The following is a 283,556-nucleotide window of genomic DNA, read 5'->3' as shown; positions in this document are numbered from 1 at the left end:
AGTGCATTGTCTGGAATCACACAGGGCTGCCACGTGCCTGCTGGGCCCCAGGGGTGGGGTTGGGAAGGTGTGTGGTGTTGGGGGTCCATAAAGTGAGGCAGGAGGCGGCCTCTGCAAGGCTGGCAGGAAGAGGGGAGGTGCACGCCCAGGGGGCCCGGATGGAGGCTGAGGGCAGGTGGCTGTCGGGAAGCAGTCCTGGAGGGCCCAGCACCCCTGCCCCGCCCAACCCGGGCCGTCGCCCCAGCCCATGGCAGGAGCAGAGGGGAGGGTGCCCCAGGCCTTTGGAAGCCCTCCAAAGCCTGCCTCGAGTTTCTCCCCCTGCTCCTCTGGCCCTCCCACTGCCAGCTGGCCCCCATGACCCCCCAATCTGACTCAGGTGTCCCTCTCTCCTCCCTCCCCCTGTCCCTACTGCCTGATGCAGGACTCTGGTCACTCCTGGCTCCAGTGCTCCCTCTGCATTGTGGCTCCAACATGAGCTTTCCCTCTGTCGGCCTGAATAAACCCCCAACTCAATCCCAAAGCTGTGACCAGGCACCCGCCCCTGGCACCCAGGGCAAGCCTCATGTCTCCCAAGGCCCCTGGTCCTCCCACCCTAGCAGCCCCACGGCCCTGTGCTGCAGGAGCCCCACACACCTATCGGCTGCCAAAGCCTTCCCAGCCCTACTGAGCCTCGTGCTGTTCCTTCCCCCGACGGCCTCCCCCACCCGCCCCCACCAAGCAGACCCCTTCGGGTCTAACCTGGATGCTTCTGCCCTCATCTGAAGGGCAGCGGGGGTGGGGGTTGGCGCTGGCCTGGGTCATCCCTCCCCTTCACGCTGGTTTCTGTGATTGTCCCGTCTCCAGACTGCGGGCGCCTGCAGGGCCCCTCCCCAGCTGACCTGTGTTCTCAGTCCCTGCGGCGGGGATTGGCACAGAGTAGCTGCTCAGTAAATATTACATGGAGGAATTAATGAATGAGGCCCTAATGAAAAGCTAAAAATGGACTGCCCCTCCTGGGGCCTGACCCACTTTCTGAGCCTTCACCAGCTGCTCGGGGAAGCAGCATTGATTCTTCTGACACGCGGTGCTATCGCATCAATGAGCCTCTGATTGCACCCGGCTCCAGCCCGCGGCGTAGCAGGATCTCTGGACAGGACAGGAGCCACTCGGCAGGACAGGCCGTCCCAGGTCCCCGAGGACAGGAGGGAAAGCCAGGCTGAGGGAGGTCCCAGGGCTTTGGGGTCAGGTTGCAGTTCTGGAAACCAAGCCCCCCGTCTCCTGTCACAGGCCAACTCAGAGTTCCCTGACCCCATGGAGCCTCAACTTCCCCACCCATAAAATGGGGTGACATCGCTTGTGAGTATGAACCAGATGAGGGGTGGCTCACATTTTCCCATAAAGTACCAGATAGTAAATATTTTAGGCTTTGTGGGCCAAACTGTCTCTGCCACAGACACTTGCACCGCTGTGGCAGGGAAGCAGCCGACGTGAATGACAGCGTGGCTATGCTCCAGTGGAACTCTATTTATGGACACTGGATTTTGAATTTCATATAATTTTACATGTCATGAAATCGTCTTCTTTCTATTTTTTCCCCGACCATTTAAAAACATAAAAACCATTCTTAGTTTGCAGGATGTACAAAAAACAGAGAGTGGGCCGGATTTGGTCCACTGGTCCTTTGCTATCCCTGGACTAGATTACAGAAGCACTCCTTAATCCCTTTGTTCCTGGCATTATTGTATGTTTCTGGCTGTTTGCCTCCAAAAAAGAGGTGCTTGGAGATTTGATACTAAAATAATTACCTGGCTTAGTCATTTATTCAACACATAATATTTGTTTGGGAGCTAATACATTTCAGGGCCATCGAACTATTTGAATGGTAGTGAGCTCCCCATCCCTGGGGTGTGCAAGCGGTGGGATGACTGGAGCTGGGAAGTTGTACAGCGAATTGAAGCATCAGGTATGGAGTGCAATGAAATGTCCATTGAGGCTGGTTTTTGGCCAGATATAAACAATTTGCAGGCCTCTGGCTTCAGCTAGACCTAAGGGACTGGGTGCCATCTGCGCCCTCTCTTGGCCATGCCCCCAGGCCCCGAGCCCAGCACAGAGAAGGGTCATCCAGGAGTTGAATAAAAAGTCAATGTCCGGGTATCCCGGGTGGCTCAGCGGTTTAGCTCTGCCTTCAGCCCAGGGTGTGATCCTGGAGACCCAGGATCGAGTCCCACGTTGGGCTCCTTGCATGGAGTCTGCTTCTCCCTCTGCCTGTGTCTCTGCCTCTCTCTCTGCATTTCTCTGTGTCTCTCATGGATAAATAAATAAAATCTTAAAAAAAAAAAGTCAATGTCCACGTGCTTGGCAGCACGTGGCACCAGGGCTCTGGGCGGCACTCAGCCCCTAGGTGCTACTGCTTCGGTCTGGGTTCCCTGGATGTGGTTTACTTGGGAGGTGATTTTAGGAAGTATGTGAAGAAGTAGGGGAGTGAGTCGGGGTGGGCCACAGGTTTTATAAAAGATGTGTGTGTGTTTTTTTTTAAGATTTTATTTATTTATTCACGAGAGACACAGAGAGAGAGGCAGAGACACAGGTAGAGGGAGAAGCAGGCTCCACGCAAGGAGCCCAATGCAGGACTCGATCCCAGGACCCCGGGGTCACCACCTGAGCTGAAGGCAGGCGCTCACCCGCTGAGGCACCCAGGCGTCCTATAAAGGGTGTGCTGATGAGCAATTGCCACCGTGGCTACTGCGGGCTCAATATGCGGGGGGCTTCACAGAGAAGGTGGGAACACACCTCACTTGTCCCACAGCAGGGCTGGGGGTGCGGGGAGGGAAGCTGGGGTGCTTGTCCACCACACTGCCTGGTGCTCGGCGGGGTCGGAGGAACCATCTGCAGGGCCCGGCAGGTGTTTGAGGGAGGAAGCAGACAGCGCCGCCAGATGTTGCCACGCGCTCCCGTGTCCTCCGGGTGGGCCCGGGGGCGCCCTGAGAGTCTAGCTCGTGCCAGGTCTGCCCCAGACCTGCACAGGGCCCCTGCCCTAGACAGAAAGCCAGCCTAGCCACTCCCACCCCCACCACCATGGTTCTGCACCTTTGAATCGTGTCGCCGTGGCTGCGTGGCTCTCCTGCCTGAGCCTGGGCTTCCTCGTGGTAATCCTCCTTCACCAGATGGCACGTGTGAGTGCAGCGGACAGGCCCTGGACATCGCGAGCACCCGAAAAATGACAGTGCACTGCCACTGTGCTCCCCTGGCCGCCCGTGTCTCTGGCCAACTGAGCTTCAATTTTCCACAAGTGACCCCCACTCTGCTCTGAGAGTGGCCAGGGTTGCCTCAAGCCAGTGAGCGTGTCCCACCCCCTGGCTATCAGGAGTGGTCCGGGATGGGCATATGATCTATTTTAATCAATAAAGGGACGTTTCAGGATGAGTTGAGTGCTACCAGAAATTGCTTTCTGTCCCCCTGTCTCTCCGCCTTAGAGATTTAAGTGTGTGAGTTTACAGCAGGGCTGGACACTTCACTCTGTAAGAGGAATGTCTGGGGCTGCTGGGGGCACCATCTGGGGCCCAAGGACGAAGCTGATTAGAGGGCCTGAGTACGGCTGGAGCTGGGGTGATAGCATTTTGAGCTGCTGGATCGAGCCTTAACTGAAGCTTCTAACTTTTCAGTTACATAAACCAATAAAGCCCCTTGATGTTGAAGCCACTGGGAGTCGGGTTTTTGGCCTTCGCCAAGAGTCCTGTAACACACAGAGCATCGCTTCGGGCTGCCTGAAACCCAGGGGTAGGATAAAACACGAGGTTCACCAAATAGGCACGAGGAGCAGGGCCCCTCCCAGGCTAGGCTTGTGGGCAGGAGGCAGGAAAGCTCAGCTGGCCTCTTGCTCGTCGCTGCTGCAAAGTCACCATCCACTCAGGGACACCCTGAGGCACCTGAACGACTGGCTTGGTGGCTGGCCAGCAGTCTCCAGGTGTAGCCACAGTCCCCAGAGGCAAGGTGAGGAGGGTCACCGCCCACACGCGCAGCTCCGGGCAGCTGGCTTGCCGCTCAGCAAACCCAACCAACAGGGGCTCCATCCTTCCTTCTTGGTAACTTTAGAAGTGGAGAAAACCTCCAGCGACACGGTCCACCATGTGCACTCTGCAAATCCCCGGAGACCTGGGAAGGGGAGAACGGGCAGGGGGGGAGTGTGCGAGGGCGGCGGAGGCTGGGAGGCGTGCGGCTCGCTGCAGCTTAGAAATCCCAACTTTGCTTAGCACAGGGAACACGTGTGTGCCTCCGGAGATGCTGGCAAGGAGTTCGGGTGTGGGAATGGTGGCTTTTCTTTCTGGAACAATAATAGCGAAACAGCAACAGCCACCAAGAGCCGAGCTGTCAAGGCATCATCTGCTCAGTGTTTGGGTGACCTGGTGGCCCTGGTGGCCCCGGACAAGGCCAAATGGAGATGGGGTGAGTGCCCGGAGCCAGAGGGCAGGGCTGTTGGAGCAGGTGACCAACCCCCCCACAGAGGCGGGAAGGGGGTGGCAGTTGTCAAACGAGGCAGGCGGCACCAGGGTGGACGTATTACTTTTCTTTTCTTTTCTTTTCTTTTTTTTCTTTTCTTTTCTTTTCTTTTCTTTTCTTTCTTTTCTTTTCTTTTCTTTTCTTCTTTTCTTTTCTTTTCTTTCTTTTCTTTATTTCCTTTCATTTCCTTTTTCTTTTCCTTTTCTTTTCTTTTTTAATAGCCCTGGAGTCGTCAATATTAAACCCATTTTACAAAGAAATAAACTGAAGCCTAGAGTCAGGGTGACTTGCACAAGGTCACTCAGACCTTCTAAGCCAGAATGGGATTTGAACCCTGCTCTGAGCACCCAGCCCTGCTTTCTCACTCAGATATCCACCTGTCCTCCCCAAACCTGCTCCTGCTCCCCGCTATCTCTGCTGCCACCTACCCAGCCCCTCCTTACCTACTAAATATCATGGACCCAGCGCCCAGGAGCAGTGGGGACCCTGGACATCTGGTGGGGCCAGTGAGATATGCAAATAGGACTGGGGAGGCCAGGGCACTCTTTGGAGCCAGGGGACCCACTGGGCAGAAGGTGGCTTCCTGCCACCATGCAAGGGGCCTAAGAGTTGCCCTTTGGGACCCTGCTGGGGTCACCTTTTGAACCCCAAGCAGCAATGTGGGACCCCTAGCCACACTGGGATCCTCGATCACGTCCCCCTGGCCCCCTAACACCCGCACTCAGCTTGGTCCAAAAGCAGCATCCTGGGAGAGAAGCAGAGAGAAGTAACCTCCCCCCGCCTCCACCCCCCCTGCCCTCCCCTGGCCCCCGCCCCTGGAGCTCTCCAGCTCTCAGCCCAGGAGCTGCGGGGAAGGTGGCAGGGAGAGAAGTGTTGGAGGACGTCTGGTGGCCCGCGGAGCTGCCATCTGCTCTCTGCTCGAGCCGGCGGGCTGCAGAGAGGAGTGTGAGCTGGCACAAGGACGGCGGGGAGGGGGAGCTGCCGGGCTGGCAGGGCCCCCCGTGGCGGGCACAGCCAGGGACACATCCTGAAATCAGAGCAGGGGCCACCCCGCGCCCAGCCAATGGGCCTGCGGACCCGGCAGGGGGGAGGGAGGAAGGGCAGCTCATCATCGCCTTTTATTTCATTTCAGAAAAAGTACACGAACAAAGAGTGCACAGCTGTGCACCCGCCACACAGAAATGACAATCACTAGCATTTTGTCCCAATTGTTTTAACTCTTTCCCTTTTCTAATGTAAAATATAGAAACATTATAGAAAATAACGGAGTCCTCTGTGTGCCCTCAGGGTGGGGTGGGGACCATCCGGGACCCATGTTTCTTGTCATCAACACCCCTCCCCTTCAAGGGAGGAAAGTAAGCTCTTCTGGGGTGTGCAGTGCACCCGGAGCTGGTCCAGGGTCCGCTCCCATGAGACCTTTGCCTGTCATGATGACGTGGCAAGTGGTGACTCTTGTCCCTGCTTCACGCGGAGGGCAACCCACCTGCCACCACGTGGGAAGTGCCTGCAAGCTGTAGGAAGCTGTGTCACCCGAGGAAGGGCATGTAGGGCAGTTCTCTTGGCACTTTGGCAGTAACATCACCAGGACTCAGACCCTTCCATCCATCTGCTCTCCTGTGCTTGACACGTTGGCCTGACTGTCACAGGCCTCAAGGTGGCCCTTGTATCCGGTATCACCTGCACACATGGTGCATCTTTAAAAAAAAAAAAAAAAAAAGATTTTAGTCATTTATTCATGAGAGACACAGAGAGAGAGGCAGAGACACAGGCAGAGGGAGAAGCAGGCTCCCCGTGAGGACCCTGATGTGGGACTCAATCCCCAGGACCCCGAGGTCACTACCGAAGGCAGACACTCAACCACTGAGCCTCCCCCAGGCGCCCCACACAATGCATCTTTAGAGAGGAGAGAAGCTGTCTCTGCTGTGAGTCTCTTTGATGGGCTTCCCCACAGCCTTCCAGCACATTTACCACCGCCTCTTCTTCCTCCACCTGCCCCAGTGGCCTCAGCCGTCCCTTCCTGAACCTTCTCTGGTGAGAGCAGTAGTGCTGTTGTGGTCGGCTTGGTGGCTGCATGTAGAAAGCTGGGTTGCCAGAACAAATGGGAGTTCTGTTGGCAAAGAGGAGGAGCAGGTAAGGAGATGAGAGCAAGGGGGTTGGGTAGATAACAGGAAACCAGCGTTGGTCACCCTTGCCTGTGGACAATAGTCAGTGGGAGGCAGAAATGGGGGTGCAGTCAGATCGTTCACACCAAGCCATGCCCTTGCACCCCACTGCACATATTGCCTGTACCACCTCTACCACCTGCCATGCCACTAAACCACCAAACCTACACTCCCTGTGTGACTCCACCACTGCACCACTCACCCCCAGGACCACCTTCACCACTGCATTCTTCACAGGGCTACATGGCTCACTATCTGCATCATCGTACCTTGCAAGATGAGGGGCCAGGAGTGTTGAACCACGTCTGGGGGTAGGCTCTGACATGCATGGGCAAAGTCAGGAATCAGAGCCTGGAGTGAAGGCCTCCACAAGCCAGCTTCAGAGGGTGGAAGGGAAGTCAAGACCAGAGACAGATGGAATGACCAGTGGATGGGGATAAAGCCAGCTTCGTCATTCCCCACTGTGGGTCCATCCTCTGGGCACTTTTTCACTGGACAATTGAGAGGGAAATAAGGTTGTGCTGGATCAGGGGCTGTATGCATTAGAATTAGGTTTAGTAGCAAAAGAGAAAGAACAAAATCACTTAGAGTTAAATACACAAGAACTTATTGTCTCAAGAACAAGAAATGGAGAAGCTGGCTCTGCAGAGGTGGTGGGGCTATTCTGCAATATTATCGACGATCTGGGCTCCTTTCATCCATCTCTTTTTTCCTACATCCTTAACATATAGTTTCCATCCCGCAAATCACTTCCTGGTCTAGGAAAGTTCCTGCAGCTCCAGCCATCATGTCTTAATCCCAGGTAACAGGAAATATGAAAGGAGAATATAAAGGGAGGCTTTGCCCAGCTGTCTAAATCCCTTCTGAGAAGTCATGACAAGCACTTCCATTTCCAGCCAAAATGTAGTGATATCAGGTTTTCCCTCTGCTCTTAAACTAGACACACACACATACACACATGCACACTAATGAAACTACAGTTTTCAGACACTGGATAAAAGGCAGCCCAGGACAGTGAGCCCTGAGAAAAGGTAAGCACATGAGGTAAACCCTACGGCTATCCCTGGAGAGCTTTCAGTGAACATTCCAGAGAAGGAAAACCCAAACAAAATTCAGAACTCTCTCTAAGTTGGAATCCAGAGTTCTGAGACTTCAAGACAGGAGTAACACCAGAGTAACACTGGTATAACACCAGAGAAGGGAGAGAGCTACAGTGTGAAAGAGCTTCAGAGGTCTGCAGAGGGTTCTCCTCCAGTCTTTACTGATCAATACTGATTAATAAGTACTGATCAGTGAATGAGTGTGAGAAAACCACAAAACTGAGGAAAGAGCAATAGAAAGAAAGAGGCAGAACAATCTTCTGGGGTTACACAGGAATAAAAATTGTTCATCTTCCCACTAGCCAGAATGGCAAGACGTCATAACAATAGAGCATTGAGTAGAGATCTCAGAAGGATATTGCCTCTGTAGTGGGGTCAAATTTGCCCTAGAATAAAGGCTGACCTAGATCTGCTTACAAAGCTTAAAAGCAAGCATTGAAAGGATCAAACTGTCTCTAAGTAACTTAACTGCATCCCAGAACAAAGCCAAAAAAATATTTTTAAAGGTTTTATTTATTTATTTATTCAATACAAAGAGAGCCCGCGCGCATTGCACAAGCAGGGGGAGCGGCAGGCAGAGGCAGAGAGAGAAGCAGAGACTCCCCGCTGAGCAGGGAGTCTGATGCCAGGCTCCCTCCCAGGACCCTGAGATCATGACCTGAGCTGAAGGCAGACACTTAATGGACTGAGCCACTTAGGCACCCCCAAAAGCCAAAAATATTTAAAGGAACATGAAAAACTTTGGCACCTAACAAAGAAAAATTACCATACTTGGCATCCTATCAAAAACTACCAGGAATGCAAAAAAGGAGGAAAATGTGACTCATAGGAAGAAGAAAAATAAATCAATAGAAACAGATCCAGAAATGGCCAGATGATAAAAAGAGGAAAGTAGATGATAAAACAGGTATATATCCAAGAAGGCAGAGAAAATCATGAGCATAAATAAGGGAAAAATAGAATATATTTTAAAAGACCCAAACTGAACTTCTAGAGTTAAAATACAATGTATGAAGTTTTTAAAAAATATATACAAATGGAATTTAACAGCAGATTAAACACTTTAAAAGGAAAACTTAGTGAACTTGAAAGTATGGCAATAGAAATGATCCAAAATGAGACATAGGGAGGAAAATGAGTGGGAGGAAAAGTGGACAGGGGATCATTGAGCTGTTGGACAATATCACTGGCCTAATATATGTGTAATTGGAGCCCCAGGGAGGAAAAAGGAGAGAGGACAGAAAAATTATTTGAAGAAATAATAACTATGACTTTTTCCTGATTTGATGAAAATCTTAAAACTACAGATCCAAGAATTTCGATGAATCCCTAACTGGGAAGAAAACTAGCCTAGGCCATTATCATAATCAAATTGCTGAAAACCCACAAAAGGAAATAAAAAGCCTCATTACATACAGAGACTCAAGGTAAGAATGATCACAGACTTCTTTTTGGAAACAATCCAAGCCAAAGATAGTGAAATGACATCTTTTTTTTTTTTTTTTGAAAGAAAAAAAGGTTGTCAATGCACAACTTAATACCCGGTGAAAATATCTTCCAAACATGGGGGTAAAAATAAACATTTCCAGACTCTAAAAAATTAGAGGATATTCATCACCAGGAGACCACCTCAAAATGTTAAAAAGAGTCCTTCAAGCAGAAGAAAATGATAACAGAAGGAATCTGGACCTACACAAAGGAATGAAGAGCATCAGAAATGGCAATTATGTGGGTAAATATAAAACATTTTTCCTCTTGTTTTTAAAGATCTCTTTACATGAAACTTTACTCTTTAAAGGAGAAATAATAACAGTGAATTGTGGAACTTACAATACATGTAGAAGTGAAATGTACAATAAAATAACCCAAAGTCACAAAAGAGAAGAAATGGAAGTATATTGTGATAATTTAGTATTATTTATAGGTAGAGTCTGATTAATTAAAGGTGTATACTATAAACTCAAAACCACTAACTAGCAACAACTCTTACACATGTACAAACAAAGCAGTAAACCTGATAAGCCAAAACAGGATAAAATGGAATAATAAATATTTCTCAATTGATCAAAAATATAGTCAGGAAAATAGGAAAAAGGGACCTAAGAACAGACGGGCCAAATGGAAAATAAATATTAAGATAATAGATTCAATACCACTGTAATAATAATCATACGAACTATAAATTGTTTAAATTCACCAATTAAAAAGCAGAGATTTTCAGATAGGATGAAGAAGCAAGACCCAATTGTACAGTGTCTATAAAAAAGCCACTATAAATATAAAGGCATAGTTGGAGTAACAGTAAAAATGCAGAAAGAGATGTACTATATTAGCACTATTCAAAAGAAAGCTGAAGTGGCTATATTATTATATGAAGTAGATTTAGGAGAAAAGAATATTACCAGGAATAAAAGGGGTCATCTGATAATGATAAACAATTCAATTCCTCCTCAAGAGTTCACGACAGGCTTAAATGTTTATGCACCTAATAAAAGAACTTTAAAATGCATGATGCAAAAACCATAGCAACACAGAGGGAAATAAACAAATCCACAGTTATTAGTTGGAGATTTCAACACTATTCAATATTTGATAGAAGTAGATAGAAAATCAGTAAAGATATAGAAGATCTGAACAACACTACCAATGAACTTGACATTTGTGGAATACTCAGTGATAACAGAATACACATTCCTCTTAAGACACATAAAATATTTACCAAAATAAAACGTATTTTGGGCAATCAACAACTCTCAATAAGTTTTAAAGAACTGAAATTCTATAAAGTATATTCTTTTATCACAGTGGACTTAAATTAGAAATCCATTGTAGACGGATGCCTAGAAAATCACCAAACATTTGGACACTAAACAATACACTCCTAAATAAACCAGGTCAAAGAAGAAATCACAGTGGAAATAAGAAAATATTTTAAGCTGAATACAGTGAAAATACAGCCTATAAAAATGTGTGGGATGGGGATCCCTGGGTGGCGCAGCGGTATGGCGCCTGCCTTTGGCCCAGGGCGCGATCCTGGAGACCCGGATCGAATCCCACGTCGGGCTCCCGGTGCATGGAGCCTGCTTCTCCCTCTGCCTGTGTCTCTGCCTCTCTCTCTCTCTGTGACTATCATAAATAAATAAAAAAATTAAAAAAAAATGTGTGGGATGAAGCTAAAACAATGGTTGGAGGAAACATTATAGCACTAAAGGATATGTTATAAAAGAGGAAAGGTCTCAATTAATGACCTCTCTTTTCATGTTAAGGAATTAGAGAAAAGAAGAGAAGAACCCAAAGTGATCAGGAGAAAGGAAATTCTAAACAGCAGTAATCAATGAAATAGAAAACACTAAAACAATAGAAAAATCAATGAAATCGAAAGATGATTCTTTAAGAAGTCAATAAAATTGATAAACCTCTAACCAGACTAATCAGGACAGAGAGAAAGAGAGAAAACATACATTATCAATATCAGCGATTACAGAGGGGACATTACTACAGATCCTACAGACACTGAAAAGCTAACAAGTGAATATTTTGAATAACTTTATGCCAAGAAATTCAACTTAAGTGAAATGGACAAATTTTCTGGAGAATACAATCTACTGAAGCTCTTTCAAGAATAAATAGATATCTGTATAGCCCCATGTCCATTAAATAAGTTACATGAGTAGTTAAAAACCTTCCATAAAGAGAGACATCTCGGTGGCACAGTTGGTTGGGTGTCTGACTCTTGGTTTTGGCTTAGGTTGTGATCTCGAGGTCCTGGGATCGAGACCCACTCCATGTTGGGCTTAGCGCTTAGCGTGGAGTCTACTTCAGATTCCCTCCTCCCTCTGACCCTCCACCCTAGAATACATCAATAAAATCTTTAAAAATAAAACTTCCATAAAGAAAATTTCAGACTTATCTCGCTTCTACCAAGTTATTAAGGAAGAAATAATCCCCATTCTAAGGAAATTCTTCCAAATGGAAAAGAAGGGAACTTTCCAGCTCATCTTTTGAGGCCAACATTACCCTGATACTGAAACCAGACAGCAACACTATAGAAGAGACGTATAGACCAATACTCCTCCACATACACATAAAAATTCTTTTTTTACACATTAAAATGCTTAATTAAATACCTGCAAATTATTTCTGACAAAATATAAGAATGCCATCATGTCAAAATGAGGTTTATCCCAGCCATATGAGATTGGTTTAGCATTTGAATATCAGTCAGCGTAATTCGGCATATTAACAGCCTAAAAAAAAAAAAGAAAAGAAAACATGATCAACTCAATAGATGAGATTTTTTTTGATGAAATTAAACTCCCATTCCTAATGAAGGCTCAGTAAATTAAGAACAGAAAAGAACTTTCTCAATCTGATAAAGGGCATCTATGAAAAACTTAATAGGAAGTTTACACTTAAGTGAAGGATTCAATGCTTGGCCCCTAAGTGGATAGCAAAGCAAGGACATCTCTCCACTCCTATTCAGCATTGCAGTGAAGGTCCCGAACAATGCAACAAGGCAAGAAAGCAAAACAAAGCAAAATGAAAGCTATATAGATGGAGAAGAAGAAGAAGAAGAAGAAGAAGAAGAAGAAGAAGAAGAAGAAGAAGAAGAAGAAGAAGAAGAAGAAGAAGAAGAAGAAGAAGAAGAAAAAGAGGAAGAAGAAGGAAAGAAAGAAAAAGAAAAACTGCTCTTTCACACAGAGGGTATAGTCATCTCTGTACAAATTTGTAAGGAACTTACAAAAAGGCTATTAGAATGAATGTGTGAGACTGGCAAGATTGCTAGACATAAGGTCATTGTATTTCTTTCTTTTTTTTTTAAGATTCATTTATTGAGTGAAAATATCAGTGAGGGTGACAAAACATGAGAGACACTAACTCTGGGAAATGAACAAGGAGTAGTGGAAGGGGAGGTGGGCAGGGGGGGTGGGGTGACTGGGTGATGGGCACTGAGGGGGCACTTGACAGGATGAGCACTGGGTGTTATGCTATAAGTTGGCAAATTGAACTCCAATAAAAAAATTTTTTAAAAGATTCATTTATTTATTCATGAGAGACACACAGAGAGAGAGAGAGAGGCAGAGACAAAGGCAGAAGGAGAAGCAGGTCCCCTGCAGGGAGCCTGATGTGGGACTTGATCCCAGACCCCGGGATCATGCCCTGAGCTGAAGGCAGATGCCCAGTCGCCGAGCCACCCAGGCGTCCCAAGGTCATTGTATTTCTATACACTAGCAATAAACAGTTGGTTAGGAAAGATTCCTTGCCACAATTAACACAAACGACCAAAGAAAAAAATGGGTAAAGCAGATTTTAAACTTAAAATTTAAAACTTTTCTCTCTGGAAGACACTTTGAAGAAAGTTAAAAGACAAGCAGAAGACTGGGGGGAAAAAACCATAAAGCAATTTATCTGACAAAGAACTCGTGTCCAGAATATGAAGAGAACACCTACAACTGAGTAGTGACACAAAAAAATCCAGCTAAGAAACAAGTGAAAGATTTGAAACAGGTGAAAGATCTTATTAAAGTAGATTTCAGGGATCCCTGGGTGGCGCAGGGGTTTAGCGCCTGCCTTTGGCCCAGGGCGCGATCCTGGAGACCCGGGATCGAGTCCCACGTCGGGCTCCCGGTGCATGGAGCCTGCTTCTCCCTCTGCCTATGTCTCTGCCTCTCTCTCTTTCTCTCTGTGTGACTATCATAAATAAATTTTAAAAAATTAAAAAAAAATAAAGTAGATTTCACGATAAGATATCACTACACATCTATTATGAATGGCTAAAATAAACAACACTCACCATACCAAGTGTTGGCAAGGATGGGTCTCTCATGTCTCGCTGATGGGAACGTAAAATGATATGATTGCTTTGAAAACAGCGTGGCCGTTTCTAACAAGTTAGAGACACATCTACCATGTGATCAAGCCATTGCACCCTGAGAAATGAAAGCAATATGACTCGGACACAAATGTTCATAGCAGCTTTGCTTAGCACAGCCAAAGAGTGGGGAAACCCAAATGCCCACGAATAGGTGAATGGATAAACAAATCAAAGCATATTCTGGAATATGACTCAACCGTAGAAAGGAGTCAACTATGATGCTGAGTGGAAGAAGCGGCCGCGTGCCTGCACGCCGGAAAGAGAGAGAGAGATTCCATTGATACAAAACTCTAGAAAATGCAACTTAACCTATAACGGTAGAAAGCAGATCAGAGGTCGCCTGAGGACAGAGTAAAGTGACAGGCGGTTTTCAAAGAGGCGTAAGGAAGCGTTTGAAGTTGACGGAAACATTCGCAATCTTGATTGTGGTGATGGTTTCGCGAGTATACTCATATGTCAAAACTTATCAAATTGTGCACATTGTGTAAATTGAGCCGTTTACTCTTAGTTATTATGCCTCAATAAAGCTGTACAAAACAGCAAGAGGGATCCCCTTCGGTGACTTCCTCCAGGACTCAGTCACCCGGCGTCCCTGGCCGTGGGGACGCTGGGGGAGGTCTGCAGTGGGCTATGTCCCTCCCACCTGGCACCTGTTAGGGGGAGGGGCGGCACACGCGGGAGACACCGCATTCCACCTAGAGGGCTGTCTCAGGGCTAGCACCCCTGGGGACTGAGGACGGGGTCCTGGGGCGCAGACCAGAGGCTGGGACAAGGACAGAATTCAGATTTGCTCCCTTTGTTTCTGAGCTCCTTGCTTCCCGGGCCACGGAGCCTGCTCGCCTTGCCAGGGGCCGCCAGGAGCCCCCACAGACCTTGTTTGCAGTCTTGGCAGCATCTTTGCAGAGCAGGGGTGACTATGCCACCTTACAGAGGTGGGAATTGAGGCTCTGCTGTGCAAAGGGTCACTCCTGGGGTGAGGATGTAGACAAGCTGAGGTCGGGACAAAGACCCGGCTGTCTCCAGAGCCAGAACTCTCTCCGCTCCCCAGGGGTGCTTGCTTGGCCAGAGACTAGCAGGGAAGGAAAGAGTACGGGGGCGGGGGGAGATGTCCAGATGGTCCGGAGTCCTCCTGGCCTCAGGTCTGGGGGAGGCCATTTCAAGGGGGAGCAGAGTCCGGGACCGGGGCTCAGAGGGGCAGTTCTGCAAGGAAGAGCCCCCAAAGCCCTCAGGGCTGTACTCAGGTCCTGGCCGAGCCCTGCATCTGGCCATCTTAAAAAACACCAACCTCACCTCCCCGCCAGCCAAATGCCTCCATGGGTGAAATCCTCCCCTATTTGGTCCATCCAGGACCAGAGTCCATCTCTACCCCTAATTTAACTCTTTGCCCTGAACCATTACACGTTCTTCATCCTGCCCAGAGTGATCAGCTTATCCTGTCCCTTTTTTTTTTTTTTTAGATTTTTTTATTTTATTTATTCATGAGAGACATACACAGAGAGAGGCAGAGACACAGACAGAGGGAGAAGCAGGCTCCATGCAGGGAGCCCGACGTGGGACTCGATCCCAGGACCCCCGGGATCATGCCCTGGGCTGAAGGCAGACACTCAACCGCTGAGCCACCCAGGCTTCCCTTATCCTGTCCCATTTTAAAGCCGGCAATTCCATGTCCTGGGAGTCCCCCCCCGCCCCCCAGTCAGTCTTGGGCAAAGGGGGTCAGTCACCCTAACCCGTGCCAGTCACAGGTCCTGCCGGCCCCTGGGGGGCACACGGGGCTCGGAGACCTCGGCTCTGGCACCCTGTGTCCAGCACCCTCAGGTGGGGGGACTTGGCTGTGCTCTCCCTGAGTCTGGCCACCTCGAGGCAGACACCCAGGTCTGGCCCCTCCTGCACAGGGACCGTCTATGTCTCCATTGCGTCAACTCCTAGACCGTCCTCTTGGCTGGCCCCGTTTGTGGTCGTGAGGCCGCTGGCTGTGGGGAAGGAGCTCAGACATTGTGGCAGACAGATCCGGATTCAAGTCCCAGCCTCTACCTCCTGAGCACAACCGCCTAGTGCCCAGGCCTCAGTTTCCCTCCCTAAGGTGGGCTGAGATTCCCTTCCTCGCAGGGCTGCCGTGAGGATCAGCGACGGAGGACCAAGCGGCCACGGCTCCGTGCGCTTTTCTTTCCGGGCCCTTGCTTTTGACGTGTGAAACCCAGAGTGGGTCCCCCACCCCGGTTCGGGGGTCACGAGTGCAGAGCCCAGGGGCAAGGAGCCCGAGACGATCAGGGTCTGGCAAGAGCTCGGCCGCCAGCCGGAGCGGCTCCTGCCTCCCGCCCTCCGCGTGGCGTCCCTGCCACTGCGCCACTTCAAAGCTCGCTTCAGCCACGTTCCAACCGGCCCCGGATCTCTGCAGGCGCAGGAGGCAGCTGGGACACAGGAACCAGCAGAAGTAATTCTCCTGCCCAGCCGAGGGGGGAGATTGGTGGCCTCCTCTGCCACCCAGTTTTCAAGGAGGGCAGCCTGCCCCGATCGGGTGGCCTCAGCCCCTGCTGCCGTCCCGATCCTCGTGTGCCTGGCATAGAGCGGTGCCGCCCAGCACTGGGGTCTCCCAGTTATTTGGCCCCAACACCCAGACTGCAAACCCTGGGACAGGGCCTGTGTTGGTCGCTGCGCTGTCCCTCATCTCCCGGCAAAGAGTTTCCCAACAGTCACGTGAGAATACAGGAGGGTGGCAGGTTCCCAGGCCACAGAAGAGGAAACCGCTCAGAGAGGGGCACTGGTGGCCGACAGGGCCAGAACCAGGTCTCCTGGGGCCCCGGGCCAGAGGCCTGACCCCTGGCCCTTTGGACGTCTCGGGGAATTAATTCCAGGCCACCTGTATGCTTTCCTGGAGTGCTGCCTCCTGTTCTGAGCAGGGATGAGAGGAAGAGAGGCTGAGTGGCACCCCTGGGGCCAACGGGGGCGGGGGGCAGCCTGGAAAGGACATGACGGGGCAGAAGGGATATTCCGCATCTGTCAAGACTATAAGTCACGGGGCCCCTGGGTGACTCAGAGGTTGCCTTCGGCTCAGGGCGGGATGCCGGGGTCCCGGTATCGAGTCTCGCATCGGGGTCCCCGCAGGGAGCCTGCCTCTCCCTCTGCCTGTGTCTCTGCCTCCCTCTCTGTGCCTCTCATGAATAAATAAATAAAATCTTTAAAAAAAAAACTCTAAGTCACGTCAGAGACTCAGGGAAGCCCATGGAAAGCCTGGAGTACCAGATGGGAGGCATCAAGAAGTAGAGAACAACTGTGGGTTCTTGAGCAATACAGGGGCAGGCTGGGAAAGTTTTGCGGGGAACAGATGTAAGGCAGGTTTCAGAGTGGGGGGCTAGAAGGAGGCTGTGGGGGCTTCCAGGAGGGAGGCAGGAGCTATTGGACTGGGAACGGTGCGTGGGGGGTGCCCTGGGGGACCACCCAGCTCCAAGTATCCTCCGCTCCCCCTCGGCGCCCTAGCACACCAACTCAGCACTGCCTTGGCCTCTGCCATCCCGCCACCGCCCCCCCCCCCCGCCGTACCACCCAGGGCAGTGCCAGGCGAGCAGGAGCATCACCAGGAGTTGATGCTCAGCCTGCAGGCAACCTGGCTTGTGGCCATCCCTGACCTCAGGCTCTACTTCTTGCCCTGTTCCCCAATCCTAAGCCTCTGCGGGATCCTCCTCCTACGACTTGCTTGGAGTCCTGCCCCGGCTGGCCCCCCGGACTACACTGTCTGGAAGCCACATACAGCTGTGTTTGGGGGTGGAGGGTGAGGGGGACAGGCGGGGTCTGGTAGGGTCTCTCTGTGTTGACGGAGGAAAACAGAAAGGGATCCTTCAGGATCACCAGCAGAGGAGTTGATCCGAGGGCTGGTGGTCTCTGGCTCCGTGTTCAAGATCGTTCCATGGGGTGTGGCCAGCCCAAGGGCCAAGGCTCTCGGTCACACTGAGGTTCCGTCCTCCAGCATCCCCATGTCATGCGTTCCTTCACCTGTTCAGTCAGCCGACATCTGTTCCCGACTTTGGGTGCCCCAGCTCTGGGTGATGGGCCCCACAGGGAAGGTTTTGGGGAGCCACCTGAAACCAGGCCAGCCGTACCTGCCCACTGGGTGTCAGGGAAGGAAAGCGCCGGGTGGTGACACTTGCTTCACCGTGGGAAGGGGGGTCAGGACTCTGTGTCGAGCCCTTACCACATGGCATTAACTCCCCTATTTCTCTACTAGTGAAAGGGGACCATTATGTCCTTTTGTTTCTGTCTGAGCTTGCCATCCAGGAATAGACAGAGTCCTCGATTTTTATGGAAGTGCTCCCAGGAGAAACAGGTGAGCGATGGGGGGCAGCAGGATGGGGCAGGGGTCATTTGGGAGAAGTCTGGCCCTGGCCCTGCAGGGGAGCCTGGAGCGACCTTACGGCATCTGCAGGGGCGTGGAGTGGACAAGCCTCTCAGCTACGTGAGGGTCTCCTGGGCTCACAAGCCAAGAACCTTCTCCAACTCCAGCCAGAGGGAGGCAGCAGGGAAAGGAAGGCTGGGGCCTGGTCAGCAGGACTGGCTGGCTCTGGGGCCGGAGTGGGGTGCCTGTGGGGCCTCGCTGTCAATGACCCCACCCCGCCCCCTCCCCCCTCCACTCAGCCGCTGTGACCAGAAGCCTGACGTCTGGCCAGCCTCCTCCGGTCCTCCCCGCCTCCATCAATTCTGTGATCATTTATTCATTCTCCCCCTGCACCCCTTATAGGATCACACTCTCCAGCTGGGGAGATCCGTGTACGCACCAAAACAAAGTCAGATAATCACTGGAGAGTAGTTAGAGTCGTGAAGAAAATGAAAGCAGGGAATGAGATTGAGAGATGGGGTGGGGATTGTGGCCAGGGTGGCCCAAAGAGGTGCCAGTGAGGGCTGGAAGCCCTGTGGACGAGGGAGCTACAAGCCCCAGGACATGGCTCTTACAGGCCTGCCACTTTTATCCCTTCCTCTCTCCAGCAGCTAAAATCCCACCTCCTCCAGGAAGCCCGCCTGGATGCTGCTGGTGCTCTAGGCTCTGGTTGGCTGCACAGGCTGCGGGGGCCTCTGCAGGTCAGCCCATCTGGCAAGGATCTTCCGGTTGCACCCATGGGTCTTCTCAGAGACACCTGGAGGTGGGGCCGGTGGGACACAAGACTTGAACGGGTGTGAGCGCCAGGCCAGGTTGACTAGGGCATTCAAATGCCAGCTCAGTCCCTATTTGCTAAAGCGGCCTCAGGCAAGGCACTTTGCCTCTCGGGGCCTCAGTTTCCCCATCTGCCAAAGGAGGCTAGTGCCACCTCCCCCACAAGTTCTTCACGGGGATTAACGGAGACTGATGCCAGCTTTCTTCTCTCCTTCCCATCGTTGTCAACTGGGGCGGGGGGGGGGGGGAGGGGAGAGAGGGCTCCCAGGGTGCAGGCGAGGCAGAGGCGGGCCCTGTGGGGGAGCGGCTCTCCTGAGGCCCTCCCGGGCAGGCCAAGCTCAAGTGTGCAAGCTGCCTGAGCTGAGGCATGGGCCGCCCCCACCCCGCCCTGCCCCTCCTCCGCCTCCCCAGCCATCTGCAGCGCTGGCAGCCGCAGAGCCAGGGCGGATGGCGAACGTTCTGGCACCATCTGAGCAGGACCAGTGTCTGGGGAGGAAATGTGGGTAGAGCCCTGCGTGTACACTCGGTCCACATTCCACCATTACTGTTGTCTCCTTGGGGCCCAGGGAGGGCAGGGGCGTTAGGGCTGGCGGGTGGGGGATTAGCAGGCTGGGTTCCACTCCCAGTGTGGCCTGAAGGGCGTCAGCATCCCGGAGGGCGGGGGTGGAGAGGAGACATCACAGAGCCTGCCCTACTCATCACAGGGAAACCAAGGCCCCAAACAAAGGCACCAGTCCCCCGAAAACAGGGATTCAGAGAGCCTGCACCCAACTGCCACCTCTCCTTTTGTCCTGACCATAGTCCCCTGAGCCCGGAGGCAAAAGGGCATCCCTGACACCCTGGAGCCTCGGAGAGCCCCCTGAACCTCCCTTTCTCCACCTGTACCCCAAAACTCTCACCAGGGCCTGAGCGGGAGGAGAGGGGACCAAACGCTCCCGTAGCTCTTGGCTCCTGTTTCCTTTACCTCCTATCTCCTGGTGACTATTTGTCTTGCTTCCCTTGCTGCCAGTTCCTTTCCTCAGCACTGCCCTGTGCCTGAGCGTAGCAACCGACTCCCCGAACCCCCTGAGTGGGGTAGAAACTGCAAAGTACGCAACATGTAAAATACACACGGCGGATGGTGGGGATGGTTGCCCAACCGTGTGTCTGTGCTTGATGCCACTGAACTGTACCCTGATAAGCAGTTACAATGGCAACTACTATGTGTATTTTACCACAATGAAAAAAATGTATGAAGGATTCGTTGGCAGCTTTTTTATCTGCCACGTGCTCGGGAATGATACAAACACGTGTAAACTAGGAGCCCGTAGGTCCTGAGGGAGGACAGGAGTAAAGGGTGCGGGCTCTGCCACCTCTCCCCCCAACACACCGCTTCCCTTCGGGCCCCCCTCGGGCGTTTTCCTGGGTTCTCATGCTCCTGCTGCTGCGGCTGCTGCTGCTGCTGCGCTGGCTGGGCTGGCAGATGTGCTCCCGGAGCTCTCAGGTCCTCAGGTCTGAGGCTGGTTCTTGAGGAGCTTCCAGCCTGTTTGGGGGGGCCCATCAGGATCACCCTGCCCGCCGTCTCAGGGCGGAGAGGCGCTGGCTCATCCCACACCCGGGTTTCTCAGGGCCAGGACCGGGCGGCCTGCGGCTCTGCTGGGGGCAGGGCAGGGAGGGGCCCCACCTGGAGCTTCCCGGAGCAACACTGACCCTCGGGAGAGCTCGGAAGTGAGGGGGCTCCTCCCCCATCACTTGGCTGCCCGGGCCCAGGCGCCTGGAGGCGGCTGAGAAGGATGGCGGGAGGGGCCCCCGCGGTGACCCGAGGGAGCCACCGAGGTTGGGCGGGGTGGGGTGGGGCTGCGTGCGGCCGAGTCGGGGGCGGGGGCCGAGCGACGCCTCTGGTCCCCCCCCCCCCCCCGCGGGCCCTACATCTGTAAAGCGCGAACTCCAGGAGCGCGGGATCTGGCCGCGCGCCCCGCGGGCGTTCCCAGGCCTGGGGCCGGGCTGGTATACAGCAGGTGTCCCATAAGTGCCGGGCGCGGGCGTGAGGGGCCCATTCAGTCTTTCCCTCGCGCATTCGTGCCTCGTTCCTCCGTCCCTCCCGCGCACCGGGGCGCTCCTCCATTCATGCGCTCCGCCATTCATGCCGCCCGCGTCCATTCACTCCCCGCCCGCCGCCGCCCGCGCCCCGCGCCCCCCGAGTGCGCCCCGGCCCGGCGCGGAGGGGGGAGCCGCGGACTGAGCCGCGGCTGCGCGGGGCCCGGGCTGGCGGGGAGCCGGGCTGGGGGCGGGGGGCGGGCGCTCCCTGCGGGAAGCCGGGGGGTGGGGGAGCCCCGGCCGCGCCGGCTCCGGGCGCGCTCGGCCGCGGCGGGGAGGGCGGCGGGGAGGGCGGCGGCGGCGGCGGGAGCGGGAGCGGGAGCGGCGCGGCTGCCCCGGGGCCATGTGGACGGGCGGTCGCCGGCCGGGCCGGCTGCGCCGGGCGGTGAGTACCTGCGCGCGCGGAGGGCGGGGCGGGCGCCTCCCACGCCGGGGCGGGCTCCGCTCGGCAGCCCCGCTCGGCCGCGGCCGGGGGGCGGCGGTGCTGCCGGGTCTCCGGGGCCGGGGGCGGGAGACCGGGACGCAGATGGGGGGGGGGCGGCCGCTCCGGGGAGCCGGGCATCCCGGGCGGGGCGGGGCGGGGCCTCCGCCTCCGCGCGCGCCCCTGCCCGCCCCCCGCCGGCCCGAGCGCGCGTCCCTGCGGCGGGCGGGGGGCGGGGGGCGAGGACCTGGGGCCGCGGCCGGGCGCCGGGAGGCCTCGTCCCGCCCTGCGTAGGGGGCAGGCCCGGACCCGGCTCGGGGAGGCCGCCCCGGAGGCCGCGGCCGCTGCACCGCGCGCTGGCGCCGCGTGGGCGCGCGCCGGCCCGGGAGACCCCGCCGCGGTCCCGACCTGCCGGGCAGGTGCCGACATTGCCTTCGGCTACGAGCGAGGAAACTGAGGCCCAGGGCCGCTGTGCTGACGCTCCCACCCTCCCCGAGCCCCAGCGCGTCGGAGGGGAATTTCTGCCCCGGCGCTTCCGCTTCCTGCCTGGTTTCGAGGTGTTTCCTTCCTCGGCTGTGCCCCACCCCATCCCCCGTGTGGTGCCTCTGGGGCAGGCACGGCGTGGGCGACCTCCTGGAGCCCCCGAGCCCGCGTCAGGGGAGAGAGGAGGCACCCGGGAGTGAGTGGCGGGGCCGAAGGAGGAGCACCCGCACGTGGGTCCCGCACGGCGGGGGGCAAGGCCTTGGGGCTCGGCGGGGCAGGGTCGCCCTGGGCCACCCCTAGGGGTCACGGCGGGCCCCAGGCCCACCACCCACCAACCACAGCAAAGACCCTCCCCATCCCGCGGGGTCGGTGGGGACTGTGGGAGAGGCGCCCTGTGACCTGGGCTGTGCTCTCCAGCCGGGCCCAGCGTGGCACTGCTGGCTGGGGCAAGTGGCCGATGGAGGCGGCTCTGCCTGGCATCTGTGACGCGCAGGGCGGGGAGGCAGCAGCAAGGGCCCTGGCAGCGTCCCCGAAAACCCTTAATTTTCCCGACTCTCACTATAATCAGGGCGGCACAGAAAAGCAAGCACAGTGGCAGATGCAGCTTCTTCCCGGCTGCTCAGCACATTGCTGCTGGGCGAGGGGTGGCTGTGCCTCCGCGGAGGGCCCTCCCGAGCTACTGTCTCATATTTACAGCTCCCCGAGCTCTGGGCTCTGCTCATCCTCAGAACCTGGAGCTGTTCACACCTGGGATGCTGAGTGAGGAGGGTGAAGGCTGCCAGGAGCCTGTCTTAGGGGGTGGACTTGCCATGGGCTGAGGTGGGACGGGCGACGTTTCCAGGTCTGGGTGAGAACGGAGTCACCAGCAGTCTGTTAGATGATCTCCCATTCACTTGCAGGGACTGGGGCACAGAGTCTGGCACACGATGGTCGCCATTCATTGAACACCTACTATGTGCCAAGCCCAGTATTAGCCTTTTCATGCATCATCCCCACAACAGCACTCTGAGGGTATGCCCCTGGCCCTGCAGGCACTTGATGTTGAAGAATGAATGAATGAATGTGTGAAATGAGAGTAGCCCAGGGATCCATATCTTGTTTTGGAGACAGTCCACACATAGTTTCTCAAATCCCAAGAGGTAAAGTGGGAGGGCTGAGTCACAGCTGAACAGGTGAGGGTAGTGGAGGGTCAGAGGAGCAGCATGGGTCCAGGACCTAGGGGGTCAGAAGGGGGTCAGAACCAGGATCAGAAGAGGCTCAGTCCTGTTGGAGTTTGGAGGTCAAGGGCATGGCCATGGGGCAGGGGGAATCTCCCCTCAAAGCAGATAAAAGATTCCCAGGGACTAATTCAGGGCTGAGTGACCCCGAGGCTCACTGTGCTGGGTTTAGAATTGTCCCTAGTGTCCCTCCCTGGTTCCCTCTCCTACCCTCTCCAGCCTGGTGGAAAGGCCTGGATAGGAATCTGGAATCTTGAGTTCCGGTTCCTTCTCTGCCACTGATTGACTATGTGACCTTCAAGCAAGGCCCTGCCCCTCTCTGGGCCTCAGCATCTAGCACGACACCTTTCACAGTCAATAGAGTCACTTCTGCCCCAGAGGAGGCACCAGATGGTAGCTGGTGGGAGTAGCGGACCAGAGCTGTCTCCATTGGTTCAATATTAGTGGAATGAGTGAGTAAGTAAGTGAATGAATTCTGTGTTCACCTAGCATACCCTCCCCATGCACCTGACTCTGCACAGGTAGAGAAGCAGTGTGCAGCAGGCCAAAAGGGACAGTGTGTGGACGGACAGTGATGGGAGGCGTACAGCAGGACAGATGGGTGGATGCATGAATAGAAAGTAGAGGGATAGATGGGTGGGAGCAGAAACTGATGGATGGAAGTGGCAGGATAGATAGGGATGATAGTAGGGATGTAAGGATAGATAGGGATGGATGGGTGAACGGATAAGGATACAGGACTGGATGATTAGAACAAGATATCAATGGATGGATACACAGGTGATAGGAGGATGAATTTCTGATGCATGTGGCAAAACAGGTGGATGGTTGGATGGATGGATGGAAGGATCTAAAACAGATGGACAGATGTCAACAGATGGATAGATGGATAAAAGGATGGATGGATACAGGAATACATGTCAGGATAGATGGACATGGGCATGAGAAAATGGATGGATACTGAACGGATTAGTCAATGCTTGCATGCTGGGACAGATGGATGGGCACTCAAATGTTAGTAAGATGAGGGATGTGGGAATGAACGGAAGGATGCATGAAGAACGGATGGATAGGTACGTGAGTGTATGTTAATGAACGCGTGGATACGGGCAGGGAAGGATGGATCAGTGCACAAATGCACACATGTCAATGGATGGATGCATCCATGGATGGGCAGGTGGATGATGGCTGTGAGATACAAGTAAAGAGGATGGATACATGGATGAATAGGTGATGGATGGATACAGGAATTAGAGAATTAGCAGGTGGGTGAGTACAGGTCAGCAGAGCACGTACAGGCATGGAAGGATGCACGAATGGGCACATTAACCGATGAATGGCTATAGGGATAGATGGGTTGAAGGCTGGTTGGTTGGATGGGTGGAGCATCTTGGTGTTCTAGATGCTGGTGTCTTGTTCACATGACCCCCAGTGCTCTGGCTCCATGAGAGCGTAGTGGGGAGGCTGCAGGGCTAGAGAGACAGAAGGGGGCCATTAAACCTCTCCAATTACGTGTTGTATGATGAAGTAGCTATGTAGGCTCTTGTGAAGACCCAGGGAGACCTCCTGGAAGGTTTGGATAGTTCAAGGGCACATCCCTTCTGAGGAAGAAAGGCTGGAGCAGCATCCAGAGTCCAGATGCTGATGGCACAGAGCATGTGCGTGGACACTGGGGACTCAGGACAGCTAAGGCCTGTGACTGCAATTTATTTATTTATTTATTTGAGAGAGTGCAGCCAGGGGGAGAAGAGAATATCCAAGCCGACTCCCACTGAGCGCAGAACCCCGCATGAGGCTCAGTCTCACAACTCACGAGATCAGGACCTGAGCCGATACCAAGAGTTGGACACTTAACTGACTGAGCCACCCAGGCGCCCCTGCCCTCTAGGATTCTCAGGCCAGCAGGGAAATATCCAGAAACAAGGAGACAGGGTGGTTCAAAGTACAAGTATGAGAATTCTCAGACCCTCCACGCCCTCCTCCCTGAAAAGGCAACGGTAATAGCAACTTCTGCACTGACATGAAGGGGAGGCCCCGGGAGGGGGCCTGCACTCCTGCCAGTGTTTTATTGCAGGATTTGGCCTATGGCAAGCCATGGCTATTGACCAGTGACCCTCAGAGCCCAAGTCCTTCCGTGTGAAATGGGCTAGCAAATCCTAGTTTTGGTGAGGGTTACTAAGAGAATAAGTGAGGTGATGTTTGGAACCCTTAGTGGGTGTCCCAGCATGCCCTGCCCATCCTGCAGGGTCCCACCAGCATCCTATAACCAGGTCTTCCTGCTCTGGCCCAAGAGGCAATGGGAAGTTGTGTCCCTCCTTTCTCCAACCTCACAGAGGCCAGCTTCACACCCATGAGATCAAGGAGGGACCAGGCAGTTATGGAAGTCCCTAGGGGGTCCTGGAGAGGAAATAGGGTGAGTACTTGAACTATAGGGTTCCCCTCCTGGGTCTGCAGTGTCAGAGCTGTGGGATCTTGGGCAAGTCACTCTGCCCACCTAAGACTCTGCTTCTTTTAGCATGAAACAGAGTTCACAGCCATCCCACCTCACAGGCCTGAGTGAGGACTTGGGCCATGATGTGTGTGCATGCTGAGCATGGAGCTCGACACACAGTAGAGACTCAGGAAGTGGGACTGAAACAGCTGAGTCAAGAGGCTGGGGCCGCTATGCTAGGAGCTGTGAAGCCCTTTCAGGAGAGGCAGCCCAGGCTGCTGAGAGGTGAGCAGGCCCAGGATGCAAGCTTCGGCAGCCGGCAGCATCCTCTCGGGCCTCGGGCCCAGGCGGCAGAGAGCCAATGGGTTGTTATGACAACGGGAACTTGTCTGATGCAGCCGGCAACTCTAGGAGAAGCTCAGAGGACCAGCTGGCCAGAGTCCCTAGAACACTCTTGTGACCACATGTACACAGGGAATGGACACATTAGAGCCCCGTGCTCATGAGTCCTGAGGTCCTACTAGATGCCAGGCTCTGTGATAGAGGTGCCTAGCACATGTGTTCTCACACCGCTTCCTACCACTGTCCTTGAATGGGGCATCCATCTGCATGTGACACTGAAGGGACATGACTTGCCCAAGGTTCTGTTGGGAATGTTGGAGAGGGACTTGACCTTGGGCCTGCTGCCTCCCACTGGTGATGGTAATAGTGATAGAGATGCTGATGGTGTTGGAGATGTTGATGGGGATGGGGATGGAGATGGTGATGAAAATGGAGATGATGACAGACATGGAGATGGTGATGGCGATGGTAGTGGTGATGAGAGAGACAGTGATGGTGATGGAGATTGTGATAGTGATGATGGTGATGGGGAGATGGAGATGGTGAGGGAGATGGTGATATAAATGGTGATGGAGATGTTGATGGTGATGGAAATGGTGATGGTGATGGAGATGGTGATGGAGATAGGGATGATGATGGTGATGGTGAGGGACATGATGACAGTGATGGTGATGGAGATGGTGACAGAGATGGTGACAGAGATGGTGATGGAGTTGGTGATGGAAATGGTGATAGTGATGGAGATGTTTAGAGTGATGGTGATCATGATGGTGATGGAGACCCCAATGGAGATGGTGATGGCTGGAGATCATGATGGCGATGGTGGTGCTGATGGTGATGAAAATGGAGTTGGTGATGGTGATGGTGATGGAGATGGTGAAGGAGATTGTGATGGAGATGGTGATTTTGACAGAGATGGTGATGGTGATGGAAATAGAGTTGATGATGGAGATGGTAATGGTGATGGACATGGTGATGGAGATGAGGATAGTGATAGAGATGGGGGTGGGACTAGAGATGGTGATGGAGTTGATGATACTGTTGGAGTTGGTGATAGAGATGGGGATGGAGATGGAAGTGCTGATGGTGATGGTGATAGAGATGAGTTGGTATAGGAGATGGTGGTGATGGAGATGGTGATGGTGATAGAATTGGAGATGGAGATATTGATAGAGGTGGAAATTAATTGGCAATGGAAATCATGATGGAGATGGTGAAAGAGATGGAGATGATGATGGAGAGATGGTGGTGGAGATTGAGATGTGATGGGAATGTTGATGTTGGTGGTGATGGGGATGGTGATAGAGATGAGTTGGTTTAGGAGATGGTGGTGATGGAGATGTAATGGGGATGATGATGGGGATGGAGATGGAGATGGTGATCAAGTTAGTGATAGTGATGGAGATGTCGATGGTGATGGAGATGTTGCCGGAGATGGAGTTGCTGATGGTGATAGTGATGGAGATAAGTTGGTGATGGAGATGGTGGTGTAGATGGGGATGTGATGGTGATTATGGTGGTGATGGAATTGGTAATGGGGATGGTGATGATGATGGTGGTGGCAATAGAGATGGTGATGGTGATAGTGAAGGAGAGGAGATGGGGATGGAGATAGTAGTGGAGGTGGGGTTGCTGATGGTGATGGATATGAGTTGGTGATGGAGATGGTGATGGAGATGGTGGTGGTGATTGTGGTGGAGATGTGATGGGGATGATGATGATAATGAAAGAGATGGCGATGGTGATGGTGATAGAGATGATGATGGAGATGGTGGTGGCATTGGAGATGATGATAGAGATGGTAGTGGTGGTGATGGGAATGGTGATGGAGATGATGATGGTGCTGGTGATGGAATTGGTGATGGTGATGAATATGATGATGGTGGTGGCAATAGAGATAGTGATGGTGAAGGAGAGGAGATGGGGATAGGAATGGTGGTAGAGGTGGAGTTGGTGATAGTAATGAAGATAAGTTGGTAATGGAGATGGTGATGGAGTTGGTGATGAAGATGGTGATGTGATGGAGATGGTGATGGTGATGGAGTTGGTGATGGAGATGGAGATCATGATAGAGATGGTGGTGATGGTTGTGGTGACGGCGATGGTGGTGATGGAGATGTGATGGAAATGTGATGGTGATGGAGATGGTGATGGAGATGGTGATGGGGCAGGGGCTGGATGGCTTCTGCTGAGGGGGTATCCAGCTGTTAGGGGGTGGCCATCAGGGGACTGCAGGGCTGGGGTGATGCTTGGCTTTCTAAGACCCTGAGATCCCTGCCACCTCCCCAGTTCTCAGCCCCAGAAGAGGTCCACTCCTGACTACTTATGAGAACCTACTGTGGTGGACCTAGGCCTGTGTGGAGAGTGAGGACAGAGCAGAGCTTGCATTCCTAGGGGACACAGAGAATAAACAAATGATGGCACACATACCCCTGGCAGTTGGGGGCTGTGCTATGAGAAAAGCAGGAGGGACAAGAGGCTATTGCAAGGGGACCTGATCTGATCTGGGGTCTGCAGGGTGACAGGCTGTTGCCTGGGGCCTTGAATTTAAATGGGAATTAGGTAATGAGACAGAGGGAAAAAGAGAGGGGGGGAGAATGATTCTGGGGGAGGGAATAGCACATGCAAAGGTCCTGAGACCAAGTAGAGCTTAGCACATTCAGGAACTTGATGGAAGTTCCAGAGGGCCGTTCAGGGAGGGAAGACCCCTCAGTGTCTCTAGAGAAGACACCGGACTGGCAGGGCCTTGCAGGGCGTATGAACAGGTGACATTGTCTGGTTATCTGGTCTGTGAGTTTTCAAGTTCATACTGCTGTGTTTGTGGGATGGACCAAGCTGGATCAGCATAGGATCGGGGGGCTCCAGGGAGGGGCGATTCCAGGTGAACAGGTGAGCACACACAGTGGCATCTGGGACCAGTAAGGTGATGTTGGGGATGAAGGGATGTGGTCAGGTCTGAGAGAAGCTGCCTTGCCAGAGCCTGCCGGTTGGCGGGGGAGGGAGGGGATGGGGAGAAGGAGGGGTCCAGGCAGCTCCCATGGAGCTGAGCTCATGGAGCTTTTCAGACATTCAGTTGTAGGTGCTATGGGGCATTCAGAGAGTGTCCAGTGAGTCCAGGAAAGAAGGGGTCCCTAGCACTTGATATGAGACATCTAGGCACCGCCAGTGGGCAGGGGCCTCAGGTTCACAGCCGTGAGTAGGCACTGCCAAGGGAGTCAAGGCCATGCTCTGAGCAGCACCAGAAGCCCAGATGGTGGTAGTGGGCACCAGCTGGCCAGCCAAGGGCCTGGGGCTGCCACCCCCTAGCAAGACTTCCTCTGATTCATGCAGGTGCACCCCAGGAATGCGTCCTGCCTCCTGTCTTCCTGAGATGCCCAAGGCAGGCACATCTCCTTCCACACGGGAGAAAGCACCCGGGCCTGACCTCTGGCCTTTTATCTGGGTTAATCTCCTCCATTCTACTCCCCCATTCTACTCTCCCAATTAAATGTCCTGACCCAGGACAGCCTGGGTCCTCGTGTGCCAAAGGCTCTTTCCTCTTTGCATTATCAGCCACTATTCCTTGCCTTATCCCCTGTGTATTTTTTTATTTTTAGATTTTTATTTATTTATTCATGAGAGACACAAAGAGAGGCAGAGACACAGGCAGAGAGAGAAGCAGGCAGCCTGACGTGGGACTCGTTCCCAGGACTCCAGGATCACATCCTGGGCCGAAGGCAGGTGCTAAACCGCTGAGCCAGCCAGGGGTCCCCTCCCCTGTGTATTGTTGAGGGATTGCACACAGCCGCTAGTAACAGAGACGGATATAACCAGAGCACAGATAAGACGGGGGGTTATTTCCCCCAAGTTAAAGCACCAAAGGCAGGTGGTCCAGGGCTGGTGTGATGACCCCGTGGTCATCAAGAACCCAGGTTCCCTTTATCTTTCTGCTCTTCCGTTCTTCGGATATAGGTTCTGCCGCAAGTTTGCCTCGTGGTGCAATGTCACTGCAACGGCCCCAACCATCACTTCCATGTTCCAGTTAAGGAGCAGGAGGGTAGGGATCGGGAGCAGAAGCAGCACATGCAAGCTGTGTGATCCCTTTTAAGGAGCTCTGCCGGCAGTCACGCCCAGTAACTTCTGTTTATATCTCCTTGGCTACCCCTTGGCTGCGAAATGCAGTCTTTTAGTGGAGTATCTCGCCTTCCGGAATAAAAGGATTCCTTTACTGAGGACGAATAGGAGAACAGTGGGCAACCGGCAGCATCCACCAGGCCCTCCTGTGTTGCGGAGTCAGTGGTGTTCTAAAGTCCCCTTCTGCGGGCCCCGTGCTCACTCCTTGCGGCCGCGGTCCCAGCCGTCCCTGTGCCACCTGCCCCTCGTACCCGACACCGCACCTGGCAGAGGTGAAGGGAGTGAGTGGAGCGTGTGAGGCCCAGCCCCGCCCAGCCTGTGTGAGGCACTCCCCTACACAGCAGGCGCTCAGGCCGCGCAGGCAGGGCAGGCGCAGGGCTCAGGACATGACCTTCGCTGTGGCACTCTCTAAGCCCTGAGGCCCAGCTCCGGGTCGGGGAGAATCAATCCAGGGGGCGGGAGCCCCCCTGCCACGTGCTGTCTGGATCGATGGGCAGGCGGGCATTCAGCTGATCGCTCTGGCCAGTGAGGGACGAGTGGCCGTGACCCCTCCCCGCCGCCACCAAGAGGGTGTGGGGACCCCAGTCCCGTGGGAGGAGAGAAGTTGGGGTGCAGAGGCGCTCGGACAGGCTTGACCTTGGACTGACCAAGGAGGATGCTCTCAGGGGCCGACTCCCAGGACCGGGGCCCCGACCCCAGCAGCCCCGGGCAGGATGGCCAAGGCTCCGTGTCGCGGCCCAGGGCCGAAGCCCCGGGGACCTGAAGTGCGCAGAGAGGACCCCCACGGCCGCCCACCGAGTCCCGGTCTCGGCTGGCACCCCGAGGGCCGCCGGACTGCGCTGCCCCAGCTGGGCCGCTCGGCCGGGCCGGGAGGAGGCACCCGCGGCCCCCCCGGGGCCCCCCGACCCCGGCAGCAGGGCTGCCAGCGGCCCCCTCGCCCGGCTGGGCCTCCGCCGAGAGGCCAGGCTGCCTTTCTCCAGATTCCTGGATGAGGTCACCAGTGCGCGTGCTGGACCCTGGGACCCTGGAGGCCTTCCGGGGGCCCAGAGGCCGCAGCCCGGAGCCCCCCGCTGGGGATCGAGGCCCAGGCCCCGCCCAGGAGCCCCTCGCAGGAGCTGCGGCCCCGGAGAAGAGCCTGGCCCTGAGCCAGCCGCCGTCCTCAGCCGCGGCTGCCTGCAGAGCGGGGCCGGGCCGGGCCGCGGACACCGGGGAGGCTCGCGTGGGCAGCGGCAAGCTTGGGGGCCAGGCTGCCTCCCCCCGGAAGCCTCCAAGCCGGGTGAGTCTCCGCCTCAGCCCATCCTCCAGCAGGCCGCTGGGCAGAGGTCCGCTGCGGTCCCCTCCCTCCTCCCACGGGTCCTCTCCGGGAGCCCCGCTGACCCCCTCCGAGGCCCCTCATCACGCCCCTCTTATAAGACCTGTAACGGGCAAGACCTTAAGGACCAAAAGAACGAATCTCTAAGGTGAAATTTCTGGCTTGGGGTGAGCAGAATAATGCTGACCCCAGTGCACAGGAGCCAACAATACTGACAACAGTAATAATATCCCCCCCTCTGTGGCAGAGGCCTCCGTGTTTTACCGCCGGATTTTGTGAGGTTACCCCTTTGAATATTCGAACCTCAGACACCTCCACGTGAGGTACTGTCACTGTCCTGTCGGGCAGATAGGTGGCCCCGTGTCCTTCGCTAATTCCCCCGTTTTGTAGAACTGGAAACTGAGGCTCTGAGAGGCTGCCGCTTGCCCCAGGTCCCATGTCCCATGGGGAGTCTGGGCTAGGACCCAGGTCTTCAAATCTCAGTGCAGGTGTCCTCCTCGGCACCCCTGCACCCACACACACCCTGGCCTCATAGATGGGTAGAAAGCTGCCCCGGGGACGTAGTTCTGCAGAGCAGCACCCCATGCACGTGCACGCTTCCTCGGGTTGACCACTTTCCCCCAAACCAACCGTGTCCCCGGGGGCCAGGGTGGGGTTTTATGGGCTCTTGAGGACATTGCCCCATCTGGACTTCTCCAGGTGCAGGACCGAGGTTGTTCTCTGCCCCACTCCGGGAGGTTGGTGCCATCGTTATGCTCCCATTGTCCGGGGGAGGAAACTGAGTCTCAGGCCATGCAGGGGACCCAGGCAGTGTTAACCTGTCCCTCTGCCCCTCTGCTCCTTGGCGTCTCTTGCCGACACCCACCCCACTGCCACCCCCAGCGACCTGTCTCTTTGTCCCGGGACGGCCGGAGGCAGCATGGCTGGTAGGGAGTCCTGGCCCTTCCCCTGTGGCTGCTGGGCCAGCTGTACCCAGCTCCGCCTGGGAGCTCTCAGCTTGCAGGTAGACTCAGCTCAAGGATCCACTGCCTGCAGGTGACCTGGACGGGTCACCCACCCCCTCTGGACTTCGGGGTCCCGGGCTATGAAAAAAAAGGCAGGAATGATCATGATTCTTCTTTTGCCTTGTCACAGGGAAAGCATCCAACAGGTGCCCGATACGCATCCTGGCCCCTGCCTGCCCACAAGGGCCTGGCAGTCTGCGACCCCCGCCTCTGTGCCAGTCTGAGCCCTGCACACAGAGCAGCCTCTGGGGACGTGGGGCCCTGCGGGAGCCCCAAGACGCCCAGGCCTCTGGAGGGTTCTGTCTCAAGGCTCCTCACACATGCCTCCTCCAGGCAGGAGGGGACTGCCAGGCAGCACAGGGCTGTGGGGACCAGGTGGGGGCCAGCAGTGGGTGCCAGGGAGCAGGGCTCCATCCGGAGGCGCAGGGAGTGTCCTTCCCCAGGGAGGGGGAGGGGGCAGCAGCCTTCCTCACCCCCCCCCACCCCCAGGGCCATATCACATGGCAGCGAGCACCTGCTCTGGGTCCCCTCCAGCGTCACATCAAAGACTCAAAATAGGTAGGTCAGAGAGACAGCAGGATCAGGCCGGTTTCCCGGAGCAGGAGCAGGGGCAGGAGCAGGCTCAGAGGCTCAGACGAGCTCAGCCCTCCGTGTCCTCGTGGCGTGTGGGGGCGGGAGGACTGGAGGCCGCCTGGCGCACAGTAGGAGTTCAGTCCCTGGCATGAGGATGGTGATGGAGGTCGTGACGCCGGTCCCTCTGCTGTGTGTCCCCTGCCCTCCCAGCCCTGACGGGCCTGTGTCCCCAGAGCTATTCCCAAGGTGGGGCTGGAGCTTTAGGGTAGCAGGGCTGACCCCTGGCCTCCATCCTTTTTTGAAAAGCTCTTTTTTGAGGATAATGCCTGGAGTTTCACCACGAACAGCTCTGGGAGGGAGCTACAACCAGGGGAGGGCCCTGGGTTTTAGTCCGGCCTCTGTCCCCCTCTGTCCCATCTGGCTGCGTGGCTGTGGGTGGCCCTGGTCCTCCCCTTCGTTGTCTAGCAAACGAAGCCCCTGGGGAAGGCCTCCGAGCCCTCCAGCTCTGCTACCCACGGGCCTAATGACAGCACGAATGACTCCAGCCAGCCAATTCCTGAGGTCAGGGGAGCGCAGGAGGTACGGGGCCAGGGTCAGGGAAGGAGAGGCAGGCCGGGGGCTCTGAAGTAGCCCAGGCGCGGCTGTGACAAGACCCCTGATGCCAGGCCCAGGTGTCCCCAGCTCCTGCCCCTGGGGCTGTCCCACTGAGTGGCCTCCGCAAGTCACCCACCCTCAGGCCTCACAGTCCCCATTGTCTAGCTAAGCTGTTGGTGAGGTAGGTGTGGACAGAACCTCTCCCCAGTGGGAGCCCCCCTGCGAGGTGCTTCTGGGGGGGGGGCAGCTGCTTCCCAGCTCCCCAACTGTTGCCACGTGGGAATGTGGGCCGGAGTTGCCAGATCTTGCAAATTTTCAGTAGAAGCCAAAAATATGGAATTTAAAATGTAAACTCTCCCAATTTTTAAATGTTGGCTCAAATGTTTTTAAAAAAATTTTTTAAACCTCTTGCAGGCCAAATACAACATGCTGGTAAGCCAGATTTAGCTCTGGAGGCCAGCTTGCAGCCGCACTCGGCTGGGAACCCGAGGCCCTGCCTGAGGCTACTCGCGGAGCCATGAGGCAGGGTGGGGAGTGGGCCGCGGCACCCCGCGGCCTGCCCGGTCCTCTGGAATCTTCTGGAATCCCAGGGAGGAGGACACTCCCGGCCCTATCTGGGGACAGCAGCGCCTAGCCGGGGCCTGAGTTCAGGCCCCCGACTTGCTGAGGGACCTGAAGCCAGCTTCTTACCCGCCACATGGTCTGCGAGGGCCTGCCCTGCCCCCTTTGCCGGTGACCCCCCCTCTCCTACCTCCCTCCGCTCCCTTCTCTGGGGGCCTCGGCTGGCTCCAGCCCTCCCTGAACCCTGACTTGAAGAGCACCCTGCCCCCCAGCCCTACTCCTCCGCTGCTGGGACTTGTAGTGCTGCGTGTACCCCGCCACTCCCAGAGGCACAGCCCCTGGACCTGTGCGCCCGCCCCCTTGGTGACGTCCTACCACAACATCTGTCATCTCTGGACCCTTCCAGCCGCCTCGGCAGCTATCGGGGCACCTGTCCCCTGGCCCGTGAGACACCTCCCTGCTCCCCACTTAGGACCAGATGCTCCCAGACTCCCCGGGCCCCCCATGCCCAGAGCTGCTGCTCCCGCCAGCTCCCCAGTCTCTGCTCGGTGTCATCCTGACCTCCTCCCAGTGGACAGCCCCAGCCTTCCCTCCTTCTCAGCAGAGGGGGCTGCAGGGGCTGTGCTGACATCCCCTGTAATCTGCATCCCATGGACAAGGTCAGCACCGTGAGGCCACAGAACTTCCTCTGGTTTGTTCTCTGCCGAGTCCCCTAGAACAGGGCTCACCGTCAGTGTTTGTTGAGTGAATGCAAGAAGGCATGTAAAGCATCTTAGAAGGCTGTCCAGCCCGGATGATTAAATTCAAAGGCTGGCTCTCCAGAGGAGCCCTATCCCCGAGACAGTCCCTTACACATGGCTACCTTGTCACTCACAATGTCCTTTGAAAATTTTCCATGTGCCCTAGTTGAGGGATTGAGCTCAGAGAGGTTGAGAGCCTTGCCAGAGGTCGCACAGCTGTGTAGGAGGCCCGAGTCTTCATCAGTGGGAGGTGGGTGACCCCTGTGGTAGCCGCACCCGGGAATACTATCCCCCTGTGCCCCCTCCACCTTGTTCAGCTTGTTTCCTCCCCTGGGGGCAGAAGTCGGGTAGCAAGATAAGGGGGAGACTGAGGAAGCCAGAGCCGCAACTGGATTTACAGAGACACCGAGGTGGAGCACTGGGGTCAGAGCCTGGGAGGCCAGCCCCCAGCCCCAAGGGAGGGCAGGGACTGGCCCAGGGTCACACGGTGCGTCAGAGGCAGAGCTGGGACCAGAACCCAGGCTCCCTGGGTCCCAGACCTGGCTCTCAGCACTGAGCAGGCCCGTCCCTGGACGGGACTCACTTTCCTTCTCTCTGTATTTCCGAAACAGAAGGATTTGGAGGGGGCATGGGCAGCCAGATGGTCCAGTGGAGGAGTCACGCCCTGGCTGGTGGGAGGGAGGTGTGGAGTGGAGACCCACGTCCTCACAGGGGCTCCCTCGGCAGGACTCTGTGCAGATGTGCCCTTGGGGTCAGGTGCCACCCACTTGGGGGTGGGCCTTAGGGAGAGGCACGGGGTGGTGAGTGAGGGATAGGAGCCCCGAGGGCAGGAGGGCGCTCAGGGTGCGGAGCAGGTGCCTCTGGGCATTAAGAGCGACTTCAGTGGTTCGGGTGTCACCACCTGCCACTGAGGCCCTCCGTGCCAGGCCCTGGGGTTAGAGACACAGTGGCAGAGGCCGAGGGCCCTGCCGTAGGGGTCTCATTTATAGGACAGGGGCAAGGCGGGCAGGCAAATGACCAAGGAGGAGTCCAAAGAGGGCTGCTTCAGTTGGGTCATCAGAGAAGGAAAGCACTGGTCCTGCAAGATCTGGGCCTGAGCCTCTCAGGTGGAGGGAAGGAGTGCAAAGGCCCTCAGGCCGGAGCCAGTTGGGTGAGCTTGGGACCAGCAAGGTGGCCGGAGTGGCTGATGTGGGCCAAGTAAGGGGCAGGTCGGAGGTGAGATCAGAAGGTTAGGCAGACTTGCCTCCCTTCGTCGCCTCTTGGGAGTGCCTACTGTGTGCCAGTCACTGTGCCCAGGGGCCCCTGGGAAGGTGGCATCCCGAGGAGGGGCGGTGTTGTGGACCAGCACGGGCAAAGACAGAGAGCAGCTGGGCTGAGGCAAGGGCGTGTGGCCTACAAGCAGGGCTCATGGGATGTTTTAGGGAAATAAAGGTGGCTGCTGGGCCGGACCCCCGGGAGGGGACAAGGTCACAGTATGCGGCAGGAAGAGGCACGGGGCCACGCATGAGGAAGGGAGTGTCCTGAGAAGAACACTGGGATCCCGCTTGCCTGCAGGGCCCTGGAGGGGCCGGAGGGGCCCTGCGGGTATTTCCTGTCCCATCACTTCGCCCTGCAGATGCTGAACGTTCCGCGGGCCCCTCATACAGTCCCCAACCATCCCTGCCCTCCTCTGTAATGGAGCCACCACCTCTGGCCCGAGACCCAGGCAGTCCCCGTGTTCTGCTCTACCCAGCCCAGCAGGCGGGCCTTGGCTTACTCTAGGTGACTTTGAACACGCCCGTTTCATGCTTTGGTCTTGTTTTTCTCATCTGTAATAGGGGCATCTCAGGAATATCCCCAAATCCTGTGGTTATGAGTTGCAGAGTTGCAACTTGAACGCGGGACTCAGGCCCCAATACCAAAACCATTGCCAAAGGCATAGCACCTCCCCACCGGGCTGGTCTCACTGCCCGCCCTGCTCCCCAGCCGCGTACACCTGTGACTGCCCATCGCATGTGCATCCAGAGCTTTGCACAAGATCCCAACCCCGAGGGAGGTGCCAGGCTAGCCCCTGGGAAGGGCCCTGCCCCAGGGAGTGGGCATCTGGAATGGAGACCCAGACCCAACAACTCCACTGGGTCTCCCCGGAGGGCTGCCTGGTGGAGGTGACCTTTAAGGCGAGGGCACAGGCACCGGGTCTGGAGAGATTTTGAGACATCGCGGAATGGTCAGAGCCAGGCTTCAGGGTCTGGGATAGCGGAGTGAAGGAAGGCGCGCCAAGGTGCCAGGGCGAGCCACACCCCCCCCCTTTCCTCACCAGCCTTCCTGCCCTGCCCCCAGGCGCCAAGGCAACTCAGCAGCCTCTCCTAACACTCCTTGGGGCAGAAATTCCCAGACAGACCTTTTAGAAGAGCTGAAACATTCAACATAAATAATTAATGCTAGATTTTTAAAATTAAATTTTAATACATTCTTATTAATTTCAGACAAACTCCCTGGCAGGTCATTCACTGTGAGCGATTGAGACAACTGGAGACATCTGAGGGGTACCCCTAGCCTTTGGGGGGAGAAGGGCCTCTCTCTGAGGGCTGGCTTCCAGGCCATCTCTGGCCTTTGCTTTCCTCGTCTGTAAAATGGGAGAGCCTGCTTCCCTGCAAGAAGTGGGGGGGGGGGGGGGCACGGATGTGTAGGGCGCGTGTGCAAGCATCCATCCTGGCCATTCCGCGGAGGGGGGACTCCCAGGACAGGGGCAGGGGTTTCCTTTCTCAACCACCAGCCCCCAGAGGGCAGGGCTCACCTCATTGGCCGCCCCCTGCCACCAGCAAGAACTTAGCCCAGACCTAGTGAACGGGTGAGAAGGCGCTGGTGGCTGAAGGAACGCTTGGACTTTTTGGGTTGGGTGTGAACCCGGGTGGGGCTGACCCCGAGGAAGCCCGGCTCCTCCCACCCCGCGCGGGCCCCGCGGAGGCCCGGCCTGCTGGGTGCTGGGGGTGCCCCGGGAAGGGACAGGGCGCCCGCCTGGAACTCACGGCCAGAGAGAGGGAAGAGGCAGGAAGAGGCACGCGGGAGTGGCGCGGGGTGCGGCGTGCAGTGCCCGCGGTTATTGAGCGCCTGCTGTATGCCGGGATCTGGCGTGCCGGGGCGGTCATGGGGCCCCGGGGAAGGTGGGCCCGGGGGAGGCAGGGGCTGGGGAGGCACCGGGCGGGCAGCCAATCCTCTGTCCTTGGGGGAGGAGGCTATCTGCAGGGGTCTGGGCGCGTGGTCCCCGACAACTTTCAGAGCGCGCGGTGCGCCGTGCGCGGGGCCAGTCCGCGCCCCCCGGATCCTTTCTCCCAAATTCCTCCCCCCACCGCCGTCCGCAGCCGCCGCGCTGAAGGGCAGCCGAGCGCCCCGCCGCCTCCCCCTGCCCCCAGGCCCGGCTCGCAGGTGAGCAAGCAGGCCCGCGGGGTCCCGGGAGGGCCTGCCCCAGCGCCCGCGGACGTGGCGGCCCGGCCCGGCCCGGCCTCCTGCTCGGCGCCGCTGCCCGGGCTGCGCCCTCGCCCGGCGGGGCGGTGGGGGAGGCGGCGTGGGGCCCGGACCGGAGCGGAGCGCGCTCCCGGCGGACGCGGCGGCGGCGCCCGGAGCGAGGGGCCGGGATGGGCAGTCATCAGTCTTCCCAGGTGTGTGCGCGGTCCCTGCGCTCGGACCCCCGTGCCCCTCTAGGGCCGTCACGGCCGGGGACAGCGGGGGACGCCCCCGGGAGCCCGCCCGCCCGCGCCGCGCCCGCGCCCCCCGCCCCGCGCAGGAAGTGCGGTGCCGCCCGCCGGCGCCCGCAGGGTTAACGGGCGCGGGTGGGGCCGGGCCGGCGCCCAGGGGGGCCCGGCCGAGCGGGGCTGGGCAGGGAGGGTCTGGGGCGCGCGGGCGGCTCTGCGCAAGCCCGGCAGGGAGCCCCGCCGGCGGGCCGGGCGCGCGGGGGTTAATCCCTCGGGCCCGGGAGGGGCGAGCCAGGCCCGGAGCCCCGGAATCCCGCGGCGGCGGGGTCTCCGCTCCAGGAGTCCGCGGTCGCAAATGCCGTCCCCCTCGGATCGCGTGAGTGTCGGGTCCTGCGGTCCCGGAGGCTCCCGATTCCCGGATTCGAACATCCTCCGACCGGGAGATTTCTGCGATTCCGGGCTCGGCGTCCTCCGGGAGGGAGCGCGGGGCCGGAAGGGTTAACGGGCGGGGCGGCGGCCGCGGGAGAGTTAACGGGGCCGGGCCGGGCCCCCCTTCCTCGGGCGAGCCCGGGATCGCCCCGGCCCGGCGCCTCCAACCCCCGCCGCCCCCCGGGGGGCGTAACTCGGGGCCGGGGCGCGCGGTGGCCGGGCGGGCTCACCTGTTACTCGGCCGCGGCCCCGCGCGTCCCCGGAGTGTCGGGCGGGCGGCCGGGGCGCAGGAGCCGGGGCGCAGGAGTCGGGGCGCAGGAGCCCGGGGCGCAGGAGCCCGGGGGCAGGAGCCGGGGCGCAGGAGCCCGGGGGGCAGGAGCCGGGGCGCAGGAGCCAGGGGGGCAGGAGCCGGGGGCAGGAGCCGGGGCGCGCGGGCCGGGCCGGCCGCCCACCGAAGCGCGGTGCCCCCCGCCGCCCGCCGTGCCCGCCCCTCCCGGCCGCGCGGAGCGCACGCCTCCTGCCTGCTGACCCTCTCCTTTGGTTTCTCGCAGGCCTCTGCCGCAGACATGGAGAAACTCAGGTGAGTGCGGCGGCTCCCGGGCCGGGGCGGGGGGCGCGGGGCGGAGGGCGCGGGGGGTGCGGGTGCGCGCGCCGCGAGACAATGGGGAGCCCCGCGCGGGGGCTCCTCGGCCCGGGCCGGGGCTGCGGCCCCCCCGTGCCCCCCCGTGCCCCCCGCGACCCTCCGGCTTCCGCGCCCCTGCTCGCGCCGGGTCCCCGCGCCCCCCCCCCGCCCCCAGCTGACAGTTGCCTGGATCCGAGCTTTTAAGTTTCCGCCTGGTGGGGGCGGGGCGGGGGATGGCGTCCTCGCGGTGGCCAGCCGAGGCGGCGCGTCCTGGAGCCATTTTGGGGGAATCCCGCGAGTCTGGGGAGTGTCCCCTGCGGCCTCCCTCCCGGCGCTAAACTTCCAGCCTCCGTGGACTCCCCCGGGCTTCCCGGGAGGCGGCCGGGGCTCAGCCGATGGGAATATGCACGGCTTCCCCCTCGACGTCCCGCCCCTGACCCCACTCCGGGCAGCCCTCGGGTGTCTTCCTTCCGGAGTCTGAGCCAGGTCGTGTGGGCAGCAGGCCCGGCTCCAGGCTTCAGCACCCGCCGAGGGCCAGGGGGTCCCCTGACCCCTCCTCCCCGGCCTGGTGCGGGTCGGCCGCTCACATCCCCTGAGGCTGGGAGCCAGCAGAGCCCAGGCTCCTTCTGGGACATGCCCCACTGGCTCGGGGACAGAGCCCCGGGGCCCTCCCAGCAGGCCCGGACCCTCTGGGCGGTGGCTCCGTGCAGAAGGCCCAGGTGGGAGCCTGGGACAGGTGGGCTCGCAGAGGCGGCTCACTGGATGCTCAGAGCAGGGCCATCTCCTGGCCACTGAGCTGGAGTGCAGCCCTGCCTTGTGGGTCCCACCGGGCAAGGACAGTTGTCCTGGGCTCGGGGGAGGGGGCCAGTCTCAGATCAGAGGAGCTCAGATCCAAAATCCGATGCTCAGTCAGGCCCGCCTTGTCACGATCAAGGTCCAGGTGGGGCCAGGGAGGCCCCAGGAGCCACAGCCCTGGCTGTGGCCACGCAGACGAGCGTAGGCCTCTGACCTCAGGCCCGGGCCCTCCTCAGGACCCCATGTTGGCTGTCATCTCACCAGTATCCCCACCTGGGATGGGTCCCATGAAGAAGGGGACACTACTTAACTCAGCTGGAGCTTGCAGGAAAAGGTAGCATCCAGAGGGCACCCCAAGACCAGCTTGGGGGGGGTCTGTCGGTGGTTCTCTTTCTCTTTGTCTAGCTCTCCATGCCCAGCCAAGGCTCTTGAGCACCCACCCCTGTGTGCTGGGCAGTGGGGACACAGAGGACACAGGTGGGCAGGTGAGCCAGGTGGACAGGTGAGCCACCTGGGCAGGTCCACTGCCTGAGATGCTAAGGGGACCAGGCGTGGTTTTGCCAAATGGGCTGAGGGCTTCCCTGCGTCGAGTCCCAAAGGCTGGCGGCAGTAGCCAGGGCCTAGGCTTCTGGGCTGCTTTGGGCCACTTGGGCTTTCAGCTGAGGCAACATTTTGAAACTGGTGGGAATGGGGGTCCCATGGGGCCAGGACGTAGCATAGCATCCCAGAACTGGGGAGGGTCCCCTGGTGTCTTCTTCTCACCTCATTAGTGTTCTCAGAGCTGCCTCAGGGGTCTTTCCAGACCCTTCCTTCCCAGCCAGTGCGGGGGCTGCCCCTGTAGGGTTCCATCCTACAAATTTAGTGCCAGGGGTCTAGGACCAAGAGGCCCAGAGGAATGGTGGGGAAGTTGGTCAGCTGGGGTAGGTCATGGTGCTTGGGGTCCCACAGATCCAGTCTCTGGCCTCAGTTTCCTCATCTGTGAAGCAGATGTCCCAGTCACCTCCACTTTGCAGGGCTGTTTGGGAGGATGATGTGCCTCACCTGAGACCTGGTCCGTAGCAGGGGCCCAGGTGGGGGTTCGCTGTGGGGCATCTGAACCACACTGTGGTGGGTTCCCCAGGCAGGAGCAGATGCATTTGTGATCCAACTGGAGGGGTTTGGGGGTGTCCAGAGGAATAACCCTGTGCCCGGGCCCTGCCTCCTGCCACTGGAATGCAGTTTCTGTATATTGCAGGCCGGGCTGGGGATCTGAACTGATCCCCGCAGGGCAGGCCCTTTGCCCCACAAGGTACTTGCCATCCCACCCGCACTGTGGTGTCTGGAACCAAGCCTGGCCCGTGTGATGACTGAGCAAATGACCACATCACCTGGACCCCACCCCCCCGCCTTTGTGGCTCCCTTTGCAGCGGGTATACACTGGGCCCCCCTTGTCCTGGCCCCTCAGCCGACTCCCTCTGCTCACCACCCACCCCATACTGAAGTCCCCCTTCCCAGTCCCAAATAAGCTGTCGAGCCTTTCTGCCTTTGCCTGTGCCCCTGCCGTGCCCCTGCCTAGAACGCCCTTCCACCTGCCTTCTTGTCCACGCGACAGACTCTTTGTTCTCCCAGACACCTTTTCTCCGTGGCTTTTGTACTCTCTTGCCCCTTGCCCCCCCGAGTGGAACCGTTCCCCTTCTGGTTGCCAACACCTGCCTCGGGCGCGGAGACCCAGTAAGACCCAGGCGAACCCCCAGAGCAGGCAGGGACGCGGGCCCATCAGTAGATCCTCCCAGGGATCCCAGGCCGGGGACTCTGGGTTGGGATTTCAGGGAGGGCTTCCTGGAAGTGGAGGGGGGGGCTGGAGGGCTCACGCCCCGAGCCTGAGCCACCCAGCGGCCCCACAAGTTCTTGCTTGAACCAAGGCTTGAAGAATGAATAGGAGTTTGCAAGGAGGACAGGCTGGAGAGACTTTCCAAGGGGCATAAGGGCCGAGGAGGCCTGAGGAAGCAGGGGTGCATTCTGGGAAATGGGTGAGGGGTGGGGCATGCGGGTCCCAGGAGGGCCCCCGAGGGGAGCCCCTCCCAGCAGAGCCTGGGTGCGTCCCCAGGATTTTTGCAGCCCTGGGCCCCCGGTACTGCTCCCCGCGGCTCTGGCCACCTGTCATCTGGCGTCCCGCGTACCCCCGCCCTCGCTCAGCCGCGCCCCCCCCCCCCCCCCCCCAGCCTGAGCAGATGTTCCTGTGACACTCGGGGGTATCGGGACGTCCAGAGTCCCGCCTCGGAGCAGCCGCTAATCCTCACATTAATCGGCTCCTCGGCTTCCCTCGCACGGGGTCCCCTCTGCCTTGGCTCCCGCTGTGGCCACTTTGTCTGCCGCAGGCCTTCGGGCAAGCCCTCTCCTCCGCGCCGGCTCCCGTCCCCTCTGTCGTGTAGGAAAGTGGGTCAGCCGCCGCAGGGACAGAGAAGGTGCCCAGGAAACCAGAGCTCTTCCCGCCATGCGGCCACCCCTCCCTCCCCCCAACTAGAATTTTTCAAAGTTGTGAACTGTGATGAGCATACACAAAAGGTAATAAATATCCGTGCGGTCGAGAGATGGAGTTCAGGAAGAGCCGGCACCCAGGGCACCCAGGGCACCCAGGGCACCCAGGTCGAGAAGACCAGGCCTGCCGCTGGCCCTCCAGGGGCGCCCCGGGACCCCCCAGTCACGGCTCCCTCCAGCTCCCCAGAGGCCTCTGCCAAGCGGATTGGGCCACCTAAGGGCACCCCTAACTGAGTCTTCTTTTGCCTGGCCTGGAACCTCACATACGTGGAAACTTCCAGCCTGTGCTTTGCAGGCCGGCCTTTTTTCATCAGAAACGTCTGTGTGCGTGTTTGGGGGGGCGGTCCACAGCTGGCGCTCTCGGGGAGCTGCACGTGTGAGTGACGTTACTGCCGCCCGTTTATTCGCTAGCTACTGGGGGAGTCGGGGCGGCTCCCTCCTGGGCCTCTGGCACGGGCTGCCGGACACCCCCGTGCAGGTGTTCTGGGGACCGCGCGCCGCCTCGCGGGGGGGTACGCCCCGGAGCAGGAGGGCCTGTGGTCGGAAGGAGGGGAGGCCACACTCCGGAGGGCGCTTCTCCCAGTCAGGCCGGGGCCCTGGGAGGCCCCGTGTCTCCCCACAGCATCCCCGCACTCGGCGTCGTCAGGGGGTGGCCGTGGTGCTATTTCTTGGGGTGGCGCTCATCGCTCGGCCCCGGATTACTGCCCATGGGGGGCTCCTCTTTCGTAAGTTCTGTACGTGTCTTCCCGCCAGGTCGTCCTCCCGGCTTGCGGGTGATCTTGGGCCAGGTCCTTGTCGCTTGCATGTGAGCGAATCAGCTCCCAGCGGCTGCTTGCTTCCCACCCTTTAAATGGTCCTCCGATGAACACAAGTTCTTACTTTTCTTGTTTTTTTTTAGGATGTTATTTATTTATTCATGAGAGACACAGAGAGAGAGGCAGAGACACAGGCAGAGGGAGAAGCAGGCTCCATGCTGGGAGCCCGATGTGGGACTCGATCCTGGGACTCCGGGATCATGCCCCGAGCCTGAGCCACCCAGCGGCCCCACAAGTTCTTGCTTTTAATTCTGTTGAATGTGTCAGGCGTTTACTTTCTGCAAAGCTTTTTTGCACAGGGACACCCCGATGCTCGGGCCTGCACTCTTTGATCCGCTCACAGGACCCATCCTTGCTGTGGTTCTGCCCATGCCAGATGCTGTTCTCCAGGCTGGAGACACTGGGACAAGCCCAGCCTGACATCCTGGAGACAGAGACAGACGTCAGGTCGTGTCAGAAACATCAAGTCCCACTGGCCTCCCCTCCCAGGACTCTCCCTGCACTGGCTCCCTCTGGCCATCTGACCTCCTTGCTGATCCTCAAACACATTGGACAGGCTCCTGCCCCGGGGCCTTTGCTGAGGCTGCTCCTTTCTACCTGGAATGTTCTTCCCCAGATAGCACGTGCCTCCTGCCTTCTCTCTTTTCACATCTTTTTCCAACGTCACGGCGGTGGGGGTCTCCTGACCACTGTTTCCATTTATAATATTAACCCCCCACTGTGCCTCTTCTCTGCTTTGATTTCATCCGCCGCCCTGATCTGCCCCTGACTAGTGTTTTGTTTTATTTCTTTATCTTATTTATTATCTGTCTCCCCCACTGCGAACCCTTGTCCAGAACTAGCACATAGTAGGTGCTCAGTAAATGCGTTTGACTGAGACTGTACTGGGGCAGACAGTGAGGAAGGAGGGGTGGGACGGCCTCTCCCCACTGCTCACAGTGCCGGGGAGGGGGGCTTCTCCCCTCTGCGCCCCAGGAAGAGGAGTGTTGGGAGCACTAGTGCCCCCCACCCTACTCCCTGGCCCTCTGGGACTACTGTTGTGTTTTTTGTTTGTTTTTTTTAATCACCCCCTGAGAGGCCTTCAGAGCTGCGAGGGCCTCTGGTGGAGGGACTTGGCCTCAACAGTTGGGGGGGGGGGTGTCTTGCTGAGAGAGGAGCAGGAGCAGGGCAGGGGGACCAGCGACAGGAGCTGGTCGACAGGTGGGACCGTGGCTCTGGAGCCAGGGCTCGTCCTCACCTGGCGGCTGAGCCCCACCTTCCCGGTGTTCCCCTCCCTGAGGGATCACCACACTGGAGGGCCCCAGGGCGACCGAGGGCCCTGGGGAGACCGGCCAGAGGCAAGAAGGGGATGTGTGCGGATCTCAGGGGCCAGGAGAGCCACAGCCCCCTGAGCATCCTGGCAGCGCCCAGTTGGAGGGGTCCCATCTGGGTCTGGACCAGATGGTGCAGCCCGCTCACCTGTGGGTGCCCACTACACCTGTCCCGAGGGACAAGCAGGCTCCCGGCACCCCCTCCAGCGTCCCCCCTCCTCAGGGCCCTGCCAGCACCCTTCCTGAAGCCCAGAACCAGAGGCGAGCCGCTGACAGCTCCAGATCCCCACTGACCCCCCAGAAGCCCCAAACTTCTGTGTGGCATCCAGGTGACCGTTAGCCCCCCCGTACCCTCCCCCACTGGTCACTCCGAGGTGGCCTGTCCTGCCTCCCTCCACACCCCCCTCAGGGACCCCCTTCTCTCACCTAGGAGTCTCCACTGCCTTGGCCCCCTGGGTTGTCACTGTTGATTTAATTTGTTCATCGATCGCGCACTTGACAAATATTTATTGAGCACCCACTGTTTGCTGGAGGCTGCCGTGGCCACGAGGATACAGCCGTGACAACAAAATCCCTCTAGTTAGGAGAGATGGAAAACTTTGTAAAATAAATATCACAGTGACCAGAACTATGGAGACCAAAAATGCCCCCCAAACGGGTGGGTGGGGGTTTTGGCAGCAGGGCCTGGGAGCCCCGCGCCCCCCCCCCCAAGGTGATACCTGAGTGCAGGGCTGAGCAGGTGAAGGGTCACCATGCCCATGTGCAGGGGGGCCGGGGGAAGAGCCCCAGGCAGAGGGAGCAGCAGGTCAAGGTGCAGAGGAGGGAGCTGACCCCCAGCAGAGTGAGGAGGGGGCTGGGGAGGCTCGGGGGGCAGATGGAGGCTCGGGGTGAGCGGGGGACCATGGCGTGGTCGGGTTTGTGTGCAGCAAGGGTGCAGAGCTGGGAGGCAGGGACCTGGAGAGTCGTGACAGCCGCTCTGACCGGGCAGTGGCCCTGGACGTGGGCGGAGGACCCTGGAGTATTTGGGAGGAGCGCGGACAGGGTCTCCTGATGGGTTGGGTGTGGAGTGCGAGGCAAGGTCGGGCACCCAGGACAACTCCTGGGTGTTGGGCCTGAGCAAAGGGTAGAGCCGCTGTCACCCGAGATGGGAGAGCTGCAGGGGGAGGGCAGGTTTGGGGACGCACAGGCCGCCATCTCACCCCTGGCCTGGGGTGGCCCTGCTGCACACCTGCTCTGGGCAGGCCCATCCTGGAGGGCATCGCCATTCCCTGGGCAGGACGGGTACGCAGTAGGTGCTCCGAGGGATGAAGGACCGGCTGGCATCGTGGTCTTGAACCTGCCAACTCAAGGAGAGGTTTCCTGGGGACTGTCCACCTGCTGAGATCCATCTGATGTGTCCAGGATTGCTGTTGGGGTTTCTGGTCCCTTCCCTCCAGACCGCCTTCTCTCCACCTCTTGTCTCCTCTACCTTACTGAGCAGGCACAGAGCAGGGACCTCCTTAAGTGGGGCCCCCAAGGCTCTCTGTCCCACTTGTAAACCTGACCCTAGAGGAGGAAGTCTTATGGGCTAATTCTTACTATGGTGTGAGTGACTACCTCGTTTTGAGCTCTCCCTTTGGGATTCAAGGCACTGCAAAGAGACCCTCTACAGAGACTGTTCCCTCTTCTCTTGCCCTGCCCTTCAAAGTCTCCTGTCCTCACAGCACCTCTGAGTCCCTACTCCTCTGCAAAGCCTCCCTGATGAAGTATGTGGTTAGGAAGGTAGATTCACCTGGGTTTGAATCCCAGCTCTGTCACTTACTGGCTGTGTGGCCTCGGGCGAGCTTCTGAACCACACTGATTCTCAGTTCTGCATCTGTAAAGTGGGCACAGGAACAGTAGCGGCTACATTAGAAGGTTGTTTCGAGGGTGACGCTGTTCCCATGGACCTCGGCACGTGCTTCACGCTCTGGCTGTTAACTGCCGGCCCCTCTGACGGTAGCTTCTCTCCCGTCCCTACGCTCGGCCGAGGCGGTGGGGCAGGGGGGACGGTCGGGAGCTCGCACTGGGGCAGCGGCGGGGCGTCCGTCTTGACGGAGTCGCCGCTCCCTGCGATGGCGAAGACGAGATGGGCGTCGGGTGACGGCAGCAGGACGTGGGGCCCGGTGTCCCGGGGTCCTCGGCCCCCCTTCCCACGCCCCTCGTGGCTGACAGGGGCAGGCGTTGTGCCTCTGTGTGCGCCGTCCTGGCGGGAGGGGGTGAGGGCCAGGGCTGGGGGACCTGCGGTGACGTTTGGAGGGGTCGCCCTGGCGAGAGGAGGCCATCCTGGTGGCCACCACTAGGCCGCTGGCCCTGACACAGGCCTCGCCCCCGGCCACGGCTCCTTTGTGTGCTGAGGGGCAGCGCCCGGCGCCCGGGGAGGTGAGGGTCCGGTGAGGACACGCGGGTGGCACACAGTGGGCCTCACCGGGGGACTGAGGACTGCCCGTGATCTCGGGGAGAAGTTTCTAGGAGGCCACAGTGGTCACAAGTGGGCTTTGATTACACATGGGAACCCGGAGCCCAGAAAGGCGGCTCCTTCCCGCCCAGGGCTAACGGGTTTGCCCCCTGGGGCCTGCTCCTGTGGGCCTGGAGAGGAGCAGGGGTGCGGAGGGGAGGTGCAGCCGCAGGGCGGCCCGCCACGGGCCCAGCGCAGTGGGGCGTCGAGGCAGCGCAGCCTTGGGGCGGCTGCCCACACCCCCCGTGGCGTGGGGTCATTGATAAACCCCCCACAGCTCTGATAACCTTCCCGAGCCCCAGAATTCTAGAAGCCGAGCCCTCCGCCCACCCACTTACTGTGCCCGGCTGTCTGCAGCGGGAGCGGCCGCGGGGTGGACTTAACGAGGCCTGCGTGGGGTCCTCGCGGGGCAGTCAGGACCCGATCCCAGGGTGCCCACCCGAGGCGCCGGCTCACTGTCTCTGGGGCCGGCGGCCGGTGCTGGGGGATTAACAGGGCGCCCCTCGTGGCCTATGGGGTTAGATCAGCTCCGCGGCCCTTCCATCCAGCTGTCAGGCTGACTCCGGGTAGGGGGGGTTGTGGCCTGGGGCAGGGGAGGGGCCTGGGCCCAGGTGTGCGCAGCCCGCCTTCCAGGCCCCCCTAGAGCCCAGGCCAGCTGAGCCCAGTGTGGGGGAACGGGGCACTGGGCAGGGGTGTATGGGGGGCTTCTTACCGCGTGGATTCCCACCCCTCCGGAGGCGGCCTGCTTAGGGCTCCCCTTGCTGGCTCCCTGCCCAGGGACAGCCCCAAGCCCAAGCCCACCGCCGGTCCCCCCACTCTGCTGCCCTGAGGACCACACACTGGGCCTGCTCTCAGAGCCTTCTGCCTCCGGATCCCCGCATCCCGGCCAGCACCTAGTCCACCCTTCCCCCGGGCCTGGGCTCAGGTCAGCCCATCCTCGGGCCACAGCGTGCCCCTGCCAGGCCAGGACGTCCTCACCTCCGGACCTCTGAGAAGAGGTGCTAGTGGGAGGAGGAGGGCTCCGCTGTGCCCGTGGCTGCTGAGGAAGCAGGTCACTGAGCTCTGAGAAGGGACAGGCCAGAGTCAGGTGCATGCTGGTCCTGGTACACCTGGGAGTGAGGACAGACAGGCCTGAGCCAGGTGCATACCGGTCTTGGCACACCTGGGAGTGAGAACAGATAGGCCTGAGCCAGGTGCACACCGGTCTTGGCACACCTGGGAGTGAGGACGGACAGGCCCGAGCCAGGTGCACAGCGGTCCTGGCTCACCTGGGAGTGAGGACAGAGAGTGTTCCCATGGAGCAGAGAATGTGACAGTACCCAGAGGGTCAAGAGAAGGTTGTTCTCAGTGCGGGAGACGTAACTCTCCCTCTGCCCAGGAGAGAATGATCTGGAAGAGAGGGAGCGATGGGTGGCTCAGGAGCGAGGCGAGAGGAGCTGCGCCAGGCCTGGAGTGGGCGGAGGGCTGCCTGGCGGGTTGTGTGTAGTAACAGGCGGGCGTGCCGGGTGTCGGGGCAGATGCTGGTAGGTGGGTACACCTGCTGCTGACATCTGTGGAAGTTCCCTTGGGGCGGCTTCGTTTCCGCAGGGGAGAAGGAAGCGAGGTCATCAGCTGGGAGTGGGGCTGGGGGCGGAGGTGATAGGATTCCGGGTCACTCGATCAGTTGAGCAGAGAGTGAGGCCCGTCGCGCAGCTCTGTGATTTCCTGCTGTCCACGGGGAGGGGGCCGACCTCGAAGGGAGAGATGGGGAGAGGATGTGGCAAGTGGTGCACGGGGACAAGGTAGGTGGGGGGTGGATGGAGGGGTGTCCTGGCGGCAAGCTGGGGAGAGAACCGGGTGTCAGAAGTGGGATCACTGAATGGAGCTGGCCTCGGTGAAGGCAAGTGGGGCGTCCCTGTGGGTGTGGGAGCTGGGCCGGGTCCTCCCCTCTGCCCTGGGAGCGCAAGCCCTCCACAGCATCCCCCCCACTCCGTCATGGCTGCAGCAAGGGCTAGTCACGCATGTCCATGTGCCAGCCATGTGCTGGGGACCCGTGCTCTGTGCCCCTGACGGTCCCCTCTGCCAGCCGGCCTCCGGAGGCCAACACAGCATCTGTCCAGAGGCTTCTGTGGCCGGAAGGGGTCGACAGCTGTACACTGGGCATCGGGAAGCCTGGGTTTGGCTGGACTCAGAGGTGACACCTCAGGTCACGCGGCCACTCAGGGCCGAGGTCTTTCTCTGTAACCCAGGTCTGTTGGGACCAGCATGGACAGCAGTGACCTGCGGAGAGGGGGTACTGAGGGGACTCGGGGCTGGCGGCCAGCTCTGCCCCCACCAGAGCCCTGCTGTTTATCTCTGTTCCTCTTTGGGGGCAGAGTCCTCCGGCCCACCCGATGGGCCTTTCTTGAAAGGGCAGCTGGGAGCTCAGGGCCACTGTGCCGTCCTGAAGCCATGGGCACCTCTAGCACATGGCCACCAGGCTGTGCGACCCTGAGGAGGAGGAGCAGACGCAGCTCCTGCTCCCACACGGCACCCCCTGCATTGTAAGACCAGGAAGCCAAGAGGGCTTCTGACCCAGCGGGACGTCTAGGGGGGCTTCCTGGAGGAGGGGACTAGAGTGAACCAAAGAGCCGGGAAGGGATGAGCTGAGCAGGAGGGGGCGAGCTCCCCCTCCTTGCAGCTGCTCTGTCCACTTGCCCGGGCCTGCCCAGCCCCTGAGGGCTCACTAGGCCTCGGGGTGGGGGGCAGGAGCAAGGCTGCAGCCACCCGATGATGAGGTGAGGCGGGTCAAGCAGGAGGGAGCAGCGGGACAGCCACAGCACCGGGGCAATGGGGAGGGCAGGAGCCACCGTCCCACGGTGACCTCAGTCCCGGGGCCAGGAGAGAGCAGGACCCGGCAGGCGTTGGGTTCGAGGAGTCCCTCCACCTCCTAGCTGGAGCTGGCGACCCCTCCGGGCTGTGGGCCCCGGGTCAGCGCCGTGACAGCCCCCTGCCCCGTGCACACGCACTGGCACACACGTGCCTGCACGCTTGCGCACCACCTTCCCGTCGCCGTCGAGGGCAAGAGGGACAGAGAGAAGGGTGTTCTGTGCCAGGCAGGAGAGTGGTGGCCGCTGGACACGGACACAGGCTGCGCACATGACGGTCTCGGAGGCGGGAGGGGGACACCGAGGTCCTGAGGGGACTGTCTGTGGCTCCTGCCGTGGAGGGTCCGCGCGGGCCCCCCTGAGGGTTTCACACAGCCGTGCCCGGGGCTGGGGGCACCAAGGATGGCAGGAGACTATGGGAGGCTGGTCCACGGAGTCGCGGCCGGGTCCCCGGGATGAGGAGCCCGGGGGTGGGGGCAGGGCCAGGTGCCTGGAGAGAGCCGGGGAGATTGGCCCTGGCCAGGGGGCAGCAGGGACCAAGGCCCTGGGGTGGGGGAAGCCTGATGGCCAGGGGGAGCGAGGGAACCCCCACACCGGCAGGGGCAGGGCCATGGTGGTCCCGGGGACCAGGGGCTCCGGACGGACAGACGTGGGGGCATTTTGAGCGGGTGCTGTGGCTGGCCTTCCCCGTGCGCCCGGCTGCCGGGTGGGGAGGGATGGGGACGCGGGGGGCGCCCTGGCCCGGGACGCTCGGGGAGCCCACTCAGCCCCTGTAAGGCCGGGCCCTGCGCACAGCGGCTGGTCCCCCCCACTGGGGGCCAGCTGGGGTGTTGGGGTCCCCGCCGCCGCCAGGCCCCGGGTGCGGAGGAGTTAACCCAGGGCAGGAGGGAGGGAGTGCGATCCTGGCAGAGGGGACACGGGGACAAAGTCACCAAGACGAGAAGCTGCCTGCAGCATGTGAGCAATGACAAGCAGTTTGGCGCTGCTGGAGCATGACTGTTGGGTGGGGCCTGAGCGCTCCCAGCCCAGGGGACGGCTGTCCTGGGGGGCAGGGGCGCGGGGACACAGGGGCCCTGGGACTCCTTCCACCAAGGCGCCCCGCCTTGTCGCCGCCGCACACACTCCCGCCCACCCCGCCGGGGCGCACCCGACCCAGTGACCCTGTCCACACTGCGCAGCAGGGAAGGCTTCCCTCCTAGCACCCCAGGGCTCCCAGAGCCCACGTGCCTCCCTCCCCGTGCCCAGCACGGCACGCGGTGCCACGGACATCAGGGGGACAGAGGGCACGCGGCCCCGGGTGGCCCTGAGTGACGTAGGAAGGGCACCAGGAGGCAGCCAAGGTCTGATGAGGAGAGGTTTGGAGACGGAGGGAAATTTCAGCCAGGAGGAACCAAGAAAGGCTTCCTGGAGGAGGTGGCATTTGAACAGAGCCTCGCAAGAAAAAAGAGGTTCTGGGGACTCAGAGAAGGAGGCGAGGATGTTCCCAGAAAAGGGGACAGCACAGACAGCTGCCTGGGGGGCCGGTGTGAGTGCGGCCGCACTTGGGGGACGAGATAGGGATGCAGAGGCCGTGGTCCTTTCCCGCAGGGAGCGGGGAGGGGGCCTGGTGTGCGGGGCTCAGGTGTGGCTGCAGGCCCCCCTTGGCCCCCGGCTAGGTCACGGCAGCCCCAGGTGGCCACACAGGTGCCATCCGCACCTGCCTGAAGGGGGAGATGGGCGGGAGAAGCGCCCCTTCACCTCCACGCCCTCGGGCCCCCAGGTCCTGGCGGCTGGCCTGGCGGGGCTCCAGCCTAGTCCCTGGGGGGCGCTCAGACATCGCCTGTCACCCTGCCCCCCCCAGCTGCCCCACTAGGGCCCCGGTGCCTCCCAGGCCCATGTCCAGACACACGGGGCACCACGTCCCCGAGGGGAGCCCGGGATCACCAAGGCCCCGGGGCTCAGGGCACATGGGCTGGGCCAGCCGTCCGTCCATCTGTCTGCCCAGCAGCCGCCAGGCCCTTCTGCCAGCAAGGGCGGGAAGGCAGCCTTGAGCGCCCAGCTAGGGGTGACACTGCATGGTCATCCCCGGGGCCAAGGCCCTGCTGACAGCCGGCGGCCGGCCAGCGGAGCCGAGGGAGAGGCCGTGAGTCCGTCCTCCGCTGTCTCCCCGCTCCAGCACCTCGGCAGGCCCATGGGCGGGGGCGGCCCTCCCTGCCCCCTGCCCCCCCTTTCCACGGGGTCCCGGGGGGGGGGGGCGGCGGCCCCAGGAGGGGCCAGCACATCTGGATCTCATCCCATCCTCATCCCAGACTAGCTGTGTGATCTTGGGACGGTCGCTTAGCCTCTCCGGACTCTCGTTCTCTCATCTCTGGGACGGGGGCACCCCCAGCCTCAGGCTGGGAATGAGAATTTGTGTCAGGACAGGAGCGGGTCGTCGGCAGAAAATGCCCTGCGTGTGACCACAGGCGCCAGCCCTGCCCCTTCCCTGGGCCCCAGCCTCCCCCTCCTCTTCTGGAAACGCGCCTGCCAGGAGCCCCAGCCCCCCTCCGTGGGGGGGCCCTCTGGAGTGAGGACTGGCTGAGGGCCGGGGTGGGGACCCCACAGGCCTGGGGTTTGGAGCCCGGCCCGTCCTGCCCCTGCTCCGCTCACTCGGCAGCGTGGGGGTCGTTGGCCGAGGGTGGTCGCTGGGACGACCCGTCCACCCGGAGGCCCAGCCAGTGCCCTGCCCACCGCGCCCGGACTCGGGGACCCAGGGCCAAGGGCAGCCCATCTCACAGATGGGAAAATGGGGGCTCGCGGGAGTGGTGACCGCGTACAGCGCGGAGCCCGGGCCACAGCCCCCCCGCTCCCAGCTCGGCCGGCAAGTCAGCCCGTAAGGTCATTTTCTGGGGGGTTGTGTGTGCAAAGCTTGATCCTTAATACGTTCCCCCCCTGTTTTTTCATCACTATAGGCAATAGGACAAATCTAGGAAAGTACAGAAGAAAAATTTCAAATTACCCAGAACCCGCCACCCACCACGACAGCATTTCTTTCGCTGCCTTGCTTTTTGTGGCCGTCCGTCCACAGACATTTTTGAGTGGGATTACACGGCTCCATCAGAGGCCGCGTCTCTGAGCGTTGTTTGGAAGCCCATTGCGGGGGCTGCATCCTCTCATCAGGCTTTGGCTCTGGGGCCGGCGAGGCCAGCGGGGCGTCCTGGACACACTGCGGGGGGTGGGGGGACGTTTCCTGGTGTCCGCAGCAGGGTGGCACCAAAGAAGGGCAGGGCACACCTGGGTCCCCTCCCGCATCCATTCAGCCGATTCTGCTCCCCTCCGGCCCACCCACAGCCCAGGCCACAGACACAAGGGGCCCCACTGTGAGAAGGGGTCCCCGGGAGGGTGAAGTGGGCCCTGCCCAGGACCCCTAGCCTTTGCCAGGTCCCTCAGCCCCCAGGACCCCCTCCCCTATCTAGACGCATGAGCCCTTCACAGCCTCCCAGCACAGGTGGGGCCTGACATCACTGTCCCTCCACGCCCCGTGCCCCCTAGGGGTCTCCGGCCACGGGATCCTGCTGTGGGGACCCTACCCCCGTGACTCTTCTCTGAGGCTGAGACCTGCCTGCAGAGCCCCTGCCGCTGGTGGGACACAGTGCCACCGCCAGGCTCCAGCCAGGGCTGGCAGGTGCACAGGCCGGGGTCCCCCCTCTGGTTCCTGCACCCGCACCCGCACCCTGACACCTTGCTGATGACCCGGGGATCTGCTGCCCAGTGTGGGGGCGGGCTCCACACCTCTCTGTGTCCGTGCCCACGGCGGCCCTGCGCGGCCCGCGCCCCCGTGCTGAGCAGCTCTGTCCTCTTCGCCCACAGGCTGCGCAGCCCCTGGGTGCCCTCGTGCCTCGGGCAGCCCCGCATCCTGCAGGGCCGACTGGCCAGGTCCTCGCCCTCGCTCTGGGACAGGTAACACACCTGGTGTCTCCCCACTTCCTTGGTGTCTCTGCGTCTGTCCCCAGACATCCCTCCCGTGTGTGCGTCCACTCACTCGAGCCAGATGGGGAAGGGTGTTGGGCCACCAGCACATCCCTGCCGCACCTCCTCGTGCCATCCGTCTCAGAGGCAAGGCTCTCAAGCCCCCACGGCCCGCACCCCCGGCCCTAGCCACAGGCTCCATCCTCGGGCTCCCGCGCCCGCCCCGGAGTGTCCAGGAGGGGCTCCTGGTGGAAGGCCGGAGGGGATCGCACCCGGGAGGGGCCCGCGCTCATGAGCTCATCGTTCTCCGTGAGGCGGGAAAGCGCTTCTGGGGGCTTCCAGGGGCCAGGGAGGAACCGGGAAACACCCCGTCACCCACACACGCCCCGCCAGGTTAGGTGCACGTCCTCATTTAGTTCACCGAGACACAGGTCAAAGTGAAGGTGACTTCAGCGGGCGACGGTCTGAGAAGGGCGCCCTGAGCTCGCACCCTGACCCCTCCGCGGAGGGCGCGGCACGGCTGGTCTGGGCACCGAGGGCTTCCGCACCCTCCCCGTGCATCTGTCGAGGGGCTGTTTGCAGAGGCCAGGGCCTCCCCAGCACACTCCACACTCGTCGCTCCGATGGGGGAAGCCGAGGCCCCGGCCCCAAGCCGCCCCCTGGGATTCCCGTAGCCTGGAAGGCCCATGGCCACGTGGTACTTGCCCCTGGCATCGTCTCTCAGTGGTTCTGATGAGCCCCCAGCGCGGGCTCCCGTGTGGGTGCGCATGTCCCTGTTTCACGGACGGGGACACTGAGGCGGAGGCCAGGCAGGGCTCAGGTCGACGCCCTGGGGGGTGAGAGTGCTGGCAGGGATGGGGGTACCACCCAGGTGACCGCAGACCCCACGATGCCCAGCCCGGGACACCTCCTGGACCAGGTTGGGGAGGGGACAGGTCCAGAGCTTCTGAGTGGCTGATCTCTGGGACTTGGTGACCGGCTGTGAGGGGACAAGGGGCAAGGAGGCCCCATGGCCTCCCGGAGTCTGACTGGGGACGGAGGGTAGCTGTCCCTTGTTGGGGGTGGGGGAGGCAGAGGCCAGGGAGGGGTTAGCCTTGGAGGCACGGAGTGTGAGTGCCGTGGGCCATGGGCGGAGGGGCCGGCGGGTGGCTGGACGTGGCGGGAGTGGACTGGAGATGCAAGCAGGTGGGGTGGGGGGCCCCATGTGTGGCTTGGGGGGGGCGGAAATTCAACCCGAGATGTGCGGGGAGGGAGGGGCCGTGCAAACAGCGCCCTGATGGGCCTGGGCAAGGCCGAGGGGTGTGCAGGCAGGGATGGGGGGCTGTGGTGGGCTCCGGCCGCCGGCCTGGGCATCCGCTCTGACGGAGGGCTGCGGGGGCGGGAGCCAGGGGCCGGGGTGCTGTGGGTGCCTCTGGTAGGTCCGGAAGGCCCCAGCTCGCCACAGCGGTTGCCAGGGCAGCGGGAGGCCTTGACCAGGTGCCCACCTCCCAGCCCTGCCGTGCGCTTGTCCCACCACAGAACCTGTTCCGTGTTCGCGTGGGTCTCCCTCCAGACTGAAGGCTCGACCGGGTGGGGGCCGCGCTGGCCCTGCTGGCTGCTGCAGGGCGGGGGGCAGGAAAGGCGGTCTGGCCTGGGGGGACGTGTGGCCGGTCACATCAGGAGTGGGCGGTCTGCATGGTGGTGGGGTGCGCGCTGTGGTTGCAGGTGGCTGGTCATGGTCTGGGAGGGAAGGTCACTGGCTCTGGGTGGCCACACGAGTGGATGGGTGATGCTCTCACCTCTTCCCGAGGGTGCAGACCCCACCTGTGCCTTGTGACCGAGGGCTGTGGGTGGACCTGCAGCCCCCACGGGGGAGAAAGGCTGGGGGCCGAGGACCATCTGGGTGGGTCTGTAGCTGCAGGATGGGGCAGTCAGGCATGCTGCCTGGAGGAGGCGGCCAGACCTGCGTGGGCAGCCGTGGGCACAGCTGCAGGGCTCTCCTGGATGAACGCTCTGCATCCTCCCTGGAGACTGACCCTGGGGGAACCTGCCCCCCCCTCCTGTAAGGTTCTCAAAATGTAGGCAACTTTTTAATTTTTATTTATTTAAAAAGATGTAGGCCTGGGCAGGAATCCAGGAATGTTTCATTGAGATCTGCTGGGTGTGCGCCCGTGGGAACGCGAGTGGCTTCCACACCGGGCCGGAGACTGCAGGAGACTGCCTGCCCCGGTCCCCTCACTCCGGTGTGGGCCTCGGAGGTGCTGAGAACACGGGCTCCTGCCCAGGGTCCCACGCCACACCTGGGCAGACTCCCAGCCCTGCCTGTCGCCAGGTTTTCAGCGTGACACCCTGGGACTCCCCTCCCACTCCCATGCGACAGTCTGGGGCGGGCACTGTGTACTCCTTCCTCCCTGGTCACAGCAAACTCACCAGAAATTACCATTCCAAAGGGCATTGGCCGCAGACCGTCCCCTGGGGGCGTCCACGTGTTCCGGCAAAAGGTGGGCTCACTTGCCCCCCCGGGGGGGACCGGGGCACCTCTCTGGGCAGAATTTTATTCCGAGTCTGGGCTTTGTGTCCACAGGGCAAGGTCGGGGCAGTCCCCTCTTTCCAGGGGGAAGCCAAGGCCGGAACGGATAGTGGGCAGCCTGGCGACCCAGGGCGGCCCCGCAGCAAGGCTGTGTCCCGCCCGCAGAGGCCCCGTCACCCCGGACGCCAGGCTGTCACTGCAGCCCAGGGGCTGGTGGGGGGAGTGCGCTGAACAGAGCTGGAATGTTGGCCCCACGCGAGCCTGGCACCCCGCAGACGCGCCCGGTGCTGGGCACCCACCCGCACAGCCCCGGCCTGCGGGGACCCAGCCTGCTGGCCCCACGGTCAGGGGTGAGGCCTTGGGCCAGCAGCCGGGCGCGGCGCCTGGAGGGGCAACCGTGTGTTCGGGAGGGCGGCCCCCTGCCCTGGTGCCCGTGGCCCCCACAGGGGCTGTGGCCCGCCCGGGAGTTCCCGGCCACCGCGCTTGCCCCTCCTGCCTCCCGCCGCCGCGGGCCATTTCCTGGGGCCGGCCCCGCGGTCTGTGGGGAGACGGAGCCTCCAGAGCTGGGGCTGAGGCCCTGGAAGGCTTCCTGGGGGAGGCGGGACGTGAGCAGGCCGGGGCTGTGCACCCTCCCGAGCTGTGCGCAGCGGGGCCCCTGCGCCCGGGGCGCACGGGCACAGCCGACTGGGGGAGGGGAGGCCTGGCGGGCCGAGCGGCCCCGCCCCGCGGCTGCTGGACCCCGGCTCCCCCGCCGGGCCCCCCACCCGCCAGCGGCGCCCTCCGGAGGCCCCGAGGCCCGAGGCCAGGTGCCTTAAGCCGTCCCCACCCCGCCAGGGCCTGCGCAGGGGTTTACAGGAGGCGGCGCGGGCGCGGGCGGAGGCGGGGGCGGGGGTGGGGGGCGCGCGTGCGGGCCGGCGTCGGGGCGCACCCAGGGCGCGGCTGGCCCCCTCGGGCTCGCCTCCCCGCGCTCAGCGCCGCGGCCCGGGCCGCCGCCGCGTGTCGTTGCAGCGCGCTGCAGGAGCAGAAGGGCGAGCTGCGCAAGCGGCTGTCCTACACCACGCACAAGCTCGAGAAGCTCGAGACCGAGTTCGACTCCACGCGCCACTACCTGGAGATCGAGCTGCGGCGCGCGCAGGAGGAGCTCGAGAAGGTCACCGAGAAGCTGCGCAGGTAGGGGCGGGCCGGGCGGGGCCTGCCTCCAGGGGGCCCTGCCTCCTCGGGGAGGCGGGGTCCGGCCGGTGGGACGAGCTCCTCTTGCAGGGCCAAGAGCGGCCGAGTCAGAACTTGACCCTGCGCCTGGCTGCTGCCAGGACAGGCTCTTCCCAGGCACCCCTCTATCCTCTGTTCGTTCCTCTCCTCTGGTCTTGGGGGGACAGCAGCGGGACACACATGCGGCCATCTCCAGACCCCTCCGGGCCCCCCGGGGCCCCAGCCGCCGACCCCTGAGCCTGACAGGAAAAGCCACAGCTTAGCCCTGTAGAGGAACCAGTGTGTAGGGTCCGTCCCCTTGAGCAGCGTGGCAGCAAGTGGAGTGGTGGGCAAGGTGTGCCGGACCCGACTACTCACTCCCTTACGAACCAAACTTTCCTAAGATCGTTCGGGGTATTTAAGATATTGTCCTAAAACGTGCTGCACACTTTCCAGCCTTGAGGAAGACAGCAACTGAATGCAAAGTTTGCCGTTGGCTCGGTTTATTTTAAACATTTATAGTGCGCGGGCTGGTGCTGGCCCCAGAAGGGATTTGCCAGGAGGGCTGTTTGTCTGCCCCTCACCGGGACCTCCCCCATCTAGTTGCGTGGGAACCAGGCTTAGGCCATGCAGTCAGACCTCGGTGAAGGTGTCGCCTCTGCCACTCTCTGCTTTAAGCACCTTGAGGCTGTTTCCCCAGTACCAGTGGGCACACAGGGACACAGGTTGTCAAGAGGATGGACACTGTCCCAAATCCCCTTCCACCATCACAGTACATGGCAGTAGTAGAAATATGGCACCCGACGCCCACCCAACACCTGCTTCCACCTTCCTCCTCCTTCTAGGGTTGCAGGGTGGGGGTGGGGGAGCGTGTTTTACCCACCATGTGTCCCCAGCACTCGGCCTAGGGCCCACTGCGTGGCCAGTTCTAAGTCTCTGCCCTGCTAACCTGCTGTTGAATATAAACCCCTTAGCCAGGCTTGCAAGAACCGTGTTTAAATGTGAGTAAGCTGGCTTTGAGCAAGGACCGGACAGAGCCGCTTGTGAGTACAGGCCTTCCCTTTTCATCTCCAGGGGGTCCTCGACCCTGGCCCACGAAAGGCCTCTACAAGTTAGCTTCTTGCTGCAAGCAGAGGAGCAAGTAGACCAGGGTGGCACCAGTGGGTGGGCTGGGGGCAGGGGCGGGGGGCTGTGTCCAGCCGAGCCCTGCTCGGTGGGCTCTGTGGCCGTGGGGGCCACGGCGGGGTCAAGCCTGGCCCAGCAGCGACCCCGTTGTTCCAGGATTCAGAGCAACTACATGGCGCTGCAGAGGATCAACCAGGAGCTGGAAGACAAGCTGTACCGCATGGTGAGGGCCGACCCTGCCCCAGCACCCCCAGCCCGGAACCCCGGTGGTGAGCCACCAGCCGGGCTGTCATCTCTTGCCTGTGCACTGTGCAGGAGCTGGTGACAGGCTTGGCTTCCCGGCCTATGCACCCCACCAGGGGCTGGGCCAGTTCCCCCCACTCCTGCTGCGAACGGGTGGGTGTCAGGACCGGGAAGTCCGAGGGCTCCGAGCTGCCCCGTGAGCCTCCAGGGCATGGTGTAATCACCTGACCTGGAGGTGCGAGGGTGCTGTGGGACGGAGGACCTGGGCTGGGGACCCAGATCTGGTGGGACAGAGGCCTGAGTTCAGGCCCTGGGTGAGCCGGAAGGATGTCTGAGCCCAGCTGTGCCTCTCACGGGGCCCCCCCGGCTTTGCGTGAAGAATGGGGGAGACGGTGCTGCCCTGACCCCGGCGCGGGCAGAGACCCTCCGGGCGACCCTCACACCATCTGCACGTGGCTTCAGCCGTGCCGCCTGTTTTTTAAGTCCATCAGGCTGTCGAGACCTCAGTTTGGACAGGAGGGATGGTGGCGGTGGCGCCGGCCTCCTGGTCTCGAATGGCTGGCGTCAGGGAGGGGCCGATACGAGGTCCCCCCTCGTCCTCGTTTGGTTACGGGCTCGCTTTGTTTCTGAAAATCACCAACGGGTGTCGAGCACCTGCTGCCAGAGCTGAGACAGGCGACCCTGGGCTTTCTGAGCTCAGCTGGAGGCTGCAAGAGGACAGGCTTAAGGAAGAGACGGGGGGCAGGGGCGGGCGGTGCGGAGCGCGCACTCCGGGGGCAGGGGCAGGCCGTCGCCCCCGCCAACGCGGGGGGCGCGGGTGAGCAACAGGCCCAGGGAGGCAGTGACCCGCCCAAGGCCGTCTGGCTCGTCGGTGCTGGAGCACAGGTGGATTTGAACCTGTGGTCAGTGCCCTTACTCCCACCTTCCTTGGTCTCGCGAAACCTCATCACTACAAGAGGGCACCCGGGGGCCTGTGGGGCCGACCCCCTGCGGCTCCTGCCCACACCCCCCACCCCCGCCCCAGGGCCAGCACTATGAAGAAGAGAAGCGAGCACTGAGCCACGAGATCGTTGCCCTCAACAGCCACCTGCTGGAGGCCAAGGTGACCATCGACAAGCTGTCGGAGGACAATGTGAGTGTTGCACCTGTGACCCGGGGGGCCTCCAGGCCTCGGGGGCTGGCGCGGGCAAGGTGGGAGGACGGGGCCGCCTCACCGGAGATACGCTGCCGAGGGCACCTGGGAAGACTGTGCTGGAAAGAAAACGGCTCGAGCATGCTCACTCGGGACTCCTGCCCCCGCCGGCCCCGGTGGGGCTCAGGGCCGCGTGGCTGACGGGCCCAGCCGCGCGCCACGCTCCCGACGGCTGACCGCACGTTCACTCACGGTGGCTGCTTCTTGCCAGGCCCTCCTGGGCTGTGAGAACATGGTGTGAATGACACGGGCGAAAACCCCTGCCCACGTGGAGCGGACGCCTGAGCGGGGAAGCAGTAAACACGGTGGATGGGCAGGCCGCGCCACGTGCTAGAGGTGCTTCACGCGCCTGGGAGGGACACGCAGCAGACAGTGCTGGGGAGTCGTTCGGGTCCTTCTGGAAGAGGCCAGAGAGCTGGCCCCGGGCGCCCGGGGGGAAGAGCCTTCCTGTGGGCGGAAGGCACCGGAGTGGCAGAGGAGGGTCTGCAAGACCAGCAGAGGGGCCAGGGGGGCCCCGGGGGCAGCGAGCAGCCCAGGGTCTGAGGCCAGAAAGAGAACGGGAGGCCATGCTGTGCAGGCTGCTCTAGGAATCTGGCTTTTGTTTTATTTTATTTTTTTTAAAGATTTTATTTATTCATGAGAGACACAGAGAGAGAGAGAGAGGCAGAGACACAGGCAGAGGGAGAAGCAGGCTCCCTGCAGGAAGCCTGATGTGGGACTCGATCCTGGGACCCTGGGATCGTGCCCTGGGCCCAAGGCAGATGCCCAACGGCTGAGCCACCCGGCGTCCCAGGAACCTGGGTTTTATTGTGAGTGAAGTACGGAGCCACCAAAGGTTCCTGAACAGAGGAGTAACGTGACTGGACCGAACAGTTTTCTGGGCTCACCGAGAACAGACTGCAGGGACAAGCCGCAGCGGGAGGCTCCAGGAGGTGGCGGTGGCTGCGATCCAGGCTAGGACAGTGGCTCGGCCAGGATGCCGCCTGTGGAGTGGGGAGCAGGGCTCAGGTTCTGGTTCTGTGTCGAAGGTGGAACCCAGGGCATTAGCCGCGATTGTGGATGTGGGGTGTGGGGGAAGAGAAGGGCCCCGCCCAACTGCAGGGTTCAGAGCCCGGAGGGGAGAAGCCCGAGATGGCAGGCCATCAGGGGGAGAGCGGGGCTGGAGTTTAGGGCAGAGATCAGATGGGGAGGCCCCAGCACAGGCCGCACAGGGCGCAGGGAGCCTGAGTGACCCGGGACGCGCTGGCAGACCTGGGCCGGCCAGGCAGTGCTCACAGCCCTCTGACGCCGGGGGCAGCCGGCCTGGGGCCTCAGGGGGGCCAGTTCTCGGCTCTCAGCCAACCGTGCCCTTCCCGGGGCCTCAGGAGACACCGAGGAGGCTGGGGACCCAGTGTCTCTCCACTTTGCAGCCCAAGTTGGGGGCACCAGCCTCAGCACAGCTGGCGGAGGTGGGGGAGCCTCCAGGAGCAGGGTAGGGGTCAGAGGTGCCCCTGCCTCCCACAGCCTGCCTGAGCTGCAGGACGCCCAATCCTGGTTGAGCTCTTGGGGGCCCCGCAGTGCACCCCAGCGCCCTCCCTGCCGAGGATCCCGGGTGGGGGCGGGAGTGCAAGGCCCAACCACAGGCACATGCAACAGAAATTTTCCAAAGATGAAACCAAATGCCCTCAAGTCCTACTGTTTGCATCTGTTTTCAGCTCAGGAGCTGAGCCAGTCCCTGCCCGGACCTTGGGTCACACAGGCCACCTGCCCCACCTCGCCTGGCCCTCACCCCGCCCTGCAGCCACCCCCATAAGCAGACCACACTTGAGCAGCGGGGATGCGTGGAACAAGTCTGAGACTCGGGGAGGCAGGGGCTGTGGGCACGTTCCCTGTCACCTGTTGTGCCGACACGCTTCCCTGCGTGGTCTCCGTGCCTGGGGCTTCTGGGGGTTCGGGGGCCCCCGGAGGCCCTCCTTCCACCGCTGCCCCCACCTCCCCATGCACCAGCAGCTCCAGGTCAGCACGGAGGCCCCCGTTCTGCAGGCGAGGGCGTGAGGCCCTGCCAGCTGCACAGCTGCCCCCCCACCCGGTCTGTGTTGGCCACTGGGCCTCGGGTGTCAGGGACCGTGGCAAGGACCGTGGCAAGGGGCGAGCCTGCCAAACGCCTTCTCTTGTCTTCCAGGAGCTCTACAGGAAGGACTGCAATCTAGCGGCGCAGCTCCTTCAGTGCAGCCAGACCTACGGCAGGGTCCATAAGGTGTCTGAGGTAACGCGAGCACCCCCAGCCGGGCCAGCCTCGCCCCCAGGCCTGCCTGGACTCCTTGCCCACAGGCCCTCCCAAGGGAAGGTGCTGGAGAGCCCGAGTCACGGCCCTCCTCCCTCCTGCAAGTACCCCGCCCTTTCTGACTACGGAGCAGGGGCCACCCCCCCACGCACACCTCCTCACCCAGCGGCGACAGCCTGCGGGTCCCCGTGCTTTCCTCTGGGGGCTGCTCCAGGCCCCCTACCCGCTGAGCACTGACGGGGCAGAGGGGCCCGGGTGAGCCTCACAGAAACCCTGTGGTTCGGTTGGGCACAATGGCTGCACCCATTTCAGAGATCAGGGCTCCCTGATGCCAAAGCCACAGTGGCCTGTGGACCCCCACCCCTGCCGGCTGCCCCCACCCAGGCCTGGGGGTTCCATGTCTCCTCTCCCCTGGGCCTGGGCCATGCCTGCAACACTCAAAATAGATCAAACAGCAGCGGGACATCCCACGAGGCACCAGGCGCTCGTGCCGTCAATCTGTGTTGCATCTGAGTCTGTCTTGTTCAGGAGCACCCAGGCCTCGTGACCCGGCAGGGGTGCCACCGACAGACCTTGGGGCTGGGAGAGCAAGTAAGCCCCTGGGTGGGAGGAAACGAGGGGCCTGCAGCCCCAAGAGGGGCCAGGTCAGCCCCTGGTGCCACCCTCGGGGCTCTTCAGAGCCCAGCTGTGGGGGGCCGGGGAGATGGGGGTGACTGGGGGCCCTCGGGGAATCTCAGGAGCTTGTGACACACGGTTCCAGGAGCCGGCTCTAGGGGTGCCATTCGAGAGGCCCTGGGCGGTCCCCCTCCTCCGTCTGCACACGTGTCGGCCACGGTCACAGCCGCAGGTGCCGGGCTGACACTACCCTGTCCCCGCCCTCCCCTCCTCACTCCTGCCCCGTTGCAGCTGCCCTCTGACTTCCAGGAGCGCGTGAGCCTGCACATGGAGAAGCACGGCTGCAGCCTGCCCTCCCCGCTCTGCCACCCGGCCTATGCCGACAGCGTCCCCACCTGCGTCATCGCCAAGGTGCTGGAGAAGCCCGACCCCAGCAGCCTGTCCTCGCGCCTGTCGGACGCCTCGGCTCGCGACCTGGCCTTTCGGGAGGGGGTGGAGAAGCAGGGCCCGCGGCCCCCCTACAAGGGCGACATCTACTGCAGCGACACGGCCCTCTACTGCCCCGAGGAGCGGCGGCGCTCCCGGCGGCCCAGCGTGGACGCGCCCGTGAGCGACGTGGGCTTCCTGCGGGCCCAGAACTCCACCGACAGCGCGGCCGAGGACGAGGAGGAGGCCGAGGCCGAGGCGGCCGCCTTCCCCGCGGGCTTCCGGCACGAGGCCTTCCCGGGCTACGCGGCCTCCCTGCCCACGTCCAGCTCCTACTCGAGCTTCAGCGCCACGTCGGAGGAGAAGGAGCACGCCCAGGCCAGCACGCTCACCGCCTCGCAGCAGGCCATCTACCTGAACAGCCGCGACGAGCTCTTCGACCGCAAGCCGCCCGCCGCCGCCGCCGCCGCCGCCTACGAGGGCAGCCCGCGCTTCGCCAAGGCCGAGGCCGGCGTGGCGGCCCCGCTCGAGGCCGAGGTGGCGCCGGGCTTCGCGCGGACCGTGTCCCCGTACCCGGCCGAGCCCTTCCGCTTCCCCGCGTCCCCGGGCCCGCGGCAGGCCCTGATGCCCCCAAACCTGTGGAGCCTGCGGGCCAAGCCGGGGTCGGCCCGGCTCCCCGGGGAGGACGCGCGGGGCCAGTGGCGGCCGCTGAGCGTGGAGGACGTGGGCGCCTACTCGTACCCGGCCCCCGCCGCGGGCCGCGCGTCGCCCTGCAGCTTCTCGGAACGCTACTACGGCAGCGGCGGCGGCAGCCCCGGCAAGAAGGCCGAGGGCCGCGCCAGCCCCCTCTACGCCAGCTACAAGGCCGACAGCTTCTCCGAGGGGGACGACCTCTCGCAGGGCCACCTGGCCGAGCCTCGCTTCCTCCGCGCCGGCGGCGACCTGAGCCTGAGCCCCGGCCGCGCGGCCGACCCGCTGCCCGGCTACGCGCCCAGCCCGGGGGACGCCGAGAGGCTCGGGGTGCAGCTGTGCGGGCCGGGCGGCAGCCCCGAGCCCGAGCACAGCCCCCACAGCTCCAGGGACTCCCTGGAGCCCAGCTCCATGGAGGCGTCCCCGGAGATGCACCCCGCCGCCCGCCTCAGCCCCCAGCCGGCCTTCCCGCGGACTGGTGGCTCGGGGCTCAGCCGCAAGGACAGCCTCACGAAGGCCCAGCTCTACGGAACCTTGCTCAACTGAACAGGCCGCGGCCACGGGGCCCCCCCCCGCCCCCCCCCGCCCCGCGACCCGAGAGGAGGCCCCCCACGCCGTCTCGTCCACCCCAGCCCCCCCACGGTGGAACGTTTTTCACACCCGACATCCTTCCCCACCTGAGATGAGCATTCCCCCCTTTTATAAAGTGAAACTATTTTTATAGAGAAAAAGGGTCTTTCTTAACGCACTTGGCCTCCAGCTCCCTGGATGGCAGCCTTGGCGTTTTCAACACAAAGCTCCTTTATTTTTCGGGGGAGGACGAGTGGGGCCTGTCCCTGGGAGGGGAAGGACGGCGTCCCGTGGAGACACCCCAGTGAGCCGGTGACAAGGGAACCCGAAGCTCTGTCCACGAAGAGGGGAACTAGAACGGGTGGAGGGATGTGACATGTTTTTAAACTGTTCTCGCCGTGTGACCGACACACCACCCCAGCTCTCCCGTGGTCCGTCGTCCCGAGTGGGGCCGGTGCTCGTCCCCCAGTGTCCCGCTCCCCGGCACCACCTCGCTCTACCTCACACGTAATGAGGCCCTCTGACTCCCGGTTTCTGTGGCTTGCTTTCCCGTCGTCCGCGATGCATGCCCTGTCCCAGGTAGTACTGTACTTCCGTTCATTAATAAAAGACATCGGTGGAAAGGACTTGGCTCTGGCTTGTTCCTTCCGACCGCGGGGACGTGTGGCCCTGGCTGCCACCCCGTGTCCCTCCCGCCAGCATCCGAGGGCTTCCCCTGTCCCCACCCCTGGGCGCTCTTCTCACCCCTTCCAGGACATTCCTTTCCTCTCCCCCACATATTTCTGCCCCTTTGCCCTTTCTCGGGTCTCAGACTCGGCACCTGCCTGGAGGGTCCCGAGGGCAGCTCTCGTTTCTCTGAAATGTCTGTTTTGCCCCATGTTGAGGGGTGTTCTCGCTGGGGAGGGAGGTCGCGGCGCCGCCCCCTGGCCTCCCTTGGGCGTGGGGCTGCCGTGGCCCGCCGTCCGTGGGGAGCTGTTCCCGGGGGTGATCCGCCCTTCTGCTCTCCTGCCCCTTCAGATCTCCCCTCCGCCTTTCTGCAGTTTCCCCGAGGGGTGTCCGCTCGTGCATTTATCCTTCCTGGGAATTCACAGGGAGGCTTGTATCTGTGGATTGCTGGATTTCATCAGTTCTGGAAAACTCTCAACTTTCAAAAAAAAAAAAAAATTAAAAAAAAAAAAAAAAAAAAAAAAAAACTCTCAACTTTCTTAAATGCTGTGTCCTCTCTCTTCCTGGGACTGCCCGGGGAAGTCTGCGCAGCTGCACCCCCTCCTGGGTCTCCTGCACTTGGGCTCACGGAGCTCAGCCCTCGAGATGCGCCTTCCACTTCACAAGTTGTCTGCTTTGTCCACGTGGCCGCCCGACACAGCCACTGGGTTTGTAGTTTCCCATTAATTGTTCCATTCCTAGATGTTGGTCTCACAACCCCACCCTGCCACTCCAACGGTGTCCTGTTCCCTGGAGAGCTTTTCTAGCTTGCCTTTTAGTTCCCGAAACATGCGGGCACAGCCGGGTCAGCCCGGGTCTGGCACTTCCTTCACCGTTCCCCTTGGGTCCTGCCCTTGCTGCCTCATTTCTTCATGGGCCCGGTTATCTCGGACGTGCGCTCGTCGAGGTCTCTGAACATCTACGTGGGTTCTGCAAGGCCTAGGGTGGAGGCCACTCTTCCCGGGGCTCTACGTCTGCTCCCTCCGAGGGCCTGGGCACTTGCCGCTAGAGCCGAGCTGGGTCTGGGTGCGGGCCTTGAGGTGCCCCCAGTGTCCCCCAGCTCCGTGTGAATCCAGGGAGGGTCTGCCTCCTGCCAGGCGACCCCAAGGAGGGTGGGCATCAGCGGTGGCTCCCGGCATCCCTGCACTTGTCCTGCCTCTGCAGGAGAGCCCAGGGCCCCCCTTCCCTGGGAGATGTGCCCCAGGAAGCAGTCTCCCCAAGCCAGAGGCAACTATGAGAGGCGCGGGAGTCAGCTCCCGTTTGGGGGCCCAGTTTCCTGGTGGGCAGACAGGAAGAGACCCTGAATGAGCTGGGGAGCAACCGGGAGGGTGCAGGGAGAAACACGTGGCCCCTGGCACTGCAGACACTCAGAGGTGTTCCCAGAGGGGAACCCGAGCCTCGTCAGCCCCACGCATCAGCTGTGTGAACGGGGGTGGGGTGCCTCTTCCTGGCTCTAGCTCCTCGGGGTCTAGGGAATCGGGGGGAGCAGGGCTGGGGACCCTGAGGGCTTTGCAGCCTGGGAGAGGGCCCTTTGACATTCAGGGCTTTAGCCTCCACATCATCACCTCAGAACCTGCAGCCCCGCCCCCCCAGGTGGCCTCCGGACCTCACAAAGCCCAAAACCAGCCACAGCCAGGGCTCTGAGAGGGTCTCATTCCCAGAGGGCCCTGCTCAGGGCTGGGTGGGGACAGTGACTTCTCTGGCCTACAGATGGGCTGACCTGGCCACCTGGAGTGCAGGTTGGGGTGTCTAGAGCTCCATCACAGGACCTGGAGTAGCAGGGTCAGGCTGACACCACCTTGACTGCTATGTAAAGCAGTCCCAAACCACTTCTTGTGGGGCTGAGCTGGAAAAACTTGGTTTTCCCCCCAAGTTCCCCAGGCTCAAAACCAGCTCAGCAGGACACTGCAGCTTAGGAGTGCAAGTGGCTCTGGTCAGTGACTCCCTCAGCATCCCCTTGGGTGAGGACTTGGTGCTTCCCTCCTCTTCTTGATGAGGGGGCCGGCTGATGCCAGCTCTGGGCAGCCCATAGAGACAGTGGCCCATGAGGAGCTCAGAGCTGGGGGGTAGCAGATGCTGTCTCAAGGCCACGCAGAGAGACGAAGGGCCCTGCTGCTCCAGGGGGAAGCAAGCAAGTCTCCAAGAGGAGGCTCATGCTGGGTGCTGAAGGATGAATAGGAGTTCATCAGGCAGTTCAGGCAAAGGGAACAAACAGCCTGTGGAGAGGCACAGATGAGTTCCAGAAATATCTCAATGAATGCTTCCATGTGCCTGCCTGAGGGTTTAGCCTGGGGCCACCGGTTTCCATCTGGATCTGTCCTGGGATGTTCTGCTACATGGAAACTTCTGGGCTGTGGTGAGGCCTCTGCCTCTACTTTCTTAGCTCCATCTACCCAGGTAGCCAGCCAGGCCATAGGGTGGGCTTCCCTCCTCCATCCCCTGGCCCATCCCCACCTGCACATCAACCACCCTCCTAACAATCCATGCACACTTCTCCACCCCCAGCCAGGGCAGTGCCGGGCTGCGCTTTGCCACTCGCTGGCCATGTGACCTTGGGCCAGTTTCCCTTTCTGGAGCCTAGGGACACTGATGAGATTCCCAGGAGTCCTCCTCATGACAGTTGGCGGTCCCGGTGCAGGAGGGCCGCAGGCTAGGCTGGAGAGGGAAGGAGCAGACTTCAGGGTCAGCAGGTCTCCTAAGCAGCAGTTGAGAGGTGGGGCCACCTAGCGCGGGGCTTCAAGCATCAACCCCACTCGACACAGTCCTGGCCACACCTGGCAAGCATACACAGCCACATGCTGGCACCTCAAGATGAAACCGTTCTGCTCCCACAGAGTCTTCAGATCTGTGCTCAGATTCATAGGTGAGGGTAAAGGTAAGCACTCAGCCCTGGGAAGGTGGGTGGAAGGCACATCCCACACTTCTTTTCATTCCAGCTCCACACTTTCTAAATTTAGCCCTTTTATTTTAAACTTGCAAATGATGAACTCCCCAGCACCTTGCAGAGGATCAGTGAGCCTTTAAGAAGGCTCCTTGGAAGGTAGCATTAGGAGAAAGAAACAGATAAAGGCACGGAGTACGCCTGCCATTCTTCCCAATAAAATAACCTACAGAAGGGAGGGGCTGGCAGTCAGCTGGCACCTATAAGGCATGGAGTTGAGGAACCAAGTCCACAGAGGAGAGCACCAAGAAATAGCCAGAGCAGGGAGCCCTGCCTGTGCCCCTGCCCAGGAGATCAGAGCTTTGGTTGGCTCAAGGTGAGCTGCACAGAAAAGAAACAGACTTCGCAGAGACTCGGTGTCTGCCCCAGGTGAAGCTGAGAGGGTAACGATCTGCATCTTCTCCCCAGCAAGCCCACTTCATGATGAGGGAGCAGGCTCAGAGAAGCGAAGCACCTGCCAACATCCCAAGCAAGTGAGTGGTGGGCTTGGGGCCTGAGTGGCCTCCTGGCTCCAAACCCCACAGGGCCCCAGGCAGCCGGGCTGTGTGCTCCGCAAAGGAGAGGAGCTGGGCAGCTGCTGGGCAGGGCAGTCATCCTATGGCCACACCCAGCACTCACACCAAAGCCTGATTTAATATGGTGTACAAACAACGCCCATACTAAAAAGGTAAAGGGGGCGCCTGGGTGGCTCAGTCAGTTAAAGTCTGACTCTTGGTTTCAGCTCAGGTCAGGATCTCAGGGTCGTGGGATCTAGCCCCACATCAGGCTCCTTGCTCAGCACAGTCTGCTTCAGACTCTCTCTCTCCCTTTTCCTCTGCCCCTCCAGCTTGTGAGCTCTCTCTAAAATAAACAAACCTTTAAAAAAAAAAAGTGGTAATAGTAACATGTCACAGTGGGGAAAGCAATCAGAAAACCAGGCGCTGAAATTCTCACTCAAGATATTGCACGCAAGAAAGGCAGGAAACCACCCCATTCAGGCTACACTAGACAGCAGGACATCTGGACTCCAGGATCTGGGGCTGGACGGTGGAAATGGGGGGTGGGACAGGCAGATGAGAGGTGCTCTGGGAAAGCCAGGCGCCCCTGCACCGCAACAACGGCAGCCCTTCCTCCTGGCCTGTGTCTGGATTCATTGATACATCACTCATTCATTTGACAAATGTGTGCAGAGGGCCTGTTCGGGCTGGATCCGGGGAGACACACCATTATGCAGTGGGTCCCATCACTCTCCCCTCCAGCTCCAGTAGTGAGAGTGATGCCTGGCCAAGGACCCCTGGTCCAGCGGAGTGGGCGTGTGCCAGAGGCCAGTCAATCAGGGTCCTTCCCCAAGACTTGTCAAGTAGGAACAGAGGAAGGGGCGGCCCCTTGCTGGGTGTCTAAACCAGGCACAGGCCCAAAGGGCCAGAGAGGGTCTCATCAATCCTCACTGTGCCGTGATGAGGTCTGACAATGGGGCCAAACTGCACCCTCTGGTCTAAACTGGCTCAGTTCCTGTATCAAGTGGTGGTCTGATACTAATATTACTAATACTAATACTCCTAGCTGCTGTTTCGAGTGCCTACTGTATACGGGTCCTGCCAAGAGCTGTACAGACCCAACCTCATTAAGCCTCACCAGCTCAGTACCATCAATTCTCATTTCATAGGAGGGGAAACCAAGGCACTGGGCGGCCCAGCACTTGCCTGCAGCCACACAATGGAAGGTGATGGCAGGGTCTGTCTGTCTGACCCCAAAGTCTATGTCCCGTCGACAGGCCACACTTGCAGTTATTCATAGAACACCCACTGCGGGCCAGGAGCCAGGTGTCCCGCAGGGAACAGACACCTGGAACCCTGTGAAGCTGACATCCCACCGCACACACCTATGTTGTGGGGCAGAGCGGTGGGGTGGGGAGACAACATCCAGCAGAGCTAAGGAGAAAGACCCAGAATGAGAGGGGAGGCTCCCTGAAGGCCCCCTGTCTGCACACTGCACGAGACAGGCAGGAAGCCAGGGGGCACTGGGGGAAATCATGACCCAGCAGAGCTCAGAGTGGGACCAAAGGCCCTGAGGCACCGTGCCATGGGAGCACAGTGGAGGGAGCCATTAGCCCATCAGGGATACCGAGAGCAGGCTTCTGAGATCACTGAGCTTCCCACACAGAGCAGGAGAGCTCCTGCAGAGGTGAGAAAGTGTGTGAGAGGCTCAGCAGGGCAGCCACATGGGGGCTGAGGGAGGAGTGTCCATCACCTGCGCCACGTTCTGAACGGACATAGGCTCAGCCTCCACGCCCTCGGCCACTCTGCCAGGGGCAGTGCCCCATGGAAGTCTCCGCTTCTGCCGAGGACCAGGCCCTCTGAGCATGGGATGTGGTTTTCACCAAATCAGCCATTCTTAAGCCTTAAAAGAGAAAGCACTCCCAACCCGAGCTCTCCCAACACCCTGCCTGGCACCCTGTGTCCTGCACGAGCCTGGGAGTTCACGTCTCTCACCAGCCTGAAGAGCACATGCTCCCCCACCCCCACCCACGTGCTCTGCTCCAGCCTCCCCACCCCAGTTCAGGCACAGCAGGTGCTGCATCCACTCAACACCCACTGCCTGCCAGGCTGTGCACTAACTGCAGGGCGGGGTGGGGGAGCAGGGATGAAGGCTAGAAAAGGGGTCGGCCCTTAGGATAACCCCCACCTCAGGGCCTTTGCCCTGCCCTTCCCTCTGCCTGGAACACCTGACTCATGAACCCCCGGGCAAGTCAGACATACGGCAATAAACATATTTACAGCCCTCTGCAAGCTCCAGATGCCCATTCCCAGGAATGGAACCCCTGCTGTTCCAACACCTACCACAGACTTGACCTCCTTGGAGCCATACAGCAAGTCTGCAGGTCCTGACTTTGTGTTACAGATGGGGAGACTAAGGCTCAGAGAGGAGAGGTGACTCACAAGGTCTCAGCTGTGCTGACAGTAGAGCTGGCCTAGAACCCAGGTTCTGGAGAGGCAAAGCTGGTTACCCCACGGCTCCTACTCCCATGGCTCGTCTACTCACAGGCCTCCTCCTCAGGTCCTCTATGCTTCCTCACTGACTCCTGTGCTAGGGATCCCTCCTCACTAGCTCATGGTCTCCTCCTTGCAAGGCCACAGGGACACCCCTGCCCTGAGCCATGGTAGCTGTGGTTCCTCACCTATAGTGGATCCTTGGGTTCCTGGAATCGCCCCTCAATTATGGTCCTGGTGGGTCCTGGTGCCAGAGCTCACCTACTTGCCCAGGCCCTGGGGAGCTGGGTCTTCCTGCCAGCGTAACCCCTCAAGGCTTCCTCAGGAGCCTTCCACACATTGCTTCTTCACTGGGACAGTGTGCACACCCTACAGGCAGCGGGACTCCCTGGGCCATGCTTGGTGGGGAGAGGGAGGAAGCTTGGACTCTACGACACTGGCAGGGACTGCCATGCTCCCACACGGAGTTCCTGTCCGCCATCAGGATCAGCAGAGGGGGCTGCCCCATCTCAAGCTCTCACTGGTCTCTTTGTCTTGGAGCCTCAGAGGGCCAGGGACTGGGCAGGTGCACAGAAGTGGCCAACACATATTTGTCGCTAAAATAACCTAAGAAATAGCAAAACACTCATGTTTATTGAGTACCACCAGCAACCCTCCATCCAGGCACTTCCACTAAGGTGGTCCTCATAACCCTGAAGCAAACAGATCTCTTCCCCCATTTTACAGATGTGGAACCTGAGGCTCAGGGTGGAGGGAGGCACCCTCCACCCAGCTTCAATCAAGGCAACCTCAGCGCTTCCTCACACCCGCCCACCCCAAGGAAGAATGGGAGCCTGGGGCCTGGCTGGCATCCGGGAGGCTCTGCACTAGGAGGCTCAGTGCCAGATCTTAATGTCGCCCTCCCAGGAGCAGGTGGCGAGGACAGAGGGCAGCACAGGGTGGAAGGTGGTGCCAACACAAGCCTGTGCATGCCCTTGCAGCGTGCGCGCCCGGCTGGCAGTGCGGAAGCTGTACAGCAGGACTCGGCCGTCGGCACTGCCCGTCACCAGCAGGTCACCGTCCGGGGAGCACTCGCATCCCACCGAGTAGCCTTCTACCTGCAGAGGGGAACACAGAGGGTGAGCAGGCCGCACGACAGCTGCTCCTCCAGGCAGCCTGTGAGGCGGGAGCTATTATGCCCATTCTACAGAGGAGCAGCCTGAGGCTCAGAGCACGGCTACACACCCAGCACCCCAAAGCCAAGGCCCAAGCTCCCTCCATAAGGCTGGGGTCCCAGCATGGATCCTGTTTCATGAAGCCAGTTTAGTGGAATGCAGCTGGAAGGGCTTTAGCGTAGCTCGTGGTGTCTGGCCTCACAACAGCCCCTGAGCCCCTGGCCCCACCTGTTCCTGGGAGGCAGGCTTCAGTGGGGAAAAGGGACAGATGCCGAAACGGCCCCAACCCATTCTGTCCTGCCTTCCCTCCCACACAACCCGTCCATGTGAGCCAGTAAGTCAGGGAAAACCTTTCCTGCCCAGCACTTGGGGCCTGGAGGTAGGGCTAGATGTGGTTCACAGCCTTCAGTGACCACCAGGCCACATGGAATGTGGTCACCCAGGAAACAGAAAACAGCGTCTACCCAGAAAGAGGGTCTGTGCACTCTGGGGCCCCATGTCTACTACAGATGTCTGGCAGGAGGCTCTGGGGCCAGTGGCCCACTTTTGACCTGGGGGATAGGAACAGAGTACCTTGTGCCCTTCGTAGCGCCGCCTCCTGCTCATCCGGTAGGGCCACACGGCGGAAAAGAGAGCCAGGTAGTTGCCATTGGTCTGCGCCAGGAACACAGGCTCCCGTGGGTGCAAGGTGAGGCTGGGGCAGGTGTATCTCTCCTGAGAAACAGTGAGGCCACAGAGAGGATGGAAAAGGCTCCCAATTGGGCCTCTGCCTCCAATACACATGCCACCCAGCACTCTACTCCTGGAGCCTTGTGCCCAACCCGTGAACCTGGGCTCAGGGGTCCCTGCAAGCTTCCTATGGTTGCTGTAACAAAACGCTACAAACTGAATGGCTTACAATTACACACATCTATTCTCTTAGAGTTCTGGAGGCCAGAAGTCTGACATGGGTCTCACTGGGTTACAATCAAAGTGTCAGCAGAGCTGTGTTCCTTCAGGAGGTTTTGGGGGTATGTGTTTCCTTGCCCTTCCTGGCATCCCTTGGTTCGTGGCCCTGGTGGTAGACTAGAAAATGCCCTCCCCCCACCCCCCCCCTGCAAACTGCACCCATGTCCTCATTCCTAGGGAGCTGTAAATGTCACCTTTTATGGCAGAAAATGTGGAGGGGGTGTTTTTACAGACATAATTAAGCATCTTGACGTGGGGATATCTGTCATTATACAAGGCAGGCAGGAGATCCGACACACAGAGAGGGTGACATGGAGACAGAGCAGAGGGTCTGAAGATGATCGCATGAAGGAGCAGAGCAGACTCTCCCCCAGAGCCTCCAGAAGCAGTGGGCCCTGATAAAACCTTGATTTCAACTCAGTGAGACTTAGCAGACATCTGGCCTCCAGAACTGGGAATAAATTTGTTAGTTTAAGCCACCAACTTTGTGGTATGTGGCTACACAGCGACAGGAAACAAGTCTACACAGCCACCTCTCCGCCTCTGCAGCGAGCCCTCAGGCTAGCCCCAGCCCAGCCCAGGCTCCTCTGCGGCCCACACACACAGTAACTGAGAAGTGGAATGGCCAGGCGAGAAGATAAAGGCGTGAACAGAGTGTTCACAGCACAAGGCAAGGAACTGTCACTGTTTGACAGGCTGGGTCACATGGAAACACCCCTAAAAATTCCCTTCTCAGCTACACTCGTCCTTCCTTTATTCTAAGCGTTGCCCTGAAGCCACCCTCTCTAAAAGAGCCCAAACTCAGAGAGCAACGTGGGAAGCCAGTGGAAGACAGCTGCAGACTTCTGGGTCCACCAGAGACACAGAGGCTATGGTGGTCTGGTAACAAGCTCCCCAGCACGCTGCTACCAAGCAGAGCACCTGCTCACCCGCACAAAATGAGTAGGTGTGATTTCTAGGAGGGCCAATGGCTTGGCCCTTTAGTATTTTCATCCACCCCACCCACGTACTCTGGTTGCCACACAGGCTGCTGGACTCAGAATGCTGAGGTGGCCAGACACGTCCATGCAGCCCCCTCCCAGAGCTCGTCCTTCCCAGTGGGTTGCACTAAAACCCTACAGTAAAGGTCTAGAGGCTGGTTTGCTCAGGGTTACTTAGAACCCTGTGAGGAAAGGAAAGGCAGTGAAAGGGAGAAGGTATATATGTACACCTCATATATATTTTTAAGTTCGGCAGGAGGAGTACCAAAGAGATTAGCCAGTGTCTTAATTTGAAATCTTATAAAATGATGATGGAGATGGTGGCAGTGGGGATGGTGGTGATGGTGATGGTACTGATGATGGTGATGTGAAGGTGATAGTGGTGGTGATGATGATGACGGTGGTGGGTAGCAGTGATGGTGATGGTGGTGATATGAAGGTGATGGTAATGCTGATAGTGGCAAAGATGCTGGATTTGATCGTGGCGATGGTGAAGATAGGTAATGCATTGAAGGAGCACCCCCTGTGCCTGGCACTGTACTAGATCCTTTATAAGCATTATCCCCTTCAATTCTCAGAATGACTCTATGAAGTAAGTAATATTCCCATCCTCAATTTCCTAAGAGGAAAATGAGAATCAAAGAAGCTACATAATGGGCTTGTAAGGGGTGAATCCAGGACTTTATTAACACAGGTGGTCTAACTTGGGTCCCTGCTTAAACTTCCAAGTCACAGCTCCTGTCAAATGCACTGACCAAGGATGGACTAGAACAGAAACCCATGGGCTGGCTGGGGTGATGGAGGGAAGGCAGGAGTCTCTTGGGCTGAGTGGCCATCTTCTACTGATCTGGATGGGTGACCCCTCCACATCCTTCCCCTGTGGAGTAGCCATGCCAGGCAGAGGATGAGTAGGACGGTCATGGAAGTGCTATGATCCAGAGCCTCTGGAAGGCTTTCCAGGTGGTCCTAGACCTGCACTTGTCTATTGTACCCAAGAGATTTCAGGCACCTGAAATGATCTCTAAATATCCTGCCTGCTGAACCATCCCTGCCAGGAAGTGACCTGGGATGCCAGGCGGCTTAGGGCTATGGCTAAATCCTGCAGCTGAAACAAACTGAAAAGCATTGCCAAATAGGGTTTCTCACGTGGAAAATCTGGTTGGAGATTTTGGCAGAGCTCCGGAAATCCCAGGCAATAATGGTGCGGTCAGCAGAGTCCCGGCTCGAAGCATCTGTACTGCTCAGAAACTCAGAGCCTTCCTGGAGGAAGAGGATGTCCAAGGTCTGCTGGATGGTCGCCTTGTAGCTTCTCACCACCTGCAAGAGTGGAAACCTACCATGCTGGTGGGCCCTAGGAGCACAGGGCAGGAGCCCATGGGGAGTGTCACCAAGAGCCCAGACAGCAGGTGGGTCTAGTGAGGGCAGTGCTGAGCTGCTGGGAGATACATACAGCCTTACAGCCTTGCCTGAGGGCCCCTCCCCACAGACAGTCCTCCCTGTCGCATGCCCACCCCACGTCTATCGACACATGGCCACCACCCGTGAGCCACCCAGGGAGGCGTGATGATCTCTCCAATCACACCAATCCCCTAGGGAGCAGCTGGTGCCTGATGAAAGTGAGCTTTGGGAAGGGCCCATTGCCCAGGGCACCTAAAGAGCACCAATGATACCCATTGATACCAGGCCATATTTTGTGAGAGGTTCTTACTTCTAAAGACGTCACATAATTCACAGCTCACAAAACCCCAGCCTATTCTCTCTGGAACAGTAACTGTACTGCAGAAAGCCAGAGCCCTTGGAGACCATAAAACCAGAACCACAGTACACAGATTAGCTTTAAAGACACTTTACTTCTTAGCATCATGGCCAATATTTCATAGCTTCCTGTCTTGTAAACCAACATGATTAAGTATCAAGGAGTTCTGTTTTCTCCAGAGCATTTTATCACATTCACTTTCCATTCTAAAGCACCTGGTTTGGGTTGGGGGTGGTTCCCAGAATCGGGACTAAGAAGTATCTCCACTTAACAAACTCACAGACAGCTCGCTTTAGATTGCAATATTCAGCAAGAGGCCAATACAAGGCGGCCTCAGGCCTTCCTGCAGGCCTAGCCGGCCTGTTTACCAGCTCCCACGGCGCCACCATGTGGCCACAGCATAAACACAGTTCTCTGGTCCCTCGCCTGCAGGCAAAGAAATAGGAAGTCTTGACCATTAAAAAAAACAAAACAAAAACAAAAAAAACCTGGAGTTCACAACCTTTAAATTTTGCAAATATATTTTCTATCATCCTTTCAAATGTATATAATTCAAATTCACATTACATACAGCACTCTATAAAGTCAATTTAGGCAGTTTTGAGACCCATTCTCCAGATGAGGAACACTGAGGCTCAGAGATGTAGGGATTTGCTCAAAGTCTCACTGCCGGGGTGGTGGGCTTCTCCCCATCCCTGCTGCTTCCTTGGAACCCAAACCCAGTCTCCTACTGGCCACTTCCCACTTCCATAAATATCAGGACAATTTCCCAGGAGAGGATAGGGACAAATGACTGCTCTTCTCTGAGCCTCTTCAGAAGCAGTCCCCAGCCAAAGCAATTTCAGGGTGAGCCCCTTTGAAGCCTGAAGAGTGGTCCAGAGGCAGAGAAGAGAGGACAGCCCTACAAGCCTCTGAACATAGGGCAGAAAGCCAGCCTGTGGCTGCTTCCCAGCCCTGAGCCTCACAGAGTGTGGAGGAGGAGGAAGTCTCCGTGTCCCCAGCCAAAGGGACCCAGCTGGGGTGCTGTTGGCCAGATGCTCCACCGACCCACTCTGGGGTGGGTTTTGGGGGAGGGTGTTACATGCCTTCACAGTCTCCAACATCCGCTTTTCCTGAGTTTGCACAACATTCCAAACTCACAACAGTGCCATTCCAGGGCTGTGTTTAGAATTCATTTCGGTGGGGAGGGGAGGGGAGGCGAGGGGAAGAAGCAGGGTCCCATAATCATGGTTCTGAACAATCTCTTTACTGGCTCCTCCCATCCCAGTGCCATTCCAGTCACCCCTCACTTCAGCCACCCCAGGCCTCCATTTGCCTAGGCCACATTGGGCCTCAAAGCCTTTCTTCCCCCTTTACCAAAGTCATCTCCATCACCACCATTCAGGTGAGGCACAGGGAATCTAGACATGGCCAGGATAGCAAATACCAAGAGAAGAGTATATCTGGCCCAACTCATGTCCCTGGATGTGGCCTGGTGGTGGGGGAGGCACAAAGAACCCCCCAGAGCTACAGCAGCTCATAGAGAAGGCCACTGGTGGGCACCCACACAGGCCAGCAGGTCGCAGCTCCCGGTTAGGACCATGAGCTCCTGTGGGCAGGTTCTGGCCTTCACGCTGCAGCCCTGTCTCCAGCCACAGCATCTTGATCCCCACAGGGGCTCAGGAAATACACTGACCCAAGAAAGGGTTGAGGAAAGAGGAGGGCCCTCCTCGGCGCTTGCCAAGTGCTTGGTAAGAGACAGCCACTGGGCAGGGATTCCACATAAATTATCCCATGATGATAGTGCAGAGGTAGCTTTTCCCAGAGGGTGGTGTGAAGGCCCAGACAGGAGCAAGGTGCCAGGGGCCCTCGGCCTGTCCCTGACAGAACTACCTGCATGCCCACCAACACACCTGCCTCCCAGGACAAACTTTCCAGGAGAACGAAAACCGTTGTTCTGTACGTTTCCTGAGAATGGATGGAAACAGCCCAATTCATTAGGGCGCCATAAAATTGAACGGCCGGGAAACAAGCCGTGTTACGGGCGATCCCTGCCAATAACACTGCTGTAAGTGGAAGGCTGACCTTTGAAGTGATCGCTGCCGAACGTGATTTACTCGCCTTCACAACTGCTCCTGCCCCGGGAAAGAGCAGAGGAGCCATTTGTGTGTCTAGCTGGTGGGTTTTATGGCAACCTTAATTACACCGACAGCTGGTGTGTCCCATCCCAGGGGCGTGGGATGGCGCTAAGCGGGCCTAACTAGCTGGATCCAGAAGGCAGCCTTACTCGGACTCTTCTGGCAGCAGGGGGCCTCTGTAAGGTAATCAGATACTTTGCTGAAGGCTTCGGGCTTTGGGGAAAGCTGAAGACGTGATCCATACCAGGATGTATTCAGGTATGAAAATCACTCGACATACCTGAAATCTAACAACTGCTTGGCCCACTGAACAAACCTAGGAAACTCTGGGCTGAGTCATCCAAAGCATAGTATATGCCCTTCCTCGCATCCCTGCCACTTTCAAACTGCCTGGAGTCGGGGTACAGGCTGGACTCAAGTCCTGGCCCAGCTGCTGACTCACCATGTGCCTGGGGGAGTCCATTCTCTCTTCGGGCTTGGCTTTTTGCCCATCACCATAGAAGGCCTGGACTGACAAGAAGCAAACCTCTGCCTCTAAGCACTGGAGGCAGTGCTTTCTGCTGGACCTCAGAAAGAAGGACTGGGGTGCACTAGCTCCCTGACACCACCCCACCATTCCTGTGGACCCAAACCTGAGGAGAGGCAAGGGGAGACACTGCTCTGGCTCCTGTGCTCCCTTAGTCAACTACCTGCCTACCTTACAGGACCATAAGTTCCAGGGGACTGGTATGTGTCACATTTCTGGGTCATCCTTGGGCAGCACTGGGTCTGCACAGTGTAGGCATTACTAAGGTGTACTGAACTGATGGCTGGATAAGTGAATGAGTGTCTATACAAATGGATTAGTGAACCAAAGGACAGCTTGAAAAGTAGGGACTTTGAGGTTGTTAGCTCCCAGCAATATCCTGCCACTTGGGGCTGAGTCAGCACTTGGGGAGCTGCCACCACTGGCTCCATTAGACACCCTGGGAGAAAATGTTCATTCAAAGGGTCTTCCTGTGGCCCTGGACATGGAGACAAAGGAAACCGGACTCTCAAGGAACTCTGAGGCCATGGTGGGGTGGCAGGCAGAAGCAGAGTGCCTGTGCTCAATGTTCCATCATCACTGGCCCTGGGGAGGTTGGTAGAGGCCTCCCTCCCCAGTGGGTGGCCCAAGCTCTCATGCAGACACCTTGGTGTCCAACCTGATGGCATATTGCTAACTTCATGGTCCTGGGCAAACCACACCTCTCTGCTTCAGCCTCCACATCCATAAGGTGGGGACACTGATGGGGTCTATGCCTGGAAAGCAAAGGAAGGCAATGTGCCTGGCTCAGTGGCCGACATGAAGCAAATCCTCATAAACCTTCCCTTCCAGGGCCAGCCCAGGGCTAGAGTCCCCAGCTCTGAGCTGTGGGTCCTTGGGCAAGTTCCTTCTCCCCAGAATTCAATTCCTTTTCCCTGGGAATAAACATTTGTGTTATCTTCAAATGCTAAGATGTCAGGAATCTATGTATAAAAGCAAGCTGGAGAAGAGAGCAAAGGGTCCATTTTTATAGTTTAAATTCATATAAGTAGCCAATCACAGAGCACAGCGTACACCAAAGTGCTCTGTTTATAAATCCAAAAAGGATCAGAAATTTACTTAAAAAAAATAGAAAAGAGAACCTAATTAAGTTTTTCTACAACCTGGGGCTGGGGGAGTCTTTCCTAGCCATAACTGAGGCCAGAAGCAATGAGAAGAAAAATGGATTAACCTGGCTTCATGAAAATAATAGTAATTTTTAAAAAACTATTGCACAGCTCAAAAACCAGATAAGAGGACAAATGGGAGAAATATTTTCAACTTTTAACAGAGACAAAGGTTACTATCCCTAAAACAGTTTCTCAAAACAGATGAGAAAGACTCAGCACCTCTACAAAAAAAAAAAAAAAAAAAAAAAAGCAAGAAAAGTGAACAGAGAGTTCATATAAAAGGAAATGTAATTGGTCCTTTGATCTTGCTCATAACAGGAGGAATGCAAATTTAAATTACACAGAGATACCATTTCTTACCTATCAAATTAGCAAAATCCCAGTTTGACAACACACTCCGTTAGGTGGCTGTGGGGCATTAGCTAACTGTACACACTGCTGACAGAAACACAAAACGATACAATCCCTGTGGAGAGAACTGGGGCAACATCGAGCAAAATAACATATGCCTTGTTTCTCAGCAATCTGCATGACCCAGCAAAGCAACCTGTAGAAACGATCCCAAAGGTACACTGGCAAAACCCCAGAAAGATGTAAGTACACCACCACTGAAAGCAGCAATACTTGTAAAAATAAAAAACTGGAAATAACCCAAATGTACATCCAGAAAGAACCAGCTGAATAAACCTTAGCACACCTATACTCCGGAATGGGATGCAGCTGCAAAGAGTGAAGCTTGCCCACCCGCCCTGCTATGTACAGGGCAGCCTCCAAGACACACTGTCCAGTGAGAAAAGCCAACTGGCAGGGAAACAGTGAACAAGGTAAATGGAAGAGGTGACAGGAATGTGTGTAGTTTGCTTCCATGAAAAACATCAGAAAGATACACCAGAAACTAATGAAGTAAATAAGTAGAGAAAGAGAATGGAGGAGATAGGATTAGACCAGATTAGAGGTAGAACTTAGAGGATGTCTGTTAAGGGGCCAGACAATAAATAGTTTAGAGTTTGGGGGACACAGAGAGTCACTGCTGCATACTCTTCCATGTGCATGTATGTGTGTGCAGGTGCATGCATGCATGTGTATGTTACGGCCATTTGAGAATGCAGAAACCATCTCTATTTTTTTAATGATTTTATTTATTTATTTAATTTTAGAGAGAGAGAGAGAAAGAGTGTGTGCGCAAGAAGGGGGAGAGGCAGAGGAAAGGAATCTCAAGCAGACTCTGCTCTGAGTGCAGAGCTTGACTCGGGGCTCAATCCCACAACCCTGAGCTTATGACCTGAGCTAAAATCAAGAGTCAGACACTTAACCAACTGAGCCACCCAGGCGCCCCTAGAAACCATTCTTAGCTCAAGGACTGTACCAAGCCGGTGGCAGACCACATGAGGCCAATGAGCTGTAGTTTTCCACTCCCTTCTCTAGAGCCATGTATATATTTTAAAAAATGATGCAACCAAATTAACATAAAGCAGGCTCTAAGATGTGAAAGCAAAATAAAGCAAATCAAACTAACCATGTATTGACTGGTAGCTTAACCAAATAGGATTTATTTTTTTTTAAGATTTTATTTATTTATTCATGATAGACACAGAGAGAAAGAGAGAGAGAGAGAGGCAGAGACACAGGCAGAGGGAGAAGCAGGCTCCATGCTGGGAGCTGGACGCGGGACTTGATCCTGGGACTCCAGGATCGTGCCCTGGGCCAAAGGCGGGCGCTAAACCAGCTGAGCTACCCAGGGATCCCCAAATAGGATTTTTTTTTAAGAGACATTAAGGCACACTAATTTAATGGCACATCCTTAGCTGGATATACATTCTGAACAGAAAAATCACTAATTTCATGGTAGATCCTAACAGGACATACTCTGTGGACCAAAAGAACCACAAGAAATCTTAAACTGTCTTCAGTCAATACACTGCATATCACAGCTAGTGTATTGATATATACCTTCCCCCAAACTGCACAAAGGTAGATAGAAATAAAAATTTACAGTATAAAAAAGAGAGAATACATAAAACCAAAGAAGTTAAAGAAAAATTTTGTAGTCCTAATTTTGAACTGGGAAAAAAAATTAATATTTTTTTTCTCTTTTTTAAGATGTTATTTTTAAGTAATCTCCATACTCAAAGTGAGGCTCAAACTTACACCTCTGATCAACCATGGGATCAAGAGTCACACGCTCCACTGACTGAGCCAGCTAGGTACCCCTGATGTGTGTGTGTGTGTGTGTGTGTGTGTATACATATATATAGATTTTTTTAAGATTTTATTTATTCATGAGAGATACAGAAGAGGGAGGGAGCAGAGACACAGGCAGAGGGAGAAGCAGGCTCCATGCAGGGAGCCCAATGTGGGACTTGATCCCAGGACTCTAGGATCATGTCCTGGGCCGAATGCAGGCGCTAAACCGCTGAGCCACCCAGGGATCCCCTGTATATTTTTTCTTAACAAAAACCTTTCCTAGCTCTGTCCACTGAAGAGGCCTAGAAACAAGGAGCAACCACATCACTCAGATTATGGTCTCTAAACCCAGCTAAACCCAGAAGTGGCAAATGACAGACCTCAGCACCACAACAGTGATTTTAACTGTGTAGCATTACGTTTAAGAAGGTAAAGAAAAGTGGGGCACCTGGGTGACTCAATGGGTTAAGCATCCGACTGGATTTCAGCTAAGGTCATGATCTCAGGGTTGTGAAATAAGCCCCACCACTGGGCTCTGCACTGGGCATGGAGCCTGCTTAAGATTCTCTCTCTCCTTCTTCCCCCGCCCTCCCGCCCCTCCCCCAGCCCACTCCCATGTGCACTCTCTCTTCCTCTTACAAAAAAAAAGTAGAAGAAAGAGTGACCCTGGTAGGTAGAGACATGGAGGATGTAGGAGTCCTCCACTGAACTTCCAGGGATGAAATACACGTTTGAGATGAAAAATACATTAGATGTGATTAACAGCAGATGAGACACTGCAAAAAAAAAAAAAAAAAAAATTTAGTGAACTAGAAAACACAGCAATTGAAATTATTCAAAATATGCCAAAGAGGAAAAAAAAAAAAAAAAGACTGGATTTAAAGATGATCTCTAGTTTTAACCCAAAAATGGAGTAAGCCCACTATGGCCTCTTATTCTCTACAACTAAAAGGTCTGGACAAAATTCAAGAAGCAACTACCTGAAGGCTTTCAAGAGTAAATAATAGCAAGTGGGTTGTGGAGGGAAGTAAGGTAAGGTCCTAGGTTTGCGGAGTTGGGGAGAGGGGGCTGCTTGTTTGCTGTCTTTTAACTCCTGACTTTGACCAATAGACTTACTGAATTAACCAACTACATAGTGAGCATGAACAGCAAAAATTCTGCAACAAATCTGTCATTCTGGTCAAAGGAAAAAGAAAATGGACCCTTTATAAGCCAGAGAGTACTGGAGAAATTTTAAAACATGACCTCTTTCTCTCCTGCCCTGACCTAACACACCAGCCCCAGCAGCAGGACTGCAATGCTCTGGGTGTGTGCCACAAGTACCTAAAACCTAGAGGGAAAACATCTGAATAGAACAGCTGGGGGAAAGGGCCTGCATTATAACAGTGGAAGGGGAAAAGCCACATTCTGTTTTTCCTCTATTTTCTCTGTTTATTTTGCCTTAAAAGGGATCCCAGTTATAGATACCATGATGAGGCAGAAGGCTAACAATCTGAGACAACACTCTCTCTCTGGGCAGAAGAACCAGGAAAGGAGGCCCTGGGTGGCCAGGCAATGTGGGAGAAGTTCCAAAGAGGAGAGAGCTGAGAATCATCTAGTTCTGTGTGTGAACTGACATGCACCCCAGGACAAGTCCTAAGCAATACAATCATGGAACACAGTCACAGAAGCATAGCTGAAACCCGGAGAAGAGAATATATATATGACCACTGCCCAAGTCTGAAACTAACTCCTTCATGGCCCAGCATCACAAAGGGTTTGAATACTACAATGAAAAGGAACCACTGCCCAGTGAAAGAGAGAAAGAACTTGCAATCTGAATTTAACACGGTTGGTTGCCTGGTAAGATACACAAATCACTTTTCTCCATAGGACTTTAACAGGACCCAGGATCTTACCATATAATATTCAAAATGTGCAGGATATATTTTGAAATTACTTGACATATAAAGAACCAGGAAAATGGAAATAGTAACCACCACAAAAGAGAAATAATAGATGTAAGCCCTGAAGTGAGCCATATGTTGGAATTATCAGATACGTTTAAACAGCTATCATAATAATCCTCAATGATATAAACACTCTTGAAATGAATGGATAAATGGGTCTCAACAGAGAATAGAAAATACATATTTTTTAACAGGAAATTTAGAACTGGAAAAAAATCGTACAATAAGCTCAAAAACAAAACAGAAGTGATAAAAAAAAAGACTCTGTGAACTTGAAGACAGATCAATAGAAAAAATACAATCTTAAGAAAAGATTTAAAGACCATTTAAAGATTTAAAGGTCCCCCATTAGGGACCTGTGGGATGATATCAAAAACTAAGTATTTTTGTCACTGGAGTTCCTAAAGGAGAAGGGAAAGACAGCAGTGCCTATATATATATATATATATATATATATATATTGACTAAAGGTACCAAATTTGGAAAAAAGTCACAAACTTACAGACTCAAGAGGCTCAGCAAGTCACGAAGAAGATAAAATCAAGGAAAATCAAGCCCCGACACATCACAGTCAAACTGCTGAAAAGCTCAAAGGAAAAATCTTGAAAGCACCTGGGGAAGAAAAATGAAGCATCACATACATCTGAAGGACTGGGGATGTTTCATCAGAAGCTATGGAGACCAGAAGACCATGGACACAGTGAAAGTGGTGCAGGAAGGAGTGTTAGCCCAGAATGTTATCAACAAAAACATAATTCTTTGGGAATGAAGGGGAGATAAAGACTTTCACAGGTGAAGAAAAGCGAAGTAAATCTATCAACAGCAGATCTGCTCTGTACAATCAATGCTAAATGCAGTTTTCAGGCTAAAGAGTCATAATAGCAGAGGAAAAGTCAGAACTTCAGGAATGAAGGGAAAGCACCAGAAATGTAGACAATTGGGTAAATACAAAAGACCATTTTTCTCCAATTAAGTTCTTTAAAATATGGATGACCACTGAAAACAAAAACTGTAAGTCCTTAAGGCAAAAAGAAAACTATACCGACCAGAATATATACAAAAGATTGAGAAGTAAATAGCATATTTACTATTTACTAAATAGGGAAATTGAACAAGCTTTTCTATTATTAAAATATTTAAAAAATAATTTGCCATTTCCGGCAAAAATAATGACTGTATTGTGGAGACTGTAATATATTATATGTAGAAATAAATGTATGCCAACAATAGCACAAAGACTGTTGTGTGGGAAACTGAAGATCTGTAAATCATGAAATGCTCACACTATACATAAGGAGATACAAAAGGACTTGAGGGTGGGCTGATAAGATAAAGACATAGACTATGAACTCTAAAGCAACCACTAAAAGTAAACCACAGCACAAATCCACAGATTAAAAAACCAACAAGAAGGGCAGCCCCGGTGGCACAGCAGTTTGGCGCCGCCTGCAGCCCAGGGTGTGATCCTAGAGACACTGGATCAAGTCCCACATCGGGCTCTCTGCATGGAGCCTGCTTCTCCTTCTGCCTGTGTCTCTGCCTCTCATTCTCTCTCTGTGTCTCTATGAATAAATAAATAAAATCTTTAAAAAAAAAAACAATAAAAATAAACAAGATAGATAAGTTGAAATTATAAAAAATACTATATTACTCCAAGACGAAATGGGGGGCACCCAGATATCTTACTTATTTATTTTTAAGTAATCTCTCCACGGAACATGGGGCTTGAACTCAGGATCAAGAGTGGCATGCTCTTCCAACTGAGCCAGCCAGCTGCCCTGAAACACATTTTAAATATAAAGACAGAAATAGCTTAAAAGTAAAAACATGGAAAAAGATGCATCACACTAGCAGTAATCCAAGTAAACCAGAAACACCTAAGGTTAATGATAGACAGAGATTTCAGGATAAAGAATATTACCAGGGATATAGAAAGTCCTTTCATAATGATTAAAGAATCAATTCAGGGACGCTGAGCTTGGATGGCTCAGTGGTTGAGCATCTGCCTTTGGCTCAGAGTGTGATCCTGGAGTCCTGGGATCAAGTCCTGCATCGGGCTACCTGCATGGAGCCTGCTTCTCCCTCTGCCTGTGTCTGTGTCTCTGCCTCTCTCTGTGTGTCTCTCATAAATAAATAAAATATTTTTTAAAAAATCAATTCATCAGGGAAACATAGCAATCCTAAATGGTTATGTACCTAATAACAGAGCCTCAGAACCAATGAAGGAAAACTAATAGAACTTAAAAAAAGAAATAAGACAAATTCACTCCTCTAGTCACAAATTTCAACCAGCTGCTCTTAACTAAGTCAACAAATGGACAGAAATATCAGAAATAATACAAAACACTTGAATAACATGATCTGCCAACTCGATCTAATTGAGACGTACAGAACACTACTCTCAATAAACAGGAGAATAAAAACATTGTTTTCAATTACAGAGAGAACATTTACCAAGGTAGGCCATATTTTAGGACGTCAAAAAAGTCTTGATAAACTTAAAAAGATTCAAACATGCAATGTGTATGTTCTGTACCACAATGGAGCTAAACTAAAAATCAATAAAAGATATCTGGAAAATTCCAAAGTGTTTGGAATCTAAATGGCACACTCCTGTAATAATCTATGGACCAAGAATTAAAAAGGTAATTAGAAAGTATTTTTAACTGAATAAAAATGAAAGCACAGTATATCAATAATTGTGTACTGTAGCTGCAAAATCCGGAGGGAAATTAACACAAGAGTCCTCCCTTTCCCACAGTTTTGCTTTCCAGAGTTTCAGTCAACTGAGGTCAACCATGGTCCAGATGCAGATGATCCCCCTTCTGACATATTGTCAGGTCAGTGGTAGCCTAATGCTATGTCACAGTGCCCATGTTACTCACCTCACCTCATCACATGAGCATTTTATCATCTCATATCATCACAAGAAAAAGAAGGGTAAATACACTAAGATATTTTGAGAGAGAGACCACATTCACATAACTCTTATTATATTGTTACATTAAAATGCCATAATTGTTCTGTTTTATTAGTTATTGTTGCTAATCTATCACTCTCTCTAATTTATAAATTAAACTTTATCATAGGCATTGTATGTATTGGAAAAAATACTATATACATAGTATATATAGGGTTCAGTACTATGCATCCACTAGGAGTCTTGGAATGTATTCCCTATGGACAAGGGGGAACTCCTGCGGTGCTGAAAATCTATGTTAGCAAAATTAAAAGTCAACTTCCACTTTAAGAAACTAGAAAAAGGGCAGCCCCGGTGGCTCAGCGGTTTAGCGCCGCCTTCAGCCCAGGGTGTGATCTTGGAGACCTGGGATTGAGTCCCAGCTCGGGCTTCCTGCATAGAGCCTGCTTCTCCCTCTGCCTGTGACTCTGCCTCTCTCTCTATGTGTCTATCATGAATAAATAAATAAAATCTTAAAAAAAATTATTAAAAAAAAGAAACTAGAAAAAGAATATAAAGTTAAGCCGAAGGTTTATGCAGAAGGAAATAATTAAGAAAATAAATCATTAAGTTTTTAAAAGGAAAGAAATAAAGAAAAATCAATGAAACAAAAATCCAGTACTTTGAAAAGGTCAACAAAATTAACAAGCCTCTAGATGATAACTTTGATGAAAGAAAAAGATTCCTTGAAGGATACAAACTACCAAAGGTCACTCAAAGAGAAATAAAACACTGGAATAACACTATATTTCTTAAATACATTTTATTTGAGGTTTCAAATCTTCCAAAGAAAAATTTCGACTAAGATGACTTCACTAGTCAATTCTATCTAGCAAATATTACAGAAGAAATAACAGCAACTCTTTTTTTTTTTTAATAACAGCAACTCTTAAAAGTCTTCCAGAAAACTGGGGAGAAAGGAATAGTCCCCAATTCATTCTATGAGGCCAGCATTGCCCTGATGCCAAAACGAGACGAAGATGTTACCAGAGAAGTATAGACCAATATCCCTTTGAATACAGATACGAAAATTCTTTTTTTTTTTTCAGATACGAAAATTCTTAACATATTTTAGCCAACAGAATCCTAAATCATATAAAGGGGATAATAAATCATGATTTATTATTTAGTGGAGTTTATTCCAAGAATGCAAGGTTGTTTTAATATCTGAAAAATCTGACAAAATCCACCATATTAAGTGAGTAAACAGGAAAAACATGTTATCCTTCAAAAGATGTTGGAAAAACAATTGACAAAATCCAACATTCATTCATGATAACAACTCTCAACAAACTAGGAATAAAAGGGAATGTCCTCAAATTCATAGAGGTATCTACAAAAACACACAGCTAATATATGTACTTGTGAAAAAGAATGAATACTTCCCCTCTAATACTGAGAACAAAGCAAGGATGAACACTCTTGCCTTTCATTTCAACATGAGTCTAGAGATTTAAGCCAATGCAATAAACCAGAAGAAAGGGAAAGAAGGCACGGTGGGAGGGAGGAAGAAACGGCATCCAAGATTGGAAAAAAAATAATTTAAAGTTGCTTTTATTCACAGAGGACATGATCATCTTTGCAGAAAATACAACAGTACCTACAAAAAAGCAAGTAGAACCAATAAATGACTTAGAGTTATGGAATTCAAGGTGAATATACAAATACGGTGTATTTCTATATACCGACAAAAGACAATCAGAAATTGAAATTGTAAAATACTACTTACGATAGCGTAAAAATATAAATACGTAGGGATAAACCTCACAACAATGTGAAAGAGCTATATGGTGAAAACTATAAGACAAAAAAGAAAAAAGAAAACTATAAGACACTGGTGAGAGAAATTAAACAAGATTTATTTTTTTAAAGATTTATTTATTTATTTTAGAGAGAGAGCATGCGCATGAGAAATATAGGGTTATTCCAGTGTTCTGCTTCTCTTTGAGTGACTTTGGTAGTTTGTATCTTTCAAGGAATCTTTTTCTTTCATCAAAGTTATCAGGGGTGGGGGTGGAGTGGGTAGGGACACAGGGAGAGAGAGGCAAAGAAGTAGACACCCTGTCAAGCACGGAGCCTGATGCAGGGCTCAATCCCAGAACCCTGAGATCAACCTGAGCCAAAATCAAGAGTCAGACGTTTAACCTACTGAGCCACCCAGGTATCATAAACCAGATTTAAATAAATGGGGAAGTATATTATGCACATGGATTAGAAGCTTCAAAACTGTTAAGAATTCAATTCTCCTCCAAAATTGATTGGTAGATTACATACAATATTGTTCAAAGTTCAAGCAGGCCTTTTGGGGTAGAAAATTGACAAAGTAACTATAAAACTGAAATATAAATGCAAAGAACCTAGAATAGTCAAAACAATTTTGAAAAAGAAAAAAACTGGAAGACTGAAAGTACCTGATTTCAAGACCCAGTAGATGAAAATATAAGAAAGATTACAAGAAAACAATGGGGTGTTGGTGTAAAGACAGACAAAGAAAGCAATGGGAGAGAAGCGATATTACAAAAATAGACCTACACATATTCAGTCAAGTAATCTTCCATAGTTACAAAGGTGTGGGCATTATTTTCAACAAATGTTGCAGGAATACTGACTATCCACATGAAAAACCATGAATTTCCATCCATTACCTTGCACCAGGTACAAAAATATGAGATGGACCACAGATTAATATAAAGCCCAAAACTACACAGTTTCTGAAAATAAACATAGAAGCAAATCTTTGTGGACTTAGGTTAGGCAAAGTTTGCTTAGATATAACACTAACAGCATGATCAGAAAAGAAAAACATTGGGAAATTAAACTTTATCAAAATTTTAAAATCTGCTCTTCCAAAAATATGTTATGAGAATGAAAATACAACCCACACACTGGGAGGAAGTATTTGCAAATCATACATGTGATAAACATCAAATATATATATATATATATATATATATATATATATATATATATATATATATATATATATCTCGAAACTCAGTAACACAAAAACAGTCTGATTTTTTTAAATGGACAAGAAATTTGAACAGACATTCATCAAAAAAACATACATACAGATGGCAAAGAAGCTCATGAAAGATGCACAACATCATTAGTCATTCGGGAAATGCAAATTAAAACCACAGTGAGATGCCACTACACTCATTTCAGAATGGCTAAAATTTAAAAGGCCGATCATAGCAAGTGTTGGCTATGATGCAGAGCAATGGGACCCTCACACACTGTTTGTGGGAGTATAAAATAGTGCAACCATTTGGAAAACAGAAAATTTCTTTAAAAGTTAGACACACACAAGCATATGACCTAGACATTCTAAATTCTAGGTATTTATCCAATGTCTTAGCTCAAGCTGCTATAAAAAAGTACCACAGGCTGGAGGGCTTAAACAACAGACATTTAGTATCTCACAACCCTGGAGGCTGGGAGTCTAAGATCAAGGTGCCAGCAAGCCTGATCTCTACTAAGGTCTCTCTCCCTAGCTTGAAGACTCCAACTTCTTGTTATGTCCCAATGTGGCCTTTTCTCTGTGCAGAGAAAGCTCTGGGGTCACTTCCTCTTCTTTTAAAGACACTGGTCATATTAGATTAGGGCCTCACCTTTATGACCTCATTTAACCTGAATTACCTCTTTAAAGGCCCTCTACAGTCACATTAGGGGTTAAGGCTACAACATACCAATAGGGGAGAGGCACAATGTAGTTTGTAACACCCAAAGAAATGAAAACATGTGTCCACTAGAAAACTTGAACATGAATGTTCATAGTAACTTTATTTGTAATGACCAAAAGCTGGAAACAACTCAAAGTCCATCAATAGAACTGTAGTATATCCTTACTGTGGAATCGTACTTATCAATATAACAGAATAAACTATTATTTGTACACAAAATAACATGGAAAAATCTTCAAACAATTATGTTGAATGGGGGGGGAAGCCACATAAAAAGGAGTACATACCATATAGCTATATTACATCAAAAATTCTAGAAAATGGAAACTAATTTATAATGACAAAACAGATTAGTGGTTGCCTAAAGACAATAAGCCATGGAGGAGCAGAAGAAGAAATTACAAAGGACCACAAAAACGTTTGAGGATGATGGGTATATTACTTAATTTGACTGTGGTGATGGTTCCATGGACGTATATGTACATCAAAATTTATTAAGCGAAAAAAAAAGAAAAAAACCTTATTAAGCTGTATACTTCAAATATGCAGTTTAATATAGGTCATATACAGCCAGTTTAATGTAGGTCATATATACAGCCACAAAGGGCTGACATGGGAAAAATGAAGGCAAAATAAAGATTTTTTTTTTTTAATAAACAAAAACCGAGATAATTCACTACCAGGAAGTCTATACTACAAAAGTGTTTTTATTTTTTTAAGATTTTATTTATTTATTTATTAGAGACACAGAGAAAGAGAGAGAGAGAGAGAGAGAGAGGCAGAGGGAGAAGCAGGCTCCACGCAGGGAGCCCGATCTGGGACTCGATCCTGGGACCCCAGGATCACGCCTTGGGCTAAAGGCAGCGCTAAACCGCTGAGCCACCCCGGCTGCCCTACAAAAAGTGTTAAAGTAAGTTCTTAAGACTGAAGGATAATGGGAAAAATAAATAAATAATACTAACAACAAATAAATGAAATATAGTAATTAATTAATTAATCAATTAATTAATTAATTAAAATAATAATTAAAAGTAATGAAATAGAGGCACCTGGGTAGCTCAGTTAAGTGTCTGCTTTTGGCTTGGGTCATGATCTCAGGCCCTGGGATTGAGCCCCGCGTCAGGCTTCCTGCTTAGCAGGGAGTCTGCTTCTGCTCCTCCCCACCTCACTTGCACATGCTCTCTCTCAAATAAATAAATAAAAGAGAGAGCAAGCATGAGAGAGACAGCAGAGGGAGAGAGGGAGAGAAGAATGTTTCCTACACGAATATTCAGGAAGTACATGATGAGAGATTTCTCCACTCATTTTTTTGAGGCCAATATTAATCTCACATCAAAATAAGACGAAGACAACACAAGAAAAAAGTATAAAGCCAATAATCCTCATGAAAAAAATAAAATAAAATCCTTAACAAATTATTAGCAACCAGAATTAACCATATATTAAAAAAATAACACATTATGACCAAGAAGGGTTTATCTCAGAAATGCATGGTTCTTGTGACATTTCTTTTAAAAATCAATGTAATTCACCACATTAACTGAATACAGGAAAAAATACAGATATGGTAAAATCATTTGACAAAGTTCAACAAAAATATATGACAAAAACCTTAAGAAAACTAAGAACAGAAGGTAACTCCCTTAAACTGACTTAGGATATTTATCCAAAACCCCTATCTCACATCACTCTTAACAGTGAAAGGCTGAATGTTTTCCCCGTAAGGTCAGAAATAAGACAAGGACATTCACTCTCACCACTTTTATTCAACATTATACTGGAGGTGCTAGTGATTGCAATACAGCAAGAAAAAGAAATAAATGAATACACACTGGAAAGGAAGCTGTAAAGATGTATTATTCACAATGTGATTGTGTATGTGAAAATTCCTAAGCAATCTATGAAAATGCTAATGCAATCTATGAAAATGCTAATAGGACTAAGACATAAATTTAATAAAATCACAAGACATAAGAAAGTTTATAGTATTTCTATATATTAGCAATAAATAATTGGAAAATTAAATTTAAACTAAAACTCCATTCACAATAGTATCCAAAACCATGAAATACTGAGGAATAAATTTAATACAATACATCCAATATCCAAAAACTGGAAACTATAAAACACTACTTAGGGAAATGAAAGGAGACCTAAACAGAAAGAGATGATACACTCATGGATCAGTGTTAAGATGTAAATTCTTCTACCACTGGTCTATAAATTAGACACAATCCTAATCAAAGTAATACCAACAGGCTTTTTTTTTTTTTTGTATCAATTGACAAAGTGATTGCAAAATTGAAATGGGAATATAAAGAACCTAGAACAGTATTGCAACCATAACAATTTTGAAAAACAAAAAGTTGGAGGGCATGTACTACCCAAATTCAAACACTGCTATAAAGACCTGGTAACCAAGAGAATATGGTGTTGGCAAAAGGACAGACATACTAATCAATGGACAGAACTGAGTACCCAGAAAGACACCCATAATAATAATCACCAGCTGATTATTAACCAAAGGTCCAAAAACAATATAATTGGAATGTCTTTTCAACAAATGGTGCTAAAACAACAAAGTATTCCACACAACAAAAATACAAGAAGAAACCTTACCTCATACCATTCACAACAATTAACTCAAAAAGGATCACAGACCTAAAAGTACAAGCAAAAGTATGAAAAATTTTACTTATTTATTTTTTAAGTAATCTCTACTCTCAACATGGAGCTCGAACTCAGACCCTGAGATATAGTAAGTCAGTCAGATGCCCTGGCAGTGTGAAACTTTTAGAAGAAAACGTAGGAGAAAACTTTTGCAACAGGGTAGGCAAAAATCTCTTAGAACACAGGAAACCATGGAAGGAGAGAAAACAATTGCAGAATATACAAAGAACTCCTAGAACTACTACTACGTTTTCTTCTGCTTCTCCTTATCCTTTTCTTTCATCATAATCATCATCATCACCAATATCATCTTACATGGGTCAAAGATTTAAACAGTTCCTTCAAAGAGTATTCAATATTCAAACCCATGAATCGGGAATGTAAAATTAAAACCACAACCAGACACCACTGAACACACACTCTAGTGGCCACAATAGAAAAGACTGACAATGCTAAGTGCTAACGAGTGCGAGCAAAACTCTCCCACACTGCTAATAATAAACAGTTTGCCAGATTATTATAAATTTATACATATACAGAACATACCACTTAGCAATTATACTCTCAGTTATTTACCAAGAGAAATGAACATATATATATACACACACAAAGACTTGCTCATGGATATTCACAGCAGCTTCCTTTATAATAAACCAAAACTGGAAACTACTCAAATTATCCACGAACAGTTAATGGACAAACAAGTTGATATATCCATAAAGGGAATACTACTTGGCAATCAAAAGGAATCCTGATACATACAATATGGATGGACACCAAACACACGTGAGCTGAAAGAAGCCAGATATAAAAGAGTATATATTGTATGATTCCATTTATATAAAAATTTAGAAAATGCAAAGTGCTCTGTAGTGACAGAAAGTGCATCAGTGGTTGCCTCGGGGATGAAGTACAGGGAGGGATTTACTGCCAAAGGGCAGGAGAGAACTTTTGGGTGATAGAAATATTCTATATCTTGACTGGTGGTGGGTCCATGGATGTATCCATCTGTCAAAACTAATTGAATTGTGCACTCTAATACATGGCAGTAAATTGTATGTAAGTGATACTTCAGTAAAGTTGACTTAAAAAAAAAAAAAAAGACACAAGACCCAGGGGACAAGAGTGGGAGAAAAAAATTAAAAAAAAAAAATACAGGAGCCTACTTTAAAGAGGTTCACTCAACAAATGTAGGGCAATTTGAGTATTGGAATAATAGCCACAACTGATTGAAATATATCAAATATGTTATAAATCTATGAGTTCACAATGATACTTAGAAAAAGCAAAACAGGGGCGCCTGGGTGGCTCAGTCCGTAAAGTGTCTAACCCTTGATTCTGGCTCAGATCTCATCAGGGTCTGGGATCTAGCCCCATGTGGGCTCTGTGCTCAGCAGGGAGTCTGCATGAGGATTCCTCTTTTTCCCTCTCCCTCTACACCCCCCCCCCCGCCCCACTCATGTGTGTGTGCACTCTCAAGGAAGGAAGGAAGGAAGGAAGGAAGGAAGGAAGGAAGGAGAAAGAAAGAAAAGAAAAGAAAAGAAAAGAAAAGAAAAGAAAAGAAAAGAAAAGAAAAGAAAAGAAAAGAAGAAAAGAAAGAAAAGAAAAGAGAAAAAAAGAGAAGAAAAGAAGAAAAGAAAAGAAAAGAAGAAAAGAAAGAAAAGAAAAGAAAGAAAAAAAGAAGAAAAGAAAAAAAAGAAAGAAAAGAAGAAAAGAAAAGAAGAAAAGAAAAGAAAAGAAAAGAAAAGAAAAGAAAAGAAAAGAAAAGAAAAGAAAAGAAAAGAAAAGAAAAAATATCTTCTCTGGCCCTACTCCAGACCCAGTGAGTCAGAATTAGAAGCAGAGCAGCAAGCACCCTGGGTGATTTGCATGCACACCACAGTGTAGGAAGCACTGCTGCACCCGTAACCACTAGTTTATAAGACATACAGGGAACTGAGGAATGTGATAAATGACACTAAAGGGGATGCAATAAGGAAAAGGAACACCCAACCAACTTATTCCCCAATGAATAAGTTACAAGGAAAACAGAAAAAGAAACAAATATTAAACAAGACCTGAGAGATTTATCAACCAAATGTTTGGATACTGACTTAAACAAAGCAACTGTTTGAAAATGTTTAAAATTATGAGGCAATCGGGAACATCTGAACATGGATTGGATATCTGACTATATTAAGGAATTACTGCTAAACTATTGAGGTGACAATGCTATAGTAATACTTTTTTAGAGTCCTTATCTTTTAAGGAAACAAAAGTATGTACAAATGAAATAATAGCATGTTTCTGAAATATGCTTCAAAATAATCCAGCAGTGGGGGCTGGAGGGAGGGACGGCTGGGAAAATGGGTATGATTATAGAGAAAAGCTTGGCTGTAAATTTATAATTGTGGAGACAGAGTTCTGGTTGCATGGAGATTCATCAAGAGTCTCTCCACTTTGATATATATTTAAATTTTCCAGTAATTCAAGGTCCCTTTACAGTATTCTGTGGGGAGGAGTGAGCTCTGTTAGTGCTAGCTTTTCTTAGTGTCAGCCACGCCTGAAGTAAGCAGAGTAGGGACCTGCTGAAATCAAACAGTAGGTATGTAGCAGACACTATTAAAGTAGAATTACAGCAACAGCAATACACATCTGTCCTGTTTTGTCCAGGATGTTGTCCCATCCTGCCAACAGGACCCCAGTGGTCTTCAGAGGCTGGGGCTGAGTTGCCCAGGCTGGAGGCAACGTGTTGTGTAATGAGACTCTGGAGCTTGGCAATTCTCCTACCTAGGTGCCAGTGGTTTCTATAGAAACCACCAGAGAATGATATTTCAGAGAGCACAAAGCGTCTCCACTGGCCTCCACCGGCTTTGTTCACACTTACCCATCAGCATCTGAGACCAGCCTATCAAAGCAGGCCTCATGGCTCATTTTTAAAATAGGTACAGCTCATTATAAAGCACCTGCTCTCAAACGTTTCCAAGGAAACAGAGGCCCCAAGATGCCCCTCTCTAAATTCATTAGCATTTAACACGCCTTAATGAGGTTTAAAGATGGCGTGCTTTAATAACCATACGCTGAGGGCGGACACCTTTCCCTTGTACATTTAGGTGTAACTGATGAGCTGGGCTCAAGCTCCCAGAAGACAAGCCTCGGATCCAAGCCTTCTTTGGGTCTGCATGGCTGTCTCCAGAGCCTCCCTTGGGGTTTGCAGGTCTGTGCCACAACTTAAAAACAGCCAGGGTGAAGGCCATACACTAATAGTCAGGCTAACCTTGTTTCCTAACCGCCCCCTATACACACACACACACACACACCCTCTCTCACATACACACACACTGTGTGCACTCCAGACACACACACTGTGTGCACACAGACTCCTAACCATTCCCTCACAAGTCGGGCCCTTTCATGCCTCTGTATCTTTATGCCTTTGTGTATTCTTTATGTCTAAAATGCCCTACATTGACTTTGCTGTCTAGAAAACTCCTATGCATCCTTTAAAACCCTCTGCCAACCAAGCCTCTCAAAAGCGTCAAGCAGACTCATCAGTTCCTTCTGTGGGCCTTTCATTACCCCTCCACAGCAGTTCTCATCACATTACATCTTAAATCCTCAATAGTTATCTGTCTCATCCCCTTCACTGTGACCTCAAGGATCCGGGCAGGGATGAGCCTCATTCTCCTCCATCCTGTGGCCACTTGCCACCCTGCAGGTATTCAGTAAGCATTTCAAGAATCCCCTGATAAATCAATCGAAACCAAGCAGCTCAAGGACACTGGCGGGAGTGAGCGAGTAAGGAGCAGTGAGTTATGTTGGGGCCTCTAGCCCCCCTAACAGGAGAGGGAGCTGACACAGCATGAGACCTCGGCTAAGCCTTTTCCAGCTACACTAAAGTGCTGGGGTAGGGAGTGGGTGTCCTTCATACAAACCACATCACAAAGTGTAGCCCTTTCCCGACAGATGGGAAAACTGTGGCCCAGATAATGAGAGCACCAAATATGGGGGACTCACAAGGGCCACTTGGGTCTTCTCCCCAAAGGGATGTGGGGAGGGGAGTGGAGTGGAGGGAAAGTCTGTGAAACTGTCCCTCAGACAACTCAGAGAGGAGGATGGCACCATCTGTCCAGAGCTACGTGGGAGGGCAAGGACGAAGGCCAGCACAGCAAGGGGGACCTCTCCCTGAAACTCCAGGAACTGCCTGAGGGTCCTGCCTGAGGCACCTTCTCTGGGTCCAAGCAGAAGCAGAATACATACCCAAGGGCAGTCTCCCTAAGTGTGACCCCTCAGTGCAGCCCAAAGTGCTGAGCAGGTTGCAGGGAGGGCGGGCCATGGGCCTCAAGCCTTGGGGGAGAGGGACATGAAAGGGATCCCTAGAGAAAAGCAGCCACCCATGTTCTCAGTCTCCAGGAGCCCCACCAACCACCCCTGGACAGGTCCTGAGCGGCCACCCTCCTCTGTCTTTGGGGGTTTCTGACCAGGTTTCTGGGCATCACAAACCCTCAGATAGCTGCTGGGGTCCCTAGGGCCAGGGTTCCCACTGTGGCATCTCCTAAGGTCCCAATTTCAGTTCTTCTCCCACATTCTCAGCATTCATACTTCCCAGGCCAATAATTAATTCATTTCTCTCTTTTAAAAAATTAATCAAAGACATAAGGGAGTGTATATCGGAGTCTCTGTTCAGCCTGGAGGACCCATGTTCTCACACTGGGCTAGAACATCCTCAGCCAAAAGTGCAGACATTTGACATTGCGGGCAGGCATGCTGCCCAACTAGGCCAAAGGCACAATCTCTACTCAGCTTTCAGCAACAGTGAAGACAGCTCACAAGTGCTGATTTCCATGATCTCATGGAGGGGCACAACCCTGGGGTGATCATTATCTGAGAATACCAGGATGACAAGTGGCACTAAATGAACACCTACTGTGTGCCATGCATCTTACTAAGTGCTTTACATGTGACTTCACTGAATCCTCATAACCAGCGGTTTAGGATTACCGGTCCCACTGTACTAATGAGGACGCCCAGACTCCGAGAAATCAAGTGGCCTGCCCAGGATCCCTCGGCTGGGTGGAGGCAGGGCCAGCATGACTCCCAATCTGCAGCCCACACTGGAACCTGGCCCCTCCCTACTGCACATCATAGTCTGCCCAGCCAGAGGCACAGAGTAGCTGCTCAATTAGTGCCTGCTGAATCTGAAACGAATCTGAACATACCCACAGAGAAGCCGTCACATTGGAGACTGTGAAATTTTAAATTATGGATACAGAACACTAGGGAAAGGAAGAAAGGCAGAGACAATTACATATGTATCCACGTTGCTGATCCTCTCAAGTGAAAAATTGGTTTTCCTCACTTTACAATGGAACCACGAATTAAATCGGGTTCTAACAGTACAGCCACCCCCAAGGGCAGCCCAGCCCTGCAGAGTGTGGGCACGGCCTATGAGTACCTTTCCCTGGCATCCCCAACACTCAAGAAGCAAGGAAGGGCAGTACACAGAGGCTCAGGCCTACTCTGGACGAGAGGTGGAGGATGTGGAGATCCTCTGCCTAACCCCAAACACAGTCCTGCCCCGTCCTAACAACTCTCCAAGGTGCTGGGCAGGGCGGGAGGGTGGTATCCATCTCTGATGAGGCACAGGAACCAACAAAGGCCACTGCGTAGTACACTAGCCTTGAGCTGGGCTCTAGAGAATGCCCCATGCCCAGCGCACTGCCCTCTGATCATCACCCTTGCCGCAGCTTCTCACCCTACAAAGCCAGGGAGGATCTCATGCCACCAGGCCTCCGGAAGAAGGAGCAGAAGAGATGAGCTGGCCTACTTCCTTGGACAGAAGAGGAGGAAGAGGTGAAGGACAGGGTCTCCTCCTGGGTGCAAGCAGACCTGGAAGCACACAGAAGCACAGCAGGGTGGAGAGGAGAATGAGTGAGCGCCCCCCTCCCTCTCTCCTGGGGCTCCTCCTGTGTCCCCACACCCATGAAAACAGTTGGACAGCAGCAGGAGCTGATTCATCTGATCAGGATCTTCAGTGAACACAGAAGAGGCGAGGGGGAAGCATAGGACTGTGGCATCCTCCCAGGGGACAGAAGCAGGGTCCCAGGGATGCTCTGGGTGCAAGCAGGGACAGCACCAGCGGGAGGGTGACAGCACTGGGCCCAGAGCCAGGGGGACTCCAGGCAGGACTCCTTGTTCTTGGCTCTCATCTAGGAACAAGCATCCTGCTGCTTGCCTGTGTTGTTAGCAGGACCACACTCTGCTTAACTACTACTGTTCAAAGTCCCCATGCCCCACAAACCAAATGGCTGCACTCAGGGAGGGTGCATCAGAGAGTCCTATACTGACAGCTCTCTGAGATGGGAGGCCCAGTAATCTCTCTCTGTCTGGAAAGAAGTCCCTCCTGGCCGGCCCTCAGAACCACTCGTGTACCTGCCGGGGGGGCTCCACTCCCAGTGCTGTGACCTTAGGCCCTTCCCCTGGCATCTCAGGACACCTCTATCTCTACATCAACTGTTGATTTTCCAATTTTTCTGTCCCACGTGACTCCAAATCCCGAATTCCATATTCATCAGGCTGCAATCTATGCTGACTGCCCGTCTGAGGCCTAAGGCCGGGGTGACTGATGTCAAAGGCTAAGGAAGGTAAACCAGAGCACAACACACTCAGTACCCTGAGACCAGGTCCACAGCCAAGATGGGCCCCAGACAGAAGCAGGCCTTGCTGTGCTGGCCCTCAGCTCCACTTCCTTCTGCCTCATGAGGCAGCTCCTTGTCCAGCACCCCCTGCTCCCCAGACCAACCAACCCCCTGCACCAGCTCTGCCTCAGGATGGAGGTGGGGATGCCTATTCTCACGTCTCCTAAAAACAAACAAACTGGTGCACCAACCCCATTCTTCAGGGTGAACAGGTAATCCCTCCCAGAAGAGAGTGGGCAGTGGTATCTAGGACCTAACCACACCTACCCCTTAATGAATTCTGTATCTCGGGATTTACACACAGAGATGTTTGCCTTAGTGCTGTAATAAAGGAAACACTGGAAATATGATAAATACCCAATTATGGAGGACTGGTTAAATACATTATAGTATACTGGGTAATTATTAAAAATTATAGCATCTAAAAACTTTTCAACAATATGGGAAACGCTAATGCTATCATATTAAGTTGGGAGAAAATTACATAAAAATGTAAATATGCACATAAAAACACTGGAAGGAGGGAGACCAGCTGTCAGTGGTGGTTGTGGCCGGGTTGGGAGGGAGTGAGTTATCCTCCCTGTCACAGTTTTCTGCTTCCCAAGGAGCCTACAAAGAATGCATCATTTTTGCAGTCAGAATGAATGTCTAGAGGACAAGTCCCATGCCGCTCTCGAGGCACAGGCACACGTGCGTCTCCAGGTCCCACGGCCCCTCCCTCAGCTGTTATGGCCCTTCTCCCACCTTGCAGCCCAGGACCCAGGTCTTGGCCCAAGATCTTGGGCTGCTCCTTCACAGATTCCTCTCTGTCATCTTCTTTGGAAAATAATTTACCTATGCCTTTTATTTATTAAGAGTCAGACCAAAAAAAAAAAAAAAAAAGAGTTAGACCAACTCCTGGTTTACAAGTCATACAGTCCGGAAAGGGATGATGTCCTCCTCCACCGCCACCATGCCCACGCCAGTCCTGTGAGCTGATGGCTGCGGGGAGGACTTGAGGCAGGCCCCATGCTGGGACCGAGGCTGATGAGAGAGACAGGCTGGGCTGTGTGCAGAGCCACCTGTGAGCTCCAAGTAAAACGCCAGAAGATGATGCTTGCTGCAAGATGGAAGACAGAAGAAGGTGGGCAGTGAGTGGCACTAAAGGCCCCAGGAGCAGCAATGTCCACTATAGCCACATTGTGGAAGAAGCCTCGGTGTCCATCCAAAGATGAATGGATAAAGAAGATGTGGTATATACATACAATGGGGTATTACTCAGCCATTAGAAATGATGAATATGTGCTTACTTTGGCAGCACATATTCTAAAAATAGAAATGACAAATACCCACCATGTGCTTCGACATGGATGGAACTGGAGGGTACTATGCTGAGTGAAGTAAGTCAATCAGAGGATAATCATATGGTTTCATTCATATGGGGAATATAAGAAATAGTGAAAGGGATTATATGGGAAAGGAAGGAAAATGAGTGGGAAATATCAGTGAGGGAGACAGAATATGAGAGACTCCTAACTCTGGGAAACGAACAAGGGGTAGTGGAAGGGGAGGTGGGGTTGGGGTGACTGGGTGACGGGCACTGAGGGGGGCACTTGACGGGATGAGCACTGGGTGTTATAGTTTATGTTGGTAAATCGAATTCCAATAAAAAATATACATATAAAAAATATAATCTGAAAAAAAAAAAATAAAGACCCGAAGGAGAGTGAGGAGCAGTTCTGGGGTGAGGCTATAGGGACAGAGAAGGAGTAATCATGCTGAGCAGCAGACAGAGGGGAAGGGACAGAACCACCCCTGGCCCATGTGGCACCCTGGTGCATATTAGAAAAAGATACCCCTTCAGGTAGAGACCACCCCACACCCAGGGCATGACTTGGCCAGCAGAATTTGGGCTGGATTCCAGCCCCAGCCACCCCTCAGCCAGGAGCCTGTGTGCAGTGAACAACCTGCACAACTTCACATGTTGACCCCAGAAGAGGAAAGAAGGCACAGGGTATCAAGGTGGTGGGAGGAGGGTAACCCTAGAGCTGCCATCAAGGTTTCTGGCTTGGTCTAGCAACTGGGTGGATCAAGGTACCAACAGCTGAGCATGAGGTGTTTCCCATAGCCTCTTTGAATCCTATAAATTAAGAAGATGTCCTACACATGGCAGGTGCTCAGCAAATGTTCAATGAATAAATGAATGAGGTGAGACAGATAATCAGACGCTTTTAAAGAAAATGTTTAAGTCAAAGACTGTAATTAAAACCTGAGAAATTTGCTTGGTGTAGAAAGAGCACACAGAAGGTGAGAAGAGACGTCTGCCCTGCCTTCCCTCTCTGAACACAACATAATGAGTGGACCACTCAGCACAGCCTAATCACAGGATGCACGGCAGTCTCCTCTCAGCACATTCTACCTCCTTTCTCAGCCTTCGCGCCAGATCTGCTAACAAGCACCAGGCAGTTTTCCTTCAGGGTAGTTTGGCAAGGCTGTGGCTGCCAGGACAGTCTGTCCACTGACGGGGCACACGGAAGATCCATGTGCTTATTAAACATCACAGTTGTCAACAGCACCCTGTATCTGGGGGTCTATCTGTTGGGGCATGGATTTGGGTTACATGAACCTTCCTAAAGTCATGAAAATCTCTGTGGAGTTAAATTGCAGATTCACAGTAATTTCTTCAAGAAATACTGCTAGAGCCACTGACCCCGTGCCAACTCACAGAAAGTCTGAGGGTGCTAAGATGGACAAGACCATTGTGTCCCCCAGCCCTCGAATGGCTCACATCCGGTCGGGGAGCATCCAGACCAGTGGGGTTTGGGATCAGCACCCAGAGGAGATATGGCGGAGACTACAGGACAGGGGTGGCATCTAGCCAGTAAAAGAGAGGAAATTCATGGCCAAGAGAAAAGTATGTTCAAAATCCACAAGGGGTCAAGCTGGAGAGTAAGCCCATTGCAGTCTGTTTCCCCACTAATTACAACTAAAACTCCAGGCAAAATACAAAAAGTAAATCCCTAAAGGCTGTCAAGGTAAACACAAGCACAGAGGCTAGAAGAGAGGGAAGGACATGAAGTGGCCAGCTCGGAGGTAAGCGGCTATTTTCTGCCTCTTTCTCATTTTCTCTAACAGCTTTGACCTGAGAGTAGGCCCCCAGTGGAGCTCTGGTGGCAGCTTCAAAATACAAACAGAAAAAAAAAAAAAAAAAAAAGAAACAAAAAGAGAAATCCACAAATCCACAATACAGTTGGGGACCTCAGCACTCCTCTCTCAATAATTGAAACAACAAAGAGACAAAAAAATCAGCAAGGACAGAACTAACTGAACAACACCATGAACTAACATGAGCACATTGTCATTTATAGAACTCTCCACCTAATAACAGCAAAATACACACTCTTCCCAGAAGCACAGAGAACATCCAACAAAACACCCCATATCCTGGGCCATAAAATAAATCTTAACAAATGTAAAAGGACCGAATTCATGCCAGGTATGTTTTCTGACCAGAACATAATTACACCAGAAATTAATATCAAAAAGATATCTGGAAAATCTCTATACACATTTAGGAACTAAACAATATATTTCTAAATACCCCACAGGTCACAGAGGAAATAAAAATAAAATTGGAAAATATTTTGAATCAAACAGAAATTAAATACGGCATATCGAAATTTGCAGGACGCATGCTTAGAGTGAAATGAGTAGCATTAAAATGCTTATTATTTTTTTTTTTAAAAACTTCATAGCAATCACCTAATTTGCCACCACCTTACAAAACCAGGGAGAGAGAATATTAAACCCAAATCAAGGCGAAAATAAGAGCAGAAATTAATGACGTTGAAAGTAGAAAGTGCAGAAAATCAATGTTTTATTGAAATGATCAATAAATCTCTAGTCACACTGATTAAGAAAAAAAGAAAAAACAAATGCCAATATCAGGAATGAAATAGAAGACAAAATCTAATAATAAAAGACAGAACCTGAACAATAATAAAGGTGCAACCACTTTGGTAACAGTCTGCAGATTCTCAGGTCACCACTAGAGCTACTCCATGACCTGGTGATCTTAGTCTAGGCAGGACCCAAGAGAAACAAAAACATATGTCCACACACAAAAACTTGCAAATGAACATCCATAACAACATTCGTAATAGCCCAAGCACGGCAACAATACAAATGTCCACCATCTTGTGAATGTGTAAATGCAATGTGCTGATGCATACGATGGAATAGCACTCAGCTATGAACAAGGGATGGAATTCTAGCTTCTTTGACAACGTGGATGACCCTTGAAAACATGATGCTAAACCAAAAGAGCTAGCCACCAAAGATCACACGTTGTAGGATTCACTTTACACAAAATGTTCAAGTCCACAGAGACAGCAAGACCAGTGGTTGCCCAGGGCTGGGAGATGCAGGAGGGGAAAAGGACATGGGGTGAGAGGTGACTTCTAAAGGGCACAGGGTTTCTTTCTGAGGTGACAGAAGCACTCTAAAATGACTGTGGGTGATGTTTGTAGAACTCCATGAATATACTAAAAACTAATGAATTATATACTTTAAATGAGCGAGTTGTATGGTATGCGAACTACATCTCAATGAAGCTATTACCAAAAAAAAAAAAAAAGTATTTAAATTATATTAAGACAAAAATAGTGAGGGCATCAAACCCATGATTTTTTTGGACGCCATTAGTTACAGCAAACTAAAATAGGTTTTCAAGTCAGAAAAATTATCAGTCAATTTCAATAAAAATATGAAGATTTCAAAAATCTCAAGATGAGGTATTCAGTGTAACACAGATTATTTTAGCGGCAAAATGTATTATGAAGGACTCATAAGTTAGAATTATATAAATATTATATTCACATCATTATAGGTCCAGAATCTGCTTTAAATTTTCTGATATACCCTATCGCATTTTTAAGGGCAGAAATCATCAAAGGGGTGTCTCAGGTCATCCATCCTGAGTACCGTGGTTCACCAGTTGTTGTCACACAATGTGTTCTAGTCAGCAGCTCACATGTCAGGTTTTAGGGAGGAGTCTGACTGGCAGCCCAAGGAAGGGCAGCAGAGTGGGCAGGCTGGGTAACAGGTATCTGAGATTCTGGATTCTGGGACCATTCCCCTAGCTCTACCTAAGATTTTGGAGAACCTGGGGGACACGCAGGGACACACACACACACACACACACACACACACACACACACCCAGCAGCTGCCTACAAAGGCAGCAAGTAAAGCAGATGGATCCATCACACATTGAAGAAACGGACATCCTCAATGGGGGTTTCTTCTTCTAGACCGGTTGCTCCTAGAGGGCAAGGACTAACTGGATTTTGTCACACCACATACCTGGTATCTGCTGGGGGCTCATATACCATTTTTATGACATCAATAAATGAAATGTACAATTAGGGGGAGGAAGGATTTAGAAAAAGCCCTGGGTTCAGATCCACGGCCCACAGTGGCTGCCAGCCTCTGTGCCAAGAGCTATCCCTCCTCGAACAGCTTCCTCGCCTATACGGTGGGGGCAGAAAGGCTGCACTCACAAACATGCTGGGACTCTGTTTTCAGGTCTGAGGCAACAGGGCCCACGACAGCCCTGACCCCAGGCACAGAGCTGCATGCAGCAGCACTGAGTGAACATATGAACGGAGCACACAGCACTCACTGACAAAGTGCTTTATTTACACACACGACTCAAGTTTCATTCATGCTGTGAACAGAGAGCCCTGCAAGGGTGTGGGAGTCAAGCCACCTGGTTATGGTCTTATCCCCACCATCAGTGGGCTGTGTGCTAGCTGAATGTTGGACTGAACCTTTCTGAGCTTGGGTGCCCTGCCAGTGGAATGGGGTGACAGCTGCCTTGGACCACTGTGCCCTGGATGAGCTGTGATACACAGAGAGTGCTCAGTACAGGGACCAGCAGGTGGCAAGGATCAGTACCAACTGCTGGCAGCTAGCTGCCAGAGAGCACCCCAGCCCCACCCCCACTCAACAAATAGGGAGGGCACCAGCAGTCCAGAAAGGACAGGAACCAGCCAAAGTCACAAGGAGTAGAGTGGCCACATGGCTCTCTGCACCAGGCTCTCCAAGGCCCTTCCCCATCTCTTGTCTCTGCTAGCCTCCTAGTCTCATCTGCAGACAAAGTTTGGTTTGAGGCAAAACTCAGAACTATAGAAAATACAAGGAGTTCAAATAAAAAGTCTTTTTAATATAAAGCTGATGAAAGAGACAAATAGAAAGTAATCAAAACCTCATTAGGGCAAATAAGCAACCTGCCTGCAACACCACGCAAACTAATGGCACTGAGTCTCTAAAACAGCTGCCATCACAGAGTGTACATTTCAGGGCAGAAATCCTACAAAACACCACTTGGGAAGCTCACCAGAGCCCCCAAGCTGTGGCCCCCAGGGCCGTGGTTCACAGCTCTGACCGAACCTTAGAATCACCTGGAGAACTAGGGAACCTCATGCTTTGGCCACCTCTGGACAGGGTGGCTGCTGAGCCAGCAGTGCTCTTGGGGTGCTTCTGGCCACTGCATCAGCCCAGTTCCACAGCCACTGGCTGCTATGCTGGCTCAAAGCATTCCCACTCAGGGGAAGGAGCGTCAAATTAGCAAATTAATGAATGGTGGCTCAGCTTCTACTTCCTGGGTGGGCTTGATACACGGGATTTTTAAAACTTGGTCTTGATCAGGGCTGTTAGTCATTCACGTGATAGCCCCACCACCCTCCCATCCAGGGCCTACAATATGCTCAGCACTTTGCTAGGTGCTGGGAACAGAGCAGCAAATGGGGCAAAATCACTGTCCTCAGGGAGTTTCCATTCTGCTGGGAAGCTACACACACGAGGGAGAGGCTGTGATAAGAGGCTGAGGCGAGTGTCCAAGAAGTCAGGAGGGAGAGCCAGCAGCCTCCCCCACTATCATCTGCGTGTCAGGACACACACTGGCAGAAGGGCTGGGACAAAGCTCCAGAAAGAAGTCAAGAAACTAACACAATTTCTGGAAGTCAGGACGGCTCTTTACAAGCTTAAAAAAAGAAAGAAAAAGATGTAGAATAAGCATGAAATATTGATGATTCATGTGAAACCAACACTGGAGCAAAAGTGAGCTGGCCTATCAGAGACACGTTATTGTGAGAATTTATCCCAGAATGGGTGAAGGGTCAGTGTTCTGGAGGCCCAAACAGGTCTGAATGCATCTGCAACTCTCCTTCTTGGGAGCCAACTAGAGCACCAGCTCTGCCCACAGAAGGGAAGAAGAACCAGGGCAGAAGCCAAGATCCCAAGTCAGGAGCCACATGTCCTAGATTTGCCAAAGTGGCTCTAATTTCCAGTGCTGGATCCTGCTCAACTGAGAGGTAATTTGCTGAGGTTGGGGTTCCATACTTTAATCTTGCAAAAAGAGTGATCTGCTAAATGTGCATTATGATTTTTAAGCCCCTACAGTTTTTCTTATAAGTTTGATTCATGGGACACCTAGGTGGCTCAGCATTTGAGCATCTGCCTTTGGCTCAGGGCGTGATCCCCAGTTCTGGGATCAAGTCCCACATCGGGCTCCCTGCGAGGAGCCTGCTTCTCCCTCTGCCTGTGTCTCTGCCTTTCTCTCTCTGTCTCTCATGGATAAATAAATAAAATCTTAAAAAAAAAAAAAAGTTCAATTCGTGACACAAGGGTGAATATAATACCTATGTTAACTTGGTTCAAACTACGTAGTCCTCTTAAAGTGAACGTTACAGTAACTACAAAGCAAATATCCTGAGCATTTCCCACAGTGCCAATAGGCCCTGGAGAGCTGGGACCATGCATTACATGTCTGTGGCTCTACCCCCCCGCGCCCCCCCCCCCTGTCCACATTACACTCATAGCCAAGGACCTGTGGGGCTGGAGAGAAGTGAGGCCAGCTACTGTCATCTATCAAACACCAAGAGCACAAGAGCTCAGAGCCCACCAACTACTGTGCTGTCAGAACCATAACAATATACCTCACATAACGCAGGATCACCCAAGCTTCTGTCCTCATTTCCCAAGTGACCAGTTGTAGCTGAACTGCAGCTAGCCCTTATATCCCATTTGTTGGAGGGCCATTCTATCTGTTCAGAGCCCAGGGCAGCCAGTGCCCCCAAGCCAGGGGCAGGAAGGTGCTGCTTCGGGGCTCTGTCATGATCAGAGGAACAGCTAACTCAGGTTACTCCTTGAGCACCTGTCTGGTCCAGGCCCTGTGAGAGATGCTGAGGCACAGGCATGATTCAACTCAGCCCCTCAGAGGCAGCTCTAAACACCTGTCAGCGGAAGGAACTCACAGTCAAGTAAGAAGGCAAGGAGTTATCACTGAAATAGGTCACAGACAGTGGGGGGAGGTCAATCAAGGATGAAAGCCAAGGGAGCTCACAGCCCTGGCTTTTCAAAGTGTGGTCCATAGACCATTTGCCTCTGCATCTCCTAGGAGCTTATTAAAAATCCAAGATCTCATGTGCAATGGACTGAATGTGTCCCCCCGCCAAATCTGTATGTTGAGCCCTAATCTTCAATGTGATAGTATCTGGAGAAAAGGCCTCTGGAAAGTGTTAAGGTTTAGATGAGGTCAGGAGGGTGTGTCCCCCATAATGGGACTGCATCCTTCTAGGGGGATGGAGAGATTGTAGCTCTTTCCCTCCATTATGTGAGGACCCAGCAAGAAAGGAGCCCTCTGCAAGCCAGGAGGAGAGTCCTCACCAGAACCCGACCATGCTGGCACCCTGATATTGGGCTCCCAGCCTCCAAAACTGCAAAATAAATATCTGTTGTTTAAGCTCCTCAGTCTATGGTATTTTGTTCTAATAGCTCCGACAGACTAAGACTGTCAACCTCACTGCACACCTGCTGACACAGAATCTGCATCCTAACAAGAGCCCCAGGTGCTCTCCGGCACACAGGTAGTGTGCAAAGCCATGCTTTATGAACGGCTTTGTCCTGCCCCTTGATTATACCAACAGGGAAACCACGGCTGAGAGAGACTGTAGTCTAGGGGGTTTGCCTACAATCATCCGTCTGTGTGGGTGGTACAAGGAGGCCATGAGCCCAGGTCTCCCGCAGCTCAGGTCAGCAGCACTGGAAGCTGGGAAGGGCTTATGGAGAGAGGGACCCTACAGTGACATGAAGGCCAACCCACAGGCATCCTGGACTCCAAGCCACACCCGTGTTCAAGCACACTATTGGGAGGAAGAGGTCAGAGATCCTGCTGGTGGTATTACACCAGCTTGAGCGTGCGTGCTCAGCTGACTCACACGGAACACATCCTGCTGACCTGCTGGAAATGAAGTCAAGGCACTTTGCAGCAATGAGAGATGTGCTCCAATCATCAAACCCGAGGCAGAGAGAGATCAGCCAAGAAAAGAAGAAAGAGAAGCCAAACAGCCCATTTGCTCTAATGAATTGGGCTGGCCCCGAGAAGTCCAGAATCCCAGCATTTATCATTTGGCTCAGCTTAAGGGTCATAAAATTCTATGACTGGAAAGTAGCTTAAAAGTTCTCTGTTCCAACTACTCTTCAGACTCCGTTTTCTCAGACTGTGGCAAGAGGTTGTCTGGCCCTGCAGTGGTGCTCCAGGGATGGGCTCACTATCCCAGCACAGCATGCCTCAGCTCTATCCTTGGAAAGCCTTCAAAATGCTGATTCACTTTGATCCACTGATTTGAGTTCTGGGACCCAAGTTTAAGGAAATAAACCTCAAAAATAGCACCAGATGCACAGATATATGTCTTATAATGGAACATATAATAAAGTAGACCTGGATGGTCTGTTTGGAGATTATAACAACGATAGAAAATGCTCATATACTTTGACTGAAGACTGTTCTCTAGAAAAGAAATTCTCTGAGCACAAAGTTTCTGCAAGGATGCCCCTAACAGAGTGAGGCAGAGGGGCACCCACCCGTCAGCCTCAGCTTCAGACTCAGGAAGATAGTCTCGAGAATCAATAGAATGACAGATGTCACAGCCAGACATAGCCACAGCAGGGCCCAGCCAGGTTCTGCAGCCCATGTGGTCTGTGTTGCAACTACTCAGCTCTGCCACTGTCATGTGAAAGCAGTTCCAGATGATACACGAATGAGTGCATGTGGCTGTTTTCCAATAAAACTTTACAAAAGCAGAAGGCAAGCCGGATTTAGCCCTGAGCTATAGTTTGTTGACCCTCATCTCCACTTTCACATCTACTCATTTTTTTTATTTTTTTTTACATATACTCATTTTAAATAGAGAGAGAAAGAGAGAGAAAGAAAAAGGAAAAAAGAGATACTGTCTAACGTAAGGAAATAGTTTAATAAGTTAAGCCATTTGAAAACAACTTATTTGATCCGTATTTATCAACTGCTGATTTATGTCAGACTCTGCTCTGAGCACCAGGGATAAAGCAAGAAGCAAGTCAGCTAAGCACTCTGCATCAAAGGGATGTACTAAAAATTCTGCAAGAGTGTGTGATAACAAGGAAAACCCTTACATTACCATGTTATGTGAAAAGTAAAATATAAAACTGAGTATAAAAATATGATCAAGCAATGTTTAAAAAAAATACATGCACTTAAACACACACACACAGAGAAAGAAAAGAAAAGAGAAAAGAAAAGAAAGAAAGAAAGAGAAGAAAGAAAAAGAGAGAAAGAAAGAAAGAAAGAAAGAAAGAAAGAAAGAAGAAAGAAAGAAAAAGAAAGAAAGAAAGAAAGAAAAGCACTACAACGCTACTAATATCTACCTGTGGCTGTCTCTACTACCCCTTCCCTTTACTTCCCTCTATCTTCCCATTTGTTATGTGATCACATATTACTTTCACAATAAAACAGTCCCTCCCACTGTATTTAACGGGGAAGCTGCTTTTTAAGCTAAGGGTCTGTGTCCCTCCTGCCTCCACCTGCAGTTTTTTTTTAAGATTATTTATTTATTTATTTATTTGAGAGAGACACAGAGAGAGAAAGAGAGAAGGGGGCAGGGGCAGAGACACAGGCAGAGGGAGAAGCAGGCTCCATGCAGGGAGTCTGATGTGGGACTCGATCCCGGGTCTCTAGAATCACGCCCTGGGCAGAAGGCAGGCGCTAAACCGCTGAGCCACCCAGGGATCCCCCCACCTGCAGTTTTCACCACTGTTCCTGAGGGTAGTCCAAAAAAGCTAAGCTGCCCAGCCCCAGACTTTCATCCACACAGGAGACGGTGGGAGAGTTCAGCACCAGGGACAGCGCCAGGCATCCACAACGGCCTGGCAGGCTCAAAAGGGAGCCACCTCAGGTGGGAGCCAGGAGGGCAGGGACCCTGTGCCTTCCCTCTCTGGTCCACTGGCTGCACCCATTTGAGACACTCAGGCAGCACCTGTCAGAGGAAACATAACTGAAGCAGGGGAGAGCTGTCTCTGAGCCCACTGATGCAAATGGAACTGGCCCGTGACCCAGACCGGGAGGAGAGGCAGTCGGGTTGTCGTTAAAGAGGAAGTAAAAACAAACATTGCACAGATCCCTGTATCCGCATTATTAGCTTGGGAGAGACTCGCAAACATGCCAATACCAGTCACAGCAACATCTGCTTCTAATTGCTTCTCCCCCAGCATTTTCAGAGCTTGTCAGATGGTGACTGCCCTAGGAGAAAATCCAATATTTTTAACAAACTCTTAAATCAGATGGCGTCCTTGGTGAGTAATCTCTTACGTATTTGGTCTTTGAGGCTAAAAACAGTAAGCACACCTTTAAGGGACGTGGCCGTCAGCAGGGACTGGGTAATCGAAGGTCCCTCTTCAAACAGCATGACTAAGACTTTCCAACACACGCAGCCCAAATATAAGTGTTTCAGTGGTTCTTTTTTTTTTTTTTTTTTTAATTCCACTGTGTCCACTTCTTTATGGGTAACTTTTCTCTCTTTTCTGAATATTTTTGTAAAAAGAAGTTTCTTCATAAAAGAAAAATGTGAGATTTTTTTTTTGAGATTTATTTTAAAAGAGTACCTTTTACTGTGCTTTAGTTTTCCCACGTGTGAAGTACTTTATGCAAGATACCTCTAGACAAAACTTTACATTTTCTTTAAAGAAGCTGGTCTTATGTTCTCAAAACGCCAACAGCCCATTCCAAAGCCGGTGCCTTCTTGCAGTGGCCAGTTCAACTTTCACATCTGGGAGATCCAAGGTGGGGCAGAAGGCAGTCCTGGAGGGAAGCCTTTAAGGTACCACCTTTTGATACTGCGGCAGGCTGGAGTTCTTCACGGTGGGACTTTAGAGCTCCCTGAATCCCCTAAATCACAAATGCAGGAAGACACTCTGAAAGTCTGTACCCTCTTCTTTCAAAGTTAAACTTAACATGGGTTTTATTCTTAACTACCCTACAGGACTCAAGTGGCTGGATGCCACCTTCAGACAGGGGTGGTGCTTCTCAGATTTTGAAAACAAGTCATCCTAAAGTCATGGAGCACCCCAAAGGCAGTCAGGCCATGGCTCTTCCTCACTACTCCTCCATGAACCCATCCTCAGCCCTGGCTTCTCTTCTCACTGCTAACCCCAAGTGAGACTCGCATGCCAGGGGGCCTCTCTGTCCAAGGCCAGAACACTTGCCCAGAGTCCATGCCCTGCCAGGTCAAGTCAGTCACTGGTCCTCACACTCACTTCAAACTCCTACCTTCCATACATACACATTCCGCATAACTGCCTTTCTCCTTCATTCTCTCACTCAACGATGGCTTGCTTGCTGAGTGCTTTCAATATCCTAACTGTATGCCAGGCACTATTCTAGGAGCTGGAAGTCAACAGCAAACAAAACAGACAAAAATCCCTCCCCTGGCAGAGCTTACATTCACGTGAAGGCAGAGAGGCAAATACACAAATGTCTAAAATCCACAGGATGCCAGGCGGTGATAAATGGTAGGGAGAACAGTGAGGGAGTGACCATCAAGGTGGTCAGGGAAGTCAGAGAAGGCCTCACTGGAAAGGTAGTATTTGAACAGAACCCTGTAGGAGACAGGGAGGGAACCTCTACAGAGAAATTAGGAAAAGAACATTCCAGGTGGAAGGTGTAGCAGGGCAAAGGCCCTGAGGCAGGAATGTGTGGGTGTGTTTTAGGAAAGGCAAAGACACCAGTGGGGCTGGAGATGGTGAGAAGGGGGTAAGGGAAGATCATGTGGGCCTTGTGGGCCACTGGGGGGACACTGGCCTTTACTATGAGTGAAATCAGAACCCAGAGGTTCTGACCAGAGGAGAGGCACATCCGACTTACACTATGATAGATCACTCTGGCTGCTGTGCTAAGAACAAACTGTGAGGAGTGGGGAAAGAGAGAGACCTACAATGGAAACTACTAAATTATCCCAGCGAGAGTCAAGGGCAGCTTAAACCAGAGCTACCACAGGATTTGCTCATGGTTTAGACGTGGGGATGAGAAAAAGAGCAGAGACAAGGGACAATTCTGATGGTTCTCGCCCACACACCTAGATGGGTGGAGCTGCCATTTATCAAGTGGGTGAAGGCAAAAGAAGCAGCAGCTTGGCAAACAGTGGGATGGAAACCACTTCTTTGTGGGATCATCATGACCAGACTTTTAGCCCCAGAAGGAACATGGTCTCTAAGGAGCCTTATACACTAAGATGAAAGTACTCACCTGAATGGCGACCTACCCCCCACACACACATGCACACAACACACGTGCAAGCACACAGCACACATATACACATGTGCACACACATGGGTGCATACATACATATGCATGCATACACATGTATATATGCACACAGGCATGCACACACAAACAGTGCTGCTCCACACCAATTAACTGCATCCATACATTATTCCCTTGAGTAACCCAAAAGCCAATTCATTTTATACCATCTGGAAACATTTGCACACAGTAGATGCTCAATAAATGTTTTCAATAACATGCTACACAGAATCACACCTCTGATGTTTCAATATCCTAACCAATCAAGAATGTTCTTTAAAAACATCTACACATTACGTTGAGCACTGTTGAAACATGAAGTGGTAACTACCCCATCTCCAGGGTCCCGCACCTAGATGCTGGCCCGCCCCCAGGCATTCACACCTCTGCAGCAAACTCTCCTGTGGAGAGGCCACAGAAGGAAGACGGGCATCACCTTGCCAGTCCTTATATCCCAAGCTTTGACTTCAGGGTGGAAGCCTCCACACACAAAAAGGCTGTGGTCTTTCGGATGAAATTTCAAGGTGGTGATTCTAAAGTCACTCTGACCACTGAAGAGCTGGGTTCCTGCAACACAAAACAGAGAATAAGGAGTTAAAAAATACTTGGATCACAAAATAAATACCTTAAAACTCAGATGCCATCTGGTGTAGAGCTACGGGCAGACACAGCCCATCTGGGCCCAAGGGGGCCTTGAGACTTTCTGGAAGCACAACAGGGGCGGCAGCAACTTCTGCCTCATGTTCTGGCCAGCCCTGCCCTTGATTAGCTGAACTCCCCTAGGGCTAAGCTAATGGCTGGACCCATGAACACCACCTTTCTTGTGTTCTGTAAACGCCATGCATCAACTCATCTTAGCCACACAATGCCCTACACCTGCTCCACAACTGGAAGAAGCCAAGGCTCAGGGAAATTAAGTACATTACCAAAGCTGCACGGGTAATATAGAGATTACTTACTTAGGAGTCTACAAAAGAAAAAGCAGGATGCTCCAAAGTGGCCTTTTTAGGATCAGTCATCTTACAATCATAACCTTACAACAAACTTATGAATGGTTTACTCCAGGGTGTAACAGGTAGGGGTGATATGATACATTGGGCAAAAAATGAGAACATGATACCACGAGGGCCTGAATGCCAGCATGGATAGGTGATATGCCCAACTGGGTCTCACTGGTTCTGCAGGACTCAAGACAGTCCCTATCCTTTACATACTGCCCTGAAACTGCTGTCACACACTCATGTGCACTGTGCAAATGTGTGTGTGTATATAGACACAGTGTGGGAAAAGTCTCTTTTGTCACTGTGATCTTTCAGAGGTAAGCTATATAAATAGGTTGAACACAGGCCATGTAGGGAATGGAAATCTGACCCTGAACTCAAGTCCGTTGGGTTCCAAAGCCAATACTCCTTCCCTCTATACGGTGCCACCTTATATCCCAGAGCACTGGCTGTAGTCTTCATGCGTTCAATTCACCACCACTGAAAATCTATCAGAAACCAGACTGGTCTTGGAAGCCATTCTCACCACCAGAAATCTGAGTGCTGCCTCTGAACAGGTCTCCAGGGGACATTCTGCACATTTTGGGCATGGTACCTGCTATGCAATACACCAGGAGCTTGAAGGTGGCATCCCTCAGATATGTCAGCAAGGGCACACATAGCCTAAGAGAAACAACCCTGACTGCCCCTGGCTCACAGAAACTCCTTTACTGGCAAAGCAGTGGGCAGTTAGGGACACAAGAAGCTGGTGGCCAAGGAGGAGACCAATGTGACACCAAGATCTCAAGCATCATTTCCTCTTACGGGAACCCAGAAACCATGTTTGCTCATTCATTTCAGAAAGCACTTCCAGCTGCCCTGCTTTGTGTTCAGGACCCCTACACAGTACTGTACCAGCTCACCAGGTAAGGAAATGAAAGTCATCGATTGGTACTCTCGAGTTACAGCAGGAGCCTTTATAAATCCAATTTGCCTAGATCCATGGTCTCTGCACTCTTCTGACAGCATGCCCCATCAAGGAAAAGCCCTTAAGCACGTATCTCCAAGTTGTTTGTTTGTAAGTTACACAGTGAGCTACCATGCCAATAAATTATGAGCATTAAAATACCAAAAATAAACCATTTTAAAGGATGAGATAAGGACAAAATAACCAATATTTAAAAATATATCTTAACATGCCATTTACTAAGTGTATCAACAAATCTCTTTGAAATGTGTTATAACATTTTTAGTGAGAGCTACTGAACTGGCTCTGCTTCCACTTTTTTTTCAAATGTAGGGAACTTTCTGTGACTCACTGATCTGAAAGGAGCCCAGTTATGGCTTCACTAATCAAAGTCTGTCAGAGCCAGCAAAGACTTCTCCCAGAGATGCACGGACCTGGACAGAAGACATTCACCACTGGCATCAAGGGAGAAAGTATCTACTTCCATCCACCACTGACACAAAGGATTTTGTGACTATTTTTACTAGTGAAGTTCCATTTCCCCTCAAGTCAGAGAATGGTTCCTGCCACTAATTAGAGGGCATTACTGCATTCTCATATTTTTAACAATCAAATTCAAAATCCACCAAAATTTTCATTTAAAGGATTTTAAAGGAGACCAGAAAAACTGCTCTCAAGTTAATAGTGCAGGCATTAGTGTTTTTAAAAGGTGACACATTCATGTAGTTCTTGGCAACAAAACTTAGAGAATGATGGAAACAAAAACATCTGGTTTCAAAATGTTCTTCCCATAGTACAACCTTCTTGGAAAGCAGTTACTCTCCTGTTCTTTATTAAAATGTGTCACCTTTCCCATGATGGACAATTGTGTTGATTTATTTCCTAACATCTTCCAGGGATCCACAATCTGTAGTTATGTGTTATCCGAGAAACTTTGAGAAGGACTTGAGGTTTTGTGAAAGAAGACTCTACATTTCTTTAAGCTCAACAAGCCCCTAACTGTTGCTGAGACATGCAGTGCATAAAGATTTTCAAAGTCACCCTATGTTGCTGCAGTGTTGTCATGAGCTGGCCACTTAGGATCCTATCATCTGTAATAGTGAACGGACTGTAAATAAACAACAGCCTAGCTGTCCAACCCAATGGGAGCAGTTAAGGCAAATACAGGTGTCTGCCTGGTGGAATATGGAAAAGCTGTTTAAAATTGGAATCATGGGCAGCCCAGGTGGTGCAGCGGTTTAGCACTGCCCAGGGCGCGATCCTGGAGACCCAGGATCGAGTCCCACGTCGGGCTCCCTGCATGGAGCCTGCTTCTCCCTCTGCCTGTGTCTCTGCCTCTCTCTCTCTCTCTCTCTCTCTATCTGTGTGTGTGTGTGTGTGTGTGTATCTCATAAATAAATTATTTTTTAAAAATAAAAAATAAATAAATAAAAAATAAAAAAATAAAACTGGAATCATGAACAGGGCTCTTTGGCAAGATGGACAACGTCCATACCTATTCTTGAATTACAAAAATATTAAGTAGGGATTGGTATGGACAGACTGGGAAGAGATTCACCAACTTGAAGTGAATTGTTCTAGGGGTAGTGAGATAACTTTTTAAATTATACTAATATTGTCATAACTTTTTATTTAATAAAGAATTCTTCTAAAAAAGCATCGGAGGGGGATCCCTGGGTGGCTCAGCGGTTTGGCGCCTGCCTTTGACCCAGAGCGTGATCCTGGAGTCCCGGGATCAAGTCCTGCGTCGGGCTCCTTATGTGGAGCCTGCTTCTCCCTCTGCCTGTGTCTCTGCCTCTCTTTCTCTCTCATGAATAAATGAATAAAATCTATAAATAAATAAATAAAAAGGCATCGGAAAGATAAGGAGACTTACAGTAGTCTGGGTCCTATGTCTCTCTCTCATTTGATCAACAGACAAGAAACTATCTCAGGAATTAATCCAACTGGAAACTTGGTATTCCTTGAGCTTCCTCTTCTTTCCTGAAACTCATTCAAGCTACAGTTGATGGTCAAAAACCACCCATGATGTGCCCAGTTAGCAGATGCCACTTGTCCTGGTCTCCATACACCTGGGACAGTACTCAGAGCAGCACTTGTGAAGATCTCAGGATGGACATCAAACCTGTAGCTCAGGCCTCAGGACACTTGCTCCAGCCAAGTAGCAGAGATTTGTCTGAGGAATGAGGGAGTGGACCACCATCATGTCCCCCTCAATGGGAAAGGAGCACATCTATGCCACTGTGGCCCTCCCATCACTGAGAAGGCCCTGGCAGGCCAGAAATCTGTCCTCCTGACAGAGGCAACTGTGCCCACTGCTGACCTCTTGCTCGCTCACATTCACTGCCAGTCCTTAAGCCCAAAAGGAAAAACAAACTATCTGCCTGGAGAAAAATGTTCCTTGTTTCTTGGACCATGGCATATAACCATATGCTTATTTCAGAAACAGCAGTGAATTAGCCATATTTTTTCAAAAAGTGCAGTGATACAGTCTTGCCAACAATGGGGAAAAGATGGGAGGAAAGTGAAAGCTGAGTTGCTAAAAGATGAGGACTGAGCTTTTTCTGCTAAAAAAAACCCCATGTATTTCTGCATGTTATTCTTCAACCTCCTAAAGAGACTGAGAAGAGAATCTAAGTCTCTTAAGTAAAAAAAATGTTCCTGTTAGAAGACAAGCTATGGTTTAATATCTTTTTTCCTACTTTGGTTTATAAAGACCTAGGCCTTTGCTGTATTTGTTTGTTAAAAGGGTCCAAAACTAAAAGATTTTAAAAAAATTTTAATAAGCTTCTAGACACGTAATGGGAAACATTAAAGGAAGGAGATCTAGCACAAGACTGTGGCTCTGAAATCGGGACGCCAGCTGCCATCGTCCAGCACTGTGCCCGGAACAGGAGGTGGTGTAGCAGAGGCGCTGAGAACCACACAGACCCAGGTGCCATCCCGGCCCTGTCACTTACAGGGGAGGGATGTTGGGCAGGTCCCTTGGGCAGATCCCTCACTGCAGTGTTGCACAGCCTCATACACATAAGACTGTCCAGAGGGCAACATACATACTACATAATATATAAAGTGTTCCAGTGGACCTGGCAGACAGCAAACAACAAAAAGGAGCCTTTAAATGTGTGAGAAAATTAAACTTCAAATTACTGAATTCATCCTTGGTTAGATTAAAGGCTAACCCAAGGGCTATATGTTTTTAACAGCAGGAACCTTGAGGGAGGAATGATCTGGAGTTTCTTTCTGTCTTGAGGCTCTGAGAACATGATGCCCTGGGCTAGCTTTTACAGTTTGTTGAAGAGACGTGGACAAAGGATGGAAATATTTATCAGAGACTATCTCCTACGTGAACACTCGCCATGGTGAAGGTGAAGGTCCTTGCTTGTCAGACTTGTTCCCACTCGATGTTTTTATATACCAAGTACCTTGTTTATCATGTCCTCTCTGGCGATGCTACTTTAAGCTCGATGGTTTGTTGCCTCATAACCTTTAACCTCGAGACTCTCTTGCTTGCTTACATGTTTGTTATAGAGTTCTATTTATTCACTGTATGCTGCTTATAGGAAATTGAGTTTTAAAATATTTAATCCACTAACACTGGCTTTATCGATCTGGTTATAATGAACTCAACCAGTGCAAGAACTGTTCAGATTCTGTTAGAGTTAGGAAAAATCACTTCTTTTCCTCCTTGAATCAATAATGACACAAATAAACTATAAATCGTCATTAAAGCAAAAATATGTTTAAAACAGGATGCAGAAACTCAATTTGTTCTCTTGACACTATTATGACTACCCATGCTTCTATCACTAATACTGTTAAGATAAAGCAGCTGGCAACATGCCAGGGAATTCCTCAGAGTTGCCCCCTCTCCTTTTCTCAAGTGGAGACCCAGGTGACCAACTATGTGGCTGGGGCAACACTGCCTGTCACTCTAATGCCTACCTTGGGGAACCCTATTGTCATGCAAGGCTCTGGGTCCCCAAAGGGTCCTCCTCTTCTACTCAGCATGTCTGGCCCCCAGCCTAGTTTCTGGAATGCAACAGATATTTGATCCAAGTCAGGTGAAACCCAAGTATGGGTCTCCAAGAAAGAGAAGGAAAGTTCATCATGTCTTCCTCTGCACCTGTTATCTCTAGGCTTGCATGTGGCTTGCGTGTCATGTAACAACCCTCTGTGGTAGGTGTAATTAGCCCATTTCACAGCGGGAGAAATGAAAGCTCAGGGAGGTGAGGCCTCATCCAGGGCTGCACAAGTCAGCCACGTTGGGAGAGGGGCTGGACCTGTCTAACCCCAGAGCCCCGCTCTCTGCACCCCACCTCACCTGCCTACAAGCTATCCATGACCTTTCCTTCTCCTTAGCTCTTTGTTCACATCCATGGACTCACAAACATGTAGGATGTTGACAGGGGAAAGCTGATGCTGTAGGCTTGTGGTGATTGAGCTTGTGTTCCCAGGCAGGCGGCATATGACTCATTTCACTAAAATCAATATCGTTACACTCATCCTCTGGGAAGGACTCGGCCAGCTGTAAATCCAACCATCCTGACTCAAAGTTAACGAGAAAAGGAGCTTACTAACTTTCAAATCAAACTCTATGAATCAGAAACAGGGGCTATATAGGCACGCCGGCAGGGTCCTGGGAAGGGTCTGGGTATGAGGCAGACAGGCCTGTGTCTGCAGGTCTCCCAGGATGAGTGGGGGCCTCCAGCTGAGCCCAGCAGTCCTCTCGGATCCACAAAACCAGGGTAATAAAGCATAGCTGAAGCAGTTGTCCTGAATCAGGAAGAAGCATGGAAGATGGCAGGCCCCAGATGGATGACAGGCCCGCACACAGTGGGGGCAGCAATGGAGAAACAGCAGCCGTTGTGGTAAAACCTCCTTCACATCAATCTGGCCAATGCTCTTAATTATCTGGACAAGACTGAATTTTTAAAATTAAAAAAAAAAATTCTCAACTTGCAAACAAAGTGTGTCTTAAAACTTTGCCTCAAGTTGGCTTTCTGGGGACCCTGCAGGTATCTGTGTTTGGTCTCCCAGCCAGTCCCCAGAGGCTGTTTGACCTGCAAGGTCAGCCACACCACTGCACAGCTGCCACTCAGCACACACAGAGACGATGCACTGCCCCCACGTGCTGTGACGGCAGCCAATGAACTAGTACCGTTGAGAAAAACCCGTCTTTTATCCACCCAGAGGGTGATGGCATGGATGTGTATGGACATATGGCAAGACCTGTAGGCACCTTCCAAAGTATGAGATTCAGGGCTAGGGTGTTTCACTGAAGTTGAATAACACTAGATTTCATATCCATAACTAGAGCTGGCTTCTCACCCCAAAGCTGTACAGAAAGAAAATAAGGCTGAGACTAGAGAGAAAAACTCTTCAGAGTAAAAGAGAAAGGGTGTGCATGGGAATTGAACTGGGTACCCAGGGCTGAAGAGGATGTGGCCTTGAGAACAAGCATGTTTAAAAGTGGGCCAGGAATGGGGTATCAGTGAAGGAATGAACTTAGGAGAAAGAGGCCTGGCTGAAGACAAGGAAAAAGCAGAAAAGTCAGTGAGGGGTGGGGAGGAACCCAACACTGCCTGCATCCATGGGTGGGAGGGAGCGTGGACAGCTGCTCGCCAGGCAAGAAGGCACCGGAGGGGCATCACCAGAACTGTTGTCAGCGCAGAGATCACTGGGCTCCGGAGCCCCTCAGAGACTTCGTATCTAGTTCCAGTGGCAAAACTCTAGGCCCAAAGAACTGACTACACAAAACGTGCCTATACCATGAGGAGCTGCACAAGTATGCCCACTGGCTAGAGGCCTGTGATGCAGCTGGGTGTCTGCCTTCCTACCTCCACAGGCACCTGAAGGATGCCTAACTGAGTGCTTCTGGGAAGCTACTGCAGAGATATGCAGTCATGGTGCTCGAAAGCCTAAGAATGGGGAAGCCCAGGCCCTTCTGCAGGCACCTCCTCCTAGACCTGTATGGGCGGCACCACTCAGCCCCAAAGGAGCCCCATCTGCAGCCTCTTCTCTGAAGTCCTGTGAGCTCCTGGTCTTCTTCGTCAGGGTTCTAATTTAGATGCTTCTCCCCCTTCCTCTGCCAAGTGTCCTATAATCATAGGGCTCAAGTCTCTCCCACTGGAGCGGTGGCTGTCAACAGCCAGAGAAGCCTCCTTCAGAAGACTAGTCAAGATCTGAGCTGCATCTTCCTCCCGGAGCCCCCAAGTTATCCTCCTTATGTGGTAAGCCAGCTGCCCAAGGGAGAGCCAAGCAAGCTCCCTTAAGCAAACGGTTCATCTATGGCAGGGAAACAGACGTGGCAGCCTCTGCCAGTCATACAGACCAGAGGCGGATCCCCGCTCTGTCACTGCCGGCTGTGAGGCCTCAAACAAGCCCCTGCACACTCCAGCCCTCTGTGTCTTGGTCAATAAAATGGGGATAACAACACTGTTCTCACAGGTGAGAGTAGAGACTAAATACATAGTAAGCAAAGGGACTAACATCTACTTATTGATTTTGGCTTGAAACAGGCCAAGCAGTGTGCTAGGAAACGGGGCCACACCATCTGGAGCCAGGCCCATGGCGCACACACAGCCAATGTGGCATTCCACTTTCCTGGAGTGCTTCTGTGGTGGGGGCCCCAATCATGATGCATGACCAGAACACACTTCTTGGAAAACATCAGAAATGGTCTTTGTGGATCCAGTCCCAGTTGGCTGCTCATTTCCATGCACCATAACCCCCCAGTGAAAGACACAGGGACCCCCAGAGCAGGCGCTGACCAAGTGCTAGGGACAGCAAGGCCATGGGCAGTGGGTATCTGAGTACAGAAGGCCATGACCTTCTTCAGCACTGGGTGCTTGGGACTCTGAAGAGAGGGTCAGGCTGAGCTGTGGGAGGTCTGCAAGCTCATCTTAAAGAGGCAGCTGCCATTCCACCACCAGGAAGAAGCAGCTAGCCTACCACCAGTAGTATTTTGTCATGGAGAAGCAAAACATGGAGAAGCCGGGAGAACCCTGGAAGGGCTATCTTCTTCCCAGCCTACCCCCCAGATAACCACATGGGGGACCAAGGGCCACACTAGTAAGCTGGCTGGGGATCATCAGATTGAGGGCTTTTGAAGCTGAGCCATAAAAGCTGCTCAATATGAGGAAATGGCCCAGCAACTGGGGTTCTCTGGACACTCAGCAGGAATAAGGTTCATTATTTCTCACCATCCAAAGGGTCTCTTAGAGGAAGGAACATATTTTTTGAGTGCCTACCTTGAACCAGGCATTCTGTAAAGTATTCACAAACATTATCTCAGCCTATCCCTCAACCACTCTGCCACCCTGCCAGGCACTGTTACCCCCTTCCACAGATGTGGAAATGGAGATGGAGGAACTTTACCCAAGGACACCCAGCTCAGGTAAGTGGAAGAACACATTTGTACCTCATCCATGCTCCTATCACACTGCACTGCCTCCAACATCAGGTACCTGGGACCAGGTGGCATTGCAAGGATGTCTGGGACAGACTGGACACACATCAAGAGAGTAGACCAGGCTAAAAGGAGGACAAGGTGCCCTCTCCAGCCAGGGCCCTGAGGGCTCCAGGGAGAGGAAAATCTCTTTTGCAGCCAATAAATGCAAAGTAGGAGGACATGCATATACCTCTGAGGCCTTAATAGCCAGGCTGGGGACAGCTGCCTGGCGGGGCTGGAACCTGCAAGAGACCAGGGCCAGCAGAACTGAATAAGCTCTTCAGAGGATTCTATGGAGACTGGCTGATTTGGTGTGCAGGTCAGCTGACTCATAAGGCAGCCGACATTCGGGCCCTGGTGGAGTCGACAGGGTTCCCTGAGGCCACCTCAGCCTAATGCACCAGAGACATTTTGTTAGGAAGATTACAGACTGAAGCGGGAGCACCAAAAATAATGAATCTGTGAGCGGATTTTATTTAGGTGTTGATTCATGGTTGTCCTATAAGCCAACAGCCCGTCAGAACTATAAATTAACGAGATAAAATGTTGCTGGCCCTCCATATTTCAGGCCGGGTATTGACATTTTAGAATCCACAGATTTTTAACTGTATTGATTGAGGACACCAGGATAAACGGCCTTGGCGCCAAATTCCCATTAACGACAATGGGCACCGAGTGACTAATTCTCAAAGCGCTGCGGTGAGAACGCCCTGCATTGCCTTCTCCTGGCAGGGAGTTCTAATTAGATTGAAATGAAAAAGCCAAATCACCAAGGGCGGAAAGAGGCAGATCAAGTAAAAAGGAAAATCAGACTTAGTGATGAGAAAGGACGAGATAAGTCAAACCAGGCCAAGAGCCACAGGGGCTGCCCAAGCCCACCAGCCTCTGCTAAAGAAAGCACCAGTACAACCTGGGATGGGGATGCAGAGCTGAGGTGGGAGACACATGGGGAGCCTACTCCCCTACCCCAGCAGCCACTGATGGGTTTCACTGCCCAGCAAGGGCCAGCCTCTACTCACACATGCCGAGCTGCTGCTCTGAGCCAGCCTGGCCAGATAATGAAGACACTAAGACTCCCTTGACAAGTCCCATTCGCACGGCGATTCCACACTAGTCAGGGAGACGGACACAGAAACCAGGAACCCCCTCAGCAGGAGAGGCCCCACCTAAGGAGCTGGAGGGCTTCCCCAGGGGTGAGGCCCAAACCCTGAGACCCTTTCCCCAAAGGGACAAAGAATATCCAACATGCTCACCACTATAGCCCAAGCACCAGGTCCTATACCTAGTAGGTAGTAAGTACCTACTGAATGAATGGAACTGAACGCTCAACAAATGAACCAGGTGGGGAATGCTATTCCCGGGAGAGGGGTGGAGCAGAAAAGCCCTAAGGACAGAGGCTAAACCACCCAACACACCACAGCTGGGAGGAGCACGCTGGGCCTGGGGCCAGACAAGCTTTTCTCCAGTAAAGTTCTGCCACCAACTGGACAAGGCATGTCTCTTCCCCTCCTCCGGTCCTCCACCCTGCCTCAGTCATACCCAATCAGCTGCAGACACTAGGGAGAACTGCCCAGAGTACAAATCAAGCCATGATTCTCTCCTACTCCACACTCAGCAATGGCCCCCTACTGCCATCTGCTGTGGCAGTCCCTAATTTGTCAGGCAGGAAGACTCTCTTTAAACATCTAAAAATTTCGGAACCACTCCCCCACACACACACTCACACACACCCACACACGCAATGGCACTGTCTAACATCTGTTGATTGAGATCCATTGGGACAAAGGGCCACTAGGAATCCATTACTGTTATTAAATGAACCTGTATTTGATCCATCCAACCTCACTCCTCACCTGCAAGAAGCACCGGTCCTGCACTCCATGGGTGGATAGTGTGGGTACCCAGGGGTGTTCAGTGACCCTGGAGGGGGAATAGCGGCTGGAGAACACACACCTCATAGGCCAGGAACTGCACCTTCAGACTCGCTGCCCCTGGGTTCCTGCACCCCACAATTCCAAACACACCATTGTGGTTCATGTTCCTGTAACAAATGTGTCCTCATTGCTCTACCTACTGAGAACGCACTTCCCTCCCCCTCAATCGTGCCCCCGTCACCTAAATTCTCTACCCTACTCGTTCTTGCCTCAGAGTAGGTTCCACTTTCTCCCAGAAGACATTCTTGATCTTCTAGGCTACAAGTTCCTGTACCTATATCTCGCCCTATCACTGTGACTTGAGATTCTCTCTGCGCTTCTGTCTGCCCCTTTCGCAAACAAGAGCTTCTAGGGCAGATCCTGGGTCTTGTTCCCTCTGTGTCTCCAATGCTGTACACAGTTTACTAGGAACACAGGCGTCATGGTGAGCCTGGCAGACCAGTGCCTGCAAACAGGAGTCTGACAGCACACGGTGCCAGCCCTGAAGGGTGAGTGGGGTCTAAATGAGACCTCATATGTAAGTGGGTGGTTGGGATATAACCTGCTGCAGTCATCACCAACTAGGTGGCACCAAACCCCTGAGCCCTGGCCCCCTCATTGACTCTGTAGAGCTCATGGTAAGACTACAAACAGTTGGGGAAACACTTTGTTGAGAAGAAAAACATCATACACTCAGCACAGTGGAGAGGGCACAGGATTTGCAATTGCAGACATGGCTTAAATCCTCACTTGCCATGCACCACTGGGAGGCTCTGAGCAAGCTACTTGCTGCTGTGAGCCTCAGGCTTCTCACCCATGAATAGGGGAAAAGAATCATGGGCAGCCTGTGGCATGGTACTGGCCATTGATGCAGCCACGAGTCTTGTCTTCATCCTCACTGTGAGCGCATGAGGTTCGAGCAGCGGAGCAGTGAGGCTGCCCCTCAGCAGTCCAGAGGTGATGAGGGTATTCGAGGTAGGAAACAAACCGCACAGATCCCCCAAACTATCCATTGGTTCCTTCCCTGTACCCCCTCCAAGCTGCTGGGCAGAAGCTGTGTGGTTGGGCTGAGAACTGTCATCTCCTGCTTGCCAGACCCTAGCGCCTCCACTGTTGGGCATGGGAGACCTCTCTGCAGGCTGAAGGGGACACCTCATGGATGGGTAGCAACTCTGGCCTCCCCTCCTGGCCTCGGCAGAGTGTCCAGCAGAAAACTGACCAGAAGGAGCCCAGGGAGGAAAAGGCAACGTGGTACTTAGACCATACAGCCTGAGTCGGGGCAGAGGTTTCAGGCCAGCTCCATACCTCTGGCTCTGTTCTCACCTGATGAGCACAAATGAGACCCCACTCAGGGGCTGCAGCTAGATTGGGTGTGTAGGAGCACTCAGTAATATAAAGTTCTTTCCACTGACTTATCTCTCCTTCTCGCCCTGCTTGTCAAGAGCCCCCTTAGGATTTACCCAGCACAAATCCATCTTACCCAAATGCCTTTTCAGTGTAGGCATTAAAGCAGAACTCGTTTGCAGACTTTCCCTATGAGCTGGAATCATTCCTTACAGCCTTTCAACGATAATGAATTGACAGGAATTCTAAACTGATTCCAACCGAAGGACATTGTGATAAAGCTAAATCTATTTTGGTACAAATTACATGTCAGAAGTTGATTAAAAAGCCACCTCTTTATCCATCCCCACAGCTTGGGGCTGAGACAACCTTGGGGCTCTGTCCTCTGGGCAGGCTGGCAGAGGCCCACCTCGAACCCTCCATGGAGAGTCTTGGTTCCAGGCAAATGCCTTGGAAACATAATCTCCAAGTGTGAGCTTCTTCTGAGGGCTATGTCCTATTGCCCTGAAACTGTATGCAGCTTGTGGCTACTGACCACCCAGAGAAGCTTCCCAACGAGAAAGCTGACTCAGTTGCCAGCTCCGAGGGAGGGGTGCCTCAGGATAACAATGCAGTGAAACACACCTGTTTCGAGGTCTGTTAGGTGTAGGGCGAAGTCGAAGCCACCACTGAGGATGCGCCGGCCACAGGGAGACCACCGGGCAGCCCGCACCGCCTCGCTATGCAGGGAGTATGTCTGTAGGCAGCGGCCTGAGTCCACAGCGTTCCACACCTACAAGGCAAACACAGTGCCCGATGTCAAAAACAGGGACCTGACCTCCAGGGCTCAGCTTGACCCCTCTACAGGAGGAGAGGGACTCACAGTGGAACTAGATTCCTGTTATTTTATCATCAAAACAATACCTAGCTGTTAGACTTTTCCTTACAGAGGTGCAAAGACCTGGGGCTGATGAATTGAAGGGGAGCTTTTTCCCAAAACCTTTACTGGGGTTAAGGAAGCCCTCAAGAAAACAGCATGCTTGACTTCTGCCACCCAGCCTCCAAGCCCTTCCCATCCACTCTGCAGCTACTCCCCACCAAACATCCTGCTCTGCTCACACTTCCTTTAGCCCAGTGTTGCCTGCATCTCTGACATCTGTCCTCTTGGACAGGGCTTTGTGAGCCCTGGAATGGACACTACACCAGGTCAGGCTCTCTTCAGCCCAGTTTTAAGAGTAAGATCCAAAACAGAGCTTGCCACACCTGTGCATACAACCAGGCAAGGACCCAAAGGGCCAGCTGTCCTTTTTTCTGGGCAGAAGGTACTATCCTTCATTCCCACCCTAGCTTTCCATGGTGATGAGGTCTGTGGCAGAAAGCCCCATGTACATTCAGTGACTTCTGAAATATGTTCTTAAGCCAAGTATAGAACCACACAATCTAAGAGCCAGGGCCACTCCACACGTGAGAGAGCCCTTCACCAGCTCTCCCAAGAACCCCAAGGAACAGCTGGTTAGCATGGAGCCTGGCAGGGCTGGCTCTGGGCTTGGGCATGCACTGACGCCCAGGAGGGCTAGTCTCCTACCTTCACTGTCACTACAGGAAGCAGGGGATGCTCCTGCCCAACACCTGAGGTGGCTCAGAGGATCGAACATGAGAAGCAAGAAGAGCATCTGCAGCCAAAACATGGGCATCAGAGCCAAGTGTCTCCTATGTGCTTGCAGGTCATGTGACTTGGCCTCCCTGGCCTCTATCTCCTCTTCCACAACGTGGGGGTTAAGAAGAGCCTCATCCCAAGGACTGTGGTGAGGGATAAGTGGGGCTGGTGGGCGTGCTCCTTGGGGCTTGCCATGCACAGAGTTCTTAAGAGCAGTGTTCTCAGACTCTCTCTCAGTTACATCAGGAACCCAAGCTTCACATCTTCATTTCCCTAATATCCCAAAGTGTACCTACACATCCACAGACCCAATCTGGAGACAGACTTCCTTTCAAGATGGGAAAATTCATCCTGCTGCATCCTCAAAGTCCTCAAAATGCAAAGGATCAGAGTTCTGAAAGAATGTTTTCTGGGTATATGAAAATGTCTGAGCTTAAGAAAATAAGAGGTCAATAGCAGCCATCAAAGCATGCTAAGAGCTCGGATCCTTTTTTTCTTCTTAGGGGTTAATAGCTAGGGTCTCAAACTGAAAAATCAAGAAATAGCAGCATTTACATTTGAAATATGGACAGAGGGGTGCCTGGCTGGCTCAGTCTGGTAGAGATGCAACTCATCTCAGCATGAGTTCCAGCCCCACGTTGGGCGTGGAGCCTACTTAAAGAAAAAACAAAAAGTTTGAAATATGGATAGAAATAATGGAAGAAACAGCCAGAAGACTTCAAAGTGGAGTGGGAGTTTGTGGTAGAACAGAGTGCAGTTTTTTCCAAAACTATGTACAAGTAAGACTAATAGAAAAAAATAAAGTAAAATTAATGAGCTACACCTACAGGGTTAACATGGCTAAACAATAGAAAACATAATATTGATTATATAAGACAAGCTGCATATATGCAGCAAAAAGCCATCTAAATTATAAAAACACACGAAACACTACTTAATGCTCATAGCTTCTACTGAAAAAGGAAGGAAGGAAGGAAAGGAGGTAGGGAGGGAGGGAAAAGAAAAGAATGGAGGTAGGGAGGGAGGGAAAAGAAAAGAATAAGTGTGGGGAGAATGTGGTGAAACTGGACCCTCCGTGCACTGTTGACCTCTCCCTCTGCCTCCCCACCATTGATGCTCCCTCTCGCACCCACTCTCTCAAATAAATAATTTTTTTAAAAAAATTGTGCATAGAGTCACCAGAGGATCCAGCAAGTCCACTTGTGTGTACATACCCAAGAAACTGAAAACAGGGTCTCAAAAGAGATATCTGCACACCAACGTCCATAGCAGGAGCCAAAAGGTGGGAGCAACCCCAGTTAGTCTATCAATAGATAAATGGATCAACAACACCTGGTCCATCCATACAATGAACTACAATTCAGGCTAAAAAAGAAGGGAGATTCTGACACCTGCTCCAATGTGGATGGACCCTGAAGACACCGTGCTGGGTAACATAAGCCAGTCACAGAAGGGCAAATACTGTATCATTCTATTTACATGAGATTCCTAGAAGGTCAAAATCATAGCTATCGAAAGGAGAATGGAGGCGCCAGGGACTGGGAAGGGGAGAGTAGGAAGTCAGTGTTTAATGGGGACACTGGGTGGGTTAGGGTTAGGGTTAGGGTTAGGGTCCCCATTTTTATTTTAGTTTTATTTAGTTTTAGTTTTATGAGACAGTGTCTCATTTATTTAGTTTTAGTTTTATGAGACAGAGTTCCAGAGATGGATGGTGATGATGGTTGCACAGCAATGTGAATGAATGTGCCCACTGCCACTGAACTGTGCACTTGAAAATCGTTAAAACAGTAAATCCTGTGCTTTATGCATTTCACCACAATCTTAAAAACACACATGATGCAAAAATCTATCATGTTTATTTGTGCATTTGCAGTAAGACTACAATAACATGTATGAAGATGGCAGTCACTCCAGGGAGTGGCAGGCAAGGATGGGGCTGGGTGAAGAGCACTATGAACACTACACTGTATTTCCGAGAGAGAGAGGAAAAGAGAATATGACTATGCCTTGAAGCAAATATTCCCAAATGTTTCCATCTATTAAACTATTCATTTGGGAAGACACCTGAGTGGCTCAGTAGGCTAAAGCATCTGACTCTTGATTTTGGCTTAGGTCATGAACTCAGGGTTGTAAGCTCAAGCCCCATATCTGGCTCTGTGCTGAGCATTAAGCCTGCTTAAGATTTTCTCCCCCTGGGATCCCTGGGTGGCGCAGCGGTTTAGCGCCTGCCTTTGGCCCAGGGCGCGATCCTGGAGACCCGGGATCGAATCCCACGTCGGGCTCCCGGTGCATGGAGCCTGCTTCTCCCTCTGCCTATGTCTCTGCCTCTCTCTCTCTCTATGTGACTATCATAAATAAATAAAAATTAAAAAAAAAGATTCTCTCTCCCTCTAATGCTGCCCCTCCCCACCAAAAAATAAATAAATAAAAATAAACTCATTTTTTCCATTCATTCAACAAACATTTCCTGAGTACCTGCTATTAGCCAGGCATTGTTCAGCAGTAAATAACTAAAACAAAATCCCCTATCTTCAATGAGACAGACATTAAACAAGAAAAACAAGTAGCATCTAGACAGTATACAAGGTGGTGTTAAAGACTAAGGGCATAAGTGAGCAGGAAAGGGGACCTAAGGTCAGGAGGAGGAGTGGAAATGGTGGTGGCTTTTAAGGAAGATCTGAAAGGGTGAGGAAGGAAGCTGTACAGAAATCAGGGAAGAACCTTACAGGCAGAAACAGGGCCCCTCTGGCTACTATGCCAGGAATAGAGTGCAGGGCAGGGGAGACACAGGGACACAGTGTGGAACTTCTGCAAGAATCTGGGGGAGAGAGAAGCACAGCTGGACCAGTTGGAGGCAGGAGAAAAGCAGCCTCTCTTGGAATGTAGAACCAACAAAATAAGGAGAAGGAGAAGAAGGTTAAGGAATGAGGAGGAAACAAGGGGAGGAAGAAAGAGAAGAGGAGGAGAAAGCACCAAGGCCCAAAGCAGCAAACTGGTGAGTCTGAATTCTTGGCCAGGGAGGCCTTCTGAATCAGCTGTGGAGACATGTTTAAGGCAATCCATCAATCTGTAAATTGTCCGATAACTCTCCTCTGAAGTGAAAAATGCATACTTGGCTCTCCTGGTTGATATACACACAAGGATAGCGTCAGAATCAATGCAGACCAGTCAGCCACTTCTCAAAGCTACCCAGGGTGAAGGAGAGAAGAATCTCTGCTAATCGCTCTCCCTAATTGAATTTAATGTTCACTGTCAGGTTTTAAAGATTAATTCCCAAACACTGTGGCAGCCTGAAGTGTGTACCTTTTTCCAATTAAGTAATTAGAGATACCAATCTGCCTCCGTGGAATTAAGGAGTTAAGTCTTCTGTCAAATGTTCTAAGATGACTTGATGCATTAACTAGAGAGAGACATTCTATGTGTCCAACAGAAATCAGATTCAGAAAGAACATGACAAATAAAATGTGCATTTGCTTGGCTGTACTGTATTTACTGTGGTTCCCACATCCTGGTTACTGATACACGGCCCCATTAGGGGCTCCTCACAGTCTCTTAAGACCTATTGCTTTAGCAACATTCCCCCTCCCTACCTGTCCACCTTTTGTTTTTGATTACAAAACAAATACAACCTCCTTGTAAAATATTCAAATTACATAGATGCGCAAAAAAACAATATCCCATAGGAATCAACGGCAAGATTGTGGTTTCTCTGATTGTGGTTTTTCTTACTTAAAAGTAAGTCTGCCCTGGGAAACACACCTCAGAAACACAAAGAAAAAAATAAGAATCATCCATAATTCTACCATCTGGACATAATAGCTATCAAACTTCTGGGTGAACTTTGCCTCTGATTTGGCCCCTCCCTGACATCTCCTGCCTTGCAGACCTTCCTAGTCCACCATACCTCCTGGTCTCTTTTCCACCCCTGACACTCCTGCTGCCCCATGACATCATTCCAGAGACCACTATCAGACTCATTGGCTCAGCAAGCCTGTGCAACCGGTGCCCAAATTTCACCAAGACATGTGCCTGCAAAAGCTTGGGATTCCTTTACAACGTGAGTGTCAAGGGCTAGAATTGCATTGAATCTACAGACCAATTTGGGGAGATGCCTTAACAATATTCAGTCTTCCAATGCATGAAAAGGATATGTCTCTCCTTTTATTTAGGTCTTCTTTAGTTTCTTTTTTTTTTTTTAATTTTTATTTATTTATGATAGTCACAGAGAGAGAGAGAGGCAGAGACACAGGCAGAGGGAGAAGCAGGCTCCATGCACCGGGAGCCCGATGTGGGATTCGATCCCGGGTCTCCAGGATCATGCCCTGGGCCAAAGGCAGGCGCCAAACCGCTGCGCCACCCAGGGATCCCTCTTCTTTAGTTTCTTGAGTGATATTATGCAGTTTTTTAATGAAAAAATCTTGCACATCTTTTGTCAAATTTATTCCTAATGACTTCATGTTTTGATGATATTGTAAATAGTATTTTTGATTTTTAATATCAGGTTGTTTCCAATACTTAGAAATATAATTAATTTTTGAATATTAACCTTCAATTCTGCAACTTTGCTAAACCAACTTTTCAATTCTAGAAGCTTTTTTGTAGATTCAGTAGAATTTTCTACATAGACAAATTGGGTTGTCTGCAAATAAAGATAGTTTTACTTCCTCCTTTCCAATATGGATACTTATACTTCTTTTTCTTGTCTTATTGCACTGGCTAGAATCTACAATGCTGAAGAAACATGGTGGGAGTGGATACCCTTGCCTTGTTCCCGGTCTGATGGGGAAAGCAGTCCATCTTTTATATAGTTAAGTAAAATGTGAAAGCTAATGTTTTCATACATGCCCTTATCAGTTTGAGGAAATTCTATTTCTAGTTTGCACAATGTTTTTATCAGACATGAATACTATTTACATATTGTCAAAAGTTCCTTCTGTATCTCTTCAAATGATCATTTGGTTCTTCTTTTATAGTTCATTAATATGCTGAAATATATAGATTGATTTTGAAATGTTAAGTGAATCTTGCATTGCTGAGACAGATCTTACTTGGCCATGATATTATAAATTCATGGAAATAAAGAGGTATGTATACACACATACATACATATAAACACACACATAGTTGGATTAATCTACTAAAACTTTAAAAATTTTGTATCTATGTTCATGAAAGATATTGATATATCACTTTCTTCCCTTACAATGTCTTTTTCTTGTTGGGTATAAGGTAATGATGCCTTCACAGGATAAGCTGGAAAGTGTTTCCTTCTCTATGATTTTCTGGAAAAGTTTGAATAGAATTGTACAGTCATTTCCTAGGGCTGCCATAACAAAGCACCACAAACTGAGTGGCTTAAACAACAGAAATGTATTATCTCATGATCAAGGAAACTAAAAGTCAGAAATCAAGGTGTTGGCAGGATTGGCCCTTTCTGAGGACCATCTTCCAGATCTTTATTTTGACTTGTACATGGTTGTCTTCACATTCACAAGGTGTTCTCTTTGTATGTATGTCTGTCTCCAAATCTCCCCTTATTAGGACACCAATTATACTAGATTAGGGCCCATCCTAAAGGCCTTATTTTAAGTTTATTATCTCTATAAAGACCCTATCTTCAAATAAAGACACATTTTAAGGCACTGGGGGGGTTAGGACTTCAAAATATAAATTTTGAGAGAGACACAATTCAATCCATAACAAACCGGTATTGTTTCTATCTTAAATGTTTGGTAAGATTCACTAGTGAGGTCATTTGAGCCTGGAGTTTCCTTTGTGAGAAGGTTTTTAACTATAGATTCAACTTCTTTAATAGATATGGGGCTTTAGGAATTATCAATTTCTTCAGGAGTGAGCTTTTCCTGTTTGGGTCTTTCAAGGGATTTATCCATGTCATCTAAGCTGTAAAATTCATTGGCACAAAGTTAATCATAACATTACCTTAGTAGCCTTTTAATATCTTTAGAATTTGTAATTAAGTCACTTCTCACATTATGTTAGTAATTTGTGTCTTTTCTATTTTATTCCTGATGAGTGGCTGACGGTTTATCAGTTTCAATGATCTCAACGAACCAGCTTTTGGTTTTACTGATTTTTCTCCACTGTTTATCTGTTTTCTATTTCAATTATTTCTGCTCTTATCTTAATCTCCTTTCTTTTGCTTACACTGGGTTGAATTTGCTTTTTTTCCCCTAGGGTCTTAAAGTGGAAGCTGAGATCACAGATTTGAAATTTTCTTTTTTTTTTTTTTTAATATAGGCATTTAGTGCTATAAATTACCAGCTGAGAACTGCTCTAATACATTTCATATGTTGTACCGTCACTTGTATTTAGTTCAAAATGTTTTCTAATATATCTAACAGACTCTTCCTTGACCCAGAGATTATTTAGATTATTTGTGTTTAGTTTTCAAATATTTGGGAATTTTTCAGATACCTGTTAATGATTTTTTATTTAATCCCATGATCATTAAAGAATATACTTTAAATGCTTTCAATCATTTTACATTTACTGGGACTTCTTTTATGGCTTAGTATTTGGTCTATCTTGGTAAACATTCCATGTACACTTCAAAAGAATGTATATTCTGCTGTTGTTACATAGAGTGTTAACACAGACCAAATTGGGTGATAGTGTTATTCAAATATTCTATATATTGGGATCCCTGGGTGGCGCAGCGGTTTGGCGCCTGCCTTTGGCCCAGGGCACGATCCTGGAGACCCGGGATCGAATCCCACATCGGGCTCCCGGTGCATGGAGCCTGCTTCTCCCTCTGCCTGTGTCTCTGCCTCTCTCTCTCTCTGTGACTATCATGAATAAATAAATAAAATCTTTAAAAAAAAATATTCTATATATTTACTGACTTCCTGTCTACTTCATCTATTGATTATTGATAAAAGGGTGTTGAAACCTGCAACTATAATTGTGGATTTGATTATTTCTTCACTCAATTCTATCAGTTTTGCTTCATGTATCCTAAAGCTCTTACTAGGTATATATTTATGCACCTAATGGTATGTCCTTTGATGAACTGACCCCTTTATCATTTTAAGATAAATCTATTCCTGCTAATATTCTTTGCTCTGAAATCTACTTTGCCTAATGTTAATATGGCTACTCTAGTTTTTTAAAATTGTTATTAGTGTGGTATATCTTTTTCTATCCTTTTACACTTAACTTTTTGCATCTTTATATATATTTTTAAAGATTTTATTGGTTTATTCATGAGAGACAGAGAGAGAGAGAAGCAGAGACACAGGCAGAGGGAGAAGCAGGCTCCATGCAAGGAGCCTGATGTGGGACTCAATCCCAGGACCCTGGGATCACACCTTGAGCCAAAGGCAGATGCTCAACCACTGAGCCACCCAGGCATCCTTGCATCTTTAAAGTGGGTTTCTTGTAAGCATTGTATACTTGCCTTTTTATCCAATCTAACAATCTTTCTCTTTTATTTTTTTAAAGATTTGTTTGTTTGTTTGTTTGCTTGTTTGAGACACAGAGAGAGGCAGAGACATAGGCAGAGGGAGATGCAGGTTTCTTGCAGGGAAGCCCAATGTGGGACTCGATCCCAGGACCCTGGGATCATGGCCTGAGCTGAAGGCAGACACTCAACCACTGAGCCACCCAGGTGCCCCACAATTTTTGTCTTTTAAATAGTGTATTTAGACCAGGGTGCCTGGGTGGCTCAGTAGGTTAAGTGTCTGACTCTTGATTTTGGATCAGATCATCATCTCAGTCATGAGACCAAGCTCCAAGTCAGGCTCCAAACCCAGTGTGGAGCTTGGGATTCTTTCTCTTCCTCTGCCCTAACCTCTGCTCCCATTCACACATACTCTCTACATACATACATACACACACAAACCTGGGTATTTAGACCATTTCATCTATTGTTGATACAGTTTGGGTTTAAATTTGCTATTTTCTTTTTTTTTTTTTTTTAAGATATTATTTATTGGGGCATCTGGGTGTCTCAGTCGGTTAAGCGTCTGCCTTCAGCTCAGGTCATGGTCCCAGGGTCTTGGGATCAAGCCCTGTGTTGAGCTCCCTGCTCAGTGGAGAGCGTACTTCTCCCTCTGCCACTCTCCCTGCTTGTGTGCACAGGCTCTCACTCTCTCTCTCCCAAATAAATAAATAATTTTTTAATGTTATTTATTTATTTGAGAGACAGAGTGCAAGCAAGGGAAGAGCAGAGAGAGGAGAAGCAGACATTGTGCTGAGCACAGAACCCCACGTAGGGCTCCACCTCACAAACCTGAGATCATGACCTGAGCCAAAATCAAGACTGGGATGCCCAACCAACTGAGCCACTCAGGCACCCCATGCTGTTTTTCATTCATCTCATTTATTCTTCGTTCCCTCTTTCCCTTTTTTGCCTTCTTTTGAATTGGACATTTTTTGTTATTTCATTTTATCTCCTATTGTTAGATTACTAACCATAAATCTTTGTTTTATTACTAGTTGCTTTAAGGTTTATAGCATACATCTGTAACTTATCACAGTCTACCTTCAAGTAATATTAGTGCTTGTTTTATGAAAACCATAATAATAATACATACCATTTTCCCCATCTCAGCTTGTATGCATTATCATACATTTTACACAAATCTCATAAAACATGGTTATTGTTTTTACTTTAAACAATCATCCATTATTTAAAGTGATTTTTAAATAAGAACAAAAATTATTTACATTTACCCACATAGTTACCACTTCTGCTGCTCAGCATTCCTCTGCGTAAACGTAGATCTCTATCTAGCATCATTTTCCTTCTGCCTTGAGAAATTTATTTAATATTTCCCATTGTACAAGTCTGTTGGTGGTGAATTACTTCAGCTTATAAATGTCTAAAAAAAACATTGTGCCTTTCTTTTAAAAACATATTTTGCTGGGTATTAAATTTTAGGCTGACAGTGGTTGGTTTGTTCTTTTTTCTTTCAATACTTTAAAGTATGTTGTGCCACTGTCTTCTGGCATTATTTCCAGTAAGAAGTCTGCTGTTATCCTTATCTTCATACCTCAGTATGCAACTTGCCTTCTTACCCTCTTTGGTTGCTTTCAAAATGTTTTTCTTTGTCACTGGTCATAAATTCCATTAAGATTTTCCTTAGTGGACCTCTTTCTTCATGTTTCTTGTGCTTAGGGCTCACTAAGGTTCTTGGTTCTGTGGGTTCCTAATTTTCATCAAAAAATTTAAAAAATTTTTTCTGCTCTCTCTTCGAGGACTTCAAGTTCATGTATATCAGGTGAGCCTGAAGTTGTCCCACAGCTCATTGATATCCCGTTCACTTTTTTCCCCAAGCTTTTTACTCTGTATTACATTCTAAAATGTGTCTATGTCTTTAAATTTGCTAACCTTTTATTGTTTCTGATTTGCTATTAATCTTATTAACCTGGTAACTTTTCATCTGAATTTTTTTTTTCCAGTTCTAGAGTTCAATTTGGATCTTTGTTCTATCTTCCTTGTCTCCTTAACATGCTCATGTTTTTCTCTACCTTTTGGATATATGGAGCATATTTATAATAGTTGGCTTAATATTCTTACTGACTAATTGCATCATTTGTGCCATTTCTGGGTCTGCTTCTATTGATTGGCTTTTCTTCCAATCATAGTTTGGATTTTTCTACTTCTTTGCATTCCTTGTAATCCCTGTTTGGATGCCAGACACAGAGAGTTTTACTTTAGTGGATGTTATGTATTTTTGTATTCCTATAAATACTTTTGAGGTTTGTTCTGGGACACAGTTAAATTACTTGGAAACAGTTCACTCCTTGCCAGGATAGTTCCGAAGCTCTGATAAGAGAGACTAGAGCAGTATTTAGTCTAGGGCTATTTTACTCTGCTGCCGAGGGAACACGCTAATGAATTATGAGGACTTCCCACTCTGCCTTGAGGTACTATGAACTATTCTTGGCCTTGTGAGCTCTGGGGATAGCGCACCCTGATCCTCTTGAGTGGTTCTTCTCCCGCTTCAAGAACTTCCTCACACACATGCTGATCAAGTACTCCACTCTGAAGGAGACTCCCACAGATCTCTGGAGCTTTCCCTTGGTGCAGCTCTCTAATCTCTGCTTCTTTGTCCTGAGAACTCCAGTGGCCATGACTTCCTGGACTCCCAGCTTTGTCTCCTCAGGTCAGGGAGACCACTGGGATCCATCTGGGTCTCTACTCCCTATGCTGAAGCCTGGAAACTCTCACCAGGCAGTCAGCTGGGGCAGTCACAGGGCTCATTTCATTTTGTTTCCCCATCTCTTAGGGATCACTGACTACATCGCCTAGTGTTCGATGTCAAAAAAAAAAAAAAAAAAAAAAAAGCATTGCTTCTTACATTTTGTCTGATTTTTAAAAATTGTTTAAGATTGGAGCATAAGGGCAGCCCCGGTGGCTCAGCGGTTTAGCGCCACCTTTGGCCCAGGGTGTGATCCTGGAGACCCAGGATTGAGTCCCACGTTGGCCTCCCTGCATGGAGCCTGCTTCTCCCTCTGCCTGTGTCTCTGTCTCTCTATGTGTGTCTCTCATGAATAAATAAGTTAAATGTTTAAAAAAAAAAAAAAAGATTGGAGCATAAATCTGGTCTCTATTACTCCATCTTAGCCAAAAGTGTAAGTCCCCATAAGTTACTTAGAAATGTGTGGTTTAATTGCCAAACATTTATTATTTTTCTTATTGCTCAATATCTCATTTTTTATTACTAATTTAATTCAACTGTAAACAGAGATTTTGTTCCCTGTTGTTTGAATCCTTTTAAATGTACTGAAATTTGCATATGACCTATCTTAGTAAAGCACTATTTGAATTTGAAAAGCAAATGTATCCTGTACCTGTTATGTAGTGTTCTATAAATGTCAATTAAGTTAAGGTAGTTGATAGTGTCAGATCTTCCAACTTTATTGATCTGTCCAATTGTTCAACCATTAGAGAAGAGGGTTAAAATCTCCACATAGGGGCAACCTGGGTGGCTCAGTGGTTGAGCGTCCATCTGCCTTTGGCTCAGGGTGTGATCCCAGGGTCCTGGGATTGAGTCTCACATTGGGCTCCCTGCAGGGAGCCTGCTTCTCCCTCTGCCTGTGTCTCTGCCTCTCTCTTTGTCTCTCATGAATACATAAAATCTTTAAAAAAAAATCTCCACGTATATGTATGAATCTTTTTATTCTCCCTTTAATTCTATGAAAAAAATTTCATGTATCTTTTTGAAGCTCTGTTATTCAGTGCATACACAATTGTTATGTCTTCCAGAGAAATTCTTGATTCTTGAATCACTATGAAATGTCTTATCTCTTACCTCTGGTAATGTCCTTTGTCTTGAAGTCTATTTTATTGGTTAGTATTAACAATACTCTCAGTGCTCTTATGCCTACTATTTGGATGGTATCTCTTTATTCCATCTACTTACTTTTACCCTGTTTCTTTTTTACTTAAAGTACACTTCTTTTTGACAGCATATAATTTAGTCTCACTTTTGTATCCATTCTGACAATCTCTTTCAATTATAGTGTTTAATCCATTTACATTTAATATGATTGTTGATATGACCAGATTTACATCTATAATTTTGCTGTTTTCTTTTACCTCTGTTTTATTCCTCTCTTCTTCCTTTACCGCCTTTTTTTTTTTTTTAAGATTTTATTTATTTATTCATGAGAGACACAGAGAGAGAGAGAGAGAGAGAGAGAGGCAGGGACACAGGCAGAGGGAGAAGCAGGCTCCATGCAGGGAGCCTGATGTGGGACTCGATCCCAGGACTCCAGGATCATGCCCTGGGCCAAAGGGGCAGGCACTAAACCGCTGAGCCACCCAGGGATCCCCTTTACCGCCTTCTTTTAAAATAACTATTTTTACAATGCCATTTTACTTACTGGCTTTTTAGCTATTCCTCAATGTTATTTTTTTAGTGGTTACTCTAGGGATTATAATATGCATTCTTAACACTTTAAAGTCCTTTTACAGTTAAGATTGTACCAGTTTACATAAAATATAAGAAGCTTGAAACCATGTATCTTATCCAAGCCCATTCTTTATAGTTGTCACATGTATCACATCCATGTTACAAACCCACAAGCAAAATGATCATTTTTGCTTTCAATAATCATCATCGAAAGAGAAAAAATAGTCTTGTATATTTTCCCACATATTTACCATTTCTAGGCTCTTCACTCCTTTTTTTTTTTTTTTTTGGCTCTTCACTCCTTACTGAAGATCTGAGTTCCTATCTGGTATCATATTTCCTTGTCCTAAAGAATTTCCTTTAACATTTCTGAGTGCCTGTCTGCTATCAATGAATTCTCACTAGTTGTCATTTATCTGAAAATGTCTTTAATTCACCTTCATTCCTAGAGGATACAGAATCATGAGTTGACGTGTTTAGTTTTGTTTTTTTTATCAGCACTTTAAAGATATCATTCCACTGCTTCTGGACTCCACAGGTTCTGATGAGAAGTCAGTGATTTTCATATCACTATTCTCCTCCACATGATATTTATTTTTCTCTGGCTACTTTAAAATTCTTTCTTTATCTCTGGTTTCCATGTTTGACTATGATATGCCATGGTGTGATTCTCTTTATATTTGTCCTGTTTGGGGTTTGCAAAGTTTTTTTTTTTCTTTTTGTCTGTAAATATACATATTTCATCGAATTTGGGAAATTTTCTGGCAATATTTCTTCAAATAATTTTTTCTTTCCTCATTCTCTGTCATCCTCCTTCTAGAACTCAATTATATGTACAGTATTATAATATATATTACATAAATATTTTTGAATATTGTCCATAGGGCCCTGAATATATTTTTTCCCTGTTCTTTTTCTGTTTTCAGGTTGAATAATTTCTTTTTTTTTTAAGATTTTATTTATTTATTCATGACAGACACAGAGAGAAAGAGAGAGAGGCCGAGACACAGGCAGAGGGAGAAGCAGGCTCCCTGTAGGGAGCCTGAGGAGACTTGATCCCAGGACTCCAGGATCACACCCTGGGCCAAAGGCAGGCACTAAACCACTGAGCCACCCAGGGATTCTCCCAGGTTGAATAATTTCTATTGTTCTATCTCCAAGTTCACTGGCTCTTTCTTCTGATATCTCCATTCTGCAATGGAGTCCAAATGATGGATTCTTTATTTCAGAAACTATATTTTTCATTTCTAAGATTTCCATTTGTTTTTCTTTATAGTTGCCATTTCTCTACAGAGATTTCCTATCTTTATATTTATTGTAAACATATTTTCCTTTGTGTCCTTCAGCACTTTATAATAACTGCTAAAATACTTTGCTAATTTCAACATCTGAATATCTTGGAGACAAGCTCCACTAATTGCCCTTCTCTTGACTATGGGTCCCCTCTTCCTGTTTCTTCCTAGAGTAATTTGGGGGAATCACCAAATTTATGTTGTATAAACTCTGGATGGCTATGGTTCTCTAAAAAACTATTTTTTTTTTAAACAGTCAGCTAACGTGGTTCAACTCACATCTTAAACTGTGACTTTACTTAAACTGTCTCCTCCATTGTGTTCAGCAGCAGCAGCAATTTCTATTCAGTTCTCTTACTGTTAGCTGAGCTGCTTGGAGTCTCCTCCATGCAAGGGTTCAAGAGTCATCAAGAGATCTGGGCAGAGGGCAGCCCAGATGGCTCAGCGGTCTACGTCGCCTTCAGCCCAGGGCATGATCCCAGAGACCTGTGATCGAGTCCCACGTCAGGCTCCCTGCATGGAATGGAGCCTGCTTCTCCCTCTGCCTGTGTCTCTGCCTCTATCTTTCTCTGTGTCTCTCATGAATAAATAAATTAACTCTTAAAAAAAAAAAAAAAGATCTGGGCAGAGCCTATACAGAGAAATTATGGCTCCTCTTCTCTGACTCTTTCCTGGAATCTCCCTCCTCACTTTCCAGCTGCTGTAGTTGCCCCCAAATTCTGTCCTCCGCTTCTTCAAGCCAGTAACATTGTAGGTTTTCTTTTTTTTTCTTTTTTTTTTTTCTTTTTTTTAAAGGAACACAAGGAATTCTGCTCTCGAGTTGTTTCTAAAGCGGGGATTTTTTTTTTTTTCATGATAGTCACACAGAGAGAGAGAGAGGCAGAGACATAGGCAGAGGGAGAAGCAGGCTCCATGCACCAGGAGCCCGACGTGGGATTCGATCCAGGGTCTCCAGGATCGCGCCCTGGGCCAAAGGCAGGCGCTAAACCACTGTGCCACCCAGGGATCCCAACATTGTAGGTTTTCTATCCAACTTTTAGCTGCTCTGCCTGGCACAAACTGGAGCCCACCCTCAGGCAAGAAAACATAAAAGCAGGAGACTCATCCAATTTATTTCCTTCTTCTAAGAGCTCCCTTCCAGTGTTTGTCTGCTTTTTCATTGCTTTCCCACACCTTCAGGTAGCTTGTTGTTGCTGCTGCTCAGAGTTTATGGTTGTCGGCTGTACAGTTACTTTGATAGGAAATACTCCTTCCTTACTGGAAGCCACATCTAACACCCAGTTTTAAGCATCTGTTTTGTAGTACTGAAGAGTAATACATCAGCCCACTCCTCACTTCCACCCCCATGCCTTGCCACACACATACCTGATTACCCCAATACCTTAATAACAATCTCCCAAACCCTGCTTTCTGGTAGGAATATTTAGAAGAGTGAGGAGATTGGAGTATTTGTTCTGTGGGTGAGCTGCTGTCACAGAGGTGACAAGAAGGCCAGGAGTGATCTATAAACTGATGTCATTTACTGCAGGCAGGAATGAGGAGCCAGGAATGATTTGAGGAGATGACCCCACCCACATTATTCCCCCAGCCCTGCCAGATTCAGGAAAGCTTATAGAGAGCCTGGGAAACCTGTAGGGTTCCTAGGATACACAGCATAGAAGTTTGAGCCAGTTTTGCTTGATTCTCTAAGGGCAGAGTACCTGGGCTGATAGATGTGTTACAAGGTGCTCACATTTGCAGAAATAGTGAGAACCAAAATAGTCTTTTCATTTTACACCATCTTCCTAAGAGCTTCCTAAAATGTTTTCTACACCAAATGATGCAAGATCCCTTAAAGGAAAGAATGAGGAGAAACTCAATCAGAATCTGTAAGTACATGGGCATTCATTATACAGAGAATTCCAAGAAATTATTCTCTCTATTCAATAAGGTCAGTACAAAGGGAAGGAATTTTAAATGTCAGCAGAAGCTGCAAAAGGGCAAAGAAGAGTTTTCTTAGAGTAGAAAAGATTAAGAGCAAGACCCATCACAAAGGTTGCCAGGAACGCATGGGGAGCTGGGGGTCATCAGGTCCACCCTCCTTGTAGAGTGGGGTGACCCCTCAGTGGCCTGCAGGGTCCCCAGCAGGTGGTGCAGCACATCCAACCAAGGTGAATACAGGACTCCAGGAGGAGCCAGAGCCCCTTCTGAAAGCATCACAATCCCAGACATTATTCTGGGACAAAATAACACCTCACCTCCCACCTCCAGGTAACAGGCATCATGAATTCAGTAGTTACTACACATCAGTCATGCTTTTAAGCACTTTGCAAGAGTTAACCCAGTCCTTACCACAACATGAGATAGATATTATTATAAATGCCATCTGACAGATGAAGAATCTGAAGCACAGAGAAGTCATCTCCTTGAGGTCATACTGTGAGAAGTGGAACAGGGAATCAGGTCCAGGCAGTCTGGCTCGAGAGCCTGCTGGCTCAACACCAACACTTTTCTACCTTCCACCTGCAATACACCCTGTGGCCCACCACTGCTCCTAACTTTGCTCTGTGGAGAACCCAGCACCAAGCCAGACTGGCTCCTCTGCCCACTGACAGCCCCTTTGCTGTTTCCCGTTGACTCCCTTGCTGAATCACTGCCTCCTAACATGGTGCTCCAAAGTACTATGGTCCTCCTTATCCACCTGTCAGCTCCATTGTCCAAATATATCCCAAATCTATCCACTTCTCATCAGCTCTGCTGCTACTACCCTCATCTGAAACACCAACATCTCTCTCCTAACACCCCCATTAGAGCCTCAAAACTGGGGTCTCAGCCTCCACTCGGCCCCACAATCTGCTGCCACACAGCAGCCCGAGTGGCCCTCTTGAGTCAGAAGTCAGGTCACACACACACCCCCCACCATAGTGCCCCATCACGCTCGGAATAAACCCCATGCCATCTTCACATGAACCACAGGAGCCTTCTGGTTGCTCCTGGCACACATCAGACCCTCTGCCTCACGGACAGCGCACCTCGTTTTCCTGTACCTAGAATGCTCTCTCCAGACAGTCACAGGGCTCGCTCAAGTCATTATGCAGACATAGGCACTAAACTGCCTGATTGAAACACTTCTCTCATCGCTCTCCTTCATCTTAGCTAGCTCTACTCTTCTTCAAAGCAGGCATTACTTTTAAATTATTTGTCTGCTTCTCCCACTAAAATGTAAGCTCTGTGAAGGTTAAGACATTATTAATCACCTATTTTGTTCACTTCTATATCCCCAGGGTGTTGAACAGGGTCTAGAATATACTAGAAGCTCAAATAAAGCATTGTTAGATTAATAAAGGGATAGATGGAATGGATGAATGACAGATGGATGGAGAGACATACAGAGAGATGAAAGGATAACTATCCTAGCTAGAGTCATCTCCAGCTTGGACAAGCAGATCTCTCCTCTATAACATCACTCAATTTGTTGATTATTAAGTCACGGAACAGAATAACACTAAGCATAATGCCCTTTGAGCATAAATCATGAATTCTTTCAGGTGGGTGCTATTTTTTAATAAACCATGGACATTCACCTGGTAAATACCTCTCTCTCTCTCTCTTTCTCTGTGTGTGTGTATGTTCACAAGAATAGGCTGGACTCTGGCACCATGGGGACTTTGGGCTGGTTTCTGCTTCTCTATAAAATAAGAGTGAAATGAAATTATCAAGATTCTAAAGGCCTGGGTTCTTTAAGTGTCACATGCCTTGCCAAATCAAGATTTACTCAGTCTCTGGCCTCAATACACACAGATCCTATGAGCCTATGAACTCAAAGAAGGATGAATGATTTTGGTGACTAAGTGCTGGTTCCTGGCAAGCACATACGTTTTTAATCCTACAATACCCTGGATTCTACTGCCTGCCCAATGTCCATTTGCCCTTTTTCTGGTATGAGCATCCCACCCTCCCATGGAGAACCACTCACACCCTGCTCGGGCACTGGAGTATTCTAACTTCTACAAAGGACATGTAACCCAGGTCTGGCCAAGTGGAGGCAGTGAAGTACAAGCCTAGGGATTCAGCAGGCAGTAAGAGGAAAGAGGCATTTCCTCTCCACTGGGGTAACAAAGAAGTAGCATCAAAGCCAAAGGGGGGCCATGATGGGTGTGACACATCTCTAGCACCGGGGCATGCCCAGAGAAAGAGAAGGTGAGACCAAGACACAAGGACACTGGGATCCTGAGTGCAGCCATGCCTAAAGCTGCAGAATCCTTGATCTTGTCACCTCTTGAGCCAACACATTCACCCTTTTGCTTGGGCTACTGGGAACTGAGTGTTCTACTGCTTGCAACCCAAAATTATCACACAAATCCTTCTAGAATTTTACCATGAGTAAAGGATAGAAAATGAGTGGGAAATATCAGAGAGGGAGACAGAACACGAGAGACTCCTAACTCTGGGAAACGAACAAGGGGTAGTGGAAGGGGGGATGGGGTGACTGGGTGACAGGCACTGAGGGGGGGCACTTGATGCGATGAGCACTGGGTGTTATACTATAGGTTGGCAAATGGAACTCCAGTAAAAAAAATATATATATACCAAAAAAATTTTTTTAAAATTTTTTACCATGAGTCAACACTAATGTTATTGACAGCTTCTTACACCATCTTTCTTCTCTCTCAGAAGACCGGTTTCACAATTGCCACCTCTATTCTTCCCAGCTCTGCTACTCCCCGTAATTTCTCAGCATGGCCACAGCTGGCAGCACTGCAGGGGCTCCCTTAGCACTATCAGATGCTCCTGCACAGCAGCCTTGCCTGCTGAAGACTGGGAAAAGCATGGAGGGAACTTTCCAGGCTGCATGTCATATCATCCTTTAGCCACACCTCTCTCCTGTCCTGAACTCAGAGATAACTCACTGCTCCCTACTCTTTTATGCTAAGCACTCTCTCCTTCAAAAACAGGAGGGCAAAAGAGGAGGGTCTGACCTGGTTAGAAGCAGTAATGATATTATACTTTAACTTTTGTGCACCGCATCCCACAGCACATCCCAAAGGACAGTACTATGTTATCCTCACATAGACTCCCAACAGCAGGAAAGTTACCACCATTTTACAGGTGGCTAAATGCTGTAAGGGAGACTTAGAAATGGTGGACCAGGGGTACCTGGGTGGCTCTGTTCATTAAGCGTTGGACTCTTGGTTTTGGCTCAGGTAATGATCTCAGGGTCATGAAATCAAGCCCCACCTGGGGCTCTACGCTCAGTAAGGAATCTGCTTGAGATTCTCCTTCCCTCTCCCTCTGCTCCCCCAACTCAAATAAATAAATAAATAAATAAATAAATAAATAAATAAATAAAGAGAGAGGAGAGGAGAAAGAAAAGAAAAGAAAGAAAGAAAAGAGAAAAGAAAATATAAGATGTCATTTTCATTCATTCACTGGATTTATTCAACAGAGACTTATTCAGGGCCAGTATGTGCCAGGAATGTTGCTCACTGCTAGGATCCCAGGGGAACAGAGCCACTCACAAGAGCCTAGTGGAAAAGACAGACATTGAGCAAATGCATAAATAGATACCCCTGGAGAGAAATGTCTTGGAAGGAAAAAACGGGGCTCTGGGAGGTAGTAACAGCAGGTGAAATGTAATTTCAACTGGGGAGGTGGGCAGGCTTCTGAGGAAGGAGTGAGGCCAGCAAGGGGAAGTCTCCAGGGAGAGGTGGGGGAGGCCTATCTCCCTCCATGTACAACGGCAGGTGGCTGACGGGTTCAAGGCAGCAGAGCAAAGCAATAATCAGATATTTTTTAGAAAATATCTAAGAGATATTTTCCCTGCTAAGAGACCAGAAGAATGTGGGGAGACCAGTGAAGAGGGGCATCCAGAGGGACAGAACAGGCCAGGTCCCAGGGGGCAACAGGCAAGCCATAGAACAGAAGACACTAGACATTCATTCTGGAGAAAGGTCACCAGGACTTGGGGGTCGGTCAGAGCGGGCAGTGAAATGGAAGGACAGTAGCTGAGAGGTGGGGATGCTAGGGCTGTGCGGACACTGTGATCATGGCATGGAGAATGGAACCTGGGACTTCTCCTTCCCACCACAGTGCTACCTTTACAAGTGACAGCAGTGGCAGGGAGTAGGGATGTACTCCACACCTGAGCAAGGACAAGAGCTGGCTCTAAGTCACTGTGCCTGCTTATTATACATGTAGAAACTGGGACTGCTCTTGGTTACTTAGTGGAAGCTCCTAAGAGCACAGGCTTACTTAGTTATAATGGCCTCCAACTTAATTTCTTCCACAGGCCCAGTCAACCGGGGGTGGGGGGGGGCGTGTTTCGGGGAGAATCCTGGTGTCCTAGCTCCCATACATAGCCTTGTCCCAGGGCCTGTGAGCCTCCTGATAGCTCTTCCAGAGACCCAGTTGAGATGGTCTCTCCCACCCCCCACACACAGCCAGCCAGGGCAGGGCCCTCAACAGAGGTGACCACTCTCAGAAAGTGAGGTCACTCAGGTCCTGCTGCCATGGCAACCGCCACAGGCCAGCGCCAGGCTGTCTCCACTCAGCACCAGGCTGTGCTCTGAAAGGCCCAGACTGCTGGCTGAAGCCATGGTTGTCACTAGTCCTCCATGATGGGGTTGGGATAGGGGTGATCAGTTTTATCAAGATTCAATATGCAGGGATCCCTGGGTGGCGCAGCGGTTTAGCACCTGCCTTTGGCCCAGGGCGTGATCCTGGAGACCCGGGATCGAATCCCATGTCGGGCTCCTGGTGCATGGAGCCTGCATCTCCCTCTGCCTGTGTCTCTGCCTCTCTCTCTCTCTGTGTGACTATCATAAATAAATAAATTTAAAAAAAAAAGATTCAATATGCATAAAACAAATGCTAATCCCTCACTCTCAAAACTCCATCCAGAAACTCAGTAAGGAGGTACTCTAGGAGTCTTCTGCTCTAAGGACTTATCCAGCTACAAGCTTCTGACTACAGGTACATCCAGGGGCTCAGAGGGGGGTTGTAAATGGGACCAGCCCAATGGGAAAGCCTTCAGCTGATGTGTGAGGCCCCACTCACCTGCTCAGCCCCACTCACCTCTTCATCCTTCACATGTCACCTTCTAGCCACTTTTCCCAAATGTACCCTATTCTATGCAACCTCTGTTTTTACACATGCCCCTCCCTGCCCTTGAAGCAATTTCTTCCCTCCCCACCAAGTTGGCCCCTACTCTTCCAGTCTCAGCTAAGATGTTCCTTCTGCCAGGAAGCCCTCCTGATCCCCCAGGCTGTATAAGGTCCCAACGGACATTCCCACAGTGCTCCATGTTTTCCCTCTGGCAGGGTAGAATGCACCATGTGGGAAGGGTCTGGTTGCCATCTGACCTCTTCACTCCTGAAAACAAGTCAGGAGTGGTCACTGTGGCTGGGAAAGGGTGGTCAGGGGGATGTGTAGCTGGAGGGAATGCTTTTTCTATTTTTAGTCATTACTGCTTTTCCCAATTATCTTATTTGTACTGTTTTTCTAATTTTGAAAGGAATCTATGCATTTTTATAATACTTTTATGATCCCCATCAGTAGTACCATAAGAGAAAACATTTCCTTAGATTCCCACATGCCCCACAATGCCAGGTGCTTCATTACCAACAGGTAACGAAATGTTCACACCCCTCTCTGATGGGTGTACAGAGGAGGAGCCTAAGGCTATTGGTACAAAGGAAGCTGCCCAAGGTTACAGAATGAGCAAGTCCAGGCCCAGGATTCACAGCCAGAGTCAGGAGCTTCTCCCTGTGTCAGGGTGACCACTGAGCCAAGGGCAATGAGAAAGGCATTGGAAGGAACAGAGGGTAACACCGAGTCTAACCCCTGTAACTCAAAGTCACTGCTGTGAACCTGCTGGCAGTGTCTTTGCAGTATTTGTCTATGCATACTTTGTTTTTCCTGAGATTCTACTGAATATACAAATCTGGCATCCTGCTTTCTTCACTTAACATTTTCCAATGTTCTTAAAAACTTCATTTTCAGAAACACAGTTACTCATCAATTCCAGAAAAGCCAAGCACAGATACAGCAGGGGCCTTGAACTTGACCATTTTCCCCTGGTGCCAACAGCTACATGCACACAGCAAGAGGATTTAACAGCCTGATTCAGCACGGTGGGAAGGAGCAAATTGCTTGAGTCTGGGAAATACATTACCTCAATCTTGCAAATGGTTTTCGAAAATCATTAGGCCACAGAAATGTCATTCTGCAGGCCTGGCTTCTGCTGCCTCCGTACCTGCCTAATAGCACCCCTTGTCACTGCCATCCGGCATCAACAAACTCAGACCACTCAAGTCTGGGGTGGCAGCAGGCTGAGCCCCGGGGCCCAGAGGACCCAAATCCCTCCTAAAAGACAAGCAGAGTGTTCTATGGGCCCACCCTGATCTTCTCAATTGAGTGACAGTGAAGGGAGTAGGGGGTGATTTAAAACTTGACAAAGAACAACTCCTGTCTCCAACTAAAGGTTCACACACCAAATCCTCAACAGAAGTGGCTGCGTGCAGCCCAACACCACTGTTAACACCCCAGAAATTACCTTTGTGATCTCCAAATTGGTGTCCAAAAATAAAATCATAGTAGATTTATGGGTCTCAAGTCCAGTGCTCAGAAACAATCCCCAAGTCTAATTACACCTAAAATGAGCTAGCTAAGAACTAACCAGTTTCCACTCCCTTTCAGTTCACTCAAAATTCCTCAGTACCCGAGCTCAGGCCCAGGCCTGGGGTTCTTTGGGGCTGAATATTTATCACTCCCTAACAAACCATACCTTGAATGTATTAAGTGGTATTATAAATAGAGCCCCAAAACTTCTAATAGTCTTGAATTAGTCTTACATTACTTCAATGAGCATGAAATTATTTTACCTATAAAAGTTTAACAAGTGACTCTAAAGGATTAAAAGGAGTTACGTAACGGTGTAACAGTGATAAGACTGTAGCACTTAAGTCAATGACTTCTGTGGTCACAAAGCCTATAATTTACAGAAGCTGCCTGGCTGTGAGCATGGCAGTCAGGAATCCCTTTATCTGTAGCTGTGCTGACAGCAACAAGAATCTCTATGTCAGGGAAATAGCAGCTCCTGCACAAGTCAGGTGTGATGGGCAATACCGGCACTGACTACGGGAAGCCCATTTATCTATTAGTTCATCTGTCGGTCTCTCCTGCACTCTTGTTCACTAGCTTTTGGATATGACACATGGCGTCCATTTTTTTAAAAACAAAAACAGCACAATTGCTGCTTAACTTTTAAGCTGTTATTTTTAAATTAATTATTATCAGTACTGTGCTATATACCCCGTGTTGCAATTTACACAGTTTTACTGATGCCAATCACCAGCAATGTACCTGCTGTGGCTCTGTGCCATTTGTGAACAGCCCTCAGGCCCCCAGGAGCAGGTGTGTACAAAGCCAGGCCTGCTTCTCCTCTGGACCTCACAGCCACTCCTTCCCAATTTACCAGGAAGAGGATGGGCCACAGGGCTGAAACAGATTCGGGGAGGGGGGGTGCAGCACAAAGGGGTCCCAATGTCAGCAGAGGTGGAGGTGGGAGGCCAAACTTAAGAGGCTGAAAGCTTGGAATCATTGCAGATCGAGCCTTCTTTTCCTTTACCAGGACTGCTAACCTAAAGTCCTTCCCCTTGAGGTATCATCTGGAAAGTAGTGCTGAATCCAAGTGTAGCAGTGGAAACAGGCTCCCAGCGGGGGCGGGGGGCAGGGAGGTAGCACCTGCACTTGACACTTGACACTCAGGTTGGGATGGAACAGTCTTTCTATTCCAGCCCTTCTTCCTACAGGAAAGTCACTCAGTGAAGCAACCAAGGGGCTTCAGAACAAAGGTGTCTGGTAGCTTCCTATTAATCCATAAATGAGAAGCCTGTGACCCAGCAGGTCTTCCTTTCAGCTCTGACAACTAGGCCACCTCTGGCTGACTTCCCAGGCCCTAGGTCTAAAGGCTGGGCTCATCTCTCCTTCACCACTCCCATCCCCTGTGCTCTATGGCTTCTAAGCTTTCTCATCTTTACAAAAGTGAGTTCTAAAATCCTCTTGCTGTGTATAAGTTTTTATGATAAACTAGTTGAAAATCTCTTTTGGAAGTTGTTGTAGCATAAATTATAAATAAAGACCAACAAAGCCAAGGCTCTGAGGCAAAAATCTTATTACCACCTTGAAGGAGTTCAGTGTAATTTTTCTTCCAGGAAACATGTAAATCCGATGTCCAAAACAATACAAGTTGCTTTATTCCATGGCCTATTTGCATGATTTTTAATGGCAAACAATAATAAAGTGTAACTGAACCCTCTAATCCTAAATTCATCTAGACTTTGCTGCAGAGAAATGCATTAATAATAAATTCCAGAGTTCCATGTGACAACTTAGAGTGTAGAACTCTGAGACTCCAGGGCATGGGAACACTGAGGAAGTGGGGGTAGGGTGGGGCACACAACATACACAGGGTGACAACAAGGAAGGAAAATCCTGGGTTCCACAGGGTCCCCCAGACACCTGTAATCCTAACCCTACTGTGCCCCTTCAAGCAACATGGCCTAAGCGGAGGACCATGTCTCTGAGTTGCCATTTACATAGCTCAGAAATGAGGCCAACACAACCGCTTCCCAGAGTGGTGGGAAGCTGCACAAAGTAGAAAGCACAACTGAAAGAGCCACGAACCATTTGTTCTCTTTTCCTATCCTTCCCCACTCGCCACCACAATGACCCAGCGATGCTGTACACAGGGCTCAAGACCCTAAAAAGTAAGAATGAAGAGGAGCTGTCTGGGAGCTGCCTTCCTTTAGGATCCTGGCCAACAAGATGAGTCAACAGCACATGTAAATATGCCAACTGTTCCACGTTCAGTCCAGCCCCCAAGCCCCAGCCCAGTGCGGACCTGAGGGGAACCTCTGAGGCCAGTGCAGAAGAAGGTAGATGGGCAATGCAGCCAGTGTGAGGAGGACAACGGCCTTCGGCATCTGCCCTGGCCTTGGCCTTAGCTAGGGACGAGACCTGTCTGAAGCCAAGACAGAGCTGGCCCAGGCCCTGTATGGAGTGAAGCCCAAGAGTCCAGAAGACCAGGCCTGACGGTCCCCCCTCCCACAGGAAGGGGAGCCTCTGAGTTCCCCCTTTTACCACGGGCTTTGGAGAGACCTCAGTCCTGCTGTTCACTGTGGCAGCTTTCCTGACCGATAGCTAAAGGGAATGGGATGTGGCTGAAAGCACACCTCTCTGTGTCTCCACATCTCTCAGAAGGATAAACCACTACTTTCAAAGTAGAAAAATTGCCACTGGCTTCATTGAAGTCCCAGCCCCTCCTGCATGTCTTCTAGCTTCAGCTTCCAGCCAGGCACAACATGCTTCTCAGGTTCATCCCTGCCATCCTATCTATCATCCCCTGGGCAACCACTTTCGGGACTGAGGCCACTGTCAGTGGCCTGAGGACCAAATGGGATCTGGGGGCTAGACAGCTGGTGTTGGGGCCTGGCTCCCCCTCTGGCTGCCTGGGAAGCATTCACTCTGTTGTGTCCCCTCTCTGAGCTTCAAGATCCTAATCTGTAGGACAGAAAAGGTAATATCCCCTTCACCCAAGGCTGCTGGGGGGCTAACTGAGAATATGCACAGCACCAGGCACTAACGACAGCGATTATTATTACTCATGCTCCAATCACTCAACAAATATTCTTCGTGCTTTCCAAATGCACTCATTTCACATCAGCCCCGAGCGCTCCCAATTAATGAAAGAACAAATTAAACTGTCATTACTTTGCTTTAATTCTGTAATTAAAGAACTTCAAGAGGCGACAGGCTCTAAATAATGCATGCTTTTGTCAAAGAAATGTTGAGTTCTGGGCAGAGAGAAAAAAGTAAGGGGGGAAAAGCTTTGGGGAAAAAGGGGAGAGAAGAAGATACGAGGCAGGAGCCATGATATTTATCCCCAAAGATCAGAGGGAACAATCAAGTGACAGCTGAAGGACTTAATTTGTTTTTGAATTAAGGCTTCAGCTATCACGGAAAACAGGAAAATATACGGCCCCCACCCCGCACTCCCGCTCCGCATCTGCCAGAAACAGAAACGGTGTCGAGAGTAATTCAATCGGTGGCTTTTCCAGTTGATGAGGCAAAGCGCGGCAGTCATTTTGACATCTGCTTGTGTGTGACTCTCCTTTTTATGTCAGTTCAGGGGAAAGAGAAATAAAGGAAAAGCATGTGGCACGTAAATTTTTTTAAATGTGTGTCTCTTACCCAGCAGATCATGCAGCTGCCACACGTTATGAACCTAACAAGGTTGTCCTGTGCACGGGTTGGGAGAGACAGGCTTGGGGGTGGAGGGATGAGATTCAAACCCAGCTCCTGTAGCCCTGGCCACCACCCGCCCTGCTCCCAGCAGATCCAGCCCCCAACCTCCGGGCGAGACAGGGGCAGTGAGTGAGCGTCTGGTGAATCAGCGCCCAGGGGCTGACGAGCAGAACACGAGGTCTGAATTAGGAACCAGCAACCAGGCCTGCAACTTCAAATTAAATAACTTACTGAGATGTTTTCTTCTCGTTAGGCATTAATGTTTTCATAAATCTCATACACACTGTAATTGCTGCGTCCTGATTCTCTGAATCACAGAAAGAAATGGCTTTCAGACATGGCTTCCATTTATGCTTCTATTAGCTGCAGAACCCAAAGGATGAAATGTTATTAAATATAACTTTTTTCCCTGCAATATCGCCAAGTTCCAAGAACAGCTTGGAGGTTTCCCTGAAAAGGTTGGCAAATGTGCTTAGTACACAGAATAGCAGCTGCTTTACAAACTGCATACTTTTATTAAATTACTGCCCCTGCAACATCCTGCCAGCCACAGGATTAAAAGGGAGAAGAAATTAAACTGATGGGAAAGGCTTCCAAGCAACAGGTCCAAGTCACAAGTGATAAATCTCCTTCTAAGTCTGTACCATGTGGGGAAATGGAGAGGGGTTTGGTTGGGGTTTGGGGTGGGGGGGGGAGTCTAACATAAAGTTCTGGTAACACCACTATTTCAATGTTGAAATGTCACTTACCCACACTGCTAGACACGTGATCGTTTTTTTTCCTTTCCTTCTTTCCCTGCTGGATACCCACCAGAGTACGCAGGGTCTGGCCACACGCCTGGCCTGCTGTGGGCACTTACTAAATACTGGCTTAGTGACCAAGTTTAAGTGTGTGTACCACCAGCAGAGGGCTGGCCACAAAACAAGTAGTCAGGAAAGGTCAAACTCCTTGCTCCAGTCAGGGGCAGGCCACATATAAATCCCCTCTGCTACACACACCCACTCCCCTTACAGGAATGCCCCATACACCCCAGTCCTTGCACTGCCTGTATGGTTCTCTCTTTTCCGAGGGCAAGCAGCAGCTCCGTATCAGAGCCTCTCTCCATCCCTGTGACCTTGGGCAGCTGCTCAACTCTTAAGAAAAGGTCTCTCAGCTATAAACAAAATACCTAACAGAGCCTAAACACATGACATGCAGTAAGCGCTCAATACATGACCACTGCCAAGGCAACTGTACATCTTCACAAATCTCCCTCCTCCTCCTCTGGCAGCATCCCTGGAGGACTGCATTGACCAGCTTCCCTGCCAAGCACAGGCTGGTCCAGAGCTTTACTCTCACTGTCATTTCATCTTAAACGGACCGGACAGATACGAGGTTATGACTGCTCCCATTTCATGGGCGGGGAAACTTAGCATAGAGAGTTTCAGTTAATTTCAGAGGCAGGCTAGGAAGCAGCAAAACTGTTCTCCATTAAGCCAGCAGCCTATCCGCAGGGCCAAGCTGAACTCCTCAGCACTCTCTAGCCAGTGGCTCTGTATGCCCTCCCAACCCCGACCCTCCATGCCAGCCTCTGCCTGGAAAGGCCCTGAGGTGAGATCTACCAGGTGAGGAGATCCCCTCCCTCTGAGGTCCAAATCACCCCCTGTGACACCTCCCCCTAGCATCTCCCCCCAGCTCAGGTCACACAGTTATTCCCATGGACATCTATCCATCCCCCACTCTGCAGTGATGGCTCCCCTGAGGAAAGAGTCCTCAATCCACACCTCTGCACATCCGAACCCAGCACACAGTAGAAGCTCTGCTAATGCTTGATGCCTAAGTGGGTAAATGAACAGAATGTCTCCTAAGTGTCCACCATGATGTTGGTACCAGAATGTTCTGAAAACTTCAGCCAGGAAGCACAGCCTTGGCTCCCTGGCCTGGTTTCAAGACCAAATCAGGCAGGGCTCTGTGTGCCTTGTTTGATTAAAGCAATGAGCAGGAAGTAAACACAAGACTGTTTATTGGCTCCACACAGAACCCTTGCTCAAAATGCCAGGGACCGGGGACTTTGACACAAATTCAGCAGCGGCATCTTTAATCATTTCAGGGTTAATAAAAAATGTCAATTACATTTGTCATCATGGCTATCCTGAGGGAACAATCCCAGCACAGACAATCTCTGGCCAAATGACAGCCTGGTCTGTTTGTCACACATCCCTCCAGCTGCCTCGCTGACAAATTAATCGAGTTGGTTACCTCCCCCTGGCCTGTCCCTTCGTAAATAATCAGAAGTAATATGGATCTCCCAAATAATATGACCTAAGAATTGCTACTCTCACTCTCCTTAAACAAGGAAAGAGAACAAAGCAAGGAATGAGACTGTATATACCCTGGGGGTGCAGACAGCCTGGGGGTGGGGTGGTGCGGCCCAGGAGGGCCAGTCTTTCCAACCCAAGGTCCTTCAGTGCCAAGCACAACCCCCTAGAGCTAACACTGAGCCTCACACTGACTAGACACCTGCCCCCCAGCCCCTGTAGCCCTGGGGGGGGGGGGGCACCCTACCCCCATTCTAGAAGCAAACAAACAGCAGCAGAGGACAGACTAAGTAGCATGCCACAACGGGGACTCAAACCCAGGTGTCTGGCGCCACCCCGCTGCCCAGAGCCGATGGGATCCTGAGTGTGGATGCCTGTCTACATTTTGAGGGTAGCTATTCTGCAATCAAGGAATTCCTGCACATTCAAATTGCCAGGTGCAAACGCATCCAAGAGGAAAATGCTCCCCTGGTATAAACTGACACTTAACACATAAAGATAGGAATGGAGTCAGGTTGAAATTGAAAAAACGAAAACACTGCTTTCTACCCCAGGACCACTTCAAATGCTCTGAAATCGTTAAGTTTGCCTAAATTAAGCATTCTATCTTTATCAGAGAATGACGTGAAAATGACTATCCAGGGGCTCTCGGAGTGACAGTTTCCCACGTTTGTTTTTAAACAATGAATCCTTTCCTTGATATGTAGATTTGGCCATGGACTAAAAGTCAGGGTCCCTGCTTTCCCCAATTCAAAGTGGGACTGGGACAGACCTCTCGGCCACCCCCACAGCACATGGGAATGTGGCACACTGGTGCTGCTCCATCTACCACAACATGCTTTACAAGTGGGAGGAGTTGTTACAGGAACCTCAAATATTCAAAATCACTTTTATTTTCAGAGAAAACACAGAGAGAATGAAGAATACACAAGTATTTCCCAGATTTGTATTAAAGCTTTTGCAGTTTGAAGGGTTAAGCTGAGCACAAGTCCTTTGAGACCACTGTTAATTTCTGCAACTCACTGTCATATAAAAAGCCTCCGCCCCCACACAGCAATCAGGGGCTGCCCGACTGCCCTTCCCAAGAGTTCTGTCTCTAGTGAGAAATCCAGATGACACTTTTTCGACAGCCTAACAGTCATTAGGTTTGCAAGTTAACTTTCACGAGACAGGCAAAGGCTCTTATTTTGATGGCTTCCCTCCATTTTGGCAATTTTATCACCTTCATAAACACTAATGGGTCTTGAATACCTGCTGTGGGTGTGGCGTGCTGTGCCAGGCTGAACTGTACAATGCCACACAAAATGCCATCAAATGAGTCACCAGTCTCCATTGGCAATCCCCTCTGTGATGCCCAGGAGTCCCGGGGCTAAAGCCATGGCAGCTTCCTGGCCAAGGCTGGTGCTGGCAACAAGCAACAACTCCGGAGGGCAGGGCTCCTTGCTGCAGGACCCATCAGGTGCCAGACACAGCCAGGTGCCTCACACATATGATTTGAAATCCTATCAACAACCCAGGATGACAACAGGACACCCATTCATTCACCAGCAGGGAAAGAAAGGGTCTGGGGAAAGAGGCCCCTTGCCAAGGGCCCAGAGTTAGAAAGTGCCCTGGAAACTGAAGCCCAGTGCCACTTCCACACTATCCTCTGCCTCTGTTTACAGGAAGGCATCCCAGTCACCAGGGCCAGGCCATTTTCACCAGCAGGTGGTCAGTCATGTGCTGGAGAACATGTAGAACCTCAGAGAATTTCCAGAAAGAACTTGGCTTTGGAGCCAGCAGGTTCTGTATCCAAAACCCAGTTCTGTCTCCTACCAGCTGTGTGGCCCTCAGCACATCACTGGACCATTCTGAGCCTTAGTTTCCTTAGATGTAAAACAGGGAAAATGCATCAAACTTGAACTTCACAGAGGAATGAACGTTTGAGAAGATTCAACAAGATTCAATGAGATGACATAGATAAAGTCACTCAAACTGTCTCGTCTCTCTACACAGCCCTGCATGTAACCAGCTGGGGCTAAGAGTACGTAAGAATCGGGCTTCACTTCAAATCCCATCTCCCATATTTGCCAGCTCGATGACCGTGGACATGGGGTATAACCTGGCTGGGCCTCCACTAGCTCCCCACCCCAGAGCCACCTTACAGGCAGTGCAAGGGTTAAGGAGACAGGTCTCACAGGGAGTGGGTGCTCAATAAAAGCTCATTCAATTCAATTTGACTTAATTAAAAAACCTTCCTCATAGCCTGGAGAATGGCAGGAGTACAGACTGCTAAAGCTACACACTCAAATCCACTGGAAGCCCATAAATTTTATATCCTGCCGATGAATGCATCTTCTGATTAAGCGACAGTATCATAAACCTCTTCTAAATTCCTGGCAATGTAAGAGTAATATCTTCATTGGGCTGAAAGCTGTTGTCAAATCACAAAGAACTTGAAGGGTTCTAAAAGAACTGATGAAAAGGAATAACTGAAACCAAGTTTACCGAACAAATCAAATTATTTCACTGCTGCGCCTGTCTCTGCAAAGCTTCTCCAAATTACACTTCATTATGAGACCAGGAAATTAGACACCAGTAACAAAATGAGAAAACCAGAACATATAAATATTTACATAATCGTCAGAATAATATTCTTCTGCGCAAATCCACCTACTACTTTGTTTGTTCTTATTAACTTAAGTTTAGAAATGGGACAATCGTGTGAAACGGGGCCCTGGGGATTTCTCTCCCTGACTCAAACCATTTCTTTTTCTTTTTTTCTCCTTATCTTCTTTTTCTTTCTTCTTTCTTTCTTTCTCTCTCTCTCTGTTTCTCTCTCTCTCTCTTTCTCTCTCTCTCTTTCTTCCTTTTTAAGCAGACAGTGGTGCTGTAGGGGAAAAGAGGGTGAGAAAGCAAGGAGGAAGGGAGGCTTCGATCCTCAGTTGTGAGCTCAGGACTATGAGCAGCGTGGCCAGCTCAAGCACTTGTGCCAGTTGCGCTCCTCTCTTCTCTCTCCGAAGGGCACACTAACACCCTAGAGCTGTAGGTGAATACAGGGATAACAAGTGCTAGCGAGGGACAGTGGGGGTGGAACAGTCATAGCAATGACAATCACTATAGCAACCAATGTCCCTGTGTCTGGGTGTTGGGCAGTACTCAAGTTATCCCAAATTCCCACAACCACCTTCTGCACACTGAGAGGTAGGATCACCATCGACAGATAAGGAAACCAAGGCTACTGGAAGTTGAGCAACCATCTTGTCCAAAGCCACACAGCTAGTGAGCACCAGAGCCAGAGTGAGAGCCCTGCTTTGGGTAGTTTTTTCCAGCACACCAGCACCATGTACTGGGTATTTACAGCCAGAACTGCAGTGAGGCTCGGCCCTGACAGCTAGCCGTGGGTGCCTCAATGTTGGTCTTGCTACAGCCAAGCTGTGGGGTCTCTAAAGGGGAAGGTGGGGCTGAGGCTGGATGGTGGCAGGGATGGTAGGTGCCAGCTCTCTGTAGCTAGATGCTCTTCTAGGGCCAAGGCTAGTAAGTGGGCTAGTCCTAATGGGAAGACCCTGGGATCAGCCTTCACCTCGCCCTTTCTCACCACCACCTCCCGCCCTTAGAACAATCAAGCATTCACTCATTTATTTAATAACCAAGCACTGAGTCCCTACTCCAGCTCCAACCCAGTGCCAGGCATGGGAGGGACCCAAATGGCTAAGGAGCAGCCCCAGCCCTAAAGGGCCTTCTGTGCTCCACCAGGCAAGACTCTAACTGTTGTGCCACGTTTTCCAAAACAAAAAGGCAGAACAGATGGTTCAGCATATGGCACGGCGCCGGGACAACAACTGAAAGCAGGGCGCCCCAGCAAACCGAGGCCCTCTGGAACAGCGCTCCAATTCCAGGGGGGTGTGCATGCCCGCTGCATCGCAGGGGCTTGAAGGCAGACACTCGGACCTTTGCTTCCACGGAGATGATGCCTGGCCAGATGCCACTAGGTAGGAAACCACCTCAGGGATAACCCAGTGACCCAGCAAAGTGAACCTGAGCTCCATACAGTCTTTTTCTTTTCCTCTCCCCAGCGCATGGAGTTCTCTTCACCCCAAGAGACACTGAACACCCGACTTGGAGGCTGCTCCACCCACAGTTCATGGCCCTGCTACCATGCGGAGCCATTACACAGGGAAGTTAGGATGACAAAAGTATCTGACTGCATATCCATGGAGACATCATTAAGATGCCATTAAAACACCATTAAAACATGTGAGCTCAATGTAAAACTATTTCATTGCAAATTATACTGCTGTAAAATAAACAAAGGAAATGGATTCCAAAAAGCATTAAAGTAACATAAAGCAAACTGAACCCCTTTTTCAAGTACAGGAGAATTCTAAGAAAAGCATGCAGTCCATGATGAAAAGCCAAGCCCAGACCTGGCAGTCAGCCCTGTGTTCCCACCTTGCCTCAGTCTCCAACCAGCTGTGTGACCTTCCACAAGCATTTAATCTCTCTGAGACTCAAGGTCCTATATGAGAAATACTGCACTGATTAATTGGTGGGAGGGTTAAACGAAATGAGATGAGACCGAGAAAGTCACACAGGGAGGCTCAGACCCAACACATCCCAAGGACACATGCCTGGTCAGTAGAAGAGCCAAGGAATGCAATCCCTGAATCTGGGCCCTGAGCCTCTCCACTAATCTGAAAAGACTCGACAGGCCCACACTAGGGGGCTGGTGGTGTTATAGTTCCCCACAAAGAATGAGATTAATGACTGTGCCCAGTCAGTAGTCATGGCTCTCACCCTCCTCCTCCAGGCCCCAGAGGAACTTTGGCCCATCTTCATCTGAAGACACTCATCTACACTTAGGGCAGTTATGTCACTTGGGCGGCTATCCCAGGAGATCCACACACAGCGTACTTCCCCAGGCAGCCCAACTGCCCTTCAGCCCTGGGAATCCCCATCTGGAATAGAATCTGCTTCCTGAGGTCTGGGCAACCCCTCCCACTAAGCACATTAACCTCACTGCCCAGGGCTGAACTCAGTGAATGAATCAAGGAATGTGTGCCTCCTGCCAACCCTGCCCCCCACCTCTGGATCTGAGGCCCAGACATGCTCTTTCCACTCCAAGAGAGCTAGGCAAGCAAATCATTCAGTGGCCTCCAAACTTTTCTTTTTAAAAGTTATTTTTTTAAATCTCCTTGTCACTCTTATTTTCAAAAAAAAAATTTTTTTTGAACGTACCACTTGGAATACACAAATTCTATTCTACTGATATATTACACAGATTAGAAAACATGTATACACACAAACAGAAATTTTAGAAAAATGACATGAAAAACAGGTCTAAGCGAAATGTCCAGTGCTGTCTCCTGGATCTTTTTACACAGCAGGGATGTGAGCCCTGCTTTTAGGAGCATCCTCTGGATGATCCTTGTCTTCTGACCGAGGACAGGCATCTAGAGACATCCAAAAGCCTGAGCTCCAGCACCACACAAACTGACCTCAAACCCCAGGACCCAGCTCTCACGTGTGTAACATGTGGTCACGCCTCAGTTTCCTCCTCCAAGTACACTGCCACTATTCTAACGTCAGGTAGAAATGAGATGATGTCCAGGAAGGTTGATACTATCACCAGCACCTAGACACAGAGTACAGTTTGTTTTCATGCACCCAAATACCAGCCACAAAGAAGGAAATAAAACAGAGTACTCTGCAACTATGATGAAGCACCAGAAGAGCTCTAGGGACTGGTGTGGCCTGGTGGAACATGTTGGTAAGTAAGGGGGAGAAAACAAAATGCAAAAGAGGATCTATAATATGCTACTTCTTATGAAGGAAGAAGAGCAAATAAATAACTCATTTGAGCAAAAAAGAAACAAGGGAGGAAAACCTAAAGACTAACAAGACTGGCTACCTACAGGGGAGAGCTGCAAACTGGGCAGATGGGATCAAGGGATAGGGTGGGGACAGAGGGGATACCTCTCTAAATAAAACTTTTTGTATAGACTTAACTTGAAAATATGTTAGTGGTTCACATGGATGGAAGGAAGGAGGGAAGAAGGTGGGGAGCGGGGAAGGGGTAAAAGGGAAAAGTCTACAAGATTGGGGGAACCCTAAAATAGAATTCAAAGAAAAACAAATGAACCAAACTGTATTTCAAACAAATAATGAAACCATGCTGAAAGAGGAACGAGAGAAAAAACCAGGCCAAGGAACATCTGAACACATTTGGACTATATACACTTTCAAGCTAAAGGCAAAAGAACTCCAAGAATCAATTCAAATTAGTAAGCTGTTTTGCAGAGGTTAGCAATCCTGAAACAACTTTTTGACATCCCAGGATTGAGCAAGTATGTAAATACATTGTAAAAATGGGAGCCAAGTTTCAGACTGCTGGAGAAGGGAGTTACAAATATGGAAATGAAAAAAGGCAGAATGAATCCCACAGTACTGGATGGAAATATGAAAAATCCATATGAACTCACAGGTTTAATAGAAAGAACCCTATAGAGGGTGTATGTGGGTATGTATATACACGTCTCCTGCCCAGATCTGTCTTCTGAGAAAGACTGACATCCCAGTAGCAATAAGCACACATAATACCCAAATCTTGGTTTCTAAATGCCTCTCTCCACTAAAAGGAATCAGAGCTCCACTAAAAGGAATCTAAGCTGCAGATGAAAACTGGAACATCTTGCTGTGTAAAAAGTAAGAATGTGTTCAAAGAATGATGGAGATATCTCAAGTGGACTCAGGAGCCAGCTTGAAGGAGCTTCTATTGGTCAAATTATAACATCAAATTAGAATTTATTAAAGTAAGAGTTCATGAATCCACAGTGATACATAATTAGTAAACAGACTGATAAGGAGGACTCCTCTTTATAATACGAAGAAATTATAGAATTAAAAACCACCATTTGTCCACTATCATCATAAGAACTGATACAAGTTGGACTCATAAATGAAAGCTACAATTACCGGATAAAAGTTTGAGGAAAGGCAGGTTATTTAGGTAGACGTCAAAGCATCTCCCCACGTGATACTTCTTAATTACAAAAGCTAAAACAGAAACTACGCTGGAGAAACCTGGCAGATGTCATCCTAACCAAATAATCAAAATTAACATCTCCAACAACAGTACCAATTGACAGCATGTGCCTCCTGATATGATGCCCCAAGAAGACACAACATCACCCCCGGGACATTCCTGCCAGGAAGTCTATAATCTGAATTTAATCACGAGGAAGCGCCAGACAAACTCAAAACGAAAGACGTTTACAAAATAACTGGCCTGTACTCTTCAAATATGTGGATGTCATACTTAAGTGTTCTAAACTAAAGAAGACAGGACAATGATGGTAATGCATGATCTTGTATTTTCTTTTGCTATAAAGGCCATAATTATGACACTGTTGAAAAAAATCTCCATAAGGTGCATATAGTAGATTAGACAATAATGTTGTTTCAGTGTTATTTTCCTGGTTTTGATCATTCCTCTGGGTTACGTCAAACAATTCCTTGTTTTTAGAAAATACAACTGAAGTATTAAGGTAAAGTATTGCATCAGTCTGCAACCTACTCTTAAATGGTTCGGGAAAAACATTGTATGTGTGTATATGAATATGCATTTACCTATATACCTACATATCTGTACCTCTACACCTCTTTATATATGGAGAGATGAGACAAGATAATATTAACTTTTGGGGAATCTGGGTAAAGGTTTTCTGGAAATTCTTTCTACTATTCTCACAACTTTTCTGTAAATCCGAAATTATGTCAAAAATTTTTTAAAAAAGAAGAAAAGAAAAGAAAGTAGTTTTCTTTTTTGGGTAAGTTTTTTGTGAAGTTTCTGTTTTTGCTTTTGTTTTTTGTTTGTTTGTTTGTTTGTTTTTTGTAGGCTGGTAAATTTGATGGAATTATTTGCAAGGTCCATTATGGCAGGCTACAATTTTCAGAGAGTTTTGGCATTGTGACAGTAAGCTTTCTCTAAAACTAACAACGGAGAGGAACGGAGTCTTATAAGTGGGGCAACAACCACTGACTTATTACAGCCTCTTTTTTTTTTTTAAGATTTTATTTATTTATTCATGAGAGACACACAGAGAGAGAGAGGCAGAGACACAGGCAGAGGGAGAAGCAGGCTCCATGCAAGGAGCCCGATGTGGGACTCGATCCTGGGTCTCCAGGATCACACCCTGGGCTGCAGGCGGCACTAAACCGCTGCGCCACCAGGGCTGCCCTTATTACAGCTTCTTTAAAGTTAGTATTTCTACAAAATAGTTTCCTTTTCTTTTCACTTCTTTATTTTCTAACTGCTATCTTTGGCAGACTTCTTAGGCTTCTAACCTAAGCAAGATGAGAATAAACCCCTGAATTCTCCTCGGCTCTCTGCTTTCAACCACTGTCCTAATTCACCACCAGCTGCTGCTGAATTGAGATGCGCAAGAGTAACATATCTACTGCACAGAAGTCACAGGTACGAGAATAGCACTCATCCTTGAGGGAGGGTCACAGCAGAAGTTATGAACAGAAATGCACGCCTATTTCTCCAGGTCAAATAGCTCTCTGACTGTTAGATTCTCTGCACACCGCCCTCAGAATCAATTCAGCACTTAGGGATTTTTTTCCTAATATATAAAGAGGGAGACTTTAATAAATAATCCTTTAACTCCTTTTATCAAATGTATATTACTTTTAATTTGTATTAAGCAAAACCAAATGAAAAACCAATTTCTTTCAGTTAACTAGGGAATTGAAGTAGCTTGCCAGGCAGTTACATGATTCTAGAAAAATCCTTTAGAAAATATAATTAAGTCTAAATGTTCTAAAACCACTAGTCTTATCAAAAGTTGTTTTATTAACTGAAGCTCCAAGGATACAGATAACCAAATCAATTCATGTCAATATTTTAATGTCATGCATGAATTAGCCACACTAATAAAATAAGAATGCACCTGAGAATGAATGTCAGGGGCCAGAGAGAGTGACAGGTTAACTAGCTGAGCTGAAATAGCATTGATTTAAACCTATAAGTGTAGTTAATGTCTCCTTCCATTGACTCACTCACTTAGGAAATCCTTACTACCTGGAGACCCTAGACAGGCCAGAAAGGTGGCCCTCCTGAGCAGTTTGTCCAAACAGGCTGAAGCTGGGGAGCCTCTCCAGAGCGGGCACCTCCTGGGCCCCTCCCCACTAACCAGAAAGACACAGGCACCAGGTGTGGGGAACAAGGAGTAAGCCCCATCCAGAAGGTCCATCCAGCCTTGGTCCTCCTGAGGCTCACCCTACATCCCTCTCCAAGCCCACAGGGCACAAGCTCCTCACTGGGTCACCAGGAACAAGCCACAAATCCCTTCCGTGTGCCAGTGTCCTCATCTGCCAATGGGAAGAGCAAATCTGCCTGTCCCAAGCTGCAAGGCTGCCAATGCAGGAAGTCATTTTGCCCACCACCAGGATCCTCCATTCTTTTAATTAAGCCAACATGTATGTAGAGAACACTTACTTAGTGCCAGCCGGTTCCCTGATTTCTTGGAACTAATTACTCAAAAATCAAGTATTATTATTATGAATAGATTAAGAACCCAGGCTACACACTATATGGCTCCATTTGTACCTTCACCTCACCTTAGCCAAATGTCACAGTTCTTCTGTTTCCCCGAAGAGGGTCAGAGACTCAGAGACCAGGGGTTCTGGCGATGGAGAGGCAAAGGTGGATTTCATTTCCAGCCTGCCACCCACTGCTGGCCAGAGCCTTCCTGAGAATACACACTGCTCCCTGAGGACTCCTTGTCTTTAGGATTTGGCTAGAACGTCTGGGGCCAATTCCATTTTCTTTTCCTGGACCCTAAAATCTTTCAGATTCAAATGTCAGGTGATGTACTACATGTGTTATGGACTAAATTGTAACTCCCCACCTCTGCCCCGCAAGTTTAAATACTGAAAGCTTAACCCATAGTGTGGCTGTATTCAGATGGGACCTCTAAGAAAGTAATTAAAGTTACATGACGTCATAAGGGTGGGACCTTGATCTACTAACATTAATGTCCTCGGTAAGAGATACCAGAGCACTTGCTCACTCCCTCTCTCCATGCAGAAGAAAAGCCCATGTGAAGATACAGTGGGAAGGGAGCCATCTGTTCCCTAAGGGGAAAGACTTCACCAGGCTCCTGCCACCTGCCGGGACCTTGATCTTGGACTTCCAATCCACAGAACCACAAGAAAATAAACTTCTGTTATGTAAGCCACCTAGTCTGTGTTTTGTTACAGCAGCCCAGGCAGACTGGGACATGGCATTTCATACACATTACTGGATTGAACCCTTGATTTTCTGAGGCTCTCAAAGGCTGTATGTGCAGGACTGCCTAGGCCTCCTCAAGCCACTAGGATCTTGTTTATAAAAGGCATCTTGACAGATCAACAGTGAATTCTCCTGTAAGAAGGAGAGACATACATCCTGAACCATTTGAGCCCCTGAGACCAAAAGGGATGGTTCCTTCTCTCTCCCTCCACTCCAGGTCTGACTCATCTGCTGAAAGGCAGGTCTCCCATCAATCCCAAGTGGAAAGCACATAAAGTGTCCCCTCCCCTCATGGCAAACTGGTGCCTGGGCGCTGTCCTGCCAACTAAAGCTCCCCCTGACCCCATGGAGAAAAGCTGCTGGGAACAAGATAAAGATCAGAGTTCTAGAAGGGGGGTGGACCTCCTTTGACGAAGCAGACAGCTGGGGGCAGAGGGTCAGGATGGGTCCTGTTCTGTAGCCCCAGATCAAAGCCGGGGGGAAGAAAACAAAAATAGAAAACAAAATGTTCCAAAATTTTACAAATGAGCACCCGCACTAGGTACAAAGTCTCCAGTGGCCACACCACACACTGACTCAGGAAGCGCGGGTCTGAAATGACTGAGACGGAAGTGAAGCTGACACGCTCTGGAAAACTACATTAGATGACTCACAGTGCCCGGGGGACCACGATGACTCCAGTGCCAGAGACGCCAGAGAAAGCTCAGAATATTGCTTCGTGAAAGGTAAGAAGAAAAACAAACCAATATCATGAAATTAATACATATGAGATTTTAAAAATGAATGTGCAGCTAAATTAAAATTACATTTAAAGTAGAATAAAAACCAAGGTTCTGTACTTTTGAAAGAGGTATCAGATAAAAAAAGATGTACACATATCCATTTGACTAAAGAAGTGAGATGGCTCCTCACAGGGGCAGCTCCAGGTAGGGCATCTCAGAAGGAAAAGCAACAAGGCCAGACCGGCAGTCAGCACCCTCAAGTGACCAGCTCAGGGCTAAGCACTCAAGGCTCAGGCAACACCCCATCTACAGACAGGGGAACTGAGACCTAAAGGGGCTGAGATGATGACCCAGACACAAGGCCAGCGAGTGGCAGAGCCAGGCCCAGCACCCAGGCCACCTGATCCTGGATGTTAAACTGATCCACCTTGACATACAAGAAGCGGTGGGGAAGGTACCTGAGCTCAGGTCTTCCTGCCCCGTGGGGCCGCCCGCCCCCCAGGCCACCCTTGCTGTCTGGAGGCAGAGGGCACCTGCACCCATCCCATGTCTGGGGATCCAAGATGGCCACAGCACAGCTGCAAGTCTCATCAAAGGCAATGCACTCACTCTGGGTTTTGGACGCCAAGCTCTCACACACCAGCGGCTATGCTTTGGTCAGAGCACACAACAGATGTTCTCTTGGAAGGGAAAAGTGGCCTCAGTAAGCATTCCCCAGGGGACCAGGCCTCCCTGAGAAAAGAGAGGGAGCAGTCTCCAGCTCCAGGTAAAGGACCACCAGAGTGAGGGAACAGCAAAGTCACCACAAGCACCAACTGGCCATCCTACAAGGTAACTCATGCCAGCCCCCAGGCCTCTCCCTACCCAGAGCAACAGCAGTGATGAGGAAGGAGCTGGGAATCAGGAGGCCAGCGCTGCAGCCTCTTGCCTCCTCCCCAACATCAGGGTCCCTGTCCCTCCAAAGGGATGTGGGCAGCGAAGAAGCTCTTTAGTGTGGACCCTGGCCAGCCCCACCCGGCCCAGTGCTCTGGCCAGAAGTCATTTTTCTCACAGGCGGCAGCAGCCCAGACACCCCTGAACTTATATATTGAAACCGGCTATTTTTCCCTCAGTGGTGAAGGATGTCAAGTGATAGGACCAGTTTAATAAAGAAAGTGATGACTGGGACCCCAACGCACATCCTTCACCACATGCCACTTCCAGCTTGTGCCTCAGCAACCTCCGTTAACACGCTGTCAGCTGCCAAGGCCGTCACCTGCTCCACAGTGGGAGGCCGGCCCCACAGAGACAGCTCCTTCCTCCAGGGCACTGTGTGTCACTCCACAAATGTTTACAAAGTACCTACTGCGTGTTGCTCACTATGATCACGCTGGGGATACAGCAGTAAGCAAAGCCATGCATCCCTATGCCATGGTTTACAAATGGGATGCGGTCTGCGAGGTGACAGTAAGTGCTGTGAAAGGGGAAGATTACGGGGCCAGTGGGAGGGGGCACTTGACCCAGCCTGGGAGGTTGGAGCGGGAGCTTCCTGGGAAAAGGACTATGAGGAATTACTCAGGCGAAGCACGAGAGGTGAAGAAGAGGGCCCCAGAAGGCTTCAGAGGCACACTGAGGGATCTGGGCTCCATTCTGGAAATAGAGTGGAGCCTTTGGAGGGTTTTAGGCAAGACACTGGATGCTCAACTGGTGTTTAAGACCCTCTGCCTACCACTGCAGTAGCTGCTGCTAGACAAACAAGCACAGCAGGCAATGGGCACAGCTGGCAGGCTCTCCTAGGGTCTGGGAAGCAGAGAGCAGGGAAGACAGGGCAACAGCCACACCAGGCAGCATCTCTGGGGCAGGGGCCCATCTTTGTTCTGTGTGCTCTTCCGCCTGGCACCACACCTGACACCTGGTAGGCCCTGGTAAATGGGGCGTAGAGGGCTCTTCCCCTTTAATGGGAAAGATGCTATGAGGCGGCATGGGGCAGGCACTCATTCCAGGGGCCTGGGGCCTGACAGACCATGCACTATGACAGGCTCTAGACACTAGGAAGTTGCAGAGTAAAAAGCAACAGAAAGTTTGCTGTAATCTACCTTCTAATCCTGCACAAAGTACATGCAGAACACTTGACAAATGCTGGCTGGGTACAAGCTGGCGCCTGAGGACTGTATGGACTTCTGACAGCTCTACACGCCCGCCTGAAATATAGTGCCACAGCGCCATTGTCTGAGATTCATGCTTTCTTCAGAGAACTTGGAGCACAAATTTATAACTTGTTGTCAAATAGATGCCCACTGTTCTCTAGAAGGGCAATCCCATTTGGGAAAAATAGCCAATAACTCTTCCGAGTTGGAAGCCCATTCTCGGGTTGATTTCCCAAAGCACGAAAAAAGAAAAACAAAGAAAAGTGTAATTGCAGAAAACAATAACCCTATAGACATAACCCAATATAGAGCCCATTATCTTCTCCACACTGACTTTTCAATAATTTTGTGATGGATTCTCCCAGAAAGCTTAATTTGTACTTTTAACCACAAGAGTTAGTGGGCCAGAAAAAATTAATTCCAAGCATTGGCTCACAGAGAGAGAAATAAAGGACATATCTATTAATTCTTTAAACTGCCCCATGTGAAGCTGCAGAATGCACAGACACGATAACGCTGTGCCAAGAATAAACGTATGCTCGTATGCTCGTTTCAAACTTATGCAAATCCAGCTCAGGGCATAAATGTCAGACACAGAGCCCTGGGAAGTCTCAGGGTCTAACTGTGACCCTGCCTGGATATCCACTGGTTCGTGTTAGGGGCTCCTCCCCTCAGATGACTTTTCAGGCTACATACTCTTGTCTGAAACAAAGCTGAAATAATTTTAATTCTGCCCCCAGCTCATTACATGCACGAGCTTTGGTAAACAGTCCACACATTTCAGCCAGGAAACACTGTTAGATTAACAAAGACCCCTGAAATGAAGCCTGTCATTTCTGAGAAGTCCTTCAAAACAAAAACTTGACAAGGCCTTCATAACAGCCTGCCGAGCGCGTGCTGACATGGGCCCTTCCCCACCGTCATCAACATGCGATAGCACTGTCTAATGGGTTTCATGCACGGGCCAGCCAGGCTGCCAGGGACGCTTACTGTGAAATACACAGATCAGGCTTTGGTCTGGGGGGTCTCTTCCTGTCAAGAATTCAGTAATCAGTGGGATGGGGCAGAAAGAGCAAGGTTTTAGAATCTAACAGATGTGAGTCCAAATCACCATTTCCCTCATTTTCAGCTGTGCACCCTATGGGACATTTGTATATTCACCCAACAGCTATTCCCTAGTATCTACAACATGCCTCCCCCATGCTGGGCACTGATTAGCACAAGTGACAGCCCTGCCCAGTCACAGCTCAGGCCCATAGGGGCCCCTGGATGTGCACACTGAGGGCAGCAGGCTGGAGAACAGGCAAGCATCCCATCAAGGAGGGCAGGCTTGATCCTGAGCTCTGTGGGCTGTGAGGTTAGTAAGGGACACGCAGATTCGGGCTGCCTAGAGGAAAAGTGCAAGGCAAGGAAGAACATTTTTCAGACTGCTGTACAAAAGGGTGGTAGCATGGACCAGGGAGGTAGCAGTGAAGGCCAAAGGAGACAGACCCAAGGGGCACTTTAGAGGGAGGCCAGAGGCTATACAACCGACAGGATGACGGCAGATGGGTGGTAGCGGAGGAGTCACCAAGTAGGCAACAGGATCATTCACCATGAGGGGCCTACAGAAGGAGCGTATGCGCAGGGGAAAGTATCAACTTGTCAGGCCTCAGTTTCCCTACCAGTGCAATGGAATGATTATAAACTCTTACTACGTATGACTGTGAGATGCCCAGCAAAGTCTGGTCCCTAGCAAGTGCTCCCTACCCGGTGACAGTGGCAGCTGCTGCCAGAAGGAGTCCTAAGGTCAGCCCAACCCCTGAATCTCACTGACTAGGAAACCAAGACCCTGACCAGGAAATGTTGGTCCCAGAAGTCAAGCTCTGGCCCCCAAGGCCCAGGATCCTCCAGCCCAGACACCAAGCAGCTAGAAGGGTCCTTGCCTTCAGGACCCCAGAGAAGTTTGAGGCCCCTTGGCTAAGCATAGGCAGGTCACACCTGGGTCATCAGACAAAAAAGCCCTGGAGTCAGTGGGTAGGTCCCCAACAGCAAAGAGTATGTCCTACAGACTAACAATATGCAAATGAGGTCTGAGGTTTAATTAGAGAGCAGGCACTAGTGTTTGTTTACACAGTATACAAACTGTTAGGCCGTGAACAAACTTGTCACAGAAATGGAGCTAATGCCCTGCCCCTGTTAAGACTTTTGCTGGCACCTAGAATGTGGTGTGAAAACTCTATAGGCTCTGAAATTTGGCTCCCTGTAAGTGATACGGCCTTCACAGTGCCTGGACACAGGGGCACCCACTCTGCCAGCCTAGGAGGCCTCACCCAACCTGCCCAGGCCGACCTAGCAGCTTTGCACGAGAGGAAATGAACACATCCTAAAGCTTTCCTCCCCTGAGAATAAGAGATAACAAATTCCTCACTTATACCCACTTTGGTTGGTACAAGGGAGAGCCCAGTGAGATGAGCAGTGGCGACAGTGGTTGTCCCCCTGTTCTGTGATGCAACATTGGTCATCAGCCTCCCCAGAATCAGCCATCAGCCTGGATGGATGCTCCCCCTGCACTTCCTGGAGTGACCTATGCCCCCACTGCAAGGTACCAGCAACACCGTGGGGACAGACTGCACCCACCCAACCTAGTAGATTTGGCTAGCAGCATACATGGTTCACCAGGGCCCTGGTTAGGATGCAGAGGCTGCTTCCAGAATGTCTGGAGAGGGTCTGAGCTGACTCTCGGCACGGAGACGAGGCCTCATTTCCGCAGCAGAAGCTCTGGTTCCAAACACAGATAAGAAGCCGAACACCCCTTCACAGAGAGGCAGAGAAGATAATGTTCTCTAGCAAGCCACGCACAGAGTGTTCAGACAGAACCTGATTAAATTTAAAAGTAGCCAGAAAGTTCACTTTTCAAGGAAAGCTTAGGAATTCATTTTAAAACTCTTGATCAGACACGGCCTTTCTCCAGATGTTTTTAAGAGGCAGCAGGTCAGACTAATCATTATATCCAAACATTCTGAATTATTTGGTTCAGTATATATTTCCTGAATTCTCCCAGGTATGAGGCTTTGTTGCCAGGTCAGAAGGTGATGGACTGCCCTCTGTGACCTCTTGGTGTCGCTTAAACAAGGTGTGACTAAACAATGGGGTGCCATGTGGCCCAGAGAGGACCCCAGTTCAGCCCTTGGGTCCAGGTAAGCCTCCTAACCCAGGGCCTGCCGATCCCCCACAGCAAGTCAGTTCAGGGTGGCATTCTTCCTGGAAGCTTCCCACAAAGACTGTTCTAGCAGGAGACCACAGTGGGGGAAATCAGGACCAGAAGTAATTAAATGACCAAGGAGACAACAAGAACTCGAAGTGAGACACATATTGGCACCATCTCTTATTACTATTATTGTGATAACACATAGCAAGAACAGGACTCCCAGACAAGGAGAAAGCAAGCTTCGGGGCATTTTTAAATTGGGCAAATTACAGAGAGGTGAGAGATTAAATGAAAATCCATCACATTACAGATACAGCCTGCAGTTACTGAAATCATATTTTTTTCATAAGTGAGTCATACCAATAGTAACTCCAAGGTCTTCATAATAGTTTGCAATAAACTCTGTGGGATACTCACCACTTCTCTCTTGAAAAATTGACATCATAAGCCAAAAAACAGCACTTTGACGTTTCTGTCTTCTTAAGGGCAACCAGCTGGGAAAGGGAATCCAACACCATCCCAGGAGGCGGTGTGGGGCTTGGCCTCACCGGTGGGCAGGCAAATTAAAACAACAAGATCCTATTTCACACCCACCAGAGGGGCAAAAATCAAAATCCATAACAGCAAGTGTAGGAGAAGGTGTGAAGAAATGGAATTCTCAAGTACTGTGCTGGCGTCAGCGGAACAAACGTCCAGGATAGCAACCTGGCCACATCATGTCCAGTGAAAAGGGGCACATGCCACCTAGACACCAGGGTGTCAACCTGGAGGGGTCTGAGAACCTCCCACAGGTGCATACAAGGAGGCACACCTAAAGGTGTTGGTTTTAAAACAGCTTGTGCACCCTCTGTGACACCTATCTGTTACAAGTGGGTCCCAATTCCCCTCACCTTAAATGGGAACCAGCCTTAGACACTTGCTTCTAGTGACAGAATACAGCAAACAGGACGCTGCCTGCCTTCTGAGGCTAGCTCACAAAGACAATCCAATACTGGCCTGACTCTCTTGCTGCCCTGCTGTGAGGAAGCCCAGAAGACATGCAGAGACCACATGCAGTGCTGCCGCCAACAGCACAGGGACACAGCTAGGGACACTGTGTGTGTTAGCTAGGGACACAGCTAACATGCAGAAGCACCCTCAGCTATGGGAGTGAACAGCTCCAGCCTTCAAGCCACCCCACATGACACCAAGTAGAGTGCAGATGAGCTCTTCTTACCAAACTGCAGGTTCATAAACAAAATAAACTAAACATTACTATTTGAAGTTACTAAGTTCAGAGGGCCTTTATTATATGGCAGTAGGTAACAGAACACACGTGGCCATATTGTTTCCAAGAGACAGAGTAAGAACAATTTAACCTTCGACCAGTGGGAGAATGAATAAACTCTAGTTTATCTGCACAGTGGAACACCACACAGCCTGCCACTACGAGTGCGCCTGTTTATGTGTATGCGTGTAAAATCTGCAAAAGCATGTTTCATGTCTTACAAATTACAAATGGATATCGAGTGTGGTAACATTTCTATAAATCTTTAAAATACAAAGCTAGTGTTACATACTGTTTATGGATAAACACAGTAGTCAGCATACCCCCCAACCTCAGTAGAGTGGCCACCCCTGGGGAAAGAGGGAGGCAGGGTATTAGCTATATCTGCAACATTTTAGTCTTTACAAAACAGAGAGACCTAACACGAATATGGCAGCATATTAGTGACTGTTAAATCTGGTGGTGGGTCCACAGGAGTCTTTTATTACCTTTCATTTTCTGTAGCAATAGAGTAAGTCACAAATCACTCGTTTCTATGCCCGCTTGGTTTGGTTTATGTGACTAACAGTAATGGTGTTTCTGCCTGTCTCCTCTACTCTTCTGGGAGCTCCCTGAAGGCAATGCCTGTACTCACAATCCCCCTACACCCGGCGGGCACTTGATAGACTTCCCCTTGCAAGACTAATCAAAGGAACTGACAGGCTCCAGGGAGACTCTGTTCGCTCCCCCGATGTAAGAGAACCAAGCAGAGAGCAAAGGAAATTTTCTAACCCAAGGGACTTGGCAGGACTAGAAACACAGGATGAAAGACGACAATCCCATTAGAAAGAAAGATGAGCTCCTTCCTAGTCCTGGGGTGCACTCTTCTCTTCTCTGCCTTAGCGCTGTTAAAATTTCAGCCTTGGTCGAATGGTTTGTCACAAATAGGCAGTTGGAAATCAGGACAGGCAGAAAAAAAAGAAGTAAATATCTCACTATAATGGCCCAAATGCATGAGACACTGTCTGAGGCCAAAAGCAAGCAGAAATAAAAAGCCTCATCCAATGGGAAGAGGTGGCAGAGGCCATGGAGAGGCAGAGTGAAGCAGCCCAGGGACAAGACTAAGTGGGGGGCAGGGGCACATGCCCAGGGATGGGAGGGCAGAGGGAAGAAAACAGCGAGGGTGTCTCCCAGCGTGACTTCACCCAGGCCCAGCCCTGGAGACCATCAGCCTCCACCTTGTTAAGCTGTGCTCAGTGGGTCTCCTGTTATTTGCAGCATAGCACATTCCTGGCTGACACATTGGTAAACATGGCACGAAGGGAAACTGACCATCTTGATTTTCCATTTCCTACCTTTTTCTATTTTCTAAATACTATTACCATAGTAAGAAAATTTTTATTAAAAAAAAAAAAGTTGCTCTTAGTCTTGGCCCTAGGAATGAATCCTAAGAAAATAACTACACAGAAGCTAAATATTATGTACATAAAGATGATCACTAAAGTCTTGCCCATAAAACAACAATAAAAAACCTGCTGGAACAAACCTCGATGTTCAGCAATAGGGATGCAATTTAGTAAATTGTGGTACAACCACATGAAAGAAGATGACTATTTTGAAGGCTGTAAAAATAGGGATAGAGATTAAGTTTCAAAAACAAGATCCAAAATGATACACGAATAATTCTTACAGAACTGTAAAAAATATGTTCACGAGGGAAGGGTAAAACACCAAACCCAACTTTCTGCTGCGGGCTGGGATGTCTGAGCCAGCAAACAGAGGTGGGGGAGGAAGGGGCCACCAAGGCCTGACACCACATGCAGGAAGGGCGCACTTGCCCAGGAGGCGGCAGCTTCCGGGCTTCCAGGTGCCCTCAGACGTCAGGCCAACACAGCTGGGCCAGGGAGGCACTCCTTTGGGTGCCAGGGGTGCTGTCCACTCTCAGCTGCCTTCTCACACAGCCCCAGGGCATGGGGCCCCTAACATAAGGAACCAGGAGAAATCTCAGAGCACAGGCTCGTATGTGCACAACTCTTCAGAGAAGAAAATTCACCATTAACTTCAAATATGCCTGTTCTCAGAGGATTTAACACAGAAAGAGTTTCTGTGCATTTACATGCCTGGCCCAAAATACAAAGCTTACCCCGGGGACGTGAACTGCCTGTGTTTGCAATGTCACGCCATTCGTGGGAGATTAGATGCGAGGTTCCACCTCCTTACCCGAGATCTTCCTCCAGCTATAAAAACAACTCTTGATGTCAGTGTCTGAAATTACTTGCTCAAAATTGTAATTATTATATTAATGTGGATGACTGTAAAACTATACCTCGGCTTTCTAAATGAAAACGCCAGGCTGCCAAACCTTCTAGAAGAAATTAAACTGGTAATGTGTTAAAGACTATTACATCCCCAAAGACATTACCACAGAATTTTCCCCCCATTTCAACAAGGCAAGATGCTGGACTATATTGGAAACCTCTGTGAATTGCCTAATTATAGTTAATAAGGTCATCATCTTCCCATGAAATAGCCTTTTCTGTTTTCCAACAGAGCTTTCAACAATTCTAAAAACTGTTCATTTGAAGACTCCCTGAGAAGGCTATCACATTATAGGGCAGACAGCAGGGGAAGGAAGTGAGAGGCAGGCGGGAAGAAGACAAGCCTGGGAAGCCACAGAGAGAAGGCCCCCATGGAGAAGGGAAACAGAACTTTCTTAGAGCATGGCATTTGAGGGCCAGAGTCCCAAGACACCAGAGGAGAGGCAACAGCTGTCAGTCGGGGGTGTGAGGACCCCCCATTCCTCCCCCACCCTCATGGGCTCATCAGATGGGGAGGGGACTTCCACTCACTAATCATGGCCAAGGGTGAACCCCAGGGCCATCCCATAAACCCACAGAACCCTGGGCACAGAACTTGCCCTTTACCCTCCTGGCTGAAACTACCACAACCAGGGCTCAAATTTTTCTTTTTTATACATACATGGAAGTCAGAAAACCAGCACAGGGGATTCTTGTATGTACAGAGTACAAAATCATTGGCAGTGAGAAAGGAGGACATAAGGATATCAGTAATGACCTTCATGCCGACTTAAAAGAATATGCACAGAGCCTAAGCATACAGGCGTGCAGGGGAAATCAAGTCACCACAATAAGCCCATCATGATGGAGACGACGGAAGGTGGATCGCAGTGGCCAGGAATAGCTCAGGGTCACTGCAGCCAGCGAGAAGTCAGGCAGAAAATGGGATCATGGCTCTGTGTCTGTCATGCAGACACATCACACACTATCAAGGTAGAGGAGACGGGCTCCCAGCTCACTCTCCATGCCTCACTGGCACAGTTGACCAGGAAAAGACTCGGTCTCTAGCACCCCTATCTGCAAGAGGAGGTAATGCTCAGGCAGCTCTGCTTCCCTGCAGGGGAAAAATGGCTCACAGCAGCCTCAGAGCAGGGAGGGGGCGGCCGAAGCCATAGCCTGGCTGCTCCAGCCCTCCCAGGGGAGGTTACCCAGGTGGTGGGGAAAAGCTTGGCCTCAAACCTTGCCAGGTCTGCAGGCCTGAGGCACTCTCCCCCGACCGACCTCACTGGGTGATTGGCCGACTGAAGTATGGAAAGCACTGACTCTTGCTAAGTGTTCTGCCTAAGAGCTCCTCAAGGGGGACGCTTTGGTGTCTCAGTGGTTGAGCATCTGCCTTTGGCTCAGGGCATAATCCTGAGGTCCCTAGTCTCGCATCAAGCTCCCCGCATGGAGCCTGCTTCTCCCTCTGCCTATGTCTCTGCCTCTCTCTGTTTGTCTCTCATGAATAAATAAAATATTTAAAAAAAAAAAAAAAAAAGATGGGGGGAGCAGGGGCAAAGACACAGGCAGAGAAAGAAGCAGGCTCCATGCAGGGAGCCCCATGTAGGACTTGATCCCAGTCTCCAGGATCACGCCCTGGGCCAAAGGCGGCGCTAAACCGCTGAGCCACCTAGGCTGCCCAAATAAATAAAATCTTAAAAAAAAAAAAAAAAAGGGATCCCTGGGTGGTGCAGCGGTTTGGCGCCTGCCTTTGGCCCAGGGCGTGATCCTGGAGACCCTGGATCGAATCCCACGTCGGGCTCCTGGTGCATGGAGCCTGCTTCTCCCTCTGCCTATGTCTCTGCCTCTCTCTCTCTCTCTCTCTCTGTGTGACTATCATAAATAAATAAAAATTTAAAAAAAAAAAAAAAAAGAGAGAGAGAGAAAGGGAGCTCCTTGAGGTATGGCTGCTCCCTCCCTTAATCAGTGCAGGTCTGGCACAAGAGACACCCACAGGTAACAGATGGGTGAGGATACGAGGAGAAGAATCGGCCATAGAACCCACCAGCAGAACAGCCCCAGTGCAAAATAGCCTGTTTCCCTACAGAGAAGGGGCTGGGGGGTGGGATTCAGGCTTGGTTCACTGAGGCTCACCTCCCTGGTCTGGTGTAGCTGGACTGTCCTGCAGGGATTCTTTCCTCCAAGGCTAAATGACACTGCCAAGTCACAGGCTTTTGGGAATAATGTGATTTCTAAGTCATTGGCCCATATCTTACCCCTTGACCAAAAGGTCCTCCAGATAAGGGCTGGTGAGGGTGACTCTCTCAGGGGTGGGTATTATGACATTTCCCCTTCAGTTCACATCAAGCAGCTTGTGGCTGTCAAGGTATTAGGTCATACACACAAGCCCCAAAATGCCTGCTAGATCAGAGTATCGCACGCAATCCATGACATCACTGTGCTGTGTCCCTAGGGTCACATGGCCCAGCAGTCCCTTCCCTCTGAGTACAAAGATAGGCAGGTCAGGTGCACTGTGCTGCAGTTTATGCCAGCCTGAAATGAGGGAGAAAAGCAACTTCAAGGAAGGTATAGAGAGAAGGGGATCCTACAGCTGAGTCCTAAGGGATAAAGAGGACTTTGAAAGAGAAGGAAGGAAAAGACAAAGGTACAGAATGATGTGTCATGTTTGGGGAACAGCAACAGACCAACTGGGAAGAGTTCAGGCTCATGGAAGGTGGCTGGTGATTCAACCAACTTCAGGAGAAAGGTGAGACAGGGTTTAGCTCACATCTTGTATTGTCCAGGCCACATTCCATACTGTGGGCCGAGGCAAAAACAACAAAGGTTTTAACATCAAGGAGCAACAATCAGACTTTACAATAATCAATAATGTAAATACCAATAGCAGTCATCATTTGAGTATCTACTGTTTACTAGGAACTGTACCAGGCCCTTCCCCAGTACTGATTCTTGCTCTTGCAACAACCATAAAGATACATATCCCACCGAGAGAGACCAAATGGCAGTGAGGATGGGGAGGGTGAGATAAGGTGAGCAACTCAGATAAGTCACCACTCAGCAATGGATAGAACAGCAAAGGCTGAACATTTGCTCTGTAAGGAGTGAAACTCAACATGTCTTATTGACACTGTCTCCTGACTCTAGACCTACCACTAACAGGTACTCCACAAAGATGTAAGCAGCAACACCTACAGGGATGCAGAACGAAAGGAGAGCAGCAGAGCAGGGAGGAGGGGGTGACACAGCCAGTTGTGCTAAGGCAGCCCTGAGGCATCATCAAGAACTGTGGAGGCGCTGGAGTGTCTGGGTGGCTCAGTCGGATGAGTGTCTGATTCTTGATTTGACTTCAGTTCAGGTCATGATCTCAGGGTCGTGAGATGGACCCCCACATCAGGCTCTGTGCTGGGTGTGCAGCCTACTTAAGATTCTCTCTCTACCCCTCCCTTGAGTGCATGCTCTCCCTCTCTCTCAAAAAAAAAAAAAAAAAAAAAAAAGAACTGTGTAGACTCTGAGATTAACCTGCTAGCCAACTAACAAGCTAGCGTGTCACAGTTTTATACACAGCAGCAGAAGACACAAGACTCTCAAGTCAGAGACAAAAACCAGTTTATCACTTATAACAACAGTAGTAGCCAGAGTAAGAACGCAGCACCCATTCAAAGTCCCCATTCCCCCAGGGTGATTTGATGAAGGCCAGGTGTGAGCTGTACAAGTGGGATGCATTACAAGAGGGAAATCCTGATGTCAGGAAGCCCCAGTCTTAGATAAGGGGCTGCAGTAAACCTGCCCAACCTCTCCTAGAGGGAAACACTGTCTTTATTCCTGGAATACAAGAAAATCCACTCCAAATGCAGACATTATCTCTAATCTTCCAAAACTGCTAGCTATACAAACATCTTTGAAAAGATAGGCCAGAGGAAATTAACTATTCATGGCTTTGCTCAGAAGACTGTACAGAAATGTGAGTGACCCAAGTACTATCTCCCAGCAGGCATCACACACATGCAGCTAACATGACTCCTACCTCCACTCAGACACTGTTAGCCGCCTGTTGCCCATCTGAGCATCTCCTCCCCTTTCCTTGTTTAGAAAACAAAACTAACATTTACTTTTCAGTGCCACTGGACAGAAAAGTAAGTCTCTGAGAAATGAAGTAACAGGCCCAAAGCCTCCTGGGTCTTCCCAGTTCTGTCCAGAGCACTGAGAGTCACCTGTGACTCCCAGCAACATGCAATCCATCACAAAGCTTCAGTCATTCTGTCCCCAAACCATCTCTCAGAGCCAGACACTGCCCTGTCATCTCCATCCACCCACTGGCCTCACTTGCCTGACACCGCAAACAGCCAATTCACAGCTCTCCCTGCTTCCAGTCCAGCCCCTTCTCCATCCAGAGACAAAGGGACCTTTTAAAGGTATAAATAGGGCAGCCTGGGTGCTCAGCTGTTTAAGCGGCTGTCTTCGGCCCAGGGCGTGATCCTGGAGACCCGGGATCAAGTCCCACGTCTGGCTCCCTGCATGGAGCCTGCTTCTCCCTCTGCCTGTGTCTCTGTCTCTCTCTGTCTATCATGAATAAATAAATAAAATCTTAAAAAAATAATAAATAAAATAAAATAAAATTAAGGTATAAATAAAGAAGTGTCACACCCCTGCTCAAAACAGGTGGTTTCCTACCAAGTTGAACATACACTTACCACGCAACCCAGCAGTTCCATTCCTAGATATTTACCTAAGGGAAACAAAAACAAAGGTCTACACAAGTGGTCAAAAAATACTATCTCTAGAGCCATCTCTAGAGCCACGTGGGTGGTTCAGTCAGTTAAGCATCCAACTCTTGGTTTCAGCTCAGGTCATGATTTCATGGGTTATGAAATCAGACCCTGCCCCAGCCTCTGTACTTGGCAGAGTCTGCTTAAAGATTCTCTCCCATTGCCCCTCCCCTAACTTGCTCCCTCTTTTTCAAATACATATATATACATTTTTTAAAGTACTATTTCTAATATCTCCAAACTGGAAACAAACCAAATGCCCATCAACTCCAGAATGGATAAACAAAATGGTCTTTTCATCAAAAAGAATACTACTCAGCAATGAAGAGGGATGACACACACGGCAACAGGGATAGATCCCATAAACATTACATCAAGTGCAAGAAGCCAGACAGAGAAAATTACATGTTGTATAATTCTATTTTATATAAAATTCTGTTAACAGGCAAAACTAATCTATAGTGACAGCAGATCAGTGGTTCTCTGGGCCTGGGGTTGGAAGGAAGAGACAGGCTGATAAAGGACACTAGGACCTTCTGGGTGGTGAAAGTGTCTTCTGTCTTGATGGGCAAGGGGCAGGGAGGGAGTATGCACAAGTGCACAGATTTGTCAAAACTCATCCAACAGCACCCTTAAAATGGGTGCATTTATTATACGTAAATTACCTCTCGATAAAGTTAATTCACCTTTTTTTTTTTCATTTAAAACTGTCAATGGCTTTTTCTACTTCATTCTGAATATAATCTAAGGCCTACCATGTCATGGAGACCTCTCACAATCTGATCCCTACCTAAATCACCAATCTCAATACAAACCACTCTCCCCTATGCTAACATCCCAAATCTAAGGCAAACCATGAGGACCTCCCTTATTTCTCCAATGATAAGATTAAAAACAAAACAAAAAGGCTAGAGACCATCTTGAATACATATGCTTATAGAATAATCAAAAGTCTATATTTATTAAAAGATTTACATGTATATTTAAAATCACCTAATATAACAGATTTTAGAAATACTGTATTTTTCCAATACCACCCCCCTCTCCCTAGGCATCCTCAAGATCATTGTTTTCCCAGGGTGCCTGGCTGGCTGTCAGAGGAGCAGGTGGTCTTGGAGTTGTACAAGCCCCATGTTGGGTACAGAGATTACTTTAAAAAATAAAATCTTAAAAAAAGAAAGCGGGGGGTGCCTAGGTGGCTCAGTCGGTTAAGCGTCTGCCTTCAGCTCAGGTCATGACAATGGGTTCCCAGGATCCAGCCCTGCTTTGGGCTATATGCTTAGTGTGGAGTCTGCTTCTCCCTCTTTCTCTGTCCCTCTGCCTCATCTCCCCCTGCTCATGCTCACTCGCTCTTTCAAACAAATAAAATCTTTTAAAAAACGATCAGTGTCTTCCCCACTCTCAGGACACATGTCTAAATTAGCTAAAGGGAACCTCTGAGGTAGAGGAACAGCAATGATTACTAAGTACCTAATACCGGGCATTGCCCTGAGCATTTATTTCTATGGATCATTTTATTTAACCTTCACAAAACCATGCTAAGGAAGTATTACTGCAGTTCCTAAGTTGTGCACCCAGACACCCAACGGAACCCCAGCAAACTCACAGGGGTGCCAAGGGACTCCTAAACTTTTTAAAGAAAACACAGCAGTATCTGTTAATACCATGCCCGCTACTAGCTGAGGTGCTTAGCCGTTCCAACATTAGACTGCTCTGCATTTCTTTAATAATGTCATATCTTTGCAAAGCTGGGTTTTCAGCAGTTGCTGTGATAAAGAACAAGTATCACATGAATATCAACGTGGAACAGGAAAGGAGGGTGCCAGTGACCAACCAGCCCCTAACATCCGAGAACCTGCGTGTGAGGTTGCTAGGACCCAAATACTCACGGTCTGGCCCTAACAATTTAGTCAGCAGGACCAGGGAAGTGCCAAGTATTTGGGCCTGGAAAATGTTACTATGACAGAGGGTGCTGTGAACTGAGAACATCTGAGGCTGGCTGTATGACTTTCTTGATTTTACAGATGGGGAAACTGAGGCACCAAGAGGTTGCTTGCCCAACATCACAGAGCTAAGGTTCAAGCCTGGCATAAAGCAACATGACCCTCACAAACCAAGTTGCCATTAAATGGTTTACCAAAAGACCACGTGTGTAATGGGGAAAGGGTTCAAACAAATTAGATGGTAGGGAAAGTATCCAAAGACCTGCTAACAAGTCTCACACTTTGCCGTCCAGAATTAAGACAGTGTGCTATAATCTAAGAACTCCTTACATATAGGAAACATCTTCTCCAAGGATGGTCTAAGGACAAGCCTGGCCTTGCATGCTGCTTCTTGCCACACCAAACTGCTCTCAGCCTCTACACGTGCTGGTCCTTTGCTTGATCCCTCTGTTTCACACTCCTAGCCCTTCTCTGCCTATATGGCATCTTCCAGGGGTTCTCCCTACCCACTGACATTTTTCTCTATTTCCCAATAAATAGAATTACTATAATTACCTTGTTAATTAATTAATCTATTAGTCTGTGAGCTAGTATAGCTGGCCCCGGTATGGCGTCTGGCGCCCCACAGGTCCTCAATGAGTGGTGGCTGCTATTATAAATGTCCTTTCCTCCCCTGGGCCGCAGGGTCAAGAGCCAAACAGAAGCAGCATGGGACACCTGTGTTCTATGCCTTCCATCCTCCTTGGGAGACCCTTGAGCATATTCAAACTCCAGAAGGGTTCCCAGAGAGCTCCCTGAGGCCAGGGACTAGCACTTACATGTTTGATGGAGGCAGCTCTTGCCTCTTCCTAATCTCAGTGGCTGCAGTCTCCAAGATCACTTTAAAAATAGAGCTTTAACTATCTCCCTCTGGAAACTCAGAAGGGCTCTGTCCTGGAGTATTCTTATTTTAAAACACCTATTTTCTAAAATGGTAAACTTTTGAGGCTACTGCAAACAATTAAAATTGAGAGAGATCCATGGGGAGATAGAAGGGGGTGGGTAATTATTATCAACAAAACCAATGAGAGGGAACAAATGTATTGGGCCAAAAATCTAATAAAATAAGTATGAGAATTCTGGCACAGCTCTGCGGGAAGCAAATTACTCTTCTGCGTCTTCACTGACAATACACGGGAGAGGCAATTTATTAACTTGCGCCATGTTGGCCTCAGCATTAACCTGTATCCCTAAAGTACTTAACTCTTACCCAGGAAACTGCTTACTTAACTTGCATTAGGACACGCAGGGCCAATGTAGGCTTGCTATTCACAGCTTCAAATTCAATTTAAAGGGATTCCTGTTCCAATTTCCTGTAGAAAGTTACTCCATGTTCTAATACATCAGTGTCAGGAAATACGGCCTTTACTTAATTTCTTCTCATTATTCATACAACCAGGGATCACCCAGAGCAATTTCTCCTCTGTGTGCCTAAAAGCAATGATGGGACTTTTACTTTTCATCTTTTCAAGTGCCAGCTGCTCTAAGGTCTCCCCTTCCTTCAAAAGGATGCCTCTTACAGACCCTAGATCAGCTTCCTGGGGGTCTCTGCATGGTGACATAGCTTGCAACAATGGCATTCAAGTTTAACAGCTAATATTTCTGACTGATTCATATTCTAAAGGCAATGAATGCAGAGTCAGAAAACACAAAGACTAGCCCCAAACCACCACATCACCTTAGGTCAAGGCACATCTCCCAGTGTCCTCAGACTCTTCACTTATAAAATTACAGGTTGAGTTGGGATCATCAAGTCCCCAACCTGATAAACCATGGAGCCATTTGCTCAAAGGCAGCCATGTGAAGAAACAAGGTCATGAGACATACAATGCAGAACTACTAGGCGTGGGAGGGTGGGGGGAGACTGTGTCTCAAGGCAGCCCCCCCAAAATCTCCATGGAGCCCTCAAAGCCCCCAAAGCACAGGCTGCAAACCATCAATCTGACTTATCTAGACAGGCCCCTCAAATAAAATAAGTCTAGTGCTCCAAATTTCCTTTGCAGAAGCAAAACATTCTTAATAAGACTGTAATGGAAAAATAATTCATGCATTTTATTTCCTATTTAATGCATTTATGTATTTTCTACAATGAGCACACATTATTTTAATAATCAGAAGAAAACAAACATTATTAAAAAGAAAATAATTCACATAGCTTTAAAAAAACACAAAACACCCGAGGCACAGAAAAGACCAGCAGGGAAGGTTTGCGTATTCTTCCAGCGTCATCTACCAGCGTTAACTGCTAATTACTTTCCTCCCTTCAGAGCAGCAAAATATCACAAGTGTTTGGAAAAGGTCTGATGAGTCACCAAACGCTCTGTGGCTCTCAGCTGCGTCACTGAGTCCCATGCAGGCCTGCGTAAATATTCCTAATATTTATACACCTCCCCCCACCCTGGGCTTCAGAGACTGGGGGCGGGCTGGGACTGGAGGGAAAAGAAATGGCACTGAGGGAGTGGGGGGCCTGGGCTGTGGATCTCTGCCCCCCCATCTCAGATCTCTTTAGCCCTAACACCCACCTTACAGGGCTGAGCAATATTGCAATTCAACATATATAAACGTGGGTTTTCAATAAATGGAGGCATTCTAAAGCTCCCAAACTGTAACTGTAATTACACTTAAATCTTGGGAGTCTCGGGGATCCCTGGGTGGCTCAGCGGTTTAGCGCCTGCCTTTGGCCCAGGGCATGATCCTGGAGTCCCAGGATCGAGTCCCACGTCGGGCTCCAGGCATGGAGCCTGCTTCTCCCTCCTCCTGTGTCTCTGCCTCTCTGCCTCTCTCTCTCTCTATCATAATAAATTTTTTTTAAAAACCTTGGGAGTCTCTAATGAAGAAGGAGATAGAGGCAAAACTATCTAAAGTCAGGGCTAACACAACCCCACGCCATCTGCTCTATCCTACGGGCCCAGATTATATATCACAGAAGCATCACAGGAGGCTTCCCAGGGGTTTTCCCTCCAATTCCACACCTACCCATTCTCGAACTTTTCATGGCTCCCAGTCCCTATAGGAAAAATTCTAGATGCACCCACATGCCTGTCAAAGCCCTGACCCCCCCCCCTCCCACCAGGCCATTACCATGACTCTCTCTTAGCCTCTCCCCTGAGCCTGATGAATAAACATATGTGCTTGGTTCCCAGGGCCCTCAGCCAGCACTGCCTCTCCCATCCCCACAGGCCCTCACCCCCAGGGCCAACACAAGCGTCTTCTCCCACCCCATCGGGTCTGGCTCTCTTTCTCTTTGCTCCCCAAAACCAGCCAAGCATCCTTCCCAAAGCCTATTTGTATTTAATTGTCTAGATACTCAGCAAGTACCTCGAGATCTCAGGGAAGAGTCCCCACTCCAATCTTGGGCATCCAGACTCAATCTAGCGAAACTGGGCATTGGGGCCTGTTCAGGCCCTAAAGTGCAAAACTATGGTTCTTGCTCTTAATAATTTTATGCTTCAGGGGAAAGATGCCTCCAAAGCCTACAGAAAGAACACAGCCAGATCTCCCAGGGCACATGTGATCTGAAAGGTTTCTCTGGCTTGCATGCAATAAACAGCCACCAATCAGTAGCAGCTGCCCTGGGAATGCACCAGCTTCCAAAAGGATACCGGAAGAAGGCAGCAGAGGAGCCTAAAGGCATTCCTCTGCCCCTGCCCTCCACCTGCAGGCCGATCCAGAAGCCAACAATTGCCATCCAGGAGGCCAGCCACACCAATTTTCCAGTCCCCATATCCCCTGAGGTGGGAAGATGGGTAGGGTTTTGAATTAAAGGCTCTTCCTTGGGGATCCCTGGGTGGCTCAGCAGTTTAGCGCCTGCCTTTGGCCCAGGGCATGATCCTGGAGTCCTGGGATCAAGTCCCATGTCGGGCTCCTGGCATGGAGCCTGCTTCTCCCTCCTCCTGTGTCTCTATCTCTCTCTCTCTCTCTCACATAAATAAATAAATAAATAAATAAATAAATCAATCAATCAATCAATCAATCAATCAATCTTTAAAAAGAAAAAAGGCTCTTCCTTACTGCCTCCTGGACTACAAGAGGCACATGGACCTGAGAGTAAACAGGGGATATTCATGTCAACAGAGGACAATTAATTCTCCCTCCTCCTGTGTCTCTGCCTCTCTCTCTCATAAATAAATAAATAAATAAATAAATAAATAAATCAATCAATCAATCTTTAAAAAGAAAAAGAAAAAAGGCTCTTCCTTACTGCCTCCTGGACTACAAGAGGCACATGGACCTGAGAGTAAACAGGGGGTTATTCATGTCAACAGAGGACAATTACCCCAAAAATGTGACCATATCAATAAGACTGTAAAAGCAACTTTTCCAGAACATAGGACACAATGCAAATTAAATGTCTGAGTGCTGAGTATATATCATTACCTAATGTCTCAGAAACTCTCTGGTTACTGTTATGATGTTAACTGCCAGCTCAGCCCAGATCTTCCTCCCCTTTTTTGAAGGACTTCAAACTTTGTCTTCCATGCATAACCCACTGTGCTCTGGAACTGCTGCAGCCGTCCTGCTGACTCCACCACTCAAGGAGCTAACAAGTCAGGCTCTTCGCACTCAGCACCTCCAGTCCCGGTCAGCAACACTCTGCCAGGAGAGCAGCTCCAAATCACCAGAATGAAGAGAAAAGGGAGGGAAGAAAGGAGGGAGCAGCTACAGATGTACTGCCTCATCTTTAAATTGTGTTTCATGTCTATCCAACTGCCCTGGGCCTGCCTTTCTTTCTCTATCCTCATATGTGTCATTCATTCATGCATTCATTCATTCATTTATTCACTCACGACACAAACATCTATCCATCACTTGGTGTAGAGAGCACAGGAAGTTGCAGCCTTGACCTTAAGGAGCTCAGCCCAGGGGACTGAGAGAACATGGTGGGGGGGCGGGGGGGTGGTTACTGCACACATATGGCAGACACTAGCTCTGGAGGTGCACAGGGAGAGGAATTAGTGAAGCTGGAGGGCATGGATTCCAGTTCTGTCACCTGGCAGCAGGGGTCCAGGTGCCAGCCACCCTGCTGCCACATGGCTTTCCCCACTCAACTTGTAGAAAGTAGGGCTATCCACATACAGACCCTAGCATATAGTGAAACACAGTAGATGGCAGTTGCTTTCTTAGTATATCACTGAATTATCCCACACCATCCTCGGGTACCCAGAACAAGAAGCACACCTACCTTACGCTCCTCACTCAAGCCTGCACCATCAATACTGAACAATCCAAGTGGCCTCCAAAGCCAATCACTCCAAGTCTCAGAGCCGGGACTCTAATATAGAGTCCTCTATATTAGAATGAGCACTTCAAATCTCCCTACTTTGTCCTCTGCTTTGAACTTGGGCCCACGTTTTGATTGAGCTATGGGCGAATCACAACATCTGATGTGTCCCTTCACGGCAACATGGGAGAGTGGAAAGAACGTGGGCTTTGTAAGTAAACAGTCCTAGTCTCCTATCCTAGTCTGCCATCTGCTAATGACATGCTCCTAGGCCCTCTGAGCCCCCTCAACCACAGTATGGGCATGCTATCGTCATCTCTGGGGGTTCCGGAGGATTCACTGTGTACACGATGCCAGGCACTAAGCTGGGCACATAGTGGAGCCTCAGCAAATGGGGAGTTGTCATTGCTACCAAAATTCAACCCCAGGGAGCTGACCGCCTAGAGTTCTTGTGATACCACATAAAGTCCACGCCAGCATAGCACCCTTCTACTCAGGGCCTTCATCAGGCAAGCCAGAGAAGCCAGGCCAACAGGAATTAACTTAATGCTCCATTTGGCAGTGCTTCCCTAGGTCCATCATCCATTCTTATTCCCTGGAAGCTGCCGGCCAAGCAAACTGGAATATTGATCGCAGCAATCATCCCGATGCAAGTCTGAGGGCCAAGCACTTTATGTGCTTTTCAATTAGAAGAGTAGCCTTGCCATTCTAACTCTCCTTCATTCCAGCCAGCTTCACTCTGGGCAACAAATGGGCTCCTAAAAAGTTGAGTTAATCACTAATCTATTAATGGAATCACACCTCCACATTGATTTTACATTATCATTTCAAAATGATGCATATTCATTCTCCATCTTCAGTTTCAAGCATGGGAAAGGAAACAGGAGTTACCATGCCTATGCCAAGCTCCAGGCATCACTCAGGGCTGCCACCCTGCTGACTCTGCACGACAGCCCCACTTCACAAGAAACAGGCAGGAAAGGCTGAAGACTTTCCCTAGGCATCCCCTGTAGAGAACCACAGCTTGAGGACAAGCCTACCTAGCTTTTTCCAGGAGTCCCATTGATCCCAGTAATTTCAAAGGCCTTTCACTCCCTCAATATTTGGCCATACAGGGGCGCCTGGGTGGCTCAGCGGTTGAGCTTCTGCCTTCGGCTCAGGGAATGATCCCCAGATCCAGGATCAAGTCCCACGTCGGGCTCCCTGCATGGAGCCTGCTTCTCCTTCTGCCTAGGTCTCTGCCTCTCTCTCTGTTTGTCTCTCATGAATAAATAAATAAAACCTTAAAAAAAAAAATTTGGTCATACATGCTTTGGTTGGAAAGGTGACCAGGTCATTCTAATTCATGTGAGCCCAAGTCAGGTTCACGTCCTGCATGGGGGCTGGGTGCTCCCTAACATGCAGAGATGAATGAGGAACGTATGCTCCAGAACCAGGATAGGGGACCTAGTGGCAGATGGGATGGAGTAGAGGGGGATCCATTTTTCTCTGAACATCTTTTTGTCTCTTTTTAATATTGTACCAAAATTTGTGTACTTCTATTCTTAAAAATAAGTTTTCAGGGGCCACTGGGTGGCTCAGTCGGTTAAATATTTGCCTTTAGCTCAGGTCATGATCCCAAGGGCCTGGGATGGAGCTCCCTGCTCAGCAGAGAGTCTGCTTCTTCCTTTCTCCCTCTGCCTCTCTCCCTGCTTGTGTTCACTCTCTCTCTCTCTTTCTAATAAATAAATAAAATCTTAAAAAAAAAAAAAAAGTTTCCAGAGAAGTAAGGAAAAAACGGTTTCTTCCCCTTGAGTAAGCTTACAGTCAAACAGGAGGGATCAGATTGGATCTACAAAGGGAATTTTAATTCACCCCAACAACCATTTATTGGGCACTTTCGGTATACAAGCCCTGAGTTACTCAAGACAGATTCACACACGTAGTGAAACTCAGCTGCTGATTCCTTAGAGAGGAAATGACCTCCTGACATAAGGGTGTCCTCCCAATGGGTATCCTCAAAGGCTGGCCACCTAAGTTTCTTCCCCCTGGCATTTTACTTCATCCCATGGCACTGCTCCACCGTGGCCACAGTTGTTAGTAGCTTCTCTGCCTGCTTAATGACATCCTCTAGAGGTCATGTGGAGAGAAAACTAATTCAGAATCCCGAAAACTCATTCAGCAACTCTGCAGGAAGACTTGAGAGGGACACCTGTAATCCTCTCATTACCTCATTTAGCTAAAGGTAGTTTGGAGATCACAAAACCGCTTGGCATAAAAGGGCCTTGGAGAGCATAGTCAAACCTCTGTGTTTTCTAAATGAGACACCAAAGCCAGAGCTGACCTCACTTGTTCAGCGTCTCAGCTGGCGGAGGACAGATCCACACGTGGACTCCTGGCCCCTGATAGCCAGCTCATTGCTCTCTTGATCCCCCATGGCCCCACCTGTCTTGTCCCTGTCCACAGTAATAGCCCCGCAAAGAAATGAGTCACTCACTTGCTGGGATCACGCCTGTAAAGTCAGACGGTTATTTTTTTAGGAAAAAGTAATAACAAAAGAAAAGGGGAAAAAGTATCTTAAATAAAGGTTGTCTTTCCTGACATGATGGATGGAAAGCTTTTGAGCGCATGATGGAATGGTGTGTGATTATACGGAGGTAATAATGGCTATCACATGTCAAGAGAGCAGATGTCACTACCTTTTGACAGAGGGCACTTGGGAAGAAGTTACAAATAGAAAGATTTCCCTTTACTTTCTGAGGGGTAGAATAATAATTCATCTGAATTGCCAAGATCTGTTCCAGGCAGCATCTGTGCAATAAAGTGAGGGGCAGAGAGCTCTCCCCCCACCATGCCATCACAGGCACTCATGTGAAAAGCAGTCAAAACTGGGTTTTAAAAGCCTCGCACAATTGAGCAAAGTACCGTTCAGCACTTACTACTCCTTCAGCAGCACCTACTAATGGCAGTCACGCCCCAGGAAGAGACACCTAGGAGAATGGGGGGGGAGGCGTGCCCCTCCCAGGAGTCTGTGCTAAGAGGACACCCTAGAAATCCAGGAGAAAAGGGCCAGTGCCAGCATACAAAGAAGAGGACAGACAGCTATCAGCAGCGTGAGTTAGGGGTGATTCATCATGCCCCTGCTTCTTAACTTCTCCAGCACTTTTCAGTTCCTCCACATGAACAGTTTTTCTTCTAGAATCAGAAACAGTAAAAAGTCAAAAACAAGAAAAGATTAAAACAAACAAAAACATTGTTTAAAAAGAAGCACAAGAACCTACTGGTAACAAAGCTATGGGGAGAAGGAAGTGATCAATTCCAGCAGGGGTGGGTGCCCAGGATAGGGGGGTGGAGAGGGCATCTGGAGGCAGCAGAACCTGAAGCAGCCCAGACCGAAAAGGACTTGCATGGTGGGGAAGTGGGGACGTGGGGAATTTGAGCTCAGGGCTGCCAGCCCTATGGAAGGGACAAGAAGCCTATGACACTGGGGGGAAGGAAGGGGTCTGGCCTCTGGGGCACTCAGAACTCCTGGTCTGAGACTCCTGAAGCAACCAGAAGTGATAAGCAAGGAAATACTTAATTAGGTGCTGCAAGGGAGGATCCAGGCAGGGCTGGGGCCACCAAGGAGGCCGGGCAGAAGCAGCTCAGTGCAGCAGAGGCTGCGGCCGCAGGGGAGGGGGAGAGGCCCCGCCCGCTCCAGCAGCCGCCGACGCACCCCGGAGGCCCAGAGGAAATATTATTGCGAGACAAAAACTGAATTATGAAATCCGCAAGCAATAATTAGTTTAAATTACTACTTCTACTTGAATAATTAAACACGCTTATTTTCACTCACTGATGTTTTATTCATTACCATACATCTTTCCTGAAAGTTGTTTTTAACGTGAATATTCTTTTATTTGCAAAGATCCCACAGAGATTTACTATGCTAATTTCAAACCTTTCTTCTAAAATAAAAACAACAATAACAAAAACACTCCAGATTATCATCCATTAGTGACTGCTGTGTGGGGTCCATTATCAACTTAAGTCACAGCAACTGACTAGAAATACTGCGGGTAGTTGTAAAGTTATTCACACACCAAAGCTTCCTTCCTTTAAAATTCACAACTGAATGGGTGATATTTAAATAAGCTCAAAATGAGTACAAAAATAAAAAGACCCAAGTGCAGCAAGACCATTTAGATACAGACGGAAAGAGCCTTGGCTTTTTATCACACTCTCTATTAATGAAAATGTTTTTGCATTTCCACAAATAACGTTTGGATTTTATAAGTCTTATTTTTACACCCTGCAGCCAGGATACCCATAAGCACAGTAATAAAGGCTTAAGGTTTTTATTAAGCAAAGTTACCTTTGGGAATAAGTACTAACTTAAATATAATCCATGAACTAACTCTTCCCTGCTGGGCCATTAGCTGGTGTTGGCTGAATGGCAAAACTCCAAATCCTAGCTAATGCCAACAAGCTGAGCCTAAGTCAAACCCTGAACAAACAGCAAGGAACAAGGCTGCCACCACAATAAACCGGCTCCATGAAGGCCCAGAAGCCAAGAGCCCTCCGAGGGGCCCACAGAACCTACTTAATGTGCAAGCACGCGGTTGTTCGGCAGAACTGACAATGCTGGACTCACTGGATTACTCTGACAAATATCAGGGGGTGCCAGCTACTCTGCAGTAGGGCACAGGCTGAACATGAACACACACAGGCACACCCAGCTCTGTTGCTCAAGCACGGCCTCCCCTCTGGGGAGGAGCACCTGGCTGGGACCCACAACTCCTCCCGGAACATTTGTTGAGTGAAACTAAGCATCTGAAGATTTTTTAGGGCCCCCATTATATTTTCTCTGTCCCCCCAAATCCTTTAAAAGCAATCAGTCATCCATCTCAAGAATTCAGCACATATGTAAACCCACCTCCCACGTGAAACTTATGATATCTGTGGAACCTACAGAGCCAACACCTTTCGTGTAGTGTTTTCCTTCCATTAACACAAGTAATTCGGCTATTTTTCACACTGGTTGCAACCAGTCCTCTGGAGCAACAGGAAAATGGATTACTCAAATTTTGAAGTTTCCAAATCAAAAATGACCATCTACTGAACAGAATTATGAGCTGTGGCACCGATTTGGCCTTTGGAAAATGAAAGGACTCCAGAGGCCACAGGCCAGGGCTTAGCTGATTCTAGAACCCAACAGTAAGTATCTGCGTCATCATCATCCTTAGAAGCATCCAGAAAGCAGAGCAGAGCTTCTGCTGGGCTTGTTTCCGTGGCAACAGCTTCACTGGCCTGTCTCGGGGAAAGGAAAGGAGGAAGGGCATGGGAGCTGGAGAGGGAAAGAGTGAGGCAGAAGGGTGGATGGGAGGGAGGGAAAGAAGGAAGAGCAGAGAAGAGAAAGCGAACAGAGTGGGCATAGTGGAAGGCCCAAGAAAGCAGGACAGAAACGGGGAAGGAGAGGATGGGAGGAGGGGAAAGGCAGAGAGGAATGTGACCCAAGAAGGGACAGAAGGAAAGCAGGGACTTATGTCTGAAGGCTGTGCGTGTCCACCTGTGCGCAAAGAACGTTCTCGCTTCCCTCACTAAAGGTCACACTTCACTCTCAGTCACCACCAGTCACCACCTCAGATGGTAAACACAGGGAAGCTGAGGAGAGGTCCAACTCCAAGCCCTCACAAAGGTCAATACAAGCTCACAGGTTCGGCGGCTGGATTCAATTCCAAAGGAAAACAGCAAGAAACGAAGGAACAGAGACGGGTTAGCACTAGAGAAGCCAGGAAGACGGGGAACTGGCCCGTGAGGAGTGAGCCCCATAAGCCTCATTAGGGTGGAAAGCTTCCTCAGGAGCTGAGACTCATTCTGCTCCCCATGCAGGTCCCCTCCCCCAAATCATTAACAGTCAAAAGAACAAGGGCTCTAAAGGCAATGTCAGATCCTGGGTTGGATCCTGAAACAGAAAAGGGACATTAGCTGTAAAACTGGTGAAGTCTGAAAAACTCTAACATTTAGTTAACAGATACTCATTTCTTAAGTTTCGACAAATGCACCAGGGTTATGTAAGATGGAGGGAAAGGTGGGTGACGAGTATAAAAAAACTCTGAATTTTACAACTCCTCTATAAACCTAGAATTATTTTCAAAAGCTTTTAAAAGAAAAAGAAGGGCTGTTTAAAAACAAGACTCCTGTTTTTCTAACAATGATTTATCTTTTTCATATAAAACCAATGCCCTTGATAGGGTTTAACTACCATAAAGTTTTACTGGAATGCTGGCTGAAACATTACACTGAACACTGTACTCCTGCAGCAGAGACGAATTATTAAATTCAAACTGTGTTAGCAGAGTCCCTTCCCTCCAAAGCAAAGCTGTAAGGAGCGACGTGCCTCTGTGCATCAAGGAGCAAGGGCCTGTGTAACAGAAATAGGACAGCTTTGAGGAGCCTGCTCTCCCAACCTCATCGCACTCCACGAGGAGTCAAAAAGGCTCTATCTGTAAGAAGCAAAGGAAGCCAGCCCTTTTAAAAACAGATTCTGTTACTCCATCACACTCCTGATTTCCTGCCTCCTGAGGCTTCTCCAGACAGTCCTGCACCCTTGTTTTATGTGTCCAACCCAGTACCCTCACCTAACAGCCCTGGAGTCCGCTGGTGGCAGCACAGTCCTCCAGCCTTTGCACAGTCTGTTCCCTCTGCCCAAAATGTTCTTCTATCTCTCTGCCATGGAACTACTTCTACCCATCCTCTCAGATTCCTTGTGACTCTCAGTGACACTGCCCCTCCCTGGGGCTGTCCTTTGTGCCCCAGAGCATTCAATCCTCCACTCCACGAGACCAGGTATGTATCTGTCTAACCGTTTCTCTTTCCCAGAGGCCCAGAGTCTTTCAAGGAAGGATAAGATGCCCTATCCATCTTTGTATCCCACTTCCATCCCTAGAACCCAACTCCTGCAACAGTAGCTAAATGAACGAAATGAGTCAAGAATGCAGGCAATTCTTTTGAAGGAGAAAATACCAGCAACAGCCTTGCATCTTGTGTTAAAAGGTCAAAAAGGTTCTATACATAAGAAGTGAAGCAAGCAACTCCTTTTAAAAACAGATTTTGCTACAGAACAACAGGTCCATTTCCACAGACATAAGCGCTGTGCAAGTATCCTCTTCCGACTGGGAAGCTGAAAAGCTTTTCCAAGGTTTTGGTTTCCTTGACAACAGCACTGCCAGAGACAAGTAGGGAAATAATTAAAAAGTATGTTCCCTTCGTTTCGAACTTAGTGTTTTTAAGCAATCATGAACAGGCCACGCTCAGTGTGAAGAACATCAATATGGACAGAGCCCAGGGCATGCAGGGGGACCCCATCCTGCAAGCCCTGCCAGCGGCAGCTCCTCTGAACGTGAGGGCCTGAGAGAAGGACCTGTGCCCCCAACCCAGGATGATATTCACCACAAGAACCACAGCCCAGATTGGGCAGATTCACAACCACACTTTCCAACTGCCAGGTCCCAGGCAAACACTGCGGCATACAATCCTTACAGTGGCTCTTGGCAGGAGAGAAACAGCTGCAGAAAAGTGCCTGGGCAGTGTGGCCCAGGGGCCTGGGTCCTGGTGCACCCCATTGATCCCAGGCTGGCCTCCCTTCTGGCCCTCAGATCTCATCACGAAGTAGCCAAGACATGGCCCCAGAAGATGTTGCCTTCCTCTAAGCACCACCACCCAGCTAGCCCACGTCCCAACACAAAGCCACTTGTGCTGGCTCCAGGCCCTCACGCTGCCCCAGGGCTATCAAGACATGCGGAACAAGATGGAAGGCGCCAGCCCTGTAAGGGTGGTCAGCTCTGAACTTGATTTATGTGTCTCCTCTTTTCAGGGTGGCTATTCATGGTCTGTTTTAACAGCTTTACTGTATACGTATCTTTTATTGTAAGCCTCCTGAAATCCTTTCTGGATTTATGATTTCTAAATAAACAATAAATAAACAAACACACAAGCTGCAAGGATCGGCCCAAGCCCATTACCTGGGAGAGTAAACGCAAACATTTCAACGGATGGGGAGTAATCACCACTTTGATTTAGCTCCTGGCTACAGTCCTCAAAGCCCCCTCCACAAGCCTGCTACCACCACCCCCCCCATGGACGCTTCCTATACGGGCCAGAGGAGGGAGAAAGGGGCCAAGGCAGGCGGGCAAGATCACCCCCAAGACTCTCAATCACCCTGGAGTTCAAGGAGGCCCACAGGAGCATGGGAGATTGTGCAGGGGTCACTCACTCTCTCACAAGTGTTGTGTAAGCCCCTGCCCTGTGTCCAGTTCTCTTCCGGGAGTTGGAGATACAACAATCAAGACGAGTTTCCGGCATAATGTTACTTGGTGTGCAGATGAACTAATTAAAAGACTCAAAAAGCTTAAGGACCTTGCACACACTCCTGGGACTACTTTCTGGAGCTGCAACCAGGAAGCTAACATAGAAACCCCAGAATACAGAGGCAGAGAGGGTAAGTCCAAACACCAGCTCTGGGTTCAGGAGTCACAGATCCTTCAATGTTCCTCTCTGATCTTCAGTTTTCTCAACTGTAAAACGGGCTCGAGGATGTTGCTGCTGATGCCAGCTTACATGATGAGCATTTGCTACTCGGGAGCCTGGTACTCCCCTAAGAGCTCTCCATGATTTTTCTTGTTTAAACCTCAGAAAACTGAGGTGGATGCTATTATCATCCCTACGTCCTGATGGGAAAACACAGGTTCCTCAGAGTTATATAACTTAGACCAAGCCACTACTAGTAAGCACAGAGCCAGGGATGAGCCCAGAAGTGGGACTCCCAAGCTCCATGACTGTCTCATGCCCCAGCTATGGGGAAATGAGGTGCAAAGCCTGGTGTGCTGTCTGACCCAGCGCAAGTACCAGAGGCAGCAGCCAGCCTAAAGCTCACAACAGGTCCTGACTCCCTTCAGTGGACACCAACACTTCCCGGACTTGCCTTCACTGGCCCCTCCCTGCGGCATGGCAGTCATGGCACAGGGCTCTCCTCCCCACCCACCTCACTACTCATCTCCTCCCCTTCCAAGACCCAGCTCTACCTTTCCCTTCCCCAGAAGCCTATCCTGTCTTCTACCCCCACCCCAACAGACACACTCCACTCCCCTTTTCATGCCCATACCCAACATAGGGGGCGCTCAGAGGGCCTGTCACATTTTCACACTCTAGTCTGTTTTGATGCCTGGCCCCCTTTACCTTGCCAGCAAGGGTATTTCTGGTCCCTGTAAGCCCAGAGCTTGTACAGAGCCAAGGCAGATCCAATTGATGGCTGGATCAATGAATGACCAAATGAAGAAAGAAGTGGAGACACTAAGTCTTCCTACACTGATTCCCAGGGCCATCTCTCTCACACGCTCTGTGGCATCTCGTCCCTGGGACCCTTACTGCTCATACCACAGAGAGAGAACTTATCACAAGGCCTGAGGGATTCACTGGCTACAGCAGCAAGTCTACAGCCTGGCGTCCCAACCACCAGAAGCCAACATCACACTGCAAAGCCCAAAAACAGGAAGCCACTTCTGGAAGAGCCTAAGTTCCCTGAGAGGCCTGCTGGTGTCCATGGGCACACACCATATTATTTGTTCAACGAATCAAGGTAACTGAAGGCAAATTGGATTGCAAGCCTCCCGTGCTTAAGAACTTGGCTTTGCAATTACAGAATATACCCTGGCTTGAAGTTCTTGATAACACCTTCCATTTGTAAAGGCTTTATAGTTTACAAAGTGGTTTCACACATCTAACCTTGTCTGATCCTTACAGCCCTGTGAGGTCATTCTTTCACAGATGAGAGTGTGGAAGCCCAGAGAAATCAAGGTGGGGATGTGTCTACCTCATGTGCATACTCACAGCATGCCGAACACCGTGTCAGGCTCCAGTCCCTGTATTCAGGGCTGAGCCCAGCCCTTTCTCCAGGGCAGCACACAGCCGCCAGGGGCCCCGGCCACAGGCATACATCATTCCAGAAAGCTTAGAGTTCCTGACCCCTGCTTGCATTTACGTCCCGGCCACTGGCAAACGTGGGCTCCAACCTGCGCTGAAGCCTTCCACCCTAACCCCCCTCAGGAATCCACTCCCCAAGGTAACCAGTCCTGAGTGCTGGAAAGTTCTTCTCACAGGGTACCAACCTCTTCCCCTGCAGTTTCCACCATTAGTCCTGCTTTTGCCTAGGAGTACAACCCATTTCTCTTCCCACCACCACCCCACCAGCGCCTGAAGACAGCCACCGTGCTTCCCCGCATGTCCCTGTCACCGGGCTAACGGCATCATGGCAAGACTCCAAGGAGCCAGGATATTTCAGAACACACTTGAATGAGAGCAAAGAACATGGAAAGAGACCAGGACGAAAACAAACAACTTTTCTAACCAAAGGTTACAATGAAAATGTGTTTTAATTTGTGTTTCTGTACCTTTCAAAATAACACTTCAACTAGTTCAGAAAGAGACCACTTGTGTTTATAAAAGCTCTTCAGTTTTCCCTGCAGTTGTCGGGCTGTGTAAACACACTGTGAGCAGGGAGAGAAATTGCTCCTTGTGATACTGTTAATGCTGGCTTGTATGCGAATTAGAATTCTAAACTCAGCAGGTTAAAAATGTTCTGAAAGCAATTTTGGTGTTAGTCTAAATAATTATAGATCACATTCACTTAGAGAAGGGCCTTTGCCCCCTTGGGGCTCCAAGGGAAAATTCTAGGCATGATAGTTAAGCAAAATAGTTGGTTATTACACAGGCTTTGCAGTGGCAGTGCAAATTGGTATAATCCTTTTGGAAAGCAATCTGACGGGAGACGTATCTGGACCCATGAAAATGTACAAGCCTTTGACCCAGCAGTCCCACTTCTGGGAATCAATCCGAAAGAAATAATCCAACAGAAAAGGATTTCATGCATGAAGATAACCACTTCAGCATTATCTATAATAGCAAAAATTAGAAACCACCTAAGTGTCCAAGGACGGCTAAGTAAATTACAGTTAATCAACTCGATAGAGCATCATGGAACCAGCACAAATTGACGGCCCTCCAAAGACGCAGAGGCGGCTGGTGGCGCTGCGGCAGGAGAGGCTGGGAGAGAATGTTAAGTGGGAGAAGCAGGCTGCAAAACTGTATGCGCACTCTGTGAAAAACACAAGCCCATATGGACCAGAAATTGATGGGAGGGTGTTGAAAGGATAATCGTAATTGAGGTGTATGCTGGAATTGGGAGCTTTTTGTCCCATTATTTTGTAATGTTAAATCACCTTCACAACTGGCAGAAGGGAGGGCAGAGAGAAGGGGCAAGGGGGCCCAGGGGGACTGGGACCCTCTGGGATCATGTTTTGGTCACACCGTTTGGAAATCTAACCAAGCAGGAGGAGGGGGTGACGCAGCCAGGGCTGAATCTATGCACCTCTGCCAGGGCCGCAGGATGACACCATTATTACCCATACATACAACCCGCTAAAATGAAATTACAGACATAAATCAAACCGTGCTACCCAGACCTTTTGGTGGGACCCTTTTACACTCTCTAAAGTTAGTGAGGACACCAAAACGCTGCTGGTTATGTGGGTTATTATCAATCCATATTTAGCATATTTGAAATTAAAATTGAGAACACATAAAAATATTAATTTATGCAAAAGTATCAGTAATAAGCTCATTATATGTCAACATAAATAACATCTCTTAGGAAAAATATATTTTCCAAGACAAAAAAATCGGTGAGAAGGCACTGTTTACATTTTTGCCAGCTCCTTAACGGCTGGCTTAATAGAGACAGCTGGGCTCGCAGAGCTGCTTCTGTACTTAATCTATTGTAACAGCACACATCCCGTTGCCTCTGGAAAACTCCATGTAGCTCACGAGAGAATGAGAGTGAAAAAGGCAAATAACTTCTAGGTACTATTATGAAAACAATTTTCACCCACCAGACCCCAGGAAAGGATCTCGAGGACCCCAGGGGCTCACAGACCACACTGAAAACCACAGCAATGAGTCACAGCATTCAAACCCTGCTGCTGCAGTCGGGGAGGAGGGGGGCAGGGTTTAAAATTACATGGATAGTTGGAACTCAACTATGTCGCCTTTTATTTTCAAAGACTGGATGGAAATACAACAAAAGTCTACAGTCATTGCCTCTGGGTGCAGAGATAATGGGCAATTTTTTTCTTTATACCTTCCTGCTTTTTCCATAGCGTACATGTATTTCTTTTATGGTCAAAAACAACATTTCATTTTTGAGAAAAGGTTGGGGCAGCCGTGGTGCACCCGTGCCCTGCGGAATAAGCTGGATGGGAAGAAGGTCATTTTAAATCATTAGTAGCCAGCATCAGTGTGGGGGAGCGTCACGAAGCAGGGCTGCTCCTTAATATACCAATCGATCCCTGGCACCAAGCACACATTCATCACGGCGGGCACAGCCTGCCCCGGACCCACAGAAAGCCTGGAAGAGATGATGAGAATTGAAACTGGCTCAAGCTAATCACTGCTAGATGAAGGTCAAATATAGGTGACTATTTATCAGATCTTGAGATGGGGGAGGACATGCCATGCTCTAAGGCCACAGGACAATTACAAAGGGAAAGGTCCATAGACTTGACCACAAAAAAAATGTCAAGTTTCCTCTGTTAAAAAAATAGTAATAATGAAATGCCAAAACTCAAAGTCAAACAACATACGGTAGGGGAGGGGGGAGATATGACGACAGGTCAATATTGTTAGTATGTAAATTGCTGGATAAGAGAAATGCTAAAATGGCAGAAGACTGATGGACAAGACCCACGAACACTTATTGAGCGTTAACAAGGTGCCAGCCTGGTTCTAAAGAAGCTGCGCACAAATGAATTCATTTGGTTCTCAAATAAGATGCCGCTCAATTAGCAAATGTTTTAGAAAGTTAATAATTCTACCCCTGTCAAGGGGAAGAAGACACAGTCATGTTTACAAATAACTGATGGTGTACTGTCATAAACGGAAGGCCACTGTAGGCGCTAAAAAGAACAAAGTAGATCTGTGCAGATGAGAGTGGAAAAAGCAGCTGGAGGACGTGATAGAATGACGTCTGCACACTCCAAAGGAAACCCCAGCCCTCTCCCCTGCTCAGATCCCCCAACTCAGGCATCCAGGGTGAAGAGTCCTGTCTCGGAAACTGACCAGGCTACCCAAAACACCTAGGGAGGTTCACGTGGGGGGGTCCTGCCCCTAGATGCTGGCTGGCTGCCTCACCACCCTGTGGCAACCTCCCTTCTGACAGGCTCCATCCGCGCACACACTCACACACTCACTCGCACACCCTCACACACACTGGCCAGATTGGCTTTCCCCGGGCCTCCTCCCTGAATGGGAATGAGCACTACAGCGTCTCCTCACGTGAAACGCAGACACCAAAACAAAAAGATAAAAGGAGGTGACAAGGGGCAGGAACATTTTCCAAAACACAGGAAAACTTTCAAAGAACTCCAAGAGCTAAGAAAAGACCCTGTAAATATGCAATAAAAAATGACATATTCTTTAAAAAAGGAACATTCAGAAAACAAGCAGCAGCTCTTGGAATGTAAAAATATGATAGATCAGAATAGAACACTTTTCTGAATATAAGTTATACTTCAGTAAAAAAAAAAAAGAAAGAAAGAAAGAAAACCTTTAAGTATATGGTAGCAGAAATACAAAAAAAAAAAAAAAAAAAAAAAAAGACTGAAAGGTAAGGTGGAGGAAATTTCCCAGAAAAACAAAATAGAAAGGCAAAGAGAGAACTAGAAAGAAAATCAGAAGCTCTGTCCAGGAACACCCAGACCAGCCAACTAATCTGAGTCCCCAAGTAAAGCCCTTGCCAGGGAACCTCCCCAAGGGTACCACCCATCTCCCTGTGGCCCCTCTTCCATGAGAAGGGATGTGGTGCCTGAGGCCTCATCCCTAGTGAGGGAAGACTGGCCCCTAGCGAGGGAAGACTGGCCTGGAAGCAGCTCCAGGACCCCCAGCTAGGGCCACTTTGTTGCTAAGTTTCTACTGCCATCTGGTTCTCCTGCGTTTCAGCCTGGGTTCACGGTGCTTTGTGAGGGGGTTGAGGTGCGAGAGTTCCCGGGGTCCTGGGCTAATACCACATTGGCCTCCCTCAAATGCACTTCTGACCGTCCCCTGAAGCCCTCTCCTCCGCACCATGCCCCACTGCCCCACCTCACACACGGGGGCCTGGGCTTATAGGAGATGCCTGAGTAGAGACAGCAGAAGCTGCAAGAAAACGTGACAAAGTTGGACTGACTTACGCACGCCTTCTTTTAAGGAGTAAAAGCAGTCTTGGGGGAAGATAACCATCACAAAATTTTTAAATGCTGCTTACAAAAACAAAGTACCTAGAGTATAATTAAAACCAGTTGATACTCATGGGAAAAAATACTGAAAGGAAAAGCTGCTTACAAAACATTCACAGTTGTTATGCTTGAGTGGAGATCTACGGTTTTATTTTTAATTTCTACCCTTTTTTGGTATTTTTTCACAAATATCTTACTACTTTTATGATAAAACTAAGTTAAATCTAAAGCAACTAATTTTTTTTTTTTTAAGGAGTAAGACAAAGCCATCGCTGGGCAGTAAATGAATGTCTTTAAGAGTCTTCCGTGTCCAAGTTTTAAAAGCAGCAAGAAATAATTTACTAGACTGTCTCAACTCCTAACCGTGCCAATTTTGCAATCTGCATTTTTCAATTACATTAAAAGCATTTTCCCAAATTGCTCTATTCTTCCCTTAATGACACGGGATGAGCCTGGATGAGGCTGGTTCCCTGAGGACAGAGTCTGCACCTTCACACAGCACTGTTTTCTCCGTCAGCATCTGGCAAGCACACGGCCCTGCCCTGGGGATACTGAACTGCTAAAGTTCAACGGAATGAAGTTTTCAAAATGCAGAAAACACAGCTTGGGTTCCGCCACACTTTTCTTATTCCTCCTTCAACCCAAGGTTTTTTCTGCAAGGCAAAAGCTTGCAAGGCCCTTCTGGCAACCAAACGGAAAGTGGGAAATGTCTCATTTGTTGGCCTCAGAAACGTTGCAGCTTTCATACGGAGGAGAGGAGTGTCAAAAAAAAAGCTTCACTTCCCACGAAAAGAAGGTTCCAGCTCAGGATCTCACAGCAATCCCCAGAGGCTCACCTACCCTGCTGTTGGTAGGCCTGAAGCCCTCACTCCCACCCCTGGGACAACTAAGATGACCCTGAACTTTCTCTGAAACAAAAATACATACAAGGTGGGAAGGGAGACAAGCAAACACAGGGTCCAGAGAAGGACACATCCTGACACTTCCTACACAAGATCCCAGCTTCACATCACCACCTGACTTCACTGTGTGCCCTCAGGCAAGTGTCTTTCCCTCTCTGGGCTTCTGTAAAACCAAGATGGGCCCAAATGATCACTGTACACAGGCACAAACACCACCTAGTCTCTCCTGGCCTTCACCTAATTACCCTCGGTGCACTGTTAATCATTCACTCCCCAAATACCAAACGCCCACCACCACAACCCTACCCTCCTCCTCAGCTGTGCAGCTCTCATTTCCAATAGATTTGCCTCGTGCTTGGAATAAATTGCCAATCATCTGCATAATGCTCCACGACTCCTCACTCTACACATCAAATCATTTCTCAATCTCATTTTGTAAAATCCATCAAGAATAATTCTTTCAAAACTGAAATAAACCTTCACTCTGGCACTTGAATCCATAAATTCCTTGTCTTTGAATCTGAGATATATTACTTTCTACAAAGCACGTCTAAGATACCCTAATATAATCAGATACGCTAACAATGATAAATCAACGGGATCCTGTAATACATAAAAATGCAAATCTAAACCACTATGGAAATCATCTCTTATGTCCCTTAACAGAACCACAAGACTTTGAGGCTGGGACAGCGCCCGGGCACCACTTGGGTTGAGGGGATATGCTTTTCCATCCTTTATCCTCCAAGGCAGAAGAGCAGAGTGAGTCTTTTAGCTCTGTTTGCTCTGTGGTCTGACAGCTTCACATCTTGCTTCTACAGTTTCGTAGCTGTGTGACAAATCCCTTAACCTCTCTGTGCCTCAGCTTCCTTATCTGTAAAGTGGGAGTAAGACCAGCCCCTGCCCGACAGGCCTGTCACGAAGTGGAGCTGGAATGTTTGGAACCATTCCTAGTAGGTGGTAAGCCCTCAGGGATGGTGAGCTCTCTCCAGCCTCTCAATGATACTCTGTACCAGTACTCTGTGCCAGAGGCCACAGAGCAGGCAAGCAGCACAATGAGATCCCCAATCTGGGTCTTCAGCATCCAGAAAAAAATCCTTTCCTTCACACACAACATGGGAAAGGGGATGAGACCCATCTGAACCTGGTGCCACCCTAGGTAAGCACCTCTTCCCTGCCCCAGACTAACTTTCCTGGGCCTCTTCAGATATGAAATAGCTCCTCCCCACACTGCCAGGGGCCCAGACATAAAACACTCAGAGCTGGCAAACTGCTGTCCAATTTATATTCTTCTAACACATTTTAAACATGATCAGTTTAGAGACACAGACTGAACCCCACAGTACATGCCTTCCTAATAAACGTGCAGTACATCAAAAGGGGGCCTGAGGTAAACTGTTTGGTACAAACCCAAAAACTTTTTGAATTTTAAAAGTATCTATCTCAGGAGTACTGACATTGAACCCTTGGAAAAACACGTATCTGTAGACAGACTATTAAAAGATTCACAAAAACAAGAGTTACATTAAGTTGGAGCGTCCTGGGTGACTCATCTTTTTTCCAATTGTTTAATCAATAAAAGAACAGAGGAATCAGGAGCCCCTCCTGATGTTTCTGCAGCCCCTCCCATATGCTAGACACTGCGACGCATCTTCCCATTTCTTCTACATAGCAACAACCCTCCAAGGCAGCCATTATACCCATTTTACCAATGAGAAAACTGGGGAATCAGAGAGGCAAGGTGATTTTCCCAAAGTCACATACCTACCAAGCAACAGATACAGAACAGAAACCCAAGGGTCTCATGCAACGATAGCACTGAAGCTTTGCCCATTTATTCAGGTTCCACTCACCAGACACAAAGCCTATAGCTCAAGCCCAAGTGTGTATCAAAGCCCATCTTACCTACACTAAGGCAGCAGAAAAGATGTTTATTTATAGCCATTTCACTGAAGTACTCGCCATTTCAAAAACAAAAGTAAATAACAATAGGAAACAACACGTAAATGACAAAGCAAAGTCTTGAATTTGAAACAGACATGAAAATACATTTGGGGGACACCTGGGTGGCTCAGTGGTTGAGCGTTTGCCTTTGGCTCAGGGCGTGATCCCGGGGTCCCAGGATGGAGTCCCGCATTGGGCTCCCCATGGGGAGGCTGTTTCTCCCTCTACCTATGTCTCTGCCTCTCTCTGTGACTCTCACAAATAAATAAATAAAATCTTCAAAAAACAATACGTTTGGAGAAAGTTTTTAATAAGATAGAAAAGCGCCCCTTATAAACAGCACAAAAGATGGGAGGGGAGAGGGGAGCAAAATCAAAACTGCACGTACTCTGTGGTGAGCCTAACTCTGTGAGCACACAGGAATGCGGGGGTCCAGACCAGGAAAGGCCCCCGGCGGCGTCAGTGACTCACCGACTCAGGATTAGGATTAGCAACGATTTCTTCGTGCTCTCTGCATTTTCAAAGTTTTTCACAATAAGTTTTTATTACGTTCCTGATAAAAAAATGAAAAGTTTTTTTTTTCTTTTAAGTGTCGTAGGGAAGTCTGTTATTGAAAGAATTCCTAAAGCAAACCATTTTGTAAAACAAATGAACAACACTTAATTCATACATTTGATACCCTTCTGTTTCAGAACTCTGGGTTCTGACGCACGGACGGGCGTCCCCTAGAAGCAGGAAACATGTCATATGCCTGTGAGAATATGTCTGGTGCCTAGCAGAGGGCTCTGCACACAGGGCCAAAGGTGAGGGCTGCCCGCATTTGGTTGAGGCAGGCCACATCTGTACTTTGTCCAAGAGCTTCAAAGTCTGACTTCTACCTTTAATTTACGTGCAGTGGGTATTCAAACGTGTTGAGCTAAATGAGGACACAGAGAAATGAAAAGAGTAGATAAAAGGGTATCCGTACCTGGGATTACAACTGTGAGAAACAGATGTGTGCTATACAGGAGCAGGAAGGGATCATCAGGAAAGAAAACAGAGCATCGGTGCAGAGTTATGAGTCATTGTTTTATTTTACTTAATTTCTCCAGCTGTAAATTTTTCAAAACTAATATAAGCATATTTTACAGCTCATAGAACATTTAGAACATATTAAAATAAGTATCTTTCCGCTGTAATATGCCCAATTGAAATTTATGAATTCCAAAGCTACGTTTTAAAGAGATGAAGGAACTGGCACTCCACGCTCTTTAGATTAATCAGATGGATTGTGTTGTTTTTCTCTTGATCAGAAAAGAAATCATATTTCAGTAAATGTTACCTTGAATCAAGGATTCTTTCACATTCTAGAAGCTTGAGTGAGCCTATATTAAGTCTTACTGTGCCCCCTACTGGCAAATAAGATCTATGCACTTAAGAGATGATCCTTTCCCAAAGGCTGTAAATAAAATCCAAAAAAAAAAAAACCGTTTTAATCTTTACTGATCATTTAGCATACAAAACTTTGTGCCAGGTGCTTCGAAAAACATAAAAATGGACCTGGCACAGTTTCCATGCTCAAGACACTTAAAATCTAGAAGATGTAGCAGATACAGTTCACAGTCACACAGGCAGAATGAGATGTCACTATATAGTAAGGAAGGGAGAAGACCCCCGCGGAGAGCAAAACCATAAGCACACAGCAAGTGCCTACCCTGTGCCAGGCACCAGAGAGGTCACATATAACACTGCTTATTCTTCAGAAAAACCCACCAAGGCAACGCACAGTTGTCTCCACTTTACATACAATGGCTGAGGTTCAGGGAAATAACTTGCCTGAGATCACACAGCCAGTAAGTGGCAGAGGAAGGATATGAACTAAGTAAGGGCTGTGACCCCAGCACCCAGGCTCTTCTCTCCTTCCGGATGCAGTGGGCTCAAGAAGGCACTCTGGAAGACTTTAACCAAAAGACAAGGAGAAAGGCACCCTAGAAGGGAGCACAGAGTCAGGGGTGGGGGAGGGGCCCTGTCACACCCACCTCTTCTAAATCTTTCCCCACTGCACCCACCGCCTGCTCTCCATCCAGGCGGGGGCTGCAGGGAGCCTAGACTCCTGCCCGTGCCCGCAGCCCCATACTCTCCAGGTTCATCATCCACATGTCTCCCATTCCCCCGCCCACCTCATAGGCCCCCAAGATCTACCGTGCCACCCACTCTCAGACCTCGGGGTGGGGGGAGAACACCATCCTGCCTGGGGCTGCCAGCTGCACACCTGGCTACACATGAACCTGAGGCCCCAGGAAAACTGAGGAGTCAGCCAGGACTTCCCTCCAGGGTTCCCAGCCCTGCCCCCACCCAGTTCCCAATTGGTTTTCCTATCCTGGCTCCTCCAGCCCCCGCCAGCCCCCGCCATTCTTTACGCTGAAAAGTTGCTCAAAATCAATTTGCCAAATAACTCTGTCACTGAAAACCGTCAAATATCTTAAAGCAGTGAGGATCCTGGCCCAACCATTTGCATGTATGGCTTATAAAAGCCCTGGTTTTTCAAGACCCCACAGGAACAAGGAGGTCAGGAGACACTGGCCCCAGCAGCACGATGGCAGCTGCACCCTGTCCCTGGACCACATCCAATGCCACCCCTGCAGCCTCGCCATGAGGGACGGGCAGTGCAGTGGGCAGGGCTCCCTGCAGGTGCCAGGCCAAGCAAGGAGCCAGCGCCCACATCTCCTGCAGCACACATACCACCTCCCCGGGAAGGGGGGCACAGCACCAGCCCCACTGAGGGCAGTTCTGCCACAAACAGCCCAGGACCCAGGTCTCACTGAATCACCCCAGGCAAGGCTTTCCTACGCAGTCACTCTGCCTGAGTAGCTTTCCAAGCTGAGCCAACTGTGCCCCCTTCTGGACACAAGGCGTCACAGCTAGTTGGCTGATCCAGGGTCCTCTCCATGGGGACCTCCAGGCACCCCCGGTGCAGAGCACCTAGCACACTCATCTACTCTACAAACACGCACTACACGACAGAACAAACCCAACACCCGAAATCAATGGCTTTCCTCAGACGCATTCTGTTTAAGAACTATACTAGAGTAGTATACATCTGCTCAGGAAACCTAAACTTCTTGGGGCAAAGGTGATCCAAGCAGGCCCCACAGGGTACCTCACTGATGCCAGGTGCAAACCAGTCCCCACAGGGCTCCACACCTGCCCCTCACCATAGGAGCTACAGCCCCGCGGGTGGGCAAGCAGACAGCAGGCATCCACTAAGGTGTACCTGCCGCCCTAGGTCCCTCCACCTATCTCCCCGACAGCAACTGGCCGGTCCTTCGAGACCTCCTCACAAGACTACCTTCTCCAGCCTACCAGATGGCTCACTCCCTCCAGGGTCCGAGAAAGGGACTTCCCATGCCCCTCAGGTGATCCACCTGTAACCACACTACTCTCCACAAACCTTGAACATGTGCCTAGGATTATCCTGGGTGCTTCAGACACACACACCTGGGCATTTGTCTCACCTCAGAAGGACCAACCATAGGTCTCATAAGCTTGTTTCATCAAGGAGGAAACAGAATCTGAGAGGTTGTGTCTTGCCCAGGGTCACAAAACTGTTGGGAATGGAGTGAGACCCTGAGGCCCAGATCACTCTAACTCCAGCCTACATCCAGGGCCAGCCAGACGCGGCCTAGCACCACACAGGCCCCACAAAGGCCCACGCCAAAAGCCCTCCAGATGCTCTCCTTACCAAAGGACAAGTCCCCTCGGCCCTCTGTGGGCACAGAGTCTCAGGAAGGAGCGCTGAGAAGCCCCAGCACTGTGGGATTGAACCAAGCATGTTACAATGCACACCAGGGACACCAGAAGTCTCCGGAGCAGACCAGAGCCCCCACCCTCACAGGAATAGCACCGAAGCGCCGCACTAACGGCAGAACAGGGCACTGTCCCTGCACAGCTCTATTAGCCTTGCCAGAAGAGAACACAGACAGGTTGATTCAGGACTCCCAAATGGGCCACTTAAAAATGACACCCATTGGTTCAGCTCATTTCAAAGCCTTCACTGCACTTAGGCTTCCTTTCTTCATTTCAGAAAAAATGCCTCCTAAGAAAAAAGCTCAAAACATAACTTGCAAATACAACGTCCTGTGCAGGATGGTTCCAGAACTGTGAGGAAAAGAGAGGGAGGAAGCCGACATTTACGGAGTACCTGTGGGGCACCTAGCTCTGTGCCCGAGATCTGTAGGCGTTTTTCTTATGTGACCACATGACGCAAGTATGACGATGCCCTTTACAGATGAGACGCCAGACTTGGAGTGGGGCCAGCTAACCAGCTGCTCCACAGCAAAGCTGGAGCCGAAGGCCCGTCCCTTCAACTCCAAAGCCATTTTCTTTCCAGGAAGCTTTGGTTCAGTGTGCATTTACTTGGCACCTACAACGTATAGATGACTTGCTAGGTGCTGAGGTGCTTGCTAGAGACAGAGTAGAGCCCAGAGGCACTGGAGACAGGTTACAGGAGGTGCAACACTGCTATGCTAAATCCCTGTATGAGTGGGGATTGCTTACAGCAGGTCAGCAGGATTTCAGTAGCTCTTAAGTAACAATGAAAAACGGAGTCTGTATGAACCGGAAGTCCTCGGCAGGGCATCCACAGCTATCCTTGGTCTGGCCCCTCGCTCCCCAACAGGTCCCTCAGGACTTCTCAGGCTTACAACCAAGAACATCCTTATGCTCTATCTCACGACCTTCACCAAGTGAACCTTCCCCTCCTCCTGGAAGCCTTCACCAAGCCCTCCCGGGGGGTTCATGGAGCACTTGTGTCCCTCTGGGAGTCTGGTCCTCACACTCCTAAGCCCAGGGTTGTGAGAGCCTCTCCACTGGCCCATGGCCCCCACCATACTGCACACCCTGCAGCCAGGGGCCAGGTCTATCTACCTCAGCTCCCCTGGCATCCGACACAGTGCCCAGCACAGAGCTGCCACAGCTCCACATTCCCCAAGCTTCACAGGGACCCAGGACTTGTCCCAGGCTTTCCTCTCCCTCTGACTGTCCTCACTCAGCAACCTCATCTTCAACGGTTCCAGTGTGTCTGCACATCCTCCATGCTCCCACAAGGAGTAAAGGCTAGCATCCTCAGGTGGCCTAAGCCAGGCAGCATCAGGGGGAGGGGACAGAGCGGACCAACAGTCCAGGGTGGGCCACTGAGGACCCACTCCTGAACGCAGCAGAGAGAATTGCAGAAGTTCCCACACAGAAACGTTCGGCCCCCCTACCTCACTGCTGTGAAAGGCAAAACACCCCGGCAATTTACTTCTAAAAGTCCCTGAAGAAGCAGTATTGCTCAAGTCTTACCTTGAAGGTTTTATCCATAGACACTGAGAGAAGCATGTGGCTCTTAGCAAAAACCGGACACCACTGTATGCTGTTGACGGGGCCCCTGTGACTTCTCAGGTGGAAGAGCACTTTCCTGGGAATGGTGGTTTCTTTATACTGACTGTCCAAATAGGGCTGAATAAACTCAGACACTCTGGGGGCCATAGAGAGAGGAGCCGGGGCACGCCCTGCAGACGGACCCTGCACCTCCACATCTCTGCCCTTCCCAGTTTCTGTGCTTAGTGCCTGTGACTGTCTTAGTCTTTTTGGCGTATAGGGCACGATACAGTCCTCACACCTTTTCTTCTGAAGAGAGTTGCCATGTTTACCTGGGGTTTCAGACTTGGTTTGGACACAGAAGGATGGTTCAGGGGAGTCATAAGTTCCCCAGGAGAGTTTCATCCGCTAAAGTGGGCAGCTGCCAGGGGCACATGGCCAGCTGGAGTCTGGCTGGTCCACAGGGAAGGTGGAGGAGGCTTGCCTGTGGGGAAGGTGACGTCAGGCTCCGTCCTGGGCCACTGTAGCCTCTGGCTGGGACAAGATCCTGGGTCACTTCTCCAGAGCCGGACCAGTGGGAGACGATGGCCAGCTGGATCTGCACCAGAACCATGCTTTGTGGACAGTACTGCCCCTTCCGTCACACCTGGGGCTTCTGATGCAAAATCCTGCCCAGGAGGCTTGACCACATCAGAGGTGTCTTTCATCTGGCTGGCAGCATTAAAATTTCCCACGGGCTCAGTCTCAGCCTCTGACTCCGAGTCATCATAAGCCACCAATGAAGCCATTGAAGACACAGTTTCTTGATATCCTTTGAGGACAAACTATCTGAGACCAAACAAAGTCAAGTGTCAGAAAATACGCACAGAAGAATATTTACCACCACACTTAATTAAAAGAAAACATACCACCCAGCAAATCCACAATTGGAAAACTCTAAAAATAAACATACTAAAAAATGAGAGCTTGGGACACCTAGGTGGCTCAGTCGTTGAGCATCTGCCTTTGGCTCAGGTCGTGATCCTGGGGTCCAGGGATAATCCCAGGGTCCAGGGATCGAGTCTTGCATCAGGCTCCCTGCACGGAGCCTGCTTCTCCCTCTGCTTGTGCCTCTTGTGTCTTGCTTGTCTTGTGTCTCTTGTCTCTTGTGTCTTGCTTGTGTGTGTCTTGTGTCTCTGCCTCTCTCTCTGTATCTCTCATGAATAAATAAATAAAATCTTAAAAAAAAAATGAGGGCTTTTCTATACACCAGGCATAATTAGAAGATTTTATTTTTTTAAGTAAAAACTACAGGCTATCTGGGGAAAATGAAAAAAAAATCAGCAAAAGCCTACAGGAAGAAAACCAAAACTTTATTGAAAGACATAAAAAGAAGACCTGACAAAATGGAGAATGGATGCCTGGACAGAAAGATTCAGGATTTTAAAGATGCCTTATGGAAGGGCAACTTGGGTCTTTGAGAGTAGGTCTGAAAATACTAAAATGGAAAGATGTCCAAAACCCATCAAGTGGGAGAAGCACGTCACCCTGATCTTCACCCTCCCCGTGGGCCCCAGTGCCTCCTTCACCCCCTGCCCAGATACTCCCACCTCACCGATAAGCCAGTGGTGAGATAGACCCACAACACAAAACCACGTGTTCAAGGCCTCAGCCCCCCCAGTTTCTGAAGGGTTTGGTCCAAATTTGCCAGCTTCACTCCAAACACACACTCACACAGCAGTGTATTTCCTTTTCTAAAAAATCCTTCCTGAAATTCTGAACCACCATACACGATAAATTGCTGCCAACTAGTTTCTGGAAAGAAGCCCTTCAGTCTGGAGTTCAATTCTGTGCTTTTAAAAGGAAGTACAATCAGGACAAGGATGCCCAGCACATCCAGGACAGCAGAGGGCGTGAAGGAGCAGCACCAACTGCTGAGCTGCCCCAGATGAGGCCCTACCTTAGGTACCACACTGCGCCCCTCCTCCTGCAGGCATGTGGGGTCAGGTCAGCGCCAGACTCCCTCTGGGTCCCCTGTTAAGCCACTCAGCCTATCACCCAGGTCTCCCTCACATTTCCTGGCATCCAACCACTTCGCCCCACCCACACCTCTCCCCCAAAGGGTTCCCATCACCTGAAGGGCTCCACTGTCCAACACATTACATCATCATTCAACAAATATAGTCTACCTCCTCCAAAATTCCACCCCCCCCTCCATCCTGCAGCCTAATCTGGGCAGGTAACACCTTCCATACACAAAGCCATCTGCACTCTGCAAACAACTTGGCATTTCTATTCTCTAAACACTTAGCCTGGTCCTGATCAGACATCTCACCTGTCTCAACTCCTGTAGACAGCACCACACACCACCACATACCATTCCTCCCTGTCGCAGGGAACCCACTAGGTTCCCACTGCCAGGATGTGAGTCCTCAGCCACATGATGGATTCCCACCCACCTCGTTGTCTGCAGTGGTTGACTCAGAAGAGAGACCGATGGTGCCTGCCTGGGTGGCTCAATCAGCTAAGCGTCCAACTCTTGATTTTGGCTCAGGTCCTGATCTCAGAGTTGTGAGATCAAGCCTTGAGTCAGGCTCTGTGTTCAGCACAGAGTCGACTTGAGTTCCTCTCCCTCTGTCCCTCCTTTCTCGAGCAAGCTCTCTCTCTCTCTCTCTCTCCCCCACTCCCTCTAACATAATAAACCTTAAAAAGAAAGAAAGAAAGAAAGAAAGAAAGAAAGAAAGAAAGAAAAGAAAGAAGAAAGAAAGAAAGAAAGAAAGAAAGAAAGAAAGAAAGAAAGAAAGACAGACATCTGGATGGCTCAGTGGTTGAGTGTCTGCCTTCGGCCCAGGGCCTGATCCTGGAGACCCGGGATGGGGTCCCACATGGGGCTCCCTGCATGGAGCCTGCTTCTCCCTCTGCCTGCATCTCTGCCTCTCTGTGTGTGTCTTTCATGAATAAATAAATAAAATATTTTTTAAAAATTGAAATGAGGTCATGAGGGTGGGTCCTAATCCAATAGGACAGGTGTCCTCTTAAGGATGAGAAGCTGGGGGGATCCCTGGTGGTGCAGTGGTTTAGCGCCTGCCTTTGGCCCAGGGCGCGATCCTGGAGACCCGGGATCGAATCCCACGTCGGGCTCCCGGTGCATGGAGCCTGCTTCTCCCTCTGCCTGTGTCTCTGCCTCTCTCTCTCTCTCTCTCTCTGTGTGTGTCTTTCATGAATAAATGAATAAAATCTTAGAAAGAAAAAACAAGAAAATTTTAAAAAGAAAGAAAGACGTCCACGGTACATCAGAGAGTGGTGGGATTGGGGCCCATGAGCCCACTTCCTAGCTAGGCAAGGCAGCAAGGGCAGAATGAATGCAGGAGGGCGGATGCCGAGGCTCTGGATACTACCTGCTTCGTGAACGTTTGGCTCGTGTACCCAGGACCGATGGCGCAGAGGCCACTGGTGAGGCCCCACGGCAGACACACAGCGAAGGGCGGCCCGCGCTCACCATGCTCGGGTGGCAGTGGCAGAGGCCGACCACAATCCAGCGAGATGCAGGGTCCCAGGCAGTAAGAGATCCTAAGGAGAAAGGCAGAACAGAAGAGCGTAGAGGCGGCGCCTGCGGGCTTGGGGGTTGCAGCTCCATCTCGGGTGGGTGGCCGAGGTGGGCCCGACACCAGAGGCAAGGAAGAGCATCAAAGGGGGCCGGAGGGAGGATGCAGGGAGGCCCAGGGGGTGACTCTGGGGGGGAGGGGGGGGACAGGCAAAAACGGAGGCCAGGGAGACGCACTGGCAACAACGGAAAACTTTCGGGCGAAGTGGTTGCTGCCTTTTGTGTCTGCGAAGGCACATGGGCGGGAAAAGGGGAAAAAATTTCGAGGTGGGGGCGGGGATCCGCGGGAGGAAGCCGGGGACCCAGCAGCGCCGGGTCGGCTCCTCGAGGGCAGCGCCTGTCGTGCTCGGTTCACTCGCTGACACCCCCCCACCCCCACCCGGGGTCCGGGAATATTCGTGGGCTGCAGCTGCGGGGGGTGGGGGTGGGGGTGGGGCACGGAGACAGTAAAAGAGGGAGGACACCCTCCTTCGGCGAACACGTCCTCATTACCTACTCGGGGCCAAGCCTTAGACTGGGTCTGGTGTGCGCACAGATTAAACACAAAACACGGATCCGGCGCCGGAGGCCACAGACTGAGGAGGAAGGCAACCAGGCAGACGACCCGCGATGGGTTTTGAAGGATGAATAGAAGTTAGCCGAGCTGTCAAGAGCCGGAGGTAGGGCGGGCCCCGAGCTCGGCGCGTCCGGAAGGCAGCTGCCGCCAAGGGACCGGCGAGGGAGGGTCGGAGGCCCGCGCTGAGGGCCGCGGGGCGCTCCGGCCGCCGCCCCCGCCGCCCCCGCCGCCGCCGCCGCCGCCCGCCGCCCGCTCCCAACCCCCTCCCGCCCCCGGGCCCGCCGCTCACCGCACGCACCGGAAGCGCTCGGTCCTCCCGCAGGTCGTCCGGCCTGCACTCCGCAACCCAGTTGCGTTCCGCTGGTGCCGGACCCGCCAACCAATCATCCGCGGCCTCCGCTCCGCCCCCGCGCGAACAGCCAATGGTGGGGCAGCACGGCCGGAAGTCGTTCCGGCCGGACGGCGTTTCCAGGGACGCCCAGGAGGCCGCCGGTGGCTGAGCCCGCGGCGCTGAAGGGCCCGGCTGGGCCGGTAAGTGAGGGGATGGGGTGGGGGGGGGGAGGGCGGGAGGGAGGCCGGGGTGGCGCCGGCTGACCGGGCCCTGCCGCAGCCTGCAGGCGACGGCCCGGAGTATCCTGCTCAGAGCCCGGCTCGCTGCCCGCCGGGGTCTGGCTCCGCGGTGGCGCCCCGTCCCCCGCCCCCGCCCCTCCCCCCCAGGGCGAGACCCCCCCACCCCGGGCAGGAGCGTGGGCCGGGTGCCGGGGGCTCGGCCTCTGCCGTCGCGCTCGCTGCCCTCGGGGGCAAAGCCAGGCGGCTCCCGTGTGCCCATTTCACAGACGAGGCGCCCGAGGAGGACGAGGCAGAGAGGTAACAGCCCTCGCCCCAGGGCTTGACCCGAGGCAGGGCCCAGAGCTAGGTCGGGCCGGGCCGGAGCTCGCGCTCCTCCCACCAATGCGCATTGCGCTTCCTCGGTGAGCAGCCGCGGGGATTTCTGCGGCCTCCCACGGCTGCACGTAAACAGTTAGTCCCGCTGGTGCCGAGGGTGGGTGGGGAACGGGAAGAGGGTGGGGAGGTTATGTGCGGGCCAGCCCGGGGTATGGGGTGGCTGATGCAATGGCCGGCCCACGGCTCGGCTCGGCCTGCACCCGGCCACCCCACCCACCCCACCCACCTCTGATTGGACCGTCTCAGCGAGGAGGTTGGTCAAGAGTCTCAAGTGTTTCTGAGAAACTGAGTAATTTATAAAAAATCCCTACGTGCCAACAGCTGGAGAGTGGGGTAAACAGGAAGAAAAAAAGAAGAAACAAAAAAGAAGAGCCTTTTTTAAAAAAAGAAACCGAAAGAAACAGGGGAAGACTATAAAAGACCTCTGGCTTCCCCCCTCGGGGCAGACTCTGGCTCCCAGCTGCCCGGCGAGACCAGTGGCCGCCTCTGCCGCGTCCTGCACATCCTGGGTATGTATCCGGATCTTCCCCAGGCATCCAGCTACTTGGTGTTTTTTTTTACCAGCCTCTTACCAAAGCGCTGGAATGGAAATCGTGGTTCCTGGACGGCGGACGTACGGACAGACGGGCGAGGGGCGAGGGGTTGTCTCTCAGAATCGGGGTGTTGTGTGTTGTATTTCAGCAAGATGACCCAAGTAAAGTCTAGGTGATTCAGAGCCTCCCCCACCTGGGAGGAGGGGGCAGTGGAGGGAGTGGGCAAGCAGAGCAGTTGCCTGTTGGGGCTGATGGCTGCACCTGCAGCACGTTGATGCTGGCTCTCACAGTTGTCACTGACGAGGCCTCCTGACATGCTCAGCATCCTAACATACTACCCCTCTTCCGTGGTCGTATGCAAGAGCATCTCAGGCCTGGCTTGGTGGGAATTCACATCACCTTTGGCTTTTAAGGTAACATGCGTTTTATTACCCAAAGGGGAAAAAATTGCCTTGCTTCTGGGAGTTTAACAAAGGAAAGGTGGGCATGACCTGTCCCCAGGCTCGAAGCATTCAGAGAAGTCCTGGCCCGACACAAGTCGCTTTCTTGTCCCCTGGGAACTTGGCAGTGCAGAGCCATTGTCAGCGGCGCCCTGGGGCCCGGCAGTAAAGGACGGTATCCCACGTCTTGGTGGTGTTCCGGGCACCCAGAAACTACAGAGCCAGCTGCTCTTCCCGGCTGTGTTCATGCTCCCTGTCCCCAAATTGTAGACCAGTGTAGTCTGGTCTGTGAGATGATCTCAGGACGGCCCAAGTCATCGTCATGTTCTGTTAAACGGTTCTGTAATTCTTTCTGTTCCCCATCCCGAAACTACCCAGTTTCTTCAAGCGCCTGTTCTGCTTCTCGAGAACAATGGTACCTTTCATTTTGAAATGGTACCTCGCTCATTTTGAGCACAAGATTCAGGTTCTTTGAAAAGGGGAACTGTGAGTTAATTGTTAAGAGTCTTTTAGCTTTCTCTTTAAAGGTGCACTGTGACCTGCCACGGACTATTCAGGTCTGCTCTTTCTACTTCATGCTTACTTCAAAGGAGATGATGGGTGATTCCACAGATTATAGCTCTGTTGTCTTTGTTTTAGATTTTACTCTGTTAAATAGATGATACAACTCTCTTTAAGAAAGATTCAAAGCTCTATTTGCACTTTATGCAGTAAACACTAAGACAGTCGTCCATAGACTTTTGGCATCCCAGACCCCTTTGATAAAGTAACCTGCATGTTCTGCTTAGAACCATGGGCACACATACCAGTGTGTATGCAAACTGTCAGTGTCATTTCAGACATGCTGAACTCTGGGTTAAAAACCTCTGAAGTAAATTTCATTTGAAAAGTTGACAAAGAAAAGAGCATGTGGACTAGATGTGAGGGAAAAGGAGGGTGCGCGTTGCAGGGCGGGGGGGGGGGGTTGGGTGTGTAAACCAAGAGTCTGTGCTATTCTCCTGTCTCTAAAGAGGTTGCGTCACACGCACACACACACACACACACACACACACACGATTTATCATGTGGGTGGTTCCCAGGCAGTGTTTGCCTCATGTCCTGAGAGCAGGGAGACCTTATCTTCTGTTCCTCATCAGGTCTAGTTCCCATGTGCTCCTTCTCAAACAGAATTCTGCTACGGAAAGGCATATTTTTCCCTACAGCATGGTCCCTAAGTTTGGATCGCGTTCATCTAGTGGATCCTCTACGTTATCTGCTCCATTGCAGGGGGAGATGGTCTGTCCAGGACACACCTGTTATTTACCTGGTACTTTCCGTAGGAATTTTTAAGAGTAATACTTCTGGTCCTACTTGCTGACGTCAGAACCTTACTACTGTCACCCGTTGCCTTGTATGCCAGATACCACACTTTTGGAAGAACAGGGATTAAACCCAAGGCAATCCCAAAGAGAACGACCTGGGTGGTAGGCACAGTTAGCAGTGGCTGAAGAAACCAGACTAGGGCTGTGAGACCTGGAGAAGGCGCCATGGGTCAACCTGGCCCTTTCCAAATCCAGCAGGCTCAGCAGAGTGGCAAGGTGCTAAAACTAAGGTGGTTTGTTTTGAAGTCCACATGTAAATCTACCTTAAACTGGAACAAGCACTTACAAAGATAACGTGAGAGGATATAAATCTTAGGAGGAATGTTGAACTGGGTGACTTCTGAGATTGATTAATGCAGTGAACGTTGATAAACTGCTGTGTACCAGGCATTAGCAGTACACAAAAGAGTAAAAACCCAGTGCTTGATTTCCCTGTCGAGTGGAGAAGACGTGAATAACTAAATGCTGTGCGAGGGCCCTAATCAAGTTGACAGTGCTTGGGGATCACCGGAGACGCAGGAGTCAGGAAAGGCTGCAGAGAAGAGCTGAGGTCTGAATTAGTGAGATAACCTGCAGCGTAGGCAGAGGAGAGTATCACATTCTGAGAATTCTGAGAGAACACGTGATTTAGGAGGGCTTTGGCGGTGGAACCTCAGGGGACTGCTCTAACTCCCCCATCACCTATCATCGACTAACACAGAGTTAACTATGCCATCCAACTTTGAAGTTTGGACAAATCTGAGATCTTGTGTAAAGTAGCTGGACAGGATGTTTGATTGTTTGTGGCTAGAAGTACATTTCATCCCTTAGATTGTAATTTGATACGAGCCTGAATGGTTCTCTCCTGGGGTAGTCAGAGTCTCTTCCGCATTCCTTCTTGCAGGCTTCCCTAAACTGTTAGCTTTGTTTTCTGAAGGAGGTATTTTATCCAACTTCCCTTTCTGGGAATTGAGGTGATTCTCAGTAAGGAGAGAAAAGAAACTGGTTTCTGTCCTATCCTAGTTTCAGTATTATGCTGTCATTGATTTATATAGAGTAGCCTAGTTGGGACGCCTGGCTGGCTCAGGGGTTGAGCATCTGCCTTTGGCTCAGGGTGTGATCCCGTCCCACATCAGGCTCCCTGCATGGAGCCTGCTTCTCCCTCTGCCTGTGTCTCTGCCTGTCTCTTTCTGTGTGTCTCTCGTGAATGAATAAATAAGTAAATAAAATCTTTACAAAAATTATTCCTCAGGTTTTTGTGTTTGGTTCAAAGAGTTATTAGAAAAGTTATTAGGGACGCCTGGGTGGCTCAGCGGAGGAGTGCCTGCCTTTAGCCAGGTAGTGATCCTGGAGACTGAGGATCAAGTGCTTGCAAGGAGCCTGCTTGTCCCTCTGACTGTGTCTCTGCTTCTCTCTCTCTCTGTCTCTCATGAATGAATAAATAAAATCTTTTTTTAAAAAAATTAAATAAAGACACAAAATAGCCATTTATTGAACCTGTACTATGGAGCCAGGGCTGTGCTGGTTAACTCCCTGTGCTGTCACACTCCAGCCACACAGCAGTCTTGCAGGTAGCATTACCATCAGTCCCACTTTACGGTTGAGAGGCTGAGACTCCTTACAGTTAAGTAACATATAGGACAGCATTGGAGAGTGTGAGTTGTAGCTGCTTGAGTTTGTATCCCATCCCTTCCAGTAGTGTTCACTCAGGAAGGTTCCATAACTTCTTTGCCTCGGTTTACTCATCTGTGAAATGGAGACAACAGACCTTCCTCACAGGAGTGCCATGAGACTTTGGCGAATGGATGTGTATAAGGTTACGATTTGTGACAAGTCTTAAAAAAAAGCTGGGTGCGGTTTGGCCACACCCTGGAGCCCTAATAAATAATACTCCGAATGGATTATATCTTGCTTTACAGTTTACAAAATGCTACCTTCTAGTTTTTCCTCATTTCTTCTCATAGCAGGTGTTGAGATAGCCAAAGAGGTTCCTGATTGTGCCACTCTCTAGATGAGAAAGCTGACACTCAGAAAGGGAAAGTGACTGACCCAAGAGGGCACTGACCGTGACCCATCTCGGCTCCAAGGCAGCATCAGGTGGTGTACCCTGTGTCCCACCTTTTTCAAAGTTAATAGTAAATAATGGCTAATAAAAGTTGCAGGTACACCTTTTTCAGAGATCTGCTGTGAAGTAAGATAGCATGTAAATGGACAGGCTATATATCATTTTCCTCGTTTGGAGCCCAGAACAGATAAGGCCCTACCCTCCACCCTAGATAAGACCTTGTCCTGGACCCCAGACCTTGCTTAATCTGAGAACAGAGCAGCTGGCCAGCAGAAAAAGCCATTTGTTCAATGACCTACTGCTTATGGCTGCAAGGGCGTGGGACTCATCCCCAAAACAATTAAGATAAAAAGTAAATTGCAGTTTGCCAAATGTTTTTAGTTCTGATGAACTTAGGTTTGTTAAAGCACTTTGGTATTTACAGTGTGTGCAAACACGAGTCCTTCCTGGTGCTGGGCACTGAGTGAGACCCACTTAGTGAGTCCCACAGCCCATAAATCAGAGCCGTTCCTTCAGTCCTCACCATTGGGATCTGTTCTTCCTCTTTTCTCCCTTTTCATGGCCCCAAATTAGTGCTTACACTTTTATTAATGTTATTATATCCGTGTCCTCTCCAACCTTTTTGGAAAGATGAAGGACTAGGTAGATGCAGGAAAGATAAAACAGTTACAGTGGCTTGTTAATCAATCTCTCCCTTCTCCCCTCCCCGCCCCCCCCCCCCCCCCACAGTTTTGTCTGGACTACTGACACCCTAGCCAGCTGTAAACCTAGATCCTGGAGATGGCGGACATGCCCAACGGTGAGCAGGGGTTTGCATCCCCGCTAGAACTGTTCAACAGCATAGCTGCTCAGGGGGAGCTCGTGCGGTCCCTCAAAGCTGGAAAAGCATCAAAGGTATGTGATTTTGTTGGGCTCTCTACATGTGCATTTAAACCAAGCCTGGGGGGATCCCTGGGTGGCTCAGTGGTTTGGTGCCTGCCTTTGGTCCAGGGTGTGATCCTGGAGTCCCGGGATCAAGTCCCACATTTGGCTCCCTGCATGGAGCCTGCTTCTCCCTCTGCTTGTGTCTCTGCTTCTCTCTCTCTCTGTCTCTCATGAATAAATAAATAAAATCTTTAAAATAAATGAACAAATGAATGAATGAATGAAAATAAACCAAGCCTGGGGTCATGCAACCCAGGAACAGAAAGTTTGCAAGACTCTGTTCCCTCAATAACTGAGCTATTTTGATTATAACCTTAAATTCGTTTTCTCCTTGATGATGCATGTGGTCTAAAACCACCGAAATCGGGATCCCTAGGTGGCGCAGCGGTTTGGCGCCTGCCTTTGGCCTAGGGCGCGATCCTGGAGACTTAGGATCGAATCCCATATCGGGCTCCTGGTGCATGGAGCCTGCTTCTCCCTCTGCCTGTGTCTCTGCCTCTCTCTCTCTCTCTCTCTCTGTGACTATCATAAATAAATAAAAATTAAAAAAAAATAAATAAAAATAAAACCACCGAAATCCATGCAGTCATCTACCCTGCCTCTTCCGAGAAACAGACATTTCAGTCCTTTCAGCTGATTCTCTCAGAATCACAGTTTTATATTGCTCTTTGTTGATATTCAAGTATGGGGCTTTAACTGTGGAAGATGAGGAGTTAGCACTTCTGTCAACACATCCCATGTCCCGTGCATGTCACAATACCAGCATCGATGCTCTTCTGACTGCGTAAATGCTACTGACAGCTGACCCACGGAGTAGAGTTGGAGTGTTTTTCCTTTCCTGCCCTGGAGTTGATACTTGTCTGAATCCCTCTTGGCTCTGTGTTTTTGTGTACAAATGGTAATGGCTCTCCAGGCCCCTGCCAGTTGGGTGGGTCTCCTCCAGAGGCACTCATCAGCCAGTCTGCAGCTCATCTCCAGAAGGTCTCGCCTAGGACCTCCACCTGCTCAGGACTGCTGCCTTTCACCGTCCACATTGCCCACCTTAGGCCCTTCCCTCTCCTCCCTGTTAGGTCTCTGTTTCCTGATCCTGTGTCTTTCATTCCTCCTTTGTTTACTCTCTTGACAGACAGATATTCTAATGGTATCTGAAAAAATTTCTAGCTAAAGAAATAATTTGATAAGCAAGAGTGCGTATGGAACCCTAGGGCAGAAGTGATTTTCTCACAGAATTCGGAAGCCAGTGCAGTCTTCACCTGGCTCCCCCAGTTGGCTGTGGCAAAACCAGATGCCCTTCCCTCATTTTTCCTCTATGGAAATTTGCAGGATAGTCTCTTTGTTCCAGTATTCTGAAATTTCTTGGGATGAGTACATCCTTTCTAACTAGAAACTTAGGATCCTTAATTCTCGGAAACTGTTTTTTTTTTCTGATTTCTTCTCTCCTGTTTTCTCTATTTATGGATTCCCCCTACACACACACACACACACACACACACACACACACAAAACCAGTCCTCTGCTTTTCTTGTTTTTTTTGCCTTCTGCTTTCCATTCTGTTTTCTTGTTCTTCTTTCATGTATACTTCCTCAACCTCTTGTGTTGCCTTTTTTTTTTTTTTAAGTAGGCTCTTCGCCCATCATGGGGCTAGAACTCCCAATCCTGAGATCAAGAGTTGAATGCTCTACCGACTGAGCCAACCAGGCTCCCCTTCCTCAACTTCTAATCTTCCAGTTGTTTTTCATTTATCCCATCATTTTTAACTTCCGTGAGCTCAGTTACTTTCTCAATGACGTCCCTTCCCTCATTTCACCCCATTCTTGTTACCTAGGTATGATAAGTATCCTTTTATCTCTGAGATCTTGAGGATGGTTTTCCTGGCATTCTCTGTGGGACAGAAGAGCTGGGCTGTGTGGCCATCCCTAACACTACCTGCTCCTGGTGTCTTCCCCGTGCTGTGTAGAGCACCCCTGGTCTAGACACTTGTAACTGGACCTCCTTGTTACAGGACTTCTGTCTGGAGAGGTGGGCAGGTATAGAGAACCAAGCAGCTGCTTCTTAGACAGATTTTGCACCTGTGCCTCCTATATCATAGCCCACATTCACCCTAACTTCAGAATGCCCAGCCCTAGGAGTCCGCAGCATCGTAATCCCAGTGTTTCCACAACGTCCTTATGTTTGTTCTGCACAGTCCGTGGCCAGTCATCCAGCAGCTCTACAGCTTCCAAAATCTTGTTGGTGGCATCCTCTTCTCATTGCCTTTGTCCTCATGGGGTTGTACCTTTCTGGAAGGTCTTCCTGCTGTCGCTGCAGGATGTTTCAGAAGTGTAATCCTGTGCCATCTGCATCTTTAATCCATGTGAGCAATGCCTTTCATTCTGCGATGCCTCCACCCTTAGGTTACTCAGCTTCTTCATCTCCATGACTTCCTTGTCCATCATTTGCAACCCCTGTTGTCTCCTTTTCAGAGTCCTGGGTCCTCCCCAGTTGGTGTCAGCCATGTCCCATCCATCTTGGCCTCCCACTCATTCTTCCACCCAAAGGAAACTTTGACTCTTTGGACCCCAAAGAAGTCATTACACATTAAAAGAAATAAATAGTACTGAAAGAAAGCGATGTCCAAAAAAGGAATTCATTATTCACGGGAAGAGGTTTACACACCAGATAGGACTCAGTGGATGAGACTAAGGTGTTTTTAAAACTAAAATAAATAAAGGATCCAAATGTTAATCATTTGCTCTTTGAATCCATTCTTGAAAACTTGACAGTGGTATCTGTGTCAATGTCATGTTGAACTCAAACAACATTTAATAAGTGTTCTTAGTTACCAATTTTTAGTGATCTTCAATCATGTTCATTATTAAACAAGCAATACTTAACACAGTTTAGAATTACTCTTCCAAGTGTGTTCTTTGACTTATGCAATCAGCTGACCTTCAACAAGAGAGATTAGAGGCTGCACAATGGAGTCATGAGCTAAGTGATGAAAATTCAGAAATAAATGTATTTTACCCAAGAATGTGTTATAATAGAAGCACCTGGTATTTTAGAAATTCACTTTATGCAAAATACTCAAGCCACTCAAGGAGTACCAATATTGTGAGGACATCGTGGGCTCTTTCTCCAGCTGTCTCTGCATGTGTCTCGGCCATAGTACTTACTGTTCTTTTCTGTTCTGTGTACTAAGGGAATAAGACCCCCTGCTTTCAGGAACAACTCACTAAAAAGCAAGATGTCTTCTGGGGGGATAGGTAAGAATCTAGGGGCTCTGAGGGGAGACAGTGGCTGAGGGCATGAGCAGTTTGGGCAGGACTCAAGAAATGACACAGTATCACAGAGGTTAAGATAGCACAGTCTTGTTTCTTGTGCTTTTAGTTTAAACTTTTTTAATTGAAATACACCATTTATTGGGAAAACTATGAGCTCATAATCTGACAGCTTACTGAGTTTTCACAAAATGACCACACCTATGTAACCAGCATCCAAATCAGGAAACAGGATAGTAGCACCCGGAAGCCATCCCTGGGCCCCTTTAGTCACTGCCTCTACCCTCTGCCATAGGCCTCCCCCATGAACAGTTCTCTTTGTGTTGGAACTTCATATATAATCAGCTTGTACAGAGCCTTTTATTTTTTTTCCCTCTCCCAGAACATCAGCTTTTATTTTATTTATTATGTATTTTTTTTTTAACATCAGCTTTTAAATCCTGTTTCAGTGTCCTGGTCCATGTTAGATCGAGAACAGGAAAATAGACCAGGCAAGCTTGCCTGTCCATTTAAATCGCATTCCGACTACAAACAGTTCTCAAGCAGAGACACGGGTTAAATGTTTGACTTTCAAAGAGCCTCCTAGTTGCAAGCAGAGTTAGAACAGATAGAGTACGAAATGTCAACAGAACCAGTGATAAAAGGGTATTGACTAAAGTGTACTTCAAAGCAAGGAAATTCTTCCCATGGATAATTCAATAAATCATGCTTGCTAAACATTTATTTTGTTACACTGAGGCTAGGTACTGCAAAAATGAGATGAGTAACTTACCTATTTTTCCAACCTGGGGAAATATCCTCTCTCTTAAATGAAGTATATTGATGGATTTACTGAGCCCACAATTCTAATTCATTGTAATAACGAAATCCAGATCATTTCAGAATGTGAAACATAAATCCGTGTCCTGCAGACCTGCCGCACAGTAAGAGTTCTTTGTGGCTCAGGTACTGTACCTGAGGCAGCATCACCCTCCAAATGGAGGGTGGTGTTGTCCTGCCTCTCTGCTTAGGAAGCCCGCTTTATATAACATGTGTACATTCTAAATGGGAATGTTTGTACTTCCTTTGGCAAGCAAATTGGCCTGTGTATATTCTTTGTTTGTGATCTAATCCAGCAAGGCCAATTACAGGAGCAAAGCTTTGGGGCATAGCATGACTAATCTGCCTAATTAGGCCTGCTCTTCCAGAGGCCAGCCTTCATGGGTGGCTCCTGTGGGCTTCTGGAGCAGGAGGTCTCTACCAGATTTCCAGAGTACTTAAGGATATATTTTTACGTTTGTCTTTCTTGTGCTTATTTTTAAACATTCAGTATGCAAATACTTGGGACAGCTTGATAAGACTCCAAAATACCATAATATGACTATTTCTCACTGCATCCCTCCTTAATTTAGGATTTGAAAGCCTGTTTTTGTTGCTTTTATCTGTTTCCCTGATGTCTAGAGTTGTGTTACTGTCCTCTGTAGTATTGTTTAAGCTTCAACAAATACTTATTTCAAGTGTGCGGAATGTAAAAACAAGGTCCAATGTAGAATTCTGTATAGTCAGTGCAGGGAGCATGTCACACACATTTCTTGGCCTCAGTGGCATTGAAGCAACCTTTAGCATATTCGCTGTGTCATAAATAACTGTGTGTCATAACCATTTGTACCATAGTGTCTCATAGTAATCCATACCACTAGAACAGCACGAAAATAAGACATTTGGGCCACGACTTGCTGTGTGTCTGTGGGCAAGCTCCTTCACCTCTCTGAGTGTCAGAGGCTTCAACTGGAAGAGCACAGTGACTGTGGTGCCTGCCTCTGAAGGGTGTCGTGAGGCTAAGGAGATAACGTGTGTGGGGGCACTTAGCACAGTGCATGCCACGTAAGAGCAGTCGTGTTCAGCAAAATGTTAGCTATGGTGGTATTTTTAGCCTTCATCCTCATTTCCTTTGTCCAGGATGAAATCGATTCTGCAGTGAAGTTGTTGTTATCACTGAAAATGAGCTACAAAGCCACCGTGGGGGAGGAGTATAAGGCCGACTGCCCTCCAGCGAGACCAGCACCTGAGAACAGTCGTGGCCTGAATGCCGCAGAAGCTGAGGAGGACTTTGTGGATCCGTGGACAGTACAGACAAGCAGTGCTAAGGGCATTGACTATGACAAGCTCATTGGTATGTCCTGAGAGAAACCCCAGCTTCTATAAGTGATTCCCTAGAGTTGATCCCATCAGTGTTTTTTTTTTAATTTTGAATTATAAAGCCAATCAAGCTTCAATGCCAAGAAAAAAATAGATCCTAAAATCTTTTTGTCACGCATTACATCCCAAAAGATTGTTTTTAACAGATAATAATATAAAACTTACTTCACAATAACGATCTGTAATAGATAGCTTAGCATAAGCTTTTTCCCTTTCTTTGAGCGATTCAGAACTTAAAGAAAGGTCTGTTGGAATAGTATGTTTGAGTCCTTTAAAGCACCTCTCTACTTAATGGTTAAAGTCAGGAATGGATTACCTAAATCTCTTTTCCAGTGATACTGATTGTGGAGCTGAAAAGCTGGACGTCAGCTTAAGAAGAGTAACTCCTCACAGAGCAGGTGGCCACTGGCAAGCCCTTCCTCACAGGGCTTCCTGCTCAGGGAAGTCCTTACTCTGAGATCACTGGTAACCACTACAGGAGAGGCGTTACTAAAATGTTTTTATCAAAGTCAAAAGCCATTTTTCATAATTTAAGTCATAGACCATCAGTGAGGGAAAATTTGTTTGAATTCAAGTAATTTAATTTTTTTTTTTTTGAATTCAAGTTAATTTAATGCAGCAAATGAAATATTAAAATTACAGTGGTCAGTGTCCATACATTATACCTTAATAAGCATCTGAAAGAAGGGAGGTATGAAGAGTTGCTAGGCAGACTGAATTCTGGATATGCTTCCCATCAAAATCCAATCCCAAACAAAACAGTGATTTATTCTGTAATTTGTTTCCTGTTTTGCTGATTGTGATTTCAGCTGTCCTTGTTAACATGAAAGACATTTGACTCTGGGTTGAGAGAAGGGCCTGGGAGCAGAAGGCCTAAAAAGGTCTGGGTTCATTTAGATCGCACACAATACACTAGTTTTTCCCCTTCAGTATTACCCGGTTGCCAAACCTCACACCACCTAAGATAGTTCTATCTCGTTCCAATTCTGTTTTCCAGTTCGGTTTGGAAGCAGTAAAATCGACAAGGAGCTGGTAAACCGAATAGAGAGAGCCACGGGGCAGAAACCACACCGCTTCCTGCGCAGAGGCATCTTCTTCTCACACAGGTCAGGGGCTTCCCCTCGTCCTCTCCTTTGAATCCCAGACAAGCTGCCTGCTCTTGGGGACAGTGATAGCCAACTGTCTGAAGACTGGGGGTCCACCTTCTGTCCATAACTGGCTGTGGGGTCATGGCCTGTCCCTTCATCCTCAGGCCCTTTATTCATTTACAGAATATTTACAAAGTGGAGGCCACATACACAGCAGATGAGATGTATGCCAGGTTATGCCCTGTAAATCATAAAATGTCATAAAGACAAAAGAGGTTTCTACGTCCAAGTTGAACGTTTCCCAAACGATAAGCAGTGGGCTTCCTGAAATTTTGTGCCCTCTTCCTGCTATTGTCCTGGCCTACTCATAAATCCTATCATCAAAAGAGAAACTAACAGAGTGTACCTGGAAGAGACTATCCCTACCCTAGACTATAAATTCCATGTAGATAATAATCAGAAAATGGGCAGGTTCCAAGTTTTCTTACCTCACCCATCCCACAGGTTAGCCCATTTTATGGGACATGGTAGGGTTGTTCTGTTCTGCTTGCTCCTCACGGTTACAGCAGAGCACGCACAGGACCGAGCTCAGCAGTCTGCCAGAACTCAAGTTCTGCGTGCCAAAAACTCCGGACCCTGCTCTGCCTTCGTTCTGGACAGAGTATAATCAAACCTTTTACCTTCATTTAATTCACGTTTTTAAAGTATACAGTTCAAGTTTTTAAAATGGTCTTTAGTGTTTTCGTAAGGTTGTGCACCCATCACCACCACTAATTCCAGAACATTCTCACTACCCCAGTAAGATACCCCGTCCCCATGAGCAGTCACTCCCCCACCCACACCACTGGCAGTCATGTTTTCAAGTTCCCCAGTGTGGTGGCCTGTATTCATACGTCCTTCCCTTTCATACCTGAATAGTCTTCTCCCGAATAGATAGACCCCATTTTTTGTTTATCCATTTACCAGTTGCTGGGCATTTGGGTTATTTTCACTTTTGGGCTCTCAGTGATGCTGCTCTGAACATTTGTGTACAAGTTTCTGTGTGGATAAGTGTCTTCAGTTCTCTTGGTGGGAACACAATTGCTGCATCTAGTAGCTCCAGAATTTTCTGAGGAACTACCAAACTGCTCTCCACAGTGACTGTCATTTTACATTCCCACCAGCAATGCACAGAAAAGAGTCCTAGTTCTTTTTTTTTTTTTTTTTTTAAGATTTTATTTATTCATGAGAGACAGAGAGGCAGAGACACAGGCAGAGGGAGAAGCAGGCTCCATCGTAGGGAGCCTGACATGGACTCGATCCCAGGTCTCCAGGATCACACCCTGGGCTGAAGGCAGCGCTAAACCGCTGAGCCACCCAGGCTGCCCATGGGTCCCAGTTCATATCCTCACCAATACTTACTGTTTCCTACTTTGTATATATATTTTTATAGCCATTCTAATAGGTATGAAGTGGTTTTTCATTGTGTTTTGACTCATGATGTTGAACATCTTTTCATGTGCTCATTGGCAGTTTTTATACATCTTCTCCCCCCCCACACACACACACACACCTTTTTTTCCTTTTTTTTTTCTTTTTTTTTTTTTTAAAGATTTATTTATGGGACACCTCGTAGGTCAGCGGTTGAGTGTCTGCCTTAGGCTCAGGGCGTGATCCCGGGTTGGGGATCAAGTCCCACATTGGGCTCCCTGTGAGGAGCCTGCTTCTCTGTCTTTCTGTGTCTCTGTCTCTCTCTCTCTGTCTTGCTCATGAATAAATAAATAAATCTTTTTAAAAATTAAGGATTTATTTATTATTTCAGAGAGAGAATGAAAGAAGGGGAGCAACCAGGAGGGAGGGGCAGAGGTAACAGGAGAGGGGGAGAGAATCTCAAGCAGACTCCCCACTGAGCACAGAGCTAGAGCTGGATGCAGCAGGGCTCGATCCCAGGACCAAGAGGTCATGACCTGAACTGAAATCAAGAATTGGAAGCCTAATCAACTGAGCCACTCAAGGGCCTTCCTGCCTATTTTTTATATATTCTTCAGTCGAGAATATCTACCCTGATCCTTTGCCTACTCTTTAATTATTTGTTTTTTTTATTATTGAATCATAATAGTTTTTTGTGTGTTCTGGATTCTAGTTTCTACCAAATGTATGATTTACGAATACTTATTCCCATTGTATAGATTGTCTTTTCACTTTATTGATAATGTCCTTTGAAACACAAAACTTTTTGATTTTTATGAAATCTAGTTTATGTTTCCTTGGTTGCTTAGTGTCTAAGAAACTATTGCCTAATCCAAGATCATGAAGATGTGCACCTATATTTTCTTCCAAGAGTTTTATGATTTTGGCTCTTACATTTAGGTCTCTGATCCATTTCAAGTTAATTTTTTTTATTTTATTTATTTATTCATGAGAGACACACACAGAGAGAGGCAGAAACACAGGCAGAGGAGGAAGCAGGCTCCATGCAGGGAGCCCGACGTGGGACTCGAACCCAGGTCTCCAGGATCACACCCTGGGCTGAAGGCGGCGCTAAACTGCTGAGCCACCAGGGCTGCCCAATCAAGTTCATTTTTATATATGGTGTGAAGTAGGGTCCAACTTCATGTTTTTGCATGTGGATATCTAGTTATCCCAACACCGTATTCTGAAGACTGTTTTTTCCCTAATTGAATTTTCTTGGCACTCTTGTTGAAAATCAGTTGACCTTATATTTAAGGGTCTGTTAAATTTAATACATAAGTCTTGATTACTATGGTTTTGTTCTAAGTTTTGACATTGCAAAGTGTGAGTTCTTCAGCTTTATTCTTCTCAAGATTATTTTGCCTCTTCTAGGTGCCTCGCATTCCTGAGTTAATTTTACAATCAGCTTGCTAATTTCTGCTGGGAAAAAGACAGCTAGGATTTTGATACGGATTGCACTGAATTTGTAGATCAGTTTAGGGAGTATTGTATCTTAAAATGTTAAGTCTTCCAGTCCATGCACATAGAATGTCTTTCCACTCAGGGCTATAGTTTCTTTCTGGTGGTGTTTTATAGTATTCAGTTACAGGTCTTACACTACTTTTGTTAGATTTATTCCTACTGTTTTATTCTTTTTGATGTTTTACAAGTAGCATTTTCTTAACTTCATTTCCAGATTGTTCATTGTTACTTCTGAAAGAAAAACACACTCTTCTGTGTCTCCTCAATTTTCAGCACTTTGCTACAACACCATTTCATGGGGCAGCCCAGGTGGCTCAGTGGTTTAGTGCCGCCTTCAGCCCAGGGCGTGACCCTGGGGTCCCGGGATCGAGTCCCACATCGGGCTCCCTGCATAGAGCCTGCTTCTCCCTCTGCCTGTATCTCTCTCTCTCTCTCTCTCTGTCTCTCATGAATAAATAAAATCTTAAAAAAAAAATTTCACTTCTGACACCAGATGTGGCTTTCCACACATCAGGCAGTTCTGCAACACCAGCTAGGTATTCTACAATTTAACTCGGTCCTGATACTGTCCATTTGGTCCTGACACTGTCCATTTGGACCATTGGGTCCCTCAGGTTAAAGGCTTGGTCCTAAAAGACAGCCCCCCCTCAGCCTACTTCAGATGCTAGTCACAAGTCCAGGTTGTCATCTGTAGACATCTTATAGATCAACCAGCTATAAATCAGAGGTTCCCATAACCACCTCCTGGGGTTCAATTAATTTGCTAGAGCAGCTCACATGACTTAGGAAAATAGTTTACTTACAAGATCACTGGTTTATTATAAAAGGATATAACTTAGGAATAGGCAAATGAAAGACATGCAGAGGACAAGTTATGTAGGAAGGGGTGGGGATTCCATGCCCTCTCTGGGTGTACCACCCTACCTACACCCACACATGTTCACCAACCCAGAAGCTCCCCAAACCACATCCTTTGGTGTTTTATGGGGGCTTTATTATATGGGTATGACTGATTATATCATCGGCCATTAGTGATTAAGGTCAATCTCCAACCCCTTTTAGGAGAAAGGGGTCAGAAAAGTACCAACCTTCTGATTTGGATTGGTTCCCCTGGCAACCAGTCCCCATCCTTAGGTTACCTAGGGACTTTCTAAAAGTCACCTATTAATATAAACTTAGATGTGGTTGAAAAGGGCTTTGTTATGTGAATGTCACATTTATCCCTCTTATCACTTAGGAAATTCCATGGATTTTAGGAACTCTGTGACAAAGACCAAATATATTTCTCATTATAAATCACAGTTATCTCACTACTCTATAGAAATACAACTGACTTTTGTCTGTTGATCTTATATCCTGCAGCTTTCCTTATTTCATTTATTGGCCTAGTAGGTTTTGTCTTTTTTTGACGATTCTATAGGATTTTCTGTAGAATCCTACATTCTATAGGATTTTGAGAATTCTGTAAGGCATTATTCTATATGTAGAATTATGTCACCTAAGAATGAAGCTAATTTTACTCTTTCCTTCCAATTTGGATATCTTTTTTCTTGTCTGATTGCTCTGGCTGGAACTTTTAGTACAGTGTCAAATAAGAGTGGTGAGAGTGGGCATCCTTTTACTCTTCGACCATTAGCTATGGATTTTCCATAAATGCCTTTGATTATGTTAAGGAAGTTTCCTTCTCTTGGTTCATTGAGTATTTTTATCATGATAGATGTTAGATTTTGTCAAACTCTTTATCTGCATCTGTTGAGATGATCATGTGGTTTTGTCTTCTGTTAATATAGTGTATCACATTTCATGCATTTTTGTATGTTGAACCAACTTTGCATGCCTAGGATAAATCTCATTTGATCATGATATATCATCCTTTTTATGTTGCTGGATTTGGTCAGAGAGTTGCTGAGGATGTTTGTGTCTGTACTCAAGAATCTGTAGTTTTCCCTTGGTACCTTTGCTTGGGGTATCAGGATAATCCTGGCCTCAGAATGAGTTTGCAGATATTCCCTCTTTAATTTTTTTAGAAGGATTTGTGAAGGATTGTTAATTTTTTTTTTTTTTTTTTTTTTTAAGATTTATCCAATTCATGGGCCACCCAGGTGGCCCAGCGGTTTAGTGCCTCCCTTCAGCCCAGGCCGTGACCCTGGAGACCTGGGATCGAGTCCCACGTCAGGCTCCCTGCATGGAGCCTGCTTCTCCCTCTGCCTGTGTCTCTGCCTCTCTCTCTCTCTGTGTCTCTCATGAATAAATGAATAAAATATATTTTTAAAAAAAGATTTATCCATTCATTTTAGTGATAGAACATGGGGTGGGGGGAGTGAGAGGGACAAGCAGACTCCCTGCTGAGCCTGACATGGTGCCTAACCCCAGGACCCGAGATCACGACCTGAGCTAAAATCAAGTCTGATGCTTAACCTACTATACCACACAGGTGCCCCTATTAATGTTTTTGTGTTTTTTTGTTTTGTTTTTTTTTTTGATAGAATTCATCATGAAGCCGTCTGGTTCCAGGCTTTTCTTTGTGGATCATTTTTTGATTACTAATTCAATTTCTTTGTTTGTTACAGATCCGTTCAGATTTTCTATTTCTTCTTGAGTTAGTTTGCTAGGTGCTTCTCTCCAGGAATTGGTCTTTTTCATCAGGATTGTGTAGTATGTGGGCATACAATTGTCCTTAGTATTCCTTTCTCATCCTTTTTATTCCTACAAAGTCAGTAATGTCCCTTTTTTCATTCCTGACTTCAGTAGTCTACTTTTTTATCCCCCCTTGGTCACTTTAGCTCAAAGCTTACCAATTTTGTTGATCTTAAATCAGAACTTTTTATCTTAGCATTTTGCAGCTCTCACTGCCCATGGAACTTACTTTACTTCATTGTAGTGACCTTTAGTCTCTTGGCTTAGGTCGTCATAGGACTCAGATTTGAGAATGCCCCTCTGTCTGATTTTATCATCTGTAAGGTAGGGCATTAGGGGAGAAAGAGCATGGGCTGTCAAGCTGCAAACTGTGGGCTTTGACTGTGCTCCTTCACCTGCAGAAAACCATCCTCACAAAGCGGAGCTTGGTCAGCAAGCCTCAGTGCATTCCCTGCACTCCCTGGAGTGCCTTGCCCCCAGGCACTGATGAGGGGCTCTCAAGGACTGCAAGAACAGCCCATGGGACAGCCACATTGTGTTCTCTCTTGTAAGCCCATAACAGCCAGAGAAGGACTCTTTTCTTCCAGAATTAATTTTTTTTATTCTTTCCTTATTTCAAAAAGTGTATGAATCGTTCCTTGGAGGTTTAAAAAAAAAAAAAAAGCCCTAAACACAAAAAAACAGTTCCCATAATCCTGTGAGCCCAGAGAGGAACACTGTTAATCATCGGTGTGGGGTATGAGGAGGAGTCACTTGTTAGAATACTCTTGTATGGAGTCTCCTACCCAGACCTCTGGAAAAGATCCTCTTTTATTTTGGGACATTTTATCCAGAAACAAAAAACAGTTATACCCTAGAGTAGTGCTTTCACACTGTGGTGAACATTGCGATCACTGAGGGAGCTTCTTAAAAATACAGATTCCCAGATATCACCAAGATTCTGCACTGAAGCAGAATCTCTGAAGGTGGGACCCAGGTAGAGGTGATATGACCAGGTGATTCTGATGCACAGCCAGGAAGGAGGACCCTTCGTATACATTATCTGTGAACCCCAGTTCTGGGGGAGGGCAGATGAGTCCAGAATGACTCCCAGGTGAGGACACTTGGTCCCAGCCTGGCTGAGGAAGCCCAAATCAGATCTCTAGCTGAGGACTTCCCTCCACACTTCCAGGAGGTCTTCCTCACTCCCATCCCTGAGTTAGGACTGTGTGGAACTGTGCAGTCTTGCCCATTCAGGGTCTCCAGAGACTCAGGACTGAGGGTTCTGACTAAGAATTGTGTAGTGTTGGCTTGGTGTCATTCCCAAGAACAGGTGTAAAGCAGATGGTATGTGAACACCAGTATTTGAAATTTCCAAAGGGGTTCCATCAACTGCCTAACTATACCTCTCTTTTATCCCAGGCCTACGTGTCTTATACTTTTAAAACAATCACAGAGAGGGGCACGTGGGTGGCTCAGTCGGTCAAGCATCTGCCTTTGGCTCAAGTCATGATCCCAGGGTCCTGGGATCAGGAGCCAGGTCAGGCTCCCTGCTCAGCAGGGTGTCTGCTTCCTCCTCTCCCTCTGCCCTGCCCCTGCTCATGCTTTCTCTCTCTTTCTCTCAAAGAAGTAAAATCTTCCAAAAAAAAAAAAAAAAATCCTAGGAGAAAGAAAACCATGTCAGAAGTTTCCTGTCATTTTTCTAATATGGGCACCAAGAATAACCAGCTCTAATCATTGTGTTTTCTCTGTCTCTTGCAAGTGAGCGTTAGCGCTTTAGTGTTTCTCTCAGAAAATCACACCATTTCCTCTTCTCTTTTTTTTACTTTAGAGATATGAACCAAATTCTTGATGCCTATGAAAATAAGAAGCCATTTTATCTGTACACGGGCAGGGGCCCCTCTTCCGAAGCCATGCACGTAGGTCACCTCATCCCGTTTATTTTTACAAAGTAAGTACTGCATCAAATGCCTTTTATCACTTTTATTAGTGAATCAGGAATGTTAACTTATAAACCATATCTAGAGTGACAGGACACCCCTAGTTTATTAAACAAACAAGGTATGAGGGACCTGGTGCCTTTGTGGCTTCTGTTCACTTTGTTTCTGGTGTCACTTTAGAAAGCATGGCAGGATGGAGCAAGCATTGCCTTAGAGTTAGCCAACCTGTTTCCTCCTGTCCCTGTCTCTGTGACCATAGCAGAGTTACTTTACTGACCCTTCATTTCCATGTCTGCAGGAGGGAAGTGATGATACCTGCCTCCCAAAGCAATCACCAGCCTGCAATGTAGTATAAAGCATCTAGCACAGAGCTGAGTTAATACATGTAGTTCCAGCCCCACAGCATAAGATGGTGTGATTGCCTAGACAAAATTTGATGGACCCTGTTGGTAAGAACTGTGTTTTGGGATGCAGAACGGGAAACGAGATGGCAGCCTTCTTCCCTGGTGTCTTGTAGGTGGCTGCAGGATGTGTTTAATGTGCCCTTGGTCATCCAGATGACAGATGACGAGAAGTACCTGTGGAAAGACCTGACCTTGGACCAGGCCTACGGCTATGCCGTGGAGAATGCCAAGGACATCATTGCCTGTGGCTTTGACATCAAAAAGACTTTCATCTTCTCTGACCTTGACTACATGGGGTAAGGAGAGGGTGCCTGGCTGCCTTCTAAAAAAGCAGATGTAGACGGCAGGTCCTCGAGCCCATGCTGGGTCAGACATATCTGAAATGGCCTAAAGACTTGGGGAATGATTTCCTTCCTTTATGAAACATTAGGATGTGGTTTATTGGTCTCGTTCACCAGCTGAGGTTCCCATTCCCAGCCTGGGACAGAATTGTAGTTTCTCTCCAAGGACAGTTTGTCAAGTTAGGGTCTTTCTCTTTCTTGCAGTACCTTTTTTGTCGCAGAAAAAAAGACTCCCAGCACATTCAGTACTGGGAGTAGTACTTCAGTACTTCACAGTCCAGTTGTTTAAATCTGCCATTCAATAGCCAAAATATTGCACTCAGAAAATCCTTGAATTGAATCTTCTGAGGTCTTCGTCATCCCAAACAACTACCAGAAGTGTGTTAGAAAAATAAGACTTTGTCAGGTGTCCCAACAAGAATATACTGTTCAACTCAGCAAGTACTTCCTGAACACCTGAGATGCCATGCTTCTCGCGAGGCACTGGTGATCCCCGAGGATGTAAGAGGTGTGGCCCCCGTCACTGAGGGCCCGTTATCAGGCCAGGGTGCGGTGAAAGCATGGAGCGGGCTGTGTTGAGACTAAGTGTGGAGGAGCTTGCTTATTACCATTTCCCCAGAATATCTCCTTTATAGGATGACTGGTGGCTTTATATCCAAAGAGAGAAATAGTCACCTTGGTAAGAATTTTGGCCTTTCTACCAACTAGTAAATGAATTCATAACTTACTTTTTTTATATATATATCATTTATTTATTCATGAGAGACACAGAGAGAGAGAGGGAGAGAGGGAGAGACACAGGCAGAGGGAGAAACAGGCTCCATGCAGGCAGCCCAACGTGGGATTCGATCTCAGGTCCCCAGGATCACGCCCTGGGCTGAAGGTGGCACTAAACCGCTGAGCCACCCCGGCTGCCCAATTAATAACTTTCTAATATTACCTGTGAGATTTTTGAAATCACGTCTCTGTGGGCATGGAGGCATTGTGGTGTCCTTGAGGAAACACGGTCTTTGAAGGAAGAAAACAGACCCGGGTTCAAGTTCTGGCACCTCTGTTTAGTGGTCATGAGTCAGAACAAGCCTGGTCCATGAAATTGGGTTACGTGAGACGTTAGGTGTCATCATTATTATAATTTTCATGGCTCTTTATTAAACATGTCTCCCTCATTCCTTAAAAGGACCCGATTCACCTGCTCGAGCGCTTAGCCATACCCTGGGTCCTGCTGCTCTTTTCAGGGCCGGGCTGTGCTGGCAGCTACCCAGTCACTGCGTCCTCTGGTGCTGCCATTTGCCTCCCACAGCAGCCCCTCACGGCCTCATCCCCCAAAAGCCAGTGCCCTCCAGAAAGCACAGATGGTCTTGCCACGCCCCCACCTGCACTTCTCCCACTTGTGTCATCATGATGAAGTGTTCACTTTCCATTTAGCTCACAGGCCCCTCTTTCTTGGAGTACCTTTTTTGTCGCAGAAAAAACATTTGGCCAGTGTTCCTCTCCAGCATCACTGCCACCTCCAGCTAGATGAAACACTCTGCAGTTCCATACCCCCACCCCCACCCCGTCTTCTCTACCCAGAGTTCCCACCCCCCTCCTGACCTCACCTCTCCCAACGCAGAGGAGGCCTACTCAGTCTCCAGACACATGGGCAAGCATCCCCTCTTCCTGGGAGCTGTCCCTCCTACAGCCAGATTCATATGCACCCCTCAGCAGCCCAGGCTCCACCTTGGCCATATCTGGTATGGGGTGAGGGGTGACCCTATCCCGCTAGGTCAGTAAAACAGTTACGGAGTGCTCTCTGTGGCCAGTATCCTCCTAGGCCCTGAGAACACAGCAGTGAGCCAAGCAGAGTCCCTGCCTCCCTGAACTGAGGTGCTGGTGGGGTGGGAACAAACACTTCTCATAAGCCAACAAAGATGGCCAGAGTGGTAGGCATGTGAAGGGAAGTGCATGTGAGAGGGCCACCAGATGACTCATCCTCCTCTCAGCACATTCTGAGAGAACATGGGGTCTGTGGTGACTTGCCTAGCCTATCTCTGCTCACAGCACTTGGTATCCTCCACCTTTGCTCTGCAGGAACTTCCTTTTTCTACATTAACCCAGAGTAGGGATGAAAACACAAACAACATGCAAATCAAAGGGTCCGTGCTGCCTCTTCTTGGAAAGACCTCTTAGGTAGAACCTAAAGTCAGGAGAAAAGTTTTAAAAATTAAATCCTGTTTTCAGATGTCTTACTCCCTTTAAGAGTATTTTAAACAGTTGGGCATTTTACTTTTTTCTTGAAATTTAACTTAAAATTCAGGTCTTTGATTTAACAAAGCTCCTTCCTGGTCTTTAGAGGCTGAAACTATAAATAAGCTACCCTCCAGCCTCTCTTTGGGTGGGAATGAAGCAGCTGAGGCCCTGAGAGGAAAGAAGCCTGTGGCAGGCAAGGCTGGCTCTGGGCACCCTGTCAGCGCACACTTTCCTGGCTCTGCACATGGGCCCGGAGAGGCCTTCCTGCCAGGAGCCATAAGGCATGGAAAGACACCGCCCCAGGAACCTGAGAGCTGGTGTTCCAAACTTAGCTCTGCTCCCGGTTGATTTGGTTCCTTTGGGCAAGTCCTTAGATTCTCTGAGCCTCTGTTTTCCTGTAAGTCAAGGGTTTGGTATTAGAGGCAGTCAGGCAGACGGGTTCGTCTGCATGCTCATCCTGACCACCGGTTACTGTGTGATAGACACCTGAGTTACCTGCCCTCTGCCCGCTTGCTCAGCCCACTCATTCACGCAGTAGGTATTCCTTGAGCATCTACTACAAATTACACTGACCCTGGGGAAACAGCTGCCAGAAAGCAGCCCACAGCTGTGTCAGGGAGAGTCGGCAGGTAACGATGACAAGCCAGGTGGTGATGAGTGCTGTGAGGACAAAGGACGGGGTTTGCTCAGTGGCCAGGAGGTCATGATGCCAACGCCACAGTTTCATGAGAACTTAATGAGGTGCGACATATAAAGTGGCGTTCGAGGAGTACCTAGTGAGTGCTCAGCAAATGTATGATCTAGAAATCACATTCAGCATGTGATTGTCACATGTCACATGTGAGTGTCACATGTCACTGGTCCTGTATAAGGTAATCTGGAAAATGTGCTTTAAACTGTGTGAGTGTGAAGGGCAAGCGTTCTCCCCCCAAGGCAGTGTGTGGCATTCAGCCATCACTCAGGTCTGTTCCTTGTCCACAGGGGCGAAGTCTTGGCATGCGGGCCCTGTGTCGCACTGCATGGGCACTCAGTGTGCCCCTGGGGAACCGATCCCCTGCCTGGGGAAGGCTGTAGCGTTCATGGGGCAGCCCCTTCACTCATCCTCTAGTCTGTGTGGCATGAGCACTGGCTGGCAAAGAAGTAGCCAATCTTCCGAGTAAGGTCAGTTATCTTACTCAGAAGTACTGCTCAAACACCACAGGGCTGGCGTCCTGTCACAGGGAGTACCATAGACTTCCCTCCACGTGGGGCTGAAGGCTGTCATGTAGTGTGACCACAGGTGGAGGAAGGCTGGCCACCTGCTGATTTGTCCTGGCGGTTAGAATTTGCAGTTGCCTCCACCCGAGGATGTGTGGAATCTTGCTGCGGCCCTCTCCCCCAGGTGGCAGACAGCTACTTGTCATCATTAGGGTGTGAGCAGCGTGAAGCATGCTGTGGTCTCCCAGGACCCCTCTCCAACAAGAGGTAGTTCCTGTCTCAGCAGGACCACAAAACAGGCATCTTTCCAGGGAGCACTTCGCATGGTGCTGGGTTCCTGGCGCCTCTTCTCTCTCTGACACTGTTCCCCCGCCCAGCCAGTGCTCTGGGCCCGAAACTCAGCAAGCTACCAAGTGAAAGCCCCTCTCTCCCCTATCCCTCTCCTGCTCCTGAATGGAAGGGACTCTGCTCAACCTGCCACAAACCCTGGAGCGGGGTCTTTGTTTTTATAGCCCTCCCTGCCTCCTGGCTGCCCCCACCCAGGCAGCCAGTGCCCCTGGATTTCTGACACCCCGCCCTACTCCCACCCCCCGCTGTCACCCTAAAGTCATTGAGGAGTTTTCCATCTAGGGACAAAGGCTTAAACTCCTTCAAAAGCTTCCGGACGTGAGAAAAGCATACGTGTTGCAGCCAACCGAGCCTGGGTGTGGATCCCAGCTCCTGTATTCTCTGGGTCTGTGACATGACCCTTAACTTCTCAGAGCCTCGGTGTTTATCTGGAAAGTGCGAAGCTGCTGCTTCAAAGTGAAGTAGAGTAGTGTTGACCCGTGTCCAGCACTTAGCAGAGCTCCTGCCACATGATACAAACATGTAGTAAATGTTAGCTTTCCCACTTTTTCCTTTTCTGGAAAATGGGAGAGTAGAGCTGCTGAGTATTAGAGATGCCGTGTAAGAAGTCACTCTGGGGGATGCCTGGGTGGCTCAGCAGTTGAGTGTCTGCCTTTGGCTCTGGGCGTGATCCCAGGGTCCTGGGATCTAGTCCCACATTGGGCTTCCTGCATAGAGCCTGCTTCTCCCTCTGCCTGTGTCTCTGCCTCTCATGAATAAATAAAATATTAAAAAAAAAAAAATGTTACTCTGGGTCCTTCCCCCTCCCTGTGTTTGCTGAACCCTCAGCCTAGGTCCCACTGGTAGCAGAATGGCTGCCACAGGTCCAGGCCTCTTACCAACATCCCTCACCATCCAGGAGAGAGCATCTGGTCGTTTGAATCAACCACTGTGGCCCAGCCCTGTTGCTGCCTTGGTGGCTGGACGTGTCGGTTTCTCTGCAGACACACTGGCAACAAGATTCAAATATCTGGCCTCCAATAACACAGAGCAGACTCTGTCTCACAGGAAAGCTCTCTTGGGATTCCCAGACCGGAAGCTCTGCAGCACACTTGACCACTGACCTGGGCAGAGTTTAAATGCTCCATGTTAGCCACTGAATCTGAACCTGTTGTGTTCCTGCTTCATCCGCCCGTCGCCTGGCGCTGGTTTCTTTGTGTTTCCACGGCAGCTCCACTTGGCCTGTCACAGCTCTCTGCCTAGAGATGCCTTCTGGGCACCTTCCTGCCCAGTCTGTGTCCTCAGCCCACACCTGCGCACTCGTACTTCGTCTGCGGCTTTGGCCTCAGCAGGAAGCCACCCTCTGAACCTGGGGTTTCATTCCGATTGTCTTTGCAGGATGAGCCCAGGCTTCTACAAGAATGTGGTGAAGATTCAGAAGCACGTTACCTTCAACCAAGTGAAAGGCATTTTCGGTTTCACCGACAGTGACTCCATCGGTAAGTGGAGTCCTGTGGCCTGGGGTAAAGCGCTGGCATCTGCCCCTTGGCCCAGATACCTCTCAGGTAGCAATGTTTGCCCCTCACCTCCCCACAGTGAGCCCAGGGGCAGGTCTTCCCAGGACCCAGCAGAGGTGGTGCGATGCCTACAGTCCCATTTCTGGGCCTTGGGGTTGCACTTTGAGGACCATCTGTCGGCCTCTCACCCACTAAGAGGTTTAAAAGGAAGAAAGAAAAGGGTGGGGGTGACGAGTTCCTTTGCATGCTCATGAGGTCCCAGCCAATGTGGGCGCCTCTGATGGAGGCCCAGGGGCTAGAGGAGGACCTCCCCTGATGGTCAGGAGCCTCTCTTTACCTGGTAAGAGGATGGGCTTGACCCATAGAGCCCACCCTGCCCACCCTCACAGTCCTGTGACTTGGCCTCCTGCACACACACTCTTAGGTCCCTCTCCATATACTTCTGTGCCTGTCAGACGCGTCAGCTTTCTCTTTCTAGATCCTTAGCTCCTGAAGCAAAGAATTGATCCCTGAGACTTGTGGGCCTCCTAATCCCCTCCCCTACTTTGTTTTTGGAATACAGTTCCAGGCCAAGCAGCTGCAAGCCCAGGACAGCATCCCGGCCTGTGCCTGCCAGTTTGCCCTCTGGGAGGGGGCACATCCCAGGGCCCTGTCAGTGAGGGACCTTCCAGGACAAGTGCAGAGAGAAAAGCCATGGAGAGGCCTCACTGGGAGGCTCTTCACATGAGCAAGACCCTTTTCTTTGATGTTTCAGTCAGATTAATTCCTGACAGTTGGGGCATAAACCCTGTGCTTTTGAATGGGTTTTTATCCATGGAATGCTGCTTTTTAATGGGAAGATATCTCAGGGAAGGTGGCCCTCGGCAAGTAGGGAGACAATAGACCTATAAATAGCTGCACACACTGTGCTGCCAGACAGCCGGGATTGAGTTCTGGCCCAGCCAGCTGCTTGCTGTGAACAGTCCGAGCCTGAATGTCCACATCTGTAAAATGGGGGCTGTGTGGCACTTCTTCCTAGAGTTGTGAGCAGTAGATAAGCCTGGTGAAGCCCCTGAGCACAGAGCCTGGCACCCACACACGGAATGGCCCCCATGGCTGTGTGTTTTAACAGGGTGCTAGTGGTGGTGGCAGGCATTCACTTGGTACCCCAGAGAATGACAGGAACCCAAAAATGGGATGTCCCTGAAGTAGGGAGAAGACCCCTGCTAGGAGAAAATATCACAGAGGCAGGACTTTCAGGGGAGAAGAGAAGCTATGCCCCAGAATTAGTCCTGTAGCACCAGGCCGGCCCCGCAAATGCCTGGGTGTACCCACATAGCACGGCGGGTGTGGGCTGGCCCAGCACCACTCGTCAGAGGTTACATGAAGGTCAGGGCCCTTTGACCACTTGTGCGGGCCAAAGCAAATAGCAATAGCTGTGTTAACAGCAACATCCAAAATACTGAAAACAGATTTAGGTACCAGGGTATCGTAATTTATAGTAATTAAAGGTGAGAAACAAACCATGTGCCCATAGATAGAAACTGTCTCAACACTACAGGACACCTTTACAGGACAGAGGGTGTTTAATAACCACATCGTAAATGTCACCGAGTGAGGGAAGGGGTAAGGAAAAAGCTAGATAGAGCATAATCACAACAGAAATGCAGAGAGAAATTAAGGAAACCTGAAAGGAGGCCCACCCTGGGACTGTAGATTTGTCTCTCCTCCCTACTGTTCTGTGGTTTCAGATTCTCTTGAGTGATGATCACATCTCTAAAGGGGAGAACACCTATTCGTGTTCATCCCTTTTGCTGGATGAATTAACCAAAACAGGAATTGGTGTCGTCCGTAAAAATATTTTGTTTACGCTTTCAGGGAAGATCAGCTTTCCTGCCATCCAGGCCGCCCCCTCATTCAGCAACTCATTCCCTCAGATCTTCCGAGACAGGACAGACATCCAGTGCCTCATCCCGTGTGCCATCGACCAGGTCAGGAGGCAGAGTGAGGTGGTCCTCGGTCTGGGGCGCTGCACTCTTGGATGGGAAAGGAGGTTTTAAAAGGTGTTGGGCGGGGGGCAATCCTGTTAGCGAGTTGGGGGCCCGGGAGCATCCCGTGGTGCCAGCTGTCCTCAGAGGTCCCTCTCTTCCCCCAGGATCCTTACTTCAGGATGACAAGAGACGTCGCCCCCAGGATTGGCTACCCTAAACCAGCCCTGCTGCACTCCACCTTCTTCCCAGCCCTGCAGGGGGCCCAGACCAAGATGAGCGCCAGCGACCCCAACTCTTCCATCTTCCTCACAGACACCGCCAAGCAGATCAAGACCAAGGTGAGCACTGCCCAGGGCGGAGGGGCAGCCTGTGTACACAGGGCGGAACACGCCCCACAGACCTGCACACACACGTGTCCATCCAGCCTGCTCCGCCACAGCATTGGGTTCCAGGATCAGTGGCTGCTGCCTGCGACCTTGAGGTGGCCTGTCCCTGGTCCCACCCTGCTCCCAGACTTCAATTTATTCTGTGTCCTTTCATTTAGGGAAAACCTTGGATTTTCCTTCTTTTTTGTCTTCTCTGCGTTTCTCACAAACACTCTGCTCTGGAAGCTAAGTCATGGCAGTTTTCTTTAAAGTAAATGATAGAAAATATTCCAGTACGTTTGAGCAACAGCCGTAGTCCAGCAAATGGACCAGGTGCTTTATGTTTTCTGGCTTTATTTCTTACGGGGGGGTGGGGGGGGATAGTGGTGAGTGCCTTTAGAGGGATGAGGGCCAGAGAGGATGACCAGCTTGACCAAGGTGGGGCTTAGGGGCCACATGTTCTCATGGAGACTGGGAGTGGGAGGGTGCCCTTCAACAGGACAGCCCTGTCCAGCCCAGCATGCAGCAGGCGCTCAACAAATATTTGTCCAGTCACCAAAGAAATGAGAATTAGGAATTTGTTTGAGCTTTTTTCTTTCCCAGGGCCCTGTTTCTGTTGCTCGGGGCTGAACTGCCAGTACAGGTACAGTCCCCCCGCTGTCCCACAAAGCTGTCGACATTCTATTTGGAATCAAGTGTGTGTTTGTGGGTGAGACGTTTACAGCGGAAGTGACCAAATCTATTTGAGTTGTGTAAGGCAACCCTCTGAGTCACTGCCCCTGACCCTTCCGAAGTTCCTAGCAGGTTCTGGTTGACAATAGGGAATGTCCAAACCCTCTTCCAGGAAGTGGCCACCGCCAACTCTCTTGGAAGCCGGTATATTTAGGGCTTTTTCTTCCCCTTTCACTACTTGCTGGAAGTTCCAAAGCATGGAGTACAAAAGAGAGAGAAAGGCTTCTCTTCTCTCCAGAAGAGAAGGCATTTTGTTTGCATTTTTAGTTGTTTTAAAGAAGTTATTTTTGGGTCTGCCACATTTTTTCTTTTTTTCTTTTTTTTTTTTGTTTTTTTGTTTTTTTGTTGCCACATTTTCCCCACTCAGGGACCAGCAAGACCCCAAGGGCAGAGTGGGCAGTGAGCATGAAGTCAGGAAGCACACAGCTACAGAGGCCACCAGGGTTGTGAGCAGCCTGTGAGGCAGGACAGGATCTGGCCAGGCCCTTGTTCTCAGTTCCCACGCCCACCCTCTACTCCAGAATCAGCCTCCACACCGGCCAGGGGCAGGACATCTGCTCTAGCCCTCCCAAAAATAACACCAGTAGCCTTTGCTGCGTCACCACATGCTCGCCCATGTAATCTCAGAGTCCTGACAACCGCCTGGGGAGCCGTGTCTGTCCTGTAGGCAATGAAACCAAGACTCAGAGGGCCCAGGCAGCTTCCTACATCCACTACTTGGTTGTGGGCACCAGAATGCAGCTACCAGGATCCAAAATGACGGAAGCAAGTGAGAGTGGTGAGGCTGGCACCGGAACCCACTCCCTGGCTGCACAGGCCCTCCTGTGGCCTGGAGTCAGGAGCCCCAGGTTGTCTGCACCCTGCCGTTTCACTGCCTTTGGCCAGTGTCCTTGCTGTCCTGGGAGACCTCTGCGAAGTGGGCGCAGCTGTACTGATTTCATAGATTCGAGACAAGGCTCTCATGAGACAGCGTATAACAAGTGTCTGTGAGCCGTAAAGTGCTGCCCAGATCGAAGAATTTAGTTCAGAATGACGACCTGGTCAGCTCCTTTGCAGTAGAGGCCAACACAGGCCGGAGGCTGTGGCACGGGCCGGCCTGAGCCCGCCCAGCCGGTACCTCCTGCAGGCAGCCTTGGAGTGTGGAGCTCCCTCTTCTGCGACGTGTCTGTAGCACAGTGCACCAGCCTGGCCGCCCACTTGTGATTTCTGATCACAAGACCCTTTTAGTGGCCACTCGGCCCTGAGGCTGGGAGCTCCTGCACCCCAGCTCAGCTGTCCCCTTGGATGGTAGCAGCCAGAGCACACCAGCTCTTGGAGTTTGGTGGTTGAATCAGGTTCTCCCGTCGCCCCTCAGCCCAGACAGCCTGGCTACGCATAGTTTCCTTTTACGCCAGATCATACTGGTTGTGGTACATGTCACTTGCTCTGTCATTGTGGATCCTGGTAGCTGCATTCTAGTTCCCATAGCCAAGGCTGCTCCCCACACCAACCCAAACCCAGTGAGTGAGGCCCCAGCAGCACTGCGGAGTGGCCAGTCCAACACCAGGCAAACGTAAAGCTACTGTCAGAAGACTGGTGTCCCAGGAAGGGTCAGCCCGGCTCTGCCATTCACTGCTCCATCCAGGAAGTCCTTGACACTGTGCCCCATTTGCACATGTAAGGTGGCGAAAGCAATACGGAAGTCACTGGGGTGTTGGGAATTAAAGGATGTCGTAACGGTGATGCCCACCATTCATGGCACATCTTTGTGCCATCATTCCCGAGGGGCTCGCCCAGGGAGGAGTAGTGTGTGGGTGCCAGCGGCATCCACGCATCCTAGAAAACATACAGTAGGCCCGCCTTTCCTCATCTTGCCCTCAGACCAGCACCAGGAACCGTCCCGGGGCCCTCGGGTCTCCTTCAGATCCAGCCCCTGGAGCCCGGGAAGCTCTGTTCTCAGGACTTGCTTCCTAGCCCTGGAGTGTATTCCCTGAGGCCCAGGAAGAGGCCCCCGTCAGCCCCCAGCCCCTGGCCAAGGGCGCCAGAGCTCGGGAGAGCCCAGAACCGGCACTTTCTCTTCCTGGTTGTAGTCTCCATAGTTCTTGCGGTTTGCTTGTGTTGGATTTATTTTACAATTTGCTCTGTTTTGTGAAGGAGAGGGAAGACGAACGTGCACTTGTCTTTATTCTGCTCTCCCAGCGTCCTGCCGTCAGCACTTTCCCTTCACGGGGCGCACGGAACAGGGGCTCCCACCAGAGGGGTGGGTTTCTCTGGCCTCCCCACTGTCGACCTGCCGCTGTCTGTGCCCCGGAGCATCTAGTTAGTGATTTGTTCTGAGGTCCTGGGGAGGAGGAATAATCATCTCAACCTGGGAACCGACAGTTCCACCCACGCTTTTCCCCATTAACGGAAAATAGGGTGACATTTGTACATAGTGGGTCTCGCATGCTCGTGGAAGAAGGTTGAGGACACTGTCGTTTTTGGCTTTTCTTCTCTCTCCCCTTAGCCCTGCTTTCTCCACGATACCTTCAGTGATTCCAAAAACCATTGTGCTAGTTTCTGAGCCTATTTTTCAGCCCCCAAAACTGCCTATTTTGAGGTGGGGCTGCCTGCAGGCACTGTCTCCCTTTGCACTTCTGGGCTCTGCTCTCCCTTTTGAGCCCCATCCTTGTGGCTCCCATTCTCCCTTCCTCGGCAGAGAAGGCAGCAGCGACCCTTCCCAGTTGGTCTCTTTTACCCTAAAGGTGGTTTGTGTCCACCCATCACCTGAGGACCCTTCCTGCACGTTTCAGCATGGGCAGTGCTTTGGCTTTCCCAGCTCTGTCCTGTGTTTCTTGGGGGGTGGGGTTCAGAATGCGTCCGCCCTCCTTTCCCTGCTTCTCTTCGGTTAGCACCTTCAGTGCCACTTCTCTTCAGTGGCACATACACTGGCTTGACAGACAGGGAGGAACAGTTTGTGGGGCTGCCCCTCCCGACTGTGCACCCCAACCTCCCTGCCCTGGGAGTCACTGGCCCAACTGCAACACTCAGCTCCCAGCCAGTTTCCACGCACATGGCAGCCCCAACCAACTAGCATCTCTGCTCTTGCTGGCGCAGGTCAACAAGCATGCGTTTTCTGGAGGCAGAGACACCATCGAGGAGCACAGGCAGTTTGGAGGCAACTGTGACGTGGACGTGTCCTTCATGTACCTGACCTTCTTCCTCGAGGATGATGACAAGCTTGAGCAGATCAGGAAGGTGAGCCCGCAGGCTGCAGGGTCCAGCTGGCCCCTGGCTCTCTCACGTGGGACATGAGGAGTGGTGGGAGCCCCTCAGGGCCTGGGCCTCGGGGGAGGTCCAGCTGCCTTCAGCCACGCGCCAGGGAGCCTCGGGACAGCTAGTTCACAAAGGAAAGCACAGGCTGCAGTGCAGTGGCCACCCACAGCAGTCTCCCCTTGCTGGACACCACAGACAAGTACATCCAAACAAGACAGAATCAAAGCTAAAACAACTCCCCCACCTAGTGAGCGGGGCCTGTGTTGTGGTGTCAGCAGGTGCTTCAAGGCTCACCCGGGTGAGGCAAGTGTCCTGGTGCTGCCTCTTGGCGTGCGGTCTGGGGGAGAAGTATGAAGGGCCCAAAGGATATCTGTAGCCTTTGCCTCGGGTTTTCCAGTCCTCAGAATCTTGCCCACGTAGCAGTCCTAAGAGAGAACTCTCCATAGGAACATGTTTAAAACTGATTACAGTGAAAAATTCAGATCAGACCGTACAGCACCGGGAGGCGGAGAAGCTGGCAGGGCGGGAGGGGGCAGCCGGGCGTCCGGTGTGGGGACGGCGTGGGCAGTCGGTGGGAGTCGTGGCCCCTCATCAGTCGGGGTCCTCGGCATTGTAAGAAAAGCAGAGTTTGAGGTGCAGTTTCTTGTACTTCTGAGCGCAGCCCTGCACCAGGCTTCGCATGGGTGCCGCAGGCTGGGCTGGCGCCCGGAGGAGGTGAGGGGCCCAGGCGCGTGGGGCGGCTTGTCATCGTGGTCTGTCTCCTCCGGGGCAGGATTACACCAGCGGCGACATGCTCACTGGTGAGCTCAAGAAGACACTCATCGAGGTTCTGCAGCCCTTGATCGCCGAGCACCAAGCCAGGCGCAAGGAGGTCACCGACGAGATAGTGAAAGAGTTCATGACTCCCCGGAAGCTGTCCTACGACTTTCAGTAACGCTCCTTTTATATGTGCTTATAAAGAGATGTAATTTACCAGTAATTCCAGCCCAGTCAAATCAGCACGACCCGTAGGCTCTGCCACACGGTAATTACTGGCCTGGTGTCTGTAAGCCCTGTGTGCGTATCAGTACTGTTTCCTCCCGTGACGTCCTCCTTTCTGTCTCCTGTGGGCAAAACCTGTGGGGGTTTTGGGGTGATCGGGTGCCACCTAACATTTCGTGGTCAGACAGTCCAGCTGGAGTCTCTCCCACAGAGCAGTCCCCACGTGTGGGACCTCTGGCTCCCTGTCCCCTGGCCAGTCTGTGGGGTCCACAGGACAGCTCCTGCCGTTCCCCACGTTCTCTTCAAACCTGCTCTCTGGAAGAATATGGAGTCTGTATGTACCTGGAATCTAAACGGCATTATCGTAAATTAAAACATGTTTTGGAAAGTGTACGTGGGGGAGTATAACGGGCACAGATGTATTTCAGCCCGTGTCTAAAAAGACTTAAGAGAAGAATTGGCAGCTGATAGCTTTGTGATGTGTTTGGCTGAGAGCACCCCCAGCTCGAAAGCTGCTTTTCATGTGGAATATTGGCCCGAGTTGGCCGGGCTTTGTTAAATTGAGCTTTCTGTGGGCAAGACTCCAGTTCACTTACCACGCTCCACACCATGCATGTACCGCACTCCAGAAATCATGCTTCTCCCTGAATATACTAATACTTGGTTTCCACCAGATAATCCTCCACACTCCGCCCTGAAAGCCAGTGGCCACTTCACGCTGGTTGTGCCAGATGCTGAGGGGTCTGTTGTCTTTGCAGATGCTTTTGTTTTGACACTTGACTGGCGAGGAAGTCTCTCTGCACAGAGCAGTGCCCTGGGGCAGGTGGATGTAGCTAGAAAGTGCGGCAGCCCTCAAAGCCCTGAGCGGCACGTCCACGGGAGGCCTGGTTAATCGTGCGCCCTGTGGAGTTTGGAAAAGCAGAAGACCTATCTCAGGGAAGGCCCTTGGTTGAGGTGTCTGTGCTTTCTGGAGGTGCAGGGTCCACTCCCTCATGTCACTTGTTGGCGTGAATAAACTTCCTTCAGTCCTGCGTGTGTGGCCGTTCTCTGTTGGGGATTCAAGGAGGGAGCAAGCCCCTGTGCTGCACCTGCTGCCGAGCGCTGTGGGCCGTGCAAGGGCGGCCCTTGAGTCCTCCAGGCCACCTGGGAGTGATGTGTCTCAGTGAGCAGCTGTCCTCCGCAGACAAGGGCGTGGCCACGGGGTGGGCAGCGGCGGGGCTGGGTGGTGCGGGAGCCAGACTGGGGTCTGAGCTTAGCTGCCCGTCCAACCGAGGCCCTGCCAGGATGGGCCCTACGCTCCCTCTCCCTGCCCAGCCTCACTTGCCGGTGGGGAAATGGAGGCTCAAGAGAGGGCAGTGGGATTTGTCCAAGGCCACACTGTGTTTGTGACAGAGCAGGCCTGTCCTGCCTCTTGCTGTCTCCACACACACACAGACGGACCATTTGACAAATGAGGGCACCAAGGGTCCCACCCTGGGAGGTGCTCAGGTACCAGTGTGTGGCACAGCCTCATCCGTCTCCTCCCCCACCTCAGCGCCCACTGACCAGAGCCCCAGTCCGGTTCCAGTTCACCTGGTGGCTGTGGCCCTCCTCAGCTAAAGGACATCCCATCACTCCCTGCCCCCATATCCCGGGTGTGCTGTGCAGATAAAACGAGGGGCCACATGGCAAGTCCTCAGGGCAGCAGGGCAGCAGTGGCTGTCGGCATTGGGGCCACAGGAGGGAGGGGCTGTGGCCCCTCACAGGCCAGCTCCTCCCACATAGGCTGTGTGACTTTGGGCAGGCCACCTAACCTCTGGGGACCCCCACCCCCTCCCTGGAGCAGAAGACTAATGATACCTCATGTTTCAGCCTTAGCCGCAGCAGCAGATCCCTGGCTCAGAGGTCAGGTGACTCAGAATGGTCACTGCTGGGAAGGGCCACAGCCACTTCCAGTCCCCAGTTTGCTGAAAAACAGGATCTAGGGGATCCCCTAGAGATCCCCCAGGTTAGGACCGACCAGTGCAACAGCCCAACAGGTGTTGGCAGGAGGTGTAGCGTGGGGACTCCTGCCAGAGGAGCTCCGATTGCCCTTGTGGGTGGGTCAGGCCCCCACGCCCCAGTCCCCCAGGCTGTGGGGACAGCGGCTGAGCCGTGGCTGGGCACAAGGCACAGTAGACACTGGGAGCACACTGCCAAGGACACACATCAGGACGAGAACAGAAGGGGGCTCCCGGCCATCAGACAAGTCCTGGGGACTTGTGCCCCTAGGCCCCTCCCAGAGGCCCATGATTCTCCCATGGGCCGGAGACTGCCCATTGTCTCCCGCTGGGAATTTCAGGTGCAGCCTGGACTTTGTTACCACAGCCGGATTGATGGGAAGACCCAGCTGGGCCCACCTTCTCTTCCCCATTTCTAAAGGAGGCCTGGGTCGGCCCTCCGTTGGGCCTTGCCACCTGGAAGCTGTGGGGAGCATGAGGACGTGGGACGTGGGACGTCCTGCAAAGCCATTTGCTCACCATGGGCGGGGCCAGCTGCTCAGTGACCGGGAGTCCCCACGCTCCCCAGCTGTGCCCGGCAGAGCCCAGAGCACTGCCCAGAACTCTCCTCCCAAGGCTAAAGCAAACAGGCCCCCCGGTCTTCTTGCCAAAAGTGGATCTGGGGGTCAGGGTTTTGATGACCTAGCAACCTTTCGGTAGCACCTGGCTGGAACAGCATCTTTAACTTGTTAGCACCTGGCTAGACTGTGTCTTTAACTTGCAACCGGATGAACTTTTAGGAATCTAGAGCAGGGCTTCATTGCACACCCCCTGAGCACCTACTATGTGCTAGGCCCTGTGCCGGAGAGTCCAAATCAGACCCGTGCTGCCCTCAGACAGCTCACAGTCTTGGGTGGAACGGGATGATGGGTGGCGGGCAGATGAGGGACCCCACAAGGAGCCAGGGCCCCGTGGGAGCCTGAAAAGCAGCCTTGTGGTCAAGCAGGGAGAGCTTCCTGAAGGAGGTAATGCCTGGGATGTGGAATCAGAGGAGGGAAGGGTGTTCCTGGAGGAGAGCTCTAGGTGTGAGCAAACGCTTGGGTCAGTGGGACAGGAGGGCCCACCCTGTGTCCTGGGAGAGAGTTGTGTTGAGCCAGAACTGGTCCCTCAGTCCAAAGACATGGCCAAGGCCAGCATCAGTGAGTATGATGGAGGCAGGTGTTGGCTGGCTTTGCCAGAGGGCTGTACCTGCCAGCCCTGGTCCCGATGTTCCCCCCCCCCCCCCCCCCGTTACTGGAAGCCACGTGGTGCCACCAAGAGGACTTCGGAAGTGTGGGTGTGAGGCCCCCACCACCCCTGCCGCGGAGGGCAGGCCAGCCCCGTCTCTGAGCTGTCCGCTCACCTGGTGTCAGGCGGTTGTGATGACCTGCGTGAGGGACCGGCCCCCAGCAGTGCTCAGGACACACCCCCTCCCGCCCCACTCCAGGCCCCTGTGGAAAGGTGGCTCACGGCCAATTGTCCGGGCAACCGAGGGGCCAGGAACTGGAACGGGCTGGAACCCAGTTTCTCTCAGAAAGGGGTGGGTTTGGGATGGGGCTGCTGAGGAGAGCAAGCCTCACGCTGAAGACGGAGTGGCCTCCCATGGCAGGGCTCAGCGCCCCGAAAGCCCAGTGGGGGGAGCCAGCCCGAGTGCAGGGCCTCGGTGTGCCTGTCTGTGTAGTGGGGACATTGGCCACACCGGTCTGGAGGGCTCGGCCTCTGAGGATAAGCCGGCGGCCCGCCCCACAGAGCACAGAGCACCACTGAGCAGGCCCGAAGGTGGTTTATTGTCACAGCTCCCCGCTGAGTCTCTGGGACCCCCCATCAGGACAGGGTGCGTGAGCAGGCCCGGCGCCACGCTGGCCATGCGGGCCGGCCAGCGCCGTCTCTGAGCAGCCTGCTGCAGGGGAGCAAGCCGAGGAGAGCCGAGTGGGGGCCTCGCGGGGAGGGCGGCCAGTGGGCGGCCGGCAGGGGTGACGAGGGAGCTGTGACTCCGACGGCATGCTCAAACCACTCCGAGCGACGGCCCACTCCTCCCTGGCTCCAGCGACCCTCAGGCCAACCCCAGGCTGGTGGCAGATGGGCCCCTCGACGTCCTCGGGGTGCGTAGCCGGGCAGGCGAAGCCCCGAGCACGGCTGATCTGGGTGTCCCGGCGGCTCAGTGGGGCCCAGACCCCAACACGCTCTGCGCCTCCGCCAGCACTACGACGTCCGGGAGCCGCTGGCGGGTTGGCGCCGGGGGCGTCGGGCTGGCTACGTGGACAGGCCCCGGATGAGCCTCAGCACGGCCTCGTAGGTGACGAAGACCACCATGTTGACGGGGAAGGCGCGGCAGCAGTTGAGCGTCAGCCCCTTGAAGAGGACGCGCGGCCCCTCCTCGCGGACGCTGGTCACCACGCAGTGCAGGAGGCCCCGGTAGCGCCGCTGGCCCTGCCCGTCCGCCTGCAGGCGCGACTTGATCACGTCCATGGGGGTGGCCACGGCCCAGGCCAGGACCCCGGCGCAGCCCCCGGCCAGCAGCACGCCCAAGACATCTGCGGGGGAGGGGGGTGCCGAGCGCCTCAGCCGCCCGCCAGAGCGGGGGGGCCAGGGCAGGGCCTGCGTGACCCGCGCAGAGCTCCCCACCCTGGGAGGCGCCGCGCCTGCTCTCCCGGCCCGATCCCCGCTGTGCCTGTCCCCCGTCTGCAGGCCCCGGGCCCCCACTCACCTGGCTGGCTGTGGCCAGCGGGGGTGAGCTGCTCGCAGAGGATGGTGTAGGACAGGAAGTAGGTGGCGAAAGAGTGGCCGTCCCGGAAGAGCAGGGCCGAGCTGCCCTTGTAGAGACCCCGCAGCCCCTCCTCACGGGCCACCGTGGCCAGGCAGTGCAGTGGCCCTCGGTACTTGGGCCCGGGCACCGAACCCGCAGGGGGCGCAGGACACATGGGGGGCGCGGCCGAGGGCCCCGAGGCCGAGGGGCGCCACTGCTGCGTCTGCGTCTGCAGCCGGACCTTGGCCACCTCGGTGGGCGAGGTCAGGAACACCTGCAGTGGGAGTGGGGGGCACCTAAGGAGACGCCCGCGGGCCGGGCCTCCCTTAGCCTCTCGCTGCCCGCGGAACCCCCGGGGGGCTCGGACCCCAAGAAGCCGCCGCTGGCCCGGCCGTCCCGGAGCAGCAGGGCTCAAAGCCAGTGCTCGCTGTTGCAGCACGCTCCGCGGGCACAGGGCGGCCTCCATACACGAGGGGAGTCGTGCAAACACGTGTGACTCAGGCGCGTGGGAGTGGTTATCACATAATTAATATGCGAATGTCACGCGTGTATTATGTAACGGATGTAAGCTTTTAGTGTAAGAATAACACAATACTAAATACTTAATAACGATAACATCGTCCTACTAATGTTACTAACAGCGCCGGCTGGGGGCCTGACACCCCTCACCCTCGGGATCGCCACCACGCCTCTTAACGGGTGAAGAGACCAGAAGCCCAGAGAGGCTCCCCAGCTTCTTGCCCCAGGTCACGCAGCTGCCGAGAACCCACTGAGCCCTGACCCACAGCTCCCGGCCCTCAGGAGGTCCATGCGCTGCCCCAGCCTCAGTTTCCCCCTGTGCTGGGCTGGGGGCGCCTCTCGGCCTCTCCCAACCCTGCAGTCCTGAGGTCCCCCGCGCCCCCACCCTACTCACGCGGACCACGCCAGAGGCAAATCCTGACAGCGTGATGTCGGTCTTGGCGGGCTTGGCGTCGGGGCTGCCGTAGCGGAATCGGCAGATGTGCGCGAGGCAGTGGCGGTAGGTGCCAAAGGACACGGACGAGATCAGGGACACGGTGCACACGGGCAGCGAGAGGCCTCGGTAGAAGCCCCGCAGCTGGCGGGCGGACACACAGGACCCGAGGGCCCGAGTCAGGAGGCCCGGCCGGGGAGAGGGCTGGGGCTGGGCCCTGCTCTGGCCTCCCTGGCCGGGGGTCCTCGGGCCCGCCTCCGGCTGCCAAGGCTCTGAGCGTCCCCGCCTGTAAGCTGGGGATCCTAATACTCCACTTCCGAGGTTATGTGAGGGGATGAAGAGACAGAGGGCCAGGCTGGACCTGGGACGGCTATTTGATGAGGAGGAGGAGGAGGACGTTGGATAGCATGCTTTATTGTTGCTGTTTTTGCATTTGTTCACCCCCCGACCAGCATCCCCTGGACCAGGCTCTGAGCTGGGCGCTGGGGACACCTAACGGCTCCACCCGGCACGGCTTTCAAGGGGTGCCCCTCCTCGAGGGGACAAACGCAAACGCCTGAGGTCCCTCCCTGACCATCAGAGGCCCCAGAGGCCACCTGCAGGCCCTCCCCTGAAGGCGGCACCCCCTCTGTGCCGACGCCTGGCTCTCGTCCTCAGAGAAAGCAGCAGGCCATCCGGCAGATGACAGAGCTGAGCCTCCCCTGGGTGGTGGGCGGGCCCGGGGTCTGAGGCCCTGACCGCCTCCTGCCCATTACCCGGGGCCCAGGCCTACCCGCTCTCGGCGATACGTGTCCCACACGCAGTGCCCGATGCCCCTGTACTTGGGCTCTGTCTGGATCTTGACCTGTGAGAGAAGCAGGCTTCAGGGAGGGGTGGGTGCAGGAGACCTGGAGGGCAGCCTAGTCTCAGGGGCCTTCGGGCGGCCGGTGGAGGCCTGGCTGTTGCCGTACCTTCACCGTGTCCAGGGGGTAGCCCACAGCAACACCGCAGACACCTGGAAGGAGGTGCAGGGGAGCAGGTGAGGAGGGAGGCAGGGCCGAACCACAACCCGCTCCCGCTGGCAATCAGCCCACCCGTCTGTCCACACCATGTCTCATCAACCCTGAGCGCGTTGATGCAGAGAAGGAAACGGAGGCTCAGCCAAGCCTCTAGCAGTTCCTCCTGGGTCTTGGCTGGGGAAAGCCAGGGACGCTCCACGGCCTCAGCTCGGGGGCCACATTTTGGGAGAGCCTCTGCCCTGACACCTGCTGGGCCGTGTCTCCAGGCCGGGCAGCCTGTGATGGGCCTGCCTTCCAGCTGCGGGGGGTGTGTGGGGTTGAGGCACAGACCCAGCAAAGGCCAGGAGGTGGGAAAGCCCAGGTCACCCAGGGCTCTGGGAGGGACTGCCTGGAACCACAAGTCTGAGCGGAACAGAGTGGGATGTGAGGCTTCCCAGACCAGGGCCCTCTCCCTGCAGAGGGCCGGGTGCCACCATCCTGTTCTTTCTCCTTTCCTGACACCAGGGCCTCAGTGTCCGAGCTCCCGGCATTGCCATGGGGAGCCCAGAGAGCCACAGATTCCTGGGGTTACATACCCTGAGGGCCACCTGAGGACCATAAGGCCCTTCGGGGCTCTGCCCTGATCACTTGGCATCCCGGGACTCGAGGAATGCACATGAATGAATGATCGAGTGCGGAGTGAGTGAACAAAGCAAATGAAGCAAAGGACCGACTGGATGACTTGGTTCGAATTCCCTCCTTGACCCTCACACAGACCTCACCAAACTCCTACTCGTCCATCAGAGCCCCGCCACGCCATCGCCTCCTCTCTGGAGCCCTCCCTGACCCCTGCATCTGGGCTGCCTCTGTGCTGGAAAACATGTTGATCAGAGTCCCCGTCACGTGGTCTGGCTGCTGTCCCACGCGTGCCATGTCTGTCCTCCACAAGGACAAGCCCAGGTCTGACCTGGCCCGGAGCAGACACGGGACTCGAGAGCCCTTCCTGGCTCCGTGATCTTGGCCAAGTCAAGTCCCCTCTCTGAGCCTCCTCCTTGGGGGGCTGACATCCAGGGCGGCAGCTGGCCTGGGGCCTCAGCAGGGTGCCCGGTGAGGCCAGGGTTCCCGTGTGTCCTGAGTCAGCTCTGCTCCCCCGCCCCGGGGGGAGAGCACCCCACGCCATTCCTGGGAGTATCGACCAGCACCCACTGCTGTTTCGCAAGACCTGCAAGGCCGAGGGGGCCTCACCCAAACAGGCTCCCCGGCTGGAGGATCGAGGGCCCGGTGCGGGGGAGCCCGGCCCCAGCCTGTTTCCCAGCGGGCCGGTTATCTCCCTGGACTCGCCTTTCGCAACCAGCGCTGCCCCCAGGAGGGACAACAGCTTGGGAGGCCAGCAGCCGGGACAGCACAGCCAGCCGCGGGTGGGGGGGCTTGCAGGGCCTCCCCCCTTCCCCGGCCCACCCCCTGCAGCCCGGGTTTCCGGCCCCAGGCCTGCTTGTCCTCACTGTCCACCCCGCCCGGGCCCTCCGTTCCGACGGCAGCTCGGCCACCCTTCCCCACACCGATGGCTGTGAGCCCCCCAACCCCCCCAGCCCCTCCGCCGTGGGCCCCCAGGCCGAGACGTCAGGCCCGTGGGGACCCCCCACCCCGTGCCCCCTCCCAGCATCTGCGGCCGCACCAGGTCCTGACCACTTCCGGCGCCCCTCGAGCCCCCTGCCCTGGGGGGCTACTGTCGGGGCCCAGCACACCCCAGCTCCCCGTCTGTTACCTCCGATGGCTCCAGCGACAAAATCCATGGACGGCACAGGGGTGGGGGAGGCCCTCGGGTCTGCCTGCCTGCCAGCAGTCGTGCCACCGCCGGGGTGGCCTCAACAGCAGCTCGTCAGCTCCCGGGCGACCTTAAATACCGGGGCCGGGGGAGGGACAGGACGCAGGAGCCCGCTGACCAGTGGCGTCGAAGGCAGAGGCCGTGGGGTCAATGCCCAAACCCAGGCACCGGGCAGCTGGACTCCCTCCCACCCCCCGCCCCCCCGACGACCCTTGTCCCAGTGCCCCTGGGACCCAGGTATCAGGAAGTGTGTGAGAGGCCACAGGCTGGCTGTCCACACTGCCTGCGGGGCTGGGCCCCAGGCCCGGTCCAAACACCTCTGGGGACGTCCCCCACCAGGCCCAGGCTCAGGCCTCTGTGGCGTCCTCAGGCCTCCTCTGGGTTCCTCCTGCCCGGGACCCCTCGAAGCTCCATCCTCATTCCCTCAACAAACACCATGTGACCTGGGGGGAGCTGAGGCTGCAGTGAGGTGGCTTAGAGCCCGTCCTGTCCTCAGGGGGCTCCAGCTGGCGGGAGGAAGTGGGGGCGAGCACGGGCAGTTTGCACGAGCCCCCCCTTGCCCCACGGCATGCAAACACCGGTCACAGCCCAGTGTCTGCTCCATGCCCTTCCCGCTGCCCCAGTCCCACGGTCCCACACCGTCCCTGTGCACCCCATCTGTCTGCTGCTCCCCGGGCCCCGCCGGGCCTGTCTCTGCTCGGTCCCCAGCACCCAGCACTGACCAGGGCTCCCTGAGCAAGGGGCCCACAGCTAGGGACCAGAGGCCAGGGCTGCTGACTGGGCCTCTGACTAAGGCCAGGGCCTTCGGAAGGGGAAGGGGCCCCCACAAGAGGCAGCTTCCACCTGCTGGTTCCTTGCAACCCTCGTAAAAAAATCAGTGACCCCTGGCAGCGCGCCCCATCTACCAAGCACCACTCCTTCACCGGCTCCTGGGGTCCTCATCACAGCCCCCGGAGGGAAGCAGGGCTAAGGGTCCCCATCTTACAGATGGAGCCACGGAGGCCAACAAAGGGGATGTGCCAAGGCCTTGCAGGTGGCAGGGCTGGATGGGATGGCCGGACACTCTGGAACAAGCAGCCCCTTTCTGATGCCAGGGGCCAGGCCCTGGTGCCCGTGAGCTTTGCCCCCATGGCCGTCACCCAGTGGGCCCTCCTAGGGGCTTCACACGTGCTCCCATATGACCCACATGGCAGTGCTGTGAGGTGGCCACGGGGACACTCAGGCTTAAGGAGACTGTGCACCTGCCCAGGTCACACAAACAAGGTCCCGCTGAGCAGAAAGCTGGCAGGACCGGCGAGGAGGGCCAGGTGTTGATGTCACTGGGCTCAGCCTTGTCCCAGTGGCCCTTGGTCAGGGACCATTGTCTCCCTATTTTCTTGTCTTCTGCTGGGTGGACACAGGCTGGCCTTGACCAGGCGGGTGCTGATGGAGGGGGAGCCCCAGCCCCGCCGCCCAGCCACTGCAGGGTGAGGGGAGGACAAGTTGGCAGTGGCAGCCGCCACGCAGAGGGCAGAGGGCAGAGGGCAGAGGCAGGATGCAGCCCGCGCAGGGCCGATCCCGATGCCCAGCCTGGCCTTTAGAGAGACGCAGCTCAGCGTCTGCCTGCATTCAAGCCCCAGCGGCTCCGAGACCACAGCAGTAACCACAGACAGGAGTCCCTGCCCCGTGGTTCTTACGTTCTAGGGACAGGGACAGATCGCCAATAGGTGAGATGACAAGGGCGCAGGGGCTGCCGGACAGCAGTGAGCGCCAAGGACAGAGCAGAGCACGGAGGAGACAAGGGGCGTGTGGGGGTGGGGCCGGGCGGGCAAGGGGCCGCCCAGACGGTGACATACTGGACCAGCGTGTTTTCCCCGGTCACCTCCCCGGTCACCGAAGCCAAGTATCGCCGGCCCTTTGTCTCCCAAACAAACATGCTCAGACTTCACCCTTCTCCGAAGCAGCCACGGGAGACACAGGCCACCCACCCCAGCCTTCGGGGCTGCGGTTCGGGTCAGAAGTCCCCCAGCCGGCTGTGAGCTTCGGGCGGGCAGGGCCGGGCCAGACCGCCCCTGAGCCCACAGCACCGCACGGGACGGCCACCCTGGGGAGGCTGGGGCAATAAAGCTGCAGGACAGCAAGTCGGGGAATGGGTGGGTGGGCGGGCGGATGGATGGACACGTGGGCAGATGAAAGATTGGATGAATGGGTGGATAGATGGATAGACGGAGGGAGGGAGGGATGGACAGACAGATGGGCCGAAGGATGGGCAGGTGGATGGAGGGGGCGGCGGGGTGGGGGCGGATGGATTGACAGTCCACGATACAAAGGAATGAACAGAGTCAGCGTGGGGTCACCTGCTCACACTTGGCTCCACCTGACACAGGTGGAACGAGGCCGCGGGGTGGCTGGGCAGGCAGGGGTCTCGGCCGGGGGAGAGCTCAGGAGGGACGCCCACAGCCTGGGTTCGGCTCCGGGCTGCGCCTCTCCCAGATGTGTGGCCTCAGGCCGGTAGTGTCACCTCTCCGGGTCTTGCATGGATGGCAGGAGGCAGGGCCCATGGGAAGCCTCCCGTGCCACTCCTCTCCATCAGCACCGAGGCCGGCTTCAGGCCCTCCTCCGCCACCGCCCGGCGGTCCTCAAGGAGGAGACTGACATCGCACAGGAAACCCAGCCCTGGGCTGCCGCAAAGGGCTCTGGGAACAGGGCGCGGCGCTGGCCCCACTGCACACACGGACTTGCCAGCCAAGGGGCTTGACACATCCCAAAATGTGTTTTTACATTTTATAAGAAAAGAATAACTCTAAGTTGTTTTTTTAAAAAATCTAGACGGAAGAGAGAGAGCACAGAAAGTGAAAGCCCCACAGGCCAGGTCTGGGTCCTGCTTTCTAGTCAAGGACAAGCAAACACCACATTTTCTTTTTTGTTGCTTTTTTGGCTTGTTTTTTTTGTTTGTTTGTTTGTCTTGTTTAGCACAGGGAGAGGGAGGGGGACACCGGGGTGGCTCAGAGATTGAGCATCTGCCTTCAGCTCGGGGCATGATCCTGGAGTCCCGGGATTGAGTCCCGCATCGGGCTCCCTGCATGGAGCCTGCTTCTCCCTCTGCCTGTGTCTGCCTCTCTCTCTCTCTGTGGGTCTCTCATGAATAAATAAATAAATCTTTAAACAAACAAACAAAAAATATAGAAAGGGGGAGGGGCAGAGTGAGAGGGAGAGAGAGACTCTCAAGCAGGCTCCAGGCCCATCGCAGAGCTGGATCTCGCAACCCTGAGATCATGACCTGAGCTGAAATCAAGAGTCAGATGCTCAACCAATGGAGCCACCCAGGCGCCCAAACATTTTCTTTTCTACTGTCATTCTATGCTTTGCTTCTTTCCCTTACCGACATGTCTGGGACACTGTGCCCCCACAGCTCCTGGGAACTCCCTTCTGGTCATGTCCGTGGTCCCCCAGGTGTGGCCGAGCGTTTACCGGGGGACACTGAGCCAGGGAGCTGAGCCAGGCTTGGCCCCGGCCCTGGCTGCCCTCGCGGTGTGACCCAGGGGAACCGCCAGGCGGCCTAGGCCTCAGGTCCTGGTCTGCACAGCGGGAATCCTGTTACCCACGCCGACAGGTGGGGCCCCAGGAGGGGGCCTGGGGAGCCCTCAGTGTCTGCGGAGCCCTTGGGGCCGTGCCCGGCAGGCAGTAGGAGAACATGTTACCATCATGATTTCACTCACAAGATCCGCCTTGGCTTGTTTCCACTTGATACCAGGGGGTGCTCCCACGGGCCTGCATTGGGGTCTCTGTTGTTTCCATGGGGCGCACTCTCAGGAGGGGGACTGCTGAGTCGAAGATACCCGGTCAATCTTTAATTTTCACCTGCTTTGCCACTGGGGCAGGATGTGGAGAGGTCGAGGAAGGGCGGTGGGATTTCCGGGTGACAGAGATGGTCCAGGAAGTGAGAGCGGGCATGGGGGCCCAGGCTGGCTCCAGAGACCGGCAGCCCGGGCATTTCCAGAAAAAGGGGCTCCAGGGTCCGGAGAGCTGAAGTTCCCACCCAGCTCAGTCTGACCAGGAGGGAATCACTGACCCCAAGTCAGTTTCTGCATCTATAAAACGGGACAGGTGAGAGTGTGTGCTCTGGGCGTGGATGTCCCTAAGGCCCAGCTGGCTGCTGCAGACCACAAGGCGCCGGGGGTGGGGGGGGGTGAGCTGCCGCACAGCAGAGGTGGGACTCGAGGGCGGGGCCTCACAGGCAGCCTCAGGCCTGACCTTGTTGAGGACCTGCTCCTGCCCTTACCCACACCCCGACTGTGTCTTCACTCTTGGGCACCCAAGCCATAGCCCAAGCCCTCCCTGGCCTGCTTCCTACGGCATCTCCCGCTGGCCACGTTTCCAGCCCCTGGCTACCCCTTCATGCCCAGGACTCAAACCTGGAATCCACTGGCTGGAAGGGCTGAGACAATTATCGGCCCTGGGCCTCAGGGGTCACATTTGGACAAGATGACCTCTGACCCCACCCTGATCCAAGACACAGGGAGTTGGATTGAGCAACAGGAAGCTCTCTCCATATAAAGCAGGACTAAAGCCTGATGGTTTAAAAAAAAAAAAAAAAAAAAAAGCCTGATGGTTTAGAGGAGGGAAGCTTATTGGCTTTTGTCAATCAATCAATCATTACAGGGGGCCTGGTCTTGTGCTGGGCACTGGGATCCAGAAATGACCTAGAGACTCGCCTCACCCACCTGCAGGCCCAGCCTGGCTGGGGACTCAATACTATCTACTACTGCAGAACAAATGACCCCAAATTTAGCGGCATCAAATGGCCACATGACGTCCAAGTGTCCGCAATCTGGGAATAGCTTGGCTGGCTGTGGCTCAGGGTTTCCCCTGATGCTGCCATCAAGGTGTGGGGCTGGGCTGCACCATCTGAAGGCCTGATGGGGGCCGGGGGACCTCCTTCCAAGGTGGCTGGAGGCCTCGGTCCTCGACACAGGGGACCTCTCCACGGGACCACTCCTGACATGGCTCCCAAGGTCCCCCCAGAGCTGGTGATCCAAGAGGAAGAGCAATGGGGTGGCCACAATGCCTTGGTGACTGTCTCGCAAGTGACACATGGTCCTTCCCACTGTTTTCTATTTGCTGGAAGTGAATCACTCATTCCGGCCCACCCTCGGTGAGAGGGGAATTAGGAGGTGGAGGGTGTGGACGAATTAGTGGACGTGTCTTCAAGCCACCACAGCCAGCCGGGACTGGAAACAGCTGAGCGTGGCCAGCCTGTGTCCGCTGGGGCTTCGTGGAGGCTTCCAGCAAGGGGGTACAGCCGAGCTGCTCCGGAAGAAGGCAGGGGCCCACAGGGGTGTGGGTGAGGGCACGTCGCCAGCTGGGCCAGAGCACACGAGTGCCTGGGAAGCCCCCCGAGGCCAGGCTCACCGGGACGCCCCTGCTGCCGGACGGACGAAGATTCTCAGGAACACAGATGGGGTGAGAGAGGCCTGCCTGCCACCCTCCACCTGGCCCCCCGGCCCCGTGAGGGGTACACCCCGGGGGGACGCCTGGCTCCCAGCCAGCCCCTCATGCTTCCCGCCACGTGGCATAGAAGTCAGGCTCCCAAGGGGGCTGAGGACAGAGACTCCGAAGGACAGGACCGTCTCTCAGGAGGACAGAGCCCGAAGCTGCAGGTGCGGGGGAGAAGGGGACAAAGGAGGGACTGTCCACGGGCAGCTGCCCGGGAAGACGCTGCCTGGCTGGGCGGCCGTGACAGGCGGAGAAGCCGGGGGGAAGGAGGGACACAGAGGTCGCACAAGGCCCTCCCCGCTGCGAGAGGTTCTGGAACAGGGGGACTCCGGGCCCAGGACTCCTGCAGGACGGCAGGGCTCCGGGACGCCCGACGCCGAGGGTATCTGTAGCTTCCCGGCCTGTCCTGCACCTGCGCTCCGGGGCCCGGCCTGCCGCGTCCGTGACCGGCCAACCCGCCTGTGGGCTCAGAGCAGGTCATCCCGCCCCCTGCCGCGGCCTCCCGTGGTGCCAACCCCAGCTCACCCGCCACCCAGCCCAGCGCCCTCGTGGGGACACACTGCCCTCCTCCGGCCACTGCCCTCGGGTGCCTGCTCACACGGCCCTCTGGCCTGGGACAACGGTCTGCTCACCGGCCCCGGGACAGCGTGCCACCCCAGGGAGGCCAGCCCGGGCCAGCCCACGCAGTGCCGGGTCTGCACACCTGCTGGGTGCCTCCGGCCCTCTGTCCTGCGGGAGGGCCCCTGCACCACCCCTCGGGCCTCCAGGCCCTCCAGCACCCTCGGGCCTCCAGGCCCCGGCACCCTCGGGCAGGCCCCTGCAGGCTCTATTTTTACACTTGAAGCATTTGCCGGGCGTCTATTTATATCGTTCCCATCTTGAGTTTCCGGTCAGGTCATCTCCTAACCTGGCCGAGCCTCCCTCCCTCTGGGCTCAGGTCTCTGGACCACTCCCAGGCCAAGGGGGGGGGGGTGCCCCGTGCAGGAGAAGCCCGCAGCTCACCGAGAGGTGCCCCAGGACACCGCCAGTGTTCCCGAAGCGCGATGGAGATGGTCCAGGGGCCCAGAGCGGGCACGAGGGCCCAGGCCGGCTCCAGAGTGGGCAGCCCGGGCATTTCCAGTAAATGGGGCTCCATTCAGGTGAGTTGCTTCAAGTCTCCCTAAGGAGAGAACTCGGAGCACCCTGCACTTGGGAGGACAGCGGCTGGCTGTCCCCAACGGGTCCCCGGCCCTTCGGCCTCTGTGGCCCAAAGTGGACTCACTTAGTTGGGGGCTGGACTGCACCAGAGGCCGGAGACATCCAGAGGGCAGCCACCGGTTCACGGGGACAGAGACCCGTCGGAGCCAGTTCCCATGAGTGCGGGGCAGGGAGCCCTAGTTCGGTCCCCCTCCTGCCTGCCACAGTCCTCGAAGGCTGGAGACCTTGCCCTCCCCAGGTGGACAGCTGAAGATGCCTTTGGGAAACCCCTAATCTCACAGATGAATAAGGGGTCACTTTATTTTATTTTTTAAAAGATTTTGTTTATTCACTTGAGAGAGAGACAAGGCAAGAGCAGGAGCAGGGGGATGCGCAGGGGCAGAGGGACAAGCACACTCGCTGCTGAGCAGGGAGCAGGACGTGGGACTCGATTCCAGGACCCCGAGATCATGACCTGAGCCCGAGGCAGACACTTAACCACTGAGTCACCCGTGTGCTCCTGAAGGGGTCACTTTATTTTTTTAAAAGATTTTATTTACTTATTTAGTTATTTACTTACTTTATTTATTTATTTATTTATTTATTTATGAGAGACAACAGAGAGAGGCAGAGACACAGGCAGAGGGAGAAGCGGGCTCCATGCAGGGAGCCCGACCTGGGACTCGATCCTCCAACCTGGGATCACACCCTGAGTGGAAGGCAGATGCCCAAGTACTGAGCCACCCAGGCATCCTGAAGGGGTCACTTTATTATTTTTTTTATGAATATATTTTTTTAAGAGATTTTTTTTTATTTATTCAGGAGAGAGAGAGACAGAGACAGAGACACAGGCAGAGGGAGAAGCAGGCTCATGCAGGGAGCTCCACGTGGGCCCGATCCCGGGTCTCCAGGATCAGGCCCTGGGCTGAAGGCAGACACTAAACCGCTGAGCACCCCGGGCTGAAGGGGTCACTTTAAATGCAGGTTGTGAGCCCCTCTGTTCCCTGAGGCTGATTCCTAGTCCTGCAAACCTGTGTGTCAGCCACCATCCTGGGAGGCTCTGATCTTGGAGGCCTAGTGAGGGGAGCCTGTGGCTGGGGCCCCACTGCAGGCCAGGCCGGGACCCCGATCCCCCGCTCAGCTGCCTGTTAACCCCCTGCCTGAGTTCCTGAGTTGGCACAGTGATGCTTGCTTTCTCTCTTTTTCTTTTTCTTTTCTTAAATTTTTTTTTCTTTTTTTCTTTTTAATGTAGGCTTCTGGGGCTCCTGGGTGGCTCAGTGGCTGAATGTCTGCCTTTGGCTCAGGGCGTGATCCCGGGGTCCTGGGATCGAGTCCCACATCGGGGAGCCTGCTTCTCCCTCTGTCTGTGTCTCTGCCTCTCTCTGTGCCTCTAATGAATAAATAAAATCTTTATAAAAATAAATAAATGTAGGCTTCTTGCTCAGCGTGGAGCCCAAGGCAGGGCTTGAACTCACGATGCCAAATCAAGACCTGAGCTGAGATCAAGCATCGGATGCTTAACTGACTGACCTCCACAGGTGCCCTGTGACTCTTGCTTTTGGGTCAAAACTGACAGGCATGGGTGCAGGAGTCTGGCTCTGCAGACAGACAGACACACCCCACTCCAGGAGAGGCATGTCCCCTTCCTGCACCTCCCTGGCTCCTTATCAGGGCAGACTGTAGCCCAGCAGGCCGAAACTTTGTTTCTGAAGCTTTTAATTCTAAAAATCCGTTTTAGAAAAAACTACCACCCAGAGCCCCCACCACCCCCCTCACCTCTTGTTCACAGAACACAAGTCCTTGGAGAAGCGTCAGGCTATCAGCCAGCAGGGCCTCCCACTCATTTCACCCCCCCACCCAGGGCCCATCACCTTTCATGCCTCTGGCCATGCAGCTTGCACATTTATTGAGCACCCACTGTGTGCCTGCCTTGCCTGACAGTGTTAATGGAGGAGGCAGAGAAGGTCCCTGCCCTGGTGGAGCTTCCATTCCAGCGGGAGAGAGGTGATAAACGCATAGAGGAACAAAAAATGTCACTCTAGGAGCTGAAAGAGACCAGTGTGGGGAGGGGAGGCGGGCTGTCCACTGCAGACAGGGAAGGCCAGCCAAGCCCTGTGTGAGGAGGTGAACAAATGAACAGGGGCCCGAGTTCTGGAGGTGATCTGGGCAAGGGAAGAGCTTCCCAGGCAGGGGAAGCAGCCGGCGCAAAAGCACTGGGGTGAGGATGGGCTTGGGGTATGAGGTTGTGGTCCGATCCCCTTGGGCTTAGAAGCACCCAGGTTTTATTCCAAGTGAGCGGGGAGTCAGTTGGCAGCCCAGCCCAGCCCAGCCCACGTCACCCGGGTCAAAACAGCCTCCTGTCTCTGGATTCAAGTGATTTCAGGGTGGGGAGAACAGAGGTGGTTTTCTTTTCCTCTTTTCCTGCTGGTGTTACTAATTCTTCCACATGGGACCTGCCTTGTGTAGGGAATTATAAAAGCTGTACAAAAGAAAAACTTGCACCATGGACTTTTCAGTGACCTGGCTTGACCCCTGGGCCCCTGTGACACTCCCTCCCCCACCCGCTGTCCTGCTACTGCTCTGGCTTCCAGTTCCTCCTGCCCTATAAGGCTGGGGACCCAGGAGAGCCCTGCAGGGTGGCTTCCCCGGGGACAGGGGTGGGGCCTGCGGCTCTGCGGAAGGTGAGGAGTTTGAGCAACCGTATCCTGTGCTCTAATTTTATCCTCAGGAAACGAAACAGAAGAGACACAGAAACCGACAGCTGACGTCATAATGCAGCTCCAAAATATGGGCATCGCGTCCTCATTTACTTGGCCAGGACTTCCTCGTTTTCACTTTCTGGTCTCTTCCGAACTGCCACCGGAGCCCCTGGAGGTCAGGGTTCATGCCACCTGCCCCAAGCATGGCATTAACTTCAAGGCACGTGCATTCTCCTAAAAAAAAAAAAAATTAAATAAAAAATATGTAAGGCAAGGCGCCTGGGTGGCACAGTCGGTTAAGTGATTAAGCAAGCATCCCACTCTTGGTTTCGGCTCAGGTCGTGATCCCAGAGTCATGCCCTGCATCGGGCTTCACACTCAGCGCAGTCAGAGCCTGCTTGAGATTCTCGCCCTCTCCTTCTGTCCCTCCCCCTGCTTGTGCTAACAAAATAAATAAATTCCTTGTCCAGTGTTCTCAACTTTCTGATTTACTGCCCTGTTAAGGTACTCGACTTTGTTCTCAAACCTCCAAAACCAGGGGTAGATGCTGCAGGCATTTTGCTTTGCTCCCTGAGGCACTGGCTCCCAGGGAACAACTTGTTCCTAGGGGTGAGTCACCTGGATATAGTCTAATTGTCATGCTTGGGAGGCCTCCAGCTAGGGGAGTGCTCCCATAGCCAATTCCTGCCCGTTTTGGGTCTGGGCTTCTCCTGGGGCCTACATGCTATTGCTTTTCTGGTTCCTTGAGGTCAGAGGCTGACGATATTCAAACCCAGGCCTCCAGACCCCTAGTTCAGGGCCCACCAGCCATCACGAGCACTGGACTAAGAGTCAGCAGACCTGGGTTTGGGTCTCTGCTTAATGAATGTTCTATCTAGAGTCTAAGAAGAATAAAAGGAAACCATACATTGCCATTGGACTCCTGGTGGCCTGTGTATCACCACGGGCCACTGCTTACACACACCTCACATATCCCCTAGTACCAGAACAGAGTATTAAAACCTTGGATACAGGGGCACCTGGGCGGCTCAGTCGGTTTAGCATCTGCCTTCGCCTCAGTCATGATCTCAGGCTCAGGGTCCTGAGATCCGATGGTGTGGGGCTCCCTGCTCAGCAGGGTGTCTGCTTCTCCCTCTCCCTCTGCGCCTCCCCACTTGTGCTCTACCCTGTCTAATAAATAAAATTTTTAAAATTTATTCATTCATGAGACACAGAGAGAGAGAGAGAGAGGCAGAGACACAGGCAGAGGGAGGAGCAGACTCCCTGCAGGGAGCCCGACTGGGACTCCATCCCGAGACTCCGGGATCCCGCCCTGAGCCGAAGGCAGGCGCTCAACCGCTGAGCCCCCCGGCGCCCTTAATAAATAAAAATCTTAAAACAAAAAGACAAACAAAAAGCCTTGGGAACGGATCCATTGTCATCCCCGTGCTGGCTTCAGAACCGGTCCGATGAGAATAACCGAGCTGTGTGATCTGCACCCCGGAAACCCGGCAGGGGGTGCGGTCCCAAGCGCAGGACCGGGCAGGAGGCAGCTGGGCCCCGGCCTGAAGGGTGTCCCCTCGCCAGGGGTGACAGGGTGAGGCCGGGCGCCCGCCGAGCCAGGCCCGACCGCAGGCCCCCGCCCGGCTCCCCCGCCGCCCCGCCGCCCCCGCTCGCCCGGTCCGCAGGCCTCCCGAGCCGCCCCTCCGCGCGGGGACCTGCCGGGCTCCGCCACCCTTGGCCCCGCGGCGCGCGGGCAGCTGCGGGACCCCGAGGGCGCCCCCCGGAGCGCCGCCTGCGGGGTGTCCCGGCCGGGGGCGTCCGAGCCCGCGTCCCCGCTGCACCGGCCGGGCCCGGGGCTGCCGCACGGTCGGGGCCTGGCGCCCGCCCCGCTCGGCCGAGCCGTGGACCCGCGTCGCGCCCGCCCGGAGGTCCCCGCGCCGCGCAGGCCGCCGCCAGGCCCTGGCCCCGGCCCCGGCCCCGGCCCCGGCCCCCGGCCCCCGGCCCCGGCCCCCGGCCCCCGGCCCGCCTCTGCAGCCCGAGCGGCGCGGGCGGGCGCACGAAGCGCATTCTTTGTCTGCGGCGCGGCCCTCCCGCCCGCCCGCCCCGCCCCGCCCCGCCCCCGCCCGCCCGGGCACGCGGGCCAACGAGGCGCGGCGGCGGCGCGCAGAGCCGGGGAGGGGGCCGCGCCTCGCCCGCCCATTGGCCGCGCTGCGCTCCCGCGGCCCCGCCCGCAGCCCCGGGGGCAGGCCGGGGGCGGGGCGCGCGGCCCGAGGTGGGGGACCGCGGCGGCGGCGGGGCCAGGGCGAGCGAGCCGGCCGGCGAGGGACCGCGGCCGAGGACCCGCGCGCCCAGCCGCCTCCCCCGCCCCCGCCCCCGCCCCCGCCCCCGCCCCGGGCCGCGCCCCCGAGGCCGCCAGGCCGAGCCCCGAGCCCGCGCGCCGGGGTCCCCCGACGGCGCCCGGGCCGGCGAGGGCCGCGAGCAGGAGGCGAGGAGGAAGGCGGCCTCGCGGGGGCCCGGCCATGGCGCTCGACTTCCTGGCTGGATGCGCGGGGGGTAAGGATGCCGCGCGGCGGGGGCCGCTCACCTGCGGGCGTCGGGCCCCCCCCCCCCGGCCTGGCTCGGGGCCGACGGGGCTCCCGGGACGCGGCCCGCGAGGGCGGCAGGTGGGGGCGCCGGGGCGCACGGGGCCTGGCCAGGGCGGGGTGCGGGGTGCAGGGGTGCGGGGTGCGCTCCGCCCCGCGCGCCCTCCCGAGGCCGCATCGCCCGCACCTGCCCCGCACCCGCGGCGCCCGAGAACTTTGGGGCGGGCTCCCCGCTTCCCCCGCGGATGCCGCGCGGGGCTGGGCTGGCAGGGCGACCCCCCCCCCCAGCGGGCCGGCCCGACCTCGGGCGCCGAGTCACGCGTGGGCACCGCGCGCCCTCCCGTGCCGGTCCGCGAGCTGCTGCGGGCGCCCCCCCCCGGGACCGGGCGGGCCCCACACGCGGCGTGGGTAGCCCTCGTGTCACGCGTGCGCGTCTCCTGTGGGGCCGCCAGGGGCCCCCCACCGAGGGGCAGAGATGCGGGTGCGTGACCCCAGGCCGGTCCCGCCCTCCTGCTGGGCTTCTCTCCTCCGGCACCTGCCGTTGCTGTCGCTGTTGTCGCTGTCGTCGCTGTTGCTCGGCTTGGGTTGGGCGCCGGGCGACCTGGAGGCCGAGGAGTGACTAGCAGTGGCCGCAGGCATTCGAGCCTCTGCAGTCGGGGCAGGAGGAGACGGTGGAGGGCGTGTGCCAGGGAAGCCATGTGTGTGAAGGGGTTTAAGAACTTTCCCAGGCTGTTACCCAATCAGGCCCCAGGAAACCACCCCGCCGAGCTTGCCAAAGGGGTAAAACCTTAGGGCTTTTCATAAATGGGTGCGTTTCTCCTAAGCCCAGGCCGGAGGACACAGGAGGGGCGGCCTCTGCAGATCCAGCTCTCAGCTCCCCCACCCCGGGGCCCCACCCGGCGCTTCCTGTCTCCCCCTCCCCCGTACCTGCCCGCATCCCTGCTGGCTCCTCCTGGTCTCCAGACCCTCCTCCTCCCTCCATGGTGGCTCAGTGAAGGTGGGCTGTCCCGTGGCCAAAGACCCTTTCCAACCCCTCGGGGAGTGGGAGTTCTTTCCCTGGAGGGGCAGGATTCCTTCGGACTTCTCCCAGGTGTCCTTGGAGCCCCCTGGGAGCTGTGGGGTTTGGGGGAGCACTCCGCATCCTAAGGCCGGGCCTGCTTAAGGACCCATCCCCCCAGGCACACGTGTTCGCTCTAGGCGCTTGCTCACAAAAGGCCCCTCCCCGAATGCCTTCTGCCCACCCTCCTCGGGCCCACCTAGGAGATCCCGGTCCAGGCTCCAGGATGGGGGCGAGATAAGGGTGCGGCCCACACCCAGCTCTAAGCCACAGCCCCGCCCCACTGCCTCACTCTCACCCAGGCACAAGCCTGGGGCTGCTGGTTCGCACCCACCTCCCTGCTGTGAGAGTGGAGGCCCGAGTCCCCAGGGGGATGAGGATGAAGATTCCTTGTGTCGGTCGTCAGCTCCCCTCCCCCTGGGATCCTCTCCTGCTCTTAAGTGACCCAGGAGACACCTTGGCCTTGAGAAGTGGAGGGACGAGGGGGACAGTGGCCTGATGGCATGGCGCAGCCTTTGCAGGGGGACTGTCTAGGAACCGTGCGCAGGTAGCGCTCCCACCTCGACCCCTGGCTGGTGACTTGGGCTCGGGCTCCTCCAGGCCTGGAGGTTCAGGGGAGGGTGACGGCGGTGCTTCTCTGGGGGCCTGGGCGTCCCTCCAGATTCCGGATCCTGGGGGGGAGAACTGTGCATCACCTCTGATTGGCGGAGTGTCGGGTCACGTGTTCGGTGTCGCCCCCGGGGAGGAGGGCCAGGCACCTTGACCGACTGCATCCAGGTGCTCACGTGGTGGGAAGGTCGGAATGCTGGGCGGCACTCCCCGCCGGGGGTCAGGCCCAGGTGTCCGTCCCATCCCATCGCGCCCAACAGGCCCAGTGCTCTGAATGGAGGGCTCCCTGGGGGCTGAGGGCTGCGGCGGGAGAGGCGTGGACAGGAGGAGGTGTGGGGAGCTGCTCAAGGAGGGGCCGAGAACCCTGCCCAGGGGAGTGGTCCCCAACCCTACCCTGGAGTGCCATGGGGTGCGGGTGCCCCTAAGAATCCAGTTCACATCAGGCACTGAGCACAGGCTTCGGGGGTTTGAGAGGGTCTGCTTGGGCTCCCTCCCTGGCCTGTTGGGGAGCTGGCCTGGCAGGGCTTCCTGGCTCTCAAGGGAACTGTGAGGTTAAAAGGATAAGACTTTGGGGACTGGAAGCCCTGACGAGGCAGGCCTCAAGGCCCACTCTGTTCCTGTGAATGGGGATGTCCTGGGTGAGCACTGAGCTCCTCCCCAGAGGCCTTGACAACGTGGGGATGCAGATGGCTGGCTGCCACTGGAGGCCTTGCTGGGCCTCCCAACCGGGGCTGGTGGGGGTCACCCCTCCAATCCGGGAGCTGACAAAGGCCGGGGCCAGAACCTGAGCAAGTCTGGCCCACACACACCCCAAGAAGGGAGCCCCCACCATTTCCAGCATGTGCTCCTTGGGGACCCCACAATGGGGCCTGGCTGCAGAGGGCATGTGCGAGGCCCCGAGGGGCCCACAGCTGGAGAGAGAAGCAAGGCCAACCAGCATACCCCAGACAAGTGTCAGCTTTCCAAAACTCCAGGAGATCAGTTACAGCCCAAGAAAATAAATGCTAGAACTAGGGTGTTCAAATTTAGAAAATTCATAACACGACAGGAAAAAGAAGGTGGATTGCAAAAGATAGAAACAAAGTGTGTCTCAAAAGACCAGAGACAAAGGCATGGAAGTCTTGAGGGAAAAGACGCCTTGGGGATGTCTTTTCGTCTTCCTGTGAATGATAGGGGTTCCAGAAGGATAGAAAGGTCTGGAGAGGATGATTAGGATGAATATGTAATAGTGGAAATTTTCCCTGATCAGAAAAAGGCCTGAGTCTAGAAGTGAAAGCACTGCCGTGGTACCAGGCAGGGTTACTTTAAAAAAAAGAGAGAGAGAGAAAGAAAGACACACCCTTGGCATCTCGCTGACATTCCTGAAATCTACAGATAAAATCTCCGAGGCTTCCTGATAGAATGCATAAATTATTGACAAAGGAGAAGAAACGCATTGGCAACGGATTTCTCAGCTGCAGCACCAGAAGCCAGAAGATTCTGGGATACTGGCCTGGGCCTGAGAGCCTCCCCAGAGCACAGGACCCTTGTTCCCATCAGTGTTAAAGAAATAGATTATGCTGAGGAGCAGGAATTCGGAGGCCATTTCCCTATATGTTACCTTCGAGAAAAAAAAAAAAAAATCCAGAAAAGCTCCAACAAAAGCAGTTGGTCAGAGTAGAGACCCCAAGAAGGGGCAGAGGCCAGGGGGAGAGGGACGAGCTCTGAGTCTCTGGGGTCTCTGGGGGGTGAGCAGAAGCTGCAGGGGTGGGGACTTCTTGGGGTAGCTCTTACTGGGGTGGGGTAGGGCACTGGGGGGAGCAGAGAGCCTTGGGGGTGGGGTGTCGGTTCTTACCCTTTTTCTACATAATGATTCTAAGCGTTAGAAACAAGAAGTAACCTTTAGCTGAACTTAAACGTTACCAAGCAGAAAGAGGACAAGTGGCAGTTTGCCTGAACCAACAAAAATGCAGAAAGGAAAAGGAGTAAAAGAATTCATTCACATAAAGTAAGATGGAGTCGTGTCACATCTCCCGACTTGGCAAAATCAGAGACAGCTTCAGAGGGGAGCAGAAAGCAAAGCCGAGCCGTAGCTCGCTTCCAGGAGCCCTGAAAACAAAGTAGTAGAAGCAGGTTGAAAGTTAAACGTCACGGGGGCGCCTGGGTGGCTCGGTCAGTTGAGCAGCTGTCTTGGGCTCAGGTCATGATCTTGGGGTCCGGGGATCTAGCCCCCACCCTGGGCTCAGTGGGGACGCTGCTTCTCCCTCTGCTTGTGCTCTCTTCTCCCTTGGATAGGTAAAATCTTTTTTTTTCTTCTCTAAGATTTTATTTATTTATTCATGAGAGACACAGAGAGAGAGAGAGGCAGAGACACAGGCAGAGGGAGAAGCAGGCTCCGTGCAGCGAGCCCGACGTGGGACTCGATCCCAGGACTCCAGGATCACGCCCTGGGCTGAAGGCAGCACTGGTTAAGGAGGAGGGTTCCAGGCGCAGAAGACCCGGGTTCGAATCCTCAGTCCACCACCACCATGGATGTATTCTCTGGGCCTCCCATTTCTCATCTGTAAAAAATGGGCTAATGGTCCTTTCTTTACATATCGGGAGGTAGAAACGTTACTGTTTGCCACTCAACAAATAGTAACTCTTAATTATGAACACTCCTGGCAGTAAAGAGAGAACTTTAAGAGATTCACACACAAAATGCTAGGGAGGAAAGTGTGGGAGTACGTGCATGGGTTACTCCACCTCCCCAGCCTCCCTTTCTCCCACGAATGGGGTAACAGGGTAGCAAATTCCCTGTGACATATGCACCTGAATAGCACTCGGGACTCTGAAAAGCGTTTAGGAGCCAGTTTGGAGAGCGAGCCTTTGTCCTTGGGGCTGGGGCTGGGGTTTTGGCCTGGCTTGGACTGCTGCGCATTGTGCATGATCACAAAGTCAGGAGCTGACCCCCCCACTTCCCCGGGCTGCAGGTAGCTCCCCTGCAGGGAAGGGAGTGCTCAGCCAGCATCTGCAATACCTGGCTGCCTCAGGGCCTGGGTCAGCACCGCAGGGCAGTGGGGGGGGGGGTGTGTCACACCTAGTACAGGTGAGATCAGTGAGCCGCAGACCTCGAGTTCCTTGTGAGCTTGGCCAGCTGGTGAGTAGCCGAGGGAAAATTAAAATCTGGGTGACCGTCTGGCCCCGAGTCGTGGGGTCCCTGGCATGGAGGTGTTTGGTGGGGGGTGGAAGACAACTTCTGTCATCAGTCAAGTGTGGTGAGCAGCAGAGGGGGGAGAGACACCAACTTTGAGTTGGACAGATCCTGGCTTGATGTCAGGGACGTCACCGTCTTATTCCCACTGCTCGCACAGAGCCACGGACAAAGGAGCACACAGTAGGCACCTGGCACACAGTAGGTGTCCAATAAACATCTCTGTCCCATCAGGTGACTACCGTGCAGTCCTCCTAGCTGAAACACCCCCCCCCCAGCTTTCTGAGTTTTCTAGGACATGTGGGTGATGGCCTTCCTTTTTCCCTCCAGGTGTGGCAGGCGTGCTTGTGGGACACCCATTTGACACGGTCAAGGTGAGTCTCTTGTCACGGTTTTACTGTCAAGTGTTTGTGGAGGTGCAGACCTTGGACAGAGGCCCCTTTACAGGGACCTCACCTTAGGAATACCTGTAAGGTCTCCCCCTGGGTTCTAGAATAAAGATAGCCTCAGGTTCTCTGTGACACCTAGGCGGATGGCCGCGTGTCCACTTTCCTTCTGGGTCTGTCCCTACGTCTCCCAGGTCGGGGCACAACCCAGAGGGTCCATTGTGGTACCTGGCCCACTGAGACCGGGAGGCTGAAGCGCAGGCTTCCCCTTGCCCAGAGCAGAGTGGAGGGGCCCCGTTCTGATGCAGAAGCCCCCCTACACATCTTGAAAGAAAGAGCAGCTTAGAGAGAAAATACAGAAATCGAGCAAAACCAGAACTTGTCAGGACTTCCCATGAACATGGTCTTCACACAGTGGTGACCACCGCTGGCTCGCATCAGTTCCCAGGGGCTGGTGTGCACCCCCATGGAGCGTGTGGCCCCGGGGGGCAGGCACGCGGGTAGCCAGTTTAGCCCCCATAAAATCTTCGGATCCAGGTCCTCACAGGCTCAAAATGGAAACAAAGGAAATCCATGTTCTCTGGCTGGAAATTCCCAAGATTTTCTCCCCATTGTGTGGGGATTTTATGTCCTTAAACCAGCCAAGTCTGGACTTTCCCCCGTGGGCTTCACCTGGGAACTCGGGCACGCTCGGAGCAGCAGGGCGCGAGGCCAGGCCCGTGACCCACCGTAAACCCTGACCGTGCCCCTCTTGCAGCTGGAGCGAGGGCAAGGATGTCATGCCCAGCTGGGTTAGAGGTCACTTCCAGTCCCCTCTTTTTTTTCAGTGGAAGCCAGGTGGCCCTTGGGCAAGGAAAGGACTCAGGACCTCAGGGCTGGGGTTTCCTCCAGCGCAGGCCCGGGGGCCGGGCTTTATGCGTTGGCTCTGACCGTAAGTTCTGGCAAGCTCCTGTGAAGGTGCAGGCCCCCTGCCAGCCGATCTGCTGTGTGCCCCTGGGCCGTTGCTTTACCTCTGGGCCCCCTGTTCTCGTCTGCAAAATGAGGCGATGGGCCAGATTACAGAGGCCCTGGTGGCGCGGTGCTCAGTGGCAGAGTTTGGGTTGCATGATATGCCATCCTGAAGGGCACAGACTGCCTTCCATCCCATTGTATGCAATGCAGGGAGAAGGCAGGAGGACCGGTGGCCACACAGCAGCCTGTGTCCCTGCACAGCCCGCCGAGGGCCTGTCCACACAGCTGCCGGCCCCCAGGCCAGAGCAGCCCAGGGCAGCCTGGCGCTGAACACGTTGTGCTGTGTTTATATCTTGTGGTCACATGTTGTAAATGCCTCTGTATCCGGCCAAGAAGTGACTCTGGCTTGGCTTCCTCAGCCTAGCTTTGCAGAGGCCACGCCTCTCCGAGCCATGACTCGGCCTGGGCATGGCCAGGTCCCCGTCAGCTAGCACCCCCGTCCTCCCCACCCCCAGGACCCCCTCATCAGCGCCCCCAGGCTGGGGACTACTCTGTCCTGGTGTCTCTGGCCCCCTCGTGAGCTCTTGGACCATGACCAGCGCCCCCAGCAGAGCAGTGATTTGGGTGCAGGAGCCTCTCCACCCCACAGGGCTTCTGCCCCTTGGACCCCCTCCTCTTGCTCCTGGAGGGTGACCTTTGAAGAAATCTATTGGTGAACTTTGGCCACCACTGCGGCCCCACCTGCATCACATCTGGGCAAACCTGTCTTTAAAAGCCAAGCTTCTTATGGGTAGGAAAAACGCCTCCCCCAGTAATCACCTCCGTCACTCAACTCGTGACCCCTCTTGTCCTACTTACAGGCTCACGCACTTTTTATTACGTTGTGCTGATCAGGGAACGTGCTCTTTTGCTTTAATTTAATGCTGCATCACCAATGGCCTTTTTTTTTTTTTTTTTTACTGGCTCTTTCCCAGTGTAAAAGTTAAACAATTCTCATTAGAAGAAAATTGGGAAATGTAGAAAAGCATATTATTCGTTAACTGACAAATCAGTTTTCCCATTCTGTACACTTCCTTCAGAATCCTCCCTATGCCATCATGCCTGCCATGGGTATGTATTATTTTTAATGCGTGTGCGTGTATTTTAAAGATTTTATTTATTTATTTGAGAGAGAGACCATGAGAGAGAAGTCCCAAGCAGTGGGGGGTGGGGGGATAGAGGGAGAAGCAGACTCCCCGCTGAGCAGGGAGCCCGACACAGGACTCGATCCCAGAACCCCGGGACCATGACCCGAGCCAAAGGCAGAGGCTTAACCAACTGAGCGACCCAGGTGCCCTAAAATGTGATTTAATCATCAGGTGCATTCAGTTTTTGGTTGGCCTTTTTTTTTTTTTTTTTTAAGATTTTATATATTTATTCATGAGAGACACACAGAGAGAGGCAGAGACACAGGCAGAGGGAGAAGCAGGCTCCATGCCGGGAGCCCGACGCAGGACTCGATCCCAGGACCCCAGGATCGTGCCCTGAGCTGAAGGCAGATGCTCAGCCGCTGAGCCACCCAGGCGTCCCTGTTGGTTGGCTTTCTATTACAAAGAAATGTAGTTTGTAAAGACATTTTGTTTACCATTATAGAAACATATAAACTAAAAAGGAAGAAAAAGAGGTGTCTGGGTGGCTCAGTTGGTTAAGCACCTGCCTTCTGCTCAGATCCTGGGTCCTGGGTTCGAATCCTGCATGGGGCTTCCTGCTCAGCAGAGGAGCCTGCTCCTCCCTCTCCCTCTGCTTTATTCTGTCTTCTCTCTCAAATAAATAAATAAAATCTTTAATAAATAAATAAACAAGTAGGAAAAAAAAACCCCTATCCTCCATATGTCCCCTTTCCTAACCCTCATTAGTGATTTCTGCTGAAAACCAGAAATCTACACAGACCCATATATATTCCTCGCTTTTGGCAAAAGTGGGATTTACTTCAATAGCTCTGTTAGTGTTGTTTTAACTGAAATTTGCCACATGTAGAAAAGTGCACACACGCCCACTGTCGAGATCTCTGAATCCTCAGGAAGCTCACGCCTGGGGAGAGCAAAACAAGGTCAGCCCCTCCAGGAGCCCCCCGGTCCCCCTTCTACGGCACTGGACAGGACGGTCATCAGGGACATGGGGTATCCACCCGCTGTCACCGGGGAGTGGCCATCCCAGGGCAGGGGAGGGGATGGGGGGTCGGGGGCTGGCCCTGGGGGCTCCGCGCCTGGATGCGATGTTGACATTTTGTGTTGCTTTAACCGCCTTTACTTTCTGAGCTAGGGGCTGTCTCCATCCATAGCAAAAGTGTAACTTTGTTGTAGATGAGCGTAAGCCTCACCCTGGAGAGCGCTAGTAAGTACAGACCAGGGGAACCCACCCTTCTCTGTCCTCTCTGAACCAGACCCTGGGCCGAACCGCACCCCGCCACACCCCTCCTCCTCCCACCCCACCCAGCGCCCTCCCTGACTAGCAGGGGGCAGGGAGGCCTCGAGGTGAGCTTGGGCCTGGCACATCCTGGGGCGGGGACGCAGGTGGGGCTGATGGAGAAAAATCAGCCCCCTCTGGATCAGAGGGTCCTCACGTTGGGGTCGCTCGTCCCCATGGAGAGCCAGGAGCCGTCTGGGCCTGTGTGCAAATGACCACTTTTCCAGGGGCAGGTTCGCCAATCCTCAACCGAGATGTTAACCTCAACTCTAGATTGGGCCCCACTTCACCCCCATACCTAGTCCCCCAAACTCCAGCCAGCGAGTGCTCATCCCTGGTCTAGGGGTCTGTAACAAAGGGGGAACGGGGCCTCTTCCCTGCTCCCTGTGGGGCCCAAGCTGGCACCAACCTGGACATGAGCACATCCCACCTGCAAAGACTTAGAGCCGCCCTCCAGGTGCCTGAAAATCCAACCCAAGCACCAGCCAGCTCTGTCTGCCTCCAGGGCCCAGGTGGTGTCAGTGCATGACAAAGAGCAATGTCCCACCAGGGACCCCAGAACACGAATGAAAAACCCCACATTGCAAAAGCAACCTGAGCAGAGCTCAAGAGGTTAATAGGTCATTAAAGTGCAGCAAGTGCTTTTGCTTTTCTCTGAAAATTCACCCCTCCCCGGCCAGGCCCTGCAGAGCCGGGCAGCCAGGGTGGGAAGGGGTGCCGGGGTGATCCGCTGCAGGGGGCTCTCGGTTGCCAGCCGCTTCTCTGAGCAGTGGCTGCCAACTGCAGAGGTCCTCGTGTGCAGAGATGGTCCTTTTTTTGTTCTTGAAAAACATACTCTTGGAAATGCATGTGGCCGTCGAAGGTCCACTGGAGGGCTCTGGCCAGCCAGCACCCCACCCCACCCCACCCCACCCCACCCTGGCCCCGACCAACACAGCCGAGCCACTCACACTGCTGGAGAGGACACACAGCCTCAGCTGACTTGCAGGACATCTCTGAGCCTCAGTGTTCCCATCTTTGAAGGGGGGGCGGTCACTACACCCACCTCGGCTGGTCGTTCCAGTCTTAGGCCCTCTGGTGCTGCCGGGCACAGAGGGGTGTTCACGCCATGGCCCTGGTGATGGCAGTGATTTCTGAGTCAGCTCCTGAGAACATGACTTGCCCTAAGCTCACCCTCCCACCCCCATGACCTGGATTCTGAGTTCAAGAAATGTGCTCCCGCTCCCTCCTGCGGGGCCTGCGTATCAAGCTCCGAGATAAGCTCCCGGTCAACAAAGAGTACTTTCACGTTAAGAGGTTCTGGGCTACGGGGCTCCAAGGGCGGCGGGGCTGGAGCTCCCAGGTCCCGGAGGCGGTGGGGACATGGTCACCAAGGAGGCTCTCCGCTGTTCTCCCGTCCCTGCTTTAACTCACGACCACTGTCCTCAGAGGGGGCTACTGGCAGAAATCAGCAGGCCCTCAGAGTCCAAGGCTCATTGCTTTTAACACCCAAGGGGGCACCGTCAGCCCCTGAGGAGGAGAGTTGGGTGATGGGAATTCGGTGAGGAGCCCCTTTGGCATCGGCCATGGTTTGCCACCAGGGCAGTGGGCAGGTCTGGGGAAATGCTTCATTGTCCCACCGTCTGCGCATGGTGCAGACATAATGCAACAAGAGGCTCAGCCTCCAGTTGCCTCTGGTTGCCTGAGGTCTTGGGGACCCTGTACCCCCTATGCAGCTGGCTGTCTCTGTGGCTGTTTCCCCACTGGATACCCTCCCCCCTGAGCAAGCACGGACACCCGGCCCTGCCCCATCCTGGTAGCCATGGAAAGCTCCTGGGCTCCCCGCCTCCAGCAGGGTCCGGCCTTGGGCCTCCCCGAGAGAGCCTCCGTGGGCTGTCCTGAGGGCTGGGTCAAGGGAGCGGGGAGCTGTGGCCTGGCTTGCCCACCCTCCCGGACCCTGTCCTTCCAGGTGCGGCTGCAGGTGCAGAGCGCGGAGAAGCCTCAGTACCGGGGGACCCTGCACTGCTTCCAGTCCATCATCAAGCAGGAGAGCGTGAGTGGCGGGGGCCGGGCCGGGCCGGGGGGCGGTGAGGCACGAGGTGCAGGTGGGAGGGAAGGGGTCCGGCCACGCGGGGAGGGGCGGCGGCCCGGGCTCCCCCCCCCCCCCCCCCCGCCGCGCCCGCGCAGGAGCGCACCCGTGCCCGACCGTGTCCGTGCGCCCCCCGCAGGTGCTGGGCCTGTACAAGGGCCTGGGCTCGCCGCTCCTGGGGCTCACGTTCATCAACGCGCTGGTGTTCGGCGTGCAGGGCAACACCCTGCGGGCGCTGGGCCGCGACTCGCCGCTGAACCAGTTCGTGGCGGGCGCGGCGGCGGGCGCCATCCAGTGCGTCATCTGCTGCCCCATGGAGCTGGCCAAGACGCGGCTGCAGCTGCAGGACGCGGGCGCGGCGCGCGCCTACCGGGGCTCGCTGCACTGCCTGGCGCACATCTACCGGCGCGAGGGCCTGCGCGGCGTGAACCGGGGCATGGCCTCCACGCTGCTGCGCGAGACCCCCAGCTTCGGCGTCTACTTCTTGTCCTACGACGTGCTCACGCGCGCGCTCGGCTGCGAGCCCGGCGCCCCGCTGCTGGTGCCCAAGCTGCTGCTGGCGGGCGGCACGTCGGGCATCCTGTCCTGGCTGTCCACCTACCCCGTGGACGTGGTCAAGTCGCGGCTGCAGGCCGACGGGCTCCGCGGCGCCCCGCGCTACGGCGGCATCGCGGACTGCGCGCGCCAGAGCTACCGCGCCGAGGGCTGGCGCGTGTTCACCCGCGGGCTGGCCTCCACGCTGCTGCGCGCCTTCCCCGTCAACGCCGCCACCTTCGCCACCGTCACCGTGGTGCTCAGCTACGCGCGCGGCCCCGAGGGCGCCCCGGCGGCGCGCGGCCTGGCCCAGCCCTCCAGCCTGTGACGAGCCGAGCCCGGCCCCAGCGCGCGACCCCCGACCGGCCCTCCCCGCACAGCTGAGCCCGCGGCGCCCGGGGACGGTCACCACGGAGTGACCGTCCGTGGACAGCGGCTGCGGATCCTCCTGCGCCTGCCGCAGCCGCGGGGCGCATCTCGGCCACCTGTTAGGTCTCCGTGTTGGGGAGCCCCCTGGTGCCCCAGAGCCGGATGCTCTGCCCACGCACCTGCTGCCGCCGCTCCCACTGGAGCGGGACCTGGGGGACCCTCGAAGAGGCTTGGGACCTCCGGGCAGCCCCGAGTTAGCCTAGGGGCCGGGCCGGGTGACCAGGCACGGGCCAGTGGGAGGGCGGCTTGTCGCCCGCCAGTCCTCAGGCTGCCTGTCTGTAAAATGGGGACATGGGTCAGCCACTGTGTGGAGCCAGGGCTCCCTAAGGTGCGCAGAGAAGTCAGCAAGGAGATGGGTACAGGAGGATCCCCACGCCCCAGCAAATGATGTCTGTCCCCCGGAGTCTCCTCATGCTCGGTGTTCCCATGATGCCATGACGTGGGGCGGGTGGGGTGGGGGGCCTGATGGCGGACACAGGCGCGGCCTGCACTCCTGGGACTGAGCCGGGGGCAGCCCGGGCACAGCCGTCCAGTACAGGGCGGCCGTGCGTTTGCACAAGGAGGCATATGGTTTTGCACATGTTGGAGGAGCCTCTGGTCTCCTTTGCCCTGATTGGGGTTCAGCCTCTTGGGCAACGTGATACGCTCTCCCAGGGGGTCAAGAAAGACCAGACTCCCTCCCTCTTCACGTGGTGTCACTGTTGTATAGAAACTGCTGAAGGAATAAAATATTCTTTGTTTTCTTAAGACTGAGGCCTGTTTGTGTACCACAGAGGAAGGGGCCCCATTCCCCACCCCTCCCCGGAGTCCAAGGGGCTGGCTTGGTAGTCTGTGCTCTCGGGCCCTGATGGCAGCCCGAGGTGCGTGCCCAGGGCGAGCTCCGGTGGACACGTAGACCTCTGTCTCCTCATCTGTACAGTGGGGCTGACGGAGGCAGGAGGAGTAGGTGAGGGAGCTCACAAACATGCGGGACGGAGCGTCAGCCGTTCAACAAAGGTTCCTCCGACGGCTGGCTTCCCAGCAGGGAGAGGCCTGGGCTCTGCTCACCCTCCCCCTGGGCTGGCCAGGCAGTGTGTGTTGTGAGCTCCAAGGGGTACTGAGCTGTGGTAAGGACACAGACGGGACACTCACGGAGGCTAGAAACGGCCTCCCGGAGGAGGGGAGGTCACGTGGAGCTCTCAGAGGTGAGCGGAATTTTCCATCTAAGATTAGACCTAACCCCAGCCTGAGAAGTCCTCGAGGGCTTCCTGGAGGAGGCCTCCTTGGCTAACGGGGTGTCTCTCACTGTCCACCCACTCTCACTTCTCACCTTCCTCGAGGCCGTCCTGGGCACCTGTATCTCCACACCTACCAGCCTGGAGTCTCTTTCCTTCCCAACTGAGCCAAAAAGCTCTGGCCCACGTCATGGGAGGGCAGGAGAGAGGGCCCCCAGCACTACCCCCAGGAAGGCCACCAGCTCTCCTGCACCTTTACCCCCCACATAATACCCTGCATCAGCCTGAGACATTGAGCTTGTCTGCAGAGGCTGGCTGGTGACCCCAGAGTGAGGTGTTCTCAGGCACAACACAGGCCCCTTGAACCCAGTGGTCCCCTCTCTGGGGTCCCAGGCAGCAGCTCTGGGTCTGGCCCCTGGCCCCTCACTTCTCTTTTCCTAGCAAATGCTGAAACCCGGGGCCCCCACTCCCACCCCAAGTGCTGACCCTGAAACATTACTAGTCAATCAGGTGGAAGGGATTGGGAGAGATGTGGGTATTTTTTTATAAATTGGACATTTTATTTTCTCCCGGATTTGAATTTATATTTATTTTTATTTTTTATTATTTATTATTATTTTTTTAAGATCTTATTTATTCATGAGAGAGAGAGAGAGAGAGAGAGAGGGGCAGAGACACGGGCAGAGGGAGAAGCAGGCTCCATGCAGGGAGCCCGATGTGGGACTTGATCCCTGGTCTCCGGGATCGAGTCCCGGGCCAAAGGCAGGTGCTAAACCGCTGCGCAACCCAGGGATCCCCCTAATTTATATTTGTTTAGAATAAATAACATATAAATGTGGTTAAAAAAATAAAAACTACAAATATATCCAAACATGGGCGGGCTGGAGGACGGAAGCCTGGTCCCCACCTCCATGGCCCGGCGGTTCCTGGGGGGCCAGGCCGAGTGAGCACCAGCACGTGGGACCAAGCCCTCTCCCCACAGAGCTGGTCGGGCACCGACTGCTCTGTTCTGTGCCTTTCCTCACCTGACGGTGGCCTTGCAGGGGTTGCCCTGGGCCGCCATACAGAACGTGACACGCCATGTGGCCCAAACTGACATTTCTTCTCTTGAAATGCTGAGGCCGGGAGTCTGGGATCCGTCGGCAGCAGGTGCTTCCCCGGAGAGCACCCTCCTGGGCCTCTTCCAGCACCTGCTGGTGGCGGGTGGCCGTCGGCTTGCAGGTAGCCCGCTCCAGTCTTCCCCTCCATCTTCACGTGGCCGTCACCCCGGGCAGCTCCTGTCTCCTCTTTTTACAAGGATGTCATCCCGGGCACGTGGGCCCAGCCTATTCCAGTCTGACCCCATTCTGACTCATAACATCTGCAAAGACCCTGCTTGTACCTGGGCTGAGGCCTTCAGCCTAACTTTCGGGGACACAGTTCAACTCTGCAACAGAGATCGACCGCTCCCTTATTAGCGTGTCCAGTCGGCCACGTTTTTGTTAACGGTTGGTTGCATGGCATCGCACCAGATAAATGCTCCTTCCTTTACCTGCGAGGCTCGGGACTCGGAGGGATCTCGAGTCCTAAGCAGCCCACGGGGCCACAGAGGGGACAGTGGGGCTGGAGCCGAGGGATCACAGGTAGCTGAGTCCCATGGCGGAGGGTGGAAGGGCCGCGTGGCTCCCCGCCAGGCCAAGTCGCATAGTGGTGCTGAGCCTCTGAGGTGCCTAATAGCCAACCTGCCCTTTTTCTTTTCAAATATCTTATTTATTTGAGAGCAAGTGAGAGAGAGCACAAGCCAGGGGAGAGGCAGAGGGAGAGGGAGAAGCAGACTCCCCACTGAGCAGGACACCTGATGGGGGACTTGATCCTAGGACTCCAGGATCAAGACCTGAGCCAAAGGCAGATGCTTACCCGGCTGAGCCACCCAGACGACCCAGCCGACCCAGCCATGCACTTTTCTAATAGAACCCAGCATGTTCTGGGCTCCAGCGTGTCTGGATGAAAATACACTTCCAAAAAAAAAAGGAAAGAAAATACGCTTCTGGACTCCCTTGCAGCTGGGGTGGCCACGTGTCCCAGACCTGGTCAGTGAAAAAGCAGCGGCTGGAGCTCTTGGGAAAGGTTTGTAAAAGGGACAAATGCAGCATAGCACTTCCTGGGACTTGTGACCCCACGAAATGGGGATGGGATGCCTGCAGGGGCAGTGGAGGCAGAGGCAGCCCCGTGGCCTTGCGGGGCCCCCAAGCCAGCCAGGTCTGTTTCTTGGGTTCTCTGTTGTGCATCATGGCCACAGCCAGGAGTTGGCCGGTTTTACCCCCGGGGGAGTGAGAGGCTCTGATTCCTGCTTTAGAGACCCCGCAGGAGGCGGAAGGCGATGGGCCCACAGGTGTAGGAAGAGGAGGC

General features: G+C 51.8%; 5 protein-coding genes and 3 long non-coding RNA genes across 40 annotated transcripts; 4 read left to right on the top strand and 4 right to left on the bottom strand.

Moving 5' to 3' along the window:
* The first annotated feature begins 21,129 nt into the window (after positions 1 to 21,129).
* BEGAIN (brain enriched guanylate kinase associated) lies at positions 21,130 to 65,475 on the top strand. Of its 13 annotated transcripts, none has more exons than XM_035719956.2 (8): positions 21,130 to 21,214; positions 39,272 to 39,300; positions 53,930 to 54,019; positions 57,546 to 57,707; positions 59,007 to 59,073; positions 60,118 to 60,225; positions 62,447 to 62,530; positions 63,473 to 65,475. In XM_035719956.2, exons 1-8 carry the CDS (start codon positions 21,173 to 21,175, stop codon positions 64,823 to 64,825), a joined length of 1,935 nt encoding a protein of 644 aa, XP_035575849.1. In that variant the 5' UTR covers positions 21,130 to 21,172; the 3' UTR covers positions 64,826 to 65,475. The 13 variants fall into 13 exon arrangements, with proteins under 13 accessions (XP_035575849.1, XP_025298957.1, XP_048969436.1 ...); XM_025443172.3 differs by having other exon boundaries at positions 63,455 to 65,475; XM_049113478.1 differs by lacking the exon at positions 21,130 to 21,214 and adding an exon at positions 37,562 to 37,763 and having other exon boundaries at positions 63,455 to 65,475.
* LOC118355512 (uncharacterized) lies at positions 43,558 to 48,378 on the bottom strand. 4 transcript variants are annotated; one of them, XR_004818111.2, is made up of 5 exons: positions 48,234 to 48,378; positions 46,581 to 46,867; positions 46,008 to 46,122; positions 45,206 to 45,355; positions 43,558 to 43,893 (listed from the first exon to the last, which is right to left on the bottom strand). It is a non-coding gene; the product is annotated as an uncharacterized LOC118355512 (long non-coding RNA). The 4 variants fall into 4 exon arrangements; XR_004818113.2 differs by having other exon boundaries at positions 46,008 to 46,115; XR_004818114.2 differs by having other exon boundaries at positions 46,008 to 46,115; positions 46,551 to 46,634.
* A 6,603-nt stretch (positions 65,476 to 72,078) lies between the features above and the next one.
* Positions 72,079 to 214,755, bottom strand: WDR25 (WD repeat domain 25). The gene is given in 10 exon segments (XM_049113475.1): positions 72,079 to 72,561; positions 73,192 to 73,332; positions 75,693 to 75,863; positions 114,308 to 114,438; positions 127,153 to 127,300; positions 210,197 to 210,624; positions 210,627 to 211,038; positions 213,592 to 213,763; positions 214,294 to 214,494; positions 214,643 to 214,755. Coding segments are annotated over 10 exon segments (2,124 nt in total). The 5' UTR covers positions 214,741 to 214,755; the 3' UTR covers positions 72,079 to 72,339.
* WARS1 (tryptophanyl-tRNA synthetase 1) lies at positions 214,746 to 248,923 on the top strand. Of its 9 annotated transcripts, none has more exons than XM_049113489.1 (14): positions 214,746 to 214,884; positions 215,620 to 215,807; positions 219,579 to 219,708; positions 220,406 to 220,570; positions 225,799 to 226,012; positions 227,036 to 227,144; positions 234,487 to 234,606; positions 235,113 to 235,295; positions 240,492 to 240,592; positions 242,468 to 242,580; positions 242,745 to 242,918; positions 246,753 to 246,893; positions 247,684 to 247,841; positions 248,651 to 248,923. In XM_049113489.1, exons 4-14 carry the CDS (start codon positions 220,457 to 220,459, stop codon positions 248,670 to 248,672), a joined length of 1,449 nt encoding a protein of 482 aa, XP_048969446.1. In that variant the 5' UTR covers positions 214,746 to 214,884; positions 215,620 to 215,807; positions 219,579 to 219,708; positions 220,406 to 220,456; the 3' UTR covers positions 248,673 to 248,923. The 9 variants fall into 9 exon arrangements, with proteins under 9 accessions (XP_048969446.1, XP_048969445.1, XP_048969444.1 ...); XM_049113488.1 differs by having other exon boundaries at positions 219,576 to 219,708; XM_049113487.1 differs by lacking the exon at positions 219,579 to 219,708.
* Positions 248,924 to 251,653: 2,730 nt separating this feature from the next.
* On the bottom strand, positions 251,654 to 256,460 carry SLC25A47 (solute carrier family 25 member 47). The gene is made up of 6 exons (XM_025443187.3): positions 256,330 to 256,460; positions 254,538 to 254,581; positions 254,360 to 254,431; positions 253,549 to 253,731; positions 252,597 to 252,909; positions 251,654 to 252,423 (listed from the first exon to the last, which is right to left on the bottom strand). The coding sequence occupies exons 1-6, from the start codon at positions 256,355 to 256,357 to the stop codon at positions 252,143 to 252,145; spliced, it is 921 nt and encodes a 306-aa protein (XP_025298972.3). The 5' UTR covers positions 256,358 to 256,460; the 3' UTR covers positions 251,654 to 252,142.
* A 6,184-nt stretch (positions 256,461 to 262,644) lies between these two features.
* Positions 262,645 to 266,208, top strand: LOC112657100 (uncharacterized). Its single transcript, XR_003134869.3, has 2 exons — positions 262,645 to 263,003; positions 265,769 to 266,208. It is a non-coding gene; the product is annotated as an uncharacterized LOC112657100 (long non-coding RNA).
* On the bottom strand, positions 263,622 to 269,466 carry LOC125755615 (uncharacterized). 2 transcript variants are annotated; one of them, XR_007412549.1, is made up of 2 exons: positions 269,231 to 269,466; positions 263,622 to 265,973 (listed from the first exon to the last, which is right to left on the bottom strand). It is a non-coding gene; the product is annotated as an uncharacterized LOC125755615 (long non-coding RNA). The 2 variants fall into 2 exon arrangements; XR_007412550.1 differs by lacking the exon at positions 269,231 to 269,466 and adding an exon at positions 268,839 to 268,866.
* Positions 268,113 to 280,701, top strand: SLC25A29 (solute carrier family 25 member 29). 9 transcript variants are annotated; one of them, XR_003134868.3, is made up of 5 exons: positions 268,179 to 268,274; positions 273,472 to 273,515; positions 276,780 to 276,851; positions 278,872 to 278,955; positions 279,131 to 279,189. XR_003134868.3 is itself a non-coding variant. In XM_025442924.3 (4 exons), exons 1-4 carry the CDS (start codon positions 268,241 to 268,243, stop codon positions 279,851 to 279,853), a joined length of 885 nt encoding a protein of 294 aa, XP_025298709.1. In that variant the 5' UTR covers positions 268,113 to 268,240; the 3' UTR covers positions 279,854 to 280,701. The 9 variants fall into 9 exon arrangements, 5 of the variants coding, with proteins under 5 accessions (XP_025298709.1, XP_025298708.1, XP_048969429.1 ...); XM_025442924.3 differs by lacking the exon at positions 276,780 to 276,851 and having other exon boundaries at positions 268,113 to 268,274; positions 279,131 to 280,701; XM_025442923.3 differs by having other exon boundaries at positions 276,780 to 278,955; positions 279,131 to 280,701.
* Positions 280,702 to 283,556: the final 2,855 nt, after the last annotated feature.

This window comes from Canis lupus, chromosome 8 (genome assembly GCF_003254725.2).
Source record: "Canis lupus dingo isolate Sandy chromosome 8, ASM325472v2, whole genome shotgun sequence".
NCBI classification, from domain to species: Eukaryota; Metazoa; Chordata; class Mammalia; order Carnivora; family Canidae; genus Canis; species Canis lupus.
The sequence above is the reverse complement of the archived record's forward strand: the minus strand, read 5'-3'. Positions and strand labels throughout refer to the sequence as shown.

Excerpts from the sequence above, each read along its gene's own strand:
- BEGAIN (XM_025443172.3), top strand. The coding sequence starts at position 21,173 with ATGTGGACGGGCGGTCGCCGGCCGGGCCGGCTGCGCCGGGCG. Across the intron at positions 39,301-53,929 it reads GCAGACATGGAGAAACTCAG|GCTGCGCAGCCCCTGGGTGC; the intron begins GTGAGTGCGGCG and ends CTTCGCCCACAG. Across the intron at positions 57,708-59,006 it reads GTCACCGAGAAGCTGCGCAG|GATTCAGAGCAACTACATGG; the intron begins GTAGGGGCGGGC and ends CCGTTGTTCCAG.
- WARS1 (XM_049113487.1), top strand. The coding sequence starts at position 220,457 with ATGGCGGACATGCCCAACGGTGAGCAGGGGTTTGCATCCCCGCTAGAA. Across the intron at positions 240,593-242,467 it reads CACCGACAGTGACTCCATCG|GGAAGATCAGCTTTCCTGCC; the intron begins GTAAGTGGAGTC and ends TTACGCTTTCAG. Across the intron at positions 247,842-248,650 it reads AAGCTGTCCTACGACTTTCA|ATGCTTTTGTTTTGACACTT; the intron begins GTAACGCTCCTT and ends TTGTCTTTGCAG.
- SLC25A47 (XM_025443187.3), bottom strand. The coding sequence starts at position 256,357 with ATGGATTTTGTCGCTGGAGCCATCGGAG. Across the intron at positions 254,432-254,537 it reads ACCCCCTGGACACGGTGAAG|GTCAAGATCCAGACAGAGCC; the intron begins GTACGGCAACAG and ends CTTCTCTCACAG. Across the intron at positions 253,732-254,359 it reads ACACGTATCGCCGAGAGCGG|CTGCGGGGCTTCTACCGAGG; the intron begins GTAGGCCTGGGC and ends TCCGCCCGCCAG.
- SLC25A29 (XM_025442923.3), top strand. The coding sequence starts at position 278,725 with ATGGAAAGCTCCTGGGCTCCCCGCCTCCAGCAGGGTCCGGCCTTGGGC. Across the intron at positions 278,956-279,130 it reads CCATCATCAAGCAGGAGAGC|GTGCTGGGCCTGTACAAGGG; the intron begins GTGAGTGGCGGG and ends CGCCCCCCGCAG.